This window comes from Dasypus novemcinctus, chromosome 3, assembly GCF_030445035.2.
Source record: "Dasypus novemcinctus isolate mDasNov1 chromosome 3, mDasNov1.1.hap2, whole genome shotgun sequence".
Lineage (NCBI taxonomy): Eukaryota > Metazoa > Chordata > Mammalia > Cingulata > Dasypodidae > Dasypus > Dasypus novemcinctus.
This window is the reverse complement of record NC_080675.1, coordinates 149,182,629-149,461,462: the sequence shown is the minus strand read 5'-3', so window position 1 is coordinate 149,461,462 and position 278,834 is coordinate 149,182,629. Positions and strand designations below refer to the sequence as shown.

General features: G+C 55.4%; 5 protein-coding genes and 1 long non-coding RNA gene across 14 annotated transcripts; 4 read left to right on the top strand and 2 right to left on the bottom strand.

Annotated features, from left to right (window-relative positions):
* The first annotated feature begins 4,131 nt into the window (after nucleotides 1–4,131).
* Nucleotides 4,132–26,135, top strand: SEMA7A (semaphorin 7A (JohnMiltonHagen blood group)). Its single transcript, XM_004476625.4, has 14 exons — nucleotides 4,132–4,372; nucleotides 16,638–16,789; nucleotides 17,209–17,250; nucleotides 17,626–17,718; nucleotides 17,906–17,990; nucleotides 18,152–18,262; nucleotides 18,894–19,033; nucleotides 19,574–19,758; nucleotides 20,686–20,794; nucleotides 20,882–21,080; nucleotides 23,454–23,581; nucleotides 23,749–23,903; nucleotides 24,114–24,175; nucleotides 24,419–26,135. Exons 1-14 carry the CDS (start codon nucleotides 4,201–4,203, stop codon nucleotides 24,778–24,780), a joined length of 1,995 nt encoding a protein of 664 aa, XP_004476682.1. The 5' UTR covers nucleotides 4,132–4,200; the 3' UTR covers nucleotides 24,781–26,135.
* Nucleotides 26,136–76,934: 50,799 nt separating this feature from the next.
* CYP11A1 (cytochrome P450 family 11 subfamily A member 1) lies at nucleotides 76,935–89,195 on the top strand. The gene is made up of 9 exons (XM_004476623.3): nucleotides 76,935–77,316; nucleotides 80,337–80,492; nucleotides 82,074–82,273; nucleotides 83,423–83,626; nucleotides 84,094–84,251; nucleotides 87,173–87,339; nucleotides 87,616–87,694; nucleotides 88,194–88,391; nucleotides 88,821–89,195. The coding sequence occupies exons 1-9, from the start codon at nucleotides 77,048–77,050 to the stop codon at nucleotides 88,950–88,952; spliced, it is 1,563 nt and encodes a 520-aa protein (XP_004476680.1). The 5' UTR covers nucleotides 76,935–77,047; the 3' UTR covers nucleotides 88,953–89,195.
* Nucleotides 84,938–200,323, bottom strand: CCDC33 (coiled-coil domain containing 33). 5 transcript variants are annotated; one of them, XM_058294480.2, is made up of 21 exons: nucleotides 199,916–200,322; nucleotides 198,696–199,057; nucleotides 179,460–179,623; nucleotides 166,954–167,087; nucleotides 163,022–163,131; nucleotides 161,493–161,609; nucleotides 156,650–156,741; nucleotides 155,302–155,422; nucleotides 150,351–150,480; nucleotides 149,188–149,321; nucleotides 147,985–148,056; nucleotides 129,662–129,847; nucleotides 95,801–95,966; nucleotides 95,065–95,153; nucleotides 94,767–94,898; nucleotides 94,581–94,671; nucleotides 93,446–93,612; nucleotides 92,977–93,078; nucleotides 92,315–92,401; nucleotides 91,847–91,960; nucleotides 84,938–90,956 (listed from the first exon to the last, which is right to left on the bottom strand). In XM_058294480.2, the coding sequence occupies exons 1-21, from the start codon at nucleotides 200,223–200,225 to the stop codon at nucleotides 90,828–90,830; spliced, it is 3,009 nt and encodes a 1,002-aa protein (XP_058150463.1). In that variant the 5' UTR covers nucleotides 200,226–200,322; the 3' UTR covers nucleotides 84,938–90,827. The 5 variants fall into 5 exon arrangements, with proteins under 5 accessions (XP_058150463.1, XP_058150465.1, XP_058150466.1 ...); XM_058294482.2 differs by having other exon boundaries at nucleotides 93,446–93,567; XM_058294483.2 differs by lacking the exon at nucleotides 92,977–93,078.
* On the top strand, nucleotides 191,250–199,335 carry LOC111760035 (uncharacterized). The gene is made up of 3 exons (XR_002793836.3): nucleotides 191,250–191,759; nucleotides 195,303–195,430; nucleotides 198,098–199,335. It is a non-coding gene; the product is annotated as an uncharacterized lncRNA (long non-coding RNA).
* A 9,846-nt stretch (nucleotides 200,324–210,169) lies between the features above and the next one.
* STRA6 (signaling receptor and transporter of retinol STRA6) lies at nucleotides 210,170–242,848 on the top strand. Of its 4 annotated transcripts, none has more exons than XM_012518842.4 (19): nucleotides 210,170–210,275; nucleotides 220,481–220,603; nucleotides 225,526–225,592; nucleotides 225,890–225,975; nucleotides 227,514–227,653; nucleotides 228,194–228,217; nucleotides 228,359–228,525; nucleotides 229,866–229,988; nucleotides 232,169–232,236; nucleotides 232,420–232,496; nucleotides 232,756–232,817; nucleotides 233,686–233,848; nucleotides 236,093–236,168; nucleotides 237,177–237,310; nucleotides 238,809–238,926; nucleotides 239,011–239,112; nucleotides 239,820–239,983; nucleotides 241,286–241,441; nucleotides 241,997–242,848. In XM_012518842.4, exons 2-19 carry the CDS (start codon nucleotides 220,497–220,499, stop codon nucleotides 242,164–242,166), a joined length of 2,004 nt encoding a protein of 667 aa, XP_012374296.1. In that variant the 5' UTR covers nucleotides 210,170–210,275; nucleotides 220,481–220,496; the 3' UTR covers nucleotides 242,167–242,848. The 4 variants fall into 4 exon arrangements, with proteins under 4 accessions (XP_012374296.1, XP_023439880.1, XP_023439881.1 ...); XM_023584112.3 differs by having other exon boundaries at nucleotides 210,184–210,275; nucleotides 220,450–220,603; XM_023584113.3 differs by lacking the exon at nucleotides 210,170–210,275 and adding an exon at nucleotides 219,526–219,721 and having other exon boundaries at nucleotides 220,450–220,603.
* A 2,142-nt stretch (nucleotides 242,849–244,990) lies between these two features.
* On the bottom strand, nucleotides 244,991–248,014 carry ISLR (immunoglobulin superfamily containing leucine rich repeat). Of its 2 annotated transcripts, none has more exons than XM_004476619.4 (2): nucleotides 247,721–248,014; nucleotides 244,991–246,929 (listed from the first exon to the last, which is right to left on the bottom strand). In XM_004476619.4, the coding sequence occupies exon 2, from the start codon at nucleotides 246,919–246,921 to the stop codon at nucleotides 245,647–245,649; it is 1,275 nt and encodes a 424-aa protein (XP_004476676.2). In that variant the 5' UTR covers nucleotides 246,922–246,929; nucleotides 247,721–248,014; the 3' UTR covers nucleotides 244,991–245,646. The 2 variants fall into 2 exon arrangements, with proteins under 2 accessions (XP_004476676.2, XP_004476677.2); XM_004476620.3 differs by lacking the exon at nucleotides 247,721–248,014 and adding an exon at nucleotides 247,122–247,210.
* Between the last annotated feature and the right edge of the window lie 30,820 nt (nucleotides 248,015–278,834).

Here is a 278,834-nt window from a genome sequence, read left to right as displayed (position 1 = left end):
CTTGGGAGTAGATCTCTTCCGCTGCCTCCTGGCTACCTTCCAGCTACACACTGCTGACTGTCTGCTGATTATGCTGACTCCAGGAGTAACCACCAGGTGGCGCTCGCACCACGAGCCCAGTGTCCTGTTGGCAGAATTAGGGGCAGTGGATGCTGCCGCGCTGCCTAGGACACCATGGGAGAACCTGCCGTGTTTTTAGGTGGGCTGAGTCCCCCGATGGAGGGAGAAAAGGTCTGTTTCATCTCTACCAATTCCTTTTTATCACTGAATATTCCCCTGTGGATGTTCGCCCCTTTTGTCTGTCACTCTCGTTTTCTGTCTCTCACCTAACTTGGCTGGCTAGACTCACATCTTAGTTTAAGTAGGGTCAACCAATTAAAAATGGGTCTAGACTGAATGCGACAGAGGACAGAGATGCAGGAATGGGATGCCCTGGGAGATGTTGACCCTTGAGGCTGAGAAGGGTGGTGACAATTCTGAGAAGTTCTTCGCTCAGGGTGGGCTGAGCAGGAAGTCCAGGAGGCTCTGAGCTGGTCTAGGAGGAAGAGGCAGGTCTGGGGCACCAGAGAGGGGGAGCATAGGAGCATCTTGGCAGAGGTTTGGAGGTGGGCATGAGCACTGGGGCAGGGGTGGGTGAGGTGCAGGGCCCAGGACCTATGCAGGCTGAGGACAGCTGCCTCTGTGTTCCTTGCTGGTCCAGCCTTAAGCCCTGGCACGGTCTTCTGAGAGTTGGGCCATGGCAGGGCTTGTGCGCTCCAGTGTTCCCCAGACCCCACCCAGCCCGCTTCAGTCATTCTCATGACCTGCCTGGTCTCTCTGTCCCCTGAAATAGGCAGGATGGGGGTGGGCAGGGCAGTGGTAATTACTACTGTTAGTAGCCAGAAGGCCTGGGTCATTGCCAAGCTCCGAGGCCTTCCAGCAGGAGTGGGGTCTAGCATGGGGTGGTGGCTATGGGCTTGGGCTCTGTCCTTATGCTTTCCATGGGCTGCTTGGCCATGCAAAGGCTGAGGAGAGGGTCAGAGGAAGCTTGGAGAGAGAAGGAATGAGCTGACTTGGGTCCTTAACCAGAGGTGAGTAGCTTTGGTTGGAAGGGAGAGGAGAGCTTCCAGGGTCTCTGCTGCTGTTATTTGAGGCTATGAACGTCAGGTCTGTGTGTGTCCGATTTTTTGATTACTCAAGGGGTCTTTTTGGGGTTGGCTGTGCCTCAGCTGTCCCCAGGGACCCTTCAAGGCATTTTTTTCTCCCCTCTCCATCCTGGATAGAAGCCCCTGTATCGTTTCTTTCAGCCTCATCTCCCCATGCTTCTGAATGTGGAGTCATGGGGAGGGGAATGCAGGAATGTGTCTCCCCTCAGACCTGTCAGCATCCACATCTGCTGCTTCCTCTGCTGGTCCATTTCCCATCATGCCCTTGAGTGGGGATTGTGCTTCTGTCCTTGGTCCAGGCTGAAGAGCTATCCTTGGCCTCCAGTGAGGCAGGCAGGCCTCCACCATCCCCTACCCATTGTGATCTGATTTCCCTGTGCTTCTTGAAGCTGGAAAGTCCACACCTAAACACCGGTCCCATGCTCGTCCTCACCCCGGGGACTTGCCCCCTCTATGCCCCAGAGTCTAGCTGCCTTCTCCTTCTATAGTACTATTGTCCTAAATCCTAGGCCTGGTTCTCACCATCCCTGGCTGCCTGCAGCCCACCAGGAGTGGGCTGCCATCTGGCCCTGGCCCTTGGTCTCCAGGTTGGCTGTCTTGGGGGCGCCTGTTGGTGGCATCTTCTTCTCTGGAGTACAGAGGGATGGTGAAGCAGGTGCTTGAGCTGAGCATGGAAGAGCTGAGCCAAAGACCCAACCTGGGATGTGGGTGGCATGGTCTTTAGCACTTCCCACCCCACCTCCATCCTAGGAGAAAATAATCCTCGGGCATCTACCCATTTTCATCTGCTACCATTGCTTGAGAGGCTGAACCCAGCTGCTGGCCTGCTCCCCTTGTTGGGACCCAAACTCAGCCACACATAGGAGGCAGAAGTGAAAGTGCACATGGCTTGGAGAGGCAGTGAGACACAGAAGTTAAAGTTTGGGCCCTGGAGGGACCACCTGTGTTTCAATCACAGCCCTGCTTTTGACTAGTTGTGTGACCTTGGGCATATCCCCTCTCTGTGCCTTGGTTTCCTCATTCATAAAAGAAGATGAATAATAACATCTACCTCTGAAGGTGGTGAAGATTAAATGAGTTAATACATGCAATGTGCATAGCACAGCAACCTCAGCTATTGTTATTTGGACTCAGAAAACCCGGGTTCCCATCTTGGCTCCACCATTTACCAGCTGACTTGGGGCAGGTCCCTGCCCCTCCCTGTACCTCAGTTTCCTTTAAAATGGGATTATACTCCTTCACTAAGGGAGAAAACATAGGACTGGCAGGGATGATGTAGGTGGGAGTGAGCTGTGTTGTGAGTTGCCACACGTGGGCAATGTTATCAGTAATTCTGAATTCATTTGAATTCCTAGTTCTTAGTTTTTAAAGGCAGAGGCAGGTTATTTTTTTCCCCTGACTTTGCACAGAGGGCAGTCACTGGGGGCCATACAGCTCAGCAGATGAGACCCTGGGCTGGAAGCAAGGTGACAAGTCTTGGAGGCCAGTCTGGGCCAGACCATGCTGCCGGCTTCAGGGCCACAGGTTGGTGGGGGTGGGGGGTGGGTGGGGACGGGGGCGCAGGCCTGGGGAGGGGCTCTTAGACTGTCCCTGGCCTCCCTTGCTCTGGGAGTAGTGTATCCCTGAGCATCGTGGAGCTGTAGGCCCCACCCAACTGCCCAGGCACCCAGACCTGCACAATCTCAGGAGGCATCTTCATTTCAAACTAAGATGAAGATCTTTTAGGGAAGAAGGAGGGGACAGCTAGAAGCAAAGTGTGAAATGCAAAGCAAAACTTCCTGTTTGCAAAACGTCTTGGCCCTGGACCAAGGCAGAGGGCTGGGGCTGGGGCTGGGGCTGGGGTCTGGGTCACCTGTCCACTTCTTTGCTGCTGTCTGCAGTGTGGGAATCACCATCTAGCTCAACCTGTGAGGCCTGGAGCTGAGCATGCATCCTCTGCTACTTCCCCCTCCCCCTGCCCCATGCTGTCTCTCCTAAGTGCAGCCCACCTTGGTCTGGACATCCAGGAAGCACTGGATAAGTGCTTCCGGTGCTGGGTGCGATTCCCATCTGTTGTTCCCCGAGGCATGGGCAGAGGTGGTGGGTCCGGGCCCTCGCTGGCCTGAGGGGGAGGAGACCTCTGTATAAAGGGTAGGCAGGTGGCTCTGAGGGGACGAGCTGATGGCAGAGCTGCCTGGGCCACTCAGGTGACTCTCTCCACTGGGTCATCAGGTGGCCTGTAGGAGCCATGCCCTGGGCTTGAGCAGAGATCCCCTAAGGCTGTTCTGACCCTGCCTCCAGGCCACTGTGTGGGTGAGCAGGATGCTCCCCTCTCTATTTGGGGAAGGGGCCTTCCTAATTATATCCCCCTCCACTCACATGGAAATGAGTTTGGATTTTCTGAGCTTATACCAGCTGGCTAGGGGGGAGGCAGCCCAGAAGGCTGCTGGCTGAGGAAGGGAGGAGAAGGGAGGGGACGGAGCCAGGCCAAGATTCCCAGTGTTCTCACAGGCGGAGTGATAATGGGGTGCTGAGTGCTCCCCACAGATCATCGACCTTACCCCCTACACGCTAAGGGAAAGCATCAACCATCAGCCTCCTATCTGCAGGCTCAGCAGGGAGCCAGTGTCCACTCAGGCCAGCCCATGCTCTGAGCGGCGCAGCCCTCCGGTCCAAACCACTTAGCTGGCTATTAGCGAGGACGCCTCTATTGGACTTGGCTGGGCCCCCCTAGAGGTCCTTCCACGACTTCTAGGCCAAGATCGTCATGCGGTGGGGGGAGTGGAACTGAGGTCCAGAGAGGGTCGGGCCCTGCCGCCGACCCCAGAAGACCACAAGTCTGTCTTGCCCTCGCCCGGGTTTTCCCTGTGGAGTTGCCGGCACGGGGGCCGCGAAGGTTCCCGGGGCGGGCACGGCGCCCCCCTGGAGCAGCCGAGGAGGCAAGGCGGGCGTGGAGGGCGGGGGAGGGGCGGGGTGGGGTCAGGCGCTTGACTCCGCCTCCCGGCGTTTGGGGCTCCCTGCGGCCGGGCGCCGGCTCAGTCTCGGCTGCTCGCCACTGTCGCTCCGGGGCCGCGGGATGACGCCGCCTCCTCCCGGACGCGCCGCCCTCGGCGCCCCGCGCGCCCGCGTCCCCGGCCCGCCTGCTCGGTCGGGACTCCTGCTGCGGCTGCTGCTGCTGCTCTGGGCGGCTGTCGTCGCCGCCCAAGGCCACACGAGGAGCGGACCCCGCATCTCCGCCGTCTGGAAAGGTAGGCGGCGCCGCGCGGCCGGCGGGGCGCGGGATCGGGCGCTGCGCTGGGTGGGTGCGGAGCGGGTGGCACCGGAGGGAGTGCGTGCGCGCGGCTCTGCGGTCCTGGGCCGTCCCCGCGGGGAGCGTTGGGTCTCGGTGAGTGTGTGTGAGTGTGCGCGCTGGCACGCCGGAGCGAGCTCTAACGCCGCAGCGAGCGAGCGGCGGGGGCCGGAGCCCAGGCTAAGTCGCTCCCAAGTCCGCCCGCTGCCGAGAGCCGCAGCGCTGGGGCGCGGGGGAGGGTGCGGGCCCCTCTCTCAGCCCGGAGCCGCTCCAGGTCCTTCGGCACGGGGGCCTCTGCGGAGGATCCTTCCCCCGGCCAGGACCCCCGCCCGGGCCCCCTCCTCCCGAGCTGCGGGCTCGCGGCGGGCGCGCAGGGTTCAGGCTGGGCCGGGGAGGGGGCGCGGACCTCTTGCCGCCGCCGCCGCGCTCCGGCTGCGGGAACAAAGACCCCGCCGCCCGCCCCCGCGCCCGCCCCGTCCCGAGCGCGGGCCGGGCAAGGGGGTGGGCACCCTGCAGGAAGCCGGGACGTGATGTGGTGCGACAGCTTGGGGTACCCCGGACCTCCCTCCGCAATGCCGGGACCCACCGCTCCCCCCTTGCCCGCACGTGGCAGTTGTCCCCAGGACTCGGCGCCAGCTTCGGGGACAGTGCCTCTTGGGTGGGGCGCGACCGGGGGCACCCCTGGGCGGAGGCGCAGCCTTTAGGCCGCGATGGTTGTGTGAGCCTAGAGAACCCGAGTCTCCCCCAGAGGCGCCTCAGTTTAGACCCCCGTACAATGGGACGGAAAGCCGACCAGGGGAGGACTTGAGGTTTTCTGCCGCGAGGGACGGAGCTCCCCTCGCCTGCATTGCACACAAATGCCTCCCCGCCCCCAGGCCGACTGGGCTCTGTCCCCAAATCTGGCGTGGCGGTGGCCCCCCTGTGGTGGTGGTGGTGGGGACTCGCCTTGGGGGCTGGGCTGGCCTGTCGGATCTGGGGCCCCGCTGGGAGCCCTTTGGTGCCTGCGGCAGTTTGCAGAGATTGCAGAGTTTGAGCTTTATCTGGGGCAGGTATTCTTAGCAGGCAGGCGGAAAATCCCACACAATGAGTGGCCTGAACTGCTGCAGCAATGAAGGGAATGTGACTTGCCCAAGGTCACTTGGCGGGGTGGGAGCACATCTCGAAGGCTGGAGCTCTGACCTGGTGCAGGCTGGGTCCCAGTTAAAGGTGGGGACATTTAGGCAGTTCTCCCCCCAAGAGGGGCTCTGGGGGTCATCCAGTCACAGTTCGTGGGGGCAGTGGACAATGGCCCCGCTGGAGCTCAGACCGCCTTCTCATGACGGACACCTGCACATCCCTCAGATTCAAGTATGGTCAGCACCCACCCCCTGCAGGCTTCCTCTGCCCTGCCAGCTGCCTTATCTTGTGCCCAGCCTTGTGTCCTGGACAGCAGAGAGCTTGGGCATTCTGCAGGGCATAGAGTGTTCTGGAATCTCCCCCTGTGCCAAGCCTCTTGCATCTAGCTTTACTCCCTCCCGGCAAGACCCTCCCCCAAACACTGAATGCACACCCCTACTTCTCAGAATTGAATGCTTCCCCATCTGGGGCCCTTGTTTCTTACCCTGCGGCTCTGTAAGGTGTTTTCAGCCCTCTTGCTGACTTATCAGAGCTCCCGATCTTGCCCTGCCGTCCCACCGTTGCCCTGCATGCAGTTCAGGGCTCTGGCCACGCTGGCTTCACTCTGTTTGGTAATGTACTATTGACCCCTGCTGTCAACCCCTCACCAGGCTTGTCCAAGGGCACTTGGTGGCTGCCTTCACCAGTGCCAGGCATCCCACTGGCCAGACAGGCCCTGCCATTCACCTGCCCCCCAGGGCCACCAGCTGGTGACAGTGCCCATCTGACAGCTGCCTCCTGTCTCCTGTGGGGTGACACATGGCAATCGGATAGGACTGGGCTTGGGCAGGGCAAACCCAGCAGTGGGGTGAAAGGGGGACCCTCCCAGGTTTGCTGTTGGCCTTAGGTCCCTGGCCACCAGTGCGGGGTGGGGTGGGGGCAACAGCCTCTGAGCAGCACGAGATCAAGGATGATGGTGGCTCAGGAGCCACTTCTCCATGGGGCATAGATTGGGGTTGGAGGGACTTTGAGCCAGGACAAGTGTAAGGACTGAAATAGGTAGGGAGGGCTCTTCTGTCTTTTCCGTCTTCTCTTTTGTTTCTTTGCTGCTGCAGAGGAAAGCTTAGAACAGGGAGATCTGCAAGAGTCCCAGCCTGCACTTGCTGGGGAAGGTTAGCGCCTCTCCAGCCTTGATGAAGGCTCAGCCTGGAGCAGCTGGGGGCAGGGAGAGGCAGGGACCAGCACTAATCTGCTGGGGGCCCCTGAGCTCCCACCTGTCTCCAATGCTCAGCGCTCTCCAGAGCAGGAAACACTCTCGCTGACCCCTGGGCCAGGTAGGTTGGATATGTGTGAGCCAGGTGGGCCTGGGCTCCCTGCAAGCAGGGGCCGGAGGGGTGTGGCTTGCGGGTGAGGGCAGGGGGTGGACAGGTTGGGATGCCTGCGTAAGCTGTGCACGCCCCCCTCAGTCCACCCCTGCTGGAGGAGATGGAGATACCCAAGGTCAGAGGTGAGCCGGCCAGTCCACAGCTGGAAGCAGAGCCCAGTCTCCACCTGCCCAGGTGGTTCTGCACCCTCCTTGTCCAATTAAACAACAGGATGTTATTGTTGACTCGGTGGCTGCTGGGAGAGCCATTATGGGGCTGCTCCCTGGGGCAGGGGGTTGTTGTCACCTCCTCTAGGGGATGAGGTCATAGCTGGGGCTCCCAGAGCATCAGCATTTCCAGTGGAAATCCTCGCCCCCTTGGGGACTTGGATGTGCTCATCACCTTCAAGGTGAACTCCCTCTGCAGAGTGGGGGGGGGGGCAGTTTCCAGAGGAGAGGGGAGTTTCCTAAGCTGGGAGGGATGCTCAGTGGCATCATCAGGAGCTGCCTGCCAAACCCTGTGGCCCATCTGCCCTGGGCAGTAAAGATTCTGAGAGCAGGTGGGGGTGGAGAGGGACAGGGAGGGGCAGGGAGGGGAGGGGATTGGGCCCAAGGATGACCATAGTATGGGGGAAAGAGCTGGGAGGTTGGGAGCTTGGGTTCTGGTGCCAGCGCTCTTCTCTTCTGCTGTGTGACCTTGGGCAAGTAACTGATTTCCTCTGAGCCTTGGTTTTCCCAAATGCCCAAAGAGGACAGGGGATGGGGGGTAAGGAGACTTGGGCTTTCCTGAGCCCTGATGCTGTGGGATTCCTGCCCCACAGGGGAGGGAAGGGCTGGGCAGAGGGCTGTCATGGACTATTCAGACCCTAGTAGAAATGAGAAATTGAAACCTGCGAGGTCAGGGGAAATCCTTGAGTTTTGTGTTCTTTCCTGTCTTTTGCTTTCATGGGTGGAAGGCTGAGGAAGTGACTCCTTGGCCTGTACCCACCGGGATAGATATATTCATTCATCATTTACTGGGGCCAATTATGTGCTGGGCTGGTGCTGGGCTTGGGAGACCAGGATGAGAAATTTAGACGATTCCCTGTCCTCAGACTTCTCACTGTAGACAGGGAGATAGACAGGTAAACCTGCTGTCACAATGGAGTGTGGCCAGGCTTGTTACAGAGAGCAGCAGTGAGAGCCAAGGAGGTACTGAACACCGTCAATCCAGTCAGGGAGGGCTTCCTGAAAGAGGTGGCAAGCTTAGCCGGCTGTTGGGGTAGTAGGGGCTGGCTGGGGAAGGGGAGAGGCAGGAAGGAGCACCTGACTTGGCAGGATTTCAGACCCTAAAACTTGCAGCTAGGACCAGAGACAAGAGATGAGCCGTGTGAGGGCCCCTGAGAGGGAGGCACCGAGTCAGCCTGGAGCTGGGGGCTCAGGAGGGGACATCTGAGCTGGGCTACCTGCCCTGCCCCAGCAGCCCAGCAGCAGGGAGGAAAGCCTCATGCTCCTGAGGCCTTCAGTCCAGCAGCACCCAGGCTCTTTCCTCTCCAATCTCGGGGGTCAACAGGCCTGTTGCCAGGTCTCCCCTGATCCTGCCCAGGTGTCCAGACATGCCCCATTACCTGTAGAGGGCCAGGAAGGGAGTCCTGGCCCTGCCCGGGAGGCTCCTGGGCCACCTGGTGAGCTGAACGCAGGCATGGCCTGAGAGCCAGCCCCTGTGGCTGTGGCAGCGGCGGACGCCGTGACTCAGACACCTTGCTTTGAGAGACTTGGACTTGGCAAGGATCACAGCAATGCCAAGGCCTGTCACAGCTCCCTTAAGCTGGGTACGGGGAGGCCAGGGCTTTCCCTGCTGACTCCTGACCTCGGGGTATCCTCCAGGTGAGGAGGCCTCCGGCTCTTCCACTGCGGAGACTCAGTGCGGGGAGCTCCCGGCCCCAGCGGGGGCCTAGCCCGTGGGGGAGGAGGCAGAGGCCCTTCCTCCGACCAGCTTCTCCTTCCAGAAACCCTGACTCCGTGGTTGGCCTGGGGTCATGGCCTCTGGGGAGAAGGGGGGAAGAGCTGTTCTGATTGAGCCATGCCGGGAGCTGAGGCTTAGCGGAGCACCTGGAGGGGCCCGTAGCCGGTGTGGGTGGCCCTCGAGTTGACTGCTGGGGCCCCAGGCTGACCTGCAGCCCTCTGCCCCACCCCCATATCCCCCCATCTCACCCACTGGGGGGTGGCTAGCTGTGTCAAAAGAGCCTAACCACACTTCCTTTGTCCTGGCTGGCTGGCTGACGGCACTGACTGCGAGGAAGTTTCCCCTTCTCTTGCCTTCCTTTTTTGGCCAGGTCTAGCTACCCCAGAAGCTTTTCCTCTCCCTCTGCTGGGGAAGGAAGGAACCCCACCCCCAGAAGAGCCAGGGGCCAGTCTCCCTCGCCAGGTGGCCTAGGGCCGTTCAGCGAGACAGGCAGAGCTGTTGCACTTCGGCTCCTGAGCCTCTTGCAGCCCCCAGGTCTCGGCCTCTCTGTGGTTGCCTGTCTGCCCTCATGCTCCTTCCCAGCCTTGGAGCTCTCTGAGCCCAGGAACTCCTCGTCCTGCTCACCTGAGCTCACACCCTGCCTGCCCCGGCACTGCCGGCTCCCAGGAGTGCAGTGGCCATGATCTGGCCTCCCTCGGGACCTTAGATTTGGGTCAGCTCTGTGTACTTGATCTGGTCTTTTCCTCGGGGCAGCTGGGCCTCAGGTCGCGAGGGCAGGTGATCTGTGTCCTGGCTTGGGCTAATCTGGGTTTAACCTTCACAGCAGCCTGGGTTTAGGCTGATCCTGCTGTGTCCCCTGCACTCCCTGCTTCCAAGAGGGGGCTTGAACTCCGTGCCAACACCCCCGGGAGAACCCCTCATTGGGAGGCAGTCAGCTCCCACCCCCATGAATAGGTCTGTGTTTAGCTCATCTGCGGGGAGGCAGAAACTTAGGGTTTCTAAGTTTGCCTTTGGGGAGAGGGCACCTGGGGAGGAGGCAAAGGAATGACCTGGAGAATAGCCTGGGACTGTGAAGGAGGTGAAGGTGGGAAAGTGGGGTGGTGCAATCAAGGAAAGCTTACCAAGGGTTGGGGGGGAGAAGGCCGGCTAGAGCCAGGGGCGGAGGCAGAGAGCAGCCAGGGTGCTGCTCAGGTCACTGTCTGCCTCTGGCCCTGCCGAGTGAGGACGGAAGGTCACCGCACTGCATTCAGGCTCTGAATGGCAAGGAGTCTGGCTGGCAAGGAGCCTGTTCTAAGGTGTCTCCTCCTCTGATGTGGGGGCTTGGCCCACCCCAGACCTCCCTGTCCCTGCCATCTGAGCTGTCCCACTTGCCCAGCCCTGGCTTTGCCTTGGCCCAGAGACGATGCAGCAGCAGGAGGCCTGGCCCTCACCTCCAGGATCCCACAGTCAGGGTAAAATTCCACCAGGCAGTCTGACCTGCAAAGACGGTGTGTGTTAGATGGTGCATGGGCCCAAGGTCAGGGGAGGCTGAGCAGTAAGGGAGGTCCAGAAGAGTTCCTGGAGCCAGGGGGTTCTAGGCTAGGTCTGAAAGGACGGTTAAGATCCACACGCACAGGCGAAGGGAATAGGGCAATCCGGGTGAAGGGGGAGCACAAGCAAAGGCATACAGATGGAAACGAGCCCTGGCAGGAGCAGAGATGGGTGGGCATTGACCGCCAAGTAAAGGAAAGAGATGGACAGTTGGGAGCCTTGGTGGATTCTTGAGCTGGGGAGCCAGAGATGGAGGCGAATGTTTTTGGACATTAATGGCTGGGTGGGGATCTGGCTGGGCAGTCAGTAAAGGGGCTCATGACCGTGCCCTGCCTTTCACTGTAATCACTGCAGACCTCAGTGTTTTCTGTTCTGGGCAGAGGTCTCAGAAGCCTTCTCTTCTTAATTATTCATGATGGTCAGCAGCCCTCAGGGCCAGGACCTCCTGCTACTCCCCCAGATTCCCGCCCCATGTGGCCTGTGCCCTCATGCTTGCTCACACACGCTCTCATCAGTGCGTGGTGGACAGAGGCCTCTCGCTGGGCTCCACACCCTCTGGGCCTCAGTCTCCTCATCTGTATCAGAGGGGCTGGCCCGGAAGCCTCCAGGGGTCCAGCTATGGGTCACAGGGCTGTAAGCCCAGATTCCAGAGTCAGCCTGCCTGAGTGCCAACCTCCACCCCACCACTTACTAGCTGCGTGGCCCTGGGCAAGGTACTCGACTTCTCTGTGCCTCGCTGCCCTTGTCTGTAAAATGGGGCTAATATGAAAACCCACCTCATATCTAGAAATCACTTACAGTGGTGCCTGGCACAGAGGTGAGTGGTGTGGAAAGGTGAGGTGGTAGGGGTACCATCATCATCACCCTTCGGGGCCTCTGATTTCTGATGGGATGCAGCCCTGGGGGCCCAGTCCTGCCAGCTCTTCCTAGCTGGCTGGCTGGACTGGAGAGTGGGCAGCAGGTGGACAGAACGAGGTGTGCTCTCCTGGGCTTTCTGCCTCCCCTGGACTTGGGCTCAGGGCCTCCTTCCTTCTCTGACTGGGCCGCAGTACCTCTGAGCCCCCTCCCCCAGTCTGGCTCGGCTCAGTCCCCCACAGCTTGCTCGCCACGCAGTCTCTTCCCTCCAAGCCTTTGCCCATCCGAGTTCCCCACCAGCCGGGCCTTCTGGTTCTTTCATCAGTGGTGCAGGGCAGAGAGCACCCAGCCCTTGGCTTGGAAGGGCCTCGGTTTTCCTGTCTGTAAAATGGGGCCCCAGGCTCTTGGCCTGTCTTCTTTGCAGGGTGGGTAATTTGGTGGGCTAATTAACAGGCAGATGAGCATTTTGGCATCTGCTGCCTCTACCTGCAGAAAACTGTTTCTGACTTTTCCAGCATGCACTGACCCCCACTTTCCCAAGTCTCACCCATGAACTTAACCCTGCTCTGGGATTTGTTTTGAGAATCACAGTGGGCCATAAAACCTAGACTTTAGCAAGTGTCAGTGCCCTGGCCTCACCTGCCCCAGCCACAGAGGGGGAAATCAAACTCAGGAAGGCCCAGCCCCTCATCTCTGTCACTGCCTCCCCATTGCCAGAGGGAACACGAAGCTTCTGGAGCGCACCGTCCTGTGTGAGAACCCCCTCCCTCCCACGGCTTCCTTCGGTGGGTGGGAGGAGGCTTCCCACCGCATAGCCTGCTGTTCCTGTGGCTGATAAAGAGGGGCAGACTGCTCCTCACTCTTCCCTGAGCAGATAATGCCCGAGGCCTCGCCACCCGCCTGCACACTGGCCCTGGCCCTGCCCCTGTGTAGTCAAGTTCCCAAACGACAGACAAAACCCAAAGTAGCACAGGGCTGTGCCATCTGGAAACTTGCTTCTGACGCCCGGTTCCCTGGCCATATTAGGAAAGGCAAAAGGCGATCCTACATTTGTCCCTTCCCCCTCCCCAGTGGAGAAGTTTCCCTCCAGCCACCTGACACATTGCCTTGTGTTCTGCCATTAGTCACTCTTTTCAGTTTAAAGCTTTGACTGCCGGAGGCCCCTGGGAGACCTGGGGACCCACCTAAAAGGTGGGTGGGTAATTCCCTTCAGTTATCAGATTAGTGACTTGTCACCTCGTGAGCCAGGGAAAGAAGGATGGAGAGCTGGGATGACACAGGGAAGCAGAGGGAAGGTGTCTTCTCTCTTCACCCCAAGAGGCTTCTGAAGAAGTCCAGGATGTGGTCCCCAGAAGGCGTGGAGCTGGCCCATGGGTCCCAGAAGCCCTTCCTGCCCCACCTCCCTTGCTGTGTGTGCTTGGACCGGTGACCCAGCCCCTTAGGCCTCAGCAGCCCCCCAGCTCAGGGATTGCTCAGATCCCCTCACTCCCACCTTGACCTGTGGGCCGTGGGATGCTGCAGGCGGATTCCTAGGTTCCATGCCTCCTTCCTCCTTCCCCAGCCAGGTATGCGGCCGGGGAGGGACTCAGGTGGGGGGGAGGGGACACGACTGTGTTTGGTTGGCCCTGGCTGCCTGGCCAGGCATTCCCTGGTGGGTGACCACATTCCTTCCATTCTCAGAGACGTTCAGAGGACTCATCAAGGTTGAGTCAGTGCTCCTTGGGGTCAGTGGGTCAGGCTGGAAGGCTGTCCCTGCCCAGACCAGACCTAGGAGCCGCCCTCTGCTCATTCCAGCCCCTACTCTGGCCCTCCCCTTAGGCTGTCCTCTTTCACAATCAATGCAAACTATGGGGACCAAATGGTGACGGCACCCGGAGGGAATGAAGGGGGAAGCTGATGTTCCACCAGGCAGGCCTGCTTTAGAGAAATCACCAGCTTTAGTTGAAGTCCAGACTTGACCCTGCGCTGGGACAGTGGTGGGAAGGTGGGGATCGTGAGTGGAGACAAAGTCAGGCCTGGCCCCCCTGGCTGGGGCCGTGTCTGGGGAGACTGCCTTCCATATCCTCTTGACCCCCATATCTGGCTGGGCTTGCTGGTCCTGACACCGTGAGGGGGACGCCAGGGGGGCATGCACCCCCTGATTCGGGTAGCCCGAATGTGCTTGCTCCGTCCAGCAACACAGGATTGGCCGCGGCTGGACTGTCTCCTGGGCTCAGCACACCTCCAGGACGTGCCCGCCCTGTGCGTCCTTAGCCCCCTCCCCTGCCTGAACCCCTAGTTATTCTGGGAGCTTTTAGCTACCACTTAGTCAGCCACTAATGCGTCAGGCCGGGGAGGGAGGGGGGAGACACGGTGCCAGACGGTGCTCCTTTTAGACATGCTGGATGGGAGCAGAGGTGGCTGGTCAGGCCGGGCGGAGGCGGGGTGGGGATGCCAGGGGCCCCGGAGGCGATTCTCCAGCCTGGCCAGGCTCGCAGGGAGCAGGCCACATGGAGACTGCTGGGCAGTGAGTGGGTCAGTGTGTCCTTGGGCTGGTGGTTGGCTAGTGGCTGCACCCTCTTCCCCTTTCACACGCTCCCCAGCCCACCTTCAGAATCTTCTCTCATTGGGCCTCTGCCAGGCTGCAGCGTGTGGCCCCTGTTGCTACCGCACCTCTCCCTTCCCACCTTTGCTCGGGCTGTTTCCCTGGCTGGGTGCTCTCTCCCGCCTGTTCTTGGTCCATCCAGCTTTTATCTGCCTCGCCCTCCTCTTTGGATTCATAAGGCCGCAAAGGGACATCATTGAGGGATGTGGCATTTGCTCTCTTGGCGGGGGCTTTCAGGGCAGGGCCTGCCTGGGCAGAGCCTCGAAGGTCATGCGCTTGCCCTGGCCCAGCTCTCCTGGTGTTGATCCGACTGGGCCACGGATCCTGGCCGGGATGGCTCGGTGCTGCCTTCACTTCCAGGCAGCCCTCCTGCCCCTGAGCCCCCAGCCCCCCGCTCCTCCCGCCCTGAACAAAGCTGCCTTTCATGTATTCATCAGGGCTGCTGCTGCTGCCGCTCGACACTTCCCGGGCACAATCAGGCCCTTTGAGGGCCGCAGGAGGTGCGGGAGCCAGAGCTGGGGCGTAGAGTGAGCCGAGGCCACGTCCTAGGGCTGAGCTGGTGCCGTCGCGCCCCCCACTTCACCAGGCACACACCCGGGAGGGCCGGGAGCCCGGGGGTCAAGGAAGGCAATGCTCCGGGCTCCTGTTGGTTCTTCCGGAAAATGGGGCGAGCAGCTCCTGTCTCCCTCCACCCCGGAGGCTGCAGCCATGGTTTGAGGGGAGCCTGGGCCCAGGCTTGCAGTTGCCCACAGGACTGTTCTGGCCCTGGCACCGCAGCCCCCACCCAGCAGCCGGCAGAGCTCTCCCTTTGTGTCTTCAGCAAGGGCTCACGAGCCTCCCTGGGGGCCGTACCCAGACAGTTTGTGTGGCTGCCTCACCCCTCAGACTGGCTTCTGGGGGCTGGGCCCTGTGTCCTGGTCAGACTGCCCAGGGCAAGACTGACTCTCTTCCCTTTGACCTTTCTGTGAGGAGGCTGCCTTCAGGGCCCTCAGGTGCCTCTTTCGCCCTGAGGAGAACTGTAGGCTGCCCCCAGGCCTGGGCTGGAGGGCTCAGCATGGCTGGAGGGGCCCACGGCCGGAGGGGTGCGACTCCCGCTCCTTGGTCCTGGGGCCTGTGGCTCTCAGGCCCCGCCTGGTGCCTCCCGACGCAGACACAGCTTTTCCAGGCCCCCGACCAGCCCTGGGGCGAGTGGGGGCTGCAGACTGTCTGGACCCTGGCGGTCTGCTCCGCTGCGGATGGAGGGAGCGGCGGGGGCTGAGTCAGGAGGGCTGCGCAGCTTACCCCACCCGGCAAGGGGGGGCAGCAGGGTCACCATCGGGGTGAACCACCCAGCGTAGAAGGCGCCTGAGCCCCCCTGGGCTGCCTCGACTGTCGTGGCACTGGGGGCGAGCCCTGTGCTCAGCACTTCTCTCCGTGGCCAGCGATGCTGGCACCGAGACCGAGACGCTCTGAAAACCGATCCTCAGCCTGGGTGGGCCCGTCATCCTGCCTCCTCGCGTGACCTTGGGCCGGGCGTGCCCCCCAGGGGGCCTCGGCTTCCTCCTCTGGGCAGTGAGCCAGGCTGCAGCGGGGGCGAGGAGTGAGGCTGGCCCCGGCCCGTTGGGGTGACTCGGTCCTGTCCTCAGGGGTGCATTGGCGTCCCCGCGCGCTGCCCGGCTGCCCCTCGCCCCGCCGAGCGCAGCATCTATAGGAATGGCTCAGGTGGCAGCAAGGGGCTTGGGGCGGGCTCAAGGAGATGGCGGTTCTTTCCTCTCTGGGCTGGAGCGTGTCCTGCTCGGGCATCACTGCCAAGCTGGCCGCCGCAGAGTGTGCTGCAGCTGAGAAAACAGCGGAAAGGCTGAGTTCCTGGGTGAGGTCCCCGGGCTGGCTGGAGGTGGGAGGCTGCTGGCCGGGGCCGATGGCTGGGTCACAGCCACAGGCTGCCCCGGCCCTGTAATTTAGCCCTGCAAACAGGACAACCTTGGCGATGTCCTGAAGACAGGCCTCTCTCCTGGGGGCGGTGGTGGCAGACAATTCCCTTTTGAGGCAAAATTGCCCCGCTCAGCCCTTCAGCTTCAAGGCCCAGGCTGTGCCCTCTGGCCGCCCCCTGTCCCAGGGTTGCTGGGGAGGGAGGGCTGAGCTTTACCCCTGGGAGAGCTGGAATTTTGGTGAGACCAGTCCAGAATGGCCCTGGCTGGAGGGCAGGAGCATGGGCTCTGGCTCAGACCTGCAGCAGTGTGACCTTGGCTGGTTCCTGCCCCTCTCTTGCCCTCTGTGCTCCCATCTGTGGACTTTAAAATTCCTTTCCGGCTCTGATCCGAGCCTCACTAACGGGCTGCGGGGGGCAGGGAGGGGGCAGGGAGGGCTTCCTGAAGGAGGGTGTGGGATCTGAGCACAGTGGTTCCCAGGAACCTAGGCTTGGTGGAGGCGGGTGCTCAGAGGCTCTGCTGCCTGCAGGGTGGTGGAGGTGGCTGCTCGCTCTGTCGGGGGCGGCAGGGAGCCTCACAGGCCCTGGGCTAGGCTTGGCCCTTGGGGCAAGAACTGCAGAGTCAGAGGGGTCTCTTCTCCTCAGGGCGCCCCACATCCTGCTCCCACCTTGAGGTGGTGCATTTCGTGGGTGAGGGAGAGGCTGCCCTCCCAGGGGCTATGGCTCCAGGGTGGGGACAGCTGGTTGCCAGACCCCCCCAGGGGCCACCCACTTCTGCCTGTGCTGAGTCCTGGTGCCGCCCCAGCCCAGGACCTTCCCTAGGAGGCGCTGCCGGCACCCTGTGCCTCACGCTGTCGGTGCCGAGGGGGTGTGGGGGTGCCTGGGGGACCCGGGACGGTGTCCTCAGGACCCGGCCTCAGTGCTCCACCCACCGCCTCTTCCTCAGGCCGCTTAGGGCAGGATGGGCTGGACTTCGGCCAGGCGGAGCCGCACACCGTGCTGTTCCACGAGCCGGGCAGCTCCTCCGTGTGGGTCGGTGGACGAGGCAAGGTCTATCACTTCGACTTCCCCGACGGCAGGAACGCCTCGGTGCACACGGTGAGCCCCACCCTCCCCTCCCCTCTGTGCAGCCAGGCGTCGCGGGGGTCCTCAGGAAAGTGAGGGGCTCGTCTCTCTTCCTAACCCCGTCTCTCCGCTGGGGGAGGCCCCCTGAAAGTAGTCCAGAGTGGGGCTGGGGAGGGGCTGTGCCGAAGGCCAGGGGCGCACACCCGTGGGAGAAGGCCTGGTGGGGAGCTGGGCCCTGGAGCGCCGTGGCCGGGTCTCCCAGGGTGTCCTGGCTGTGGCTGTCAGAGGGGCTGTGGGATCCTGGGTAATTTACTCACCCTCGCCGAGTCCCCATTGCTCATCTGAAAAATGAGAATACTGTCGCTTCATCACGGGCTTGTCCTGAGGGTGCGTGGAAAGGGGGGTGTCTCGCCCCTGGCAGAGAGGACTAACGCTTCTTCCCCCGCCCCCAGGTGAACATTGGCTCCACAAGGGGGTCCTGCCAGGACAAGCGGGTGAGTGTGGGCGAGGGCGTGCGGGGCCTTGGAGGAGGGAGAGGAGATTTCAGTCTGAGGGGGGAGGCGTGGACCTGCCCTGGGAGCCCCAGACTGAGGGGGGAGGCATGACCCTGCCCCAGAAGCCCCAGGCAGAGCGGAGGGGGCAGCCCTGGCCTAGGACTCCTCGCCTGAGGGTGGGGAGGCCTCTCTGTCCTTTCTCTGTTCTTGGGGTGGGCGATGGGGGCAGCTGCACCCCCTCTGGGCTCTCCCAGAAGGTGCCTATTGTGCATCAGCCCCTCTGAGACCCTCTTCCCGAGAGTGCAGGTGTGAGTGCCGGCCTGCTGGGGCCTCCCTCCGTCTGACTTCTCTCCGTCCCCGTCTTGTCCCTGGCAGGACTGCGAGAACTACATCACACTCCTGGAGAAGGAGGGCAAGGGGCTGCTGGCCTGTGGCACCAACGCCCGCCGCCCCAGCTGCTGGAGCCTGGTGAGACGGCCCCTCCCCCCGGGCCTGGGCAGCTCACCCCTGCTGGGGGTTCCGCCTCCCGTGGTGGGAAGGATGTGGGGTTCCGAGGCTGGCCTCGCCCCAGGCTGCGGGCCTGGGAGGATGGGCCCCAGGTCAGGAGGCCTGTCCCCAGAGGACCGTGCCCATCTGACCCGTTGATCTCTCCCAGGTGAACGGCACCGTGGAGTCGCTTGGCGAGAGAAGGGGCTTTGCCCCCTTCAGCCCGGATGAGAACTCCCTGGTTCTGTTTGACGGTAGGGCCGCAGCACGGGCGGGGGGCCCCAGGGGGGATGCCGCTGCCCTGGGCCGGAGAGGGGGCGCTCAGACGTGGCCCAGTGACCCAGCCTCGGAGGAGGGGCTGCCGGGAGCGCGCCGCCCTTACCCCCTCACCATGCCCACTTCCCACTGTGCCCAGGGGACCAGGTGTACTCCACCATCCGGAAGCAGGAATACAATGGGAAGATCCCTCGGTTCCGCCGCATCCAGGGCGAGAGTGAGCTGTACACCAGTGATACTGTCATGCAGAGTGAGTCGGGCTCCGCTGCCTGCCTGGGGCTGGGCGGGGGCTGTGGGTACCGGGGCAGGCCGGATCCTGGGGTTCCCTGGGAGGCCTCCCCAAGGGCCGCTGGGGCCACAGGCCATATGGGAAAACAGGAGCTCGGTGCAAGCCTGAGCGGCCGGTCTAAGGAGTGCAGGGAGCAGGGACTGGCAGAGGCGGGAGTGGAGGCAGGAAGGGCCCACACACTCCTGGGAGCAAAACCGAGGACGCCCCAGGCCCGGCGTGGGGTCCCCGGGAGCCAAAGTTTATCCACCTGCTGAGCTCATGGAGGGGGCAGCCCGCCCCTCCCTCCTCATTAGGGCTTCTCCAATTAAAAGAAGTGACATAGTGGCCTCCAGGGACCTCCCCCCAGTCCCCAAGCATGAAGTCATTGCTCCCTGGCCGGTGACGTCTGTGGAGGAGGGCAAAACAGGCGTGCGGTGGGGGGTTCAGAGTCTTGGGTCCCTTGGGGTGCTGGACCTGGTGCTCTGAGTTTTATTCCAGGTTTGGGTTGCCCTGGGTTTGTGCAGACCCGGGAACGTGTGCAGGGTGGGGGTGGGCCTCCCCCTCCCCCAGCCGACTCCCTGGCCTCACGCGCCCTGGCCGGTGTCCTCGGCAGACCCACAGTTCATCAAGGCCACCATTGTGCACCAAGACCAGCCCTATGATGACAAGATCTACTACTTCTTCCGGGAGGACAATCCCGACAAAAACCCCGAGGCCCCCCTCAACGTGTCGCGCGTGGCCCAGCTGTGCAGGGTGAGTGGGTGTGTGGGGGGCGGGTGGCCAAGTGGGCAAGAGTGTGTATGTGATTAGGAGTGAGTGTGCATGTGAGCGCGTGCGTGCACGTGTGCCTGTGTGTGTATGTGAAAGGGTGTGTGCAGATGTGTGAGTCTGTGTATGGGATGGTGGGAGTATGCGTGTGCACAAGAGTGTACCTGCATCCGTGGGTGGGGCCATGCGGTCAAGTTCACGTTCATGTGGGAGAGTGGACAAGTGCGTGTCACTGATGCGAGAGTGCGTGTGAACATGTGCATGCATGGGCGTGCGTATGAAAGTGTGCTTACAGGTGTGCCTCTCACTGGAATGCTGGGTCTGTGTGCATGTGCAAGTATACACGTATGAGTGTACCTGTGAGTGTGCAGGTGTCTGAGTGCATGTGTGAGGTGCATGGTGTGTATGTGTGAGGGTGGGCCCGTCTGCTCTGTGGGGACCCAGCACCCTCACGCTGCAGCTCCCGCCCCGGCAGCCCCTGCACTTCCTCCTCTGTAACCTGCGTGTGGGCCCCTCTCCTCCCAGGGGGACCAGGGTGGCGAGAGCTCACTGTCGGTCTCCAAGTGGAACACCTTCCTGAAAGCCATGCTGGTGTGCAGCGACGCCGTCACCAACAGGAACTTCAACAGGCTGCAGGACGTCTTCCTGCTCCCTGATCCCAGCGGCCAGTGGAGGGACACCAGGGTCTATGGCGTCTTCTCCAACCCCTGGTGAGTGACCCTCGTCCTGGGAGCCAGGGCTGGCCGTGGCCACGAGTCCAGTGGGGATCTGAGGGCTTGGGCCCTGCTGGGGGATGGAGGTGTAGCTTGGCCAGGGATTCCAGGCTTAAGGGACAGGGCTCTTGGCTGGGTCGGGATTCAGCACAGCTGCAGGGTGGGCACAGGTTGCCCAGTGAGCTGCGCTTACCGTGGTGTGGTGAGTGTGCACGTGGGGTGTGTGCACGTGTTGTAGGCACACTCAAGGCTGTTCCTGGGTCTGTGTGTCCCAGCACCTCTGTGTGCTCAGAGCAGGCACCAGGCCCTGGGAAAAGGCTGCTGAGGCCAGTCTTGGGGCGTGGGGTGCTGGGTGCTATCACACCTGCTCAGGCACTGCCTGCGCCCGATAATTCACACTTCTTAATCACTCTCATTGATTGAAAACAAGGGAGGAAAAAGTGTTGGCTGTGTGGGGAGAGATAGGGGACCGGGAGGGGGAAGCCAGGACCCTGCTCTGTGGCTCCTGTGTGGGTGAAACCCCCAGGGCTGGGAGGCGAATGGGGCCTGGCCCCCTTGGGCATAGGGCCCTGCAGCCTGTGCCCAGAGAGGGTTGGAGAAGCACCCAGCAGGGAAGCCCATGTTGGGACTCCTGCCTCGGGGTTGGGTGGATGGCCTCTGAATTCAGTGATCCTGTGGAACATAAGATCGTGGTTTTGGATTGCAGCAGAAAGAAGTTGGTTGTGCTTCCCCCTCCCGTCCCCCATCCCAGGTGTTTAATGAGCATCTACTCTATGCCAGGCTCTGGGCTTGGCCCCAAGGGTAGATCCTGCCTTCCTGGAACCGGCAGGCTGGGAGCTCGGTCGGAAGGCCGAGGTTGGCCTGGGGGAGCGGAGGGGGCTGGGTCCCGGGCCCCCCATTGAGGCGGGCTCTGAGTCCCTGCAGGAACTACTCGGCCGTCTGCGTGTATTCGCTCGGGGACATTGACAGGGTCTTCCGGACCTCCTCGCTCAAGGGCTACCACTCGAGCCTTCCCAACCCGCGGCCGGGCAAGGTGAGCAGCACCCCCGGCCCCCCGGCCCTGCCCGCCCCGCCCCCTGCCCCCCGCCCCCCGCTGACCGGGCCTGCTGCCTTCGCCCAGTGCCTCCCAGACCAGCAGCCGATACCCACGGAGACCTTCCAGGTGGCCGACAGTCACCCCGAGGTGGTGCAGAGGGTGGAGCCTATGGGGCCCCTGAAGACACCGCTCTTCCACTCCAAGTACCACTACCAGAAGGTGGTCGTCCATCGCATGCAGGCCAGCCACGGCGAGACCTTCCACGTGCTTTACCTAACCACAGGTGAGGGGCCGCCTGCTTGGTAAAAGTGGGTGTGCAAGGTCTGTGGAATAATGGGGTTAACACGTGATTGGCTCACACAGGGAAGAAATGAATGACTAAGTGCGGTCGGGGTTGGTGGGTGTGACTGGAAGAGTTAGGCAGGGAGGGCTTCCTGGAGGAGGTGGGCAGAGGGGGAAAGGGAAGGCCTTTTAGGTGGGGAGAAAGGCAACACGCCAGGATTTGGAGGCGGAAATGTGGCAAGTGTGAGCGAAGGCTGGTGCGGCCTCAGTCCTGCCTGATAGAAGATGGTATGAAGAGGTGTGCAAGGGCAGGAGGAGACGCTGCACGCCTTTAGCGGGCAGAGTGGGGAAATCGGATCTGCTTCCTGACTTTGGGATTACACAGGGTGAGAAGAGACATTTGATGAGACCCTGAGACCCAAAGAATTTCACATGACACGTGGAGGGACTTCCAGATGGCAGATCCCTTGCAGAGTCTTGCAGACGACGGGGCTGGCATGTCCTCTTCTCTGCAGGGAGATGCCATGGGGGAGCCAGGTCTTGCTGACCCCAGAGTCTGGGTTCAGTGTCCTGGGACCTGACCCTGAATTGCAGGAAGCTACCAGATAAGGACAGCCAGCCTCGAGCTGGTTTGTGGCCAAAGGGGCCTGCAGGGAGTGTGCACTGGAGACCAGTTTTGGCAGGGGTCCCGGGCCTTCCTTCAGACCAGGCAGTGGCTCTCCCCCGGAGCCCAGCACCTCTGGGACCCCGCCAGTTTACCCTTCTGTTCATCCTGGCTGCAGCCATGGGCCAGGGCAGCTGGCCTAGCTGTTGAGGTCGACCAGGAAGACGGCGGGGCGTTGGAGAGAAGTCACAAAGTACAGGCCTGGGGGACACGAGCCGGGACAAGGAAGGCTGGGTTTGGGTGGGGTGAACCGTGGACTCCCTCCTTGAGTGAACTGTAGACTCCTCTCTTGCAGACTTGAGAGTGAGTGCACTCGAATGATGAGGGTGGGTGTCTTGGTTCTCCTTGGGGGCAGTTTTGGAACCTGCAACCGGAAGGATTGGGGTCAGATAAAAAAGAAAGCTTCTGAGTCCTCTGCAGAGAACGGGAGCTTCTCCTAACTGGGGGAAGCTATTGGCTCTGTTCCTGAGAGTTTTGCCGAGTGGAGTCTCTTACTGGGGCTGTGCTGGGAGGAGGCAAAGGGCAGCGGCCGGAGTCGGGGCAGTGCTGGGGGTGGAGACTGGTCAGGCCAAAGAAGCCTCTGGATGCATCTCAGAGCCTGCAGATGGGGTCACAGGCATGTAGAGAAGACGTCCTAGGCAAGAGATCATCTGACTGTGCTTTTTTTGGGGCAGGTGATGCTCTGGGAAATGGGGAGGGAGGTTGAGAGGGAGGTAGGCTATTCTAGAAACTGGGACAGCGGGAGAGTTGGGGAGCAGGAGGACCCAGGGGTCAGTATGCCCATTAGTCCCCAACACGTGTGTACGTCGAAAGCACTGGTCCAAGAGGCCTGGCTAGGTGACCTTGGGCTAGTCCCTCCTCCCTCTAATGAAACCAAATGAAATCCAAGGTTCCTTTGAGAGCCACAATTTTATAAAAATTAAAATTTCCCTTAAGACTAAATGCAACGTGGTATCCTGGGCTGGATTCCGGAACAGAGAAAGGACATGAGTGGAAAACCTGATGAAATCAGAACAAAGCCTTTAGTTAACAGTAGTGCACCAGCGTCAACCTCTTAGTTGTGACAAATGTATCACAGTTATGTAATAGCGTGGTGGGGTGAAGGGTATGCGGGAACCCCCTGTACTACTTTGGCGAATTTTCTAAAATTATTCCAAAATGAAAAGTTTATTTAGAGAAAACATATCCCCTAAGTGCCCGAGAGACGGGAGCAATGAAAGAAATGTCGGAGTTAGATTCGACCTTGGGGTTCAACTTGGTCCCTGCTGTTCACCAGCTGTGTGATCTGAGCTAGTTGTTCAGCCTCTCTGAGCCTTATTTCCTTATTGGCAAAGTGGGCAGGATAACAGCCTGCACAGGATCCAGTGAGCACGCACGTGGCGAGCTGGCCACGGTGCTGGGGTGCACGGGCCTCCTGGCTCTGCTCTTCATGTTGGGGATCCCCGTGGGGTGTTGGGCACACTGGGGGCTCCTTGTGGAGCCCTGGGCCTTCCTGCTCAGCCTTTCCAGCCTGTCCTTGGAAAGTTCCCGGGCTGTCCTTGGGCTCCCCCGTTCCTCCCCAGTCACGCTCTCACCCCCCCAGTCCTATGACTTCCCAGCCAGAGGCACCCTCCCCCACCCTGCGTCTTTCCCCGGCTGGCCCAGCCCAGAGGGAGGCTGGCGGGGCGCGAGGGGGCCCCCGCCTGCTGACCCTCTGCCCACCGCCCACAGACAGGGGCACCGTCCACAAGGTGGTGGAGTCGGTGGAGCAGGAGCGCAGCCCCGTCTTCAACATCATGGAGATCCAGCCCTTCCGCCAGGCGGCCGCCATCCAGACCATGGCGCTGGACGCCGACCGGGTGAGCCCCCCTCCACCCCCCCGCCCACGGGGCTGCCCGGAGACGGCCAGCTGGGGACGGGGCCCCTGGGCACGGGGTTTGCAGCCGCCTGACCCTGCGGCCTGGGGCTTAGAACTCTGGGGCAGCGGGGGGGCCCCCGACCTGACCCCGAGTCCCGCTCTTTCCAGAGGAAGCTGTATGTGAGCTCCCAGTGGGAGGTCAGCCAGGTGCCCCTGGACCTGTGCGAGGTCTACGGCGGGGGCTGCCACGGCTGTCTCATGGCCCGGGACCCCTACTGCGGCTGGGAGCGGGGCCGCTGCATCTCCATCTACAGCTCCCAAGGGTACGTAGGCTGCGGTTCCTGGTCCCTAGGAGAAGGTGGACGTGGGAGTCGGAGTGGGAGTGGTGTGGACGGGCTGCAGGAAGCACTGATGTTGGCCCAGTTGGACCAGACCCTCCTCCAGGGGGGCTGCACTGGGCGGGGTGAGGACGGGGAAGGAGCCAGGGCTGCAGCTTCCTGTCTGCTCAGCCTCCCTCCTCCTTCCAACTCCAGGTCTGTGCTGCAGTCCATCAACCCAGCTGAGCCACACAAAGAGTGCCCCGACCCAAACCCAGGTACCGGAGCGGCCCTGCCCAGGGGCTCCAGCCAGGCTGGGGAGGACACAGCCCTGCCCAGGCAGCCCCGTTGGTGTGGTTGGTCCTGGGGGCAGGTGGGGTGAGGATTCAGCAGGAGACTGGGCCCCAGGTTCACTGTGTCCCTGTAGAAGCCCCCTGAGACCTGCTCAGATGGAGGAGGACACAGCCTTCCCCCGGGAGCCTCAGACCCTCCTCACGGCTGCCTCCCCCCTGCCTCTCCAGACACGGCTCCCCTGCAGAAGGTTTCCCTGGCCCGGAACTCTCGCTACTACCTGAGCTGCCCCATGGAGTCCCGCCATGCCACCTACTCGTGGCGCCACGAGCAGAGCGTGGAGCAGAGCTGTGAGCCAGGCCACCAGAGCCCCAACTGCATCCTGTTCATCGAGAACCTCACGGCCCGCCAGTACGGCCACTACCGCTGCGAGGCCCAGGAAGGCTCCTACCTGCGCGAGGCTCAGCACTGGGAGCTGCTGCCCGAGGACAGCGCCACAGCAGAGCACCTGATGGGCCGGGCCCGCGCCCTGGCCACCTCCCTCTGGCTGGGGGTCCTGCCCACGCTTGCTCTTGGCCTGCTGGTCCACTAGGGCCTCCTGGGTCAGGCTTGCCACTGGCTTCTGCAGCCCCAGGGCTGCTCGAAGTGGCTCACTCGGCAGGTCAGGCTCGGGAGCTCCTTGCCCGCTGCTGCTTCCAGGGGGAACTACAGAACCCAATGGGGTGCCAGGCCTGGAGTCGTCCAGCCGCAGGCGGCTGCTGGGCCCCAGGTGGGTGGGGCAGTGGGTGGCCAGAGAATGAAGGTGCAGGCTGTGAAGCTGGGGGCGTCTAGGACCTGAGACTTTGTCCTCTGGGGGATCATTTTCAGAAACTCCTCGAACTTGACTAAATGCAGTAATACTCCTGGCCTGAGATCCCACAGCCCGGGGAGTAGGGGTTGGAAGGTGGGTCTGGACCCCATCTCTGGACCTTGGGACCGAGGCCCAAGTCTTTTTAGACTCCCTGTACCCAAACCACCTCCCTGCCCCCCTCCCCCCGTGGCTGGGGGTGGCTGGTGTTCCTGCAGGCACCACCCTGCCCTCTTCAGCCCTCTCAGGCCGGGGGGCCGGCACTGGGCAGGGCCAGCCCTGGGTCCCGCTGGACAGCCACCTTGCATGTTTATCGAAGGATGTTTGCTTTCCGGACGGGAGGACGGAAAAAGCTCTATTTTTATGTTAGGCTTATTTCATGTATAGCTACTTCTGACTGCATCTGTATGAAAATACCAAAACTACATACTGGGGGTGGGGTGGGAAAGGGAGGGGCTGGGAAGGGATGGGTTGGGTGGGTGGGTGTCCCAGTCAGAAGCTCCTGGGGTAGGTTCGAGTGCAGAGGTGGACGTGGGGTCATGGAGAGTGGCATGAGCTGGCTCTGCCCGGGAGCCCAGTCAGAGGGGATCATCGTCCCCCGCGGGTCCCACAGGCACTGACCACTGATGTAGGGGGTGCTGAGGGGAGGGGAGGGGGGAGGGGGACAAGACAGAATGAAGGAGAAAACAGCCCCAGGTTCACCATGTTCATTTAGGAGCCGGGTCCTGGGGGGAGATTCCAGGACCCTGCCCTTGGCATTGGGGGCTGGGGGGGCGGGGAGTCCCGTCCCCTCCCCTCAGTCCCCTTTCCCAGGGGCTGTGCTTCCATGCTCCTAGCCTCCCACCTTCAGCTCAGGACATGTTATAACTTAGGCTAAACTGTGAATTCTGGTGGGGACAGCCCAGACCGAGCTCTGTGGGTGGGGGCCTCGCCCCCACCCTGTCCTTGGATTTCAGCAGAGATCTGGGCCCTTCTCGGGCTGTGTCTGGCCTGCTGGGGGCCAGGACCAGGGCCGGTGGCCTTCCAGCTTCGGCCCCTGCATCTCTTCTCAATGCACTTTAATAATGTAACATATTACTAATAAACGAGCTATTTATTTATCTGTGCCTCTTCCTTGCCTGCAAAGCCCTCCTGGTCGTGGGTGGGGGCGGGGGCCCCTTGAGCCTGTGTGAGCATCCGGTCTGGCCAGCTCTTCTGGTGGTGAGGTGGGCTGGGGCGGTTATCAACGGCTGAGGAAACGGCTCAGCAATGCAGGCATGGCACCTGAACCCACAGCTCCTGGCAGTGCCCAAGCTGTCGACTCTTCTCACGCCCCAGGAGCGGGTCTGCCCCCTTCCCAGCCTCGGGGACCCACCACTTCCCTCCTGGGAGCCTAGCCCTGGCCTTCCTAGAAACAGCCTCAGGCCCGGCCTTCAAGGGCCACCTTTAGGGAGGGAAGACGCAGGTCAGATAAGGCGGGCGGCATACGTGGTGATGATTGGAGTGTGTGTGGGAGGCTGGAGGACCAGGGAGCAGGCAGTGGGTCCCACCAGGCCGGGCAGGCTCTGAGGGCTACCTGCAGATGGAAGGTGCTAGAGAGTGAGGAGGGATTGGGGGCAACAGGTTTGTGCGCTAACCCTAGAGCTCCGTTTTCCAGCCACAGGGCAGGGAGGAGCCAGGGGAGTGGGATTTGTGCCAGAGGGGTCCCTGAGGCTGGGGGGGTGGGGAGGGGAGGTGGTTCACAGGGTTCTGTCAGGGCTAGGGGCTCTGGGATGGAGAGTAGGAGGGGCCTCTGTGTGGAGAGGAGCCCGAACAGCCCTGGGGGCTTCCCCGTCTGTCTCCTCCCCTCCCGTTGTCCTTCGCCTTCCCACCTGCCTCTGCCTGTCCTTTGCAGTGGTAGCCTAGTCCTTGGGGCCGCTGGAAATGTTTCCTGAGCAGTAACTGCTGGGGTGGGGGTAGGGGCAGACTTGGGGAGGCTCCCCTCTGAGCCCCGCTTCTGGGCAGGACTGGCGGAGCCCCTTAGGGCTTGGAATTGCCCCTCGTGCCTTTCCCTTTCCGTCTGCCCACCTCGGGCTGAGAGTTCTCCCTGGTTCTTTCCTCTCTTCACACCCAGCCTTCCCAGGTGACAGAGGGAGCTGCAGGTGCTCAGGGGCCAGGGGCACCCAAGAAGCGCCCTGGAAAGGGACAGAGACCTGTGCCACCCTCACGCTCTGTGGTCCTGGGCCTCCCACCTGACCCTCGCCTTCTCTGGGCCCCATTTTCCTCATGCGTAAGGGGCAGGGGCTGGACCCGGGCTTCTGCACGGCCTGACTTGCCCATTTGTTCTGGGTTCCAAAATCCGGGTGCCTTGTCCTGGGGGGGGCATCTCAGCCCCGATGTCTGGAGCCAGGCTGTCGCCTTGGCAGCTCACGGCGAGCACATCAGCACGGGGGCCTGGCTGGGCTCTACTCAGTCAGCCCCAGGCTGGAGGCAAAGGCAAAGGGGGAGAGCTTCAGGGCAGAAATGAGCGGGCGGCTGTGGAGGAAGGCGATTGCTGGGGGAGCTCCCCTGAGGTCCCTGCCCTCTCTGGCCCTCGGCAGCCTCCCTCTCTCCTGTGGGGATGCTCCAGGTGCCCCGCTAGGCCCTCATAAGGGGACTTGAGGGACGGAACCCATTCCTTTGTCTGCGGAGTCCCCAGGAGCGGCCTGGGCGGGAGGGAAGCTGTGTGCATCGAGGCATGAAATAAGCCCATGTAAATCCCATGTAAATGAGCCAGCCAGGAGGGGCGGCCGGCCCGAGGCTCCTGCCTGTTTCCCCTGGGGGACAAGCGGCTCGGCTGGGCGGGCAGGGGCCGCTGCACCGATATCCACCCGTCTCCCCCACGCCCACAGCCGCTGCCCCAGGCCGACAGCCAGGCTGGGGCCAGTCCGGCCCAGCCTCGCCCACTGTCTCTAGTGCATCCTCCCGAGGAGGAGGAGGAAGAGCCTAAGTGGGAACAAGGCTGTGAAAGGCAAAGCTCAGCTCTCCTGGAGAAGCCGGGGCAAGCGGGGCCCTCCTCTAACACCTCCCTCCCACCTCGTAAATCTAAGGGTCATGAAGGCTTGGCCCTGTCGTTTCTCCCTGTCTACATCCTGCCATCCTCTCCCACCTGGATGAAGGCTGCTGCCTTCCTGTCTCTCTGCTGGCCCAGACCTGGCATTCCTGGCCCCACAGGCCCCCGTCTTCCCTGCCCCCATCTCCAGTGCTTCACCTGCCTTTGCTGGAACCACTCTGTGCCTTTGCCCCTGTGATTCCCATCCCTGGAATTCTAGGAGTAGGATGCTCGCCAGCACAGGTTTGAAAATGACCTGGAATTCTCCAGAGGAGCACTGAATCCCAACCCCTGCCCCCGCTTCAGTCTGCTCCACCTGAGCTGCAGGGAAAGATGCAGCCTTAGGGAGCAGCCCCTGGAATCAGGCCCCAGCAACTACTGGGGTCCCAGGGAGGAAAGGCACAGCCCCTGACCTTGAGACAGGGAGGAAAGGCACAGCCCCTGACCTTGAGATAGGGAGGAAAGGCACAGCCCCTGACCTTGAGATAGGGAGGAAGGGCACAGCCCCTGACCTTGAGACTAGGGAGGAAAGGCACAGTCCCTGACCTTGAGAGCTTTCAGCCTGATGGGGAGGCAGACCTGGGGCTGGGTGCTAACCACACATGGGATGATTCTTAACCCTTTCGGAGGGGAAAATCAGGCAAGGTTTTAATGGGGCCTTCGAGGACGAATAGAAGTCCCCCCAAGAGGAGAAGAAACTGAAAATGGAAGAAGGAACCGCCTTTGTAAAGGCCTGAGGGTGTGAGGGCCTGGGATGCGAGGAGCATGGCTCGAGTCATGCCACCCTCTAGGGCAGCGAGGCTTGTCACTTTTGTTCACAGTTGAATCTACAGCTCCTAGAACAGTGGCTGGCACAGTCTATCCTTGTTGAATGAATGAATAAGATGAAAGGGGGAAGGCTATTCAGGGTGAAATCGACAACTCTGCCAGTGCCAGACCCTGAGAAAGACCAAGATCTTTATCCTGCAGCTAATAGGGAGCCATGGGAGGATTTTGGGCAGGAGCAGGTGGATGATGATGATGATGATGATGATGGTAAGGATGATGGGGGCCTGGGATCACAAGATCCCTGTCTGCCTCACCCTAAGCATCTGCCCACCCCATCCCCAGCCTAATTTTGGCCTCTCATTGTCTGAAAAAATAAGTAGAGAGTCTGGGCTGGGCGGTCCCTGCTTGGGTGCTGGCCAGAAGGTCTGAGGTTAAGGCCTGAGGGTTGGGCATGGGCTGGTGGGAAGGTCAACTGGGGCTCAGGAAACGCTTATGTTTGTATTGGTTTGCTCCAGGAGGAAGAGACCTTGGGAGAAAAACAAAAACAAAAGCCGCATCCTCAGGGTCACCAGTGCCAGGAGCCAGCACACAGTAGGAGAAAGAGCACAGGACCACACCCAGCAGGCACTTGCCCTGTTGGTGTGCCCAGTGCCTCTCTGTAGGATGGCCGCCCTATCCCAGCGCTACTGGGCGCAGGTCGCAGCGCTCAGACTGACAGTTTTTCAGTGTGGGCACAGTGAATGGGCTTGGAGGACTTACTTAGGTCGAGATGAACACTCCACGGACCTAGGTCACAGAGGGCAGATACGTGGCCTGCAGCTTGACCCCGCCGTAGCCCATGCCCGCAGCAGACCTCACTAATGGATTGGGGCATTTCTTTCCCGAGTTTAGATGACGGATTTCTTCTCCAAGCATTACTGAACCCTTGAAGTGTGGCTTGTTTGAATGGAGGTGTGCTGTAAGTGTAATAGAATATATCTTACTAGTACATTTTTAGATTGATTACACATCAAAATGATAATATTTTGAATATCTCATTAGGTTAAATAAATACATTACCAAGTTAATTTCACCTGTTTCTTTTTTCTTGTATTCAGCATGGCTACTAGAAACTAAAATATATGTGTGGGAGCAGATGTGGTTCAGGTAGTGGGGTGCCTGCCTCCTAGATGGGAGGTCCCGGGTTTGGTTCCCTGTGTCTCCTAAAGAAGAAATGAGCAGACAACCAGTAAAAACAACGAGCAGACAACAAGCAAACAGACAAGGGAGCCATCTGGTGGGGGAGGATGTATATGTGTGACTTGCGTTATGTTTCTATGGGGCAGCCCTACTCTGGAATATCAGCTTTGTCAGGGCAGGGACCTTGGTCCGTTTTGTCCAAAGCCGAAACTTTAGCACTTAGAATCATGCCTGGCACATAATAGGTACTCAATAAATTATTTGTGGAATGAATGAATGAAGAAGAGTGAATCTTCGTCACCATGCTGTTTTGGGAGCCACCACTGACCAGTCATAGGGCACACATGTTCTACCCTGAGCCTACACAGTAGCTCCAACCATCATGCTAAAATGCTCCCATGTGTATTTCCTGACTTTCAATCTTGTATCGCCTTCTCCAGACTCTCCAGATACCCAGGAAGGACAGCTGGAGGTGGATGCGGGTGAATGCTTTGCTCAACTGAGGGTCCTTAAAGGGAACTTTCAGATTTTTCTAATCAGGAAGCAGGACAGTGTGCAAATGATATGGAAATTGCCTCTCAGGGCATTTGCATGTCTGGGATGCTGGAGGGGCTTTGGTCTGCTTCGCGGCTTCCTGGCCACAGCCCCTGGTCTCTGGGGACAGATGGGGAAGTGCTGGAGACCTTGAGCTGGTGGGGGTGGGCCACCAGAGTCTTTCCCCAAAGAGCATCGGCTGGAGCCTGGAGCATCCTGCCTCTCAAACCTAGCAGGAGCCTAAAAATAGTCTGCATTTCCAGCCTCCCCCACAGCCACTGCGCTAAGCTGGGCCGCGCCCGCCTGCTCCTCTGCAGTCGCCGTCTGGCCCGGGCGCAGACCCCATCTCTTCCTCAGTGGTCCCACCCTGGCCCCTGGGGTCTTGAGCTCAGTGCGCCCGCCTTCAGCCTGCGGAGGGTCTGCGTGCTGCTCCACCCTCCCAAACCCGGGAGGCCCCGACCCCCGGACCTCCCCACCCCGACTCTGTCCTGGCCCATTCGGAAAGGAGGCCAGCCGGGAAGGAGACGGGGTTCCGGGGGTGCGTGCGAGGCCAAGGCTCGAGGGGGCACAGGAGGGCCCCTGGGCAGGGCTGGCTGGACGAGCGAGGGCCCGGCCAGGTGCGTCTGCCAGCTCCCTCCTCGCCCAGGAAGCCTCCAGCGTAGGAGAGCGTCGGTCCAGCCGGAGAAGGGGCAGTACTCCTGGCGCCAGGTGCATCGAGGCCGAGCTGGGAAGGCCTGGCCCCGCCCCGAGGCTGGGAGCACCACGGGGGCAGATCCGGTTGGGTCTGAGGAGCGGGGTTGGGGGCCCGGGCTGCGGAGGGCCTTCTGGGCAGCAGGAGTGACGTGCAGGTGACGCTGTTGGCCCGTGACGCGCTCCAGCTCGGAGCTGATCAGGGTCCCAGGTGCAGGAAGTGGGGGCAGCGGAAGTCACAGTCACCTTCCTGTCCCGGGGGGCGGCTTTGGGGGAAGCCAAGGGGAAAATACTGAGTTCGTGGGGCAGTCCTTCCCGCAGTGGGTACGGGGAAACCAGCTATGAAAGCCCCTCTTGCCAGGGTGGGCATTACTGCCCCCCCCCATTAGACAGCTGAGGGAATAAGCCAGGGAGAGGGAGCTTCTTGCTCGCAGCTACCTGGGCCCCCCACCACCCCTACCTGAAGGAAATAAGAGTGGGTGCAATCTAGACGTGCTTAGCCAAGGTGAGGGTGTTGGGGAAGGGTTTAGGCTCTTGAGGTTTTCTCACCTCGGCTGTTCCCCTCATTTCCCAGCAGACGCGCGCCCTGCTTGAGCTCCCCTCATGCACATTGGCCACCCACGGGGTGTCAGACAGCGGGTCTTAGGACATTTGTGCCTGGCTTGTGGCCTGCCAGGGGTAGCCCCACCCACCCCAGGAGCCCAGAGCTACTTGGAGCTTCCTATAGCCTGGATGGCATCCTTAGGACCCTAGACCCATTTCTCAGCCAGGTCCTGGGAGAGGGCCCGGCCCTGGGAGTGAGGAGGTGTGGCGGCAGCTGACATCTGCGCCCTGACACATCCCTTCCTGAACTCCACCTGCTGCCTACTCACATCCTCTGGAGACCTGCCCCAGTCACAGGTGTTAACGTGGGCAGGGCCTCCGTGACGTGAGCGAGCGCCCTCTGCCCCGGCAGCCACCACCGGGGAAGATGGGATTGGGAGGTCTTTCTGTTGTTCTCTGTGTCTTGGTCTCCTTCTTTCTCTGTCCTCTCTCTCATTCTCTCCATGTCCTTCCTGAGTCTTTCAAGACTTGTTCTCTTGTGTTCACGCACGTGCGATAAGCATGCTTGTGTGTAGCACGCAGGCGTGTGCACACAGAGACATGCACATCTGTGCACTTGTGTATCTGCACACAGAATCCCCTTCCTGGGGTCTGCACACACACTCAGAGAACTATGGAAGAGGGATAAGTGGAGTTCATGAGGCACAGGCCCCTGCCCCGTTTGAGGCCCCTTCCCTGGGGTCCTGCCGAGATGCTCTATGCCCCATCTGGTAGCTGGGGGCAGGGACAGTGGACGTGTGACCCGCCCTCGGGGAGCTGGGGCTAGCTGTCCCTAGGGAGGCGGTCGCGGTGAGGTGACAGAGGCCTCTGTACCCTGACTTTCAGGACAATGGGCAGGATGAGGCCCCGCCAGGTGCTTGGATCAGATGTGGTTTTTCTGGAATGCCTCAAACTTCCTGCTCTCCTCGGGTCAAAGTGATCCCACAGGCTTGGGGCAAGGAGGGGGCAGGAAGTCCCTGGAGTCACCAAGGACCCACCCTGCCCAGGTGTCCGGGCTCAGACAGTGCTAGAGCCTGCCCTTCTCCACCCACCCTCGGCACAAAGTCCTGCCCTCATCCAGGGCAGCTTACAGAGCACCTATTCGTGCCAGCTCTGAAGGGAGAGGCTTGTGAGGGGCAGGAGCCAGGGCTGGGCGTCGGAGGAGGGCACCTCTCACTGCTGGGGGGGAGCTAAAGGCCCTACGGGCAGGCCGGGGGGACTGGGGCTGACCCACCGGGAGCCCAGAGGTGGCCCTCCTCCCAGAGAAGGACATTCACCAGCCGCTGGGGCTCCGGAAGGCAAGGATTTGAGCGTAGTAGTATTAATATTATAGAGATGAACATACACTGAGCATTTACCATGTGCCTGGAACTGTTCGAAACTTATTTTAATTTTCTCTCCAGCCCTATGATACTATGATTTTCTCCATTTTATTGTTGAAGTACTTGAGGCACCGAGAGGCTAAGTAACGAACAAAAATTGCAGTTAGCAAAAAGAGGCACGCAATCTTTGTCTTCAAGAAATTGAGGGTTTAGACTATTTACCTGTTCTCATCCATTCATTCCTAGTTATTTATTAAGCTCCTCTTCTCCTTTCACGGAGAAGAGAAATAGACGGGGGGATCGCCCTGGCAAAGGACCTGGCAGAGCCAGCCCGTGGCCTGTGCTCCGTACATTGTCCTTTCTGGGCACCTCACATTCCATGCAGCCTGGGCCTGACTCCTGGCCACAGAGGAAGACGGTGGCTCACAATATTCCAAGCCCCAACGTCCGGCAGTCACACTGAGGCCCAGAAAGGAGAAGGCCATCTGCCAATCTGTCATGTGCAGGAGCAGGGGCAGGCTGGCAGGGGCCCGGCCCCTCGCTCGGGCTGAGGGATGGCACAGGGCACTGGGTGGGGAGCTGCCTTCTCTCTGGACATCGGTCACTTTCTCTGGCTCCCACAAGAGCTGGCTCGGGGAGCAGCTGTTGCAGGCTCTGGAGGAAGCCCACATCCTGCCCCAGCACTGTGGAATGAGCATCCGCGGGTGGGCGGAGGATGGGTGAGGACCCCCACGGGGCCCGAAGCTGAGTAAGGCTGATTCAGCCTGACTCAGTGGAAACCTCTGCCAACTGATGCCTCTAAGTGGGATAACCACAGCCAGACCAAAGGAAGGGCTGCCCAACTCCTGGCCCCCACACTGCAGGGATGCACGCCAAAGGAGGCTCCGCTGTACCTCCCTGCACCCCAAAGACCGTGGGAGCAGCCTGACGATGGGGAAAATGAAGGAAGGGACAGACGTGCCCCAGAGCTGTGGCTGCGAGTCCCCTCGTCATGGAGCAGCTGCCTTGAAGCTGGGGGCTCACCCCACCTGCAAGGCCCACTGGGTCTTTCGGGGGCCCCTCCTCTCCTCTCAGGTCTAGCTTGGGTGTAGGAGTGGGGTGAGGGGTAGGGACTTCCCGGGGTAGAGAATGGCTCATGTGGGATGTGTTTTTAGAGAAACACATTTAGACAATAAGGCAAACCAATCAGGCAGGCTTGAGCCCCTTCCGGGGAGGTGGCTTGCCTTCATGCTTAAAAAAAGCATATCTATCTTTTTGACTATCTCAGTTCTATTCTACTGACCCACGTGCTTATCATTGTGCCAGTATCACACTGTCTTTACAATAGCTGCTTTGTAGTAAGTTTTTAATTGGGAAGTGTGAGTTCGAAAAAGACAATTAAGAAATGGGCAAAGGTTCTGAACAGGTATTTCTCCAAAGAATGTATGCAAATGGCCAGTACATGAAAAGATGATCCAAAAAATGATATAAAGTGCATATAATATAATATTCATCACTTTAAAGCGTACAGTTCAGTGGTCTTTAGGAAATTCACAGTGTTGTATCACCAGCACCACCATGTAATTCCAGAACATTTCCATCACCCCAAATAGAAACCAGGGGCCACCAGCAGTCACTTCCAATTCCCGCCTTCTCACGGCCTCTGGCAACCACTAATCTACTTTCTGTCTCTATGGATTTGCCCGTTCTGGACCTTTTGTGTAAATGGCCTTTTGTGCCTGCCTTCTTTCACTTAGCATAACGTTTTCCAGGTTCATCCATGTTGCAACATGTATCAGTACTTCACATCTTTTTATTGCCAAGCAGTATTCCAATGTGTGGATATACCACGTTCTGTTTTTCCATTCGTCAGTTAATGGACATTTGGGTTGTTTCCGCTTTTTGACTATCATGAATATTTCTATGTGAATATTGGTGTACAAGTTTTTGTTTGAGAATAAGCTTTAAATTCTCTAGGATATATACCTAGGAGTGGAATTACCGGGTCTTATGGTACTTCTGTGTTTACGTTTTTGAGGAACCGCCAAATGGTCTTCCGTAGTTGCTACACCATTTCCCATTCCCAGCAGCCATCCACGAGGGCTCCTGTTCTCCATCCCTCGCCAACACTATTTTCATTTCATTTATTCTTTTGGCACTTATTTTTTCTGAGCACCTACTTGGTGCCAGGCCTGTGTTGGGGTAGGGGATGCAAGGAGACGGAGACCCAGCTGCTGTCACCGAGACAAGGGGATGCTGATGTAAAATGGTGGCGGTTGGCGATAAGGCGAGAGAAGGAAGGGACGCCCCTGACGGCATGGACAAGCAGGGCAGGCCTCAGAGGGGGCCCAGGCTGTTTTTGCGGCCCCTGCCCCCTTCCCAGAGCCCATGCCCCCTGGGAAGGGTGAGGGTCAGGGCGCAAGTGCCTCCATGATGTGATCTGAAAAGTTCCGTCCTTGCCTGACAACCATCCATTAGAACGTTAGCACCTGTTCCTTTGCGTCAAGGCCTCGTTTTAGGATCATGAGCCAGCAGCCCAAGCTGGATGAGGAAACTGAGGGGTAGTGGGACGAATGACTTGTCCAAGGTCACCCCAGAAGACAGTGGCAGAGGGAAGACCAGAGCCCTGATTTCTAGCCCCCCAGGCTGGGGTCCTTTCGGGTCTGATGGGAGTGAAATCTGGGGGCAGCCTGAGGCTGAGAGCAGGATGGGGTGGTGGCAAGAGGCTGATAGGACTGAGGAGGGAGGAGCCAAGCTTCAAAGGTTTTCCCAGGCTGGGGGGCAGGGGTTCTGGGCAGGACATGGGTGGGTGAGGGGTGGGAGATGGAGTCCCTGGGCCCTGCTCAGAATGGTTTCTCTTCTCACCCAGTTTCAGTTCTGCCTTGCTTGTCCCCTGAGACCCCGGGTGCTGGGGGGTTGGTTGGGGAGGTGGCGAGGTGACTTCCAGCCCAGCCTGTCTCTACCCCTGGGGGCTCCACTCAGTGTGCCACCTGCGCTGCCAGGTCCCACCATCTGCGGGAGGAGGCGGGTGGCCTGGGCCAGGTCCATCCTCAGTGGGTAGGGGTGAGCCAGGGCAGGGGCGAGCTGGGTGGCAAATGTTACTCTCCTGCCCTCAGACCTCGGAGCCTGGAGCCCTGCGTGGGTAGCAAGGCTTGGGGAAAGTTGCTCGTCAGCTCACGCCTCATAGGGCTAGATTTAAATGTGCTAGCCCCCTTTCTCACACTCCCTCGGTGATTGGCAGGGCCTGGGACAAGTACCTGGTGCCATCAGGTGCTGTGGGGGGACAGGGTGTGACCTAGCCCCCACCCCACCCCCCACCCCAGCAGCAGGAGCGGCCCTCGTCCTCCATCTGGAGGTGCTGGCAGGTGGGGCTGGCCTGACCTGGGCACCCAGGCGGGGGTGCCGGCAGCCCCAGGCCCTGCCCGAGGCTGGAGGAACTTTCCACACAAGCCCACCTCTCTGCGCTCTCGCCCTCATGCCACCTCATCCCTCACCTTTCAGACCAGGCTGACGTTTCCTTTCAGTCTTGTTCCCTGGCAGCCCCCAGGGCCGGTCCCGGGCGTGGGGAAAGTCCAGAAGTCGGATGTCCTCGTAGTGCCTCTCACCCCCAGGCCCCCCCAAGGTCTCACTTCCCCATCTCAGAGCCTTAGGGGGCAATTTCTAGATCTTTAGCACAGGGCCCCTGGGGGACTGGCTTTTCCTCGGGGCTGCCCTGGTGGGGGAGTTTGGTAACACCATGGGTTCCCCGTGGCTGAAAAACTCCCCCCGTGGCTCAGCAGCCTGAGTGCAGCTCCTCCTGCCCCGACCAGGCCTGTGCCCCGTGAGGGACGTCAGGACACCCACCTGGCTTTGGGAAGAGCAGCCCAGGATGATCGGAACCAGCATGAGGTCAGAGTTCTGACCAAAGTGAGCCCAGGTGGGCGGGGGACCCGAGAGGGCACCTAAAGCCCGCCAGCGGCTGGGGAAGGTCAGCCAGAGGGACTCTTGAATTCTGTCTTCGTGGAAAAGTAGGCGTTCGCTGGGCCAAGGAGGAGACCCAGAAGAACCGCAGTCCCTGGCACAGGGGGGAGGAGGCAGAACAACCTGCGTGGCGACCTGGAAGCATTTCCAGATGTCTCACTGGAGAGCACGTGGGTGTGTAGGGACAGGAGGGCAGAGAGCAGCCGGCTGAGCAGAAAGGACCGCGAGCGTCCGCCCGCGGAGCAGCCTTCCCTGGAGCCGGCAGTGGGCAGAGAGCTGGGACCACCCGGAGCCTCCCACATGCCTGTGCAGGGACGCCTCCCGCGCGAGGCTGGCGCCGGCCTCCAGCACCCCCACCCCCCGTGGCAGATGGCAGCTGACTCAGCTCTGCCTCGGTGTGGGCCAGCGGGAGGCCGGCGGGCGAGTGAGCGGAGCCGGGCCTGGCTGGGCTGCTGCTTCTGGCCTGTGCGCAGCCAGAGGCCCAGGGCTTTGCCATCCCCTCTTCCAGGGCTCTGACTTCCCGGGCCCGGGGGTGGCCCTGCAGCCTGCTCAACAGCACCGGGGATGCCCCCCAGCGCCACACCCGCTGCTCTAGCACTGCCAAGAGTTCTTGTGTGCTGATGGGGGGACCAGAGGCAGCAGCCAGGAGAGAAGGGGCTCAGGTGCGGAGAACGTGGCGAGAATCCACGCCGCCCACCCACCAACCTGCTGAAGTGTTCTGCGGAGTCTGGCTAACTCCGATGCCTCCTGGCTGGCCCCAGGGTCCCCGCACTTGGGCTCCAGTGGGCTGACCCTGGAGGAGGCAGGAGGTAGAGCAGGCCCTGGAGGCCACCCTGGGGCTCCAGCCTGTTCCGGAGGGAGGCAACGTGGTGCAGAGAGGAGGGCCCGCCAGGCAGGTGAGGCAGTGGGAGAGCAGGAGCATCACGCCTTGCTAGAGGGGATAAAAAAAAATGGCATAACCCAATGGAGAACAATTAACCCTATTTATCAAAATTACACACAGGTCTACTTTTTGACCCCGCAGTCCTGCTCGGGGTGTTTATCATATACAGACGCACATACACACATATTACAAATGGACAAGATAATTCACTGCAGCTCATGACTACAAAAGACTGGAAACAACCTAAGTGTCCATCAGTCAGGGACTGGCTTCATAAACGATGGTGTGTCCTCATGATGGGATACTACCCACTGGTAAAAAAGACTGTGGAAGCTGTCTCTGTGTGAATGTGGAAAAAACTGCGGGGTTTTTGTCAAGTCAAAAGGCAAGTACAGGTCAGGGGAGAGCAGAGAAATCTTTGGCTCATGCCCAGGCCAGGGATGGGAAACAGCCTGACGTGTTCAGAATTCCCTGGAGAGTTAGTCAGTGTGGCTGGGACGAAGGGCCCAGCCCATAAGAGGGAGACCTGCTCGGGAGGGCCCCCAGGCTCAGAGAAGAAATTGATAATTACTAGGCGCCAAAGGACAGTTTCAGCAGGGAAACGTCTAGATCTGATTTGTCTCTTAACAAGACCTGGCAACTGTAAAGCATGTTTACAATGCATTTTACAAGCATTCTTTTATTTAAACTTCTCCACACAGAATGTGTGTAAATAGGGAAAAACAACAACAACAACAACATCTCAACAGATCCAAATCCCAGTGAAGGAGGCACTGTTATCATAATTCTCATTTTGCAAATGAGGAAATCAAGCACAGAGAGGTTAAGGAACCAGCACAAAGGCACACAGCTACATGGAAGAGCCAGAAAAAGAACCCAGTCAGTCTGTTTCCCGAATCACTTTGCTGTCCTGCCTCCCAGGGCTGCGGCTGGATTGGAGGGGGTAGGCTGCAGGTAGGGCCTGCCAGGGGATTGCTAGAACACACCAGAAGAAAAACACTGGGGGCCTGGGAGAGGGCAGTGGCATTGGAACGGGGACAAAGGTGGAAATCACAAGACGTGTGGTGGGGAGTGGGGTGTGGGAGCTGTGGAAGAGAGGGGAGTCCAAGAGCCATTCATTCATGTTGCAAGATTATCAAGTACCTACTGGGTGCCAGGTGCCATCTCAGGGGCTGGGCTCACTTCAGCGACCAAAACAAATATCTGTGACCTCAAGGACCTTTCATCCTAGTTGGTGGAGACAGATGATAAATAATAAGCATAAGAAGTATGCAAATTATGTAATCTGTTGTACTCTGGGAAAAATAGGATAAGGGTAGGGGTGATTGGCAGCCCAGGTCAAGGAGGCTTCTGAAATTTTAACTGGGATGGTCAGGCGAGCCTCATGAACAAGACTGACCTTCGAGTGAGCCATGCAGATATTTGGGGGGAAAGGCATTCTAGCCAGGGGACAGCCAGGGCAAAGGCCCCGAGGCGGGACCTTTTGAGGCACTTTTGAGGACCAGCAAGTGTTCCAGCGTGTCTCCCTTCCATGCCTGCGGATAGGGGAGAGCGACTCTTCCTCCCCTTGCGGTTCAGCACAGCTGGGAAATTTGCTCTGGCCAGGGAGAGAGGAGGGGAAGAGACGGGTGTCCCTCCCTGGCTGAGGAACGGAGGCGCTGGTCAGTGATCCTGTATTTCTCCTTCACCCTGTGGGAGCAGGCGATGTCCCAGGCGTCCTGACGTTGACCCTGAGTGAGCGCAATGCAGAGCAGAGCTCCCTGGCGACCCCGCTAGACGCGAAGCGAGAGTGAGGAATGATTGGGGTTGTTACTGCAGCGTAACCGAGCCTAGTCTGGCTGCAGTGCAGCTGAGAGAAGGGAAGGGAAGAGGAGCCGGCGGTGCAGCCAGGGAGGCTGGCGAATCCTCGGCTTTCACTCTGAGAGCACTGGGGAGCCCATGCGGAAGTTTAGACAGGAGAGAGGAGTGACCTGGGGACACATCTTCATAGGACCACAATGGGTCCTGAGAACAGACTGGGGGCAGGAGTGGCAAGAGCAGGAGCAGGGAGACCAGTTAGGCGGCCGCAATCGTCCCACGAGAAGAGGAGGCGGCTCGGCCCAGGAGGGAGTGGCGGAGCTGCTGAGAAGTGCTCGGGCTCTGGGCCCTTTGACAGCAGAACCCCAGGGTTTCCAGGTGTGGGAGAGGGACAGGGGTGGAGGATGAGCCACAGCACGGTCTGAGCTGGCAGCTCCAGGTGGGAAGAATGTGGCGAGAGCAGGAAGGGGCTGCTGTGAGGACAGGAACTGGGATGCGGTAAACTGGAGATGTCCGATAGACGTCGCGTGGAGTCCCAGTGGGCAGCTGCGGGGACGTCTGGACAGGGGTGTACATGTGGGAGTCGAGGGCATAGGAAGCGTTTAATGACTTGAGACTGGAGTCAGTAAATGAAAGTTGATGCTCGCCTTCAGCATCTGAGCCAAGGATGCGGGAGAGAGAAGCGAGGGCAGGTTCCGGGAGAGGTGGAGCTCTGTGAGTGCCTAGGGCCATCCTGGAGGTGGTGTCCTGCAGGCACCTGGGCGGGAACCTGGACGATGGGGGAGGAGGGAAGCCTGGGGCGGGGAGAGTTGAAGTGGGGCCCTGGGGGGGGGCTCATTTGAAGGTGTCTTCAGGAGGAGGAAGGGGAACCAGGAAGGGACCTGTGGAAGTTGTGGTCAGGAAGGTGGGAGGAATTTGGGCACAGAAACCGAGAGAGTGGGTGCGTCACCAAGGGAGGATGAGGGGTCTGCAGCGTCATACAACGCTGAGGAGCCAAGAGAGATGTGGGCATAGCAGTGTCCCCAGAAGTCACCCGGGAGGTGTTGGGGCCCTTGGTGAGATTTTTGGTGGCGTGGTGGGGAGGTGGGAGGTGGCACGGGTGGAAGAAGCCAGTGCAGACGATGCTCTCAGGAGCTTGGCCGAGGCCAGAGGTGTGGGTGAGGGGTGTCGAGAGGGTGGACGGGAAGGTCTTGGTGCCAGGCAGGCGGAAGCAGCTGCAGGTGGGGGAGGTTGAGACGCACGCGACAAGGTGGAGAGGTGGCTGAGGTCGACTCCTGCCTCTGCTGGCTCCTGAGTCCTGGGGAGGGCGGTGGGGTAGGGGGAAGGGGCAGTGGGGGAGGGACGCAGTCAGAGCCCAGACAGGGACAGAGGCAGGAGTGGAGGGGCTGCGGCGTCTTTCACGGGTAGCGGTTGGCTTGGTTATGGCGAGACGACGGTAGTGGAAGCCAGGTGAAAGCAGGCCCCCAGCCCAAGACCTGAGCCGCCACGGGGGCCCTGATTCCCCTCTGAGGGTCCCCCTTCAGGGGTGCTTTTGGGTGTGACAACCCCAGAGGTGCGCTGGAGGACAGGAGGCTGGGCGGGGTGGGAGGCTGGCTTCAGCCCAGGCAGGGGAGCCGGAGGGCCAGCCCGGGCCAGGGCCCCGGGACCCGGCTGAGGGACCCAGGCCACCAGGGGCAGCGTCTGGGCGTTGCCTGGTGGGCCTCGGGGCTGCTGGCCTCTCGGTCCAGTGTCTATATCCGGGCAGGCCTGGGAGGGCCTCCGGGGGCTCACCATCCTCTCCAGGGTGGGGCCCAAAAGTCCACGCGGGACAGGACGCCTGGGGCGACTGGAGGCAGAAGCAGCGTGCGGGGAGAATTCAGGGGAGGGTCTGGCTCTGGTAGCTCACGTCCGGCCGCCCCCTCCCTTTTGTGTACACCTGAACGTCACCTCCTGAGTCACTGGAGCTAGACCTGGGACCTGCTGGGCTGAGGTTTCTCAGGAATCCACATGCTTCCCCTTTTCTGAAAATAGGAACATTGGTTAACTTCAAGGAAAAGGAAGTAACCTTTGTTGGCGGCCCGCCCCCTACACACACACACACACACACACACACACACACACCCTGTGAGCAGGCTATTATTCACCTGGTTTGATCCTCACAACGACCTCATGGAGCGGGCGCTGTCGTTCTCCCCACTCGACAGGTGGGGGCGTCGAAGCTCTGGGAGGGGAGCTGACGCCCCCCAAGGTGCTCCGTGTGCTGAGTCTACTGAGTTCGTGGCGGACACCGGGGAGGCCACGGCGGGATCTGCCCTGCACCTGGCCGGCCAGGCGCTTCCCAGGTGGCTGGTAAATCCCTGGTCTCTGCTCCTTTCTCGGAATCCATTTCTGGCCACGTGGATTCCTGGGGTTCCTGTGGCTCTCACCAATAAACGAGACTTCCTCCACCGGCCATCAGCCAGCGCTTCCTGGTTCTTGCTCTGAAGCTCCTGGGCTCCTCCCTGTGGGAGGCCCCACCCCACCCCCCACAGGACCACCTACTCCCTGAGGGCAGGGCCAAGTCCTGAAGCGCCCCCCCCCTCCCCCCCCCGGAACGCCTTGGTCCAGGTACCCAGTGGCTGACAGTGAGGTGCATCCCAGGGGCTTCGGCGTCCTGGGGGGAAGGAAGCACTTAGGAACACCCCTCTAACCCCACAAGGACCCTCCGAGGACGGCGATGCGGCTGGCAACCCCGCTTTACTGCGAGGAAGGTTTACAGGGCCTCCACACCTCGCCTAAGGCCCGCAGGAGGGTTCGAATCCTCGTCTCTGCCCCCAGAGCCTGTGCTTTTTGTACCAGAGCTGGCTGGGGGGGGGAGAGGGGGGCAGTGCTTCAAGCAGAGGGCCGGCCTCTGTGGGCCAAGACAGGGGAGGCAGGTCCAGCCACAGGCCTGGGCCCGAGCGCAGGCCGTCAGCCCCTGGGAGCCACTGCTGAGTCCCTGGGGGTGCCCCAGCAGTGAGCCCTCCGTGGCCAAGACCCCCTCAGAGCCTCCTTCAGCCCGCTCAGACGAGGGGGAAGGAGGGGGAGGAAAACACCTAGACATTTCTTCTGGCCCCCATCAGCCCCTGCGAAGAGGCCAGCTGTGGGGAAGTCTGTGGCAGGAGACTTCCTTTGGCCCCTCATCCACCCCTGCCTGCATCAGCTAAGGGGCCCGGGGGAGGGAGTCATGCGACTGGGGCCAAGGGGACTGTGTGCTCAGATGGGGGGCCAGGGGGTGTCCAGTCTCCGTGCTGTTCTAAGAACCCACAAGGCACCCTCCCATCTCAGGGCCTTGGTACTCGCTGTTGCGCGTCTTCAAGGCTCTGCTTGAATGTCACCTTCTCAGAGCGGTCCTTGGTCCTTCTCCACCAGCCTTTTAAATATTCCGCCCACCTGCTCCTCACACCCTCCACCCCTCCCCTGCTTCCTTCTTCCTCGGCACTTTCCAAACTCCCAGCACCCTCTGCCTCTGTAACTGCTCGTTCGTGGCATGGGATATCTGTCTCCCTCCATAGGACGGGAGCTCCAGGAGGGCAGGGGCGTGTGTCTGTCTGGCCCTGGCAGCTGGCAGGGGCGCAGGGGTATCGGTTGCCTGGGTGAGCGAGGAGGGGTGGGGGTGGGGCGGAAGGTCTCAGCTCGATGGAATTCCTGGCGCCGGGCTGGGCCTGGGCATGTATTTCATCTCATCTCTGTAACAACTTTACAAGACAAATTTTATTATCTTCATTTCATAAATTTAGAGGCTCAGAAACAAGGAGACGCTTATCAGGTGATTGAACCTGGGGGGGCGGTGTCTGTGGGGTTTGGAGGAGGTGGGCCCCACCGCCGAGCGCTGCAGCTGGAGGCTCAGGAGGCTTCTCCTACCCTGAGCACAGCCGCAGCCTGGTTCTAGGGCCAGGAGCCTGCATTTCCACGCCCCCCACCCCCACCCCCCATAGCTCCCTTTCTGAGCTAAAATCCTGCCTCCAAAGCAAGTATCACGACCCTGTCACCCTGTCGCCAGGGAGGCCCTGGGAGCAGGGGGCCGAGGCTGGATGGGGAAGGAGGGGCAGGGTCCTACTGGGCAAGTGGCATGGGCCTGGCAGGCATGGGGATCAGTGGGAGGGAAGGCTTGGCCGTGGGAATGAGCCCCACAAAAGGACCAGAGCACCCAGAGCGGGGGCTGCTGAGGCTGGATGCACAGGTGTGTGGACCCTGGAGACAGATAGGTGACTTGGCTGCAGGGACTCCAGGCGGGCACTGCATTACCACCCAGGCTGTGTGACCCTGGCCACAAGCTCAACCTCTCTGTGCCGCTTTGCAAGGGAGCAGCTGTTCTCTGGGGTGCCCCTCTCCTGCTCATTCCCAAGGACTCCGTCTGCTGGGATGCGGTACTCCCTCACCAGTAATGGGGCTGGTCAACAGTGGCTGGAGTTGGCTGCCAGCTCCCTACCCATCCCCACTTTGGCTGTGCTCTTGGGTTGGCCAACAGGGTCTTCTGAATCCCCTCCCCAGAGAGTTCAGCTCGACTGACGGTATGTGGGGGCCAGAGCTTGATCTCAGAAAGCCCACTCTTAACATTTTGGGATACCAACAGAGGCCCACATATCATATCCCTAGATATTTAAAAGCTATAATTCAGAGAAGCGGACTTGGCCCAGTGGTTAGGGCGTCTGTCTACCACATGGGAGGTCCGCGGTTCAAACCCCGGGCCTCCTTGACCCGTGTGGAGCTGGCCCATGCGCAGTGCTGATGCGCGCAAGGAGTGCCCTGCCACGCAGGGGTGTCCCCCGCGTAGGGGAGCCCCACGCGCAAGGAGTGCGCCCCGTAAGGAGAGCTGCCCAGCGCGAAGGAAAGTGCAGCCTGCCCAGGAATGGCGCCGCACACATGGAGAGCTGGCACAACAAGATGACGCAACAAAAAGAAACACAGATTCCCGTGCCGCTGATAAGGATAGAAGCGGTCACAGAAGAACAGACAGCGAATGGACACATTGAGCAGACAACTGGCGGGGGGAGATAAAGAAATAAAAACTCTTTAAAATAAATAAATAAATAAAAGCTATAAATCAAGCTAACGAATCGCCAAATAAAATATGTTCTAGGTCCTACCCTGATAAATAGACCTTCATAACAACCTGGAGGGCCAGGTCTGAACTTGGAATGCTTGACTCCTCAGCGTCCAGTGCTGGAATGCAGTGGCATGGGGGACAGCTGGTCCCCAGCCTCCTCCCGCCACCTCCAGCCTTGGGGCCTGCCTGTGGACACACCCTGGACCACCACCCCCTAGGCCCCAGGGTGTGCGCACGGCTGCAGGTCCACTCCCAGGAAGACAGGCCCAGGGCAAGGGCCACGCAGACCACGGAGCTGGGCTGGGGGCCTCGGGGCGGGAGCACTGGGGTCCTGCACTTGGGGAAGGGCATGGTCCTTGGGTGGGTGTGTCTCTTTGGCTCCTGTGAAACCAGAGGAGGGCTTAGAGTGGGTCCCTCTAAAATGTGGGGTCCAGGGCAGGGTCCTTCTTCCTGGGTCTAAGGACGGGGCTGTCCACGGGGCACTCCCAGGACCTGGCTCTAGAGTGAATCCCAGCACGGAGGTGTCCTCAAGCCCCACCGGGCCAGGGTCTCCCAGGCCAGCCTTGCTGAGCTCATAGACGGCCTCTAGTCACTCCTACCCAGCACGCCTCACTTGCCTCACCTGGGAAGGCGGCAGGAGCGTCTGCTGCCACCTGTCCCACCCACCCACCTGGGACCCTGGTCTCAGCCAGTCCACCTGCTCTGCTGCCTGGGACCTGCAGGTGCTCAGTGCCCAGCTCTTCCACCCTGCCTAGGGCCCGCGGGCAGTGGGCAGCCCCCTCCTGCCTGGGCCTGGAAAGTGGGGCACCAACTGCGCTTTAGCCAATGTTTCTCGCTCACTCAGCTGAAAAGCCACAGCTTCCCCGAGGCTCCAGCCCTCGCCTGGCCTGAGCGTTCCCTGATGCTGAGCGACAGGCCAGACGTCAGAGCTCCTGGCCCTGTCCCTGGGCACGACATCTGCTGCAAGGCTGCAGGGGGTCTGCAGAGCCTCATGATGCCGCCCACCTTTGGGATGTCACCCCTTCTGGGCTCCCCCGTCCCACCACACACAGGCTTGGGGTGGGGGGCGAAGGGGGCAAGCAGATTCTGGCCTCTGGGTTTTGAGGGAGTTCAGAGACATTTTCCATTGGGAGAGGAGGGCCCTGGGCCCCTGGGGAGGGGCGATGGGGACTTTTCCAGAAGTTCTGAAGCCTGGCTGTGCTTTACCGCCTTGCCTCCCAAGTCCCTGATGAGGCACACGCTGGGCTAGATGCTCTGGTCAGAGACCATCTCAGACCCCGTCCCTCAGCCACGTGCTCCACGGGGCCGGCCTCCACGCCGGGAGCAGCAGCTCCCCTTGTTCACAAATGCCTCCTCAGCGTCAGTGTCACCACTGTCCCCTGCCAGGGGTGGCTGCAGTCCTGCTGCCCACACGGCTCCCCTGGGAGGACACTGGGAGGCGAGAGGACGCCGTGAGTGGCAGGATGGCGTGAGGTGGCAGGACGCGCGGAGGCGGGAGGGCTCCCTGTTGATCAGGGCCAGGTGAGGACGGCGCCTGTCTCCTCCTTGCAGGGAAGCAATGGAGGGAGAGGCACCCAACACCCTCTGGGCAGCTGTGGGCTTCCCTGGGACAGCGATGGCCCTGCCCACCCCAAGGAGCCCTCCTGTCTCCCCTCCTTCAGCAGGGCGGCCCGTCTCCCTCCTCGCCCCTCAGCAGGGCGGCCCTTCTCCCTCCTGTCAAGCTGCCCTCTCTGCTGACACCACAGGGCTGAATAGTGCTGGTTAATGAAGAAATTCCAGGGTTGGTCAGTGCCTGCCAGTTCCCACAGGTGGGGTCTATTCACACCAAACTACCTGTGGACAGCAGCCCAGATTCTCCCCCGCAGCAGCCTAAACAGAGAGGTGGGACACGGGCCAGGGGTGCTGATGGGACAGCTGAGTGTGCTCTCCTCCACACCTGCTGTGCCCAGGCTCAGTGTCTGCCTTCCCCCTCGCTGCCTGTGAGCCCACACAGCCGGCCCCCCTCAGCGAAGGCCCCAGCCTGTGCCGGGCCTCCTCCCCACCCCGCTCTGTCCCGACTGAACAGCCAGCAGCGTCCCTGTGGAAAGTGCCATCCCCCTCTGGGAAGAGCTCAGGAAGCAATCGAGGATCTGACCTCATGTTTGCGTCCATCCGGCCCAGTCTGGTGTCGCCAGATGTCCGAGGAGTTCATCACGGGTTGAGGGAGCGGGCAGGAGGGCTGCAGGATGACGGACTGGACCTGCACCTGGGCTGGACCTGACCCCAGCCACTCTTGGCACAAAGCCACCCTCCATTCTGATGGAGAACGGGGTCCCACGTTGCTGGGAAATCCGGGCCACACAGCCCAGAACTACCCTTGGCGTGTGCTGAGGAATTTGCAGAGAAAAACCACCCGTGGGTGTCAGGCCTGGAGGCCACCTAAGGTCAGGGGATGGGAAAAGGCAGGTTTGGAACTGGAGCCAGCACCAAGGGGGCTGCCTGGAATAGGGAGAGGCAGGAAGCTGGCTTCAGTGGGTGGGTGGGGAGGGGGGCCTGGGAGGGGAGCAGGCCTGGGGAGGAAGCAGCCCATCCTGAGGAGGCTGCCTGGACCAGGGGCTCCACGCCAGGCCCAGGGAGCGGGGAGCCTCTGAGGACACTGTGTCCCTCTGGGAGTGTCGCTGTGCAGAGCAGGTGGGTCACTTCCTGTCTCTGGACCACATCTCTTATGAGCTCACCACCTTCTGCACCGCCCAGCCCACTAGGCTGCTGCAGGAGCAAATGAGGTGATGAAAAGACTCTGACAAGCACAAAGGTGGTATTATTATTAGCAGGAGTCATATTTGACTTACTAATTAGCTTCCTAAAAATAGTCCGGTTTATTATAATGCAGGGAAAACCCTGCGCTGGAGCCGGAGCCGGATGTCCTGGGTTCCAGGCATAGCTTTTTGGCAGGCGGCCCTGCTGGGTAACCTTGGGCTGGGCCCCGACCCTCTCTCGGCACCCGAGTCTAGAAAGGCAGCCAAATGCAAACTTGGGGAGGCGGCTTCCTGGAGGACCAAGTTCCTGTGAGTCACTGGGTCAGAACAATTGATACCACTGAGGCTTTGATTACCTTGATCTTGAGGTCTGGAGCAGGCTGCCCAGTTCCCATCACAGAACCCAACCAGGAGGCGGCTTTGGAGACTGGAGATGAGAAGGACCAAGGAGAGGAGCTGGGGCCTAGGGGATAGGGGTGGAAGGGGCCCTGGACTCACAATGGGAAACCCAGCAGGCTGGGGGCTGTCCATTCAGTGCACACTTACCGAGTGCCTACTGTGTACCTGCACGCCGCCACATCCTGAGAGACAATGGAGGTTAAGCTCGACCCTGTGGGCCTTGCCCTCCTGAAGTCGAAGACGTGGTGTGGGAGGCAGGCGCTCACCCAATAACCACTCACTAAACCAGGGGTTCTTAACCACGGGTCCATGGGCCCCCAAGGGGTCCGTGGAAAGATTTCAGGGGGTCCGTGAGCTTGAACTGAAAAAAAAAAATCAACCTATTATTTTTTCTCTGGTCTGTGGCTGAAATCTAGTATTTCCTTTACTGATGAATGCATGGAATACATTACAGTAGTATTCATTTCATATCACATTACGGTTGTTGCATATCTCGAAAAATGGCTTACCCTCATCCAAACTCCAAAGTTACAGTAGTTAGACCCGGTGCTAGCTGAGTGTCATAAAACTATCTGCTGCTACATTCTGAGAAGGGGCCTGTGGTTTTCACCTGACCGGCAAAGGGGTCCATGGAACAAAGAAGGTTAAGAACCCTTGCACTACACACATGTGACTCTGAGCGGGCTACAGAGAGGGCCAGCAGCACCTGTAATGGGGGATTTGACCTAGTTGGGAGGTCAGGGAAGGCTCCCCGGAGGAGGTGGCAAGTCCTGGAACCTGAAAGATGACTAGGGACTAATGAGGCAAAACAGGAGGGCAGCGGTGGGGGGAGTGGGAGAGGAGTTCCAGGCAGAGGGAAGAGCGGGAGCAGGACCCCGTGGTGAGAACAAGCGTGGCGTGTGACAGTGACAGAGGGCGAGCTGGTAAGGCTGAAGAGGAGCTGCCGCCCCATGTCCTGCTTTTGTCCGAATCGTGATAAAAACCCGAGAAGGGCTTTAAGCAGGAGGCGATCCCAGAGGAGACTGGCATTTTGAAGTTCATGCTGTGGTCTGGGTGGGGGAGATGGTGGTTGGGACCAGGTGGGGGTGGCGATGGGCGGGTGTGATCTTTAGGCGGTAAAATCAGGAGTCCCGGGGCGGGGCGCAGACGCTGGCATGAGGCAGCGGGAGGGGTTGCGTGACACCAGAGGTCGCTGATTCACCGGTGCGGTGTCGGGGACGGGGACTTAGGCTGTAGGAGGGTGCCCCTCCCTCCCACCTCCCCTGTCTGGTTTGGGCTCCAGGAGGAGGAAATGCTCCTCTGTGCCCATGGCCATCTCCAGGAGTCGCCGGCCCCGCCAGGCACTGCGAGTGGGGACCAGCCCCTCCCAGGTGTCCCCATTTCTATTTCCTTGCCCTTCTGTTCCCAGGACACCCACTGTGACTCCCCAGCCCCCTGCCCCAGCAGGAGGCTCAGACCCCTGGCTCAGCCTCACTGGGGCCTTCCTGCCGACAGTGCCTGGACGGTGATGGGAACGCCGTGGGGTGGGCTAGCGGCACCCCCACCCCCCATGCCGGAGAGCGTCTCGTGCAGACACAGAGCACAGCCAGGCCGGTGGGCTCCCTCACAGCGCCGCGGAGCAGCCCTCGGAGAATCCCCTGCTCCCGACCTTTCAAATCTTGGGGGAGGCAGGTCTGTGGATCGTTCTGGCCTGAGGGCCCCAGAGGCCATATCTGAGAAAAGTGGTTGAGGATACAAAACCCCAGCACTGGGGCTGAGCTCCCTCCCCTGGGAGGCCAGTTGCCCTGGTCTCTGGCCATCTCTCCGGGAGACGTTTGAGGGGCTCTTCTCCCCCCCTGAGCCCCTGCTTATACATCCCCCACCTTGCCCCCCATCCCCGGCTGCCCTCACCCTCCCACCTAAGCAGAGGCCTGAAACAGCAGCGGGGGAGTCCGTGCAGCCCCACCTCACCCCCACCCCTCTAGTGCAGGGACAAGACCAGAACCCATCAGTGACTGTGGAGACCTTGGGAAGTTCCTCCTCTGATCCCCTGTGCAAGGTGACTTTCGGTTCAGGGCTGTGGCCTGAGGCACATCCCCTTTCTCAGCCCCTTCCCCTCCCCAGAGAGCAGTTTTCACGGAGCTGGGTACGTTTCTAGACTGTTGCTTCAGCAGGTGGGAGGAAGAGCCCTGAGGGAAGAAGGGCCTAGGACTCCTGCTGTGCAGCTCAGCGAGCTCCTCCCACCTCTAGAGACCCTGTTCCCACGCCCACACAGCCTCCCAGCCCTGGGACCCGAAGAGCTGTCACTCCTGGAGAAGCACCGCCCTGCAGGGGAGGCGCGGGCAGTGTTGGCAGGCCTGGGGCCGCGGGGTGCTGGTCCTTGCCAGGCCAGGCTCAGGGCTCCGTGGGCCCCAGGCCCAGTCCGGCCTCTCCCCCCACCAGGCCCCAGGTGGGCTCAGGACACGCAGAGTGTGGAGAAGGAGCCTGGCTTGGCTGTGGCAGGCTGCGTGGCCCTGGGCAGGTGCTTGCTCCTTCCTCGGTTTCCTCGTTTGTTGCTGAGCAGGGTGAGTCAGGAAGGTGGCTCCCAGACCTCAGATTTCGGCTCGCTGAGCCTGCCCCTCCAGCCCCCGCCCCACCCCCCGGGCCCACCCTCTGCCTGTCCACACTCCCTGACAAGACCCCAGCCCCGGAGCCCCCCCACGAAGGGACACCCGCACTCTCCTCCCCTTCTCTGTGCCCCCTTCCCTGCTCCCTGGGCCCAGCTGCCTGGGGTGGGGGAGGGCAGGCCCTCCACACTTGTCCCCTGTCCCACCACGCCTGGCCGGCATAGCGGCTGCCAGGAGCTGCCCTCATCTCCCGCAGTCAGTACCAACCACCCGAGCTCCCGGCAGGTACCTAGTGGGGCCAGACCACTGTTCAGTCTGCCCGGTCGTAAAATGGGATCACAGCACCTCCCCGCGCTTCTTTATGAGGATTAAACACACTAATCAGATGTTTATGAGAGAGCCTTGTAGGTGGTGGAGCCGTGTCAGGGGCAGGGGAGGCCGGGGAGGCTGCCTTGGCTGAGCCCCAAGGCTGAGTGGGATGCTGGACCGCGGGCGGGGCCTGGCAGTGCTCGGCCCCAGAGCCCTGCACGGTGGTGTCACGGGTCCCAGCCCACCCTCTAGGAGCGGGCACTCAGGCCTGACCCCGTGAGTCCAGGGTGAGAGGCCTGGAGGCTGGTGACAGCAGGGCTCTGCCCGGCACAGCGGCTTGACTGATGGGGACCGGAGTGGAGGTGGAGGTCCCCCAGCCCCCAGGGGCGCGACAGGCTCTCAGTTGCTTCAGGAAAGGAGGCAGGACGTTTCCTGGGCGCTGTCTAAGACACGAAACTGATCAGTCTTGAAACCATCCCAAGGGCCCTCCACTCATCCTGGAAAGTTCGCAGGCCGTAGTTGAGCACTGAAGGTCTTGGGGACCTGGCCCCTGTGCCCCTTCCTGCCTCATTTTACCCCTTCCTCCCATTCCCTTCTAGCCACTCTGAACTGCTGGGTAGCCATACAGTTCATAGGCAGCCCTAGGAGATGGGTACTATCTATTACTAGGAAAACAAAGCACAGAGAGGTTAACTAGCTTACTCAAGGCCACACAGCTAGTGAGTGGAGGAGCTGGATTGGAACTCATTGCAGCCTGTACTCTTGTACACCTGGCCTCCATGTTATTCTGCCTTTGGACACCTGGGAGGGCTCAGGCTCAGGCTCAGGCAGGGGAACCAGAAAGGGGCTTTTTCCAAGTGTTCTTGGTGACAGGATAGTGGCCTGAGGTGAGGGTGAGATATGGATACACTTGGGGGAAGGAGCCGGGGCTGCTGGGGTTTGAAGCTTTGAGGATGGGAAGCAGAGGGTGCAGGGGTGAAAGGCAGGGGCTGGTGGGGTTGGGGTTCAGGCATGGTGTGGGTGTGGGCCTGGGGGCTGTGCAGGACAGCCAGGTCGTGGGAGGGGTAGGAGGCCACGGCTGGGGCTCGGGAGTGGGGCCTCTTGGCTGCTGTCAGAACCACAGGGCTGAATGCAGGCGCCTGGGAGGGGTGGACAAGGAGAGGAGGCGGCAGGCCGTGCCCCGGGAGGACTGGGGAGCCCCAAAATCAGGGTCCTCAGAAACCTGTGAATTGAGGAACCAGGTAAGGTTTAGGGGGGCTGGATGGCCTGCCCAGGAGAGCATCAGCGGTGGCTGGGGTCCATCAGTACACCCAGGATGGATGGGACAGTAGCCCCAGAGGATTGAGATGGGACCTATGGGTGGAAATTGCACAGAGGGAGGTTTGCTTGAGAGGAAGAGCTTTCTCATAAATGGAGCATCCTGGGAAGCGGCTGTCACTCAACAGATAGGGCGTCCGCCTACCATATGGAGGGTCTGTGGTTCAAACCCAGGGCCTCCTGACCTGTGTGATGAGTTGGCCCATGTGCAGTGCTGACGCGCGCAAGGAGTGCCCTGCCACGCAGGGGTGTCCCCCATGTAGGGGAGCCCCATGCGCAAGGAGTGTGCCCCGTAAGGAGAGCCGCCCCCTGCGAAAAAAGCGCAGCCTGCCCAGGAATGGCACCGCACACACGGAGAGCTGATGCAGCACAATGACACAACAAAAAAAGTGAGACAGTTTCCCAGTGCCACATGACAAGATCGCAAGCGGACACAGGAGAAGACACAGCCAATGGACACAGAGAGCAGACAACGGGGCGGGGAGGGGAGGGAAATAAATAAAATAAATCTTAAAATAAACAAACAAATAAATAAATGGAGCATCCAAAGATGACATGGTTTCCTTTCGGGGTGCTGAGCTCCCTGTCGTAGAGGGAAGTGAGGTGGGGCTGACAGCAGGGCATCTGCAGCTCCCGGAGGTGGGCATTGTGTTCTGGACTTCAAACGGCCCCTCCCTCAGGGTGAAGCTTGGACTCTGCTGTGCAGCCAAGTAGGCTCCGAGAGGACACTTGTGTAAAGTGGGGGCCTCTGGCATCTCCCCCTCCCTTCACACACACCCACCTGGGCTGGCCCCTGACCCAGTGACCCAGGGAGCGGCGGAGAGAGCCGCAGAGGGAGCCAAGGGGGGGGGGGGCGCTCAGCAGCATCTGCCCCCCCCCTTTCCTGCTGGCCTGGGGGCTGCATTCCCAGGCCGGCCCTGGGGAAGGGGCTGCTGAGATGTTTCCTTAGACACGTCACTGGAATTGCACGGCTCGGTCATTAGAAGAGCAAACTGCTCTATAAGAGACTGTAAGTGTGGTTACTTTCTGCAGCCAAACCAGGAGTTTCAGGCGTCACCTGGTGGGGACCGGGTGAAGGGGGGGAGGGGAAGATTTGGCTGTGGAGGGTCGTCTGTGGCCACATCCCCGCGTGAGCTCACCTGCCTGACTGCGGCCCCTCCACGGACCCCCGGGGGCGCTCAGCTGACAGAAGGCCCGGGTCAGCTGGTGCAAGGCCCAGTTTTGCCTGAAGAAGGGAAGGGACTTGTCCCAAGGAACAGAGGCACCAACGGCAGAGCCTGGCCTGGAGCCCAGCCCTCCCCTCAGCCACCCACTGTTAGTTTCTGGTCTGGGCCCATGTTCTCTTATCTCCCAGCCTTTGCCCAGTCCTCCTTCCAGCCTGACACACTCTGCTTGCCCCCTCTGGGATAACCTCACTCCTCCTTTCTGTCTTTGTGTGACATCACCTCCTCCAGGAAGCCCTTCCTGAACCCCCAACAGGCTCGGGGTCTCCATGGCCCCAGTGTACCCCACCAATGCCCCTCCCCGGTGGGCCTGCCTCTCTTAGGGAGTATGGTCTCAACGGCAAAGACCACAATTTTCAGTGGCGTGCCGGCACCAGGTGTCACATTTTCAGGAACTTTGTGAGCTGGCTGTTAAACACAGCCACGGTTAATAATTAATAATTATATAATCTTACAATTAAATACATTTTACTAAAAAAAAGGAAAAATACGCCCAAATTTCATCGCTTCCTAATTGTTCTCCCACGTTTCGCGCTGACTGGCGCGCGTGAGGTTATTCATTCCCGCCGTATCTGCTGATGGGCGCGCGCTACACAGTGCTGTGAACCAGCTCGGCTCGGCAATGTCGCCTTGACACCTGCTGGGGGGGATACCCCACCGCAGAAGGCAGCCAGCACTAGAGATCGGGGCCCCCGGCCTCCCACCCCGCCGGCCGGTTGTTAAACTTGTTTCAGCACCCCACTGCATTCATTTCTGAACTGGCCCTGACAGCAGGGCTCGGCACACTACAGCTGCTAGGGGACAGAAGGAACAGGTCCTGCTTGCTCCAGCAGCTCCCAGCAGGGCTGGCTCTGGCCCCCATCCCGTCGCCCTCCCACCTGGGGCTCTCGCTGGGGCACAAGGCAGGCCTGAGGCCTGCCTTTGTGGGTGCTGCGATGGAGGGGCTCTGCCTTTCCCAGGCGGGGGTGGGTGGCCTCGGCAGGGCTCCTGGAGAGCGGGGCCGGGGGGGGGGGGGCCCTGTTCCTTCCTCTCACGCAGTGTGCCCCCTTCCTGCAGCCCTCCCGGCCTGCTGAGTTCTCGGTGTCGGGAAAGAGCTTCCAGAGCAGGAGGGGCCCGTGGGGTGGGTGGAAAGGCCCCGGGGCTGGGCTGCTGCAGAGAGGGTGCCTGAAAACCCCCGTCCCCATCTTAGAACTTTGGGTCAACATTGCCCCTTCCAGCTTCTTTCAGTGGCACCCCCTCTCTAAGGGTGCACTTTCGTTAGCAGACCCTTTAGCATCCCAGAAGAACAGGTATGAGGAAGGAGGGGGCTATGCTAAGCACTTCCCACCCACCCAAGGCCGCATTTCATCGTCTGGTGTGTCTAGAAGGCAACCAGGCATACTGTTCTACTGAGGAGGACAGTGTGTGGGTGGAGCGGGCAAGTCATCTGGCCCGGGGGACATTTTTTTCTTTGTCACAAGTGGGGTGGGGGTGCTACTGACGTCTAGTGGGCAAAGGTCACGTATGCTGCTAAACATCCTTCAATGTACAGGACAGTCCTCCAAAACAGAGTCATCTGGCCAAAAAGAATGCTGAGGTTGAGAAACCTTGATTTCCCAAGATGCATTCCCTTGCACACACACACGTGCGTGCACACACACGGGCAATTCTTGGGCGCCCTTCTGTCCTGAGTTAAGAATCTCTGGCATGTCGACCTCTTTCTTTGCAGACAGGCCCAGTACCAGCATCCTCCTGACCCTCAGTGGACCCCATCCTCTTGGCCGCAGCGAGGCCTGAGCCAGGCTGGGCCGCGTGGGTGAGGATCCCCGAAAGGCCAGGGGGAGGGTGGGGTCTTAGGCAACTGCACACATCTGGGCCTCTGAGGCCGCAGCAGTTGGAGGGCGTGCCAAGGTGGTGGGGCACCCGGGGGCTTGGGAGGACTCAGTCCATTTACAGGCTGTGACAAGGCACACTAGGCCTGGGGCTGCTGGCTCCTCGTGGCCAGAAAGACCCGGGCGAGGCATGTTGGGTGTATGAGGAGGGGAACCCAGATTTTCTGACCTTGCTTGGTGATGGCTCAAGGCTCTCGGGTATCTAGAAGCCCTGGCCTGGGTCTGCTGCTGGCCCCACGGTTATGTCCCTGGGGACCTCAGCTGCCCCTCTGCTCTCCATTCTCCCCTCCTTCTTCACAGGAAGCAGTGTTAGGAATGCAGGTTCTACAGCTGGACCCCAGGGTTCATATGCCACATTTATTGCTTACTAGCTGTGTGACCTCAGGCAAGTCACTCACCCTTTCTGTACTTCTGTTTCCTCATCTGTAGAGTGGAGTAACACAATAGTGCCCACCTCATAGGGCTGGTGGGAGTTCGCACGAGTTGATTTTTATAAAGCACTTAGAATGGTGTCTGCCTGGAGTCATCATTAAATACGTGGGAAGTATTAGTGATTGTATTTTTATTAGGCTCCTTCCATGCTTGGGGCAGGTCAGAACTAACCTGAGGGTTTAGCCTCTCTCCAGGATGTCCATCTCTCTGCTGCCCTCTAGTGGCCCCCAGTTGCACTGTCCGGAGGGGACCCAGTGAACTAGCTTCGCCCGGAGGTAATTTCCTTCTTTGCGTTTCAAAGGAAGTTTGCCATTTAAAGAAACCTAGTAGCGGATTCTGGTGTAGGGTAAAACAACTAGTTCTTTCCAAACAGAACTCACCTGAGGTTTGGGTTTCTATATTGATTTGCTTGAAGCCACTTAGCTCTAGCAGAAGAACAACAAGGATAACTGACCATTCCCATTTTTTACGGGTGTGATGACCTTTGATCCCAACACGTTTCTGCAAACACCCCCATCCGTCGTTGAAGTCAAACACTGCCGCCCATGCGCCCAGCTTGGGGATAACCTATTGGTTTCCTCAACTTTGGTCTCTCTCCCTTTGTAGAAACAGAGTAATGACCGAGACCTTGTCTGTTGTGCTCACACCTCTATCTCTAGTGTCCAGCAAGTGCTGGCACATAGTAGGTGAGCAGCACACATATGTGGGGTGGCCATGCTGCCCTCCAGGTGGCCAATGGGACAGGAGTTCTGGACACTTACCTGGTTTACCTGGTGGAGGTCAGTGAGTGCAAGAGAAGAGGCAAGCGAAAATCTGTATTCGGCTGGTCCTGGGGTTCCCCCAGCTGGGAAACTGAGTTCTGGGAGCGACAAGGCTGTGCAGAAGGGTGCACACCTGTTTATGCGAGGGAGCCCAGAGTCTACTCCCTGCAGCACACTTGCGTCTGGGATGGCATGGCTGACGCCCACCCCAGATTCTGACTCAGCTCTGCAGCCTGGGCTCTGGCCTCCTCTCTCCGACACATTGACTCTCCCAGCCTTGACTGAGCACCTGCCATGTGCCAGGACCAGGCCAGCTGAGCAAGGCAAAGTTCCTGCTCTTGTGGCACTGACATTCACCTGGGGGTTTACGGGGACAGGGAGACAGTGACAAGTGAGCACAGTGACCAGGGAATTCCAGAGAGTGTTATGTGCTTGGAACAAAGCAAAACAGGATAGAGGGGGTGAACCAGGGACAGAGTGACAAGAGATGCCTCTCTGAGAAGGTGGCCTTTGAGCTGCAAGGAGCTGCCAAAGGCCAGGGAAGGGCATCCCAAAGAGAGCAAAGGGCCTGAGCTTGCGTGTTTGAGGAACAGAAAGGCGGGCGGCGTGGGAGACCCCCCCCAGCCTCCAAGACTGCTACCTCAGGCACCTGCCCCCTTGCCCCACCCTGGCCCTGCTTTGGGGAGCATATTGAGATCTTCGGACAGGACTGCCCTCACCCCCACCAATAGTGGGGTCCTGCCCCTCTCTCCTGCATCTACACTGTCTCCCTTCCCCGATTAAATACACAGGCCTTTAATAAAGGCATAAAGGCTCCCCTCTCCCCCCTCCTGCTCCCAGCCTCACCCCTGTAATCAGGGACTGCACCTGCTGCCTTTCTCTCTGGCATTCTCTTGCCCCCCCCACACACACTCCTACTGACCTGACTCCATCCCAGTACGCCCTGACCCTGCCAAGGCCACCAGTGGATGGGCACGCTGAAGATGCTTTCCCTGCTGGCTTCTGAAGGTGTGGCACCCTTGGTCACTCCTGGACTTTGGAAACTCTTGCTTCTCTTGCCCTCGGGACTCTGCACTCTCCTCCCCTGACGGCCTCCTCCGGCCTTGGGGCTGGTGTTCACTGACCCAGGTCCTGTCCCAGCCCACCTCTGCACACGCTCATCTCAGGACTTCACCGGCCCTCCCCGGGTGACCACATCCTCCTGGGTATTGCACAGGTGCCTCACGCCCACCTCGAACTCCTCTCCCCTTTCAGGCTTGCCCCCCTCCCATGACCCCTTCCCAGGGAGCAGTGCCCCCTCCTGCCCTGGTGGCCACCCCAGGGTCCCGGGAGTCATCCTGGACACTTCCTTTGTCTTCTCTCCGAAATCTGTGCCATTGCTGAGGCCCCCTCCCAGGTAATTCTCAACTCTGTCCCCTGCTTTCTGCCACCATGGCCCCTGCCTGGACTGGAGGCCCCCTCATCTTTCTCCTGGGCCACGGGACCGCCTCCTCCCTGGACTCCCGGGTGCCCTCTCCCCACGCTGCCAGCCGGCTCCCCATGCCGCTCTGACCGCACTGCTCTCCTGCTGGAAAAGCTCCACCAAGCCCTGCTACCCTCAGGAGGAGCGACCCCCCGACCCCTCGGTAGACCCCTCTGCCACTCTGCTTTGCCCCACTGCGCCCCCTTCTGGGACCCCCTCCTACTTTCTTGGCTGGTCAAAGACTCCTGCAGAAGCCAGTTTGGGGCGTGTCTGGAAGCCTTCTCTGACCTCCTGGACCAGATTAGCACCTGCCCTACCCTCGCTTCCACCAAGGACCCGCGCGGACGGTCCCCTCGGTCCTTCCTGGGACTCCGATGCCACTGCCGTGCTTACTGATTTATGGTACCTTTCTGCTCGAGAGCCTCGAGGGCAAGGGCCATCCTAGTCCCCCCTGTGTCCCCACACCCCCCACGGGGCCACTAAGAGCAGGGCCTCAATGCATCTGTGCTGAATGACTGAACGAGTGCGCGCCAAAGAAACGAAAACTCCTAGAGTCGCTGGCCCCTTCGGTCACCTCCCCGATGCTCTGGAGCTCCACGGCCGGCCCTCCAGGGGGAGGGTGGTCTGGCTCGAGCTCCTAGGTGGGCGGGAAAAGGGAAGAAGGGTCCCAGCCCCCGTGCCCGCCGTCTTCACCCGGCGAACCTCCCACCCCACCTTCGGCGTCCCAGCACCGGCTCTGGCCACGCCCCCCTCGTCTCCAGCCAATCCCAGAACCCCAGCAACCCCTACGTCCAATGCGGGAGCCCCCAGGTGGGCCCGGCCCCGCCCCGCCCCGCCCCGCCCCTCCACCAGCCCCCTCGGGCGGGCTGGGCCGCCGTGCTCCCCACGGGTGATCGCCAGAGCCGAGGCGGTCGCTGCCGCGCTCCGGGCGGGTGCTGGAGGGGGCCGCAGCGCCGTGCCTTACCTGGCAGGCGACGGCCGGCAGTACCTGGGAGTGCTTCACGTGGGCCCTGGCCTGTCCCGGCTCCCCGGGGCCTCGTCGCGGGCGGCGGGCCCCTCGTCCCCTGTAAGGGAGTTTGCGCCTGCGGGGCTCCCCTGTGGGCCCGCGTAGCCTTTCCTCTGAGGACAGCCAGAGGGACGATGGATGCCAGGTGACCCGCCCGCGCTGGAGCCGGCTGCCCTGCCCGCTTCCCTGGCTCCTCGGTAGGCCTCGACGCAGCCCCGCGTTCGCAACCCTCGGTCCCTGGGGTGCGCCTACCTGCACCGGTGCGGTCCAGCGTCTGGAGTCCAGTGCTTTCGCCGTGGACTTTGGCTCCACCTGGTGGTATAATGTTTAGTTTCAGAGTTGCTGGCGGAGGCTCCGGAGTGAGGAGACTGGTCTGCCGGGAAGCCCGGGATTCCTCCGAGAAGCGGGAGCAAGGCAGAGCGGCGTTTCTCTGCCTCGGGCCCTGCCGCACCGCTGGAGGTGGCCTCAGCCCACCCCCTCCCTGTGGGATGGGGAGAGCCCGAGGGCCTGGGGAGGGGCTGCTGGCACAGAGGCCCCTCTCCCCCTGTCCCGCCCCGCCTCCAGAAGGACTCTCAGAGGAACCTAGGTGTCCCTGCCATTCCTGGACATGTCCCTTCCCGTCCACGGTCATTGCCTGGGGATAGCCCCAGCTTTGCTGGAACACAACCAGCTGTGCCCATGTGGGCTCTTGCAGCTCTCTCCCCTTCCTGCCTGTCCTGTTCTCCGCCTCCTCAGCCCCTTGTTCCCCTCACCCCCCTCCTCTTCTCTCTGTTCACTCCTCTCTCCTGTCTGTGCATCTGTCTGTGTCGCTCTCTCAGCCTTTCCACTTGCACCTCATAGGGCACTATCTTTGGGCCCCACAGAAGCTGCTCACAGCCCATCCGCCCTAATGCCCCCCTGCCGGGAACACAGGCTGTTGTGCCCAAACATGTGGGCAGCTGCTCTGGGCGTGCGTGGAAAACCTGCCCCCAGGACCTGTCCTCCTCCGGAACGAAGGAGGGCCCACTCGCACTGGCCTCTGAGGCTGCCTTGTGTTTTAGTTTCCTGGGGCTTGTAACACATTACTACAAACTTGGCAGCTTAATACAACAGAAATGTATTCCCTCACAGTTTTGGAGGCTAGATGTCCAAAGTCAAGACGTTGGCAGGGTTGGTTCCCTCTGCAGGCTCTGAGGGAGAATCTGTTCCTTGGCTCTTCCTGATTTCTTACGGCTGCCCGCAATGCTTGGCGTTTCTTGGCTTGTGCTCTATAACTAATTCCAGTCTCTGCCTCTGACTTCACCTGGCCTTTTTCTCTCTGTGACTGTAGTTTTTTGTTTTTGTCTCTTATTCAGACACTTATCACTGGATATTCTCATGTTGAGAGCCTTAATTTAATTATATCTGCAAAGACCCTTCCAAATAAGGTCACATACTGAGGTTCTGGGTGGACCTATCTTTTAGGGATCACAGTTCAACACTCTGCAACTTGTCTCAGGCCTCCCTCTCCCTGGCAGTTCCAGGCACGAGTTGCAGTAGGAAGTCTTTTCTCCCAGCACCACCACCCCCATCCCATTTCATCCCATCGCCTGCATGCCCCTGCTCTAATAGGCCCCATAGTGGACTTCCTTATCTGGAGCTGAAATCTGCCTCCACAGCCCAGGCAAAGCAGGTGTTCTCCCTTACTACGTGTGTGTGTGTGTGTGTGTGTGTGTGTTTGCGGAGGGAAGTGGAAGGTGAGGAGGGTAGGAAGACCTGCTGGCCCCAGGGCTCCTCACGTGCTACCCAGTGTTTGAGCCCCAAAGAGAAAGGATTGACTCTAAAATGAGATCACTGCAAAACTGAAACCAATAAATGCTTAATCAAATGTCCGCACTATAACACTCTATCAACCTCATTAATTGTTAAATTTAGTATTCATAAAAATTTCATTACTTTTGAAAGACTGTGTGGGCTAGGTCTTTTTCATTTTGTAAGAATTCCCAATTGCAATTTAAATCTGTGACTCCCAGCCAAATTGTTTCAAGAGCAAAATTTAAATATTCTTTCGAAAGTTTACAGCAAATTTGTGATATTTTAATATGTTTTACCGATGTGGAGTATTAAAAAAATTTTTTTTTTTTTAATGGCAGGGCTTCTGGAGGTCCTGAAACAGCTCTTTTTCTTTCGGGAGGCAGGAGTCAGTGGAGGCTCCTGGGGTGGTGGGGCTTGGAAGGCCTCAGGAGACAGGGTGGGGACAGTGGTGGTCATGGAAAGAGGGTGTCAAAGGAAAAAACTGTATGAAAAATGGTAAACAGGCAGGGATGACTTTATTAGGGGGCCGCTATAGCAGGGCAGAGAGAGTAGAAGTCATTTCTGCAGACACAAAGGGCAGGCATAAGGGCTGAGAGTGGGTTGGAGGAAAAGTGTGACAGGTGGGGGGGTCACTGGAGGGCTGAGGGACTTGCTGCAGTTGCGCTTAGGACCTCTTGGTTGGGAATGTTTCTCTCTGCATGGGAGAGGGGAAGGGAGAGAGGGAACCTCCTAGTTAGGAGCCTCTCAGGTGCCTGGGTAGCCGAGGTGAGCGGGAGAGAGAAGGGGGAGGTTGGGGCCAGGTTGAGATTTAGAATCATTCGGGTCTGAAGTTGTCCTTTCCCCCCTTTTTCCAGCAGTCTGAGTTCTTTGCCTCTGCAGTCCTGCAGCTGCGAGGTTAGTTTCAAGGTAGTCAGAGGGGGAGAGCGTGGGGAGGGGGCAGGGGTGAGGCTGGCAGCTGTGTTAAGAGAAGGAAAACAGTCAAGGGGAGGTAGCGGCCCCTCCCCACCCTCCAGCTATAGACTTCTCACACCCTCAAGTCGGGGTGTGGGGGCTCCTAGGGGTTTGGGAGTCTTACAAGAGCAGGGATGGGCCTGCCAAGGAGCTGAGTGAAGACTGGGCAAGCTGAGTGGGTGTTCAGTCCACGTGGTGTAAGCGCGGAGGGCCGGCTTCAGAGGTGCCTCTGCAGGGATCCCCAACCTGGAACATTCCCTGGCTCTGGGCCCTTGGCATTCCAGGTCCCCACTTCCTCCCTCCCACCCTGTTTAACTCACAGCCCCAAAGCTCCATCAACTCAGCCCCCATATTGTCCTTCGTCTCACTTTTCCTGGCCAGAAGGAATCGCCTGCAAAGCAGGGTCCCCTTTCTTCCGGGCACTGAGCGCAGGCTTCCTGAACCCTGGCTATGTAATGGCCAGCCTGGCTGGGGATGGCCTCATGCCTTCCGTGGGAAGGTCTCCCTACCCCTAAAAGGCTGCAGGATCCCTCCCAAGGCAAAGAAGAAGAAAAAGACAACAAAAGGAATCAAGTGAGAATTGGATAATAATGAAGTTTTAGCAGCCACCTTCTGCTATTTAAGATGAGAAATGCCACAACCCCGAGCCCTGTCTCTGGGACTGGTTTCTCTCCAAACATCCCTAGGTTCCCCCCACAAATGCAATGGACTCGTCTTTCTCAAATTCATCCACAACCTCTTCCAACTGTCAGGGTAGAGTTGGGATGAGAACACAGAAGCAGCTCACTCAGAGAAGGGAACAGGGCTCTGGGGGGGCTTGGGGTGGGGGCAGTTTGACTTAATGACGTGCTGGGAGCTGTGCATGTGAAAAGGAAGGAGAAAAGAAACATAATTTCCACGCTTCCTATCCATACTCTAAGCTAAGCCAGGAGAGGGTGGTAGTAAATGCAGTGAAATTAGGTGGGCTGCTTGGAGAACCTAGAAATTTTCTAAGCGCGTTGTTATCTTATTGAATTTTTGCAACAACCTGAAAACAGGCGTAGTCATCCCCATTTTAAAGATGAAAGAATTGAAGCTCAAGTGACTTGCCTAAAGCCACAGAATCACAAAGCAGTTGACTGTGATTTGAATCCTCATCCATCTGGCTCCAAAGCCCTTGCTTGCTTTGCAACACAAGGCTTGCTATTGTGTCTGTGGTCTGCCCGGTACCTCCCTGCATTTGGGGAACTTTCTGTCATCCAGTGTGGTTACACAGAGTGATGCCGGCCCCTGGCTACAGGTGAAGCAGCGCGCAGGCTTTAGCGGATCAGGTATCCGGGTCCTGTCCACTATGATTTGCCTAAGAGTTGGGCATGTGACTCACACTGGCCAATCTGAGCCCCTCTGTGAGATCTGTGGATACTGGAGAGGATGGTCCCTCTTCCTGTATGTTGACAGGGTGCCAGAACCAGGGAATTGGGGGCTGCCTGGGGCATTTTTTTTTGCCATGGGCATATTGCCTGCAGGAGGGTACAGTCAACAAGGAAGAAAGGAGCCCTGAAATAGCATTACATCACCAGCGTCCACCCTTGGACTTTTCAGATACATGTCAATGAAATTTTTATTTATTTACTTACTTAATTTTGCTTAAGCCAATCTGAGCTGGAATGCTGCCTCTTGTTACTGAAAGAACCCTGACTAATACTATGCTAAAATAAAATGTGTTATAAACACGGAAGCGCTTCCCTACCAGAAAGGGAAAGATAACTGCAAAGATAACGGCAGCAGTCACAATTCTCGATGGCAGGTAAGAGAAACTCAGCCGGAGCTGGGGGATTGCCAGGAGGGCAGAGGTACAGCTGGGCCCCTGGGGCCCCTGGAGCAGGAACCACGGGTGCCCTGTGCAGGGCTCTTCAGTTTCTCCAGCTCTGGCTCCGTTGTCTCAGTCAGCTTCCTCCTTCCCCGGGGCTCAGCACAAGGCCTCTCGCCTCACTGCTCGGCCCCCAGAGAGAGAACAATGCTTTTTCTTCAGATGAACTTCAGAAGGTTCTGGAAGGGACTGATTGACCCAACCTAAGTCCGTTGACACTCAAGCACAACTGTTACCTGTGGCCAGAGAGAGGGTTACTTGGCAAGGGGGGGATTATCTTGGGTCAGGGAATTCTCCCCCAAAAGTGTCTACCGTAGAAATGAAAGTGCCGGTCGTCTGTTCTGTGCCCCGTGCTTGGCTAGATGCTGGGCACATTCCTCTCTCTGGCGCGTTGTGCAGTGACTGAGCAATAGACCCAGGTGTCCGATGATCTGCTTTATTCTTTGTGAAGCTGGATGGAAGAACAAGGCTTGGAACTACAGGGTAGTCAGGCTTCCTTCCTGTTCTTTTCTGACCTGGCCTAACTTCCGGTGGCTGAGACTGTACAATGCCGCTCAAATAAAAACTACATTTCCCTGCCTCCCTTGCAGCAGCCATGTGATCATATTCTGACCAATGAGACGTAACTGGTGTGTTGCCTGGGTCTGGAGGAAGGCGGCTCAAAGGGAGCTGGCGGGTCTGTCACCTTCAGCATTTTCTCCTCCTTGTCACCAGCAACACGCTGGAGCTCCAGCAGCATCTTGGACCATGAGGTGGCCTTGGGGATGCAAACTAAGTGCTAAAATTATGGAGAGGAAGATGGAGCCCGGGTCTTTGATGGGATGAATATAGTGGCTCTGGCCTGCCCACCTCAAAACTCCCTTTAATGTGAGAGAGAACACACTGGGATCTCACTGGAGCCTGTGATTTGGATTTTCTGTTTATGCATCCAGATCCGATCCCTATCAATGTCGTTACCTTCCTGGTCATCGGCAACATTTTTGATCAGGGGTTCTTAGCCTTTTTTTGTTGCACGGACCCCTTTGCCGGTCAGGTGAAAATTGCGGACCCCTTCTCAGAATGTAGCGGCAGATAGTTTTTGTTTTTTTTAAAGATTTATTTTTATTTATTTCTCTCTCCCCCCCCCCCCCCAGTTGTCTGTTCTCTGTGTCCATTTGCTGCGTGTTCTTTGTCTGCTTCTGTTGTCAGCGGCTCGGGAATCTGTGTTTCTTTTTGTTGTGTCATCTTGCTGCGTCAGCTTTCCTCTCCGTGTGTGCAATGCCATTCCTGGGCAGGCTGAACTTTGTTTCGCGCTGGGCAGCTTGCCTTCCGGGGCGCACTCCTTGCACGTGGGGCTCCTCTATGCGAGGGACACCCCTGCGTGGCATGGCACTCCTTGCGCGCATCAGCACTGCGCATGGGCCAACTGCACACGGGTCAGGGAGGCCCAGGCTTTGAACTGCGGACCTCCCATGTGGTAGGCGGACACCCTAATCACTGGGCCAAGTCCGCTTCCCAGCAGATAGTTTTATGACATGTCTTTAACTTTTAGGATTATTCAAAACCGTGTTTTACAACTTTCCCATAATTTCAATACCTGATAAACCTAACACGGTTCAACATTTGTTCAAACGGTCATTTTTGGTAAACATTTAGAAATCTGAGTTTTCCCACGGCGTCATAATACCATCTCTGCCATCCTTACCAACATTTTTTTAAAAAAGATTTATTTATTTATTTATTATTCTCCCCCCACCCCCACCCTGGTTGTCTGTTCTCTGTGTCTATTTGCTGCGTCTTTGTCTGCTTCTGTTGTTGTCAGCAGCACCGGAATCTGTGTTTCTTTTTGTTGCATCATCTTGTCGTGTCAGCTCTCTGTGTGGGTGGCACCATTCCTGGGCAGGTTGCACTTTCTTTCGCCCTGGGTGGCTCTCCTTACGGGCACACTCCTTGTGTGTGGGGCTCCCCTACATGGGGGACACCCCTGTGTGGCATGGCACTCCTTGTGCGCGTCAGCACTGCGCGTGGGCCAGCTCCACACGGGTCAAGGAGGCCCGGGGTTTGAACCGCAGATCTCCCATGTGGTAGATGGACGCCCTAACCACTGGGCTAAGTCCACCGCCCCTTACCAACATTTTTGCAGGCAGTTATCCCCTGCATTCAGAACACACTACATCAAAATAAAAATCATACGAAGTCCACACTATATTGTCTGTTATTTAATAAATGTATCACACCCACACCAACACTTCCCCACGAGAATAATGTTTTTAAGTGCATAAAATAAAATTACAAAGGAAATCAGTTACATATATTGAAATACAGTTACTAAAATAAAAAGTAGATGATATAATACTATACATATTTACTTCTTTCTTAACACATTAAGTAATAATCCAATACATCAAAAATCCAGGAATATTAAAGTTAAATTTTATTTTTTACAGACCTGTCAATGTGCTGACTGTTGTTTATCTTGAATAAGAACATTAAACCCTGGTGTAGTATTTGACAAGGCAACATGCATATCATGTTGGATGTCTAATCGAGTTTAATGTTTCCAATTCAAGCTCACAGACCTCCTGAAATCTTTCCATGGACCCCCAAGGACTCCTGCTTAAGAGTCCCTGTTTTAGATGGCTTCTACGTATGTGTACAAGCCACACCCTGAGAACTGCAGGGTAGTTTACAGGACGCAGGAGGCAGGAGCAGGGGAGAGGGCCCCGCTCAGTAAGCACTGGCCAGCGGGCCTGAGAGTCAAGAAGGGGCTCGGACCTTCTTGACTCACGTGCCCAGCGTCACCGTGGAGGAGCCACTTTTCCCCAGTGAAGGGCTTGGTGATGGTTGGACCCTAATTTGCTTTCACTTTTGAGAGGATTAAGTTTCAGTTTGGGTGCTGGCAGGAACAGAGAGCGGAGGAGAAATTATATATATATATATAATATATATACACATATCCTCACAATGGTCCTTTGAGGTGGTGTGTGTGTGTTAATTTTTCCATTAACAGATGAGGAAAATGAGGGCTTGCCAAAGGCCCCACAGCTGGTGGGTGGTGGAGAAAAAGCAACCACATGCTAGTGAGACTGTAGAATATTTTGCACATTTCCCACTACTCACTGCGTTTATCTGAACTGGTGGTGGAAGGCCTGGGAGCTTCCATCCTGAATAATTTTTTGGAATTTGGAGGCTATGGAGGGCCCAGAACTGGTCTCATTGCCTTGGTGGGGGGGCAACTAATGGATCTTCCAGGGGGCTGTTTTTTTGGCGTGTGATAAAATGCATAAAACATAAAATTTATCATTTTACCCATTTAAAGTGTGCAATTCAGTGGCATTAAGTACATATAGTGTTGTGCAACCTTGCCACCATCTACTTGCAGAACTTTCGCATCACCCTACAAGGAAAACCTGTATCCATTAAGCAGTCCCTCCTCACTCTCCTCTCCCCAGCCCCTGGTGACCACCAACCTGCTTTCTGTCTCTATGGGTTCACCTGTTCTGGACATTTCATGTAAATGGAATCACACAATGTGAGGCCTTTGTGTCTGACTTCTTTTATGCAGCCTTATGCTTTCAAGGTTCACCATACTGTTGCTTGTATCAGTACTTCATTCCTTTTTATGCTTGAATAATATTCCATTGTATGGATATGCTACATTTTATTTAAACGTTTATCCATTAATGGAAATTTGGGCTGTTTCCACATTTTGATTCATGTGTAGTGCTGTTATGAACATTTGTGGACAAGTTTTCGTGTGAACACCTGTTTTTTGCTCTTGTGGGTATATACCTAGCTGTGGAACTGCTGGGTCATATGGTAATTCTATATTTAATGTCTTAAGGAACCACCAAATTGTTTTCCACAGTGGCTGTACCATTTTACATCCCCACTAGCTGGGTAAGAGGGCTCCAATTTCTCCACATATTTGACAATATTTATTTTCCATTTTTAAAAATTTATTTTTTATTACAGCTCTCCCGGTGTGAAGTGGTATCTTGTTGTGGTTTTGATTTATATTTCCCCAAAGACTAAGGATGTTGAGCACCTTTTCATGTGCTTGTTGGCCATTGGTTTATCTTCTTTGGAGAAATGTCTATTCAACTCCTTTGCCCATTTAAAAAATTGGGTTGTTTGTCTTTTTGTTGTTCAGTTGTAAGAGTTATTTATATATTCTGGATACAACTTGCAAATAGTTTTTCCCATTCTGTGGGCTGGGAGTTTGGTTTTGTTTTAAAAATCTAGTATTTGGGCATCCTGTTGGGGCAACAAAATAAGAAAATTGAGGGTGTGTGACTGTTCAGGATTTTCTAATCCATGGAATCTCCTCATATGGATTCTCACCTGGGTAAGAGGCCACTGGCCCCTCCATGCCCCCACGGTGTCAGGGGCAGTGTCCTGGAGCCCCCTCTGGTCAGTATGTGGAATTGCACCTTGTTTGCACCATGGGTGGGTAAACCACTTGATTGTGTAGCCTTCTTCATTTCTACAAACATCAGGAAACATTTAATTCAAAATGGCAGAAAACCCAACCCTTGTATCTTTACACCTTTCTAAATGGAGTCACCATTTTTCAAACATTCCTATTTGTCACCGCAAGATGGCTGCCAAAAATCTCTGTGGCTACAGGTTTCTTTGGTATAATTGTTTAAAATATGTACACAAATTCTTGGACACTTTCTTTAAATGGTGGGGCCTCTCCTGAAAGATGGGCTAGACTTTGTGACTTGCTCTGAACAAACAGAGAAAGAGTGGAAGTGGCCCTGTGTAACTCTAGAGATTGGGTCATAAAAGATAATGCAGCCTCCTGCTTGCTCTTTCAGATCCCTAGTTCTGGGGAAAAACAGCTGCCATATTGTGAAGCTACTCAAGCAGCCTTAGGAAGAGGTTCATGATGTGAAAAACTGAAGCTCAGTCGACAGGCATGGAGAACCAAGGCCTTCTTCCAACAACGACTGGAAAGTCTTGAAATTGGGCCAGTTTAATCAAGAAGTTTTGGAAGCAGATCCTCCAGGCCCAATCAAGCCTTCAACTGACAGCACCTCTATGTAAGATACCTTCACCTTCAACTGTCCAGCTAGGTTATTGACCCACGGGAACTTTATTCTCTCCAATAAAGACTGGTTTTAAGCTACTAAGCTTTGGGGTAATTTGTTAAGCAGCAATAGATAACTAATATATTCAGCCTCATCTAGGGAGAATAATATTCTTCCGGAAGCTCTTGAAGAAAAGTGGGGAATCACTCCCAGAAGCCACTTTTCCCTGCATTTCACTGGCCTAAACAGAATCACAGGTTTATCCTTCAACTAATGACTGTAGCCAGTACGATGAGGTTGATAGCCTCAGGTGTGGGCCGTTCCTGGGGGGTCAGTGCCCTACAATACACGGGCTGAAGGGGGAGCTGTGGAGTTGGGTGGTTACCAAGATAAGGACCAAAACGTCCTCTCTCCTGCTCCTGCCAAGGGAGGAATGCGGGGCAAGTTAAAGCTGAGCAATTACCTCTAAACCAAGAATTTCTGAATTTTAACTTAGTTATGTGCTTCTCTGAAGGAAAAGCAAGTCAGGTGTTTTTCTCTGTGGAAACTCCTGGTCCATGGTGGAGGTCCAATGTGCCCTGGAGGCCAGAGGCTCTTCCAAGCAATGTTTTCCTTCAGAGAAGTCACTGCTCATTCCAGCGTGCTGCTTGTGAGACATCATATTCTGAGGCTGATGTCATTCCAGGCTGGAGGTCACCAGTGAGGCAAAACAAACTTCTTCTAAGCTCTCTTTATCAAAAAGTCCATGACCGGATGGAGGCAAAGTAGATTAGAGGTGACCAGGGGTCCAGGGTGAGCGGGGAATGGGTACATTATGGCTTAATGGGTACAGAGTTTCTGTTTGGGGCGATGGAGCAGTTTTAATAATGGGTGGTGGTGATAGTAGCACAACCTTGTAAATGTAATCAATGCCACCAAACTGTACACTTAAAAATGGTTAAAATGGCAAATTTTATGGCTTATATTTATTAACACACACACAAAGTCCATGCTTGGGGCAACGTTCTACTCCCTTAGGGAAAACAATCATTATTGATGAGTGCAAATATTTTTCATTCCTTCTGAAAAACTGCTGCTGTAAATTTGTTGGAACTGGTGAAATCCTGGGTCAAGTGACTGTGTAGGAAGAAATTTCACTGTCATGGGTGAACTATGGGCTGATAGAAGCTCCAAAACAGTCAGCAGAAAGTCAGTTTGATGTGTAGTTAGTTGTGTGTGTGTGTGTGTTTGGTAACAGCTTTATTGAGATATAATTCACATACAATACAATTTACCCATTTAAATTGTACAGTTCAATGGTTTTTAGGATATTCACAGAGTTGTACAGCAATCAATTTTAGAACGTCTTCATTTTTGTCAACCCAAAAAGAAACTCCATACTCTTTAAGTATCATGCCCCAAGCCCCTCAAGCCTCCAACTATAGGGAACCACTAATCTACCTTCTGTCTCTTATGTGTGTGTCTTAAATCTATTCTTTATAAGATTTTGGAAAAAAATGGGGGAAAGTTGTATTCTTTAATATAAAATATACAGTGTAGTATGGATTGTTGTCACAAAGGCTCTCCATTGCATGTGCATGTATTCTGATGGACATATTTCTATCAAGTGGGATATAGACATGTGTATATATGTGTGTGCGTGTGTATATATATGTATTTAGTTAGTTAGGCCAGTAAAAATGATTTATTTGGGAAATGAGGGAAAGAACGAAACTTGCTGAGAAATGGGAGAAATTCATACCAAGATTTGGTATGGGTTCCACTAGGCAGAGAGAACAAGCTCTGCCTTGAATGATTACCTTTTAAACTGTTAATTATTCCACCCCCTTGCTAATTATAAAGGGGATTGGCCCCAGTGGTCATTGCTGGTTAGGGCAGTAGTTCCTGCCTGACAGGGCTAAAAACCTTTCTGGCTCTTCCACTGAGGTTAAGGGAAGACGAGTCCAGCATTGTGATTGGAACAGGCTGAAATTCCTGTGTGATTACTATCTTGTTTTGGACGGTGTTGATTATCACTCTGGCAGTCATTGTTCCACTTGGTGTGTCTTTCACACAGCCAGCGGGCTGCAGCGTGGGTTGGGGAGCACTACTCACTTATTTTCCTCCAGGTAATGGCTCACCAAATGAAGATGGAGAAGCACTGGATTCCTCGAGGTTCTTGGCTATGATGTATGAAAGAATTTATGAACACACCAGTTTAGTTACGCTGGTAAAAATAATTTATTTGAGAAGTGAGGGAAAGAACAGAATGAAAGAGAAAGAAATACACACCAAGATTTGGTGTGGGCTCCTCTAGGCAGAGAGAGTCTCTATTTTGGTTGAAATATTTTGACAGTTCTGTTGTGATTGATCTGTTGTTGTCTGAGAAGGGGGTAGGTACAGGAGGGTGTGTGTGGGGAAAGGGGCTGGGAAGAGGGGTGGGAGGGTGCCCCTGGGAAAAGGGACTGCTGGAGTGGTGGAGGAAGCAGAGCGGGAGAGGAAAGCAACAGAGGCCCAGCGGATGTTCTGGGCACAGCGGTGACCTGATTTGCCAAGGTCTTGGCCTCACGCTGGACCTCAGCTCCAGGACCCCAGGGCCCCTTCTTGAGCCAGCCATGCTGAATCACAGCCACAGATCATGGCCAGCTGGGGAGAATGACGAGGATTGGGGCTTCAAGGTGAATTCCCTTTGTTTCTTCATATTCAGCCAAGGCCAGAGTGACTAGGCCTCCTTATCACCTCCTCCCACCGAGCTCTCTGCTTTCAGCCCCTGCCGGTCTGCGATGATTTCACACAGGGCAGGTGGAGGGGAGGAGCCCGCCATGCTTCTCTGAGAGGTCACTCCACCTAAAAAAAAAATTAATTGTGGTAAACGCGCATATATATATATAAAACATACAATTTACCATTTTAACCATTTTTAACTATACAATTCAGTGGCATTAGCTACATTTACAAGGTTGTGCTACCATTACTGTCACCCATTACCAAAACGTTTCCATCACCCCAAACAGAGGCTCTGCACCCATTAAGCCATAACCCTCTATTCTCCCCCACCCCCCCATCCCTGGTTACCTCGAATTTACGTTCTCTATGAATTTGCTTATTCTAGGTATCTCCTGTAAGTGGAATCATACAATATTGGTCCTTTTGTGGCTGACATTTCTCAGAATGGGCACTCTTGATACAGGCCCCTGTGGCTCTTTGGGGGGCTCGAGGACTGATTTCAGCTGGCCCTGGCCCCCGCCTTGCTCTAGAGACCCAGGGTAGGTCCTGCCCCTCTCTGCATTTCAGTCTCCCCATCTATACACAGGGGTCGGAGAAATGATGCCTGCGGGCCTTTCCAGTTCTCTCTGCCTGCGAGACCTAGGTTAGCCTAGGCTCATCTTAAATATTTAACATCCAGTCACGGCTCTACATTTTGCAGACTGCTCCCTCACATTACTCACGTTTAGGGTCCACAGGCCCACTTCTTAGCAGTGGCAAAAGGGCCAAGACCCCAGGCCTGGGAGAGGGATGGCCCGGCTCTGTCACGAGTGAGTGCTGTGACTTTGGGCAGGTGCCCATCCTGGCTATACCTCGGTTTCCTCATCTGTAAAACAGGGAAAGTGCTGCCTCTTAAAGGAGGAGACAAACGGAGGAACGATGGTCATACTCCTGCATGCCACAAGCGCTCGGTGCATTCTAGCAATGTGGACGTCAGAAGCCGGGGCGCTCTTCTGAGCCACACGACCAGGTGTTTTTTCTGCCATTCCTCTTCCCAGGTGACGATGGAGACCAGGATCTTCTTGGTATACTGAATCCAGATGCCGGGGAGGTGGGGCGGGGTCCCCAGCCGTGGCCTCCCGCAGGCTGCACCCTGGCCTGGGAGGCTGGCTGCCTTGGGGGCCCTGCTCTATTTCCTGATTTGGGGCCAAACCTGGGCTTTTTAGGAATTCCAGAGCAGTGGGCTGGGGCATGCTGCCCGGGCCAGCCTGAGCCGAGGAGCCTGGACAAGACAGGGGCGTGGTGACCTATGCGGTGAACTTCAGAACCTGACAAGTCTCCCTGGGACCCCGTTCTCCACCCTGTGGGGACAGAGCGAGGGGCAGGCAGGGCCCTAGGTGGAGAAGCAGTGCCTGGGAGGCTCTTCTCTCCTGGCATTCTCTGTTCCCCCTTTCCTCATCCGACCTTGCTCGTCCCCGCGGAGCACGGTGTGGCCTGTGAGGGACTTTCTCTGGAGCTCGTCTCCTTCCTGTCCCACTGGCCTTGCCCCTTCTCAGGTCCCCCTCACCTGCTGCGTCCTCGCCCTGCCTGGGTCTCCCTCATTTTGCCCTTCCCTGCCCTAACCTGCCTGCCCATCCGGAATTCTGCCTGTGGTCCCGCACCCTCGACGCTAAGGTCCATGGAGCGCGAGGCCCGTGCTGAGTCAGCGTGCACGGAGACCCGCGGGCGTGGACGTGTGCCATTTCTCAAGGCCACCAGCTGGGGCCTTGTTCCCCAGTCCTTTCTCATTTGCTCTCTGGACTTGTTCCGTGAACTGCTGTCTATCCAGGAGGGTAGGAAACTGGCCCAAGACCAGCAGGCTGTGGCCGGCCATTCTTTGCGGGGGCAAAGCCTGCCTGATCGAGCCCTCCTTAAGGCAGCCCAGTGCGCAACTGCAGGACCGCAAAAGGCACGAAAGGGACGAAAATGCAAACGCGGACCCCTCCCTTTTGCCTTTTCTTGCTCCTCTCCAGCGGCACTCTTGGGCAGTAGTGTCTGCTGTCTTCTTGGGCCGCAGTCCTCTCCTGGCCACCTCCACGCTCTTTCCTGCCTTCTCTAAGTGCTCTTCCTCTTCCTCTTCCCTGGTGCCTCATTTTCCTGCCAATTCCAGCCCTGCAGGCCGCTGAGCCTCAGCCCTCAAATCCCGCTTCATCCCCCTCCTTGAAGGCTGCAGAGGCTTCCTCTGCTTCTGGCTTCCACGCTGCCTCCCCCAGCCATGAGCTTCTGTGGGGGTCCTGGACTCCGCGGAGTTCCCGTGAGCAGGGCCACCAAGAGGCACGACCACGCCGCCCGAGTAGGAATGCATACGTGCGCCGTCCCCCGCCCCCGCTCGCTCCGCACACGGTCTTTCCCACCTCACCTCCGTGGCGCACTCTGAATGTAAAAGAAAAAGCGCACAGACGACCTGACTCAGCTGACAGAATGGGATGCAGCTTTACAAGAGATAGTTAAGGAACGTTTAATACTCGAGGGGTAATGCTTATGGCAATTTGAGTGAAAACCCAGCAGCACGCAAAATCTTGGGACCACGACGACCTTCGACTGTGACTGCGTGTGTGTAGAACAGCCGGAGGCTTCTGAGCACTGTGGTGAGGTTGCTGTCTAGAGAGCTATGCCTTAAAAAATTATTCAAAATTGCAATTTCCAACCTCGAGTTCTATAGCCAAATTCTTAGTCAAGTATGAGGAGAGAATAAAGACATTTTACCTCGTACACATCCTTTCTAAGGAACATATGAAAGGTGCTGCTATGGGTTGAATTGTGTCTCCCAGACACACTGGTTGTGGTCCAGACTCTCAGTACCTGTGGATGTGACCTTTACTTGGACATAGGGTCTTTTCTTTTTTTTTTTTTTAAAGATTTATTTTTATTTATTTAATTCCCCTCCCCTCCCCCGGTTGTCTGTTTTCTGTGTCTTTTTGCTGCGTCTTGTTTCTTTGTCCGCTTCTGTTGTCGTCAGCGGCACGGGAAGTGTGGACGGCGCCATTCCTGGGCAGGCTGCTCCCTCCTTCGCGCTGGGTGGCTCTCCTTATGGGTGCACTCCTTGCACGTGGGGCTCCCCTACGCGGGGGACACCCCTGTGTGGCACGGCACTCCTTGCGCGCATCAGCACTGCGCGTGGGCCAGCTCCACACGGGTCAAGGAGGCCCGGGGCTTGAACCACGGACCTCCCATGTGGTAGACGGACGCCCTAACCACTGGGCCAAAGTCCGTTTTCCTGGACATAGGGTCTTTGCAGATGTAACTAAGATGAGGTCACAGTGGGTGATGGGTGGCCCCAATCCAACTGACTGCTGTACTTACAGGAAGAGGAGGACAGACAGAGGGGGAAGGACATGGAGAAACGAGGCAGAGATTGGATTTTCGCTGCCACAAGCCAAATCGCCAAATACCAGAAGCCAGAAGAGACCAGGAAGGATTCTCCCCTACAGGTTTCAGAGGGAGCTTGGCACCTTGATTCTTGATATCCAGCCTCCAGAACTGGAAGGGAATAAAGTTCTGTTGTTTTGAGCCAGCATTTGCAGTACTTTGTGATGGCAACCCTAGGAATGAAATTAAGACAGAGGCATTCTGGAAAAACAAGGGAGCCAGTAAAAAGAAACTACCAAGAGGATAGGGAGCAATAGCTGGACACTAGCTGTATACAGACTTAGAGATGAGCAGCATGGATTGGGGAAGGGAAAGGGGAGAAGGCCCAGGCAAGATGCTTCCAAGAAGAAACAGAAATGGAAAGGAACCTGATGTACTTGGCAGTATTGAGATTCCCATGTCCCTCTGTGGCATCAGGAATGAGGCGCGTTGGGGCAGGGGATTTTGACTTTTTCTTATAAGCTTAGTAGCGCTGAAATGGTGGACTCTAAGTGTTGCTATAGATGTGATGCAATTCTATAATCATCTGTAATCAGCGGACTTTAAGTAAAGACAATTATCCTAGATAATCTGTGTGGGCCTGATTCAATCGCTGGAGAGGCCTGGGGAGAGGAGCAGAGGCTGCCCTGAGGAAGAAATTCTGCCTGAGGTCAGCAGTTTCAATCACTGCCCCAGCGTTCCAGCCTGCCCTTCCTAATGGCACGCACTGTGGATTTTGGACTTGCCTGCCATGCCCCACTTTTGCAAAAAACGAATCCTTTGTGATGAATTTCTTAATATCTATCTTCTATTTGTTCTGTTTCTCTGGTTGGACCTTGACTGATTGAAAAAATACGGTTTGAATTTTTAAATCACCTATATGGATTATTTTGATGATTGTGAAGTGAAAAATGGGCAAAATTTCAACCACTTGGAAAAAAAAAAGAAACCAGGAAGAATCAATAGGAAAAAAGGCTAGAAGGAAATACACCAAAATATTTTTTAAACATTTGTCTGAAGGTGGTAGAACGACAGGTATTATGGTAGTAGTCCCTGAGGCAATCCTTTTTGCCCCCCTCTTTCCATCAAATGCCACTTTGTAATGAGACTTTCTCTCTTTGGTTCCCAGAATATCCCCTTAACGAGTTAAAGCCTATGGTCATAAATTAAAATTAGGTTGGTACAAAATGATCCAACTTATTGAATGTAGGTACAGATGATAAGCTTGAAATGTAAGAGTATGACAGGCTTTTAGCAATAAACTAGTTATTTACCATTGTATCGTTCAGAGTTTTTAGTGGTCAACAAAAGAATGCACTTTAGCTAATGTGGGCAGAAGGGTATTTATCAAAAGGAACACGATGTAGTTAACAAAATCTCTAGGAGGGTAAACAAACAGGCTCAGATGCCAAGGTGTTGGGGCATTGCTAAAATCACACCCCAGGACTGCTTAGTGGTGACCCCACTGAGCCCCACAAGGCTCCAAGGCTGCAGAGGAGTCCACGCGGCACATGCCTCACCCTGATACTAGCGCTTCACTAAAATTTCACAAGGGAGCATCTGATTGGTAGAGCCCAAGTCGTCTGCCTGCGTCCTAGTTGCAGGGGATGCTGGGAAAGTGAGTTTCTGTCTTCCGCCTTGACGAGGTGCGCAGTCATTTGATGGAGAATCTCCCAAAGCACCTCCTGTGTGAATTTGAGCCTGGGCAGCCCAGCCCTGGAATCCCCAGCTGTGTTTGATAAAAGCCAGGACCACCTTCCTTGCCCCCAGAAACAGGGTTTGACTGCTGCCGCTGGCTAAAGACCCCCTCTGTTGGGAGAGCTTCCCAATAAACTCCTGCTTGTCTGCAATCCTTAGTCTTCATGTCCCAGTGAGCACTGACTTTCTCTAACAAATTTCACTAATTTATTTTTTTACATAATAGTATCTGTAAAAATAATATTAGCAATACCTGCCAATTACAAAATTTTCAAAAAATATAGAGCATTTTTTTCCACAAGTAGAAAAAGTAGAATTTTAAAATTCAGGGAACTATAATAAAACAGTTTATAATCACACACATAAATAGGTGGGTCACAACTTGCTGCCGCCAAGCTGGCAAGGTGGTAGGACCCCGAGTCCCTCACATCCTGAAGGGTGCCTGCATATGCCTTGGGGCTATAGAGGGCAGCCAGCAGAGGTAGAGGGCCAGGTATCTCAGGGGCCAGCTCCAAGGGGTCTCCTTGCTCTGGGGAGCCTCTCTGGCTGTGGAAATACCAGGCTAAGCCTTGCGACCTCACTCTGGGAGGGGCTGTGCATGGGCCAGAGCCAGCAGGAGGAGGGCCTCCACTCCGCTCCGCGCTTAGCGGCTCCACGCTTAGCCTTGAGCTGGGGTTATAAGCTTGAGCGGGGAGCCTGGGCCAGAGTTGCCCCGGCAGACCCTGCTGCAGTGGAGCAGGGACAGTGACAGTTGTGGGGACAGCATGCTGGTCAGGGGGCTCTCTCCCCGCTCTGCCCTGGTCAAAGGTTGCCTGCCGCTCCTGAGCACCCTGTGGGAGGGCCCGGGACTTCCCAGGGTACCTGCCAGAGAAGGAGCCAGCTTCTCCACTCGCAGCCCCCGCCCCTTCAGTGAGATCCCCTCCCTCGGTGACAACGGCTGGCTGAATCTGTACCATTTTTGGAGGAAGAATGGCATGCATGAACTCCACCACCACCACATGCAGAATTTCCAGAAGTATGGTCCCATTTACCGGTAAGCCTGGCGAGGGGTGGGGGCCGGTGGGATCGGGAGGCAGCGGGGCCTGGCAGCCCTGCCGTGTCCCCTCCCACCCCAGGCTCCTGGCCACCTTCTGATGTGATTTCTCCGAGGCCTGAGCTTAGGTGGCAGAAGAAGAGAGGCTTCCCATTCTGCGGACTCAGTTTCCAGGCCTGAGGTCTCCGCTCTCCCCAGACCCCTTTAAAACTTTGTGGGGCTGGTGAGAGAATGAGCACTAGGAAAAGCCTCCCGCATTGGTTACCCCTAAGACACCTGGTGAGGGAGGCTGCCGATCCCCACCTGTGATCCCAGGAGGAGCCTGAGGCTCAGAGAGGTCAGGATTCTTGCCCTGGTCACCAGCGCCATCCCTGTCCCGCTGGGGTGCGGCCCTCGGCCCTGTGTGTTTCTGGAGGGGCTGGTTCTGTCCCTCCCACGTAGCCTGGGTGGGGCGCTCCCCGGTGTCCAGGATCTACCTTGCTCCCTTGTTCCTGGTTTAGCAACCTTCAAGCCACACCCAGGTTCTTTTTTGATGGCACAGCTGAGAGGAAGGGGAGGTGGTGCAGGTGGCAGGTGGGCGTGAGGGGGGGGGACGACAATGAGGGACAGTGCATTTTACTTAGGAGAAAGGGTCTAGTGGGACAGGTATGAAAACATTCAGCGCGCAGGGAGCTGGGGATCTGAAAGGCGGGCTGGCTGGGTGTGGCGTAGCGGGGAGCCAGGCTTGTTGTCTTGCTTCCGGCTGCCCACGGGTCAGGGTCACTCCCTCCCGCGGCCGCAGCGCCTTTTGAAGTGTAACTGGCTGTTTTATGCAGCTGCTTCGGAGGCAGGCAGGGCCCCTGGCGGAGCGCCTGGGCTGGGGAGAAGGGTGGCCTGTGCCTCTCCCCTCTCCGCGTGCCCTCAGCTGTCTGTGTCTCGGCCCCCGACCTCACCTGGGGAGTTGGCCCCTTCCTGTCAGCCTGCCACTTCGCCCCCTCCTCCTCGTCCCGGCTTCCGATGCCCCCAGTAGGAACAAGGAGCGAGAAGGACTCCCTTCTCTTATCATGCGCCGTTCTGTTCTTTGAGTCACTTTCATCTGAGCTTGCAACACGTGGGTGTCATTATCCCTATTTTACGGGTGGGGAAACCGAGGCCCAGGGAGGCGAAGGGTCCTGTCAGGGACACACAGCTCAGCAGGGCTGGAACCCGAATTGTCTTCCAGTTCTGTGTGCCGTCATGATACTCAAGCCTGAAAACCATAAACTTCTGAATAAACGTGAGGAATTTAAATATGACTTTGGTGGTTGTTTTCCTTACTACAAATGTTCCTGTTCTTCATAGAACAAGTTGGAAAATACAAACACAAATGAAAAACCGAAATCAGGTACAATCTCAACTTCGATAAGAGATATGCTGTTTGATGTTGTCCCACATCAATATATCAAGAACTTCTTTTCTCTCTCGATATAATTTTAAAAGGCAGCACCATGTTCCACGGTATGGATGAGCTGTATTTTTCCAGCAGTTGTTTATAGTGGCCCTTTGGTGCCCACCGTCCTTTTCGCGATTAGATACAATGCTGTGACAAATGCCCTCGGCCTGGCCGTCGTGTCAGGGTCATTGCCTCGGGCTGGATTCCCAGAAGGGGGATTAACAATAACAACAGTTCAAGGACTTTGCTGAGCTGGGGGATTGGGAGGGTGGAGTGGAGCACGTGGTGGCTGGAAAAACACTGGGATATTTTCTGGAAGGCCACAGGCAAGCGAAGGAGAAAGGGGGAGACAGCCGAGGTTCCGGGACTCAGGGGTTGAAGCAGCCTTCTTCCTTGCTCTCTCTCACTCTCTCTCTTTTCACAAGCACTTGGCTGGTACCTATGTGTTTTTGCATCTTGGTTTTTGCCTTAAAGCAGGGGTTCTTAAACTTTTTTGTTCCACGGACCGCTCTGTCGGTCAGGTGAAAACCACGGAGCCCTTACTAAGTCCACACTATACTGGATACTATTTAATAAATATATCACACCCGCACCAACATGTCCCCACAAGAATCATGTTTTTTTGAATTTCAATTCAAGCTCACGGACCCCTTGTTAAGAACTCCTGCCTTAATATCTATCTTGAGTGAACTTTCTTATGCAAATGGCAGATGGAAGTGAGGAGTGAAATTTTCAATTGTTTTCTGAGAATTGTATTTTACTAGAGACAATCTGCAAAGTGCTGTGCCAGGTATACCCATCCTTGGGGCTTGATGTTTTCTTGCAGTTTTAATAGGGAGAGAGCTTTGCCAGGTGTCTGAGTCCTGGGGGTAGGGGGGCCACTCCCAGAATTTCCACCCTGCAGCCTAGAAGAGATGGGCTGGACTTGGTAGATGGCCTGCCTAGTTAGCCACCTGAAATTGTCCTCCCATGGTACATGGAGTCACTCCAGTGATGACATGACAGTGGGCTATGTTTCTGAGCTCTGCAGGTGGGTGAGAGGGTGGGGGCACTGAGGGTGTAGACAAAGGCAGAGCGAGTGTGGGAATTTGGAAGTCTGTGGGATGGGATGAGGGTCGGGCTGAATCTGAACACGTGCTGGGGTGTGACAGTGAAAGTAAGGATGATGATGAAGCTGCCACTTGGAGTGCTTGTTGAGGGCCCCGCCTATACAGTGCTTCATACCATTTCATCCTTCAGCTTCCCCGTGTGATGGTACTGTATTTCTCTCCATTGTATAGAAAGAAAACTGACTCAGATAGGGTAAGTGACTTGCCACAGGTCACATGGTGAGTGAGTTGTGGAACCTGCAAACCCCAGCCCTGTCTGACTCTGGAGCATACACTCTTTTTAAAAAATTACTTATTTATTTTTAAAGGAGATACCAGGGATTGAACCTGGGATCTAATATATGGGGAAGCAGGCTCTCAATTGTTGAGCTACACCTGCTTCCCTGGAGCATTCACTCTTAACCATAAGGTGGTTGTGCTGAGACCCCCTTCTGATTGCCCCATGTTTCCAGGGGCACCTTGGATGCTTATGTCACATCCCTTCTCCCCTGCCACTCCAGGGAGAAGCTCGGCAACAGGGAATCAGTTTTTATCATTGACCCTGAAGATGTGGCCATTCTCTTTAAGTTCGAGGGCCCCAACCCTGAACGACTCATCGTCCCACCCTGGATGGCCTATCACCAGCATTATAAGAGACCTGTTGGAGTCCTGTTAAAGTGAGTCCTGGGCCATCTCCTGGCAGCAGAATGGAGATAAGGGGCAGCTGTGGGGAGGGCAGAGGTTGGGCCTGAGGGGCTGGGGCCTGTTCTAGCTGGTGTCTCTAGGCAAATAAATCCCTGGAATCTTCTTGCCTCCATAAAACAATGATGGTGATGATGAATGGTCAGCTCAAGATCTTAATGCATAAGAAAAGACCTTACAAAATTCTCATTTATTGACTCATTCATTAAGTCTCACTGTATTGAGTACCTACTATGTGTCAGTTGCTGAGGGTCCAATGATGAGTAGGGCAGGGCCTTGCTACCTAGAGTCCCTCAAAGTCTAAAAGGGACAGTGAGAAACACAGACAAATCTGTGTTAAGTGTAGTGGGTACCATTTTCCGTTAATGTGCCCATCAAAAATTTGAAATGTGACCTTATCAAGTGCTGGTGAGGATGCGAAGCAACTGGAACTCTCATGTATTGCTGGTAGGCGTATAAACTGTTGCCACCACTTTGGAGAATGGTTGGACCTTACCTCCTAAAGGTGAACATTCACATACCTATGATCCAGCAGTTCTGCTCTCAGGGAAGACTCTGAAGAAACCCTTGCACGTACTCCCATGTGCATGTACTAGAATGTTTATGGTAGTGTTGTTCCTAATAGCGGGAACCAGCAAATCATCTCAAATGTCCAACAGGAGTGAATGATAAATGGGGTTATGTGCCTGTCAAACGACTGACTCAGGTTCCCACAACAGTATGGGTGATACTTAGGAACATAAAATTGAGTGAGAAAAGGAAGTCCCCTGAAGCATGATAGCTTTTTAAAGAAGTTAAAAAATAAGCACACTTTTTCTAAAGTATGCTTTAGAAATAAATGTAGATCAGATATAGAAAACCATACATAAAAGAAAGCAAGGGGTTCAGGTTGGCAGTCCCTTAGATGGGGAGGCAGGACCACATAGGCAAATCTAAGGTACCGTCAAGTTTTCATGTTAGGTGGTGAGTTTATCCTAACGCTCTTATAAACAAAACACCCTGACACAATGAAAAAGGATTTGTGTGGCTCGATTTTCAAGAGTGTGCCATGAACAGAGGATTGTGATTAACTCAACTCTGGACACCTGAGCTTCCCAACCAAGGTGAGTAATGGGGCACGGTGGGGGTGCAGAGGAAGAAAGAAAGGTCAATTTTCCCTGTGCAGGGATCAGAAAAGTGACACAGAGGGGCCCTTGAATTGCCCAAGGTGTGCCTTGGCCAGGAGGAAGGCATGGTGGCATGGGGGCATGCCTGCAGCTGAGTGCCAGAAAGTTTCTTAAGTGTTGTAAGAATATTAATTCCTGGCTTGCAGCGGTGGCAGAAGGAGTGAAGGGGGGTTGGGGGGTGGGGTCCAGGTTTTTGTTTTCTTTTGCTTCCTTTCTTCCTGTCTCTTCTCCCAGCCCGGAAGGAAGCACAGAAGAGTTGGGAGGAGATGAGGGCTGGTCCCTGATGGGAGTGTGGGGCACTCTGAGCTATGGCCTGGCCTCCTGGGAGAGCCGAGCTAGACCCCTCGGTGTTTTCCAGACCTGTCTGCTAGAGACTCTGTGTTTTCTCAGGAACTCGAGAGACTGGAGGACAGACCGGGTGGTCCTGAACCAGGAGGTGATGGCTCTGGAGGCCGTCCAGAACTTCGTGCCCCTGCTGGAGGCAGTGGCCCAGGACTTTGTCAGTGTCCTGCACAGGCGCATCAAGCAGCAGGGCTCTGGGAAGTTCTCAGGGGACATCAGCAGTGACCTGTTTCGCTTTGCCTTTGAGTGTAAGGGGCTTGCACCTGGAGGGCCTGGGGGTGGGAGAACTCAGCATCCACTCTCCCACTCTGATCCCCAAGACAGACCCTGCGGAGGCATTGGAATTGGCTTCTGGGATGTACTGCTGATCACATCCTCCGCTATCAGCTACCAGGGGAAGCTGCATACCCTTTCTCATCTGGCATTCATACTGTGGGGGTGAGGGTCCCCAAAGCACAGGCTCCCATTGCCACCATCTTCCAAAAGCCAGAGCTTTGTTCAGCCCTTCCATCAACAAGTCTCCCTCTCCAGGTTCATAGTCTTGGAGTCTGTGAGGGGAGGTGTTTTAGTTTCCTAGCTGCTAAAACCAAAGCCATAGGATGGGTTGGTTTAACAGCAGGTATTGCCTCGTGGTTTCAGAGGCTAGAAGGCTCACTTCCTCCCAGAGCTGGTATCTTCTCGCTGATTAGCAATCTTTGGGGTTCCTTGGCTTCTCCATCCCATAGCAATGCATATGTCAGTGTCTTATCTCTTCCCTTCCCGGCTCCACTGATTTCCAGCTGCTTCTTCCCAGGGCTTCTCTCTCCATCTGCCTTTCACTCTGTTCATAAAGGCTTCTAGTAATCCAGATAAAAGTCCACCCTGATTCAGCTGGGCCACACTTTAACTGAAGCAGCATCTTGAAGAGATCTTATTTCCAACGGGTCCAAACCCACCAGAAGGCAGACCAAAACCTAGAGCAGGTCCAGACTGGGGCATACAATTCAATCCACCACAGGAGGTGAAGCTTGGGTGGTTAATCTGAGTTGGATATCGGGGAACATGTAGGAGTTATACAGCTGGAGATTTGTGGTGTCTGGAACTTGATGTGAACTTAGAATTCAAATTCTTGACACAGTAGGGGGGAAAAGCTTGGGATTGCCAGAGACTCTCCTGGCAAATCTCTCCTAAAGGGCCGGGGTGGTTGTCGGAAGAGCAGCTTTCCTCAACCTTGCTCCTTCAGTTCTTTAGGGTTCAGACCTCAGTTTCTTCACTGAAGAGGTTGGGGTTGGATGCAAGAGATCCTGCATGTTAGGAGGGTGGGTGGGTGGGAGTCCCTGGGAGCTAAGGCTCTCAGGTGTCCAGGTGGAGGAGATCCTCAGCCTCTGCCTCTTGCCTCCTGCCCCTCCACCCTCCAGCCATCTCCAGTGTCGTATTTGGGGAGCGCCTGGGGATGCTGGAGGAGGTGGTGGACCCTGAGGCCCAGCAGTTCATTGATGCCGTATACAAGATGTTTCACACAAGTGTCCCCATGCTCAGCCTCCCCCCGGACCTGTTCCGCCTGCTCAGGACCAAGACCTGGAGGGACCATGCAGCTTCCTGGGATGTGATTTTCGATAAAGGTGAGGGCTGTGTCCTGGGCAGCCAAGTATGGGAATTGGGAGCCTTATCTATCTCAGGGAGTAGGAAACCCAGGCCTGTGAGAGAGCACAAGAGTCAGCTGGGAGCCCCAGGTTGGGCCTGCCTCTTTGTCCCGAGATAGGTCAGTGGCATTGACTTGCCATACAGGGAACCTATATTCTGGTGGGCAGAGATGGGTGCCAGGCATGACCTGGAGCTCCTGTAAATGGTGACCAGGTCCTGGCTATTGGGGATGATTAGATTTTTCTGGAGGAAGACCAAAGCAGCCCATGATCCCCAGAGGGTTAAGGACAATGTTTCAGACCTGGCTGTGCTTGGTAACAGAAGACTAGGATTTGGGTAGGAGAAGGCAGGGGAGGCTGGGTGGAGGGGCCGAGCATAAAGACCGTCCTCCTTCCATCCAGCCTGCAGGGAACCTCACTTTTATTTCTGTCCTCCTGCCCCACAGCTGAAAAATACACCCGGAACTTCTACTGGGATATGAGACATCAAAGAGACTTCAGCAATTACCCTGGCATACTCTACCGCCTCCTGGGAAATAGCAAGCTTCCCTTTGAGAACATCAAGGCCAACGTCACTGAACTGCTGGCGGGAGGCGTGGACACGGTGAGGTTGTGTCACATGCCCTCCCCCTACCAGACTGCACTGGCCTCTGGATCTGCAGTAAGGGGTGTCCTACCCGTGTGTGGTACATTCCCTCTCTCCTGGCTCCATCTCCTAAATACTAGTCTACTAGGAGGGTGATGTCAAAGGTCATCTGTGGGACATGTCCAGGGGCTGGTTGGCCATTTTTTCTTTGCCTGTGAGATGGGGTGAGGCCCAGGTTCTCCAGAGAGTCTTCAAGAGGAGAAAGCTTCATCTGGAGGCTTGCTCTGTGGAAGCCCAGTGCGCAGCCCGGCCTGTGTCCATCCAGCCACAGGTCCCTAGCCTCTGAGTGGAGGACACAGCTCATTCAGATCCCAGGAGGCCAGTGGGATCTGCCCCAGGCTCTGCCCTCCTGGGTCCAACCACTACCTCCGTCTTCACGTGGCCTTCTCTGTGTCTCTGTGGCTTTTCTCTTCTGTCTCTTCTAAGGACCCTGGTCAGTACAGTTAGGACCCACTTGGGTATTCCAGGATGACTCAACTCAAGATCCTTCATTTCATGATCTGCAAAGACTCTTTTTCCAAATAAGGTCACACACAGGTTCTGGGATAAGGACATGAGTGTGTGTGTATAATTTTTAAAAACTTACTATTTTTTATTTTTAAGTAAATTTAATTTCAACTTTAAGAAATAAGATAATAGGCAGCTTAACAAATTATGGAAGCATTACTTTATTAACTTTTTATTTAAAGTGTTTTTAAACTTACAGGATGGTTACAAAAATAACACAAAACTGACACAGGAATTCAAACACACCCTATCCCCCAGATACCCAGATCCACCAATATTTATCACATTTGCCATACCATTCTGTTTATCTATCTATTAATCCATCTATCTACCGATCCACCTGTCACTCTGTTTTTCTATTTATCAAGCCATTTTCTGAAGACTTGAGTATAGGTTGTATACATCATGCTCTTTGAACGCCTAATACTGCCATGAACATTTCCTAAGAATAAGGATATTCACTTATCTAACCACTTTAAGTGCAGTTCTCAAGTTCAAGGAATTTGACACTGATATAAAGTTTATAGTCTACATTCCAGTTTTTTCATATGTCCCAGTAATGTCCTTTTGAGTCTTTTCTCCTTATTAGATCCCACCAGGATGGCATAGTATATTTAATTGCCATTGTCTCTTTGGTTGTTTTGGTTTTTTTTTTACTGTGGGAACATAAATACAACATACACATTCCCATTTTCGCTATTTCCAAGCATACCATTAATTCAGTGGATTAACCACACCTACTGTGTTGGGCCCCCTCCCCCCCGATGTGATAGACGATTGCCACGCGTGGTATCAGGGCTGAGGCTGCAGCTCCCAGGAGCTGACGCAGCTGAGGGGGAGTAGTGAAAGTCAGGAGAATGTTCTGGAGGTGAGTGAAAATTCAGCTCATCTTGAAAGACAATGCCAGGAGGAGAAAGAAGGAGTTGCATTTCAGGGCCAGGCAGAAGCATGCGCCAAAGCCCCGGGGACTACTTAACTTTCTTTCCTAGTTCATATACTCATATTATGTTCTAATGGAGGAATTTTGGTCCCAGGCTGCAGGTGGATGTTTTAAACATAGGTTATTGTCAGCCATGCTGAAAAGACCTCTCAAAAACGCTTACGGGCCGAACGAGCATTATTATTATTAGGTAACGTTCATTGAGTGCATATTACATGTCAGGCAGGGTTGTAAGCTTTTAACTCACTGAGGCACAGAGAGGTTAAGTACCTTGCTCAAGATCATACAGCTAGTAACTTAGTTAACTTTATTAAGCAAGTGTCTCCTGAGTACCTACTCTATGTCAGGCCTTGGAGGTACAGAGATAACTGCACACATTTGATTGAGTCTTGAAGGAGTACTTCCTTGTTTCCTAGGTGAGGAAGGGAATTCCAGGGAAGGAAACAGCATTTGAACGAAGTCTGGTGGCATGAGGAGGATGTCTGGGCATGGCGAGCTATGTGTAGCTCTAGGGAGCTGGAGCATGAGGTGAAAATTGGGGGCGGGGGGAGAGCCTGGAGGAGCAGCAGGCAGGGACCAGGTGTCGAGGGGCCTTTTGAGTCAATCAGAGCCTCTGGACTTCATCTGGAGGCTCTGGGAAACCAGGGAAGGCCTTTAGGCTGGGAAGTTGCTGTGGACATTTTGTCATTGCTGCCTCTGCTGGAAGGAAGAAGAAGGGTGTCCAAGCCTTTTGGACAAAAATATGATCCCTGTTAAGATAATGTGCCAACGACCCATGGCCTAGCCTCTTCTCCCAGGCGGGAGGGCTGCCCCAGGCTGGGGCCACAGATGGGCTTAGCTTGTCACCATGGAGAAATCTGCGACTGTGGGGTTTGACTAGGGTCATTCAAATCTCCACCGAGAACACTGAGATAGGCTGGTTCATCTCAGTAGGAGCCACATGCTAAACTGTGCATGGGTAGAAAAGGTCTGGTTCTGGTGTCAGTACCTTTGAGCCTTACTTTAAGCTGTGCTGGTACAGGCGAATGCTGAGGTTTGGGGAGGTTATACTGGGTAGAAGGGTGGTTGTCCAACAAGGCTTTTTCAAAGGAATGACAGTCACTAGGTGTACATACATTGCCGAAATAGGATTTGGCCTCTCCAGGCCTCTGGGATTCTTTGGAAGAAGGTCCTGGCTGTCAGGTGACACTCTACTGGCTGGGGAAATGGGCAGGTGCTGGAGGTACAAGGGATGAGGGCAGAGATGTCCCTGCTTGGGGGGAGAAAGGCTTCTTGGCCATCTGCCTTTTCAGTTGTTTTGCTTGTGCCGATGGTGGTCTCTGGAGCCTGGGATGGGGGGCAGGTTCTTTGAAATGAAATGTTAGCGTGGGTCATGGACCTCAAGGCACCTGAGGAGTGACCGGCCCTCCCGGTCTTCTGCAACCCCCGCCAGACGTCCATGACGCTGCAGTGGAACATGTACGAGATGGCACGCAGCCTGAGGGTGCAGGACATGCTGCGGGCAGAGGTCCTGGCAGCGCGGCGCCAGGCCCAGGGCGACATGAGCGTGATGCTGAAATTGGTCCCGCTCCTCAAAGCCAGCATCAAGGAGACTCTGAGGCAAGTCCCCATGCGCCTGTGCCTGCCCCCCACTCCTCTGAACCCCTGGACAGGCGGTGCCAGGGCAAAGGGCTATGAGGAGCAGCTGCAGGAGGAGATGGGGAGTAGGAAGGAAGAGATTTGGAGGAGACGGCTGGGAAAGGGAAGGAGGAAATAGAGTCCAGGGCTTGCCTCCAGATTCCTCTGGGGTGCCATGCCGGATTGGGAGGCCGGGGGGGGGGGAGGTGGCGGCTGCACCCTTGAGGCCATTAACTTCTGAGTGCCCTCCTCCCACAGACTCCACCCCATCTCCGTGACCCTGCAGAGATATGTCGTAAATGACCTGGTTCTTCGAGATTATAATATTCCCAAGAAGGTAGGTGCAGTGAGAGGCTGCAGGCGCTGCCGGTCAGACGGATGGCAACCACAGGGCTTCTGTCCTGCCTTTCTCCCTGGACCTGGGGCTTTGGTGGGGGCGTCAGCAGCAGCAGCCCAAGTGTGACTGCAGGGCAGGGTGGGGGCACGGAGCGCCGTCCCCACTGGACTCTGGATGGTCGCTGGAACCCAGGGGCAGGAGGGGGACCCCACAGGCTGCCTGGTCTCAGGGAGCCCTCTGGGGCGAGCACAGGGCCGGGCAATCCCTCGAGCCTTGTCTTAAACCATTCCTGGATCCTGCTGGACGTGGGGACAGGGACACCAACCCCATTTGATGGGTGCGTTTCAGCGAGGGGCAGGGACTTGTTCAAGGCTTCCCAGTGGGCCATGTCCTGTCCTGGTCATCTGGGCAGCCTTGTCAGGGCCCAGGGATGGCGCTGGGAGAGCAGGTGAGTGGGGAAGCTGGGTGTTACTCAGCCCCTGTCCCACCCCGTCCCCAGACATTGGTACAGGTGGCCACCTATGCCATGGGCCGAGACCCCACCTTCTTCTCCAACCCGGACACTTACGACCCGACCCGATGGCTGGCCAAAAACAAGGAGGCCATTCACTTCCGGAACCTGGGCTTTGGCTGGGGTGTGCGTCAGTGTTTGGGCCGCCGCCTCGCTGAGCTCGAGATGACCATCTTCCTCATCCATGTGAGTGGGGCCAGGAGACACCGGGCACCGGGGGCGGCCCTGGCCCCTAAGGAGGGCACCAGCCCGCGACTCCCTCTCTGCCCCCATGTACTTGCCTCTGCCCCTCCACCCAGCCCTGTGCTACTGCCTGCTGTCTCCTCTTTTGAGCCAATCCGCACATCAGCCCTTGGTGCCCCAGGCCATCCATTCCCCTACAGTGGGGTTGGGATGTGCGTGGGGTGGGGTGGAGTTTGCAGAAACTCATTAAATTCAAGGCCTAAACCACAGGAACAAAGCACTCACCGTGGGTTTTCGGGTGCGGGATGGTCAAATGAGGAGCAGACGGGCAAACTCCTCAGAGCTCAATGCCACTCACCGGCGCAAGTGAACTGGCCCAAGGGAGACAGACCCTCCCCTCCTCTCTCCTAAGCCCACCACCCCCTTTCTCAGATGCTGGAGAACTTCAGGATTGAAATCCAACACCTCTGTGACATGGGCACCACGTTCAACCTCATCCTGACGCCCAAGGAGCCCATCGTCCTCACCTTCAGGCCCTACAACCAGGACCCGCCCAAGGCGTGACGGGACCGGGTGCACGCTGCCCTCCCGCCCGTGGCCGGCGGCGGGGGGGAGGGAGGCCCGGGGGCCCGCAGGCCGTGGGGGCCTCCGCATCTGCAGGCCTCTGTCCCCCGGACCTGCCCCTTCCTGCCTGGCTCTGGCCAGGAGGAAGTAGCTGAGCAGATAGATTTGGCTTTGGGTGGTCAATTTCCTCCACCTCGTCCCCCTGCATGCTCACCCACCAAGACAGTAAACCGCTGAACTCTGTGAAGTGTTGTAATTTACATCCGACCCGAGAGGTGTTGACCACGCTGTGAACATGGCCTCTGGCCCTGGTCCACAGCCCATTTGAGGCCTGAGTGGGGGACCCCAAGCAGCCACATTTGGAGCCATTTTTGCTGTGACCTTCAGCAGCTCAGGAGCCAGCAGGACCAGCCTGGCCATTCCCTGGGGCTGGGGGCGAGGCAGACGAGGTAGAAGGCTTACTGCCCCTGTGCCCGAGGGAGCGTCAGGCAGGCGGACACAGCTGCTGGTCAAGGGCCTGAGGGCCGTGGGCCTGTCCTGCCTTCGCGGTGGGCTTGGCTACGCCAAACTCTGGTGGGTTCTCGGTGAGGGCAGGAGAACTTCCTGCCAAGGCCCAGCAGGACTCTCGGGCACCACCAGGGGCTGTTGCTGGGGGCCTCGAGCAGGTGCCTGGTTCTGGGGGTGAGAGACCAGCAAGCTTCCTCCAGCCCTCCTGACCCTCCTCAGGGCTTGCCCCAGGCCTCGGCTGCCTGCCCCGGGGGGCGGGGGGGTGGGCAGGGGGCTACCTTCCCGGGCTCTGCTGCAGTCTGTGGTGCGTTATTCAGATGGTCTGACACTGGGCCCAACGTCCGTCCCTTTAACTCCCTCCCCGAGTTTCAGAACTTCTGGCCCAAACAGGTGCCTGATTCTCCAGGCCCTCAGTTATTCAAGTTTAAGTCCTGCAGACAGACAGGGAAGCGAGCCCAGCTCGGGACAGCCGCCCAGCTGGCGTGGCTGTTTCTGCCAGCCTCTTCAATTTCTGACTCCACTCCTGGAAACTTTCCGTTTTCTGTCATCACACAGCCCTCTTCCCGATCTCTTTCTCTTTCTTTCCCACCTCCTTTCTCTTTTCCAGGCCTGAGTCCTCTTTAACTAAGAAATGTTAGCGCTGAAAAGGGCCTAACGGACAAAGAGGTCAAGCTCTGCATGGTGTAGACGGGTACACTGAAGCCCAGAGCAGTTCCTTGCATCCCCCAAGGTCACCCAGCCTGCTTACACCTGACTTTCGGTGGGGGCTCCTGACTTTCAGTGGGGGCTCTTTCTCTTGGCCCTACCTGCTTTGTGTTTCTGCCTCTCAATTTGGACAAGACCTTGCCAGCCTAGCCCAACCCTGGGGCACTTCACACTAAGAAGTTACTGCCTCAGGAGGGCTTTAAGTCTTTCCCTTCCCAAGAGTCAGAAAATCTAAGTTTGAAAGAAGGGATTTCAGGCATTATGGAAGGTTTGGAGGCAGGTGGAAAGAAAGTCTCAGCCTCTGTCATATCTCCCAATGGAGCTGGCCTCTGGTGGCCTCACTTCTTCCAGAGGTCTGGAGATCCTGTCTCCTTGGCCACTGCTTTGGAAGGCCTCTTCTCCCCCGCTTCTTGGGTCCACTATGACCTCTGGCTTTCCAAAGATGGTAGCTCCCACAACAGATAGGGAGCTACAGGGCTGAGGCAGGGATCCCAGGCCAAGAAAAGACCAGGGTGAGGGATGGGAGTAGGAAGCTGGGGTCCCCCGGCTGCCTTGCTCCAGGAAAAAGGCGAATGCTCAGTGAGCTACAGAATTTAATAAAGCCATTTTAGGGGGCGGGGATGAGGTTTCCCAGCACAGAGGGAGGGAGGCCTGCTCCAGTGCTCACGTCTGCTGGGATTTAGAGGTCTCCGTCTCAGAGTATGAGGGCTTATTGGGATTAATCTCTGAGCTGGGTGGCAATGGGTCCAGCTTTGAGGGTCGCCTGTGGTCCTTGGAGTGGGTCAGGGGGCTCTGCGGTGTGCAAAGTGAGGCAGGTGAGTGCACCTGGCTCCGGGGGAGTGACCCGCCCAAGGGCATCTGGCTTGGCCAAGCCATGCCTCCGAGGATCCAAAATTCCTTGGGCCATGACTTCTCAAAGATTTCAAAACCCATCTAATCGCAGGGCACATCTAATCTCTCCAAGAATCCATAGGGCTCAGCAGGTAGTTTGCAGAGGTAGCCTCTATTCCTTGTCAGTTCCTTTACCCTTTCCAGGCCTTTTCCAGGAGTCCTGGGGCCTCTAGCCATGAGCAAAGGGCTGACAGTTCAAGAGCAGGGGATATCTGGCCTTCGCTTGGGGTTACTGAGTGGCCCTGGGGCTGAGCTTGAGGGGGTGTTGTGAACAGGCCTCTTTGGTTTTGAGCAGCTGGCAATATTACTTTCTGCTACATGCTCCCCTGCCTAGCAGGTTTGGCATGTAAAAGGGTATCCTGTCTACAGGATTGCAGTTGCCCCAGAAGGGTGTGCTAATGGGTTCCGCATGATGGCGTTGGGTGGGTGGGCCACAAGCTACTCTACCCAGGACCAAAGCCATCCTTAAAGTAACAGTCAGTGCCAGAGCATTCTAGAAATGCTCATGTGGGCTTCCAACATCCACAGCCATCACCTGTTTCTCACAGGTGGGTTAGACTTGCTGTGGGATAGCCTCGGCAGGGGTTTTCTGTTCCCCTCCAACAGCTGCGGAAATTGAGATGGCCAGGGCTTCGGTTGGTCAGAGTGGGAACTGGAGCCCAGGTCTATGACTTTCAGCCTAGGCCCTTGTCCCCTGGGTGGTTTTTCTCATGGTGCATTGACTTGGGGAGTGGGTGGCTGCCAGCTCCACCCCTGGAACCCTCAGGAGCTCCTCTGGAGGGGTCACTCACAGGCAGGTCTGTGATGATGGTATTGGAGGGATGCCTGAAGCCATACTCCTGCTCCTGCAGCCGAGTGGCCAAGTCCTGCTTCTCCCGTCCCCAGCGTCGAGCTGAGTCCTCTAACTGCAAATACAGAGAAGAGCACATAGAGGTTTGGTGGGCAGCATGATCCACCCAGGAAAGCTGGGACAGCCAGGGCCTGAGCCTGCTCTTTGGGCTTGACATCTTCCCAAGAGACCTCAAGGGTGGCAGAAGGGGCTGGGGCAGAGGGGGCCAAAATGACAGCTTAAGAGACAGATGGACCTTCTCTGAGTTCCAATAGCATACTGAGTCCTGACCCTGACTCCATACTGATCCTGGATCCTTATTGCAGACCTAGCCCCAACCCTGGTCACACACTGAGCCCCAACCCCGGTCACACACTGGGCCCTGAGCCTGGCCACGCACCCAGCCTGATCAACTTTGCACCTCACCTACCTGGCTTTCCAGGGACAGGATCCGGCTCTGGGCTCGTTCCAGCTTGGCCAGGAGGTTAAACCTGTCTGAAGTCCCAGTGAGAAGATCCTGCAGGCAAAGTAGAAACTCACATATGGCCCTAGTCCACAGCTGTTGCTGTGGTCCCGTGGGCTCCGGAGGCCATGAGGTCCTGAGGGAGAAACCAACCAAGTCTAAGTTCCAAACTCTGCTCCCACCTGCAGCGCCTTAGACCAGGGGCCAGAAGCTCTTCTTTCCAAAGTTTGAAACTGCACCTAGCATGTGCTTTTTGCACAACTATTCTCTCCACAGATTTTGGACATAAGAAATTTTTACACCTTAATTGATATAAAATGCACAAGAGAATTCTCTTTAGTGCACAGAATGGAGTCTTGAACCAAGTCTTTTTGCATAGTGAAGAACCCACTTATGAAACCAGGCTTCCTCCATCGCGTGGGCTTTATCTGACCGTCCAGGCACCAGGTGTGCTTTCAAGCAGAACTCACCTCCTGAGAGGCCTAGTTTGAAGAGAAGGATCTGCTGGGCCCCTGCCCTCCCTCCTTCTGTAATTCCAATGTCCTGCATTTGGGGTGGCATAGAGCAGGGCCTGCTGTGGCCTTGCAAGTGGAGCAGGGCCAGGGCATCCTGGGGCCTGTGGCACCCACCTGTGGAGGCAGGGTCTCCTTGCACTTGGAGTGCCCTGGGCCATCCGTCTCTCGCAGCCTCTTTGTCAAGTCTCCTTCTGCTCCCAAATCCCTGGGGTCCACCTGGGATGGGGGAAAACGCTCTCCAAGGCTGCGCCAATCCCAGGAAATGCTCCAGAAGGGAGTTCTGAGAGGCCTGTTTGGGGTGCAGGTGGAGGCCAGCCAGGTGGTAAAAGGGGCAGGAGCCAGGGGTCAAGGATCAGCTAGGGGCTTGCTTTCACCCAGGATGCTGGATGAGGGTAAGGGTGAAGCTTATAGACACATGCATTCTCTGGGAGAAAAAGAGCAAGGCTTGAGCGCTGGGTCTCCAGGAGACTCTAGCCCAGCTCCTGGTCTCCATCCTCAAGTTGGGTGGCACTGTGGGGGATTGCTGGGCACTGGGCCACCTGTGCAGGCAGGCCCTGGTCAAGCCCGTGCCACCGGCTCTTACCGGTAGGGCCTGCTGCTGCAGGATGATGGGGACTGACTGGTGTCGGGTCTTATCCAGTTCTGTCCGCAGCCTTGAGTTTTCGGCCAGCAGCACTGAGTAAACGTCAACAGGCAGGTATTCTCCTGTAGGACCCAGGGGAAGGCCTGAGGCTGAGAGCATGGGCAAGGCTGTGAACGAGGCCACAAAAGTTCCTAAGCCGGGCTGTACTGCCTCCATGTTCCTGTCTGATCTGCCCCAGCATTTTGCTCCTATTCTGCCTCTCCTCTGCTCCCAAGCCTTCCATGGCCCCCTACTGCCTAAGCGTGGATCAGATCCACACTCCTCAGACCATGCTTCCAGGCCCTTGAGAATCTAACCCCAGGGTTCTCCCTAACTAGCCTTCCCTACGGTGCCCCCTTCCCTCCCCACCCGCGTTGCCCTCCGGTGTACTTCAGCTCTGCCTGCCCACCCTTCTCTCCTCTGTGCTTTCTTCTCACTCCCTGGGCCTTTGCCCCAGCTGTTTTCCCTCCCTAGGTTATCTTCTCTCCTCGGTCCCGGGGTTCCTGAAAGGCTGACCCAGCCTCCACTGTTTTCTAAAGGCCCTGAGAAATAGCCCTGCCCCCCAGCTCTCCCCACAGTGAAGGCTGGCCTCGGGTAGGACACGCAGGGGTCCCGGTGAGGCTCTGGGAAACCCTTTGCTTTGGGCTGGCCTGAAGGGTGAGACCTGGTTCTTTCCTGCTCCTCAGAACCACCTCTGACTGGCAGGTCTAGATAGATTGGTTAATATCAACGATTGATTAAAATCATCGATTTAATCCAAGTGGATAACTTTGTTTCTTTTGCAGGGGCAGAGTATGTTAGGACAAAGTGTCCTTGGAGCTAAGAGGTTGGAGCTGCCGCTCCAGGCAGCCCCTTCCCTGAGGAAGCCTCTGCTCTGGGTGACGGAGCCTGAGGGGCCTCCTGGCCAAGGGAGGGCTCAGGGCACCTCTGGAGTGCTGGGTGCCTGAATGAGTTGGGGAGTAGCATGTTCCTGGGGCTCTTAGACCCTCAGGTAGAAACGGGCAGGGGACCCCTCTTCGCAGGTTGTCCTGAAGCTGGGAAGCTTGGAGGGGGCCGGGTCCCCAGGAATGGGGCGAAAGCTGGGGGGCCGGCTCACCCACGTTGGGCTTTCCCTGCAGCCTGTTCGGGGGGGGCTCGCTTCTGTTCCGCAGCTTGTCCTCCAGGACCCGCTCCATCTTCTCGATCACCTGGAGGGCAGAGGACAGGGGCTGGGCTGGCCCGCGGGCTCGGCATCTTTGCCCTGGTGGTCTGGCCCCTGGCAGCCAGCCCCTCCGGCACGTACCTTCTCCTGGTGCCGCACGGTCTCCTCCAGAGCCTTCATCTTTTGCAGCCTGTCCTGGTACCTTTTGAGAAGCACAGCCTGTGGCTGCTGAGCCTGATACAAGAGGAGTAGCTCCTTCTCGCGATCATTCTTCTGGAGCGGGGAGGGGGAAAAGGAATGGGTGTCTGGGTGTCTTCTGCTGAGTCCTCTGCTGCTCTGGTCCCCCTTACATCCATGTCCCCACCTCTCCTCCTGAGACTGCCCCCATCCCCGCTCCCCTCTGTTGCCCACATGCTCCACCCCCCAGGCCCCAGCTCACTCGAATCAGCTCATTCTGTAAGTGCTGCACCTTGTCCTTCAGCTTCTTCATATCCTGCTCACTCAGCAACAGTTTCTGCCTCATGGACACTGTTAGGGAGTGGGCATGGGGGACGCTGGCGCAGGGGCCATGTATTGCTTAGCCCTGGGCTTGAGACAGACTCTTGTGGGTTGAATTGCGTGCCCCAAAAGATCCACTGATGTCTTAGCCCCCAAGACCCATGGATATGAGCTTATTTGGAAATCAGATCTTTGCAGAAGGAGTTAAGTTAAAATGAGGTCAGAGTAGATGAGGTTGTGCCCTACATCCAATGACGGGTACCTTTATAAGAGAAGGGGGGGAGATTTGGGTACAGAGACACAGAAGAGACACAGGAATGAAAGCTGTGTGCAGACAGAAGCCGATGGAGCTACAAACTAAGGGCCGCCCAGGACAGCCGGCCACCACTGCAAGACGCAAGGCAGCCTTCTTCCCTGGAGCCCTCCCTCGGCCCTGCAGCCACCTTGATTTTGGACGTCCAGCCTCCAGAACTGAGCGCTTACATCTCTGTTGTTTAAAGTCACCCGGTTTCTGGCAATTTTTTTTATAGTAGCCACAGGAGACTAGAACACTATCCCCGAGGGGACCCAGGCAGGCAGGGACCGTGAGTGTGGGGCTTCTAGCAGTCCACATCCAGCAGCATGACCGCCTGGGGAGGCTGGGGCCCAAATGCCCTCTTGGTTGCGTACGCCCTCACCCAGGTTCTGGGCCCCCTCGGCCTTGTCCTCCTCCTCCTCCATCTCCTGCTGGCTCAGCTGGCTCCTCAGCATGCGGTTCTCGGCCTCCAGGACGCTGGCCTGTTTCCGCAGGGACAGGATGTCCTCTGCCATCTTCTGCATGGCCTGCCGGTAGTTGTTCAACTCCTGCAGAGCCCAGAGCCCGGCGCTGAACCCCGCCAGCACTGAAGCCCCGGGCCTCACCTGCACCCTCATCTGGAAGTCCCTGGGCCACCCCCAAGGCCAACGAGCCCCACGAGCCCCAAGTCGTGTCCTTGAGTCTTCGTGTGCCCTGGGCCTCCCCTGCTGGGGAGTGGGCCTTCCGGCCTGGCAGGGCAGGTGCTGCTGCTCTCCCCCAGGGCTTCCCTGTGACACCAGCTTGGGGGAACCAGGGCCCTGAGCCGGCCCGGGGAGCCCATGAACAGCAGAGACTCTGGGGCCAGGGTTCCAGACTGGCCAAATCAGAGAAGCCACTTCTTCGTTTTCTTCCTCCTTTCCCCCTTTTATAATCTCTCCTCCTTCCTCCTGTCATGAAAAACCCAGGGATGCCCCTCTCAAGAGTCCCACCAAGTGTTGCGTGGCAAGCGACCCCAGGGACCAGTCCCCGAAGTAGCGCAGTGATTAAGAAGGGACCCAGGGTCAGCCCGAGAGACCCAGATAGGGGTTCAGGGCCAAGGTCTGCATGCAGCCAAGAGACCTGGGGTGCAAGGTGGGGCCCTGGAGCTGGTCTCTGTCATTAGGCCAGGAATGACAATCACCCTAATAGCCCATGTGTATCGAGCATTCGCTATAGTCCAGGCCCTCTTCCAAGTGCTCTCTGTGTCCCACACAACAAACATGCGGGGAGGCATGATTATTATCCCCGTTTGACCAATGAGGAAGCCAAGACCTGGGGAGGCCAGAGGCTTGCTTAGTTATAACACTAATGAGAGGCAGTGCCAGGGCCTGGAATCCACGCCTGCCGGCGCTCGAGTCCAGGTTCGCACGCGCTGGCAGTGCTGCCCAGGCCTCCCGCACGACTACCTCCCAGGCTTGAACAAGCTTGTTTTAGGTGTTCACATATATTGAGAAATCATAAAAGCTGGCTACAAACAAGAATTATCAATGAGAGCCCAACATGGAAAAAAATTCATGCCTACTCAAATGTATGCATAGAAAAATTAATAGGCTATATTTATGTGTATGTTTTTTATTTATTTAATTTATCCCCTCCCCTCCCCCCGTTGTCCGCTCTCTGTGTCCATTCACAGTGTGTTCTTCTGTGTCTGCTTGTATTCTCATTAGGTGGCTCAGGGAACCGATCCTGGGACCTTCTGGAGTGAGAGAGAAGGGATTACTCTCTTGTACCACCTCAACTGTTCTGCTATGTTTTCTTATTTTCCCTCCTCTGTGTCTCTTGTTGCGTCATCTTGCTGTGCCAGCTCTCCGTGTCGCCAGCATTCCTATGCAGGGCAGCTTTCCCGTGCTGGGTGACACTCCTGTGCAGGGTACCATTCCTGCATGGGGCAGGACTCCACGTGGGCCAGCCTGACATGTGGGCCAGCTTACCCTCACCAGCATGCCCTGGGCATCGAACCCTGGACCTCCTATATGGTAGACGGGAGCCCAGTTGGTTGAACCAGATCTGTTTCTTGCATTTGTTTTATAATCAGAAACTCCCTAGTGTTATTTATAAAAAAAAATTCATAAAAGGAGTTTCTTACATCCAAACAGTGTGAAATATAAAAGGGATCCAAGGGAAGCGGATGTGGCTCAACTGATAGAACATCCATCTACCATATGAGGTCCAGGGTTCGGTACCCAGGGCCTCCTGACTCATGTGGTGAGCTGGCCCACGTGCAGTGCTGCCACGTGCAAGGAGTGCCGTGCCACACAGTGGCACTCCCATGTAGGGGAGCCCCACACGCAAGCAGTGCGCCCTGTAAGGAGAACTGCCCAGTATGAAAAAAGCGCAGCCCGCCCAGGAGCTGATGCAGCAAGATGACACAACAAAAAAAGAGACGCAGTTTCCTGGGGCTGCCTGACAATGCAAGAAGACGCAGAAGAACACATAGCGAATGGACACAGAAAGCAGACAACAGGGGGTAAGGGGAGAGAAATAAATAAAGTAAATCTTTAAAAAATAAAAAATAAAAAATAAAAAATAAAAAAAATAGAAGGGATCCAAGATGTCCAGCCAGAAAGGTCTTCATGGAGGTGGGGAGCTAGACTGGGGGGAGGAAGGGGGAAGAGGGAAGGGCGTTCCGTCGGAGCTTGCTGAGCCCTGGTGGTCTGTCCACTTCCTGAGGCTGTGGGAGGCCTTGTCCATGGGGGTGGGGGCTCATGGGTCCAGCCAGGCTCCTGAGCCCCCAGGAAGCAGAGCTCTGCCCCTCGCCCCTGCTGACTGGGATTGAGGTGGTTTCCAATCCACTGCTTCCCACCTGCTGCATGGTGGGCCGCTGGCTTCTTGGGGAAAGGTCCCCAGACAGGGGGGTGCTCTTCAGACACCACTTGTCACCTGCCGCTGTCTAGCCTTCTGGCCGGACTCCCTGTAACCAGTGCCAGTGCTGCGTCCTTCTTCCCAGCCCCTGTCCTGGCGCCTTCCAGGTCCTGGCTCCTCCAGATCTGCCCATCTGGTGTCCTTGGACAGAGCACGTGCACCAGGGAACTCAGCCCAGAGGCTGCAGACACACAGGGCTTTGTGGCCAGGCCTGGTCAGGGGCCCAGTTTGGTCACTAACATGCCGTGTGAGCTCACATTCCTCATGGGGTAGCCAGGGGGTGGCCCAGCAGGTGCCAGCAGGTGGCCCAGGCCCCTGCCCAGGGCAGGCGTAATTTAGGGTAGCTGTTCTCATCTCATTCCCTTTCTCTTCTAATGGCTGCTTTAATCAACAGGTGAGACCCCTTCCTCCTCCTCTAAATCCTCGAGTTAGGGAAGTCCAGGGGATGATGGAGGTTTGGGAGACTTCATCGACAGTCAAGAAAAAGCACATGTTCTTTTCGAAAAGGATATCTGTCCCTTTTCTTTCTCCAGCCTAGCTCAATCTCTTATTATGTCTATTCTGGAGAATTACAGCAGCATCCACATGGGTTTCTTTACTTCTAGTGTTATCTCCTAAAGAAACACATACATGTGTCCAAGAAAGCATGTCCTAAGCTATTTACTACAGTACAGTTTGTAATCTTATACTATATCATGTCGTTCTCTGGACTGCAGGTGGTGGTTAAGGAGAATGACCAAGGCTTAATACATTGACAGGGAGAGATGGCCACACTTTATTTTTAAATTAAAAAAGCATATGGCAAATCAATAACTGGTTGCATAGGCATACACAAAGGTGTATAGTAACAGCGGTTACTTCTGAGTTTGGGGAGGGCAAGGAATACTTGCTTGGTCTCTAATTTTTGCATTTCAATGGGAATGTATTATTCACCATGTTAAAAATAATTTAAACTTAAATAGAGGGCTATTTTATGCTATGAATTGAAGAATGTGATATTTAACGAGGCAGTTTCCCCCAAATTGATTTATAGATTCAAAGTAATCCTGATGAAAATCATAAGGTTTTGTGTGTATGTGGAAATAGAGAAGCTGATTCTATAACGTGTAAGAAATAAAAGGGCATGCGTCATCAGGGTATTTTTGAAGAGGAACAGTGAGAGGATTTGCCCTATCAGTTATCAAGAATTATTATAAAGCTACAATAATTAAGATGGAGTAATATTGGTGTAAGGATTGATAAACAGGCCAAAAAGACAAAATAGAGAGCACTGAAACAGACCCACACGTGTGTGCCCACTTCATTTATGACAGAGCTGTCACTCTAGGGCAGCCAGAAAAGGACCATAATTTTAATAAATGGTACTGCATCAACCTGATAGCCCTATGAAAAAGGGAGATGACTCCCATCACATACCATATACTAAAAATAAACTTTTAAGGAATTGTAGATCTAAATGTAAAAGGTAAAACAATAAACTCTTAGAAGGTAATGGATAAGAATATCTTCATGAACTTGGGGTAGGGGAAAGATTTTTAAAAGCAGGACACAAAAACCCCTCCCAAACCAGAAAGGACAGGACTGATAAATTGGATGCATTTAAATTAAGAACTTCCAGTCATCAAAAGACATCAAGCAGAGCGGGTGTCGCTCAGGGGTAGAGCGCCTGCTTTGCATGTATGAGGTCCCGGGCTCAATCCCAGTACTTCCTGAAAAAACAAAGACATCACGGAGAGGGTGGGAGAAGATATCTGTAACACACACAGCAATGGGCTCACAGCCAGAATACAAATGTAACTCCTACCAATCAGTAAAAGAAGACATACCTTCCAATAGATTATGGACAGGAGATTTGAACTGACACTTCACAAAACAAGCAGTACCCATAGGAATTGGTGCCCGCCATCATGAGTCACTTGAAGCCACGATGCCATACTACTACAGACCCACTAGAAGGACTTAAAAAATGAGAACCAAACCTGCTCACCATATCAAATATTGATGAGGGTGTGGCAACCAGATAACTGTTCAAGTTGAATATGTGCCTACTCTGTGATCTAACAATTGCACTCCTGAGAATCTACCCGATAAAACCGTGCGTCAAAGGCATCAAGCTCCGAATGTAATAAAAAATTAATTAATTAATTAATTAATTTTTAAAAAAAAGGCATCAAGCAGTAGGCATGAGAACATCCTCAGCAGCACTGTTTTTAAGAGTCCCAAACTGGAGACGACACAGATGCCCATTGTGGCAGAACTGGGAGATGGAATATTCAGGCAATGGAATCCACATGGCAATATAAAGGAGAACCACTGACACGTGAAGCCACATGGATGAATCTCTCAAACAAAATATGGAGCAAAAGAAGTTGGGCACAAAATTCCTACTCTGTGATTTGCTATATATATATTCACTTGAGAAACAGACAAACTCAGCAGTCCGGTGTGGTGAGCGAAGCTTTATTAGCAATGCCCCCTAGACAGATGAAGAAAGCCGAGGCCCAGGCAGCTAGGAAAGAAGGCAGGAGGGCAGCGCTGCTGATGGAGGGGCTGTCCAGGCCTCAGCTACCGCCGGGGGAAGGGGGCTGCGGCCTTCAGGACCCCATGTCCTGCAGGTAGCGTTGTAGACCTTCCACAGGCCCCATCACCCCCAGCCTGGCTGCTCTCTCAGGGTGAGGGTCTCCCCAGGGGGGTGGAAAGGGACCCACCCATGGCTTAACCCCCAGCCTCCAGCCAAGCCAGGTCCCCGTGTCCGTGGGTCCCGCTCTGCCCCCTCAGCTTCCCGCACCCCCACAGCAGAGCCGGCCCCTGGGCAGCGCAGCCAGGTTGGGAGGCCCCGGCTGGCTGGCGGGCAGCCCTGCCCTCCCCCCACAGCCTGGCCTGGGCCTCCCCCCTCAAGGCCACATTCTGCGTCACAGCCCGGCCTTGGGAGCAGGCAGGGCACCGTGCCCCACACTCCTGCTGTGCTCTGCCCGCTTGCCTGCCCCGGGCCCGCGTTCCCAGCCCTTTTGGGGTATGGGCTCTCAGCCCCTGTCCCCTCTCCCCCCTGGGCTAACGCCCCTCTAGGGGCACTGACCCCACGTGCCCACTGTGTCCTCCTCCCTCCCTGACACCTGCAACCCCCGGGCCGGCTCTCAGAGCCTGCTGAGGGGAGAGGTGACAGGTGGGTGGGGCTGAACTGCCCTGGTGGCTGAGGCTGTGGCCCTGGCTCACCAGCAGTCCCCCCACTGACTTCGGAAGGCAGCAGCTGTGCTCTGGGCCTCAGCGTCCTCTTGCCATAGGAAATCGGTCCTACTTCAGGGGGTTGCTGAAGTGAGAGGGGGCGTGAGCAGTGCCAGCCCAGGCCCCGGCTCACGGGGCGCCTGGTGAGCGCTCGCTGCCTTCCCTGTTCCACCTTGACTTTGAGTGACTTCAAAAAGAATTTTTCTTCTTGTAATAGCCCTGGGCACAAAAAGTATCATTGTGTGACTACCCCCATTTTACAGAAACAGGCCCAGCATGCTCCTTGCCATTCAGCAGGAGGGTGGAGATTATCTTTCGCAAAAGCCCTAAGAGGGCAATGCCCACCCCTCCCTCAAATAAGACATTCCTGTGGTGGAATCGAGGGCACCTCTTGCGGGTGGGCCCTTTTGAAGCAGGCTAGTAAGACAGGGAATAGACGGGTCTGGAACCTGGCAGCGTCCATGTGGACATCTGGAAGCCCCAAGGTGGCTGCTGGAGGAACCCCACCCCGGGGATTCTGCTACCCAGAACAAAGACTTCTTCCTGGGAACAAGGGAAGGCCCGGATGTTCTCTAGGAACTTGATCATTGACGGGTGGGGTAATCAATCCAAAGAGCAAACAACTGGAAGCCCCCCTCCCCCGCCCCCCGCCTTCCATTAGCAAGGGGGTGAGGGGGTGGAATAATTAGCAATTTATAAGCAAACTGTGAGGCTTGAGCTCTCTCGCCTTACTCTCGCCGGTGGACCTGTCCTGCCCTCTGTGCGCCGCTGTTGTCATTTTTGCTCTGCCTTGTGGCCACGCAAGTAACCCTGGAAACTTATAATCTATAATGGGGAATTGTAGCTTGTAAATTAGCCCTCTTCATCCCTTTCCATCCCCTTCCTCACTATCTGGGACCCCTGCTCTGTTATTTTCTGTTCTTTTCTCTTCCCTCCCTACCTGAACAAATTACTGGCCTAACTCACCTGACGTGCTCTTGAAATTTATTTCTCTAGCATAGTCAAAGAACCTAATTAAATCCAGTAACACTTTCAAATATACCTGTGGCCACTGCGAGATGGGGAAACTGAGGCAGAGGGGGCAGCCATGTGCCCAAGGTCAGAGATTCAGCTATAAAGCCCTGGCTGGAAGCAGCTCAAGAAACACCCAGGTCAACCAACGGTGCCTACTGTTTGCCAGGTCAGTGTCACATTGGGGCCATGGAGGACAGATGAGCCCAGGCACAGTCTGTCTGCAAGGGTCTCCTGACTACACAGAGGAGACAGCACTTTGCTTGTGACAAGAGGGAGCTCAGAGGAACCTCCTAGGCTGGAGGTCTGGGAAGGCTTCCTGGAGGAAGTGGTATCTGGGAGACTCTTAGAGGGTGTTACTTGGAGTTGGGGATGAGTGCTCCCCAGGAAGAAGAGATACTGTGACAAGGGCAAGGAGGTGAGAGGATGTGTGACAGGAAGAAAGCAGGGGAGTTAATGGAGTTCAGGGAGCAGGGAGACTTTTGGGGGTACCGCTTGAGAGGCGGCAGGGAAGGCTCAAGAGGGCCTTGAAGGCAGGGCTCAGGAGCTTGGACTGTGTTCTGTGGCCACTGAAGAGCCTACGCTGGGGCTCAGGCCGCCCAGCACGGAGGATGAATGGGGAGGCCTGGCAGCCAGCACCACAGGGAGCCGGGAGACTCGGTAAGGGGTCTGGAGATTCCTGGAGGCGAAGGGCAAGAGCTGCAGGGCTGAGGAGGTGAGCACGGCAGAGGGAGGGCACAGGCAGAGGGAGGGCCCAGGAGGAGGGACCTGGGGTCTGGGGTGGAGGGGGAGGAGGCTGTGGAGCACGGTAGGGGAGGGCAAGGTGTGCTGGGTGTGAGGGAGGGCGGGGCCTCCAGGTGGAGGTGGTGGCAGGTAGTTGCAAGGTAGTCAAGTTTGGAAAGAATCTCGGCTGGAGACAAAGGTTTCTGGAGACAAAGGTTTCAGAGTGGGACGATCAAGGGTAGAGCGAGAAGGTAGTGGGGGCAGAGGAGTCCCCAAGATGAGTGCACTTGCCAGAGGTAAGAGGAAGAGGGCGAGAGCAGACTGGCCCTGCCGAGGCCCAGGAGCTCCCAAAAGGAGGGCTAATCCCCTTCTGCTCCAGATAACAGATTGGGTGATATAGACAAGCCTTCCCACTGAAGATAACTTAAACAGAAAACTGGGAACAGAATGAGAATGACGAAATGGTGAGGAATTGTTGAACAGACCTCGGGGACAGGTGGGGACCCATTCAGCGGAATGAATATTAACAGCAATAAACAGGAAAACCACAGCGAGAAGCCGCAATGCAGATGACTCGCATAAAGGTGAGCAGGACGAGCGCACACAGAATACCCACACAGAACACCCGCACGTGGCAGGTCACCCTTCACATAAAGTCAAAGCCCGACACCTGCGCTGTACTGATTGGGGAGGCCCGCTGAGGCGACGGCTGTGCGGCAGTGGGCCAGCAGGGCCGTCACGTCTAGGAGAGCAGGGGCAGGCTCAGGAGGGGGCTTTCGGTGCTAGCAAGGGTCTGCGTCTTGACCCGGGTTGTGTTTTCATGTGGCATTTGCTTTATGAGATTTGGTTATGCTCTCTGTTCAATGCGGTTCTCTGCCTTTAAGCTTGACTTCAGTTTAAAAAGTTTTTGATGAAAGGAGGGATGGCTCAACAGCTTCCAAGTCTGCAGAGGAGCCTCAGGGTGTGGCCTCGAGGAGGTGGTCCCTCGTGGCCTTGTGGGGGCGGTGAGTTTGAGAAAAGATAGAGGTAGCTGGGGATACAGGGTGAGGTGTGGGGATGGAGGGAGAAAGGATTTCCTGGAGAATCGGGCCTGGAGGGGAGGGGTGCAGGAGGCTGAATGGCTGGGAGCAGGGGAAGGGGTGTGGAGGGGAAGGAAGGAGACCCGAGGCTGGGGCAGTGTGGGTGGCGCTTCAGGATGGGGAGCGAATGGAGAAGTGGACAGCGAGGCTGAGCCAGGGCGGTGGGTCTGTTGGGCCGGGCATGCACCTCCCCTCCCTCGAAGCCATCTGATCTCTGGGCCCCCAGGCCCAGGGCGTCTGTCCTTGCAGGCACATGGCACCTGCCAAGTGGTTTGCCTTAGCAGCCGGCAGAGGGCAGCCGCCTCCCACGGATGCTCAGGGCTTCAGCCTACAGCAGTAATGGGGCCCACAGCCCAGTCTCTTGGGGCTGTAGAGCCCCGGCTGCCTCGCTCTCCAGCCCCAGGCACATACATCCCTCCTGCTGGCAGTCTGGCAGCCTGTCCAGTTCTCAGACACTTCCCAGCCACCTCCTTCCTGGACACACAGTGAGTCCTGAACCCCAGCCCCAGGGAAGATGATGGGGGCTGAGTGGGTGGGTGGAGGTTCCTGGAAGAGCACCAGCCACCCGCCCTCCAGAAACCAGAAGCTCGGAGGCACCACTCCTACCTGCACGGCGGCCGATGCCCGGGGCTGACCCCTTAGGACAGTTGAGAAGGATTTCCGTGTAGCTGGGAAAGTAACCCCCACCCCTCACACATACCACAGAGCCCCAAACCCAAAACAAAGTCGAGATCTTTGCAAATCAGACAAGACCCTTCTATCCACCTGGGAAGAGAGACTGTGGACACGTGCATCACGGCAGAGCTATCGTTTGTTGACTGTCTATTCCAGCCGGCCCTTTACACACTTTTTCTCTAATTCAAACGAGCGTGCAGGAAAGGCATTTGCGTTCCCAAGGAGGAACCTGGGGTGCACAGGGGAAAGGCTGGGTGAGTCAAGCTTGCTCTGCTTGCGGGGGGCAAAGCTGGAACTAGTCTTGGGTCTCTCTGGGGACTGGAGTGGGCAGTGGAGCCCAGGGTGGGGCTTCCAGAGCTGCCAGTCTCTGAGGTGACATTAAGATACATCCTGACCTTGACTTTCTCCTTTCGCCGAGGCTCTTTCTCCCAGGTGAGTCATCTGCCAGGGGAGGGAGGCTCTGTCTGACCCCCTTCATTATGTGAGGTGCTCTTAGGGTCCACGGTGGCTGCTTTTCCGAGCCAGAGATGGAAAGGTTCCCTTGTGTCCCCAGGCCTGATCTGGCCAGGCCTGTTTCCTGGGCCATCACACGAGGTACAGAGGGGCCATTTCTACTCCCACACGACTTACTCTCTGCTCCTGAGAAATCTGCTAATGTGGGAAACGGACTTGGCCCAGTGGTTAGGGCGTCCGTCTATCACATGGGAGGTCCGCGGTTCAAACCCCGGGCCTCCTTGACCTGTGTGGAGCTGGCCATGCGCAGTGCTGATGCGCGCAAGGAGTGCCCTGCCACACAGGGGTGTCCCCTGCATAGGGGAGCCCCACGCGCAAGGTGTGCACCCGAAAGGAGAGCCGCCTAGCGTGAAAGAAAGTGCAGCCTGCCCAGGAATGGTGCCACCCACACTTCCCGTGCCGCTAACGACAACAGAAGCGGACTAAGAAACAAGACGCAGCAAAGAGACACAGAGGACAGACAAGAAAAAAGAAATCCGCTAATGTGGTATATTTACCTCCCATCCCTCAGGGATTTCCTGGGACCAGAGTGGGTGTCTCTGGTCCCAGAAGCACCCAGGCCCTAGGGTGGGGCAGACCCCCTCCCACTGCTCCTGGAATGCTGTAACTCCTTCAGGTGGGCCCCCTAGTTCTCAGCCTCCCTTATAGCTGGGCTGTCTTTGGTCTGCCTCAAAACACAGCCTTCCTCGCTGGTGGATGAACGATGGCCGGAAATGCTTTGCTCCTCCTTTCATGGAGGGGTGGGGTCTGATTCCCCTTGCCTTGGAACTGGGCTGGCCTTAGGGACTTGCTTGACAAGTTGCTAGGTCAGGAGATGCCTTGCAGCTTCCTCCCTTGGGGCCCGTGGGACAATGCTGTTCCGTAAAGGAAGGACCCACTACCCTGAGTCCTCCATATTGTGAGGAAGCTCGGACTAAATCTGGGGGAAGAGGGCTGTCCAGCTGGTCCCCAGCCCATGAGGGATGCCAGGGGAGGACCCAGATGTGGCGGAGAAGAGATGAGCCGTCTCTGCTATCCCTTGGCTGAGTTTCTGACCCCCCAAACTGGGAGAGAGAAAAAAATGTCTTAGGTCACGAAGCTTTGGGGTTGTTTGTTACACAGCAATAGCTAAGTGGGGCGTTCTTCCCAACCTCCCAGAACCCTTCAATGGCTTCCACTGCTCTCATGGATAAACTTCCAGTTCTGACTTTCAAGGCAGCCTGTCCAAGCACAATTTAGTCCCCCTTTCAGAATTTAACCCCAGCCACTCTGTACATGAGCCCTACTTCCCTGGGCTCCCTTCTATCTTCAGAGCCTTACCCGCCTCTGCCAAGAAGCCGCTCCTGATCCACACTAGCCAGCACTCTCCATCCTGCCAGGGACCACCTGCGCACACACTCCCTGGCTCCGGGGAGCTCCTTGCCTGCCCCCCCCCCAACAGCTGCTGGTCTGCGCTCCTGAGTTGGAAAAGGAGCGTCAGCAGACCCCTGCAGGCCTGGCGGCCAAGGGGCTTTCTCAGGCAAACCCTTGAGCAGGGCCTATGCCTGCCAGATCTGCAGACAGTGCTGCTGTCTGCTCTACCCAGGGCTGTGCAGGGAGAATGTTCCGCCTGCAGAGGTGAGGTACATGGGGTACAAGGCCCTGGGCTTTACGTGGGTCTAGCTGCTGTCCAGCCCAGCCTCATGCCAAGCCTCAGGACACATCTTGCTGGAAGCTGAGGGAACCACGTGCCATTCTTACCTGCCTCTTAAAGCGCGTCCCCTCCGACACAGAGAGGCCACCCCTTTGCTTATCGAAGTTCTCCAAAACCTTCAAGGGAATTAACTACACACAGAGTGGAAACAGCTTGTGCAAAATGGTGCTACCTCCCCCCCTCCCCCCGCACCCAAGTTCCTGAGATCAGGGAGCTCTGAGCCAGGGTCCGTTTCCAAGGGGCAGCGAGTGTGAGGGTGGAGGGGGAGAAAGTGGGGGCTCTGCCTGAAGATTTGCTGAGAGCGGTACTCCCCTTACCCACACGCACGGCCAGGCCTCTGCCTCTAGGTCCGTGGCCCCTCCACCCTCGACCACTGCTTGCCTAGCCCAGCTCCCTTCTGTCCGTCCGTGGGCAGTGTAACAACAGAGCCCAGAGGCCACGAGAACAAGCCTCTTCCTTTCCTTCCATTCGCTCTGTAGTCTCAGCGCCGCCAGGGGGCGGGCAAGGGAGGCCTGTGAGCAGGGGAAAGGCGGAGGTCAGCTCCATGGGCGCGGCCCAGGGAGGGAGGCTGCACTGGAGGAGGAGGGCAGTGCGCCCGCGCCCGGCAGAGGGGTGGGGCTGGGACCCCTGTGCTCTGCCGAGCTGGGAGCTTCAGGCAGGAGGCTCCATGACAGGCCCTGGCTCCGGGAGGGAGGGAGGGGAGCTGGAAGAGGCTTGGGCCTAGCGGCTCCCTTCCCCACCTGCCAGCACCCAGCACCCAGCTCCTCAGGCCCCATCCCGGGCTTGACCTTGGTATACCTGCCCTGTACCTGTGTCCGGGCAAGGCCTGGCAGCCAGTGTTACCACCCCTAAGCTCAGCTCTGTCAGAAAGCTCCCAGTGGGAGGTGCCATGGGGCACTGCTTAATCCCTAAAAGTACACATCGGAGAGATGAGAGGTGGGCAGGGCTTTGCCCAGGCCTGGGGCCCAGACTCAGGAGGCAACAAAGACACAGGGAGCAGGAGCAGGCCAAGAAAGTCCGAGGCCTTGAGTGCCAGGCCCAGGAGCTCTGCTTCCAAACCGAGGGCAGTCGGGAGCCACCGAAGGCTCTTGAGCCAGGGCTCGGCTCACCCCAGATCCTGGCTCCTGGTTCCCTTTGAGTGTCAGCTGGGTCTCCCAAGCACAAGCTGATATCTGCCAATTGCAGTTTAAAACAGGTTTCTCTGCTCTGCAGAGCCCTCCCTCCCAGGGAGGTGGAGGCGGTTGCCTTTGTTCAACCCAAGGTTAAGGCAGAGAAACAAAAGGAGTGAATTTCCCCTTCTGTTCTGTTTTTTGTTTCCGGCTGCAGCTGCAGAGATGGTGCCTGGAAAGCTTTTGTGCTTTGAGGGTTGGCCAGGGCCTTGGGCAGCGCTGACCCCAGCCTTGCCTAATTGGCCCCTGCAGGAACCCAGCCGACAAAGGAGCTGGAGTTGGGGGTGATTGGGGGAGAGGCTTCTTGGATGACGCTCTGCCTTCCCATCCCCATCTCCCCTCCCAGGCCCCCTTGAGCCCTGCGTGGCCTTCCAGGCTCTACCCTGGGCTCTCCTCCTCCAGGAAGACCCCTGAGCCCAGCCATCAATCACTCCCGTGTGGACGGCAGCCTGGGGCAGGCCTTCACCCCCAGCCCCCGGAAGTACAAGGCTGGGAACTCGGGGGCTGGTGAGGGGCGGACCCCAGCCCTGACCCCACAGGCCCTGCTCACTCTCCCACAAAGAACCTCCTCCCACCAGCTCCCTCCGGCCAGACCCTCCCTGGCTAGAGCTTCCCTGGGAGTCCAGAGCCTTGGGCGCTAGTCGAGCCTCCACTCGGATCTGCCCTGGGCCCTGCACACCTGCGGGCTGAGGTGTTGCTCCCTTTCGGGGCTGTGCTTTCCATTGTGGCCACAGTGGAGGAGGAAATGCCTTGGCCACCGGGGTTCGGGTGAGCTAGGCTGTTACCTCTAACCCAGGCAGCCCAAGCCTCCTGGCCCCTGGCATCTTCTCGGAGACCCGTACCCTTCCTCACCGCCCTGGCTCCAGGTTTCATCCTACTAGGAAGCCTTCCCAGGCTGACTGCCCAGGCTAGCCCAGGCCCCGGGCGCTTTCTAGAACCTAGAGGCCAGAGCCAGGGTCTGGGTTAGCTGAGAAGACGGTCACTTTAAGGGATTTCCCCAGAGGCCTTCTCTCCTCCCTCTCTCTGGGTTCCTGGGTGTGGCTGGGGGGGGGACCCCATAGAAGGTTCCTGTGCCCATGGATTTCTGGGGGCCAATGGTCCCAGGTCTGATCTTTTGATCGTCCCCCACCCTCCATCCCATCTCCTACTCAGGCAGGCTTTGGGAGCACCTCTACTGGTTGCCTGGCAGCACACCCCAACACACCTACCCGTTAGGTGAGCCAACCCATCCTCCCAGAACCACATGGGGTAGGGGACAGACTTACAGGGTGGCTGTCACGGAGGGCAAGGAGGCCCAAGGCAGCCCCGGGGGCTGGAGGGGGCAGAGGCCCTGGCTCCCCCATCTGTCCTGCCTGCCGTTCTGGCTCCCAGGATGGGTCCCTGGGGACTGTTGCCACAACAATGCCTGCTTGGTGACCGAGCCCAGCCCGAGCTGGAAGCCTGCAGGCCTGTGAAGCCCTTTGCTCCAGGGCGCAGGGTGTCTGGGTGGGGGTAGCTGAGATCAGGCTAGGCTGGCTCCTTGGCCAGGGAACTACAAGGAGAGGGCAGGGTCTGGGGGTCTGTGGGGCCAGGAGCCCAGGAAAGGGGCAAGTCCCTGGAGACTTGGTGCCTCCTGATGCCCCCAGCGCCAGGCTCAGTGCTCCCCCTCCTCTGAGCAGCCCACGTGACCGTCTCTCCATTGCCACCTTCTCCACTCCTTGGTTTCCCCTCACACCCTCAGGTCCCCCCTCCCTCAGCCTCATGGTAGCCCTCCGTTCCTTGTCCCCCCGCTCTGCCCCGCAGCCTCCCCGCCCCTTGTCCCCTCAGTCACCCCCTCAGCGGCCTGGGCTGGGCCGTGGGCACCCTCTCTTTGCTGCAGCTGCACAGAGTGGCTCAGGGCCCCACGCCTGGACCCCGGGGCCTTTCCGTCTCTGCTTTCCTGATGGTCTGGGCAAATTCCTTTCCCTTTAGTTCAGTGGAGACATGGGTGGATGTTTTTGAAAGGAACTCACTGGGAAGCAAAGGGAAAACAAACCCAAACAAGCCAGCCCACCAGCCTGGAAACGGCCTTGGTCACTGAGAAAAGTCGTTCTGGCACAACTGGGTTGTGCAATTCTCTCTTAGGACACGGAGGGCATCTGACGGGCCTTTCCCCAACTGTGCTGGGCCCAGGCTAGCCTGCCCCACAGCCTCTCGGGCCAGGCCCCCTGTTGGAACCTAGCGAGCTGCCTGCACGAAAATATTTGGGCTTGTTGAATGAATGAATGGGTGAACAAATGGGTGAATGTCAGGGACCTCTGTGGCCTCAGTAACCCCTGACTGGACAGCCCGAGGCAGACACCCTACCGGGGTCAAAGCTCCACCGCTGCAGCGGGCTGCTGGGTGCTCAGCTCGGGGCTCTGCGTGGGGTGGGGCCTCTGGCGGAGTCGCAGGGAGGGAGGAGGCCTGACTCAAGTGCACGCTCCTCCTTTTCAGCCTTGTTTTTAACTGAGTTCACTTTGGGACCTGGAGAGTTCTTTTTCTTAATGAGGATGGAGTCGGGAGTTGGAGGAAACAATCCCTAGAGGGCTTTGTAACTTCACTAGCCCTGGCCTGGAGAAGTGGAAAGGCAGGGGGCTCTGACTTCTCCGCAGCTGGGCTCTAGAGCCTGCTCTGCTCCTCATCAGTGGGGTCGCCTTGGGCGGGTCATTTAACCCCTCTGAGCATCGGTTTCCCAGTCTGTGAAGTGTAGAGCTTACCTGTGCCCACCTCACAGAGCTGTTTGAAGGGTTAAACAGGCGTGTGGGTGTAGAGCGGGGAGCACAGTGCTTGGCACCTAAGAGTGGCCCTGTAAATGTTCCTCTCCTCCATGTCACTGTCACTAGCATTCCTCTAGGGATTTTAAAGTGAGGCTCTTGGTGGAGACAGCCATCCTCCGCGGGTGGGCGCCCCTCATCCAGGTGGCACCCCAGGAATGGGCAGCAGACTTTCCTGATCCTGTCCCTCAGCCTCCCCACCAGGGAAATGGGCTGCTGCCTCCTGCTGCGTGTGCCCCCTCCCATCCTAAGGATCCAGGGGCCAGGAGCCCGGGATAAAGGCAGAGCCAGGCTCGTGCCGCCGCCAGCCTGGCCTTCAGCCGCCCCTTCCCTGCAAGGGGCCCAGTCCTCCCGCACCCGCCGTGCTGCCAATCGATTGAATCTGCTCCCATCCTCGGGCGTGCCATGAATTTTTCATCAAAGGCCTGTAGACTTTGGGAAACGCACAATTAGAAGCCCCATCAATAATGCACCACGTGGCGGCATCGGCCGAGCTCGCCAGGCCCCAGACATGGCTGTGTTCCAGCCCAGCCCTGGCGGGAGGCAGGAGGGGGCCTGAGTGGTCCCCCTAGGGTCCAGTGGGGCGCCTTGGGCCTTGCATCGCCATCACTGGACATAGAGCAAGTGTGGGATACAGAGAGGCAGCGGGAGTGGCGTTGAAGCCCGAGGCAGGGCCCAGAGGGACCCACCGCTGGTCTCAGGGGTTCCATCTTTAAAATGGGTGCAGAGGGACTCCCCAGGCTCTCCCCCACCTCTCAAGCACGGTGAGCTGCACCTGATGTTATGTGAAGATGGCTTGATGGGCTGGTGGAGGCCCTCCTGTGGGGCCCCAGGAAGCCGGCAGCCTCAGGCTGGGGAGGAGCGAGGAGGGGAGGGCAGAGACGCCAGAGGGGGCTGCAGGGCTTTAGTCACACTTGGCAGCTCGGCCCTTTGAGATCGGTCCCACCCCCTCATCCGCCTCATAGAGCAGCCACCTTCTACTGGCCACTCCCCACTTACACCCAGGTCCTGCAGCCTCAGAGTCTTTGGGGGCACAGAGGATCTGCCCTGTCCTGCCTCGGGGCCTTTGCTCATGCAGTTTCCTCCACTGACAGGACAGAGGCACCTTCCCCTCAACTCTGCAGATCCTCTGGATGCGAGGTTCCCTCTCCCCTTGGCGAGGAGAAAAGGCTTTGTTTTCTGAATTTCCAGATCCTGAGCCAGGCAGGCTGATGATGAGCCAGGTGCTTTCTAAATAGAGCCCTGTAACGGCATCCCCCCTGTAACGGCAGCCCCCCCCTGTAACCTAGGGCGGTGGCTGTCCTGGGGCCCATTCCCCAGAGGGAAAATGAGGCAGGAGGAGGTTAGGGAGCTGATTCCAGACCCTGGCTCGCCCCCCAGACCCTGGCTCGCTGGCCTCACGTGGGCTTGGAGCCCAGAAGTACAGGGCTCCTGCTTCTTCCTTCCTCTCGCGCTGGGGCTAGGATTTCCCAGCCAGGGGCCCCAGACTCTCCCCGCCCTGCCCAGCTGAACTGAGCTTGGGGCGGAGCACTGGGGATGCCTGTAGCCCTGCTAGGGTGACCGGCAGCAGAGGTGTCCCTCTCACCCCAGCCGGAAGCCAGCCTGGCTCCCAGCAACACCCCACGAGCCCCACACCTGCCTCTGGAGCCCCAGGGGTTCTGCATCCCCCCAGCCCCTCCAAGCGGGCCTGGCTCCTGCAGCAGAGGCTGTTCTGAGTACCACCAGGCACTCCCTCCAACCCAACTGACAGGGCAGACACCGGTGGGGTGGGGGCAGGGACGACGGCGAGAAGAGGAGACCTGGAGGGGGAGGAGTTTGTACTGTTGCTTTGGGCATGTTGCCAATTTCTTTGGGCCTCTGCTCCGGCCTGGGAGGGGCTCACAGGGACATGGGGGTCTGTGTCTTCACACACGGCTGCATGAGGCCCAAGATGCCAGCACCTGGAGCAGAGGTCCCCCATTCGAAAGCCCTCTCCTGGGAAGAATGCCACCACTGAGCCTGAAATACACATGGAAGCCAAAAACTACACCCACTGCCGGCTGCCTCCCACCCCAGAGGCCCAGGACACTGCATGGAGCTGCTGCGGCGGAGTCACTCGCTGTGACTCCAGGGTCGTTCACAGGCAGAGGGACCCAGGGATAGGCCCAGGGCGGGGATCTTGATAAAGTCTCCCCTGCATCTATATTTGGCCCTAACTGGATCCCTGGCCCGCCCCCGAGACCCCATAGCCTATTAGTGGGCAGCCAGGGGGCAGGAGCTCCTTGTCTATGTGTGTGTGTGGGTAGGGGCTGCCTTTCCTGCTCCCAGGCTAGCAAATAAGAGCACCCTGCCGGTCCATTCCATCCCCTTCAACACTGGCTGGCACCTGTATCCAGCCAGGCCCTGTGCTGGGTGTCGGGGACACAGATACAACCATGGCTGGCTCTCTGGCCTCAAGGAGCCTGTGTGCTAGAGGGATGTGGCAGCAGGCACAGTGGGATGTGACAATTCAGTGTGGTAGTGCAGTAGTGGGAGCCCAAGAGAAGGAGCTCTCAGCCAGCTACCTCTCTACCCTGGAAGGCATCTTAGAGTCATAGATGGGTTTTGAAGGGTGCATAGGAGTTTGCCAGCTGGTAAAGGGATAAGGAAGGAGCAATTCCTGGTAGAGGGAACAGCAGGAGCAAAAGTGTGGAGGTGAGAAGCAGCCTGCACACCGGGGGAAGTGTCGACAGTCAGGCTGCGTGGTGAGGAGGGGGTGAAGGAGAGGTGGCCGGAGCTGCTGCAGGGCCTGGCAATGGGGGCGTCGAAGCCAGGCTGAGGCCTAATTGTGAAGCCAGGAGTGGGTGAAATGGCAGGGCCAGAGCTAGATATTGCCATCAAGCTCTATAGGACCGTGACTTTCCAAAGGCTCCCCAGCAGCTCAGGACGCCAGGGTTCAGAGGGGCAAGAGGTCGGCTCGGCCTCCCATGGCGCCTCGGTGGCAAGGCCGGCTCAGCCTTCAGGGTCCCGGGAACCTGTACTGAGGGCAGGAAGACGGTCATCAGAGCTGGAAGTTGCTGTGGAAACTTCTGGAGGAAAGACTGACCCAGAGAAGGGTGGAGTTGGGATGTTGGCAGCCAAGGGCGGGTATCCTCAGGCTGTGGCCCTTTTTGGTCCTGCAGGTGCCCTGCCTTGGCTTCTGGAGAAACCAGGCCACGCCCCACCCTGCCTGGGGCCATCCCCTGTAACGACCCAGCACCCTGCTGCTCAAGGGAGCTGGAGGCTGGGAAGTGGCTTCTCGGCCCCCTCCCACCCTGGCACTCAGTGTCACCGCTGCCCTTGGAGCAGGGACCTACTGTGGGCGCTGTTCCTGGGAACTCACCCTGAGCCCTGCCTCCCAGGGCCCAGGGCAGCCAGCCTTCCAGGGGGTGGTGGACTCTGGACTGGGGGGCTGCGTCTGGTGGCAGAGGCCCTGCTGTCGGGGTCAGGCTTGGAGAGGGTCTGCCAGGGCCTCAGGCGACGCCTGCGTGAGGGATGCAGAGGAGGGTGAAGCCAGAGGAGGACTGGGCCCTGCCTAGACTGAGGAGGGAGACGGGGCAGCCCTCCCCAGCTCCCGAGGAGCGCCGGTTAACAAGGAGACAGGACCTGCCCTGGAAGCCCAGTCGGCAGGGGAGGCTGCGAACCTGCGCTCAGCCCATCTGGGAAGGCAGAACCCACGCACGCCCGAAAAGGACACATGACAAGAACAGATGGCGCCAACAAGTGCAAATTAATCGAGCGGAGCCTGTGTACATAGGCGCTGCGAGCAGGCGGGCTGACAGGCGGGCGGGGTGCGCGGGGGGCGGGAGGAGCTGGAAGCAGCACTTATCGATGTCTCCCTGGGTCCCAGGCCCGAGCAGTTATTGACGATGCCTGTCTATAAATCTCCAGGCCGTGACTCCAGAAACCTTAATTATGGGGCCTCATCACCCTTCACACCTCTCGGCACGGGGAACCAGCCTGGGCTGGGGCGGTTGCTGCGGCTGGGGCTGGAGCGTCACGGCCGGGCTGAGGCGTCTGCAGCGAGAGGTGGCCGGCCGGGGTGCGTGGGGGACGCTTCAGGTGCACCAGGAGCGGGCGGCGGCTGAAGGGGCGCTGGAGGCCGAGAGGGTGCGCTGAGCCTCTGGCTAGCACTTGGCCTCGGTGAGCCTCCGTTTCATCGTCTGTGCAAGGGGGAGGTAATACCTGCTTCTGAGGGCTGTGGGGAAGCACAGCGAGCAGAGGTGTGTCCAGGGTGGGGCCCAGCACCCGGCCCAGGCTGCCTGTGTGACCCCTGCCCTCCCCTCGCCCCCTGTCACTCCGCCTGGAGCCCCCAAGAAAGAGGCAAGTGGCTCCTGGCTGCCGGGAGCCCTCACAGCGAGACCTTGGCCCTTTCCTGCTGAATACCAACAGTTCCACAGAGCCTCCCATCCCATGAGGCTGCTGTCTCGCCACGATGGAGCAACACAAGACCAAGAGCGCTCTGCAGTCAGGTCTGAGCACAGACGAAACACAAACATGGTCCAAACCACAAAAATGACCAAACACAACCTTCCAGCTAATCGGAGTGACGGCTGCTGCTTTATCAATTACAGTTGTAGCCTTACTGTATTATATTACTCTTGTCTTCTAGAGAAGAATTATTAAGATACCTGGTCATAGAATTGCCCCTGCCTTCTGGAAGCACCCAACCCAGAGCAAAGCACTGTTTCCTTCACCCTCCTCAAAATGACCTAACCTGAGCCTGTATCCAAGGCCTTCCAGCATCCTTTCCTGAGATGGCCCGGCATTCCCCATAGTGAGTGCTCTCCACTGTGGCACTGAGTCAATAAGGCATCTTTGTCCTACTACAGCTGTGTTCCTGGTGCTCTTTGGCTGTGTCATTGACATTCTACTATTGGAGCAGCATCTCTTTCTTTCTTGTTAGCAGCTTTATTTCAAATTCACAGTGCTCAGAACCCAAACCCCTGGTGTAGTCAGACCTTCTGCAGCAGGCCCACCTCCATCTCCACTTCAGTACCACTCTCCCAGAGGTTTTAAGCCTCCTACCACTTTTTAAACCCAGGCCCCTCCTCCTGAGATGGCAGTGAAATCACGGGGCTGGGTGGAGGACTTGGGGGACGCGGGAAGGGGGAGGGCACAGGTCCACACAGGGTGGATGAGTGGGTTTCCCAACCCAGGGGCCAATGGTTTTCTGACATCAGGGTCATGGTGAGGCTGAGAGAGATGGACTCTGGTTCCTAGACCCTCTGCCCCCACCCCCCACCCCCACCCCCGACCTCTCTACACTGTCCTCTTCATCCACAGCTCCCAGAGCCCTCTCCAGGCACCATGGGATTTTCACACCAGTCTGTGAGGTCAGGGTTAGCAGCAGCCCCATTTCACAGCTGAGAGGGCTGAGGTCCCTGCAGGTGCAGGCAGGTAAGCTGAGTGGGCTGTGACCTTCCCCTCTCTGATCCAGCCCCGTCCACTCCCCTGGGCCATGTGGCTGCTTAGGAAGGGACATTTTATGCACTCATTATACACTCATTTATTGAGCACCTACTGTGTGCCAGGTGCCCAGTGGAGGTGGGGGGCATTCCACATAGAAGGAGCAGAATTGCCAAGGCCTGGAGCTGTGAGCAGATGCAGCTAGGGCTGGGTGTGGCTAGAATATTTTGGGTTCAGGTGGGGGCCTGGTGCGGAGGCTTCAGAGGTCACAGGGGCTCGTGAGCTGAGGGGCTCGTGCTGCAGGTGAGGAATCCATGAAAGGGCTGAGAGCCGGGGCAGGGCCCCTAGATTTGTGGCCTTGGAAAGGTCACTCGGTAGCTGTGTCTGGGGAAGGTGGCTTGGAGGAGGCCAGGGCAGGTGCAAGATGGCCCCATCTGGCCTGTGGGCTCCCGGACCCCGAGCCAGCCTCTGGCCCTCACAGGAGCCCCCCACCCACACAATGAAGGCAGCGGGAGGGGAGGGGCTTTCACCTTGACCTTCACAAGACCTACCCCCCCACCACCTGGCAAAACAGGGCTCAGGGGGTCCCCACCCAGGCAGAGGAGGAAGACTGAGATCCTGCCAGCTCCCAAACTCTACTGCAGAGAGGTTCCAGCTCCTGACCCTTGACCTTCCAGGCCCTGCCACATCCCCCAGAGCCACTCTTCAGCCGCCCCCCGGGGTCCAGGACTCAGCAGTAGATTTGCATATCTGAGAGTGAAAAAGCACAAAATCTGAAGCGGAGGCTTAGCGCCATCAGGGCCACAGAGCCCCCTTTTGTCTGTTTGAGTAAGAGCTGGCTAAAGGCTGGAGGATAATTAGTCCCCAGTGGGCAACTGTGCCCCCCTCCTTGAAGATTTAAAGGGCCAGCCCACACACTCAATCCGCTTCAGTTCGCCGCCGCCCACAATCCCCGCCGTCTGAGCCCCCCTCCCGCAGCCCCTCCTGCCCCCCACCCCCTTTCTGGCTGTCCGAGGAGGGGATGTCTGCTGCTGGCAGGAGCTGAGGAATGGGCATTTTATCTGATTAAACTGGGAGTGAACTGGCCATTCTCTATTATCTTTGGTCCTGATTGGATGTTTAACACCAAATATATAGATTGTGCATGCGCATGTGTGTGCGTGCCCTGGGCTTTCCTAGTCCATGTCTGGAGGAAATTGGATTGTATCGAAGAAAAGCATTTAATCTGAGCTCCGGAGTGTGCCCCTAAGAGAGTCACGGAGGTGGGAGCTGGGTGACGGGGGAGGGCTGGTTCTGCCTTTAGCCCTGGCCCAGTGGGGGGTGGGGGGAACCCTGCTCTGGGCCCCAGCCTTTCGAGGGTCCTGCTGGGCCCTCCTCTGGCCTCAACCCTCCCTGTGGCAGGAGGAGTTGGTGGGGCCAAGGGGATGTGCACACCCAGAGCCCACGCCCCCCTCTAGAGCAGGCCCTGGGGCCTGGGGTCTGGGAATTCCCTCCTACTTGCAGAGCCTGTCCCTAGCCAGTCCACCTGCGGGAGGTCTCAGGACAAGACTGGGACTGATAGAGCAGGGCTGAGAAAAGCCCCAGGCAGGGGACTGGGAGCAGCTCTACCCTTGCTGCCAGGACTCACCGTGGCATCTGCGGGTTCTCTGAGGTTGTTGGAAAGGTGGCTTTGTCAAGGTAGAAAAGCAGAATACGTTCAATCATTTGCTAGCTTCAGCTTGATTTATAACTTTTAATTGCTTGGAGTTCAGACATATGGTGTGTGGGCCTCGTTTGTACTTTCAAATGGGAGGGCTGGGCTGGGAGGGGACCTAGAGCCACGAGGGAGTCAAGGGCGTGGGTTCTGGCCCAGGTTCCGATTTCTGCATCTCTGGGCTTGGCCAAACAGCTGCAGGCCCAGGCCCCCGGCTGGAGCCCCTGAGCTGTGTCTGACACCAGGTTTCCCTCCATCTCAACCTGCAACCTGCAGGTTACTGAGCCCCCAGCACCTCTGTTTCTCAATCTGTAAAATGGGGGTGATAACTGTACATCCCTCATGAGGTTGGTGCAAGGATTAAGAGATTACAACTAAAGTTCTGGGTGCAGAGTAAGGGCTCAGTAAATATTGATGAATAATAATTATTAAACAGAAGGCTAGGGATGGGGTGGGGTGGGGCTTTGCAGAAGGCCACGGGCCCCGTTTCCCAGGTTTGTGACTCTAGTTGCTCTTGGGCTCTGGAGTCCCCCTCCCACCCTCACCAGTCGATGACCCAGTCCCTTAGACATCGACAGCCTCATCGCTGTGGCTTTATTTATGGGGAGAGCCATACCCCCAGCCCTGGGTCTCCTTGAGGAGCTGAGTGGGACAGTGGCACAGGGCAGCCCCAGGCAGGCTGCTGAGGAGCAGAGCCAGGAGACATCCCACCTCCGCCTGCCTTGTTTGCTGGACTGGGAGGAAATCCTCCAGGCAGGCCCCTCTCTTCCCAGGGGGGGAGACTGAGGCTCACAAGGCAGAGGCTCAGCCAGGGTGACCCGCTGCCCCAGGACCCCGGCCCACTCCCCCCACCCAGTGCTCTCTCGGCTGTTAATTTCTCCTCCTCTCTGCTCCTGGGGGCCCTCTCTCCCATACTTCTCTGAGCCCCGTCTTTCCCTGAGTGTTTTCTGGGTTCTAGGGGTGAAGCCCTGATCTAGCCAATTTGCTGTCCCATCCCCCACCCCTCAGTTCTCTCCTCCACACCCCTAAGACTGGAGGGAGGTAGTCTCCCCATTTTATAGATAAGGAAACTGAGGTCCACAGAGGGGAAGGGACTTGCCTGAGGGCTCCACAGAGCCTCTTAGTGACCCCAGGCCAGGGTGCCACCTGGAAGAGAGATGCACACACACATACATGCACACACACTGCACTCAACAGATCCCAAGTTCACTACCCATAGGGCTTTTCTACCCTCTAATCCCATGAACAGTGCTGACAGCTGGCTGGCTTTCCTCCTTGTTCATCACAATGACATCCATGGCCCATCCTGCCTTCTGTGTAAAGTGCTCTCTGCCCAGGCTGGGGGCAGGCACACACCCTCCCCCCTGGTCCCCCATCTCACTGAGCGTTCTGCTCCCCGACCCCACCCTGACCACACCCCCCTCTGCCGAGTCCCGAGTCCCAAGTCCCCGAGTCCCCGTGCTTCTCTGATGCTGAGCTGGGGCTTCCTGAGGGCAGGGACCCTTGTACAGAGTTATCTTTATGTTACTATCACTTAGCCTGGGAACTAGTTTCTGGAGAAGGGGTCAGAGGGAGAGGTCTGGGCAAGTTGTGACTCCTGTCCTTTCCCTCTCAGTCTTGAAGGACCTCATGAATACAGTGACTATTAATAAGCCTCCATGAAAGTGGGCAGCCCTTTACAGTTTCCTGTGAGCTACCATCCACTCTCTTGTTAATTCTCTCAATCCTTAAGAGGGGGAAAAGGAGGAAGAGATAGGCCCAGAGAGGTGCAGGGATTTCTCCAAGGATGCACAGCTCCTCAGTGGTGGAGCTGGGAGACTCAAACCTGCTACAGCTGCTAGGTGAGTAGAGGGGTCTGCATGGGGAGAGAATGGGACTTGATACATAGCAGGTGTTCAAGAAACTGTTTGAATGAATGAATGAATGTGTCAGAGACTGCAAAGTCAACAGGGAAGGAAGAGGCAACATGAGGAGTACAGGGGGTGCGGGGCAGATGGCATTTGACCCTTTTTCTCCCTGTGCCTATTTGCCCCTCTTCTCGGCTCACATACGGCTCATTCTTAGGGCAGAGTTCTTTTGCCTTCTCAGCGCCTGGGCTCCCTGACCCTCCTGGTCTCTGCAGGCTCCTCCCATCAGGCGGGCGGGTTTCTCTCCATGGAAGCATGGGCTGCCTCTCCAGGCCCTTCCCTAAGGTTTGTGGGGCCCAGGCAAGAGCATAAATGGAGCCCCCAGCCTGTGCCCCTCGCCCGAGCAGTCATTCCTTGGACCTGGAGAGTATTTGACCCTCGGGAGGGTGGACTTGAGGAGGAGGTCTGCAGAGACCTTGGAAGGCGCCTCAGGTCCATTTGTGCAGGGAATTCTGGGCTCTTGGGTACCAGAGTGTGGTGAAAAGCATGGGGCTTGGGTGCCAGGGCGCATTTACTTGGCCCCCCGGGCCCCTTGCTCTGCGGAGATAGACGAGGCTGGAGGAGGGTCAGAGCAGTCTCGAAACTGATCTGGGGATGGCACTGCCCCTCCCATCCCTGTCCAATGGTCCAGGCTCCTTTCTTTGGGCCAAGACCACTTGTCCCTCTGGCCAAGATGGTCCAGAGACAAGCCCACTGCAGCAGCCACGGCATCCGTGCTGGGCAGCACCGGGGCTCCCTCTCAGCACCAGAGACGGGGCCTGGGGGTGGAGGGGCGTCAGCACGGGCGAGCCAGCGTGCGGAGTGGGGGAGGGCGGGCGCCGGCCTGCAGGGGGCCTTGTTCAGCCGCTTGCGCACACCGAGAGACAATAAATTGACAAACATTTAATCTCTCTGCAAATTGAAACAGAGCTGTAAATATCTGCTGCATCCCAGCAGCTGAGTTATGAGTCTCGTTTATTAATCTCTTTAGTCCCAGGTGATGGATGGAGGAGGAGAATGGCCGGCTGGAGACTCAGAGGGATGCAGGGAGAGGGAGGGAGGAACGAGGGAGAAGAGGGCCAGGGTTGGGAACAGGCCTTCTGCAGAAGGGCTGAGAAGGAAAGGCCTGGGGTTTTTGTGCTTTCTCTCCATGCCCCCCAGTCTTGAAGACCCCCCAAATGCAGCGATTGTTAATAAGCCTCCTGTGACGTGGACAGCCCTTCCCACCTTGCAGTGCACTGCCATCCACTCTCATTAATCCTCCCTACAGCCTCAAATGGTGGACAGGGAGAGATTACTCCTGCCACTTAACAGATGAAGAGACAGGCCCAGAGACATAGAATGATTTATCCAAGGTCACACAGCTCTTGAGTGGTGGAGACGGCACTCAAACCCGCTACCGATGCACAGACAAGAGGAGGCGTGTGCAGGGTTGCTAATGGGACACATGGCTTGGTATTCTCGCATCTTCTTATCTGCCCTTCTCACCACCCTCCCTTTCCTTCCACAAATGCTCGGTAAGCACATTCTGTGTGCATGCAGGATCCGGAGGAGGAAGCGGACAGAGCTGGAGAGGGGAAGAGGGGAGCTGGTGAGGGTTCTCAGCTGAGCCCAGAAGCTGGGACTTTTGCAATCTCACGGGTACTTATTTTTAGGAGCTGCAAGAGAGCCGGGGAGGAACTGGAGAGGGCTGAGCCCTGAGCGGAGTTGCGTCTGTGGGGAACCAGGCCTGGGAGGGAGCAAGAATTTGGAGAGGAGGGGGCAGGAGAGTGGGGTGGCGTGTTGTGTGGGATGTGATGAACGCGTGCCAAAGGTGAGCTCCAGGCCAGGTGGGCAGAAAAGGCGTCCTTCAGTGGTGATCGGGAGAGAGGTTGGCCAGGCAAATGGGGGCCACCTGTGCTGGGCGGACTGAGGTGTTAGAGCAGGAGGAGGGGGTGACAGGGGTGGGCTGGGAAGGTGTATGTGGGTGTCCGGGGAGGGAGCTGGAGTGAGGGGGGGTCTCTGTGTGTATTGCTGAGGTGGGTGTGAGACGGCTTTGCTTTCTCTGTCTCTTTCATTCTCTCTGCCTCCTGTGTCCATGGGCAGGGCTCTCGCTCTCAGGACCCAGGTGACCTCCCCAGCTGGGCCCAGGCCTGAACCGGCTGTTTCTGAGGCTCACTCACGCCATCACCCAGGCTGTGTTCCTGTCATGGGAGGGGTCTAGGGGTGCCTTGGGCCTTCTCCCTGGTGTCTTCCTGAGGAAGCAGCTGCAGGGGCTCCTGCCTGGGGCCATCCCCTGCCACGGCCAGTCGAATCTCTAGCAGCCTCAGGTAGGCGGAATCGTGGGCCTGGGGCCGGGACCCAGGCTCGGTCACAGCCCCACAGCCCGGTGGCCCCAGCGGCCCCAGGCACATCGACGTCAACCTCCTGGGCTGGTGGAGGAAGGAACTGGGGCCCAGTGAGGGGCAGGGAGTTCAAGGTCACTTCAAGGAGACGAGTGCATCCTGGGTGCCGGGAACAGTGTGGAGCTGGGCCGGGCTGGGCCCTGTGGCTGTGGGGTGCTGGGTGGCTGAGGATGTGACCACCTTGAATGGGGCAGGGCTGGGGAAGGAGAGGACCATGTAGGTGATTACTCTCTGGTTTGCCTGGGACTGTCTTAGCTTTAGCCACCCAAGTCCCATATCCTGGGACTCCCTCAGTCCTGGGTAAACTGGGGTGGGTGGTCACCCTTGGGCCACATCGGGCAGACACGCAGGACCAGGCCATCCTTCTGCATACTCTGCTCTACTTCCGGGCCCCCTCTCTGAAGGCGAAACAAACAGCTCTTCTGGGTTACAGTTGGGAAAAATCCAGGCACAGGGGCACAAAGTGCCCCAAACCACCCTGGAGGATAGGGGAGCCGTGCCTGGACTGGAGGCTGCGTCCTGGGGCGCGAGCCCCTCTCTTCCACTGCTCTGTGCCCTGGGCCCTCTCCCTTGAGGAAATGGGTGTCCAAAGGGCTGAGGCCAAAGGATGGGCCTGTCTCCCCACCACCCTTAGGAGTGGGTTCAGTGGGGTGGGACGGGGTGGGGCAGTGGGGATACAGGCTTAAAGAGACCGAAGCATCAAGGAATCATTTTGGGGTCCAGCAGACTTGAAAGGAAGAGAAACAAAAGCATAGGCTCTGAGGGGGGCTGGGATGTGGTGACCAGGAAGGGGAGAGGAGGAGGGCGGAGAAAGGCTTTCAAAGAGAGAATGAAAGAAATGAGTTATTCCAGTGTGGCAAGGTTGGACAAACTCCACTGAATCTTTAAACAACCCTTGTCAATTATTCATCTGCTGGTATGAGGGCCCTCTGGTCTGCCACAAATCTCTTCTGAGCTAGGTGGAGGGAGGGAAGGAGACGGGTGGGTGAGGTGGGGGAGACAGAGACAGAGAGAGAATAGGCCAGAAAATCAGAAAGAAATGGAATGGAGCAACTAGAGAAAGACAGGAGCCGGAAGAGATGGAAGAATGGGGTGGGGGAGGCAGCTGGGGAGCAGGGAGCCACAGTGGGCTAGAATTTCCATGCTGGAAGCAGCCCTGCCCACAGTCCTTGAGCAGCGACGGAGCACCTCTGCTCTGCGTACCCGATGCACAGCCCATCTCCTCCAGGAAGCCTTCCTGCTCTTTCCCTGAGGGCTTACTAGGTGTCCAGGAAAAGCCAGGCAAGTGGGGCAGTTGTGAAGAAGACACACGGGCCCAACCATGCCCGTCTGCTCACAAAGGCCTGCTGCACACCTGCCTCTGGCGTGCTGGGGAAATTCCAGCTCTCAGGGACTCTACCTCCGCCTTCCGGGCTGGGGGATCCAGGCACATGGTGTTGGGTTGGCCCTTTGGGAATGGAACTGGGCCTGTCCAGAGACTGCGCGAAGCCCCGTCACCTTAGCTGCTCTCACCCTGATGTGAGAGAGACTGGCTCACCGTGAGCTGGCTCGGGGCGTCTAGGGGGTGAAGGGAAGTCCTTACCAGCTGCTGAATGAATGGAGAGTCGTCTTGTTCATGACGACCCACAAGGCCTCGCTGTTCATGCTCACTTAAACCGCCCCCTCTGGCAAGCAACTTCCTGTACTGCTCAGAGAGGAGTCAAGGCTTCCTCTGGCTCTGCCTGGGTTTGGACCCATGATCGCTGTGACCCCAGGGGGCCCACCAAACTTTGCACTGCATTGATAAAAAGCACTTGAAAGGTCTGTGTCAAAACCAGGTGTCCTGGGGGAAGGGGGCCTGAGACAGAAGTAGCTGGGCTGCAAGCACCAAGGGAGAGGAGCCCCAGTAGAGTTAGGGGTGCTGATTAAGCACTGCCAGCTCCCTCCCCTCAGAGAAAGCACAGACCCTGCATCCCCGCCACCCCTCCTCCGTTCCCAAGGTGCTCCTTTCTCCAGAAAATGTTCAATTTCCTATTAAGCCAAAGTAGGCTCTGGAGGGACTCAGAAGCAAAATTGTTTCTTGGGCTCTGGGGAATGTGCTACAAGACCAGACATAGATATACACATTCCGGAAATCAGGTGACACCGAGCCTCGCAGCCTGGGAGACAGCGGTCAGAGCCGAGGGGGATGGTCAGGCACAAGGTCACTGCACAGCCACTGCTGTCTGTGTCCCTGGGGCCTGCGGCTTCACTCCAGGCTCTGCCGCGGTGACCACTTTCTGGAGAGGGGCTTAAACCTTGTCCTTGTTTATCCTCCTTACAAATTAACCAGGGGGGTCTTTTCTCACCGCTGACCTACAGCTTGCCTCCCACTTTACAGTGAACGCGGAATAGCTTGGATGATAGGAGGGGTGGATTTCAGCTGGCCACCCCTCCCGTGTGTCCAGGAGTTACACACCTTGTGACTGTGCCATTGCCACCCTGACGCATTCTACTGCTATTCAAGAACCTTCTGCTACTCAGTAACATGTCCAGGTTTTACACGACCATGTTCTTGGCTTACTACTGCATTCTTTGGTCACACGGTTGCACTCACCTGCCACGCGCTGTCACTAGATGGCCTGGGTCTATTGCTATGCAACTGCACTGCACCGTTCCATAAACTGAATTCTCTATTTTGTCACTGGGCCTCTTGGCTACGTGAGTTCATCCATTGCTATGTAATTTTATTTGGTTGCTATGTAACAGTGATCCACGGCTACATGGCTGCATGCCATCGCCCTGCAGCCGTACCATGTTGCTACCCACCCATGTTCTATTGCTTGTTACTGGGCCCTCCTGACCCTGTAACATATTTGTCCAGGGCCTGTCCTTAGAGCTAGAGTTGGGAGCTAGACCTCTAGGGCGCAGCTAGGTGAGAGTGTTAGTGTTGGGAATGATTGGCATGGTAAATATGAGCTAAATGAGAGAAAGAGACAGAGAAGAGAGCTGTGTTACTGAGGGACACGAGTGGAGGATAAGCAGGGTATGGATCCCAGAGTCAGGAACTAGGAGGAAACAGGATGGACTGGGGACAGGCTGTGATGAGGACGGGGGAGGGGCAGGACCTCTATCCTGGTCCTGAGTGTCTATGGGACCCAATGGTGTCAGACTGGCTGAAGGGCCCAGGGTTGGGTGGGCAGGCTTCTGTGGCCATCTAGTATTTCTCCTTGTCTGTGTGCAAGGCAGTAGGGAATAGCAGTATAGGAAAGCCTTGGACAGGTGTCCCACCTCCGGGCCTCCTCACTGCCAACCTTTGTAAAATGAGGGAATTGGACAAGATTTGCTCTAAAGTTCCTTCTGATGCCCATGTCCAGCCATAAACTCTATGGTATGATTTATCAGTGACTCTTGGGGCCCAGAGATGAGGAAGTGTGTTCTTTAGTTTAAGAGCTGAATCAGGTGGCGGACTTGGCCCAGTGGTTAGGGTGTCCGCCTACCACATGGGAGGTCCGTGGTTCAAACCCCGGGGCCTCCTTGACCCGTGTGGCGCTGGCCCATGCACAGTGCTGATGCGCGCAAGGAGTGCCCTGCCACGCAGGGGTGTCCCCTGTGTAGGGGTGTCCCCTGCGTAGGGGAGCCCCACGCACAAGGAGTGCGCCCCTTAAGGAGAGCTGCCCAGGGCGAAAGAAAGTTCAGCCAGCCCAGGAATGGTGCTGCACACACGGAGAGCTGACACAACAAGATGATGCAACAAAAAGAAACACAGATTCCCTTTCCACTTACAACAACAGAAGCAGACAAAGAAGATGCGGCAAATAGGCACAGAGAACAGACAACCGGGGTTGGGGGGGGGGGAAGGGGAGCAAAATAAATAAATAAATAAATAAATCTTTAAAAAAAAAAGCTGTATCAGGGAGGCTAACAGGACCTAACCCATTAGGGAACCAGGGCTAGCAGCCAGTCATGTGGCTTCCTCAGGTTTCCAGCAAGGCAGAGGTGGGAGGAGTAGCGGGACTGTGGCGCCTTCTCCAGGCACGCAGCCCTGGGACAGGTATTCTCAGAGTGATGTCAGGGTGAGCACACTTGACTTAGTTCTGGATAGAGACCCAACTCACGTCGTCTTTGGTAGTCTGTGGGTGGGGGGCAGCCCCCAGTTCCCTTGTTATCACTTGGAGGAAGAGCCTCCCAGAATCCTGTCTTAGGGACCCTGGACCACTTCTTTCTCCTCCTGTCACTCACAATGGTTAGACCCTCTTGCTCAGAAACAGTTCCTTCTAATGACTAACCTTGACTTCGCAAGCTGCCAATTCTGAAGAGAAGCTTTAGATGAACTGGCCCACTACCCACATTGCAACGTTCTTTCAGATGTTAAAAGAAGATTGTTTTAATTCCCCACCTATCAGATCCCCCCTACACTTGAAGACCTTCCCTCCTCAGCCCTGTAGCACTCTTCCTCTTACTCATTATCATCATCAACACTATCACCATCATGGCATTTAAGAAGCAAAATGAGAGCTCTGACCCAAACACATTCCAATCTTTTCTATTTCCTAACTCCTCCAAACCAGATCACAGTATTATCTATACTAATATCTCTCAAATTGTCCAGACCCTTAGACTTGTTGACCTCAATTTGGACCTTGGATTCTTTGCCCAGCAGAAATTTTCACCAAACTCCAAACCAGCAAGCCCCTCCGTGCCCAGTACCAGGGTCGGGCATGGCACTGCTCCTGCCTTTGTCCCACTTGGGACAATGCCCAAGTGGCTGAGATGAGAGCTTGTCCAGCCAGGCAGTGTTCACAGCACCTGTTCCCAGAGGAGGTGTAAGGCAGGGGCTGACTTCCTGCATCCTGGGCGAGGGTGGGGACTTAACCTGATGAGGCTTGGCGGGCCCATCCCCAGGCTGCCGCACTGGAGGAGGGGGAGAGAGGGGTTCCATGAGTGCTCCCAGGGATGTGACTGGGGAGGGAATGCCTTCCCCTTTCTCCTCCCTTTCTGTATGCCTCTCTCCTCTGATGACACTTTTCTTTTTCCTTTTGTCCCTGGAATTTCACCTCTCTCATTTCTCTCCTTCACTGCCTCAGCTTGGAAGTCCAAGAAGGGGCCGCCATATGGGGAGGCTGTGGGGGGGCAGCAGGCTTTTGTCTATTTATGCTGCCCGAAGTTTCTGAAGACAAGATCTGTATCTTTAATGTCAACCTGTTGATGGCTGGTTGGAAGGCGGCGCCTGAGCTCTTTTCCCAAGGGGCAGAGGTGAGAGGAGTGTGTGGCAGAAGATGGCCCTTGAGTCCTGTGGTGCCTGATGGGGAGAGTCCTGCTCCGGGGTGGGCAGAGGTGTTCCGCGTGAGAGTATCTTGGGCATATGCTTCCTATCATCTGATGGGACAAATTCTAGAAAGGTGCAGAAGTGCCAGGGGGAAATGGGGAGGCTGTCAATAGAGCGGGCTAGGTCCTGAGAGGAGGCTGCCCAGGGCTTCCCTGTGAGCTGGCGGCCTTGGCTGGGGCCTGTTCTCAGGAACTTCCGGAGCAGCGTTCCCCATGGGATTCGCTGTGGAAGAAGGGAGGAAGCCGCACGAGGTCCCCATGGCCACTGGGGACTTCGGCTGGACTGCTTCTCTGTTGGCCTACTCTTTTTCTCTCTCTTTTATATAACAAACTTTATTTTTAAAAAGGTTTTAGATTACAATAAAGTTACATGAAAATTTAAGGGATTCCTATATATGCACCCCTTCCCCTCCCATAAATTCCCCTATTAAAAACATCTTACAATTGTGTGGTATTTTTGTTACAATTTTTGAATAAATATTGAAACATTGCTCCTAACCAAGGTATATAGTTTTCATTGTCATTTACACATAATTCCAATACCCTAAAAATGCCCTAAGTTCCACCTATTATTTCCTTACCCTCCCCTCAGAACTTCTGTTAACCACTATCTTTATAACAATGTTACATATTCTTTTTTTTTTTAATGTTACATTCAAAAAATATGAGGTCCCCATATACCCCCCACCCCCCTCACCCCACTCCTCTCATAACAACAACCTCCTCCATCATCATGAGACATTCATTGCATTTAGTGAATACATCTCTGAGCACTGCTGCACCTCATGGTCAATGGTCCACACCATAGCCCACACTCTCCCACGTTCCACCCAGTGGGCCATGGGAGGACATACAATATCCGGTAACTGTCCCTGCAGCACCACCCAGGACAACTCCAAGTCCCGAAAACATGGTGGCCTATTCTTTAGCTCTCTGCATCAAGGGCTGGGACTTGGCACTGACCTCTCACCAAATACCAAATTAAGGCACCACCTCAGCCAGAATGTCACCTTCACCAACCCTTCTTGAGTACCTGGTCAATGTGACAACAGGCAGACACCTCAGCCTTCATGGATAAGGTCACAGATTGTGATCAAAGATGATATCCTCTTTCCTTTAAGTCCCCAATTCTTGGGAAACAGACTTGGCCCAGTGGTTAGGGCGTCCGTCTACCACATGGGAGGTCTGCGGTTCAAACCCCGGGCCTCCTTGACCCGTGTGGAGCTGGCCCATGCGCAGTGCTGATGCACGCAAGGAGTGCCCTGCCATACAGGGGTGTCCCCCGCGTAGGGGAGCCCCACGAGCAAGGAATGTGCCCCATAAGGAGAGCCGCCCAGCGCGAAAGAGAGTGCAGCCTGCCCAGGAATGGCGCCGCCCACACTTCCTGTGCCGCTGACGACAACAGAAGGGGACAAAGAAACAAGACGCAGCAAATAGACACAGAGAACAGACAACCAGGAGAGGGGGCGGAATTAAATAAAATAAATAAATCTTAAAAAAAAAAAAAAGTCCCCAATTCCCCTTGAATAAGTAAAAAATAATCTGTCAGGGGCCTCCCATGACGTGATGGACATGCTCCCAAGGAAGTTCTGAGTTAATGATTCCTTGAATAATTGGAACCCTGTCTTACAAAAGTTGGAGGAATTTGTTTTAAAAGAAATCATACAGAGGCTTCCGCCATAAGGTGACGAAACTCTCTGTAAAATGAATTCATAACTTCCACCAGTTTAGCTTGGGGTAACTCACATACGGTGTGCCAAGAGGGGAGGTCTACGTGCCCCCTGTGGCGTGACGCAGGCCCCCGGGGGGCCGCCCTCCCCGCGGCCCTCTCCCTGCCCTGGCCCTCTCTGCCCTAACGAGAGGCACTCACCGACTCACGGGACGTCTCGGGCACCTCCTCTGCTTCCAAAGAGACGGGCGTGCTGGAGTCTGCTGTGGAGCTCACCGAGGACTTGGACCAGGACTCGTGGATGCTACCCAGCTTCTCATCTAGGATTCCAGGGTCCAGAGTGGGCAGCAGTTTGCTGTTGCTCAATGTCAGGAAGGTTTCTGGCCTCTGGGAGAAGAAGGTGCTGAGATTAGGATAAGCCCTTTCTCTGGGCCATGTTCACACTTCCTAGCACAAGCCTATTCTACACCCCTGAGACTATTCCGCCCTCCCCCCACCCCCTATGGTGCAGGAGGCCCTACATGGCCTCCTACCGACTGCCACCTTGCCCAGTGCCTCCCAACCCCATTGTCCTCTTTGCTGTGTCTCCAAGCCAAGGTCTTTCCTGCCACAGGGCCTTTGCATTGGCTGTCTTCTCTCCCTGGAAAGCCTCCTGGACCTTTACCTGGCTGTTCTCTTCTCATCATCCAGGGCTCCTCAGATCGGTAATCTTTTCAGAGAGGCCCTGCCTTTTGAAATAGAGGCTCACCCTATCTAAAGGAACACCTCCTTGAATTTATTCTCTTCTTACATTATACCATTTTATTGTGTTCATAGTACTTAACTCAAGTTTGAAAAATAGGCTTACTTGTTTACTGTCTGTCCCCCTCCTCTAAGGCCCACACTGGGCTATAAGTTCCATCGAAGCAGGGAACTTGTTTGTCCTTAATGCCTGGCTCATTGTAGGGACTCAATAAATATTTCAAAGAAATATTAAAGTAACGATGTGATCTATGAGCTCCATACTCAGGGCAGTAACAGCTTCCAGGATCGCCACACTTCTTTGATACCCTTGGCTGGATGTACTAATTTGTCCTATTTCATTTCTTTTATCATCCTCCTATCTCACCACCCTTTAATCAGGTTTCTTCTGTGTCATCCGATGGGCCTCCTTCTCCCCCCATGTCCTTTTTCCTGTCCTCTCCTGGCCTTGGCATACCCATTACCCTCACTGCTGCTTGTCTAAAGCCTGGCCTCACACAAATAGTGCCCCCCTGCCCCCCCAGGAAGCCTTGAGGCCTCCAGCCCATACTTGCTTGCAGCTCTTCTGGGGTCTTACAGCCCAGCAGTTGGCCGTCTGTACTCCCACATTGCTCTCTAATTCTTGGCTTGCTTGCTGTTGTTATTTTTCTAATAGGACTTTAAGTTCCTTGGGATTAGGGACAAATCTTATGCTCCCTTTGGGGAGAGATTACTTTAAATCTGTTTGAAATCTTGGCTGGCCCTAAAAGGTGCCCATTGTTCAAAGAATCATGCAGTCCCAGGGCTTGTAGCGACCTCAAGGTGACCCACTTCCACCCTGCATCAGATGTTGGAATTCTCTTGGCCTCATGGCAGACATTATCGAATTTTCTGCTAGAAGCAAATAGAGCAATGGGCACAGTGCCAACCAGGACAGGTGTCCTCAGTGTTAGAGGTGACCGAACATGTAGCCTGAACAAACAGGGGAGACAATGAGTACAGGTGGGCTTCCGTTTAAGAGAAATCTCCATTAAAGTCCACACATATGAGCCAGATGAGTCAGACAAGGACCCTTCACTTTGCCACTGGCATCTTTTAAATAAGGAGTTCTTTATGCCTTTTTGGAATACAAGCTGACTTACAGAAATTCAGTTAACATGAAGCCTTTCCAGGATGTGTCAATTAGAGTAAGGGACCATCATCCAGTCCAGACTAGGCCTCATTTCCCCCTGCATCAAATGGGTACAAGGAAAGAGAGTTCTAAAGAGAAAGCAGCTATAAAAGACTCAGCATGAGAAGAATGAGGCATTAGGTCACCTGGGGCTGGACTTTGGCAGACCGTCTACCACACTTCACAACCAAGACTTCTGGGCCTGCTTCTTTCCTGGATCTCCAGCCTGGCTGTACCTCTCACCTGCTCCTTTCTGTAACTATGGTTCAGGGAAGGCAGGATTCCCTTGGAAGTGCCTCACTGACATAAAGCCTTCTATCCCCCCCAACACACCCAGCACCTCTGTGTAGCATATGAGTTAGAGGGTTTGAGGTTTTCTGGTTGCCTGGATATTTTAGATAAGAAAAAGCATCACATTGCCTGTCTCCTGCTCAGAACAGCTCAACACCAGGTTGGTTGCAGAGGGAGAGCTACAGAAGGCTACTGGAAGGATGAATGGATGGACGGAAGCAGGAGAGAGTAAAGGAAATAACTGTACTCAGCCAGGGCAAAAACCATCTCCCCATTGACCGGGTGGCCCCTGGGGCTTGGGGAAAGATGCTGGTTTAGGACCTTAATGACATTTCTCCTCATTTCCAGGCAGAAAGCCGATCTTGATGCCCTGGATTTCATAGACTGCCATCTAATCCAGTTAGAACAGGAAGTAGAAGTAATGAAATCAAGGGAGAGGTCTCCAGAGGTCTCCCCGCCACCTCCCCCCCACCCCCCGCCCATCAGTTCTGAAAGCAGGAACCAGGGGCACCTTGCAGAGGTTCTCTGTTTTAGTTTCCCAGCTGCTAAAACAAATACCATATGATGGGATGGCTTAACAACAGGAATTTACTGGCTCCTGGTTTCAGAGGCTAGAAGGCTTGCTTCCCCCTGGGATCAGTGCCTTCTGGCTGACCAGCAGTCTTTGGGGTTTCTGGCTTCTCTGTTACGTGTTACGTGGCAATGCACATGATGATGTCGTCTCCCTCGGCTCCTGGGCTCCCTGTGGCTTCTCTCTCTGCACTTTCTCTCTAAGGCCTCCAGTAACAGGATTAGGACCCATCCTGGTTCAGGTGGGTCAGCCCTTAACTAAAGTAATGTCATCAAAAGGCCCTGCTTACAGTGGGTTCACACCCACAGGAATGGACTAAGATCAAGAATATGTTTTTTTTCTGAGACAACAAAGCTCCAAGCCACCACGACTCCCCTCCCCCACAATCTGTCGCCCTGGTCTCCACCCTGCGTGACCCCAGCTCCAGCTGAGGAGCCTCAACTCAGAGACCCAGAGCTGCCATTTACAAGCTCCAGATTGCAGCTGGGCACCCCTCAGGTACTTTCATGTATATTCAGAAATTTACTATGTATCATTCATTTAACTTCACCACGAAGTTAAAATAAAAGTGAGACTGATCTTTCAGCACAGATCAGTGCCTGTCCCCTATCAGTCTCTGGTAGGAGGAGGTGTTCTGGGAAGGCAGGAAGGAAAGGTAGAATATCTATGGACTTTGCTCTGCCCATCCCACCCCTCCCGGACCCCCTGCTGCCCCTCCTTTAGCCCCTGCCAGATTCAGTGATTCCGCCTTGCTCCCCCCCTGGCTGGCCCTGGCTTGTATCTGCTCCCACAGCTGCTCCAGGCCCGTACCCACCCGTTGGGGACTGGATCATGTCCCCCACAAAAGGCATGTTCAGGTCTCAAACCGTGGTCCTGCGAGTGTGGACCATTTGTAAGTAGGGTCTTTGAAGATGCTGTTAGTTAAGGGGTACCCAAAGTGAATGAGGGTGGGCCTTAATCAGTACAGCTGAAGTCCTTGAAAGCAAAGGAAATTGAACACAGAAAGGGAAGCGATAGGGAGCTGCTAGGAGCTGGAAGTCAACGGAACCCGGAAAAAAAGGAGAGAACACCACCATGTGCATTGCCATGTGATGGAAAAGTCAAGGAGTCTGGAAGACTGCTGGCCAGCCAGGAGATAACTACCCTCTGGAGGAAGCAAGCCTTCTAGCCTCTGAAACTCTGAGCCAGTTTAGAGGCGAAGCAGGTGGGAATGGGGAGAAACGCCTCACTGACTTTATGGGAAAAGCTTCAGACCTCCAAACAGGACAGACCTCTCAGGGGAGGCTGGAGGCAGGTGCTTTGCCATGTGCGGTAAAGGGTGCCAGGAGGACCACAATGCCTAAATTATGCCTAAGCAGTTCCCTTCTTTGGAGCCAGAATTGTCTCTCGACTCCTCATGGGGGGAGGAGATTGTATCCTCACCCCCTTGCTCCTCATGAGAAGGGGCTTGTCTCGGACTGGAAGGGGGAGGGGCCAGGATGCTGGAAGTGATGGGTCAGGGTGGAGGATGGGGGAGAGGGACCAGGAGACTAACTCCTCCCTACTCAGGCTCAGTCTTCCCTGGCTCTTCCCTTCCCTCCCCTCCAGGTGAGGAGGGGGATACCTCAAAAGCCTGCTCATTTGCTTCTTTATTTGGCAGACCCTGGCCCTGCCCAGGCTCTAACCTGCTGGGGTGGCTTGTGGCTGACAAGTGGCCCCTTTTTCTCTGGTTCCGTGGAGGCAGCACATCCTGCTTCATTAGGGACAAAATTGGAGACCGACTTTAAAAGCTCAAAGCAATGCACAGCCATGCACTGGCTCAGACTCAGTGCCCATCCTCCCTCCCCGCCCCCACCCCGGCATCTTGTGCTGCTGCATCTGCCCCACACCACATGTGAGTGCCATGGTGGAGAGAAGACATCCCCTTCTCACACCTCCCAACCCTCCCCGTTGCCAGCAGTCTGTTAAGACAGAATGGGCCAATGGCATCACGGATTGAGGCTTCTTGGGTCACTTGTGGCCCCTCAACCCACATCCTTTGCCTCCCCCCTACTCAGTCCAGCCCCTAGATCCCTGATCATGCAAAATGCAACAGTTTCAGCCTGCCCCAGCAATTACAGACTAGCTAGGCTGCAGCTGCTGTCCTTGGTGCTGAAAGCACCCGCCTTTCGCCTCTCGCCCCACCCTATTTGAATCCTCTAGCTGGAGCACACATGCTCTTAATTCAATTAGCTGGCCCTGAACCCTCCCCAGGGAGCCTGGAGCGGAAACTGACAAATTCTGTTTAACAAAGACATTTGTCCCCTGCCTGCTGGCTTTGGGCTCTGCCCGCCTGTATCCTCCTCATTAGGTATCTAACAAAGTGCATCCCAAGAAATCTGCTTCCAATCGCTAGTAATTCAGGAGGCCTGATGCAATTTTCTCCCTGATAAGGGTGTCTCACCCACTGGCAAGTGCTGTAATGAGCCCTGTGCAGGGCCTCCCTGATCAGTCACTGCTTTGTCATTTCCTGTGGCCGCAGTTGTAGGTTCTTATCTCTTCAGCTAAAGGCGAGGCTCAGACAACAGGCCCCTTCAAGAGGGCTTGCTACTTCTCCCTGCATATCACAAGCCTCATTTATGGCATCCCCCCATGGTCCTGCAGCTGCAGCGGGGTCTGTCGCCCAGCCGAGCAGGGCCTGAGTGTTAATCCTCGTTGGGGCCATTATTAGCTCCCCAGAAAATGGGGTCAGAGGGTTAATCCAAAAGCAAGTTGTGGGGTCAGAGAAGGGGAGACAGTGATAAAGATTTTTAAAATCCTGGTGGGGATTTAGTATTACATACAGTCCTGCCTGTGACTCAGTGGATAAGCTGTGGGCTCACTCTTGTTAGTCTGAAACCTCTTTCTGCATTTATGCTTTCTCACTGGGTTCCCCTTATGCACATGTAGAGAGACCTTTCTGATGTAAGGATCAGATCACATCCTACTGCTGCTCAGAGACCTTCCTCAGCTCACCACTGCTTTATGACATAGTCCAAATCCTGTATCCTGGCATCCAGGCCCTTCATAATCTAGGCTTCACCTCGCTTGCCAGCCTCATTGCCTAGTACAGCCCCATATTCCCCGCATGTCCCAGACACTCTCGTGCCTCCATGACCTTCCACGTGGTTACCTCTGCCTGGAGCACAGGCCAATTTCCAAGCCATTAAAAAAAAAAATTCCATTAATATATTGCATTTCTATGCTTTTTCAGTAGCTGAAATTAATTCATATATTTACATTTTTGTATAAATGTTTCTTTTTATTTTTTATTTTTAATATTGTCTTTTTTTAAAAGATAAATAGATCACACAAAAACATTACAGTAAAAAATATAAGAGGTTACCATATACCCCATTCCCCACCCCCTGCTCCTCCCACATCAACATTCCCTTTCATCAACAAGGCACATTCATTGCATTCCTTGCATTTGGTGAACACACCCTGGAGCACTGCCACACCACATAGACCATAGTTTACACTCTCCCCCAGTCCATCCAGTGGATTATGGCAGGATATACAATGTCCTGCATCTGTCCCTGCAATATCATTCAGACAACTCCAAGTCCTGAAAATGCCCCATATCACCTCTTCCTCCCTCTCCCTGCCCTCAGCAACTCCCGTGGCCACTGTCTCCACATCAATGATACAATCACTTCCATCATTAGAGTCACAACATTTCTATAGTAGAATATCAGCAAGTCCATTCCAATCCGTATTATATTCCTCCATCCTGTAGACTTTGGGATGGTGATGTCCACTCCACCTCTAAATCGAAAGGGGGCTTAGATCCCACATGGCATGGCTGATGGATGCAATTTTTCTGCTTGCAGCCGTAGACTCTCTCAGTGCCCTGGTGTGGTGGTTGACCATTCTCACCTCCCCATCAGCTGACCTGGGTAAGTCCAACAAACTGGAGAGTAGGTGTTGCAACTTTGCTGAGGCTCAGGGCCCACTGGGCCCATGGACAGTCCAGAGATTCAAGTCTCCTGAGCATACACCAACCCCAGCACCAACTACAGGTTCAGTAAAAGTGATAGAAGAGGCATGTGTAGCGAGGTCACATTTGAATTCAACTCCATCACATTCAGGAGCACAAATTCCAAAGTAGGGCCCACCGGCAAGGCACCAAACTCCAGAGCCATCTGTCATGGTCATAGAACCTGTGGGTCTCCATAACCCTCAGGAGCAACATTACCTGGGGTTGTATCCACCTTGGTTGTCTCTGGGATCCTGCTGAGACATACATAAGCGCAACTCCTCTGATGACCTCCCAACTAATTTTGAAGTCTCTTAGCCATATAAACTCTTCCATATTTGCCATTTCCCCTTTTTATTCAAAGTCCTCTCCCAGTTGCTTCACCAGCTGGTGATGGTAGTAATCCCTTGGCACCAGGGAGGCTCATTCCCGGGAGTCATGTCCCTGCCGGGGGTGATGGAAGGGGAAGGTAATGCATGTACATGCTGAGTTTGGCTTATAGAGTGTCCAAGCCATTTTTTGAGGCAGAGCTCAAGCCATGTCTCTTTGCAACTCTTCCTCTGACCTTTGTATGTTCTATGCATCTACATCTACTAGAACACTCAGCAAGATGGGTGGTAGTAATTTGTTGAGGTGCTTTACTGTCTGGCACAGGGAAATAATCTAATAAATAGTCAATGAAGTCATACATGGATGGGCCATGGATTCATCTGGTTTGACTGAAGGAAGGTCTAGATTAGGGTTGTCTGGTTTTGAGATGGGGAGAATCCCAAGAGTAGCCCCCATCTTCTGAGAAGATTGGTCTGGAAGCTTCTGCCCTGTCTCTCCCTTACCCCCTTATTCAACCCACCAATTATGCACTGAGCCCATAAGCAGAGCAGAGCAGGGAAGGGGAGGGCCTGAATGTCCAGTTTTCTTGACCATCCTTGTATCCTGACTCAATGCATGCCATCTCTGACTGGAGTCACATTCTCCAGGCAACTCAGGGTCCCATGGATGGCAAGGTGTTTGGGATGGGTCCCTGGTGTGGCTCTTGGTCCAGCTCTGCCCACCGTATTCTCAACCAGCCTATGAACTCCTAGGCCAGGGAGCAGGTCTTCACTTCCTTCATTTCCTCCGCAGCCCCCAGCACAAGGTTCACTGGGGACTTCAGCAATTCTGGCTTATAAAGTGATGGTGACCAATCTCTCTCTCTTTTCCTTTTTCTCTGAAAAATTGCAGTGAGATCAAATGTGATGCTGGTGACATTTCTCTTCAGCATGTGACAAGGTTTCCTGCTGTCCTTATGGATGTGAAGCTGGTGGTGTGGCTGTCCGGTAGGGCAGGCACTGAGTGATGGGTTAGCAGGGCTCCATCATTTCCCCTCCCTCAGGAGACCGTCCTCATCCCCGATGAGTTCAGCATGCTTGTCAGCAACTTGGGTGAATGATTCTAAGGACGCGTTAATGAGTGCAAGACACCGTGCTAGGCATTTATACACACTCCCTCATTCAATTTTCCTGACTGATGGGGATTGCGACTCCCATTTTATGGATGAGGAAAGTGAATCTCAGAGTGGCTAAGATCAAATGGAGGATCCAGGACTCAAACCCAGGTTCTTCCAACCTGATGTTGCTTATATATTTCAACACTGAAAGTGTCCTTCCTGACCACATCCACAGATGACCTAGAGCTTGGGGTGGGGGTGGAGGTGGGAATGTGAAAATGTTATATAATAAAATCATGGACTAGAATGATCTCAATAGCCTAAAAATGGGCAGAGACCAAGAAAGTGAAGTATCACTGGGGAGAGAAACTCTGCCTAACTTCAAAATAGAGTGGCAGAGGGTACAAGGTGAGGATGTGCTGGCTGACAATGGCTCATGTGCCAGAGACTGGACTCCCAGCTCTAAATGAATCCACCCTGCCTTGGCAAGTAATGAAATAAAACAAATAGACTTTGGCTGCACAAAAGTCAAGAGAATGTTTAGAGAAAAGGGGTGAGAATCCTTCTCCATGCACCAATGCTGATCTGGCCCCACAGTTCTGGGATTGCTTTAAAAAGAGTTGTCAAGAGGAGGCAACCTGGAGGATGAGAAGAATAGAAGCGAAGCCTGACAAAGAGTAATAAGAGGAAAGAGATTTGGTTCAGGCTGGAGACTACATAAGAACTTTGCAGACATCAGCAAGGCTGTCATTGGCATGGAAGTTGACTTCTCTGGGGGCATTAGGAAGGAAAAGTGGGAGGGAGGAGAAACTGGAGAGAAATACCAGAGATTTCAGGGGAGTTGATAGAAGTTGGAGAGGTTTCTGATAAGTAATGAGTTCCTTGTTCTAAGAAGTGAGCAAGTACAGTCTGTAGAATCCTCTGTGGGTGTTGGAGAGAGTGTCTGACTCTCTTTCTGAGGTGGGAGTCAGGGCAAGAGTTGCAGGATAACCAAGAGACTGGGGGAAGCAATTTTTGGCACCATGGCATGGAGAACTACTGGGAGGATTCAGGCATTGCGAGAAGCAGGGAGGGCCCTTTTATGGTAGAAGGGTTATCTGTTCCCAGAGCAAGCAGCTGAGACTCAAAGACCAGGCTGGCCCTGGAAAAGCCCAGGCTCTCACCTTTGTCACCTGTCCCCACCCACAGCCTTCTTTTAGTTGGATGGGAAGTTCTCCAAATAGGGCCAGGCACCTGAGTGGGTGAGGGAAAGGGTACCTGTGAACTGGGGGAGGGATAGGCTGGTTTCTCATCTTCCCTCCCATCTGACCCAGGAGAGTGAGAGAAGAGGGAGGGTAGGAGGACTTCAGAGGCAGAACGGAAGACAACCAGGGAAGTTGAGAGGCGGTGGAAGGGGAAGGGTCTCTCTCTGGATCCATCATCATTCTTATGATAGTGTTTCCAGGGCTGGGCCTTGGGAATGGAGACAGAACCTTCTGGAGGACAGAACCAGCCGAGAGGCTGCCATGATTTCCTGGACCCTGGGGCCTTCCAGGAAAGCGTGTTTGGTGAGGAAATGGAGGCAGGTTTGTGTTGGGGCTGCTTCAAGGACCAACCCAGGGCTGTCATATGTGTCTTTCAACAAATCCATAAAAAATCATCAAAAGCCAGCATGGGCTCCACCCTGATCAAGATGGCAGAGTAAGATGCTTCAGGGTTCTAACTCCCACAGAAGCTTTGAACAACCAGCAAATTGGCAGAAACATCATTTTCAAAGCTCTGGAAAACAGTTGAAGGATTGCAGTAACAAGATGAGTACTGAATCAAGAGAAAGTCTATTTAAAAGTGCCCCTGCTTGCCCCTCCCTCATCCCCTCACCAGCTTGGTCCCACTTCTGGAGGCAGCAGGGTAACCCTCTTGCACATACCTAGAGCCTGTATGACTGGCACAATCTGGTGGTGGACTGAAGTACCCAATATTCCAGAACTTTCCCTGTATGTAGAAGGTGGCACATAGTGCTCTCCTACAGAATGCTGTGGGAGAGCTGTCAAACTTTGCTGCCTGAGGCAAGGGATTGCTGGTTGTAGGATATACAGTGCAGTGCCCCAAACCATAAGGAAACTATTTTCTAGGGAACAGGGGACATTTCTATCCCTGTAAATGGGGGGATTTATGGGCCATGCAAATGCCCAAGACAAGATGCATGTGCAGAAAGGACCAGGGTGGGCCTCCTGTTGACTTGGAGCTATTCTCTAAACTCATTGTATGGGTAAGCCCTAAAGGAGAGCACTCGCACAGGTCAGTCTGCAAAGATGGGGAAGGGTATTTACTCTTTCCCTTTTTTTTTTTGTTAGCTTCTGGCTAACAGGAAAGCTCTGTTTTAATACTAGCTGGGTATAATAAGGTTAAGGAACAGATACCTCAGAGTCTAAATTCCAGTGATGAAATAAAATATTTTATTAAAATATCAAAATGTCTAGATTTCAATAAAATAATGTAAAACATACAAAGAAACAGGAAGTTATGGCCCAGGTAAAGGAGAATATTAAGGCACTAGAAACCGCTAGTGAGGAGGACCAAGCCTAGGACAAACCAGACAAAGACTTTTTAAAAAATGGTCCTAAATATGCTCAAAGAGCTAAAAGAAAACATGGGAAAAGAACTAAATGAAATCAGGAAACAACAGATAAACACAAAGAGAATATCAATAGAGAGATGGAAATTAGGACAAGGAGCCAAACAGAGCTGAAGACCATAGTAACGGAAATTAAAAATTCCCTAGGGGGTTAACAGCAGATTGGAGCTGGCAGAAGAAAGTCAGGGAACTTGAAGAAAGATCATTGAAATCATCCAGTCTGAGGAGCAGAAGAAAGAAAGCTTGAAGGAAAGTGAGCAGAGCCTGAGGAACCTGGGGGACACCACCAAATACACCAGTATACACATGTGGGAGTCCCTGAAGGAGAAGAAAGAAAGGGGCAGAGAGCATACTCAAAGAAATAACAGCTGAAAACTTCCCCGATTTAACAAAAATACATGAATATACACATCCAAGATGCTCAATGAACTCCGAACAGAGGAAACTCAAATAGATCCACGTCATGACATAATATATTCAAACTGTCAGATGCCAAATATAAAAACAGATTCTGAAAACTGCAAAGAGAAGAAGCATTCATGTGCAAGGGTGCCTCAATCAGAGTAAGTACATATTTCTCACTGGAAACTATGGAGGCAAGAAAGCAGTGGGATGACATATTTAAAGTTCTGAAAGCAAAAAAATTGCTGACCAAGAATTCTCTATCTGGCAAAACTGCCTTTCAAAATTGAGGGAGAGTTTAAGATGTTCCCAAATACACAAGAGTGGAGGGAGTTCATTACCACTAGACAGCCCTGCAAGAGGTGTTAAGGGAGTTCTGCAGGTTGAAAGGAAAGGACCATAGACAACAGATTGAAGCCACATGAAGAAATAAAGATCTCCAGTAAGGGCAATGACACTGTTAAATATAAGTGCCAGCACCACTGTACTTTTGGTTTGTAACTCCTACAGGGATTTTTTACTTTTTACTTCCTACAGGATCTAAAAGGCAACTGCCTGGCATAAAATGTAATGAGAAATCTGTGGGTTTGGACTCATAATGTGTAAGCATGTATTTGTGATAAGAACTACATAAAGGTGGGGGAATGGAGGAGTATAGGAACACAGTTTGTGTATACTATTGAAATTATTTTGATATCAAAGTGAAATAAGTTGTTACAGATTTGGGATGGTAAATTTAAACCCCTTGGTAGAACTACAAAGAAAATATCAGAGAATATGCAAGCTCATAGAGACAGAAATTAGAGTATAGGTTGTTGGGGCAGGGAGAATGGGGAATTAATGTGTAGAGTTTCTGTTTGGGGAGACAGGGAAGTTTTAGTAATGGAAAGTGGTGAGGGTACTGCAAAATGTGAATGTGATTAATCCCACTGAATGGTATGCTTGGGAGTGGTTGAGATGGAAAATATATGTTGTATATATGTTTCCACAATATAAAGTAAAAGCAACTAAGGAGACAATGACAATTAAAGGCCTGATCAGGACCTAACAAAGGAGGAGAGAAGGCTCAAAAGGACTTTATTGGGACCTATGAAAAAATTAGAATATAGACTGTAACTTTTATATCAATGTTAAATTTCTTGAACTTGGTAACTGCCCTTAAGGTGGATACAGAAGTGAATATCATTGTTCTTAGGAGATATACATGGTAGTATTAATGTTCAAGGACTGTGAACACTACACTCAAGTGTTCAGAAAATGGATTGACAGATAGATGGCTAGATGGCTAGATAGATGGTTTGGTAGATTTATGGGTAGACAATGATAAGGCAAGTTTGGCAAAGTGTTAAAATTGGTGGCTCTGGGAATCTGGGGGTATAGATTGGAATTCTGTATTGGGTTTGTATTATTTATGTAACTGTTCTGTGAGTTTGAAAGTATTTCAAAATCAAAAGTTTAAAAAAAAGTCCAGCATGGTTCTGTCTGACGTCTCCCCTCCCTTCCACTCCATATTTGCTAAGTAGCCACTTTCCCCATTCTGGGCTGATTTCCAGAGAGCTTTGTATTTGGTCTTAAACAAAACAACAGAGCAGCCCTTTGCATGACATCAAAGATTCACCCTGCCCCTCCCTGTGAGTGGAGGGAGGGGAGAAGGCCAGGCAGGACTGTGGAGAGAAGCCCCTTCCCTCAGTGGGGGAAGCAGGGGATACCACCTCCTCTCAAATGCACCCTCCCTGTGCCAAAGTCCAAGGAAGCCAGTGGGTTTCTAGTCCTTGGGGCTGTGGGCTGAGGAAGGGGTGGCCAGCCTCACAGATATCCTAATGAAGACAATGGATCCCAAATCCACAGCCCAAGAGGGGAAGTGTTGCTGAACACCCAGACAACTGCCCAAACTTGTCCCATCTCATAGGGAGGTGCATTTCTAAGCACAGAGGCAGGCACCGACACTGTGCAAGCACCTACTGTGTGCAAGGCCAGGCTCTCAACCCACAGGGTCAGCCAAGCAAGCCTGGTCAGTTGTGGCTTCACTTGAAAGAGGCTGTTTACAGCTGGAGGGCACCCAGGATGCTGCAGGATCTTGAAACCAGTTCATTAAAAGAGCCAAACTGCTTAGCCTGGAGAAATGAGGCTCCCAAGGGAACAGATCACAATCTTCAAAGAAAAAACGCTGAGATCAGAGGGTCAACTGAGGAGACCAAATGTTTCTGCATGCATGCATGTGTGGAGTTGCCATAGGGTCCTGGATACTTAGGGCCTAATGGACCTCAGTGATCATTTAGCCCAACACCGGCTAAATGTGCAATAAAGGGAAGTTTTCTGTGTATATGCATTTTTCTAGTTTTGATATACCGTGTATATTTATATACATAATCTACACACAAATCTACACATACAACTCCAGCTTAAGGCAGATCACACTATACCACAAATGTCCAAAGACAAGTCCTACTAGAAGATAAAAGTTTAACCCATCACTAAGAGAACCACCTCCAAGCAGTCTTGCAAGAGAAGACCTTGTCTTGTCATTCACTGTGAGACCTGAAAGCTTTGCTACCCAGTCTGCTAGCAAGCGTGTTAGATAACCAATGAAGTGCGAGAATCTACTGAATCAGCTCAGAAGTCATGTTGGGGTTACACTGCAGCCCCAGAGAGGAGAGCCAGGATCATGGGGTAGAAGGCAGGCACCTCAAAGTGAGGTGAGCCTTTCTATCAGCTGTAGCTGCTGAGCTATGGGACAGGCTACTTCTGGAAGCAGCAAGCTCCCTGTTGCCGCAAAGCAGGAGAAAGGCTGGGATGACCTCCCATGGTGGAGGCTGCCATCTTTTGAGGGTGGGCTGTTGAAGGAGAACTCTGCAGTCCCTGCTTATTTGGAAATTCCACAATACTCTTGTTCCTAGAGTTCTGAGAATGGGTATTTTAGTTTCCTGGCTGCTAAAGCAAATACCATACAGTGGGTTGGCTTAACAACAGGAATTTCTTGGCTTGCAGTTTCAAAGACTAGAAGGCTTGCTTCCTCCTAGGCTTGGTATCTTCTGGCTGGCTGGCAATTTTTGAGTTCCTTGGCTTTTCCATCACATGACAATGCATAAGACAGTGTCTTCTCCTTTCTTCTCCAGGGTCCATTGACTTCCAGCATCTAGCTGCTCCCCATGGCTTCTCTTTCTGTGTCCTCTGCTTTTAAGGACTTCAGCCATATTGGATTAAGGCCCGCCCTCACCCTTAACTAACAGCATCTTCAAAGGTCCTATTTACAAATGGGTTCAACCCACAGGACCAGGGATCGGGGCCTGAACATGCCTTTTGTGGGGGACATGAGCCAATCTCCAACAAGGGGTGATATGGGGGTGGTAGGTAGGTGTTGGGAGTGTCTGCGTACCAAAGTGTTCTATTACCCTTGTGTCCAAACCTCCTGCACATGGAAAGAGGTCATGTCCTAAGCTGGATCTATGCCCAAATAAGGCATACAGTCATTTCTTCTGAAGAATTTTCTCTCTGCAGCAAATCTACCATGTGCAAGGAGATGACCCTGAGATGGAGCTGCCAACCAAGTGGATCAGGGGCCATGAGGGCCCATTAACATAAGCCCCATCATAGCTGGAGAGTTCACCTGGCTCAAAGTGTTTGGTTGAAATTATAGAGAATGAATGGTTCTAGTCCAAGCTCTGCCACTTCCTGGACACATGACACTGAGCAAGCCACTCAATTTACCAAGGGTTTGGTTACATTACCCATAAAATGGAGATTATTACCCTACCTGGCCAACTTCATAGAGTTCCTCAGAGATCTGAGAAGCAAATGAAAAAATGTGCATGGAAGCATATTAGGAACTATTAAACTTCATACCAAAGTGAGGAATGATGAGTCACAAAGCAGTTGGTGGTAGCGGGGATGGGGCCGAAGTTATCTCTTCCTTTGCCAAACAAATCTTGAAGCTGTCCAACCTCATCCGTCTCCACTGTTACTTCCCTGGTCTGAGCCTCCTCATCTCCTTGCCTGGACTTCTGCCCTAGTATCCTAATTGGTCTCTCTGTTTGCATTATGGGCTCTTATCATTTATTATCCATTGAGCAGCCAGAATCATCTTCTAAAAAAAATATATCCCATCATGTCACTTCCTAGGGTGGAAACTTTCCATGGCTCCCATCATGAGAAGTGATCACCAAGCCATGTGCCTGGCCCATCTACATCTCCAGCTTCCTTTTGTACCACTATTTCGTTCACCACACTCCAGCTATAAAGAGCTTCACGCTCTTCCTGGAACAGGACAAGTTGTCCTTTTCTGGTTGTTCTCTCTGCCTTGAACATTCTTCTTTAGATCTTCTCATATCTGGCCTGGTTTCTCTCATTTCAGTCTCTTAAATTTTTTCCTTTAGCAAGAACTTTCCCGACCACTTGGGACTCCCTGTTAGCTGGCCCCAGCTTAAAACAAGCCTCTTATCTCAGTTTTCCTCTTTCACCTTCCTATACAGGTAAAGAATGCAGAGACAATACTTTAGGTGGAGCAATAAAATGCAGACAATACTTTAGGTGGAGCAATAAAAAGGAAGGAATCTGGTCTCTGTCGCAGCAGCTTGGCTCATAACTGGAGACAGCATGTCTATTCCAAACAGTCTCTCCAAGCACTGTCTGTCACAGAGACTTTCCATCTAGTACAATGTTTGGTTTTCATCACAATATTCTGCTAATACATTTATTTGTTCATTGGCTGTTCCACACAACCTGTTCACTAAGAATGCAAGTTCTATGAAGACAGGGCCTTTCTTTCCTTTTTCAATGTAATATCCCTAAAACTCAGAACTTGTCTGCTATATAACGCATGCTCAATAAATGTTTGCCATTTCTTGGAGGATAATGATGGCATTACAGTGAAGGGGATGGTAAAGGAAGGGGGTGGGGTGGGGATGGACCTCTTTAGAGTTGGCTGCAATGTCCTCTGACTTGTTCATCAATTTCCAGCATTCCCCTGCCACCCCTTAGGAAAAAGGATGCCAAGACACAGCAGAGCCCCAGGTCCAAGCTTGATGCTGGTGAATTCAAGGCTGATGGGCTCCACGGCTGCCAACACTTCCATCTCCCCACTGTAAGCCACGAGGGCAGCTGATCTTAGTTCTTACCTTGCACAGTGCCTGGCACATAATGGCCCCTGATCAAATCCATGTGGAATAAAAGAATGAGTGGGTGGGTGCTGTGGACATAAGAAGAAATCTATGCCAAGACCACCTGTATTAGCACTTCAAGCCCCCAGATTGGTCTTTAAGATTCTAGAATCAAAGTGAGTCAGGTATTGGCAAATTCTCCACTAGTTTTATCAATCAACAGTTAAGCTACCCAGAGAGTTAGCTTCTGTGTGTGCCAATGCGGGTGTGAGAATGTGTCAGTTTGCAGGTGTGTGAGCACGTACATGCACATAAACATGTATGCCATTGAGAAGGAGGGTATGTGAGTGCATGGCTATGTGTATGTGACTATGTGTGTATATTCTAACGTAATTGTGTGAGACAGTGTTTATATGTAAGATCTGTGTATGTGTGTGTGAATTCTTGGCTGCAGAATCCCAATTTCCACTACTACTATTTTCCTGGTACACCCAATCTTGATCCCCTTTCTTTTCCTTTCTTCTCAGAAATCCATTACTAAAAGGTTTTATACCCGCCTCCAGGGGGAGGGGGGTTGGGGGAAGGGGAAGCTAAAATCGCAAGGCCCAGATCAAAACACTCAGCAGCTAAATGAATTCGGCAGCGTTTTCCCGCATGACTTGGAGGGATAATTTAGTGAGGCTGCCAGCTGGAAGGAAAGGGATTAATTCTGCACTTAGCACAGCTCCGGTGAATAATTCATCACTGGAGACCCTATGCCCAGCCCCTGGGCAATTGGGGAAGGGTCCTGCCCACCTGCCTGTTGCCGGCCTGAGCCCACCAGGCCCAGACCAGGGCACTTAACACTCTTTTTAGTCCCCAGGACAGGACCCGGTAAAGGCGTAGGGGGCGAGGGGAGGTGAGGAAGGGGCTGGCAGTGACCATTGGCAGACTCTAGACCCCGGGTAGAAGCCCGGGAAGGTTGGGTTCTAATCTGGGAAATGTGCGACATTTCCTTCGAGGACCCTGCGCCCCCTTCTCCGGGGTCTTCCTTTCCTTCTGTGTCCTCCTCTCTCATTTCTGCACCTGATTAGGGGTGGGGGAGGGTAGATTTTACTAGAAAAGTCTCAAAGAGGGCAATGCAGCCATTCCACACCAGGGAGTGCAAATGGGGAGACACAGGCACACTCCCAGGTGGTGTTGGGGGGAGACACTTTGGGGTTGGCACCTTTCCAGGTATCCCTCGTATCCCACATCCCTGGAAGTCATTGTCATAGGGCCAGGTATTACCCCAGAGCATTTCCTGGTTCATGGTTGCAAGCCGTGCCCATATGCCTGTCCCCGAGGGCTGGCCCCACAGAAAGAGAAGTGGAAGAGTCCAGCAGTACCCACCAGGTGCTCTGGAGCCAAGTGACTGGCCCGAGCTGGACTCAGAGCCCAGGTGTGATGAGCTAGGGGACCGGGGCCCATCCACCAGGCAGGCTCAGGCCCCAGTGCAGACTCCTAAAAATGAACCCCAAGATTCCCTGCCCTAATCCCCAGAACTTGCGACTGGGATGAACTATCTCTCCCACATTTGTCCTGTTACATGGCACAGGTGACCTTAAGATAGGGAGATTATTGGGGTGGGCTTCATCTAATCTCACGAGCCCTTCGAAACGAGACTTGAAGCGTGAGGGGGCTGTACCTGCTGGCCCCTGGGAGAAGGAAGGCGGGCTCCTTAAGGACTGAGCAAGGCCTCTGGCTGACAAGGGGTCAAGATCGCAGTCCTCTGATTGCAAGGAATTAGATGCTGTCAACACCTGAATGAGCTATGAGCTTGGAAGTCGATTCCCACCCAGAGCCTCTGGAAAGGAGTCGGCCCTGCCAACACTTTGCCTTCAGGCTCGTGAGATTCTGAGCAGAGAACACAGCCAGGCCGTCAGACTTCTGATCTGCAGAACTGCGAGCTAATAAATGGATTTGTGGCGATTTGCTATGCAGCCATGGAAAATTAATATCCCAGACAGCTCTGTTTACCTTGCACCAGGCTTGGCCTGGGCTGGCTTAGAGGCTAACTCCCAGGTCTGAGTGGACCTCTGCGCCCAATTCCCCTCTTCTTAATCTCAGCTTTCTCTCTGGTTTTCACCCTGAGACAATTCCATCCAAAGCAGCAGGCACCTTCTCCCAGAAGCCCCTGGCTCTCAGCCCCTAACAAGGCAAGTAACTGACCACTGCGGGGCTACAGGAGCTGGCACATGGCTGCCAGGCCCCAACCTCCCCTGACCTGCAGCCTTACCTCGGAGGAAAGCAGCTGGAAGGAGAGATCCACCGTGGGGGCCTCACCATTTATGGTTCTCAGCGTGGTGTCCTGGGAGGGGAGGGAGCAATTAGCCACACCAGGGAGCCCTGGCTGGTCAAGGCCTCCGAACCACCCCACGGGGGTGGGGGCACGAGGAGACCTGTCTACCCATCTCCTGGCAGAGCACAGGTTCCTATTTAATGAGGTCTATTACGTCAGAATGGCCTTAAGTATTTCAGGGGGATGAGGTGGTATATAGATAATGGTGATGATATTCATTCTTACTGAGAGCTCATCTAATTCTAAGAAAACAGCATTTTTTTCTAAGTGCATTATGTGTATTTCCTCACATAAAACTCACAGCAACCCTGAGAAAAGTACTATTGCTAGGTACCCAGTTTACAGACAAGGAAACAGAGGCCCTGAGACCTTAGGGAATTTTCCCAAGGCCATGTAAGTTGGTAAGTGGTAGGAGAACTGGCCCATACAGTCTGGCGCTAGAGCAGGGGTTCTTAACCAGGGCTCTGTGGGCTTGAATTGCAATTCAAAAACACATTATTCTTGTAGGGATGTGTTGGTGCAGGTGTCATACGTTTATTAAATAATACACAGTAAAGTGTGGGCTTAGTAAGGGGTCTGTGGTTTTCACTTGACTGGCAAAGGGGTCTGTGGAACAAAAAAGATTAAGAACCCCTGAGCTTGAGTCTGAGCTCTTAATTATCTTATTATACAGAGAGATCATGTTTATTTGTCTCACTTTTTCCTCACAAAGGATTGTTCCTATTTTAGAGATGGAGACTGTGAGGCCCTGAGAGAGTGTGTGACCTGCCCAGGCTTCCATAGCGAGGAAGAGGGCAAGTCAGGATTTGAACCCAGGTCTGACTGGGTAAGGCCTGAGCTCTTCCCGCCACTCCAGAGGACCTCCCCCTGCTTCTCCTCAGTTGCCTGGGGACACTTTCTCTGGTGCAGTTCACCACAGGCCGAAGAGGCTCCTCACACCTGACAGCCGTCAGCCTCCCCGGTGGTGTCCCGGTGAGAGGCGACACGACAGGTCACTGTGTGCCGCTGGGGAGTCCCCTCTCCTCCCTGTGACTTTGCCTCCTCTGTAGAAAGCAGCCAGAAATTCTAGTGTGTCTGTCTCCCAGAGGGGAAAGCTGAGTGAGGAGCCAAAGGCTCTGGCGGAGGCGGGCTGGGACTCACGGTGATGGGCAGCCGCTTCACGTGCAGTCCGGCGAGGCCCTTCCCTGACAGCATCTTGTGGTACAAGTGGCTCTTCAGCGGCAACACGGAGATGCCCAGGGGCTGGCTGAATGTCCACGGCGCGCTGCCTTGCACTGCGGGGGAGGACCAGCTGGGGCTCCCGCCGGCGCCCGGCCCCGGGCTTCTCAGCTCCCATCCCGGCCCCACCTTTCATATCGGTCATCTAGTTCTCCCATCTCCCACCACCCGTCTACTTTGCGGCCTCCTGCCCTTTCCCTGCACACATCCCCTCCTCCTCCTCCGCCCCTCAGGGCTTCATGAGTTCACCCCAGCCCTAAACATTGTGTCTCTGGGCATTTATATGGCTCTCCATGGTCTCCAGCTCTTGGGGTCTTTCGTCCCCTGACTAACTTAGGCTGTGGACCAGCCGGCAGCTGAAGTCTGTCTCTGCCCCACGCTGTGAGCTCTCTGAGAGATCCACCCACCTCCCTCCTGGCTGATGGCTGCACAGGGGGTGCAAGAAAAACACATCAACTTATTATGGGATTGGGAAGCTGACTTGGCCCAATGGGTTGGGCGTCCGTCTACCACATGGGAGGTCCGCGGTTCAAACCCTGGGTCTTCTTGATCCGTGTGCAGCTGGCCCATGCACAGTGCTGATGCATGCAAGGAGTGCCGTACCACACAGGGGTGTCCCCGCATAGGGGAGCCCCACTCGCAAGAAGTGCGCCCTGTGAGGAGAGCCGCCCAGCATGAAAGAAAGTGCAGCCTGCCCAAGAATGGCACCACACACACGGAGAGCTGATGCAGAAAGATGACGCAACAAAAAGACACACAGTGCCAGTGCCACTGATAAGGATAGAAGTGGTCACAGAAGAACACACAGCGAATGGACACAGAGAGCAAGACAAATGGGGGTGGGGGAGGGGAGGGGAGAGAAATTAAAAAAAAAAAATCTTAAAAAACAAACGTATTATGGGATAGGACCTATATGGTGACGTGTGTCCCAGAGTGGCTGCTTTGGGAGGATGCCCTGGGAGGTTGCCTTGGAAACTGGGACACCTTCACCCATCACTGTGGGAGAAAGAGCTGGGGCTGACCTGGGGTGAGTCACACGGATCTCCTGACACCTGGCTGTCCTGGCAGGGTCCCAGGGCACTCACTTGAAGTCGAGGAGTAGAACTCCAGCACCAGCGCTGCATCTTCTGAGAAGTTGGTGGCTCCGTCTCGGCCTTGGAAGAGGAAGGATTGATTCCACAGGGGCAGCTCCGGGGGTCCTCCAGGCTTGGACAGCTGGAAGGAGATGGTGGGAGAAGGTGGTGTGGCCACAGCTTCTCCCAAGACAAGGGATGTCTAGATTTTAGGTTGTGTGCAAGTCTATATATGTCACAAACATTTGCGTCAACTATAAAAACAACACACACTTATTGAGTAAATTTTGGAAAATACAGAAAAGTGGAGAGAAGGAAAGATGTATATATATACTTACTACTAAAGAGAACTGTTCATAAGACTGTGCTGCTTTCTAGTTTTCTTTTATGTCTGTTTTGTATCTAACTGTCATCCTAGCATCCTGCCTTTTTCATTGACCATGAAAACCTAAGCATATCCAGAGTGACAGACTCTTGTTACCCGTGACTTAGTAGCTGCAGGATATTCTGTCATGACCAAGTAGCCTGGCTTCTTCCTTCCTATTTCCTTTTTAAAAAAATTTATTTCTTCCCCTCCTCTTGTTTTGTACCCCTTGTCTACTCTCTGTGTCTGTTCGTGGTGCGCTCGTCTTCTTTTTAGGAGGCACCAGGAACCGGAACCGGGACCTCCCATGTGGGAGGGAGGTGCCCAATGGCTCGAGCCACCTCCGCTCCCTGCATTTTCTCTAACAATAAATAATACTGCATTGAACATCCTTTCTCAGTGATCTCTGTATCCCAAATTATTTCCTTAGAGCAAGCACCTTAAATGGAATCGCTGAGTTAAAGGACATGCTTATTTTAAGGCACTTGACCCACTATTGGTAGGCAGTTTTCCTAAAGAGCTGCCCCACTGCTCCCACCCGTAGCTGGTGGGGTTACAGATGCCGAGTCAGACAGGACCTCTGCCCCTGCCACCAGCTCCTCCCCGCCACGCTCGGGCCCCCAGCCCTCCCAGAAGGCCACCGCAGGTCTTCGGACCCTGCACCCCGAGTGCCTGAGACGCGGGGCATCGAGCACTCAGGGGGCTGGTGGAACACCAGCAGCAGGGCCCGCGCATGGGTGGTATTTAAACACAACAAGACGGCATTAACTCTATGCCCCAAATAAGAGGGCCAGAGGAGACGCTCCTGTGGGCGGTCAGAAAAGCCTAGTTAAGGAAGCAGGACGAGAGGAAGGCTCTGCAGGAATGCTTGTGGCCAGGAAGACAGCACGAGCAGAAGTGGGAGGTGGGACTCCTGAACGGAGGACCCCAGAGAGAGGTGGGCACTCTGGATGGAGGCCCAGCATCTGCCCAGGCTGGAGGGGTGGAATAACGGGGGACGGGGCAAGCATAGGCAGGCAAGGGCAGGGGTCATCAGCGCAGACCTTCCAAGTGGCAGCCCAGCCTCGCCTGTCCCCAGCCAGGGGCTGTCAGCAACAGGAGCAGCCGCTCCCACCTCCCGCTCCCCTGTGGGAACCAGTCATCACTCTAAAAGGTCAGCACAAATGCACCCGGGCTCCAGGAGTTACTGATGCGGGATCGAGGACTATCAGTATGGGGCCACGCCCCTTGCACCTGACGCCTGTCACTCTAATGCGCCTGCGCCAGTTCTGGGCCCAGCCCGAGGCTCGGCTGGGTCTGCTCTGCCCTGGGGGACCTGGGTTGCTGTCATTTCAGGGCTATCGGGGTACGAGCACTGAGACAAGGAGGGGGTGATGGGAGGGTCCCTGGGGTTAGGTCTGGTGGGATCACAGCACCAGCCACTTGGCCACCAGAGATGCTGGTTCAGGGTGGACCCCAAACCATGCCTATCCCAGAGCCACCCCTTCTCCTGAGCTCCATGTCTGCGTTCCAGACAGACATCCACGTGGCCTGGGACATCCGCCAAGCTTCAGGGCACGCCAGGAGGACCTGCAGCTCAGTGCTCTGCTGCCCCCCCCCCACGCGGGGAGAGGCTGACTTAATGGATGCTAGCTGCCCCTCGACAGCCTGTTAATGTGTCTAAATGGAGTCTACAGGCAAGGGGTGGCGAGTCTCTGCCTGCCCGGTAAGGGACAGTCCCTTCCCTGAATGGTTTCCCACGACGAGTCCCCCAGAAAAGATCCCTTCAGACTTTCGCCAGAATCGGGAGGGCAGGCCAGCGGCTCTTTTGTGTGTGTGCCTGGAGGGTGGAGGGCGCAGGGAACCCAGGATAAATGGCCGCAAAGCCTATGCCAGGGCCCTGGTGAAGGCGCTGGTGGCTGCCGCGTGCAGGGTGGAGGCAGGGCAACCACTGCCTGCAGATGCTAATGGGAAAGGCCACGAGGGCTGTGGAATTAAGGAATGTGATTAACCCACAGCTGTGGTCTTCAGAAAAGCCATTAACCCCCAGCACTGGGGCAGACCTGCCTTCCCCGGGGACAGAGCTGTCGTTCTCTCGGCCCACTGACCCTCCTCCCATTTCCCCTGGGCCCACCCCCACCCACACCCACAGCCACCGCTGTCGGCTCTGCCCCAGCATAGGGCCAGCTGTCTGGGGAAGAGTAACGGCAGCAGCCGATGCTGGGGACAGGGCCTTGAGGAGGCCAGGGCTCCTTGGCTGTGTGCCCTTCGGCACCTCCCTGCCCTTCTCTGGTTTTCCCAGAGACCAGTGGGAAAACGCCTTCGGCTTCATGTCTTGCAAGGCTGTAGTGAAGGCTGAAGGAGACAATGGATAATTTGTTGTGAAGCTCTGGTCCCAGCTTTTGGGCAACTACCCCCTTCAAAGGTGTGGGGGGCTGGAGTGGGACCAACTTCCAAGTAACCCCCTACCCCATTCTGGGCCTGCAGGCAGGGACACATCAAGCTAGACCTTGGCCCTCCTATCCCTTAACTTATCAGAGCTCCAGAGCCTCCGCCATGGCCAGCGGCTCCCTGCGGCCCACCACCCCACAACCACCGCCCTCCCTTCCTCAAGACCAACAGACCCGATTCCTTCCCCGTGGCCCCCTCCTCCACTCCTGCCCCCATTCCCTATCCAACAAGGTGATGTCACGCCTTCCCCGGGGACTGGCTCAGTCCACTGAGATGAGGGAGGAGGGCTGCTGGGGGGTGCTGGGATTGCTTCTGCTTCCTCCTAGATGTCACACCCAAGAAGTGGACGTTCCTCTTTCCCCTTGGTCTTTGGGCATATCTGGCCGGGAGCTGCTGGCCGGCTGAGGATGGCAATTGGGGATGGGGTTGGAATGACCCGGGACTTTGAGGATGCTACCTCGGGACTTCTTGGGATTTGTGACAATAAATATCCTTAGTGTTTAAGTCGATCCTTGATGGGGTTTGCTACTTGTAGCCAAAAGGAACAAGGGCAATGTTGAAGCATGGAAAAAAAGGTGGCCTCAGAAGGGGCATTCGGCACTAGGGAGGTGCAGCTCTGAAAGGGACAGAGTCCATTTAGCGTCCACCCTGGGCTGGCAGCTTTGCACAGGTTATCTCTTTAAGTTCTCTTAACAGCCCAGTAAGGTGGGAGTCAATAGGTCCAGAGAGAGTGAGCAGCTTGCCGAAGGTCACACAGCCAGCAAGTGGTGAGCTGGGTCAAACCCAGGTCTCCGAATCCTCGAACCCCCTACCCACAGTGCTGCAGCATGTGGGAAGTCATGGCATCCCAGGATGTCAGAGGGGGCAGGCCCCAGAAATGACCTAGTCCGACCCTGATCCTTGCAACTGTAGAGATGAGGGGCCTGAAACTCTGAGAGGGGCTGGGGTAGGAGATGTGTGGGAGCTCTGAGCCCGGGGCTGCCCACTGGTGCCCCATCCAGGTAGGGGTCCTGCCACTCCATTGCCCCCCTGCCCTCCCTCACTTGTGCCACAGCAGGCAGTCTCTGTCCTCTCACTGCTGATACCTGGGCACCCTCATGCCAGCTGACAGTGAGTGCCCCACCTGCCCCAACTGCCATGGAGCCAGGGGACTTTCACCAAGTACCCTGCCATCACTGGACCTCTGGCTTCGTGTACCCCACACACAGAAGGCATTGGGACAGTTCTCTGTAGCAAGGGGCACCTCCCCCACCCAGACCAGTTAGGCAGCAAAGGCAGCCAGAGAGGGCCCGGGGCTGGGGTGGGGGCTCCCTCATTAAAGCAGGCAGCGCCTCTTGCCCCTTGGGACTGCCTGCTGATTGGTTCATAATTTTCTGGGCATATGCAGGGCCATGTGTGAGATGGCTCTGGGGAAATCAGGCTGAGGATTGGTTTGGGTTTGAAGCCTCTGTCTCTAGAGTCCTCCTTTGGCCCACCCCTCCCTGCCACCATCACTCTGTCTGAGCCTTCTTCTAATGTCTTTGCCTTTAAATGAAGGCTGGGGCTCTGGAGTGGACTGACAACGGGAGGGACTTCCCAAAATGCCCCATTTTCTTCGAAGCCCCTGGGAATGTTAGGACATATGAGTGGGGCAAACTCCCATTGACGTTCAGACCAGGGGCTGATCCCCTGGACCCAGCCCTGATCTGCCTCCCCTCAGCCCCCCAAACATACACAAGCATCCCGCCCTCCTCTCCCACACTGACACATACCATGCCATCTGTATTCCCACCTCCCTGGCTTTGCTCTTGCTGCTCTCAATTGCCCTGCACCTCCCCTGCTACTACTCACAATTCAAGACACCTGTCTCTGGCTGCCCTCCCTAAGCCCTAGGCTTCATGTCCTTCTCTCTTCTGATTTTTACAGCTGATGGTCTCTCCTGGTTCGCTATTAGATTATACATGCTCTTGTGTTGATGTGTAACTTTTTCACATGACCAGACCTAAGGTTCCTTGAGCGTTGCCTCTCCAGGGCACAGACAAGCATGGCACTGGGTATGCAGGGGGGATTCAGTAAGCTCTTATTCAACAGCCACATGAATGACTGGATGGCCGAGTGAATGAATGAATGAATGGATGTATGGGTGAATGAGTGGGTGAGTTACAAGAGTGTGAATGGAAAGAGCCATACCTGAGGGCATCCATTCTGGCTGACCCGAGGAACATCAAAATTCATCACCGACGAGATAGGGAAGGAGACTGGGGTGATGGGCAGCCCCACGAATGCCGGGTCCCCATTTGCCTGGTTGATCCTGGGGAGGCGGGGAGGAGACTGTGCTCAGGGGAGGCCAACACTCTTGCTCTGTGTCCAAGCTTGACAGCCAGGGGCTCCCACTTTGACTACAGTTTGACACTAGAGAGGAGGGGACTCAGTGGCCTGCCTAGGTCGGGCCTGGGCCTTGTGACCCGGTGGCTGGCCCAAGCCTTGGGGAGCTCCTCTTAGTCAGGAGATGGGCTGCAGCTCTGGGCTGCTTCCATTGACCACTGCGGCCTTTGCCACATCTGAATGCCTCAGCTGGCCCATCTTCCACGTGGGCCTTCCCTGCCTCCTCTTTGGAAGACCAGGTCAGAAGGGCTCACCCTCATGGCGGGAATCCTAGATTAGGCCACGGGGCATGGCGAGTCTGCAGGGGCGGGATTCAGGTTGGGTGTGTGTATGTGCCCAGCTGATTGGGCTGGGGACGTGTCAGTCATTTTTATTCCTGCACCGAGCAAGGAGAGTTCACAGGCCTAAAGATCTCAGTGGGTGGTACAGATGAGTCTTGGGCCATCAAAGTCAGTGGAAGTGCCAGAGGCAGCCGCTGCCCCCCAAGGAGATGGTCCAGAGGGCACATGGTCATTGGGGAACTACCTCTCCACCTCGCTGTGTGGCCTCCAGTGGCAGAACTAGCCTGAAGCCCCCTCTGAGATCTGTGACTCCAACATAAGGAATGCTGACTTGGAACAAACCCAAAAGGAGTCTGGGGGCAGAGTGGGACAGGCTGGGGCTGGAGCCAGGGAGGTCACCCGGAGGGCGAGGGAGGGGGCTCCCAGTTGGGGCTAAAGGTCATGAAGGTCTGGGAGGACCATTAGGCCTCCTCAGGGAAGAACCGCAGGCTGGAGTCCGTGGCCCTAAGCTAGGTGAGGGGGAGCTGCGGCTGTGGGGAGCGCAAGGTGGGGAGGCGGGTGGGGAGGGGCTGAGGGCAGTAATGAGGGCCCCTTCTCTTCCTCCACACACCGGCTCCTGTCAGGCACCCCCAGCCTGCTCTTAGGAGCCCTCTGAGCTGCCCATCGCTGTGGGCTGGAGCTCTCCCCGGGGAAAGGCATGGGGTGCTCTGGGACACTTGCGGGGATCTCAGGTCCTGTGGGCCTTGGAGGAGAGGAGGTTTCCAGAGCTCCTGGAATCACAGCCTGTGGCCATGGTGACAGCCTCTCCCCCTCCTCTGCCCTCTTCCCCTCTTCCCTCCTTGCCCAGGCCCCCCACCCCCAGCCCCACTCACTTAAACTCCTTGTCGTTGGGGACCACCCGGGCAACCACCACCATAGGGCTGGAGTTGTTGACCAGGGGCTCGTTGACTCCCCGAAGAAAGACCTGGGGAGAGAGGAGGCAGGAGAGCTTAGTGTGGCCCTGGGCCCGTCACCTCCATGCCTCTGCCCCTGCTCCTCCCTGCTCCCTGCTCAAGGCTACCCTCCTCCAAGAAGACTTCTCTGTGGCAATTGCCCTTGGGTTTCTGGCTTGTGACTCCATAGTGGGTCTGTTTCACCAGCTTTGCTCAGGGAGAATATGTGGGATATGAGTCAGGCCTGGCAGGAGGTCAGGAGGCTTGTGTTCTAATCTCTGCTCCTCCACTGGTTCCTGGAGGGTGTGGTGGTGCTGGTGGCACTCCAGTTCCCATCAGTCAAAGAGGGCAAAGAACTCCTTGTCCTGGCTCCCTTCCAGGGCCATGAGGGTCTCTGATGAGACTGTTGTTGTGGGTTCTTTGCAAACTGTGGACACCAAGAACAGGTCTGGCTTCTCTGACCACTGAGCTCCCCAAGGTCAGAGGTCATGGCCAAGGTCTCCCTGGACTCCCCTGGTACCCATCACAGTGCTTGGCTCCCAGAAGAGCCTTCCCAGAGATGCCGATGGTTTGGAATGGAGTCACAGGCATCAGCATCTCTGGGTCCTTTTTCTTCATCAAATCCCAGTCTTCATTCCCTCCACATTGCAATTATCTTCTGAACCCTCCATTGCCTCCTAAGGAACTCCCTGCTTCCCCAGCCCCCTGCCATCTCTGTACTTCCACCAGCACAGCCCATAGGGCACAGCAAGTGCTCAGACAGAGCAGGGGGCAGTAGTTGTGAAAGGCAGAGCAGAAGAGGCAGCTTTCCAGGGAATAGGACATGGGGCCAAAGCTTTGTTCCAGCACTCACTGACCCCTGCATGGTAGGCCCTGGGCCGGGTAAAAGGAGAAGACGTGGATTCTGTTCCCACACACCTCCAGCGCCATCTCAAGCAGCCCCTGATCTTTGGCTCCCAGATCATCACCCCTTATGCACCAATGGCCTCTCCTTCACCCTCTCAGCCCTTACCCTCAACTTTCCCTTCAGCTGTAGTCCTATTTCTTCTTTTATTTTTCTGCCCTTGAAATAAACACCACTGCTGCTCAGGTTTCCTCAACCCTTCAGGGTCCTGGGTCCCAAGCCATGGCCAGGAAGCAGGTTGAGATGTGGGCCCTGTTAGTGGGAGGGAGGCAGACACTACATAAAGCCCCAAAGACCACCAGGTGGTGACCCTCTCCTGACCTTCCCAATACCTCTTGGGCCCATCTCTCTCAGCCCCATTTCCAGTTTCACCTTCTCAACCCAACTGGTCATTGTTAGAATGTCTTGGGGCTCGACCCTTAGCATCTTCTCTTTCTCTGCTCCCACCCCAGGAGCCCTCATCACCTCCCCTGGACAGCACCCCTAACCAAGACCTCTCTAGCTCCTGATTCACAAAACCATCTGTCTAGCTGGCATCTCCACTTGGAGGTACTACAAACATCTCAGTCTTAATATGTCCAATATGATTTCTTCCAAACTCTCCCCTCCCTGGAGCTTTCCCTAGCTCAGTGAATGGTTCCACCATCCACCTGATTATTCAAGACAGACCCAGAGTCAGCCTGGACCCCTCCCTCTTCGTCACACCCCACGTCAAATCTGCTAGCAAGTCCTATGCATTCTCTCTCCAAAAAGCACGTGGACTCAGTCCACTTCCTCTCACTGCCATCTCCTGGACCACCATCGTCTCCCATGTGGACTGGAGCAACAGCCCCATCACTGGCTACTCCACCTCCACTCCTCCCCCTTCCCACCTCCTCTCCCAGGTGACAGGACACAGGGTGGCAAGAATGATCTTAAAAATGAATTGGGTCATGTGACTCCCTTGCTTGAAACCCTGCAATGACCCCCACACCTCCACTGCTGCTTAGAATGAATTCCATAATTGTTACCATGGTGGCCAAGGTCTGTACATGCTGGTCCACTTGCCCTGCCAGCCCCCAGCCACCTCTTTGTGCTTCAAGCTCTCTCTTTTTTTTTTTTGAGGTTTTATTTTATTTTTTTTTAAGATTTATTTATTTATTTAAATCCCCCCCTCCCCCAGTTGTCTGTTCTCTGTGTCTATTTGCTGCGTTTTGTCTCTTTTGTCCATTTCTGTTGTCATCAGCGGCACGGGAAGTGTGGGCGGCGCCATTCCTGGGCAGGCTGCACTTTCTTTTGCACTGGGCAGCTCTCCTTACGGGGCGCACTCCTTGTGGGTGGGGCTCCCCTACGCGGGGGACACCCCTGCGTGGCAGGGCACTCCTTGAGCGCATCAGCACTGCGCATGGGCCAGCTCCACATGGGTCAAGGAGGCCCGGGGTTTGAACTGCGGACCTCCCATGTGGTAGACGGACCCCCTAACCACTGGGCCAAGTCCGTTTCCCTTCAATCTCTTATTCTCTTACTCTCCCCACATGCCCAGCTGTTTTTCTGCCTCAGGGTCTTTGCACATGCTGATCCCTCCGCCTGGACTGCCCTCTGCCTACCCCCCATTTATGACTGGCTCCTCTGTTCTTTAGCTTAAATGTCACCATCTCTGAGAGGTGTCGCTTGACCACTCTTGCTAAAGTAGGTGTTCCTCTAATCCCTGCTACCAGCCTGCCATTCTCTCTCTCTCACCCTCTCAGCCTCCAGATTGTCTCTTCCATACAACTTATCATCATAGCTTGTGTTGATTATAGTTTATTTCTTGTTTATTTTCTGTCCTTTTGACTAGAACCCAAGTTTTGCCTGCATGGCAGGGACCATGTCTGTCTTACTCACTGCTGTATTTCCAGCTTTCAACAAAAGTTGAGCTCAACATATGTTTGTGGGGGAAGCAGATTTAGCTTGACTGATAGAGCATCCGCCTACCACATGGGAGGTCCAGGGTTCAAACCTAGGGCCTCCTGACCCAGGTGGTGAGCTGGCCCACACACAGTGCTGATGTGCACAAGGAGTTCCTGCCACACAGGGGTGTCCCCCTTTTAGGGGAGCCCCACGCATGAGGAGTGTGCCCCATAAGGAGAGCTGCCCAGCATGAAAAAAGCACAGCCAGCCCAGAAGTGGGGCCGCACACGGAGAGCTGATGCAGCAAGATGATGCAGCAAAAAAAGAGACACAGATTCCACGTGCTGCTGACAATGCAAGTGGACACAGAAGAACACACAGCGAATGGACACAGCAGACGATGAGGTGGGGGGAAGGAGAGAGAAATAAATAAAAAATAAATAAATCTTTAAAAACAAAACAAAACGTGTTTGTGGGGTAAATAAGTACGGTATTCTTGAGGGAGAAAAGGGGAGATCAGGGGAAGGAGAGGTTGACTCTACATTTACGAGAATGAAAGAGACAGAGAAGCATAGAGACGAGGGAGGGGAAGGGGAAGCGCCGGCCCGCGGCCTGGGGTGGGGGGCTGAGGCTCAGCTGGTCCTGGAGGCTGGTAGGGATCCTAGTTGCATGGTGCCCATGGGAAGCAGAGGAAGCAGAGTGGGAAGAGGAAGAGGATGGACCCCGGCCCCAGCTGAGGGGTCACGCCCCAGGCACAGCTCGTGATGGGAAGAGGCCCCACCAGGTCCGTCCATCTCGGCCCCTGGGGGACTTAGCCGGTCCCTGCTCCACTCTGGGCTGCGCTCTGTATGCAGCGGGGTTGGCCGGGATCTCTGCCCCCTTCCAGCTCTGGCCCTCGGTGGAAGGAGAGGGCGCAGGGGTGGGGGCTGGTTCTGGGCCCTCCCTCCATATTCTGCCCCCTCAGCACCCTCCCTCCAGGCCTCTCAGCCTGGGCTGAGCTCAGCTGATTGTCAGCTAAGCCCAAACAGGTGTGAACTGACCGGGCCTGAAAACAGTCCGCAGGGCCTGCCTCCTCTCCCTGGGCCATCTGGAGGAATGAAGCTTTGAGGGGGAAATTTCCCACTTTGGATGGGGTGGGGGCCAGGGCCTGTGGGGTTTCCCTGGAGAACCTCAGGCCTGATTGCGCCAAGCACTCCCGCGGAGTAGCTGAGGGCTGCTAATTTACACCTGTTAGGCGCTGACAGTGCTCCAGCACACCTGCTCACTCACTGCGCAGCCGCTCTGCCGTCGGGAGGGACATCTGCTTACACGGCCGAACCCCCCGCCCCCACTCAGGCAGCGAGGGCACCTGTGCTGGCTGGTGGTGGAGGTGGGGGCAGATTCCTGGGTCTGTGTTCTGACCTCTACAAACAGATTGGGGAGGGGGGCAGCCCATAGCTGCCCCTGCAGACCCAAGGTTCTGTCTGGTTTTGGGGGACGTGGCCCCTCCCCATGGGGTATGGCGGGGACAGCAAGGCCAAGCTGCTGGCATCCTCTTGGTTGTGTGAACGTGTGTGCCGCTGGCTGTCCTTGAGAAAGGGCATGACTGGGGAGAGGAGAGGTGGGAGCAGAGGCCTAGTTGGGGAGCACAGAGCTGTCCCCTTTGAGATTCAGGGACACCTCAGGCTTTGAGAGCCTTCACCCTCCCTGTGAACGAGGGCCAGGGCTGTGGCCAAGTTCTCTTCCTCTCACTTCCAAGGACAGCAAAGGAAGGGGAGGTCAGGCCAGGGCTGTGTTCCTGAAAAGTGCTGGAAAATTTAGGCATCATCATCTCATCCCCATCGACCCTGCATCCCAGAGTATGTCTTTGCCGATGACTTCGGCTATTCTTGACAGGCCCAGTTGCCATTTCCCTTCTTGATTTTCTTCCCCAGACATCCAGAGGAGGCCAAAGCACAGGGCATGGGACCTGCTCAAAAGCTTGACCTCCTTCCCACCCACCCCCACCCCGCAGAGCCCCAGGCCTGGTACCTCCAGAGCCGTGTGGTTGTAGCCGACGTAGTGGGGGATGAGGCTGCCCTTCCGAACAACTGTCATGAACAGGTGGGTCTTGCCAGTGGCATTGACGGCCGTCTCAGATGGGATAGGCTAGGGTCAGGGTCGGGGAAGAAGACACAAAAGCCGGCGAGCATTTAAGGGGCAGGCCCCGGCCATAAATCCAGCCCTCTGCCGACAATCACTTGGCATTGCTCCACCGGGGCTCCAAGCTGATAATTAAAGCTCATGGTCCCTGTGAGCCCTTCCAAGGAGATCAATATAATAAATCTTCCCCTTTCCATTTGAATATTTCATCGTCCTCACAAGGACCACTCTCTGCCTGCTCCCGTTGTGAAGAGGTGATAACAAGGCCAGGGTTCTAAGTGGACAGAGAGCCAGGAGGCCTGGGCCATGCTGCCAGAATTATAGCACAAGTGCTGTGTCCAGGGGTAGTCACTCATCTCTCTGGGCCTTCACTTCTCTGCCTGCCCCAGATTCCCTGTCTTGAAACCACCCCAGACCGGGGATTCCCTTTGGGCCCAGGGAAGGTAAAGATCCCTGGGCCGTGACTGAAGAATTTTTGGGATAGAAGGTCATTGCTGGGGCCTGGGGGAAGTGAGGGAAGAGAACTAACCCCATTTGGGCACCTTGCTAGGTCTTTGAGCCTTTGTTGCACTTGATCCTCCAAATGACCATATTAGGAGGTATAATGATGGGGAAGGAGGCCTGGGGTTGGGTTCCCAGCCAATAGGCAGCAGACCTGGGATCTGAAGCCAGACTATCTGACTTCAAATTGCTCTTCTCTCTAAACTACCGAAGAGTCCTGGACTATACACAGGGGCAGGGGAAATGTTTCTGCTCATCTCTGGCCCAGTGCCTGGCACTTAGTAGGCACTAAATAAGTACTTGAGCAATAGGAGGTGGATTCTGCCCTCCATCAATCAGCTCTCGGGGTAGGGTGGGGACAGGCAGTCAATGGGCCTGGAAGGTTCCTCCATCCAGGCTCACTCCCAGTTGCCGACTATAGGGGTGCATTCCAGGGAATGCTTTATCCCTCACATACCCGACTCTCCTGGGCATGGAAGGAACTGACTTGGGAGATGTCATGACCTGGGTTCACCCTCGACTCTGCACTCACAGAGGGTGAGAGGCACACTCTCCCTGAGTCTCTGTCCCATATTTGCAAATTTCCCTTAAGGATTAGAGATGGTTTGTCAAGTACCTAGCACAGGTCCTGGAACATAGTAGATGCCCTGGAAAGACTATGTTTCTTTGATTTTTAAATACACTTTCCTCTTTTTACATATATTAAATCAGAATACATCTTTATTTAGGGTATTCACTTAATATGGAAATTCTCGTGGAAAGCATTCCTGTCCACTCGCCAGGAGCTGTGTCTCCTGAACCCCACCTAGCCCTAGATTTGTCAATACTGAGGGATGGACATGGACTCAAGGAGATGCTAGAGCCCCTCCCGCCTACTCCAGGCTCACGTGGGCGCAGAGCCCAGGCCTCGGACGCACCTTCACCAGCTCAAAGTGGTAGGGGTGGAAGACATGTAGGTACTTGATGGGGATTTGGTAGGACAACAGCTCTTCTTTCTGCTTGTTGTCCACCACTTTAAGGAGCACATCTGGAGAGAGAAGTGGGAACAGGGTCAGGACAGAGCTTAGCTTACCACCTTCCTTCCATTGCCGTGAGCCAATGAGAGATGAGAGATATTGCTGAGAGCAAGGGAGTCACACTGAGGAGTTAACACACTTGCACTTGGGTAGAACAAACACGTGCATGTAGATATGTGCAGAGACACAGCTCCACATAACTGCCTGGCCTCCTGCTCAGGGCAAGGCCCCTTACCCGGTGCTCCTAGGGCTCAAAGGTGCACTTCTCTCCTGTGGGTCAGAACTCAGCCCAGCCACCTGTGGCAACAGACACACCTGTGCGCACACAGAAACACACACACAAGCAAGAGTAGCACCTCTTCCCAGGAAAAAGGCCCCTTCCTCTCACCAGCCTCTCAGGCAGGAAGGGGAAGGATCATCTCCCACATGATGCCGATGCATAAACTGAGATTCAGTAAGGAACAATGATCTGCCCAAGAAATCCTTTGATTCAAATATCAATAAAAGTATACTTCAAGAAAATGAAAGCCAGTCTAAGCGCTAAGAACAATGCACCACCAAGGCAAGGAGATTGCACTTTGTCATATAATGGCATGATTTTTGGGATGAACTCTGACAGAAACACCAATTCCTCAGAAATAATTGTGATGGTGCTGCTTAGCGAGCACCTACTGCATGCCGGGCACGGGAATGGGCACTCCTCACTCATTATTCCAACAAATCCCCGCCACCACCCAAGAAGGCACCACCATCTCTGTTAAATGTGGACACTGGCACTCAGAGGGATCACCTAACTTAACATCACACAATTCATGAAGAACTGATGGGAGAGGCTGGGTTTGGTGACCCTGAAGCTTTTTCCCACTCTGGAAGCATAGGATTTGAGGAGGAGGAAATGAGCAAGGAGGAAAGGAAGAGAAGGACAGAGGAGAAATGAAGGACATAGAGGAGAGAAGGAAATAAAAGGCGGCCGCTTGCCCTCTGCTCCTCTTCCCTGGAACACAGGGCATTTCAGCACCAGGGACAGCGCCAACCTGTGCGGCTCCCGTGGACCTGGGTAGGAAGGAAGTTGAGGGCCCTGCTGAATACTCTTCTCCATCCTCCCCACAGCTACCCTGGAGGCAGAGAAGGAAAGGCTTGCCAGCTCCCTGAAGAGCTGGTCACACAGGATCCATGCTCAAAGGAAAGAGGAGGGAAAGGGCAAGGAAGGTCTTGAGGTTGATTTGAAGAAAGTAGAGAAAAGCAAGGATCTGGAGCCAGCAGATCTGGGTTCTGGTATCAAGAAACCAATTTGCTCTGTGACCTTTAGCAAGTCACTTAACCTCTCTGAGCATAATGTTCCTGCTATGCAAAATACTTCAATAATCTAAAGCTAATACTTTAATACATACCTTAAATAAATAACAAAGTTAATACTCAAATAAAAGAAAGACCCTGTCCATCTCCTTTGGATTGTTACAGGGATGGGAGAATGTTTTTCAAGCTATAAAAATGTGTGCAAATGCTCCTTGTGGTTGTCACTATTTTCCTACTTGTTAACCATCTGTATCCTCTCCACACACTCACCCAGCCCTGAGCATACCTGAGAAAACTCTGCTGGTAGGTTCCAGTGCTCCCAGCCAAAGCCACAGCAGGAGCTTGGAGGCTGCCTCCTCTCACGCCCACTCCCCAGGAGCACCGAATCCCCAGAACTGGCCAGGATTTGCTGAGACAGAGGAAGAGGTGAGTGCCCCGCGTTGCCCCTGCCCTCACCCCCACCTCTGGGGCTCTGTGTGGGCGGCCAGCAGAGGACTGCAATTGGGAAATGGCCAGCCAACTCTCCCTGCCCTGTCTCCACGCTGTCAACACGCTCCATCAGCTTCTCCTCTAGGCACTGTGCCTCTCCAGCCTCCCACTGCTCCCTTCATGAGACCAGCAAGCCATTCCTGCTGCCCCCCTGCTGTGGCCCTGACATAGGGTCTGAAACTCCCCTTCGCTTTTCATTAACACATTCTCGAGCTTCCCTGAGCCCTTCCTCCGCCTCTTGGCCTGACCCCCATCTCCCCCATTCCCCCTGCAGACATCACCACAGCAACCAGTTCCAACCAGGTTCCAAACAAGCATCCAGCTACTTCAATCTGCAAAGAGATGCCTGCTAATATTCCCTGCCTGCCCTGGGGCCGCCCCACTCTCCCATTCCACCTGTGGCTAGTCCTGGCCCCTTCTCTGCTGATAGAGGTGCCCCAAGGCCACTGACCTTCTCATAGCTCTTCCTCTAGTTACCCCAGGTGTCTGAAGCCCAGAGCAGGATTCCAACTCAGATCCACGCACTACAACCCCCAACAACCCATCAGCCAAACAAATGCATGTGTGTCTGCATGCATGCACACACACAGACATTCGTGTACAGTCAGGCACACACAAACACCAGATACATCCAGGAAGATGCACAACACAGTGTTACAGCCAGACACGCCAACACAAACACCAACACACACATGTACTGTGCATAGACATATGCAATCCTACAGGCACAGATGCAAGCCTGCACTCACACATACAACGTTCCCACATGCACATGGGCCAGCCCTCAGGTACTCACAAGGTCACGCACACAGGCTTGTGCATGTGTGTTTTCATGAAATCCCATGTCTATTTTTCTTCCTCTTTTGCATTTTCTCAACCCTCCCAACAGCTCCACCTGTCCTTTATATGCAGAAAAAATTAAATTCTCTGTCTCAACCTAGGTCTAGCTCCTTCCCCTTTTATCGAGGCTCCCCTCCCCTGCTTCTTCTCTGCTCTCCCGCTCCCACAGCCTGAATGTAAGAGAGAGCCTTTTGCTCTTTGTGAAGTGAATGAGGAGCTCCGTTTAAATCCCTGGGAGATTTCCCTTTATTGTTTTGTTTTTAACAATGTTCAAGGGGAGAGGCAGAGTCTGTCCTCTCGGGGAGGAGCCACCTGCAAGAAGGGAGACTGGGGTTCTTCCAGCTAGATGAGGCCAGAGGTGTCACAGGGCACGTCTTGGCTCTATGGGGACATTACCAAGCTGAGCTCTCATCTGAGAGTGGGTGTCAGACAGACAGTCAGTGGGGAAAACGCAAGTGTGGGCACACATGCATGCATGGGGTACCTGGGGGCTCTGTCTGAGCGCCACCTTGCAAAACCTACTTGCCTGCTAATGTTAGAATCTACCCAAATTAGGGAATTGGTGGGGCTTCTAGGGTGGAAAAGAGAGAACTGTTACGCAGTTGCTACGAGAGCAGAACCCAGTCCGTGGGGCACCACTTCCTAGCGGTGGGCAGCGACCAGGGGAGGACTAGGTGCAGATAAGGATGTGTTCTAGTGACTTCGAAATAAAAATTTAAAAAATCAGGTTGAGGCACTTTGAACAAAGGGTTGATGGAACATGCAAAGCTGAGTCCAGGGCCCTCTGCTTACTGATATCTTGACCCTTAGCAAGTCATTTCAATGCCTAGAACCTCTCTTTCCTCATCTCAGCAAGGGGAACAGCACCGCCCTCCTGGGAGGTTGTGACTTTCCAAGAGCGGTGTGTGGGGACGTGCCAGGAAGCCGGTAGTGCCGCTTCGATGGACAACGGCGGTAATAACCGCCACGAAAATAATAACAACGGCCATAAAAAAGATCAGCTTTCATTGTTTGGAAAATTCATTTATGTGGAACAATCGTTTTGCAAGCAGGCTGGGAAGATGAGGCGTGACAGTATTATGAATTTTTTTTCTTTAAAATGCTTTTTGCCGAGCCCAAGCAGGTGTTCAGGTGGCTTCCAGCTGATTGTGGGGGAGTTGTGCTGACACCCACTCCCACGGACCCTCCGCACCGGCCCCCAGCCTCACCTTCTTGCCCCGCATCCTCAGCTCGGATCTCCAGTTTCACTGTGTCCCCCCATATGGGGGATTTGGTGGGTTGCGAGGGCACGGATGTGACTGCCTTGGAGCTCTGGCTCTTTGCTTCCTGGGATGTGGTTTTCCTGGGGAGGGGAGGGGCAGGGGTGAGTTGGGGAGAGGGGGTCCTGCCTGCTGCTCTCCCTTCCACCCTCTGGATGCCACTGTCCATCAATCTGAGCAGAAGGGGGACAGAGCACGGAGAACTCCCCCAGGCACAGTCACGTCACCGGGCCCAGGGGACCCAGGCCTCTCCTCAACTGCCCAGCCTGCCTGGGAGGCCACACTGCCTCCTGCCCCCCACCCTTGAGGCCTTTGCTTGACTCCATCAGCAGCAGCCAGAGGCGGGGTAGATGCCTTGCCTACTGGGTTCCTGCCCCCCGCCGGGGACGGGCACCCAGTAGGCACCTGTGTGCAGAGGTGCCCACTCCTGACCCTCTTCTCTGGGTTCTGCCTAGTGGGAAGAAGCCTTTGGGCAGGGCGCCTGGACGGTGCCCCGTGCCTAGCTGTCCTCTCCTCTTGACCTTGAGGTCCCTAAGCTTCTGGCCCAGATTTCCCAGGCTCAGCCCAGCTGCCCAGCCCTGTCCCCTCTCAGTGGAGCACACCCAGCTGCTGCCTTCTGCAATGCCCCCTGGGGGCAGAGTGCCGGGTGGGGCTCTGGGAGTTGCGCGTGGGGTGAGTTCGGGGGCCAGGCTGTCTGAGGGGAGGCAGGCAGTGTACCCCATAAGTGTCTGGGATAAGTGTACCCAAGACCCAAAGCCATTCCACAGTTCAAAGAGAAAGATTCCAGGTCCCAGCTCTACCCCTAACAAGCTGCGTGACTTTGGGCAAGTTGCACAACCTCACTGCGCCTTGCTAATAATAGCACTCACCCTGCAGGTTGCTGTGGGAATGCAGGGCATCGATACGTGTAAACTGCCTGATACATTGTTAAGTACCATGGAAGGGTTACTAATAAGTATTTTAATTATTAATATTATATAAATACAAAATTTATTATGACCTCATAGCTTGGAGGATTTTGGCCTCAGTACCCCCTCCCAAGACCTGCCCCTTTGCCCCTGGCCTGGGTTCTCCCCATCTTGACCCCAACTCTGAGTCTATAACTGGGGGTCTCTGGCTGCTGTGACAACGTGTAGTGTCCTGGACAGAGTACAGGCTTTGGGGTCACACAGAAAGGGCTTCTGGGGTCACACTAGGTCAGGCCTTGTAGCCTCCCCTCTCCAAGCCACAGTCCACTCCTCTGTAAAGAGGGCCACCTGGGAGGGTGGAAACAGCCTGGAGAGAAGGCAGGTAAAGCTCCCGGCATGTAGAAGGCCCCAGCTCACCTTGGTCCAGGGCTTCTTAGCGTCTGTTCCACGGACCCCTTTGCCCGTCAGCTGGAAACCATGGAGCCCTTACTGAGTCCACACTATACTGTGTGTTATTTAATAAATGTCACAAATATGTCACACCCGCACAACACGTCCCCACAAGAACAGCGTTTTTGTGACTTTCAACTCAAGCCCACGGCCCCCTGGTTAAGAAGCCCTGCCCTAGCCCCTCATTTGTGGTACAAAGTGACTTGGGTGCCAGAAAAGGACCTGGTGGAGAAGAAACGCAGCCTGAAGGGAAAGGGGGGAAGCGCTGAGATGGGAGAGGGTGCGGTGCCCAGGGCCTGGACCACTCCCAGACTCGGCACCCACCCCCTCACGTTGTCCCCATGGCCCTGCCAACCAGCCCCCCGCACCCGCCAAGGCTCTGGGGGTGCGGGAGGCTGGGGAGAAGGCAAGGAGGCCGGGGAGAAGAAAGGAGGCTGGGGAGAAGGCAAGGAGGCCGGGGAGAAGAAAGGAGGCTGGGGAGAAGGCAAGGAAGCCGGGGACAAGGCCTGGAGGCTGGGGAGAAGGCCTGGAGGCTGGGGAGAAGGCAAGGAGGCCAGGGAGAAGAAAGGAGGCTGGGGAGAAGGCAAGGAGGCCGGGGAGAAGGCAAGGAGTCTGGGGAGAAGGCAGGGAGGCCGGGGAGAAGGCCTGGAGTATGGGGAGAAGGCAAGGAGGCTGGCGGGCCGTGGCGCTCAGCTGCCCGCCCCCACCCGCAGTGGGGAGAAGTCCAAGCAGCTCTTGCCCCAGCTCCTTCTGCCGACAGCTGCTCCCCCAAAGCCAGAGGCCACAGCGCCCTCTCCCTAACAAACCTTCCGTGGGCTCCCCTGGCAAGGTTAATTAATGCTGCTACCTCGTGGCCTCCCACTCAGGAGCCCTTGGGCGGCAGTTGGTGGGGGGGGGGCGCCCTGGGGGGCCCTGGGGCTGCATTTCGGCCGGCCTTAAGGAAGGCGGTCCCTCCACACCCAAACGCCAACCAGGGCTTGGACACAAAACCTGCTCAGGCGCAGGCCACACTGTATTTTGTAGCACAGGGGTCTTCCCGGTTTCCTGCAAGGGGGTCTGTGTGTACAGAGGGGGTGGCACGAAGTCACCAGCAGTGCTGGGACAGAGTCCAAGGTGGAGCCCATGACCTCCACTTTCCCTGCCTGTCTTCTGCCCTCTTGGTCTCTTGCGACCTCTTGCTCCGTCCCCTTCTCTGGACCAGAGGGCAGGAGGAACTTCAGAGGGAAAGAGAGGGGGGAGGGTGCTGGGGCCAGGCAGAGGGAACTCATGGTTATGACTTCCAGACGCAAAGGGTCAAGCAAGCACCCCTGCCCCCGCCCCCAAAAAAGAGGCGGGAGCTAGGGGGGTGGAGATGAGATGACTGGGGAGGAAGGAGGCCCCAGGGGAAGGAGGAGGCTTTTAGCAGGTGGAGGGAGGCTGTCAGGGTAATGGCTTTTCCTGGCACAACGGACTCCTCTGGGCCTTGATGCTATTCTAGAAACCAGAGAGCAAGAAGGGTCTCTGATTCCTCGATGAATGGAAGAGACAGCTCACTCCCTGCATCCAGACCCCAGTCTGCAGCCCCAGGCAGGGCGTGTGGGAGGCTGAGTGCTAGACGGCCCAGCCCCGGGGGAGCTCCGGTGCCCTCTCCAGGGCCTGCCTCCCCAGGGGCGAGGCTGCAGCTCCCTTCCAGTCCCCAAACCCCTGCCCTGGCTCTCCAGGCAGGCGGGGCCGGGAGGAGCTGACGGATGGCACCTGCCATTTCAGGGCTCAGACTGGATCCAGCCGCCGTAGGGTTGGGGTCAGCAGGCACAGCTCAGCAGTCCTGGGCCCCAAGCTGCCGCAAAACGCACCCCCGGCCCCCGGCCTCCCCCTGAGGTACTGCAGGAGTATGTGAGTTTGAAAAGTTTCAGGGAAGCAGATTTGGCTCAATGGATAGAGAATCTGCCTACCACATGGGAGGTCCAGGGTTCAAACCCAGGGCCTCCTGACCCGTGTGGAGCTGGCCCACACGCAGTCCTGATGAAGGAGTGCCGTGCCACGCAGGGGTGTCCCCACACAGGGGAGCCCCACGTGCAAGGAGTGTGCCCTGTAAGGAGAGCCGCCCCGTGCAAAAAAAGCAAGGCCTACCCAGGAGTGGTGCTGCACACATGGAGAGCTGATGCAGCAGGATGATGCAACAAAGAGACAGATTCCCAGTGCCACTGAAAGAATGCAAGCGGACACAGAAAGCAGGCAATGGGGGGAGGTGGGGAAGGGGAGAAAGATAAATAAAAAATAAATCTTTAAAAAAAAAAAAGGGAAATGAACTTGGCCTAGTGGTTAGGGCGTCCGTCTATTACATGGGAGGTCCGCGGTTCAAACCCCGGGCCTCCTTGATCCCTGTGGAGCTGGCCCATGCGCAGTGCTGATGCGCGCAAGGAGTGCCCTGCCACGCAGGGGTGTCCCCCGCGTAGGGGAGCCCCACGCGCAAGGAGTGCACCCCGTAAGAAGAGCCGCCCAGCGCGAAAGAAAGTGCAGCCTGCCCAGGAATGGCACTGCCCACACTTCCCGCTGACGACAACAGAAGCGGACAAAGAAACAAGACGCAGCAAATAGACACAGAGAACAGACAACCGGGGGAGGGGGGAATTAAATAAATAAATACATCTTTAAAAAAAAAAAAAGTTTCAGGCCAGAGGCTCCTGCTCGGCAGGTGGGGCGGGGCCCAAGCCCCGATGTGAGTGGGAGGGAATCTGAAGGATCCTGCTTCCTGCCTTTGAGGTCATGACTAAGGAGAAACGCATTGTCTGGTTTCCCGGGGGCTGCTGCAGGGAGCTGAGGCGAGCAGCTGAAAAGCACCGGATGTGAAGGCAGAGCTGCTGAACCTCTCGCCACTTCACACCTGGCCTCTGAAATGCCCTCGTACTGTAGGGCCTGCTTGCCACTGTCACTGCCCCGGGGAGCCCCCCTGACCCGCCCTTCCCCCAGCACAAGATGTGAATTCACCTGCACATACGCACTGGGTGTGCCCCTTCCCTCCAAGGAGTGCCGTTCACATCTGCCCCCCCCACCTGCCTGTCCTCTCAGCCTCTCCCTCCCCCACCAGCGACACAGCATGCACAGTCAAGTTCAGACCTCCTCCAGGCCAAGGGCTTTGGAAGCCCAGGTACCGGTGGCTGCCTCGTCCTGAGGGCCAATCCCAGGGCAGCCGCCAGGAGAGCAGGGCGAGGGGAGGGCGCTGGTCTGGGTCTGTCCTGGCTGCTACGTCCCAGCTGAGGAGCACCTGGACCCTGCGGGACCAGGGGCATGCTCTCCTCCCTGCGCAGGGAGTTCAGGCAGACCCGGGGAAGGGTGGACAGAGGGCAGACCCCTTAGATGGATGCACAGTGGGACACGGCCTGTGGCTCTTGCTGGCTCACCTGGGACACCGCGAGGGAGGTGGGGGAGCAGGCTCAGATTAAGATTCCCCAAGCCAGGGGCTGGGTTGTCAGGACTGGCTCTCCTTCTGTCCTGGAAGCTGGGACAACCCCCTCTCCCTGCATCTTCCTTGCTGGCCTCTGAGCCGGGCAGACTGACCTCCCCCATCCCCCAAATGTCCAAGAGGCACTGAGACTCCTGGCCACAAGCCTGGCTCCACCCCGGGCAGCTGGACCCTCTGCATCAGGGACGGGGCGGGGAGAGCGGCCTCTGTGAGAGATGGTCATCTGAAGACCGGCGGTCAAAGGCGGGGCTGTATGTTTCTGACACTACCTGGGCAGGACTGATGAGGAAAGGTTCCTGGAGGAGGCAGGGCTTGAAGAGATGGAGAGGAAGATCTTCCCAACTGGGGGACAGAGGTGAGGCTTGGCGGGTGCATGAGCTGGCTCCCGGGGCAGGTGACAGGGAGGGGCTGTCTGGCTGACCCAGGTTCGGTGGGGTGGGTCGGGAGCCAGGGTGGGTAGCCAGAGAGGAGAGCCTGTGGCTCCCTGCCGGCCTCCTGTGCCCTCTCCAGCCCCCTTCTCTCCACACCCCTCCAAGCCTAGCCTAACCCTGGACTCGTGCCTCTGGCCTTGGCCTGGCTGCACCTGGACTGCTGGGCCAGGGTCCAGAGCTGGGGTGGGTGCTGGCCTGCTCAGCCTTTGCCCAGGCCGGTCAGGAGGTCAGGAAGTGCCTGGTGTGAAGCTCCGGTCTCTCCCTGCTCCCCCTTCACCAGACAACAGCCCATCAACCACACCTCCCACCCGGTAGGAGCCCCTTCCCCAGTCCCCAGGGCTGAAGGCAGGGCAGCTGGTCCGTTGGGGCTTTTGAGCTCTCAGGGGCTCTCATCCTGGTTTTCATTTACTAATTGGACTCTAATGAACCATCACTAATCGCTGATGGCTCTACAACTCTACAGGTGGGCCTCATTTTACAGAAGAGCAGACTCTGGAGCAGGGTGGGGTGGAAGCAGGCATGGCTCCTACACCCCCACTTTCCTGCAGGGAGTGGGGACTGCTCTGGAAATAATGACACATTCCAAGGGATTAGGAAATCAGCCCTTTGGCAAAGGAAAGAATGTTTCTGTGAATTGAGAATACTGCTTCCGCCCACCCGCCCTGCCCACACTTCATCTGAAATAGCCCTGGCTGATTTTAGGGGAGCCCTTTACAGCCAGCATGCACTTTCCACCCCTGCTGCCCACAAGTCAGGGAGGCTGGCGGGGCAGGGGTATTCTTCCCAGGCGGCCCAGGAGGAGTCTTAGCCTGCAGAGCCTTTTGAGTGGTACGAAGTCAGACTCCAGCCCCTGGCAGCTCCCGAGCCTTGAGGTGGGAGGACGAACCCTGTCAGTTCTGCTCTGCTAGAAGTAAGCGGAGGAGACAGCCTGTGCCAGCGCCCACGGCTCCAGGAAGGTCCTCGCTGGCAGCCTCGTTGCTGCCATCTCCCTGTTAACACTTGCCTCTCCAGGGTAAGCCCTGACCTCTTTGGCTGCTTGTCCAGGATTCCCACGGGAGAGCTCGTAAGTGTCTCAGACTTGAGACAGCCCCAGGCGCCTGGGGCGGGGTGATGGAAACATCTGGAAAGAGCCCTTGTGGCCTGTCTGGCTAGGGGGCCCTCCCAACTCAACCCTCTTTTAATCGCTGTCGCCAGCTGGGTTTCCAGGTCCAGGACACAGGGAAGTTCTCACTGAAGAAAATCCTGAGCCTCAAGGGGGGCGATGTCACTTGGAGAGGTGTGGGTGGGGGCTCTGGTCATGGGGTCCTGCAAGTGGGTGGGGGCATGGCTGCACGGGATGAGGACACGAATCCCAGGGTCTGCTCCCTGCCCTCAGACATTTTCCCATGGGCATCCTGCCCAGAGAGGAGTCACGGCCTCTGCTGGAGTCAGTGGCCAGACAGGGGCAGTTGTCTTCCTTCGCTCCACTCCTGCTGGCCAACCGTGTGACCTCTGACAAGTCCTTTCGCTCCCCTGGGCCTTGGCCTCCTTGGCTATAACATGGGGATAATGCGATCTGCCTCCCAGGGCTGTTGTAATTGAGCCAAAGTACAGAGGGAACTGAGCTCAGAGTGGGGCGTAATCAGAAAAGGGGGGCTGCTTGCCCACTGGCGTGATCCTATGATCCCTGTCTCTGGGCTGGTTATTGTTACAGTTGCAGAGCTCAACCCTCTGGCCGCTGAGACCAGCCCACAGGTCACCTGCGAGTCATGCCCGGCTCCAGCCACCCAGCCCAGATCCCCACGCTCTGGGGCCCTTGGCTAAAGGCCCCCAGCCAGACAGGGGAGGACGCAGGAAGTCCAGCTTCCAGAAGGGTCTGCAGACTGGCCACTGTGCCTTCTCTGGAAGTCTGGGCTAGGACTCTGATGCCGGGGTCCAGTTCTCCTTCTGAGGGGGCAGTTGGTGCATAAAAGATCAAGGCAGGGACCAAGTGGAAAGAGCTTTCGGATTCTGGAATCCAGGATCATGGATCCTGGCTTGGGTACTCACTAGTTCCGTGACCTTGGGCAAGTCACAAAAATGCTCTGCACCTCAGCAACCTCTTCTGTAAAAGGGGGATGGTATACCTCGTTCACAGAACGGTGTGACGATTAAATTATCTGATGTACACATACACACACACGTACACATTGACATATACACACTCCTAGCACATTTGCCAGGTAACTGGTAGGCACTTAATAAGTATAAACGTCTTTCTCCCTCCTTCTCTTACCAGGACCTTGGACAATTGTCCTGCTTCACTATCTTCTCCAGTTAGCCACCAGGATCAGGGCTCAGTATGTATCCAAGGTCAGGGATCAGTCTCTGATCAAGGTCAGGGCTCAGCCTGGGGCCAGAGTCGGGGCTCAGGCTTATCCACCAGAACCGAAGTTCCCCTGAGTATGACTCTAACTGGTCCTGATCTGCTCCCCTCCCCGTCCCCCCTCCTGCCCCTGGCCTGAACCAAGCCTGCCCCCTGGGCACAGACGAAGCGGCAACTCCCCCTCCTAGCACTGGCTCTGTCTCCACTCATTAGCTCTGGGCAGCAGAAGACCATAGAAGCAGCTGCCAACACTGGCAGCCCAGCCACCCATACTTGGGCCAAGGGTCAGAACCCTACAGGCCATCTCCTAGCTGTCCCCTTCCCTACCTCTCACCCTGCCAGCTGGGATGCCCCCTCCACCTGTCAGTTCCACTATCTTCTTGATTCCTGCTGTGCTCTGACAGGCAGGTCTCCCTGTGCCAGGCTGGGAGACAGGTGCTGGGCACTGCTTGGACCCCAGGGCCTTGAGCCAGGGCCAGGCCAGTCAGGGGACATCCTGGGCCTGGGCACTGGCCCAGCAGCCCCGGCGGTGGAATCTGTGTGGGAGCTGCACATTTGGGGCTCCACTTGTCTCTAAAGAACTGAGACAATTTTCCAGGCCAGAGCACAAACCAGTCGGGCAGCTGGCTACAGACTCTCAGATCAGGACAGGCCTGGGACAGCACAGAGGCCAAAGCTTACATCCTGGCTATGGGATGGCCGAGGTCCCAAGAGGGGCAGGGCCGGGGCTGCGGCCACACGGGGAGTCAGGGCAGTGGGTCAAGCTCCAGGTCTTCCTGATCCCTGTCGGACTTCTCTCCAGTGTGCTGTGGTTTTGTTTTGACAGCTCTCATGTCCCCACCGTGAGTGCTGTTGAGGACACCTCCTCTCACCCCTGGGTCGTGCTTCAGACCCGCCGGCATCTCCCACTGTCCAGCTGCATCATTTCTCTATAGTCCTATGAGGCTGATCCCAGGTGAGGTGTTAGCATCAAGAGGCAAAGTAACTTTCCCAGCAAGCTAGTAGTAGGGCCAGGTTCAATTCATTCATTCATCTGTTCACTGACTTATTCATTCATTCATTCAACATTTATTAGCAGCTTTCTATATTCCAGATACTGTGTTTAACAATAAGCACATGATGGCAGCTGCTCTCAAGGAACCAGTGGGGACACAGACAAAGGATCAACCAGTGGGAAGTGGATGTGGCTCAAGCGATTGGGCTCCCGTCTACCATATAGGAGGTCCAGGGTTCAATACCCAGGGATTCCTGGTGAAGGCAAGCTGACCCCAGCGGAGAGCTGGCCCACATGGAATGGTGCCCCGTGCAGGAGTGCTGGCCTACATAGGAGTGCTGGCCCACATGGAGAGCTGGTGCAGCAAGATGATGCAACAAAAAGAGACACAGAGAGGGAAACGGACTTTGGCCCAGTGGTTAGGGCGTCCGTCTACCATATGGGAGGTCCGCGGTTCAAACCCCAGGCCTCCTTGACCCGTGTGGAGCTGGCCATGCGCAGTGCTGATGCGCGCAAGGAGTGCCGTGCCACGCAAGGGTGTCCCCCGCGTGGGGGAGCCCCACGCGCAAGGAGTGCGCCCGTGAGGAAAGCCGCCCAGCGTGAAAAGAAAGAGCAGCCTGCCCAGGAATGGCGCCGCCCACACTTCCCGTGCCGCTGACGACAACAGAAGCGGACAAAGAAACAAGACGCAGCAAATAGACACCAAGAACAGACAACCAGGGGAGGGGGGGAAATTAAATAAATAAATCTTTAAAAAAAAAAAAAAAAGAGACACAGAGGAGAGACGAGAGACCCAGCAGACCAGGGAGCTGAGGTGGCGCAAGAGATTGAACACCTCTCTCCCACTCTAAAAGGTCCCAGAATCAGTTCCCATAGCCACCTAACGAGAAGACAAGCAGACACAGAAGAACACACAGGGAATGGACACAGAGAGCAGACAACTTGGAGGGGGTGGGGGGCAGCAGTAAATAAATAAATTAAATAAAAAAAAAAGAACCAACCAGTAATCACATAAAAACACCACAACACTGGAGAAGTGCTTGGTCCAGAGAAAACACTAAATAGGGAAGAACGGCTTGGGCTGGGAGGTCAGGGAGGGATTCCTTGAGGAGGCAACATGGAGCCGAGAGCCAAAAAGAGGAAGGGAGAAGGTTCTGGGGAAGACAATGTGCAAAGGCCCTGGGTGGAGGGAACAGAGTCTTCTCAGAGTCCTGAGAATTGTCTCATGTAGCTGAAGCAAAGAGGGAGGTGAGGCATTAGAGAGGCAGGCAAAGATCCAACTCTGTTGAGCCTGGAATTGTCTTTACTCTGGGAGCGATGGGAAGTCTTTAGGGGCTCAAAGCAAAGGGGTAACCTCCCTTTTACAGCTGTGATGGAAGGTGGCAAGATGTACCAAGAACAGTTGGAAGAACAGTGCAGGAGCCTATGTGGGTGGCAGAGCTAGGGGAGAGAAGCAGTCAGACTCAAGAGGCAGGAGAGACAATCAACAGGACTGGTGATGGACTCGATGGAGGTGAAGGATTATGATAACTGACCCCAAGATGTGATGGGGTCATGGGAAGAGTATAAAGGAAGAGTATTGGCCTCGGGTGGGAAGCTGAGAGCGGCCGACATTCCAGGCCAGGTAGAAGAGACTAAAGAGAGGAAGAAAGCAAGAGAATGGGGTATCTTGGAGGCGAGGAGACTAAAGAGCTTTAAATAGAGCGAGTGGTCATGGGGTAGTGGGGCTAATGTCACTGATAGATCAGACAAGACGAGATACACCTTGGACACAGGGCTGGGCAGGTGGTCACTGGGGACTTTAGAGAAAGAAGTTTCCACGGAGAAGTGGGGTCAGGTTGGAAGCTCAATGAATGGCTTAGATGGAGACAGGCAGAATCACAAGCCTGGCCAAGCGTCCCCGCAGGCGGCTCTCTCACTGCCAGGTAGACCTGTTGGTCTGGGACGGTCAGGGCAGGAGGACACAGCCTATCACCAGAATGGCTCCTGGCTGCAGGCAGTGGGAGGTGGCCCGGCCCCAGGCAAGAGAGGCCTGTGTCTTTGGGCCCCACCCTTCCCCAGCTGCCACCTAAGGAGGCGAGTGAAGGAATGGCCTTGAGGCACGGCCAGGCCCTTGCTGGGGACATCCACCCTCCAACAGGCAACGAACCCAGAGGGGAGTCAGAGCCAGGCCCCTCTCACTTTAGGGTGAGACACGTGGGACAGCAGGACCTCTTCCCAGAACGGGAAACCAAGCCAGAGGTACTAAGCTTAGAGCACCAGAAAAAGGGGGCAACAAGATGGGGAAACAGTTGAGAAAGAGTGCGAAATTATATCCGGATGTTAAAGTACGATGTATTCATCAAGGAAGAAATGAGAACCTCAGTGGACTCCCTTAGGCCTGTTGTACGCTGTATTACTGTATATTTGGAATTAGACATTCTGGGGCCACCACTTTCTTTCCAGGGCTTAGGGCCTCCCTCTAAGGTCTGGGTTCTCTCCCCGGGGTTCCTGCCTGGGCTGGAGGCTCACACTGAAAGCCCCTTTCAGGTCCTGACAGCTGGGCCTTCATTCCCAGAAGCCCTCCTTTCTCCTTTCATTTACATCTCATTAGCACCAGCTCGAGCTGGTGGCAGCGCTGCCTGCCTGGAGCCCTGGAATGCAGGCCTTGCTCCCTGCACCCTCCTCCTCCTGGGCGGCGGTGGGTCTAGTGGGCGCTTTCCCCACTCCCCACCCTACACCCCGGCCTCTCCCCCACCCCCACCCCAGGTGCCACGGACACTGAGAGGGCGCCGGTGGGCTCAGGGTGTGCCCACCCACCACTTGCCCACCCAGGCTGGGGCCGGCTTGGCTCCTGCCGCACGTTCCCATGGCAATGGGGTGATGGCGCGGGTCGCCTGCCTGCGGAGGCCTCCCTCCCGCCGCCTCGGCTGGATTGGTGATAGGCAGGGCCTCAATCTCCCGAGATGATCGGCGATAATTGGTTTATGGAAATAGCTGAGGGGAGACAGCAAGCTCCCAGCTAGAAACCAGACTGCCTTCCAAGCCTGCTCTCTGCCACCTGTCCTTCCATCCCCACAGAAATGCAGCTGGGGGAGGGGAAGGCCAAGGAGTTGGGCTGGTGGAGGCGGGGCTTTTGAGGCAAGCACGGGTTTTTACCTGTTGGTCTCCCGTGCAACATCAGTTCTCTTTTTACTGTGGTGGACAGGAGGCGGCTTGTTGTTACAGGAGCCGGGTGTGCCTCAGTCACTCCTAGAGCACTCAGCCTTTCCCTCTGCCAGGCCTCTTTTGTCTGGAGGAGGCCTGGGTTCTCCTCTGAGAGGGACAGAGGAGTCGCCCCAGATCCTGCCCCCTGGGAGCAACCATTCCCCGCCCCCCCCCACAGGCACACATCAAAGAACCAGAACCAGTAAAGCCCCAGGACGCGAAAGACTGAGGAAGTGGTGGGGCCAAGGAGGAGGCGGGCTAGGAGGACCCTGCCCCAGTGTTGGCCATGGAGGGATGGGGGCACTTGGAGGCAGAGAGGCAAGTCCCGGCTTCTCCTTCCTTTGACCGTTGTCCCCCACTGAGCCCTGCCCAGGCCTTCACACTGAAGGGCTGTGTCCCCGCCCAGGCTGAGGGGTGGCCAAGCTCTGTCTGGCTCATTATGGGATCAAATACTGGCTCTCTGGACCTTTTGACATCCTGCCCCGGCCCTGGTGAGCAGCTTCCTAGGCACCTGGGAACACCGGGAGGATGAGTTGTCAGGCGCCACATTTGCAGAGCCCCTAGCCCTTGGCTGAGCCCCACTTGGCTCTTCCCCTCTGGGGGTCATAGACCCAGTCCTGAACCTTCCAAATATCCGGCCCCTGGTCTCTGCCACAGCCCTCACACCTTCCCCTGCCTCCACTGTCACCCAGGTACTTACACCACCACGTAGGGCCACGGCTCGGAGCCATCCTTGCAGGCAGGGAGGTCAGTGGCTCCGTGGAGAGTGATCTCGATGATCTCCTTATCAGAGGGGGCCAGGTGGCTGCTCTCAGGCTCTGGGTTCTCGGAGGGGTCCGGGGGTTTCTGTGGGCCCTCAGCCACCTGTGGGGAGAGCCAGGGCTGAGTGGCCTTTCTGGTGTGGCTACCTCCCTTTACTGCCACTCTCCAGCCCCCAGGCCTCCTCACAGCCCCTCTCCAAGTGGCAGCCTCCCCACATCATCCCCTGACCTGGATGGGGGTTGCAGGGCAGTTACCTTTAACCCATCGTCTCCCTTCCTCTGAGCCCTACCCCACACCTCTCAGTCCCTCCCTTGCCTCTTCCATCCTTGGTGGGTCTTCTTCCTCCAGCCTCCCCCCTCCAAGCCGCCTCTCTTGTGAGCCAGCTCAGTCAGTCTAAAAGACCATTTTCCCCGTCGTGCCTCAGCTCAAGAACTTGCCATGCCTCCCTCCTGCCGCAGCTCTCTACAACTCTGCCAGAATAAGAGCTGGCCAAAGGGGCAGGAACGCACTCACAACCAACTTCCTGCTGCTCCTCAAGACCTCCTCAAGTCCATTCCCACTTCCAAGCCTTTGCTTTTGCAGGTACCGTTGTCTCTAATTCCTAAATCCCACCTGCTTTTGAGGTCCTAGCAACTGGCCTTCTTTGACGCCTCCTGTCACCTCAACTCCTTCCTGTGCACTGCACTTGACAGTTTTCGAAGCATATCCACATCCATGGAACCACTCAACATATTAATGGAGATAAATGAATGTATCTGTCCCCGATGCCTCATCTACCTTCCACCCAGAGAATGCCATGGGCTGGGAAGGAAGAGAGGTCTCTGCTCACACCCAGGGCCTCTAGGCCAGCTGTCCCAAGCACACACTCAGCTGCTGTGGCATCATGGCCCGAAGGACCATCACGGTGAGAGCTGCTGGGAGGAAGCAGAGGCCATCCCAGCTGGGGCAGTCAGGGAAGGCTCCTGGCCCCACGCCACTCCGGGCACCCCCTTTCAGCCCTCTTGGAGGTCTCCAAGTCAAGCCAAAGCCCAGCTCATGGGCCCGCCCTGTCTCGTCAAGCGTCTCGTCCCACAGTTTGTCCCAACACAAGGGCGGCTTGGTTTTTCAAATTGTTCAAGGCCCAGACCTTGGAGTCCTTGCCCCATCTGTCTCTCTCCCCTCACGGCGCACATCCAGCCAGTCAGCAGATCTTTCAGCAACACCTTCCACCACGTCTAGACTGACCGCTTCCACCAAGTCCCAGCCACCTGGCTGCCCGCGCCAGCCTCCTAACGGGGTTCCCTGTTTCCTTCTTGCCCTCCCTCCACCCGGCCCCGTCCCCCCACAGCAGCCGGGGCGAGCCTCCAGTACTGAGTCCTGCAGCACCTGGTGGGGGAACTGAGCTCATCTCGCTCCCCCCCCCACAGGCACTCTGGCCTCCTGGCTGTTTCCCGAATCACGCCAAGCTCTCTCTGCCTGAGCTTTTGCCCTTGCTGTCCCCTCCACCCAGGTGGCTCTCCCCGACGTGTCCGCCCCTGTAGCTTGCCCCTCACTTCCTGCAGGTCTCTGCTCTGTCTCTATCTGAAAGGCCTTCCTGGTGGAGGCTGTGGGCCAAGCCTAACAGGAGGTTAGAAGGCGCCGGAGCCAGCCCCGGGGGAGGCCCCTCCCTTCCCTTGACTGAGGGGGGCGCCCCTCCCCCTCCCCAGCCTCCGACCGACCGGGCTGTCACCATCTGCAGAGGTGTTAATGAGAGCCACCCCTCCCCCTCTCCCCTAGCTCCCTGCCAGGCAGGGGTGGGGGTGGGGGAGGCCAGGACTTAGAATGGGCTCCAGTGGGGGGAGGGGGAGGGAGGGGCCATGGAACAGCCCCAGGGACTCGCTGTGCCCACCGCAACCAACACCCCCCAGCAGGTTCCGTCCCCTGGTTTAGCAGTACAGGAACAGGCCAGCAGCTCAGGGGCCAAGGGGTCTAGATTTCAGCCCAGCCCTGCCGCGTCTCCCTGTCCTGTGCTCCCTGAGCCTCAAGTTCCCACCTGGCCAAGGGGACTGTCTGGAGTGGCTTGTGGTACAGTCTTCCAGGTAGCTGGCGTTGCTGAGGCCCGCAGAGGTGACTGATGTGTGTGTGTGTGTGTGTGTCCCCACTTCCTAGAAGCCCCATTGCTGTGTGAGCACAGGGCCTGCCACGTGCTCCCCAGGGCCCCAGAGGTGCGGACCCCAAAGTGGGTATTTGCACAAGGGCTCTCGCTGACCCCCGGCAGTCCTGGAGCCCACCGGGTGTTCCGCGGCTCAGGCCCAGGAGCCCTGCACCTTCCTCTACCTCCCCGTGCCTCTCCGTCAGGGACCATCTTCCGAAATAAAGCTTGCGGAGGGTTTGGCGAGAATTGCTCGTGTTATACTTCCGGGCACGAGGCCAGCTGCCAGGCTGGCGCCTCCTGGTGAGGCCTGCAGGCACGGGCCCACTGGGCAGGCGGCCCCGGCCAGGGAGGCTGGGCCAAGTGTGAGGCCCGGGGCGCGGGCATGGCTGCGGCGCGGCCCTGCAGCCGGCCTGCTCTTCCCTCTCTCCTTCCCAGGAAGCTGCAGGCTCAGAGCCATCCCTCCATCAGGACCAGTGGCTCCCTCCGCAGCCCCAGCCTGCGCTGGAGGAATGTGTTGGGATAGAAGCCATCTGCGGGGGTGTAATGAGCCCTGGGAGGGCGCTCCCTCCTGCTGCTGTGTGCCTCCTCCAGGCAGGAGCATGCTGCATACTTAAATCCACATTTCAGGCTTATTCTTGGCTAACCCCCCTCGATGCTGCCAGGGTGCAGAAATTAGTCCACCTTTCCAGCTAGGGGGTGGTGGCTCTGCCTGCCTGAAGCCACACGGCCAGTGGAGAGGTGACCACTGAAGGCTGCTTGAGTCCCAAGTGCTCCCAACTGCTCCACCAGCACCAGGCACAGGGGCGGGCTCAGAGGTTGTGAATTCCAACGCCAGCAGGAGCCGGCACACGTGTGGCGTAGCTGGGCTGTCTACTACTCAGCGCACTTGAGGATTGGGGGGTGGAAAGGGGGGGATAGGACCAGCAATGGGGCAGCTAACAGCCCATTAGACTCAGCTTCCACGGTCAGGGGCTTCAACGGGTTCTGGTGCGGATGGAAGGGGGCAGGCTCCGTCCTCCAGATCTGCCTCCCTTGCCACCCCTCTGACCCCAGTCATCTGGAAGGCTGGGCCCTGTGTCTGGAAGCCACCCAGCTGGGGAGGCTCCACCAGGGGCCAGAGAATGGGCACCAGGCTGGGAAGCAGGTGCTCTGGCTGCCTTGATAGGTCATGTACGCAAATTAGACTCCCATGGGCTCAGTTGCCCCAGCTGTATCACAAGGGTCTTGAGTTAAAAATGATCCTTCACAGGAAGTGGACATGGCTCAACTGATAGAGCGTCCGCCTACCATATGGGAGGTCCAGGGTTCAAACCCAGGGCCTCCTGATCCATGTGGTGAGCTGGCCAATGCACAGCACTGCTGCACACAAGGAGTGCTGTGCCACTCAGGGGCGTCCCCCGCAAAGGGGACCCCCATGCACAAGGAGTGCACCCCGCATTGAGCCGCCCAGCATGAGAAAAGCACAGCCTGCCCAGGAGTGGCGCCGCACACATGGAGAGCTGATGCAACAAGATGATGCAACAAAAAGAGACACAGATTCTCAGTGCCACTGACAAGAATACAAGCGGACACAGAAGAACACACAACAATGGGAGGGAGGGCAGGGGAGGGAAAGGGAGAGAAATAAAATAAATCTTAAAAAAAAAAAAGATCCTTCACATTCTTTCCAACTCCAGCATCTAAACCTGCCTGGGGGCTATGAAGTCACAGCTACGGAAGCCTCAAGCCTCGTCTGTGCCCTGTGCTTTCCACATGACACGGCCTTACTGTGGCCCTGCTTCAGGGGAGGAAACAGGCTCAGAAAGGTGCAGCCCCTTGCCCCAAAGCACACAGCACTAGCACGGGCTCTGCCTCCACATCCTTGCAGCCTCTCCTTGGTGCTGTGGACGTGGGGAGGCCCCGGAGCCACAGTGTGGACCCGCCCAGGCTCGCAGGTAGACCCTTTCAGGTCTGATCAAAGGTGAGGCCTCAGTGTTTCTGTCTCTAACCTGGGGAGATTCACATCCTCTGTCTCTTTCTCTGGAGCAGGGGCTGAGGCTCCAGCGAAGCCACAGGCTCCTGTCTCCCACCTCCCGCCGCCAGGGTGGGCCTGTTTGTGGGCCCCAGACCAAGGATGCTGGGGAGAGCCCTCACAATGGGGTCTGAAACAGCCGGCAGAAGCACGAGGCCAGCCGGGGGCCAGCAGCCGGGGGGCCCCCGGGGGGCTTTGGAGATGAGGACCAGCCATCTCAGCGGGCTCTCCGGGCCTGTATGGCCCCAGCAACAAGAGGGCACCAGGCCCTTTCCGGGTCTGGTGGGTGCTAGGGCCTGGCCAAGCTGCATTTCTCTCTCGGTCACAGGGACCTGGGTCCAGGGCAGAAACGAGCAGATAAAGGTAGTTAGTGGACAAGCCCCTGTGAGCATCCCCAGTTCAGATCCCACGTCAGACACCTAAGCTCTAGGAGCCACAGAGACCACCTCGCTCCCCGTTTCACAGCTGCAACAACTGAGGCCCAGAGAAGGGACGTTTTTGTCATGATTTAGGGGCAAACAAAAAAAGGGACTTTGAAGGAGCGACGAGTTCATACAGAGGCCTGACTCAAGCCTCCAAACCTCACCTTTTTCTTTTTCCGTCCCATCCTCTCAGGGGCAGGAGTGTTTGGCCTCGTTTAACAGTCTCGGGTACCACTACGTGGGCCTGGTGGGTGATCGGGCACCAGTCCTGCCCAGCCAGCTGGCCTGGGTGCAAACCGCGCGGCACGTCACTGGGGTCTCAGCGGTGCCATACACCAGCTCTGGGGGCCGGACAGGGGAGAGGGTGAGGGTGGATGTGTGGGCGGGGCCTGGGTCTTTCTCAGCAGCCAGAGGGTCTATGGGTGTGGACGCCGAGGGGCCCGGGCCATGACCAGCCGGGCAGGGATCGGCACCAGGCACGCAACTCCCGGCACTCCCTAGGTGAAGGCAGGGGGCCTCTCTCTGCCCAGGCCTGGAAAAGCAGTGAGCTTTCCCACTGCCCTGGGTCACCTGGGCAACACTGTGACATCACAGGCCAGGGAGAAGTCACATCATGATACCTGTCCAAGTGGAGGGCGTGGCGCCAAAAGCCCTCTGCCCACTGCCTGACGCTGCGTCCCGCCTGCTGCCTGGCTTTTGGTCCTCACCCTTCCTGCTCTTGGAGCACCAAACGGCCCCTCAACCAAGTCACCAACTTCCCTGAGGTCACACTGCAGGGAAGGGGGAGACCCAGGCACTGCTCTCAACTTGGTGGGAAAACAGCTATTTCTGTTTAAAAACATCTGCAGTCATCCTGATCTTCTGGGTACCTGAAGTTTTATGTTTGCTTAAAATAATAAACATAAAAGTCAAGAGAATAGTTTCCTTTTGGGGTGGGAGAATGGGGGAAAGAACTCGTAAGTAGTATGTTATTGGTAATATTATGTTTCTTAATTTGGTGGGTTATTGGATTTTGGTTATGTTTTTGAAAATAAAGATGGCCAGGTATGGGTCGACAATGACACTGGGTTATAAATCAAAGAGTATGGTTGACCCAATTCTGGGCTGCACAAAAAATCATTACCAAGATAAGAGTTCTTTCTACTGAGCAGTTGCTATATGCCAGGCACAGTTCTAAGAGCTTTTATGTGCACGAGGTGGAGGAATTAGGAGTGACTGGCTCTTGACCTGGGGTGGGGGCTCTCCATGGGAAGGTGAGGTTTGGGCGTGGCCTGGAAGGATGATCAGGAGTCCAGGGCTAGAGTGTGGAGGGATTTGGGAGACCCCGATAGCTGCTGGTCGCATTATTCTGCCAGTCGTTTTAGACCCCATATCGAGGGTGCGTCCCTTGTGCCTTGGTTTGGCTCAAGAGCAGGCCCCCTGGGGGCAGGAGGCAGGAGGCTTTGGCTCTGCTGGGGCTCCCAGCTTCTCCACCACCTCCATTTCAGAGAGGGAGGCAGGGAGGATGTGGTCTCCGCAGTTCAGGGAAAGAAAAACTGAGGCCTCACCTTTGATTAGAACAGAAAGGGCCACTGTGGTCACCCAGACATCGAGTGACCTCGGCTCCTCCAGACCCCTGCAGGTCTGGAGCTGTGAGCCTCCTCGGCAAGGGAAGGGCTGGCCCAGAGTCCGTCCTGGACACCACGGTCACAACCCAGAGCACGTGCCCGGGGGCTCAGCTGGTGGCCCCCCGTCTCCCTGGAGGGCCTCTGCCGTCCCTCCCTGGCCTGCCACATCCAAGAGGCTGGGGCAGCCGGCTCTGGGGCTGTGCACTACCGGGGGCCTCTGGGCCCCTCCTCAGAGCCTGCAGCGGGGCAGGAGAGGCAGGCGAGGCGCCCGGGGAGCAAGCTTCCAGGAGGCCCCCCGGCAGGCTTTGCAAATGCTCCAGCCAGGGCGTGCCCCACTGAAGTTTGCTCCCTGCCCACGCGGCTCTCCTCGCTGTAGTCCCAGCCTGCCTGGCACCTCCTCCCCGCGGTCCCTCCCTCTGTCCGCCGCCTTTCCTAGGGCCTGGCTCCCAGCTGCCCTGAGCTTTCTGCAGGTGCCCTGTGCCCTCCCTGCCTGGGAGGAAGAGAAGGTAATTGGGTGCTGGGTCCGGGACAGTTGGCTGCAGAGCACTGACGGGGCCTGCACACGCAGCAGCCACCGGCTGGAGGGCCCTTTCCTTAGGACTAAGGGTGATTCCAGTGTGAGGGGAAGCAGGTAATGATTAATCTCATAGCTAATATGTTACCCTGAGCCTGGGGTGGGGTGGGGGTGCAGTGCAGAAAGAGGAGAAAGTGCTTGTTGCTGCATTAGTAGGAGGGGTCAGGGGTTCAACAGCCATTAGGAAGCCCGCAGCTCTGGGCTTCCATTTCTTTTGGGGCTTCCATTCTTCTGGGGAGGGAACAGGAAGGATGAGATGGGAAATAAGCATTAGTTAAACTAGTTTAGTGTGATTTTGTAGTAAATGGCAGCTCATAGCTGTGTGATCTTGGGCAGGATACTAACCCTCTCTGAGCTTTAGTTCTCTGCCCCCAGGGTTCAAATGAGAAAAAGCAGAAAAAGCACTTAGCAGTGTGCCCGACACTCAGTAAGTGCTCCATTAATGCTTGATTATTCACAGCCTTGAAGTTGGCAGGTTGTCCCCAGCAGAAACAGCCAGAGAAGCAAAAGAATGTCTGCAGAGTGAAGCCTGAGTGTTTCCTGCAGCACCTTCACACCCAGATATCCAACCCTCTCCTTCCCCTAGACTGCTCTGTTCACAGCTGCCCACTTCTTACCCTCGGTGTTGTTGAGACCAAGCTTTAGGCAGGCTTCTCTCCTGCCTACAGGCCCCTGAACTCCGCTTGACCCCCAAGCCTGAGCAAGCACAAAAAGGGAAAATCTGCCCCTTATCAGCTTCTCCCGGGAATCGGCTGACCACAGCGACCCCAGCTCCTGCTCACTTCCCTCGCTCGTCAGCTTCTGCTTAAACTGTTCTGCTTATCTCTCTTGCTGCTCCCTACCCTAAACAAGGATCCTGCCTGGCTCTGTCTGAGTTTTGAGGTCTTGCAGATTTCAGTGCCGTCTCCCTGTTGCAGGGGACTTTCTCTGAATAAAGTCCCTCCTAACTCTGATTTGTTTTTAACTGAGGCAGGTTTAAGCCAGGCGGGTCCCACCACCACGGCTTCCTCCAGGCAGCCCCTCCCCAGAAACGCCCCCTCCCCTCCTACCTAAATCCAATTTTTCCTCCCAGGAAGCCTTCCTTAGCCCCTCCGCCCCCTGCTCTGGATGTGACAGCCCTCTCGGTCCTTGGTAGTACCTGCCTGAGTGTGTGCCGCTTTGAGGCAGCTCGTGCATCGCGAGTTCACTCCTGGTTTTAATAAACGTGAGGCAGAGGTGTGGAACCTGGGCAGGTCCCTGCCCCTTTCTCAGTTTTTATTCTGACAGCCATCAACGGAGGTCTTTCCCTTAGAGGGTCTCTGGGCTTGGTAAGCCACTGGCTCCCCCTCGGCCCCAGGGGTGTACACAGCAGGTGCTTACTTGTTGGCTGAAGGATGGAAGATTCCAGGAGGGTCCCTCTATTGCAGCGGTGAACCTACCACCTGCCTGGCAGGGCCTTCAGGGCAGCTCTGGTCTCACGCCAGGCAGCACCCTGGCCATAGAAGTTCCTGCAGAGATGGCGGCGTGTGGCTCTGCCTTGGTTTCCCTTAGGCCTCCCGCTGGGCCCCTTGGGGGCAGTTCACACCCTACAACTCAAGGCTCTGGGCTGAGTGTGCGTTTACCTCACTGCAGCCAGAGCGCGGCTGGGGGACCCTCTAAGCCCTCTCTCTGTGGTTGCACCCCTCCAGCCCGACCTCTTTTCTGCCCTCTCTGTTTTTGGGGAGGATGGGCAATTTGCTCTATCTCTAGGGGACCCAGTTCCTCCCATACCAAAGAAGTCCAAGGACAGGGCAGTCTGTTTCCTTTGAGGGAGTTCAAATTGGAGAGCAGGTGAGCCTTAGCCCCACCTAAGAAAACCTGGAGGGCACAGTCTGAGTCTCCTCTCTCTTCTCCCCTGCAGCCCCGGTACCTCCCATTTGTACCAGATCCTTCTCTCTCGACCCCCTGCTCTGTGCCCCAGGGGACTGACCCTACGGGATTTCAGCAATGGGCTCTCGCTAGGCTGGGCTATGGGAAACCCTCCCGGAGCTCCCTCCCAGCTTATTTTCTGGGTTGGCAGTGCCCCTCGGCCAAGGCCACTCCCCCCACCATACGGCTTCTGGCCGTTGTTCCCTTCCGGCCATCTTCCTGGTTACTAGCCCCAGGATACTGGACCATCCTTCTTGTTTTTCCTAAAGCCCACCCACTATTTGGGGCAAGTCCCTTTATTAAACTCCTCTCAAATCACCAAATTTGAAAGCCTTCTTTTCCTACTGGACCCTGATGAAGCACCTGCTATATGAACCAGACAGGCAGGTAGCACCTCTCTGGGGCCCTGTGCTCTCACCTGGTATCTCCACCACCATCATCACCATCATCACAACCACCACTGTCACCACTGTCATTGCCGCCAGCGCCATCACCATCCCCACACCCCTCCCTTCATCTTCCACTAATATTTAGCAAGCACTTGGCATGTATGTGCCAGGCACTGTGCCAAGTTTTACCTGCACCATCTCATTCAATCCTCACATTTACTGCTCCCAGGAGTTATTGTTACTCACATTTCTAAGACGAGTAAAGAGGTTGTGGTAAATGAAGGAAATTTTCTAAGCTCCCATAGCTCTGAAAAGGGCAAGTTGGGATCTGAATCCAGTTCTGGTGGTTCCAATTCCTGCTATCATAACTGCTGAGCCATTCTGCCTTTTCCTCTCATTCCCAGGAAAGAAATTGCATCTCATCTTCCTTCATCCCCAAACTGGGGCAACATGAAAGAGGTCAGGTCCAGAGCCCAAAAGTACCCCAGCCTTTTGAATGAGGCCAGACAGATGTCTCCGAGATAGCGCAGCTCTCAGCCGCTGGAGTCAAGGCGGAGCGAGGTGCTGGTCCAGGAGGCTCAGCTGGGCCAGGCCCCTGGAACCAAGGGGTGTCTGGAGGATGCCATGCCTGTCCCTCATAAATGGGGGGCAGTGTTGTTTGACCACAGCAGCCTGGCCGGGTCACAACACCCCTGGGTTGTGTCCGGCGCCAGCTTGCTCCCAGCTCCAGGTCGCCTTTTGGATGCAGGCTGCTGCTTCCGGGACTGCTGGGTGCCTGGGCTGGAGAGGGATCCGGGGGGCTCGGGGGGGATGCCCGTGCCCTAGTCCCTTTCCTGTGCAAAGGTGGCCTTCTAGCTCAGGAACAGCCCTGGGCTAAATCCTTGTGCCTTCCCAGCCCCCGGGGCAATGCACATGTTCTTGGGGCTCTGCTCCCCAGGACTGAGCAGCGTGGCCTAGCAGGCAACAGAGATTGGGCAGCAGCAAAAGCACGGCGGCTCGGCTGCTCCCAGGCACAGCAGCCAGCGTCCGGGCAAGTCGCGTGATACCTTGGAGGCTCAATTCCTCACGCATAAAGCAGCGAGGCTCGTCTTGCCTCGTGGCAGGATTTAGCTGAGAGAACAGACCCTGGCCTGTGGTAGGTGGCTCCGAAACGAGGTCTCCCCCACGCTGATGCCGTGTTATGCCAACATGGAGTACTAGGCCACCGCTTGGGCAACAGGGAGCCTGGGTGGAGGGCGCCGTGTTCTCGGGGCGAACACCACTTCCACCTGCTCAGCAGGCGCGTCTATCGGCCACCCACCCTCTCAGCACTTGATTTCCTCACAGCCTTGTTTGGCACAGGCCAGGCCCCATCGTCGGGTCATGAATCACTTTGCTAAAGATGCAACGTGGCTTTTGGGCGTTTTTCTTTTGAAAAATCAATAACTCGTTAACAAGGGTCTGAGTAAAGAGGTAAGCAGGGAAGGCTGCCTGCCAGCCCCTCCCTCAGGAAGGGCCAGAGGCGGGATCTGCCACGGTGGGGGGGTGTCCACTCGAGGGCCAGAGGCTGAAGGGGCAGAAGGCAAAGTGTGCCCCCTTGTCCCAAGTGAAAGAGCCCACAGATCTGACCAAGGCCCTCTGCTCTTCGGTAAGCCCGCCAGCGGGGCCCCATTGTCCCCAGGAGACCCTGCCGCTCTCAGGACACCCCAGCCAGCTGCATGGCCTGTGCACCCCAGCCCCTCAGCCCCACCCCTGCCTCGTACCCCACATCCAGCCACCCGCAGGCCTGACAGCCCCCTGGATGGGCTGTGGTCCTCAGCCTCCTTCCTGGCCTTCACATATGGCCTTCCCCCTGCATGGACTGTCCTCCCAGCCAGTCTGAGTGAGGCAGGGTGCTTCTTCAAGACAGATGGCCCCACCTCCAGCAAGTCTCCCTGGCAACCTTTCCCCAGCCCCATCCCAGGGCCCCGGAGCTTCCCATTGCCCTGGCTCATGACCCACTATTGCCTTTCTGGGACAGGGTCTGTGTCCCCTGAGGGCAGGAATGATGCCTGAGTCCCTTGTGCTCAGGGCCCAGCACATCACCTGGTTCAGAGTTGGTGCCAGGTGGCTGCTTGTGGAGTGAGTGATGCCTGATTCCCCAAATGCCCCCGCTTCGGCTTGGGACAATGATGCCTGTCCCCCCACCCCTACACCTAAAGTCCAAGCCCTTAAGGCCATCTCCCCCCCCCCACCCCCGCACTCCCCGCCCCCAGAGTTGGTGTGTGAATTGCTGACAATTAATGAGCACTTATTATGCACCAGACACTGTTCTAAGTGTTTTACATATGTTAACCCGGTCCTCACAACAACATATGTTATCCCCATTTTACAGATGAGAAAACTGAGACCTGAGGCGGAGAAAGGTTTGTAACTGGCCCAAGGTCACACAACCAGGAGCAGGAAAGTCAAGTTTCACTCTCAAGCCCTGGCTGCAGAGGCTGCGATCAACAGTACTCTCCCTTACTGAGGTGCTCGTGGGGAGCCAGAGGGTGGGGAGTCAGCCTGGAGCACCCCCACCTATTGGCCAGGGCCTCAGAGCCAGCTTGCAGCTGGGATGAGCCAGCCGGCCTGAGGAGCTCCAGTAACAAACAGGAAACTGCTTATTCAGGCCAAGTCCTCTCCCAGCCCTCCATTCCCTTCCTCTCGGATGCCTGGCTCAGCACCCCACGCCCCTGCACCCCTGCCATCCGCCGGCTCTCCCAGCCAGCCGAGCCTCCGGCCCTAATCTCATTTGAGGCCATGAAATCGCATTTGCAGCGTATTACTGCAGCGAGAAGCTGGCCCTGCCCGGCCCGCCGCAGCGGGGAGAGGAGCCTGGAAAGCAATCTCGCGGGGAGGCACCGCCCGAACGCCCGCCGCTGAAAAGCAATTATGCTTTAAGAGGAAGATTAAAATAAGATCTACACTGCAGCCCCGTGCCCACCCGCTGGCCTCCCTCCTGCCTCCTCCCAACAGCAATTCTAGGGCAGGGGTGAGGCGTAGGGGGGGGACACAGCCTCTCCTCCCCGGGGTGAGCCCTGGCTCCTTATGGGGCGATAAGGAGCTCTTATCTGCCCTCATGCTCACTACCCTTTACCTCCACCCCCCAAAAAAACAAGTCCTGCTCCCTCGAGCCTCTGGGCCCAAGCGGTTTCCTCCGTGTAGAGTGCAGCCTGCTGCTCTATCTGGGAAGCTTCCGTTCATCTGGCAGAATGAGAGCAGCTGGTCGTGTCAGGTGAGTATTTTTATCCCCATGTTACAGCCCAGGAAAGGAGACCCAGAGAGGTTCAGTCAGTCACCCAAAGTCCCACAGCTGTGAAGGTGGGCGAGCAGGGATTTAAACCTTAACTTTTCTCCCTGCCTTCCTATCTTGACTCATGCACAGCCCCCTCCTCCGTGTCCTTACTCGCCACCCCCCCACTCCCCCCCACTCCCCCCCCACCCTGGGCCCAACTGCTTCCCCTCCCAAGACAAATGCCCTGGGGCTTGTCTCCCTGAGACAGTCCCAACCCCACCCCAGCCCTGCTCCCACTCGCCGGGTGCAGTGAGCACTCTGAAGGGTCAGCCTCGTGCCGGGTCACCCAGGGCCACCTGGAGGAAGCCACCCTTCCCCCGGGGATCCTGTCACTGCATGGAAACCCCAGCCCTCATGCCGCCTGCTCATTCTCCGGCTCTCCCGGGAGTGGGCTAGTCCCTGCTGGCTCAGCTTCTCCTGACCCCACGACTGCAGAGCCCGTCCAGGACCCAGGCTGGGAGGTGCTGGCCCCCGACAGGCCAACCTCTCACCTGAGCCAGGTGGGGGGACGGATGCGTCGGCCTTCCTTCCCCGCTGCCCTCCCCAGTCTGCCGTTAGAGTTTTATTAAAGATCCGCTTCTCGCGGGGTTGTGATCTCACCTCTGACATCACACATTGCCATGTCCCCGAGCATCTTTCTCACTTTCTAGATGCTGCACTGGGGGTTGTGCAGAGACGAGGCTAGGAGAATCCCGAGGGGGCGCAGGCCTGAGTGGGGAGCATGCGCCCCCGGGTGCGCGAGTGAGTGAGGGGACCGTGTTCTCTGCCTGGCGAGGTGTGTGCGTCTGTGCACACCTGCAGATGTGTTCACAGGTGTGCTGGAGGAACCGTGAGGGTGGATGTGTTCAGGAGTGTCTCTTGGGGGCACAAGGACCTTCCCAGGGTGTAAGGGAGGGAGAAAAGAGGGAGGCAGTCCGAGAAGGCCACGATAACCGGCTCCTCCTCGTTTCGCACACAGGTAATTTCTGGAGATGGAAAGGCCACGATGCTCCTCCCGCCCCAGCCCTGCCCCACCCCTTGGGGCTGAAGCTGGGCCGATGCTAGGACACCCTTCCCCTCTGGCCCCTCACCACCCTGTGGCCTGCCAAGAAGGCTGGCTGGGAGGACGGAGAGGGCACCCACGCCCTCTCCATCTCCCCCTACACCACCCCAGCCCCCAGGGGGTGTGAGTCAGCACCAGCCAGGCCTAGGCTGGGGGTGGGGGAGGGGAGAGGGGCCGAGGCAGGGGAGAGGCAGCCGGGCCATCTGGAGTGTTCAGATCCCACGATCTGCTAACAGAGCTTCTTCCCAAACCTGCGCCCAGGCTGGCCCGGTGCTCCACAAGCTGGGCCCAGGGCCCAGGCCCAGACGCAGCCACCTTCCCCAACACAGCACCCCAGATCGTTGCCAGAGCAGCCGGCACTTCTCAAGCACTTCCTGCTGGCACAGCTAATGGCACGCCAGCTCGCTTTGGTCCTCCCAGCAAACCAGGACAGGGGACTGGCTTTCCCCATCTCACAGATGTGGAAATGGAGGCTGAGTGAAGTTAAGTCATCGTCACAAGGTCACACAGCTCCTAAATAAAAAGTCAAGGCCGATTTGAACCCGGGCAGAGTGTCAATGGGGTGGACAAGGACATATATATGGGACTGCCAACGTATGCATCCACCATGCCCAGGCACCTCGGGGGTTCCTTCAGAGGCTCCCATGGGCAGAAAGTGCACCCGAGGCGAGGAAGAGAAGCGGTGGGGGCCTGCAGAGTAATCGTGCATTTAGCTGATGTCCTGCTGCCTCCTGCGGGAGCTCTGAGTGCCCCCACGTCCTCCCCCGGGCCGGGGTCAGACCCCCACACCACCGCCCACCCTCTACCAGGGTTCCCCGGGCCTGCGCCCCTCCCTGCGGTGGGTGACAGCACTCTCCGCTCTCAGTATGCCTTGACAGGGTCTTTGTTCCCAGGAAAGAAAAGAAAATTGAGCTACAAAGGGAAACTTCAGGTAGCTTTTAACGGGGCTCAGCTGCCTGGGGCGGAGTGTGTTTAAGCTGGAGGCGGTTGTCACCGTCACCGGAGCAGAAGGGGAGCCCCGCTCCTCGCCCCCGCCCCCGTGATGGCCCTCCTTGATCGCATTTACTCGAGAAAAAGCCTCTTCCAAATAGTGACAAAGGAGAAAATCAATGAGAATTGATAGAGAAATGTAAAGCAGCTGTCTGCCGCGTGGCCGTGCGTGTGTGTCCGGGGGGCGGGACAGGCGAAGCCAGGGGGTGTAGCCGCCGTGTAGCCGGGTGGCGGCGGACCTGCCCAGGGCCTGGCCGCGGGAGGAGCCTGTACGTCCCGCACGTGCCCGCGGCGGGCTCTGGCCGTGGGGGAAGGGCGGCAGCCGAGCCTCCAGTCTCGAGTTAAGAGAGAGATTAATATATTCAATCTGCTCTGGGTAATTGAGGGAACAATTGGAGTGTTTTTCTAAAGCCCATAAAACTGCCTCATTTGCAAGGAGGAGCTGATCTGCCCCGTGTGCTCAGTATCTGACGGCACACAGGCCCGCACCTCTGGGGGCAAGGGAGAGGAGGGGGTCCCAGGGCCTCCCATCCGGTCCTTAGTGCGGAGAAGGAGCCGGGGCATCGCCTGGGAGGGGCCGGCACCCCAGGGCTACCCCCTTATCCCTGCACCTCCCCTCACCTGGTGTGTGGCAGTCCAAGCACTGCCTTTCTAGACCTTCAGTTTCCCGACCTGTGAAATGGGGCCAGTGGCGCAGCCCTGCCCAGGAGAGTGGGAGGGGGCGGCCAAGGGGGAGGCCTCCCCAGACCAGGGAGTGGGGAGCAGCCCCTGCGAAGAGGTGCCCAGCTCCCCCAGCTCTCGGGGAGATTAAACGGGTAGTAAAGTTAATGAAATCCACATTGGATGCCTGTCCCTACTTGAACCATTCAGTCTCCAGGGCAATAGAAATAGTGTATGTAATAGTGAGCTATAAAAGGCGTAATGAATTTAAAAGCAGAGTGGAGGGGACAGGGGAGTGGGGGTCTGCAGGGTTCTGGCCTGGAGGCTGAATGAGGCCTGCGGGGGGGGGGGGGGGGTTTGTATAGGGAGGTTTGTTGGGGGGGAGCGGGCAGGCCTGGGGCTCCAGCCAGGACTGGGACGAGCTGGACCGAGAGGCTTAGAGGGGGAGGGGGGCAGGAGGGAGAGGGAAGGAAGCAGGAGGGGAGAGCCTACAGGCCTGGGGCTCCGGCCAGGATTGGGATCCCGGTGAGGGGGGGAGCGGGAGGGAGAGAGGAGGCGGGAGAGAAAGAACAAAGAGAGACAGGTTTCAGGACAGAGGGCAGCGAGGGGACGCAGGGGAGCCCCTGGCGGCTCCGTGCCCGCTGCCCTGTTCCCCTCCACTTCTCTTTAATGAAAGCCCCAGCCTGCTGTTGCCAAGTCCACATTCAGAATCCACAGGCTTAGAGCCAGGTGCTCACCATTTGGTGATTGCTTTATCAGCTTTTTTTCCTTCTTCTTCTTTTTCCCTCCAGGGCAAAAAAAAAAAAGTGTTTTAAATGGAAGGAAGGGAATTTTTTTTAAAACCACGAAGAAAACCTTTAAAAGGCTCCTGGGGAACGGAATCATTTCTGTGAAACAAAACTGTGATTGTTTGGAAGAGGTACGTGCTGGGGGAGGGAGCGGCGCCCCTCCTCTCCACCTGGGTGGGAGGGAGCACAGCTAGCTCAGAGCTGGCCCTGGAAGCCCTGCGAAGGCTCCCTGAGCTTCAGGGCAAGGCGTTGGTAAGTTGGTGTTTGAGGAAATTTCCTCCCTGGGACTCTCCTGCTCCAAGTTTCCCTCTTGCACGGCTCTGCCTCCTGGAGAGTGTCCCGACCCTCAGGGGTCTCTGGGAGAGGGGAGCCGGTGTTGGGATGGAAGTGCCCCTTGTGGCCTTCCCCCACCCCCCCCTCCAGAGGACTTATTCGCCTTGAAGGAGCTCAGCATGGATGCCCTGCTGGTGCCCTCTGGCCCACTGCCCTCTGCCCACCCTGAAGGCCGCCTGCTTCCTGACATACACCCCTTGTCCTGGGCAAGGGAACCCGGAGCTGGCTCCTCCCGGGCCGGGCTCAGGCGCCTCCGCAGCCCCTGCTTGCGCGCTCCCGGGGCCCCCATTTGAGGGTCAGGGGCTGAAGGGGTGATCTCTATCATGGAATCTGTGACTGTACAGGCTGGAAATAGTACACTCCCCGCCCCGCCCCTCATGCACAGAGGGGAAACTGAGGCCTGGAGAAGGTCCAGATGTGCACTGTCCACCATAATCTTAGCTCAGGGGACTAGACTGTGCACAATTCAGGCACTCGCTGGAGTGGGGGTCAGGGCTGTGTGGCCGGGGGACAGGGCCGAGAAGCAGAACCAGCCACTGAGCCTGGCGTGAAGGCTGAGCCCTGCCTACTCCTGCTCCGGCTCATCCCCATCACAGCCCTAACCCTTCCCCCCAGCACCCCAGGACCCCAGTTCTGATTGAAGAAATGACACTATACTATCTGGAGAACAACTTGTGAGCCTACTGCAGTGAAGTTCTAAATGAACAGATTGAATGGCTGAAATGCCTGATCCTCAGACAGGACTGAGGATAATCGGAAAGGAATGAGATGGATGCAGGAGGGGGAAGCAGCCTGGAGCCTTGACATTTGCATCTGAAGCCGAGAAATCCATTCCTGGCCCCTTTCTGTCTCTTGGTGAAGCTGGTTCACCCCAAAAAGGAAGTCTTTTCCCCCCTGCCCCTCTTCTGCCCGCTCTCCTTTCTTCCCACCACCTCCACTCCACCCCCCACTCCAGCTCCCTTTCTCCTCTTCAGTTGAGCACCAAAGCTGACTTAGGTCCTTCCCTCCAGGGAACAAAGAGGGGAGGGAGGAGGGGAGGTGGGCACCTGTGGTTCTAGGCCATGTGCACTCCCCAGGGGAGCAGGGCCCCTGGCTCAGAGGAGAGCGGCTGAGGACCAGGTCTCAGGCAGGCCCTCCCACTGTGCTTTGGGCATCCAAGTCTCAGCACCAGAAAGGTGCCTGCATTCCTCGGGCAGGAAGATTTCGCCTGAGCTGAAAGAAACAGCCCCTCTATTCTCTGAAGGACCCCTCTTCCTGGCCCCATTGTCAGGGTTGTGATTGCTGACCCCCCCAGGAGGGAAGCGATTTTCCTCTCCCTTGAAATCCATTTTCTTGTCTTGGTAGAAGCAGAAATCTGACACTTTAAGAGGGTGCATGGCAGGGAGATGATAGCTTTAAATAACAGAAATTAGAGCTACAGACGGCGGGCCATGCCGCCAGCCCCCCTTCCCTTAGCGGCCCTGCCCCTCCCTCGCACATTTACAGCTGCAGCCTGGGAAGCCCTGTCACAGGGAGCCTCGGGGGTGGCCAGGACACACTGGGACAGGGAGAGGAGGGGGCCGCTGCTCCCCAGTCCTGTGATAAACTGTAGGACAGAGGAGGCCGGGGACAAAAGAAGGGGCCCAGGCCCTGAACCCAGGGAGTTTGCAGCCTGAGGGAAGAGAAGGTCAGGTAGGAACTGGTGTCATCCACCTAAGTTTCCAGGCTCACCACTGGATCCTCAGCACGTAGCGCCGAACTGGGTACAGAAGAGGAGGTAAAGGAGCAACGAGTGAACAGAAGCCAAAGTGTCTCGTGTAAGAGGCAGAGAGGGACCTGGGCAAGAGAAGCCAGTCCCTGGGCCCTGGTCTGTCTGTCCAGCTCTCCTGGTACCTGCTGCCAGGTTAATCTGCCTAAGCCACAGCTCAGACTATGTATTTCTCTAATGCAAGCCTGTTCTGTGGCTCCCCATTGCCTTTTTTTTTTTTTTTAGGTTTATTTATTTCTCCCCCTTCCCTCCTTTGTCTGCTCTCTGTGTCCATTCCCTGCATGTTCTTCTGTGTCTGCTTGTCTTCTCATTGGGCAACTCTGGGATCCGATCCTGAGACCTTCTGGAGTGGGAGAGAGGGGATCATTCTCTTGCACCACCTCAGCTCGCTGGTCTGCTGCGTCTCTTACTGTCTCTCCCCGTGTCTCTTTTTGTTGCGTCACCTTGCTGCGCCAGCTCTCTGCGTGGGCCAGCACTCCTGTGCAGGGCAGCCTTCTGCTCAAGCCAGCACTCTGCATGGGCCAGCTCGCCACACGGGCCAGCTCGCCTTCGCCAGGAGGCCCTGGGCATCGAACCCTGGACCTCCTATATGGTACATGGGAGCCCAATTGCTTGAGCCACATCTGCTTCCCTCCCCATTGCCTTCTGATTTGAATATCCACCCCCTACTCTTGTGCCGCTGGACTCTTGATTCTCTCATTTTCTCCCATCACCACAGCCCGCTGCAGCCCACCATCCTAGGCGCCGCTTCAGCACCAGGCCAATGCTGGCTGCTGGGGAAAACGTCCCTGCAGGAGAGCCAGACACCACTACAAACGTGGGTTCCAACCTCAGCTTGTCCTCCAGGCCAGCCAGACCTTCTGCTTCTCCTTAGCCAGCTTCTCCTGACACCCCTTCCTGGATTGCCCTTCCCAAACCTCAGAACTTCCATCCCTAATTTTCACCCACCTAGCGTGGGATCTGACAGTCAGCACTTAACAGATGTTGGATGGATGAATGAATGAATGAGAACATCATCTCAAATGTCACCTCCTCTGAGCAGCCTTTCCTCGGCTCTGAACTCTAATATGCCCACCTCGTCCCACAGCCCTCCTGCCGGCACCGGCCTTGCAGGACCATGTTTGATGCCCACACTGTACCTGGCTGTTTCTAAGCCAGGTGGCACCCTGAGCTCAGACACAGATCAAGTTTCAGATTCCATGCACAAAGGCCCCTGGAAATTTGGTCTGGGCAGCCGGGCTTTATCAGACAGGTTGGGCCTTGTTTCTGGGGGAGGGTTGATGCCAGATCCTGAGCTGGGATCCGGGGGCACCCACCTGAGGTCTGGGGAGCTGGGGTGCTGGGTGTGACGACATGGGCTGCAGCTGACTGGCCCCCCAAAGGCAGCTCGAGGCAGGAGGCCGAGGGGCCCGGTGTGCGTGGAAGGCCACGCTGTAGCTCAGGCCCCCACAGTGGCGCGCCGTGGGGTCTTCGCTGGCCCGGAGCAGGGCCAGGCTGCCGCAGTAGCGGTACAGGTCCTCCTCCTCCCGCGCCGCCAGGTTCATGCGGGGCTGGTCTGGGCGTGGGTAGATGGGGAAGATGGCCTCACCCACGCGCTCTGCCCGCCCCGAGGCCCCGTCCAGCCTCAGGGCCTCCACCCGCAGCTGCGCATCGTGCTGCCCGTCGTTCTTGCAGAATCCTGGATTGGGTAGAAGGGAGCTCAGGGATGGGACTTGGGGTCTCCCTCCTTCCCCCCGGGGATGAAAAGCTCAGTAGAGACCTTGGGAGCCCTGGGCTGCCCGGCCTCTGAGTAAAAGCCCAGCAGGCTTGCCGAAAACTTCCCTGGTGGCTGCTGAGAACCCCTCTCAGGCTGCTCGCCCACCTATGCTCCCCTCCCTTTGCTGATGCCCAGTTCAAGTCCATGGGCAGGGGCTTGCCAGGAGCGCTTAGCCTTGTGAAGTGATTCAGGTTCAAACCTGAGGAAGGGTTCAGCCTGCCCCTGATTTCTGCCCTGGAACTCGGCCTCCCCATGCCCTCAAGCTCCGCCTCCTCCAGGAAGCCTTCCTGGGTCACGGATCTGTGCCTCCTTCCAGGTCACTCAGTTCTGCCCCTCCACCTGATTCCCAGATGGGCAAGACTGCGTCTCCTCTCTGCCCACCCCCTACCCCCACAGTTCAGTGGTGCCCAGAGCTGGGTACTCGGGCTGGCTCTAACGTCACTCACTGTAACACCTACTGCCAAGGTGGGCCGCAAATCTGCCGTGCATGCTCAGCTCCTCTACAACCACAGAGCCAGTTCTCCCCTGTCCTTTATTTCCTCCTCGCCCGACCCCGTGTGGCCAGCATCAGCGTCCCCATGTCACACGGCAGAAGGCGGTGGCTCCCAAAGGGCCAGCATTTGCCCAAGTTCCCGCAGACAGAGCCAGGCCTGGAGCCCAGCCCCTGGGATTCGGTCCAGGGCCCTGGCCTTGCGTGCCTCGAGGTTCCCGGGGTCCAGACAGGGCTTGGGAGGGCGTCTCAGGCTCCCCGCTCTCACCCCAGCCCTGCCCACTTCCTACCTTTGGGCAAAGTGAAGACGAATTTGTTCCTGGTGAGGGCAAGGCTCTGGCCAGGATCCCGCTGCTCAAGGACGTCGGTGACAGCAGAACAGGCCAGGAGGGGGTCCCCGTCGTTCACCCGCAGCTGCACTCCCAGCCCGGAGCCGGCCTGCAGGGGGTTCTCAGCTGACAGCCGCAGGGTGTATCTGCCCACCTCATTAAACCCCACACTCAGGATCTGGAAGTCCAGATCGAGCGTCCTCTCTTCAGCCTGCAGCCTCCGGCCCAGCAGGGAAGTGGGGACCCATGGCTCGGGCCCCCCGGAGGCCATGGTCACTGTCTGGGCCTGAGCCTGGGGCTGAGCACGGCTGCCCTCCCCGCCCACAACCCCACACTAGAAAGCCTGCACGCTGGGTGCCCAGGGCCACACTCACCCCTCTCTGTTTGTTTGAGGAGAAACCAGGTAACGAGCCAGGGAGCTTGCCTTGTCCAGGGAGAACAAAGGCAGCCACTGATCCCTCCCTTTCAGCAGGTGTGCACGCAACAAATATTTATTGAGCACCTACTGTGTGCCAGGGGCTATTCTAGGCCTTTGGGACACAGCAGTGAACAAAACAGTGAATTCTGCCCTCATGGATCTTATTGTCAAGTGGGAGATGGAGAGACAAAATAACACAAATACAGAGAATAAGTAAATTCTATTTTATGCTAGAAGATGATTAATTCTATGGGAAAAAATAGAGCAGGGTCAGAGATGAGGATTACCAGGAGGGGAGCACATGGCTCGGGGTATTTAGGACTTCCGATTTCAGTCCACATGCCTGTTCATTTCCAAGAGTTCTCAACTCTTGGGGGTGGGGCTTCTCAAGGGAAAGGGCAGTGTCTATTCCCTGGGAGCGTACTCTAGGCACTGTTTCTGGAACTAGTTTACCTTCTTAATCAAGACACACAATATGGGGCACAGATTCACTTTACAGGGAGCCTAGAGCCGCTCACATCAGAGCTGTCAGGCCAGAATCCATCCTGCTGATCCTGGGTCCTGCTGATGCCCAGTGGGGAAGGCGAGTGCTTGGAGCACTCCCAGTAAGAACCACCTCTGCCATCACCACTGGACCACCACTACAGCCTCCACCTCCTCCACCCTCACCGCCACTGCCACCGTTATCACCACTGCCTTTGTCGCTCCACCACCATCACCACCACTGCAAGCACCTCCATCACCACTACGACCACCACCTCCATCGTCGTCATCATCATCTTCATCAGTCTCATAGTTATCCAGTGCTATCATCAAGTCTACTGAGCACCAGGCACTTTACCAGGCTCTGAGGTGGTGTAATGTTAAGAAACTCATCACAGGCCATACAGCTAGTGAGAAGCAGAGCTGAAGTCTGAACCTACGGATTGTAGACTATCACCACATTCTCACACTAAATACATCCAGGGACTGGCCACCCTTTGCGATCTTCCTAACTTAAAAATTTAATTCGTTCTATTCAGGAATTCTGTACCCTAAAACTGAAGAAGGACAGTTTTGAGTTTGAAAAAGATGCTTTCGATAACATAGATGTCGGGAAACGGACTTGGCCCAGTGGTTAGGGCGTCCGTCTACCACATGGGAGGTCCGCGGTTCAAACCCCGGGCCTCCTTGACCCGTGTGGAGCTGGCCCATGCGCAATGCTGCTGCGTGCAAGGAGTGCCGTGCCACGCAGGGGTGTTCCCCGCGTAGGGGAGCCCCACGCGCAAGGAGTGTGCCCCATAAGGAGAGCCGCCCAGCGCGACAGAAAGTGCAGCCTGCCCAGGAATGGCGCCGCCCACACTTCCCGTGCCGCTGACGACAACAGAAGCGGGCAAAGAAACAAGACGCAGCAAATAGACACAGAGAACAGACAACTGGGGGAGGGGGGGGGAATTAAATAAATAAAAATAAATCTTTAAAAAAAACCCATAGATGTCATTCAAAAAAGTCCATTTGAATTCACCTTAATTGGAATTCATCATCTTCATAAAGTGAGAAAAAAAAATAGTAGTTTGGAGATGGTCCTGGCCAGGCCGGCTAAAACTGGCCCTGCTGTATGTAGAGAGTTTCCTCTGCAATGGCTAAAATCCAGTTTCTTTAGGTACCCCAAGGAGAAACGGAGGCAAAGACAGTTTAGAGGACCTGAGTTCTGGTCACCTGGCTTGCAGGAGAAGTCGGGTCAATCCCGTCCTCTCTGGGTGTCAGTGCCCCCCGGGAGGGAGTGGGGGGGTAAGGATGTCCGCACACCACTCTGGCAGTCTGAAGCTCATATGGAAAATCCTATTATATTGAAAGGAAAGTCATCTATACTGAAATTCATGTCAGGAAAGGCCATCGTATGGGTGTTTGGGGAGAGCACAGGTGGCAGAGGCCACCTGGAAACCTTTGCCTCAACAGCTGGGCAGGGCCCACCACCGGGTCTGGAGGCAATGGCTCGCCCCTGCTGGGTCTGACATCTTGGAGCTTAGTGGTTCACAGACGCAACTCTCTTTCCTTGCATGTTTGAAGGGACCCTCAGAGCTGGTACCAGCTGGGGTCAGACCCTTCTGCCCAAGGCCCAACCTCTGTGCACTGTACCCCAGGCTTTCTCACCTCTCCGCCTTGGCCTGTGCTGGTCCCTCTGGCCAAACTGCCCCGCGCCACCTGTGCAATCCCACTCACCCTGCAGACCGACGCCGAGCCTCCTCCCCACACACCGGGGGCCCGACTTCCTCCTCTGCCACATTTTGCATGTTCCTCTCCTGTCTCAGATGATGACTCACCCACGCTTGGCTGGTGTGCCTAGGAGAGGGCCGGGCAAGGCATGGGTGCCTGGGAGAAGGTCAAAGCATTGTGGAAAGACAGGAAGAAAGGGAGAAAGGAAGAGAGGAAGAGAGGAAGAAAGGAAAGGAAGGAAGAAAAGAAGAAAGAAAAAGAAAGAAAAGAAAGAAAGAGTGAATGAATGAATTAAAGGACAAATGAACTGATGAATGAACGGGATCCAGCTCCTGCTTGTGCAGAGAAGAATCTGGGAACGGAGGCCTAAGGACTGGTTCTTATGGCGATTTCAGCTGTATTCCATCTGTGAAAGCAAAGGCCTTTTGGGGCTTTTGCCCCACACTTAGACTCAGAGCCACCCCCTGGTGCCTCGGGGCAGGCCAGCAGCAGGAGGGAGGGCGGTGGGTGCTGGTGATGGCAGGGCGGGAGGCAGTGACTCCGGGTGCTCAGGCTTCCCTGGGCCTTGCCTCCATCCTGCAGGGAAAGTCCAGAAACCTCCCTGAATTTTAGCAGGTCAGGGCTGGGTGGTCCTCCCATTTTACTGATGGAGAAACGGAGCACAGCGGGACCAGCTCCTGCTCCTGGGCCAGGATCCTCTCCATGCCCGATACCGCCCTGATTCAGTCTCTGGAAGTTTTCAAATGGTTTTCGCTGCAGGTAAGGCTGTGCTGGGGGGGCAGAGGCCTGATGCCACAGAAAGAGCGACAAGGGGGGGGATGGTGGGTGGGGAGGGAGCAGGGCTGACTTCCAAGCGGCCTTAATGGGGCCCTTGAGCCTCCTTTCTTCCCTGGAAGAATGGCCACTCAGAGGCCTCTGGCTCTGTCGCTGAGAGCGCCGGCCTGTGCTGAGCCCACCCCAGAAGGCCCCTCTTCCTGCCGCCCACAATGACTCCTTTCAGCCTCCCCTCCTCAGACCCTGGACCCAGCTCCAACCTCCGCCATCCGTCTCTGCTCCTGGTCGAAGCCTCCCAGCAGAGCCACCTGGGAGCCCACCGGCGCCTCCCAGGACCCGGGGCTGGGACTCCTCTCCCCTTCCACAGGCCAGGAAACAGGCCGGGAGAGGTAAGGGGGTGAGTGGAGGGGCACCGGACCCCAGACTCCTAGACCAGCATGCCCCACGCCGGGGCTCCAGCCCCATCCAGCACTTTCCTCTGCCTGGTAGAAATGTCCCAGGCCCACGTCCCATTCCCTCCAAGTCCAAAGTGCCAGCGGATCACGTGGCGATAGGATCGCAGACTCCGACTGGCAACACGGAAGCAGGGACGCCAGCCTCTCTCCACGGCACAGATGGGAAAACTGAGGCCTAGGGCAGGGATGGGCCTTATTTGTGGCCAGTCAGCTACTAAGTGATAATGACAGAATTAGAAGTCCCTTCCCTCCACTGCTTGTCTTGCTTAGAGCTGGGACCTGGCTGCGTGGAGCCTGTGCCCTGTGCGCAGTGACCGTCTTCCGGTCTGACCAGCCTCCAGCCCCATGGGGTGTCCCCCCTTCCCCTGCCGGCCTCCTGCCCCAGGGCGCGGCGTGAGCCCTGTCTGGGTCCTCCCTAAAGCCCGCTTGTCTTGCCTTCAGCCGCGCTGGTGAGCCCGGGCTTGCTGACAGGCCCCTCGCCTAGCTCGGCCTGCGAGGGGATAAAGTTCCCAGGGTGGCAGGAGGGAGAGGGCGCTAGCCCTGCTGGCAGCGTCAGCGGCACTGACCTTTGCCCTCCGTGTGCCCGGCTGTCCTGCTGGGCTCTGAGGATCTAAGCCCAGAGACAGGCAGGGTCCAACCCGGCCGGGGGCCTGGCAGCCTGGGGCTTCTGCGACCAGCACCTGTCCTCCTGCAGCACCGGGCGACAGGCAAAGAGGTAAGGGAGGAGAGAGAGGGCGGCAGGCGGCAGGCGGCGCTGAGGCGGCTCGGAGCAGGGTCCAGGCTCGGGGATTTAGGAAGGGCAGACGGCTAGCCAGGAAAAGATACTGCTTCAGACCCCCAGGCGGAGAGAGGCAGACTTTACAGGCAGGCTCAGAGAGCACCCAGAGACCAGGCGAGAGAAACAGAAAGGAAAAGACAGAATCAGGGGGAGATGCAGCGTTAGGGAGAGAGAAACTTGAGAGAGAGAGAGAGGCAGAGTTAGAAGGACAGAAAGAAAGAGGAGTCAGAGTCAAACAGAGTGTGAGATAGAAATAGGGATAGAAAGAAAGACTGATGGACAGGGACAGACAGATAGTGAGATGGAAAGAGAAAAAGAAGTCCAACAGGAGGTACTGACAGACAAACCCACCAGTGGGCTCTGGTCTGCTGGGTGCTCACCAGGTGCAAGGCAGAGGGGGGTCCCAGGTCTGTTACTAGCTTAACTAACTCTGGGGCCTCCCCAGCTGCAGCGAAGTACAAACTCTTGGAAGGGAGGCTTTTGGGGAAAGAGCCTTGAGTCCATGGCGGCAGGGGAGAGGAGTCTCTGGCAAAACGTTTCCTGGCTAAGTCACTAACATTTGCATGGCAATGGCAGCTCTGGGACGCAGTTTTCCCTGAATGTGATGGGGAGTATAGAGAAAGCAGAAGTCTCTGAGATCCCCTCCAGCCCTGTGATTTGGCCTTGGTGGGGCTCTGTCTTTACCGTGAACTTACTACTCCAACCTATTTAAATTTATGATCTCCACCTCATGGTTCAAGGGGGCTGCTTGAGATCCAGCCATCATTGCTACATTTCAGCAAGCTTGAAGGAGGAAGGGGTAAAGAAAGAACACTTCTCTTTTAGAACATGCTATACTCACATTTCTTTTTCCATCTCATTGGTCAATACTTAGTCTCATGGCTGCACCTAGCTTCTTGGAGGTTGGGAAATGTATAATACTGGGTTGGGGACAGAATAGAATCCATTTCACACAGTGATGCCTTCATAACTCCTCACCCACAGCAGGCTTTAACATGGCCTTACGATATGTCCCTTTTATTAAAAAAAATTAAGAAACTACATATGCAATGCATTTTTAAATATATATTTCAAATAAGTATAAATTCCCTTAATTCTTCCAAACCGTTTCCCTCCCCAGGCATATCATGGTTTGCTGTGTGCCTGCCAGATTTGCCTTTTATGCATTTACACATGCACACATACGCATACCTAGTCTAGAGGAACGTAAAATGGGATCGCGCTGTTTGGACTGTTCAGCAACCTGCTTTCTTGGTTATTATTACTTGGCAACAAGCCTTGGCACTTCTACCGTGCCAGTCCGCAGGGAGGTGCTTCATTCTTTTCAACAGCTGAACGGTATTACACATACAGCCCTATGGAAGTTTATTAGTGGATTTGGGGGTTATTGCCATTTTGTTGCTATTACTAACAGCCTGGGGCATTTTCTCTGCATGTATATGAAGCGTTGCTTGAGGATGGAGTCCTCAGAGTGGACCAAAGGGCAGCTCTCTTTACCCTTTCCGTCTAGAAAGCCCTTCGGGATGGGGGAGAGGGCTGACGACAGCCCCTCCCTCTCCGCCTTCCCTACCCCGGCGTGCACAGCCCTGGCCCAGCCTCTTCCAGGTCTCCACCATCTCCTAAACCTGTGCTCCCCGGGCTGCCCACTCCTTTGCTGGCTGCACCCTCTTTTTCTTGGAGGGGGAAGAGGCTGCTGCACCAGACCCCTTCCCTGGAGGACGGGGGGCCCCCTTCTTCTCCCCACCTTTGTTCCCTCTCCTCCCTGCCTGCCACACCACTGGTTTCGGCACTTTTTGAGGACTTCCCTCCTTGCTCAGCCTTGGTGACATCCCCGCAGGGCGCCCCTGTGGGCGGGGGAGGGGCCGGCAAGGGGAGCCGGGGCAGCGCCTGGGGCTCCGGCGGCCTGGAAGGGCTGGCTGCCTGGGGACCAGCAGCAGGGCCCCGAGCCCCAGCCAGGCTCCCAGGGAGAGGCGGGGGCTGTGGGCAGCGGAGGAGAAAGCTCTCTGAGGGGGTCTTTCTGGCCCCCTGCCGGGATGGGTCACACCTGCGATTTGAGCCCGAAGCCCCATGAAAGCGCCAGGAAGCGCTCTTCCCGCGGGCAGGGCCCTCTGTCCAGCTGGGAAGCAGCAGGGTGCTGATCAGTTATTAAAAGCCGGGGCTGGTGGCTCCCCACCCCCCCTGGTACAATTCATTAGGCGCTGCCCTTCCCCCAGCCCGGGAGTGATGGATGGTGACAAATGAGGATGGGTAGGGGGTTCCTGAGCCCATCCTGGGCCACAGCTGGGGAAACAGCCATCAAAGCCCAGCACAGGACCCCTCCCCAAAGGTGACCCTGAGGGCCAAGGAGATCAAGTTTCCGGCAAATGGTTTGAGGGTGGAGAGGCTTGTTGCCAGAGACAAGCTGCCCTAAATGCCGCGCGGGGCCCCAGCCCTGCGCCGGGTACGCGGTACCATCAGAGCTGGAGAGGAGGGGGCGGGGTGGGCTCCTCAGACCCTGGAATCACAGGCGGGAGGTCTGGGGAGGGAGGAGGGCAGGGCCTGAGCTGGTGGAAGCAGGGAGCTGCCTTTCCCGGAGGAGATCACACACCTTTCAAAGCAGGTGCTGGGTTCACCGCCCAGGACGAACTGCTGAGCCCGCACAGCCAGCCAGCCCACCCGGACCCCCGCCTGGGCCGGTGCTGGGGCTCAGCCGAGGGCCCTAGTTGTTGGGGAGCGCCCTGGCTGCCTGGAAAAGGAGGAGATACAGAAGGGAGAGGCCAAGCGAGCTCTCAGTGGAAGTGGGGCTGGCGCCAAGCCTTGAAGGCCAGGTAGGACCGAACAGGTGGGGAGTGGGGCGAAGGCACCCGGGGGACAGAGCGGGGACAACGGCTGGAAGGCAGGAAGGGGGCAGGAAGGGTGGGTGAGCAATTTTGAGGGAAAAGACTGGAGCCCTGGAGGAGGCTGGACTCAGGGGATGCTGGGGAGCAAGGGTGAACTCTAAAGGGCAGGGAGAAGTGAGAATAGTCCTGTGGGAGCAGGGCCCGTGGCCTGTGGGACCTCAGGGGGTCTGCCCAGCAGTCAGTGTCCTCAGTGAGGAAGGAGGATAGCACGAAGCCTTTATCTGGAGGCCACAGCCGCCTCCCCGAGGGGATGTGCTGGGAGGGGCGGTCCAGGGCTCTTAAAGCCAAGGGAAACTCCACGGCCTTTGGCAGGCCTCCTTTGAAGGGAGAAAATCCTCTGCAGCCTCTTGATGTCACCAGCCTCTTGATTGCCTCCTATGACAGGGGTCTCACTACTCTGAGAGTAAAACTTCTCCCTTTGTCCTGAGCTGATATTCGCCTCCCGACCTTCCCTCCTCCAAGTCAGTGCTGGCCTAGCCATCTGGGAAGGGGGGAACACACTGGCCCCTGAACAGCCAGCTGCAGTTCTCCTGCTCTTACCAGGCTCCACACTCATCACCAAAGCAGCGTCTGGCCTGAATCCCTCAGGCTATGGTGCTGCTGTCTGTGAGGGGGATGTGAGAATTCCAGGCAGGGGGGTCGCTATGCCAGATGATGCTTCTGACCCTCCTTCCGCATGGCAGGCGCTGACCTGAGCGGGAGGTGGCAGCCTTCCCCTCCCCCTGGTCCGGTTAACCGCCGCCACCTCCGCTTTCTAGCCCACTACATGGGGGCAGGCTTGGTCTGGGGTCAGAATTAGCTGTGCCAGGGGCAGTTGGGTGTGTGAGTGCACCGTGTACGTGAGGGGGGACCCCGAGCTCCCTGGTCTTGGGGATCACCCTGCCTTGGCCACTTATCCACGGGCTCAAGGGGGTGGCCGGGCTGCACAGGCAGCCCCAGTCCTGGACTGAACCTCTCCCTGGGTGTTTTCTCGACTGCTGCTGGGGATTAGGGTGTCACTGAGTTTATGGGGTGTCACTGAGGTTTGGGGTTTTGTAGAGGTTTTAGAGGCGCTGCTGGACTCAGCCGAGGGCCAGAGGGGAGGGTGGTGAGCAACGGGGCTTCCGGGCTTTTGGCAGCCGCTCCCCGGGATTTTTGCCATCTTGTGCCAATCAGAGCTTGATTTGCCGGGGTCTGAGGGCCCTTGACGTGTTTTGAATGTTCCAGGTGTTCCTGAAGTTCTGGGGGTCTTTGGGGGTGACGGTGAGGTTCTGGGGGTTCTTGTGTTGCTGAAATTCTGGGGACGTTGCTGAGACTCTGGAGGTGCTCTGGGGGGTTCTGGGGGCCCTGGGGGCATGCCTGAGGTTTTGGGGTGCTGCTAGCCCTCCCCATCCGCTCTGGCCTATTGCTAGGGCCTTCTAAGTTTAGCCCTTTGCCCTTTGAGGATTTCGATAGCCGCAGGCTGCCAGAGGCATGCTTGGGGATTTCTGTTCCTGCACACAAAAATTCCTCAGGCTTAATCAGCTTGAACAAAAACCTGGGGCGGGAGGAAGCCCCGTCTCCTGGCCTTCAGGGGCCCCCGGCCTCAAGGGCGGGGCGGCTCTGTGCCGGCCCCCATGGCAGACGGCCTCTGACTGCTCAGGGCCCCGAAGCTTCTCGGGACCCCCGTCCACAGCAAGCAGGTCTTAGCTACCTGCCAGGCTGCGCCCGGCTCCGAGGCCTGCTGCTCTGGACTGCTGGTCAAGGCGTCCTTGAAGTTGGCACCAGCTTCACCCGAATGTGCCCCAGTGGGCTCCAGTGAGCCACTGCCTGCTCCCTGCTCCTCTCAGACTCCCCTTCTCAATCCCCTGAGACACTTACACACCTCATTCTCTCTACCACTCCTGACCTCCCGGATCCTCAGGGATCTGCTCCCGGCCCCCTCCTCCAGGAAGCTTCCAAGACTGCATGGGCCATCTCCTCTCCCCTCTTCTCCCTTCCTCTCCTCCGGGCTGGAAGAACCCCCACTCTTATCCCCCCTCTTCTGAGGGCAGGTGGTGGTCTCTGGCTCTTCTGGATGTGAGTCCCCTAAAAAAGTCAACTCTGAAGGGCAGATCCCGAGACTCTGCTGCCTTGGGCCTTTGGAGAAAGTCACCTGGTGTGCACCCTCTGTCCCCCTGTTCCTGATTCTTTTCCTGGCCAGCTTGCGAGTCTGGAGGCATCCTTGCTCACACCGCAGAGCCAACCCTCCCCGGAGCAGGTGGGAGCTCCAAGCTGGCCTAGTTCCAGCTGAGGAGGTATTTGGGCTCAAGAAGTGGGGCCCCACTGGATGGAACGTGGGAGAGTGTGGGCTGTGATGTGGACCATTGACCATGAGGTGCAGCGGTGCTCAGAGATGTAGTCACCAAATGCAATGAATGTCTTATGATGATGGGGGGAGGAGTGGGGTGAGGGGGTGGGGGGTAGACGGGGACCTCATATTTTTTTAATGTAACATTAAAAAAATAAAGACAAAAAAAATAAAATAAATTCAGGAAAAAAAAAAAAAAAGAAGTGGGGCCCCTCTCCCAGCCACATGGCCACGCAGTATCCTCAGGTCTTCAACCCAGCCCCGCCTCTGCCCCACCAGAGTGGGTGAGGGGCGGGGCCAGGAGGGTGGGTGGAAAGCAGTGGGCGGAGGACTTCCGGGGAGGTGGCGGACTAGAAAGACAGGGGACTCTCTTCTCCTCCAGCAAAATAGCTAGAGGACAGGCTGAACCAGTCTGGGAAAAGATCTTCTAGGGTTTAGGACACCGGGAGAAGACTGGACACCACCCAGAGGAGAAAGGGACAAAGGAGGGAAACCGCATCAGCAGACGGAACCGTGAGTTGAAACCTGCGGCTGCTGCCGCACCCACCCCACCCTAGAGGCACTTTAGAATTCTCGGCCCCGGGCCTGAGGCTACAGACAAAGGGCTCCAGGGATCTACCACCCCAGGAAAGGGGAGAGAGAGACACAGCCTAAGCTGACTCAGCTTCTGACCCACAGATTTGATCTGTGGTGTCCCCAGAGCCCTTCCAGGCCAGGTGTGCTGTTCTTTGCCTTGGGAGCCAGCGAGGGGTTAAAGGATATGCAACCCTTGCGATCTCCTCTACTAATAGGGACTGACTGTTGAGGACTCAGGGGAGTGGAAAAGGGAGGCGGCTGCCAGAGAAGGCTGAAGAAGTGTCTCAGAGAAAGTTTGAATTACAGGGCTCATAGCCTCAGGACAGGACACCCTATCACATTGATCAGGTCTGTGTTGCAACAAATACCCTCTGTCAAGGAATTGAACTGAGAGCTGCCAAAGAGCGCCATCTGCTGGCAGACCAAGGAAGTGTGCTCAAGAAAATTAAAAATAAGTAGGAGAGGCTTTTGCTGGCCTCTATAGCCACCCTCCACAAGGCCCTAAGAAGAGACTCTACGACCAATTACTGGGTCCAGTGTCCAGTTTTGAACAATCAGCAAGACAATCCTAACAATCCAGGTCAAGCCAAGAATCAAAGAGCAGTGGTAACAACCAGCCTCCTGCCACTAAATTCCTACAAAAGAGAAAGAAATTGAGCATCTGAGTAAAAACTACATCCTAATCAGATGCCTAGATGTCAGCAAGAAGTTATGAGCCATACTAAGAAAGTAGAAGACATGGCCCAAGAAAATGAATATATCAAAGCCCCAGAAGAGAAGCAGAATTTGAGAGAAATAATTGGCAAGATGCACACATTTTCCAAAATCAAATAAATGAGTCAAAAGACAATATGGCCAAAGAGATAAATGACATCAAGAAGACATTGAGTGAGCACAAAGAGGAATTTGAAATTCTGAACAGAAAATAACAGAGCTCATGGGAATGAAAGACACAGTAAGTGAGATCAAAAACACATTTGAGGGAAGTGGACTTAGCCCAATGGATAGGGCATCTGCCTGCCACATGGGAGGTCCACGGTTCAAACCCTGGGCCTCCTTGACCCATGTGAAGCTGGCCCATGCGCAGTGCTGATGTGCGCAAGGAGTGCCATGCCACGCAGGGGTGTCCCCCGCATAGGGGAGCCCCATGTGCAAGGAGTGTGCCCTGTAAGGAGAGCCGCCCAGTGTGAAATAAAGTACAGCCTGTCCAAGAATGGTGCTGCACACACGGAAAGCTGACACAACAAGATGATACAACAAAAAGAAACACAGATTCATGGTGCCACTGATAAAGATGGAAGCGGTCACAGGAGAACACACAGTGAATGGACACAGAGAGTAGACAACTGAGGGGGGGAGAGAAATAAATAAAAAATAAATCTTAAAAAAAACACATTTGAGGCATACAACAGCAGACTCGAAATGATAGAAGAAAGAATAAGTGATACTGAAAACAGAACAGCTAAAATTGAAGAGAGAAAAGAATATAAAAATTGAGCAGGGGCTCAGAGAGTTGAATGACAACACAAAATGCAACAACATAGGTGTCATGGGAGTTCCAGAAGGAGAAGAGATGGGAAAAGGGGCAGAAAGAGTATTTGAGGAAATAATAGCTGAATATTTCCCAACTCTCATGAAAGAAATGAACTTACATGTCCAAGAAGTACTCTGTACCCCAATCAGAATAAATACAAATAGACCTACTCCAATACCCATACTACTCAGAATGTCAAATGTCAAAGAGAAAGAGAAAATTCTCAGAGCAGCAAGGGAGAAGCAAACTATTATGTACAAGGGAAGTCCAGTAAGACTTAGAGCAGATTTTTCTTCAGAAACCATGGAGGTGAGAAGACAGTGGTATGATACAATTAGGATACTGAAAGAGAAAAACTGCCAGCTGAGAATTCTTTATCCAGCAAAATTGTTCTTTAAATATGAAGATGAGTATAAAATATTCACAAACAAACAGAAACCAAGAGAGTTTGCAAAGAAGGAATGCACCTTTGTAGGAAATATTAAAGGAAGTCTTAGAACCTGAAAGAAAAAGGAGAGACAGGCTTGGAGGAGAGTATAAAGAAAGAATAGCAGGAAGGATAGCCAAAAGCATTAAAGAACAGACAAAAATAAGATATGACATATGAAAACCAAAGGATAAAATGGAGGAAGTAAATAGTATGTTACAGTAATATCATTGAATATGAATGGATTAAACTCCCCAATCAAAAGATACAGGCTGACAGAATGTATGAAAAAACATGAGCCATCCGTATGCTCCTTACAAGAAACTCACCCTAGACCCAGGGATACAAATTGGCTGAAAGTGAAAGGTTGGAAAAAGATACTCCACACAAATAATAACCATAAAAGAGCAGGGGTAGCCATACTAATATCAGACAAAACAGACTTTAAATGCAAAAGATTATAAGAGATACAGAAGGCCATTATATATTGATAAGAGGATATATTACCAGGAAGATATAACAGTCATTAATATCTATGCACCTAACCAGGATGCCCCAAAATACATGAGACAAATGCTGGGAAAATTACAATACTTGTTGGAGACTTCAACACCCCATTCACATCATTAGATAGAACAACTAGACAGAAGATCAACAAGGAAACAGACACCTTGATCAATATGATAAACAACTTAGACCTAACAGACATATACAGAGCACTGCATCCAAATTCAGCAAGTTACACATTTTTCTCAAGTGCCCATGGAACTTTCTCCAGGATATACTACATGTTAGGACACATGCAGCTCTCAATAAATATAAAAAGATTGAAATTATACAAAGCACCTTCTCTATCATAATGGGATGAAACTGGACATCAATAATAGACAAGAAAAAAAGTAAATTTGCACATGTGTGGTGGCTGAACAACACACCCCTAAATAACCAATGAGTCAAAGGAGAACTTGCAAGTGAAATCAATAAATATATTGAGACAAATGAAAACAAGAACACAACTTATCAAAACTTACGGGATACAGCAAAGGCAGCCTTGAGGGGAAAATTTATAGCTCTAAATGCCTATATTAAAAAAGAAGAAAGAGATAAACTCAAAGATTTAACTGAACAGCTAGAGAAATTAAACAAAGAACAACAAACCAATCCCAAAGCAAGCAGAAGGAAAGAAAGAATAAAGATTAGAGCAGAAATAAATGAAATTGAGAACAAAAAACAATAGAGAAAATCAACAAAACCAAAAGCTGGTTCTTTGAGAAGATCAATAAAATTGACAAAGAAAAAATTTGGAGAGGATGCAAATAAGTACAATCAGAAATGAAAGGGAGAAGGTTACAACCAACCCCACAGAAATAAAAAGAATCATAAGAGGACATTATATGGCGGCAGATTTGGCCCAGTGGTTAGGGCGTCCGTCTACCACATGGGAGGTCTGCGGTTCAAACCCCAGGCCTCCTTGACCCATGTGGAGCTGGCCCATGGGCAGTGCTGATGCACGCAAGGAGTGCCCTGCCACGAGGGGTGTCCCCCGCATAGGGGAGCCCCACGTGCAAGGAGTGCGCCCCGTAAGGAGAGCTGCCCAGCGCGAAAGAAAGTGCAGCCTGCCCAAGAATGGTGCCACACACACGGAGAGCTGACACAACAAGATGACACAACAAAAAGAAACACAGATTCCTGGTGCCGCTGACAACAGAGTGGACAAAGAAGATGCAGCCAATAGACACAGAGAACAGACAACCGGGGTGGGGGGGTGGAGGGGAGAGAAATAAATAAATAAATAAATAAATCTTTAAAAAAAAAAAAAAAGAGGACATTATGAGGAACTGTATGCTAACAAACCAGACAACCTAGATGAAATGGACAAATTCTTAGAAATGCCCAAACAATCTACATTGATGCTACAAGAAATACAAGAACTTAACAAATCAATCACATTTAAGGAGATTGAATCTGTCATAAAAAATCTCCCAGCAAAGACAAGTCCAGGACCAGATGGCTTCACAGGTGAATTCTACCAAGCATTTTGAAAAGAATTAACACTAATTCTGTTTAAACTCCTCCAAAAAATCGAAGAGGGGAAAATTACCCAACACATTTTATGAAGCCAAAATCACCCTAATACCACAGGCAGATAAAGATACTACAACAAAAGAAAATTACAGACCAGTCTCTCTAATGAACATAGATGCAAAAATTCTTAACAAAATACTTGCAGATTGAATCCAACAGCATATCAAAAGACTTATACATCATGACCAAGTGGGATTTATTCCTGGTATAAAGACTGGCTCAACCTAAGAGAATCAATCAACATGACACACCATATTAACAAATTGAAGGAAAGAAAACACATGATAATCTCAATCGACATAGAAAAGGCATTCGACAAAATCCAGCATACTTTTTTTGATAAAAAACACTTCAAAAGATAGGAATAGAAAAAAAATTCCTCGATCTGATGAAAACCCACAGCCAACATACTCAAAGGGGAAAGGTTGAAAGCTTTCCCTGTAAGATCGGGAACAAGACAAGGATGCCCACTGTCACCACTGTTATTCAATATTGTACTAGAAGTTCTAGCTAGAGCAATTAGACAAGGGGAAAAAAAAGGCATCCAAATACGAAAAGAGGAGGTAAAACTCCTCTTTTGTGGGGCATATAGGAACCTATGTTTTTTATTTTTTATTTTTATTTATTTATTTTTTAAAAAGATTTATTTATTTATTTAATTCCCCCCCCCCCTTTCCCCGGTTGTCTGTTCTCTGTGTCTATTTGCTGCATCTTGTTTCTTTGTCCGCTTCTGTTGTCGTCAGCAGCACAGGAAGTGTGGGCGGCGCCATTCCTGGGCAGGCTGCACTTTCTTTCGCGCTGGGCGGCTCTCCTTACGGGGCGCACTCCTTGCATGTGGGGCTCCCCTACACGGGGGACACCCCTGCGTGGCAGGACACTCCTTGCGCGCATCAGCACTGCGCATGGGCCAGCTCCACACGGGTCAAGGAGGCCCGGGATTTGAACCGCGGACCTCCCATGTGGTAGACGGACGCCCTAACCACTGGGCCAAGTCCGTTTCCTATGTTTTTTAAATGTAAGATTTTGTGTGATCTATGTATCTTTTAAAAATAAATTAAAAATATATTTTTTAAAAACCCAAAATAAAATAAAGTAAAAATAAAACTCTCACTGTTTGCACATAACATGATCCTGTACTTAGAAAATCCTGAAGTATCCATGACAAAGTTTCTTGAGCTAATAAATGAGTTTAGCAAAGTGGCAGGATATGATTAACCCACAAAAATCAGTAATGTTTTTACACACTAGTACTGAACAATCTGAGGAGCAAATCAGGGGGAAAATTCAATTTTCAACAGCAACAAAAAGGCTCAAATACCCAGGAATTAATTTAACCAAAGAAGTTCAGGACTTATATGCAGAAAACTCAAAACAGTGCTAAAAGAAATTTTAAAAGACCTAAACAAATGGAAAGACATCCCATGTTCATGGATTGGAAGAATAAATATTGTGAAGAAGTCAATCTAACCCAAACTGATTTATAGATTCAATGCAATGCCAATCAAAATCCCAACAGCTTACTTTATAGAATTAAAAAAGGGAATTACCAGATTCATTTGGAAGGGAAAGTGTACCCAAATAGCCAAAAGCATTCTAAAAAAGAAGAGTGACTTGGGAGGAATTTCACTGCCTGACCCTGAAACCTATTACAAAGCTGCAGTGGTCAAAACAGCATGGTACTGGCATAAAGATAGGTACATAGATCAGTGGAACAGAATTGAGAACCCAGAAATAAACCCTCACCTATATAGTCAACTGGTTTTTGACAAACCTACCGAGTCAATGTGAAAGAGATGAAACAGTCTTTTCAACAAATGGTGCTGGGAGAACTGGATATTTATAACCAAAAGAATGAAAGAGGACCCCTATCTCACTCCCTATACAAGAAGTAACTCAAAATGGATCAAAGACTCAAATATAAAAGCCAGGGCTATAAAACTACCAGAAGAAAATGTAGGGGAGCATCTTCAAGACCTTGTAGTAGGTGGTGGTTTCTTGGACCTTACACCCAAAGCACGAGCAACAAAAGAAAAAATAGATAAATTGGACCTCCTCAAAATTAAACACTTTTGTACCTCACAGGACTTTGTCAAAAGGGTGAAAAGGCAGCCCACTTAATGGGAGAAAATATTTGTAAATCACATATTTGATAAGGGTTTAATATCCAGAATATATAAAGACATGTTATAAGCCAACAATAAAAAGACAAATGACCCAATTAAAAATGGGCAAAAGACTTGAATAGACATTTGTCTAAAGAAGAAATACAAATGGCAACAAAACAAAACAAAACACACACATGAAGAAATGCTCAGCACCACTAATGATTAGGGAAATGCAAATCAAAACTACGGTGAGATGTCATTTCCCACCTAGCAGAATGGCCACTATTAAAAAGACAGAACTATAAGTGTTGGAGAGGATATGGAGAGAGAGGAACACTTATTCACTGTTGGTGGGAATGCAGAATGGTACAGCCACTGTGGAGGGCTGTTTGGCAGTTCCTAAAGAAGCTGAATATAGATTTGCCACGTGACCCTGCAATACCACTACTGGGTATATAGCCAGAAGAGCTGAGAGCAGTGACACGAGCAGACATCTGCACACCGTCGTTCACAGCGACATTATTCACAGCTGCCAAAAGTTGGAAACAACCCAGGTGTCCGTCAACAGATGAATGGATAAACAAATGTGGTCTAGTCACAGATGGAATATTATGCAGCTGTAAGAAGAAATGAAGTTGTAAAGCATATGACAACACGGACAAACCTGGAGGACAGACACTATGTCGTGTGAAACAAGCCAGACTCAAAAGGACAAATACTGTATGATTGCGCTACTATGAACCAAATATATTGCGTAACATATTGTATGATTAAAAGAAAACTTACATGTATCCAGTCCATTTGAATGACAAATGTATGTTTTTATTCAACTGCTTTTTCTTTTTAGTTGTTTTATATTTTCAGTTATTAAATGTACAAAATAAAGTTAAAAACAGACTCTGAGAAAAAAAGGACAGCAAGGGGGGGCCGTGGGGTACCTGGGCTGTCTGCAGTTTCTCTGCGCTTTGCCCTCCTTGTTACAACCGTCACTGGAGCGCGGCTCCACATTCCTCACCCATGATGTCACTGAGAGGAGGGAGGAGAAGCCCATCATCAAAGAACCTCCAGGCCAGATGGCACGTCCCTCTTGGCAGCTGCGAGGAGGCCCAGAGAGGGGAAGGGACTCAGTCAAGGTCACACAGCCCCAAGGCTCAAACTCCGGAAGGCTGCCGACACCGCCAGGGTATTTCCACTGCCCTGACCTGACCAGCCCCTGCCTGTCCCCAGCCCTGCCCTGACCAAGGCACCGGGCACAGGCCTCCAGCTGCCCTCTGCTGCTGTGCCCGCACCAGGCGAGAAGAAGGCAGCCCGCCACTTCCTCACCTCTGCTTAGGTCTCCCTGGGGCTTCTGCATCTCCCCAGTGTGGAAGGAGGTGGGGGCGTGGGTGCTGTGCCGGGGGTGCTGTCAGGAAGGGAGTGTGCCTGGACCACACCCCTCTGCTCCAGTATCCCCTCTTCACTGACCTAAACAGCCCCCCCCCATTTTACCTGCAGCGCTCATGGCACAAGACGCTCCGTCTCCCCCATCCCTCCGCTAGATAAGTTCCCTGAGGTCAGGTCCTCACGCACCTGCATCACCGCTACATTCTCAGCAAGCACAGGCGCTGGCACGGAGTCAGCAGGCAATAAATATGTGCTGAACGGAGGAATGAACCAGCGCGGGGAGGCAGACCCAGGCTCCCTCCAAGGAAGAAACGCCCAGGCCTTGGAGGGGACGCGAGCTCCCGCTGTGGACTGGTTCCCGCGAGGGGAGGAAGGGGGACCCTGGAGGGGCCTGCCACGGCCAGGGGTTGGTGGTCCCTGGACTAAGGGTCTGAGCAGAAGGGCCGTGGAAAGCGCAGAGTGGGGCTGCACAGGACTGTCCCGTGGGCTGTGGCGGTTGCCAGAACTGACAATGGCTTTGCCAAAACTAATTTGTGGAGTCCCTCGGGCCGTGTGCCTGGGGAAGGGGGGGAAGGAGTGAGGAAGAGGCCGGGTTCTGCCCACAGGGAGCTCGCGGCCAGGCCCGGGAAGCTCCTGTGATCCCCTGGGATCAGGCAGGGGGGCCAGTGTGGGCTCCCGCATCAGTGAAGTTCAGCTGTGAGGCGGCTGTCGCTGCCCTGACCTATGGGGGGATGGGCAGCCCTCCTCCCCGAAGAGGGTCCACTCAGGAAGGACGGGGAGGACCTAATGCCAAGGGAGGACTCAGACCCTAGCCCTGGCAGACGGGCCTGGCCGAGGAATTCTGATGGGGAAGCTTAGGATTTCCAGCCCTCTTCACTCTGAGCCTCCCCATGCTGTTCCTTCCCCCATGCAGTTCCCTCCATCAGGAGCACACGTCCTTGCCTCTCCCTGCTCCCCTTGCCCCTCATCCTCTGCTGCTGCTGCGTGGGTTTTTCCTTCCCTCCAGCGCTCCCCTGCAGGATTACTTTCTTGAGGAATCCCTCCCTGATCCTCCCAGACCAAATCAGGTTCCCGGTGGTACACCCCATGCCCGCGCCCACGCCTTCCGTTTCGAGCCCTCAGGCTCTCAAGGTTATTGACTGACTTTCCGCTACTGAACTGCAGTCTCCTGTGCCCCAGCGCTCAGAACTGCCTGGCACGTGGCAGGTGTTCAGGAAACCTACGTGGAAGGAAGGAAGGAAGGAATGTTTTGAAGTTTGTTAAAAGGACGCCTCGGCTGGAAGGGCCAGGGCCCTGACCCCTGCGGGGTACTCAGTGTCCTCAGGCAACTCCCGGCCAGGCCCAGGAGGGGACTCGCGGGAATCCCTGCAACCAGCCTCAAGGTTCCGGGGCCCTGCACCCCCACCCCCGGGAAGGGACGGGAAACTGCCCTCTGCTCTCATCTGCATTTGGGGCTGGGGCGGCGCAGGAGGAGAGCCTGCCTGGGGTGGGGGAGGGTCCGCATTCCTGGGGGAGGCGCAGGAGGCCTTGCCCTCCTCCCCCCCTGGGAAGGCCGGGCGGAGCCTGTCTTGCCCACTGGTGTGGGTCTGGATCATGTTTAAAGGACCGACTTCCGCCTTGTGGGCGTGAGTTATCTCCTTGTGAAATCAAGTTGGAGAAACAGAAAGGTTTCACCAGTGAGACACATGTTTCCTCCTTCGTGGAAACCCCAGGAGGACTGGACGGGCTCCCCCTGCCTCCGCCCCGGCCGCCCGCGCTCCCGGGCTGCGGGAAGGCTGGACTCGCACAGGGGGCCCTGCAGACGCGGCGGGCAAAGGTCTGGGGGCTTGGGGGCAGGCGCTGGAGGCAGGTATGTGTGCGCGGTCAGGTGCCCGGGGCCAGTCCTGACCATGCCCCTCGGGGGGCTCTGGCCGCCCATGGAGCTGGCACCCCTTACTCCAGGAAGGGGGCTTTCCAAGGCCTGCTGTACGTTCCCGTCACTGACGCCCAGAGGGGCCAGAGTGGGGCAGGATGAGGCTGGGGGATGGTCTTGAGAAGCCCAAACAAAGGGGGGCTTGGGCTGGACACCGGGGAGTGGGTGGGGGCAGGGCGGGAGCCCAGCTGGGACCCCCCAAGACCCTCCCCGCCTCCCCGATCCTGCTGAGCCGGCTGCAGCCCGCCTGCCCTTTCATCTCTGCGCCCCTTCTCTCGGTCCTCCAGGTGTCTGTAGGTCCCTCAGGGTGCCTGGGGAAAGGGAAGGAGTAGGGGTATCTAGAGGCTGCTTGGACTGAGCAAAGCTTTGAAAATGGCCCTTTGGGTCAAGCTCTGCTGGTAAGATGGACAGACAGACAAACAGATGCTCTAGCTAGAGTCCCAGGGACCCCGAAGGGGGTGCAGCTGTCTCCTGCAGGACCCGGCGAGCCTGGGCCAGCGGGCCGGGAGGGGGCAGGGAGGCCTCCCCCCGCAGTGCCCGCCTGCCCGGGCCCTCACTCCAGGCAGCGCTTTTCCCAGAGAACTGAAAGCAAGAAAGTAACCTTCGGGATTAAAGAGAAAAGTTTCTTTGTTTTTGGTGTTTTAAGCCTCTTTTCACATCTGCAGCCGCTTTTTTCCTCTTGTCTGGGGGTCAAAGGAGAAGGGCCGGGAGAATGGCGTCCCCGGCGGCAGGCAACCAGACCGCGGGTGCTGCAGATGACTACGACAGCAGCTGGTACATCGACGAGCCGCGGGGCGGAGAGGAGCCCCACTCGGAGGCGTGAGTATGGGCCCGGCCCTGTGGCCCTGTGGGGTGGGACGGAGGTTACGAGTCGGGGGAGCCAGGCTTTGGGCCTGAGCTCCTAAGATCTAGTCTCCAGCCCCACCTCTGCCGCTCCTTTGCTGTGTGACGCTGGGCAAGTCACGGCGTCTCTGGGCTTTGGCCTCCTCATCTGTTAAAGAGAACAGCAGCCCCTGCCCTGCTGTTAAGATACTGGAGGTGGGGGACCTGGGCCAGGCTGCTATCCTGAAAGCCTCCCGTGTGGTATGTTCAAACTAGGCATTCCTAGGCCCCATCCTTGCAGATCCACTTGGAGAAGGCCTGGGGTGGTCCCGGGTAGATATCCTTTTAGCCGCTCGCGGGTGAGTCTGGCCTGTGGTCTGGGTGGAGAAGCACTGGAGGGGTGGAGGAGGGCTGCGCCTGACCTTCAAGGGGTTGCTGGTCTCGGTGGTGACCATTTGGGGTGTGGCGTTTGCTAGAGTCAGGTTCTCTGGGCAGGCGGGGGAGAAAGCTGGGTGGGGGGCCATGGTGGAAAGAGCCGCCCTGTTGTCTTTGGATGGCCTCGGAGCCTCGGGCGGATGAGGTCCTGCTCTCCTTAGAGCGCCCAGGCCAGCCCTAGGAGGGCGGGAGGAGGCAGGGGCAGCCTCCGCCCGCCCCAGCGGGGCCTGAGGCCTTGGCCCGGCTGCCTCCGCCCAGTCCTTCTCTAGCTTTGTTTAGTCCGGGCACCCTGGCGGAGGAGCTGGGCCGCTCCATGCCCCCCCCGCTCGCTGCCAAGGACGCCCGGCCCGTGTGGGACCCAGAGCTCAGTTCCCGCCCTGTTGTTCCCATCCCGGTCCACCCCCACCTCCCTGCTCTGTCTGAGGGTTGGGGAACTGGAAAGGTGAGGCTGGAGGGCAACGGAGCCAGATGTGAACACATCTGTTTTGCATCAACAGCCAACGCTGGGGAAGGAAAAATGCTGGTGTGCTGGCCCGGGGGCTGCGGCCTGGCCCAGCTTGGGTCAGCTCATCTCATAGGGCCAGAGGCCCCACCCAAGCCTGGGGGGGAAGGTTAGCTGTTTGGAGAACTTGGGTTCCTGACCACCTGGAAAACTGCCCTGGTGGCAGCAGGAGTCTGCTCCCACTCCTGACCTTGAGAGCCTGCGGGCTCCCCAGCTCCCTGCTGGGGGGGTGGGGTAGGCAGGTGGGATGGGAAGGGGCCCGGAACTGTGAGGAGGCAGGTCCCGGCCTAGTTAAAGCTGCATCCCTGGGAGCCTCAAGGTGAGGTGAGGCAGGGTCCCGCCGCAGCCACAGAGCCGGCCTTAGGGTAATGTAGCGTCCAGGGCAGGGACGGGGCGGTTCTAGGAGCGGGGAGGGCTCCTCTAATGCGGCAGCCCCGGGAATTTGCAGCCGCCTCCTTCTACCGCAGGAGGAAGAGGTTTGTTCTGCGTCTACTTAGCCAAACCAGCTCAGGCTCCCTGCCCCAGACCCCAAGGGTGGGAGGGGGAGGCCTGGGGCCCAGGGGATCCCGGGGAGGTGAGCTTGGGCTCAGCTCTCCCGCTGTGCTTCAGAGCTTAGCAGAGCTCTGGGTGGCAGCTCTTCTCTGCGCCTCAGGGTGCCCCGGCCCAGGCTGGGGTCGGGGCTGGCAGGCACTGGTGACTGGCTGGGTGGCCTCGGGCCCCTGGTCCCACCTATCCAGGCGCCCATGTGGTGCCAGGACCTGACAGGAGGTGGGTCGGGCCGGGTCTGCTCTGGGCATGGACCACAGGAGCTGAGCTGGCCCTCCTGACCCGCCACCGGAGGCCACTCTGGCCAGAGGGTACAGGCCCCGCCTACCATGGGTTGCTAGACGTGCGCTCACGTGCTCTGTGCTCCCCATCAAGGCGAGCTTCCCGTCCGGAGCCTGGGGACCCACGCACACCTGCCGCAGGTGTCCGGGATGTTACTCACCTCCCCACCACTCAGAGGGCTGCCCGGGAAGGTGGAATTGGGGGGCTTCCTCACAGCCTCTCCTCCCACTTAGGGGGCAAACATGACGGTGATCTGCTGCCCTTTTGCAGTTGGCAGTGAGGATGCCGGGGCAGGGCGCCGGTCCTCCTGAGCGCTCCGACCCCCGGCGCTCCCGCCCTGGACAGTCAGCCTTCCCCAGGCCCCCAGAGCAGGCTGCCCCTGCTCAGAGCCCGGCGTGGCTTCTAGAACGGCTGCCTTGGCGCTCTGGTGTCCTCCCTGCAGGCCCAGCTCCACGCCCGGGCGCTGCCACCACCTCCGACCAGCTGAGGCCAAGCCTCCCCTCCCCAGCGCTCCCCTTGCCTCCGCTCCCCCACATCAAGGCGTGTCAAGTCTTCCTCCTAACGAGTTCTGAACTATAGCCTGCCTTTTCCATTCCTCCTGCTGCTTGTATCAAACCAATCAGAATTGCTGATGTTTGACTGTCTTTGACTTACAGAAATGGCAATTTTATCTGGTTCCACTTAATATCGTCCCTCATGTACCCCTTCCCTCAAACCTCGACTAGTGCCCCAGCATCTTCCTGGGGCAGGGGGTTCCCCTTCCACTTGTCCTCCACAAGAGCAGCACAGAAAAGTGGTCAGGATTGCCTGACAAAGTTGATTTGAATCCTGGCTCTGCCACTTTACCGTGTGATTTGGACAAAATGCTTAACCTCTCTGAACCCTGGTCTCCCTGTCTGTACTAGGGGGCTAATGAATGCACCCACCTTTTAGGTAATAACTGATTGAATATGTGGGACGAGCAGCTTCGGGAATTTAGTCAGTGCTTAGTAAGTGCTAGTTCCTGCTGCTGTTGTTATTATTATCCACATCCAGCCAGAAAAATCTCCTCCAATCCAGACCACTGCCTTGCTCCAACACCCTCAGTAGCTCCCCAGTTACCTCCCACACCTGCTATAATCTGCTTTCTACCTATTCTCTCAGCTACGGTCAGAGACTTGCCTGGCCCAGTCCCTTTGTCCACTGCCTGCCACTCTGCCTTCTCACCTTCTTCCCTCTACCTGCAGTTGCCTTTCCACTTCTCTGCCTGAAGAGATGCTCACCATCTTTCAAACTCAAATCAAATATCACTTCCCCCCATGTCTTGCCCGAGGTTTTGCTCCCTCCTCTGCGTCTGTTAGCATCTGCTTGTGGTTCTCCTAGGATTGAGTCACCACTCTGAGGTGTCGTTCTTTCTAGCTATTTCCCGGCCATCCTGCTTGTCCCACAGACAGAGCATGGGTGTGACACATCAGCCAAACATGTTTTATTGGATGAACAATTTGAGCTGAGGGTCAGAGGGGGGACCAAGGTGGTACAGACAGGGCCCTGGAGGAGATCCACAGGGGCAGAGGTGGCTCCTGGTTTGGGGTCAGGTCCATTGAAATCTCTCAGGCCGCTCCAGCTTGCAGAGCTCCCCGCCTGGTAGGCCCTGGGTACAGGGTCGACTGACCTAACTGAGGAGATGCAGGCTGAGAGAGGCTGGAGGGAGGACTCCAGAAAGAACAGGGACCTGGTCCCCACCCCACCCCAAATCCTGCCCTGCACAGCGGAGTTGGGAGTGGGGAGCGTAAACCTGAGTTCAGACTGTGGGGCCCTGGTACCCCTACAAGGCCCCTATCTACCTGTAAAGCTTCAGGAAGAGGCTGGCCCTGCCTGGCCAAGAGGTTGCCCAGAACAGACGTGCGCTGCCTCCCAGCCAAGGACAAGCCCACGCGGCCAGACACTGCCCTGCTTCTTCCTACTCTGGGATTTCCTGAAAGACATTGCTCAGGGGAGGCTGGGCTGCCCAGCAGAGAGTCCCCAGCCTCTGAGTGCACCCCGGAAGCTGAAGCCTGGGGACGCCTCTTCTCACCACAGCAGGAGGGGACCCAGGCAGGCGCGCTGAGCACCTCGGAAGGGAGGACCTAGCTGCAGCACAGGGCTTCCTCTGAGGCCCCTGTCCCACCAGACCTTGCCCGGCCTTCCCCACACTGCCGTCCTCCTGCTGGTGCTCCCAGGCTCCGGGTGGGCAAGCCTGGAGGTCCACGTCTTCCCGGGACCCCAGTCCTGTCTGCTCTCCGAGGCCCATGCCCAGCCCTGAGCTCAGGGCCACACTCCTGCCTGAGCCCCTTACTCCTGCCCTATGACCCAGGTGGGGCAGTCGAGGCCTTCATTTTTCTCACCAATCTCTTTCCACCATGGACCTACTTTTGTGCTCAGAGCCACTGAGGGCAGCCCACAGGGACCTTTGTGGAATAGAAAAATGGATCCCCGCTTGGGCACGCAGCTCTGCACGCAGGACTTGGCAAGCAGGTTGGCCTGGACGGCAAGCTCCCACTCACTCCCTTGGCCATGCATTTTTGTGCAGTATACAACCTGCCCAACTGTCCTCAGAAGTACTTAATGAGAGGGAAATGGGGGGAAAAGAGATGTAAGTCACAGGGGCGGGGGCAGCTAGGGAAGGTCCTTTCAGTCAAGGACACAGATCTACCTTGTATCTCAGCGATTGGAGGGCAAGATCGTAGGACCAGGCACTTGATTGCTTGGCCCTGGTAGTACATTCAGGGGAGGAGAGGCCTGTGGGGTCTGGAGCAGGCAGGGAGGGAGGCTTCCTTGGGTAGGAAGGCGTGAGGGCCTCCAAGGGCAGGAGGCATTTGGGGGAGCAGGGAGAGGGTGCAGGCCGGGCTGGCCTGCTCTGGGGAGGGCTGGCCGTCACATCTGCCTCTGCCCTCTCTTCCCCTGGGAGCTCCCTCTCTCCTTCAGCCCCGTGACCCCAGAGCCTGGCACAGGGCCGGGCGTCCCACAGGGGCCTGAGGGCTCTGGAATGCCCACCCAAGGGGGCGGGCCGACTGGGCAGGCAGAGGGTAGAGGGAGGTGGGGGTGGGGCCCCAGGCGCCACGGCGTTGGACCCCAGGCCCTGGCTGAGCGGCTGGGGTCCCTGCCCTGCCTGAGCCGGCCTTCCCTCGCTCTGCAGGGCCGTGCCCTTCTGCCACCCCAGCATCCCGCCCGGTCTCTCCCATGCCTGCCTGGCCTCGCTGTCGGTGAGTCCGGCTGCAAGCTGCTGCCAGCCTGGGCAGAGGGCCGGCTGGTGTCCCCGGCAGGTCCGGGGAGGCCCTGGGAGCCCAAATGTGGGAGGGGGTTTCAGGCTCCACCTAGGGTGGGATCCCAAACCAGGGCCCAGACTGAGCCCAGCCCCCCGGACTTGTGTCACCTCGTGGCCAGGCCCCAGGGGCCGCAGGACTGCTCACCGGAGGAGGAGGCTGTTGTGGGCACCAAGGCCAAGCCCTCAGACTCAGACCCCCAAGGCACACCTAGGCCCCACCCATGCTCTCCCTCAGGTCCTCGCCGTGCTGCTGCTGGCTGTGCTCACCAGGCGCCGCCGCCTCTGGCCCCGCTGCGGGCACGGCAGGCCCGGGCTGCCCAGGTAGGTGCCGTGGCCGGGCACCCCCGTGCGGGAGGCTCTGTTGGCAGGGGCCCCCTGGGAGGGTGGGCGGTTTGTTAGGTGCCTGCAAGCCAGCCCTGGCCTCAGTGACACCCCCACCCGTCTCAGCTTGGGGGCCTTCCCTACCCCGCCCTGATCTCCAGGTTTAGGCAGGGGTCCGGGGGTGGGGTAGGTGAGGGAAGAGAGGAGGGACAGCCCAGGACATGAGAGAAAAGACTCCAACACCCCCTCAAGGAGTCTGGCTCCAGGCCCCTCGCCTCAGGCCTCTGTGGGGTCTGGACAGGCTGGGACCACCCCACAGCCCCCTCCCCACGCGCCGTCTTGGCCCTGGTTTCCTCCAAGGGCATCGGCTGGACCTGCTTTTTTTTTTTTTTTTTTAAGATTTATTTTTATTTATTTAATTTCCCCCCCTCCCCCGGTTGTCTGTTCTCGGTGTCTATTTGCTGCATCTTGTTTCTTTGTCCGCTTGTGTTGTCAGCGGCACGGGAAGTGTGTGTGGCGCCATTCCTGGCAGGCTGCACTTTCTTTTCACGCTGGGCGGCTCTCCTTACGGGCGCACTCCTTGCGCGTGGGGCTCCCCTACGCGGGGGACACCCCTGCGTGGCGCGGGACTCCTTGCGCGCATCAGCACTGCGCGTGGGCCAGCTCCACACGGGTCAAGGAGGCCCGGGGCTTGAACCGCGGACCTCCCATGTGGTAGACGGATGCCCTAACCACTGGGCCAAAGTCTGTTTCCCTGGACCTGCTTCTTAAAGGCATATTCATGGGGACTGTGCTTCTGTCCCCCCAGGCCTCCTCCTGCCCCAGCACCCACGGGGATGACCCTAGGGGATGGGCCTGGTGAGACTGGGTGGGTGAGGCCAGAGGATTGAGAGTGTAGCAGGTGGAGCCCACCCCAGACCCTGCACCCCAGCCCTCAGCGATACGCCGAGGGGGTTCCTGCCGGGCTGGTTTTGTGGGGACCCAGTCTGGGCTCTCTGCCTTCTGGTTGGCCCTGGAAAGAGCTTGCCCTGCCTGGGGGAGGGCTCCGGGCCTAGGGGAAGAGCAGCGGCGGCCGGAGCTGTAGGGCCCGAGCTGGGGTGCAGGAGCGCGGGCCTGGGGGTCCCACCTTGAGCCCAGCCGTGCCCACTCACCGGCCCCTGCCCCGAGTCCACACCCAGCCCAGGGGCCGTGGCCATTACTCCAGGATCTTGTGACTCCCAAGCTCTCTGAAGGTTTGCCAGCCCAGACAGACCCGCTAGTGTGGAGGCGGCCATTTCCTGGCGCTTCCAGGGGAGGCGGGAGCAGTGCTTGACGCGCTCTACTGTGTGAGTGGGGGGACAGGGGTGGAGGTGGGGGAATTCTGAGTCACTTCCCACTGGGCCCGGAGCCAGGCTCATAGAAGGCAGAGCCCAAATATTTGTGAGTCAATGAATGAACGCATGCAAGCAGGAAGGGGCCTCAGTTTCCCCATCTGGTTTACGGAGCATGGCCTGGAGGTAATGGGGGTCCCTCCTGCCCCGTCCCTGCCTCTGCACCAGCCCTGTGGATTTCTTGGCCGAGGACGGGCCCCGGGCAGTGCCCGCTGCTGTCTTCACGGTCCTCTTCAGCTCCCTCTGCTCGCTGCTGCTCAGTGACGACCCGCTGCCCTTCCTGGCCCTGGCCTCGTCACCCGGCCAAGGTACGCGGTGCCCTGAGGCCCCTGGGGCTGAATCCGTGGGCCAGGCGGTGGGTGGGGAATCCCGAGCATCGGGCACCACCCAGGAGGTGAGCGGAAAAGCTCCTGCACTAGGTTAGGAGCTGCTGCTAGAAGGTGCTGCCACTTCACTCTCCCCAGCTGCATCCCCCCACACCCCGCGATGCCCCAGATCGCCCCATTTTAGCTTCCAATATGCTGTCTGTAGTGTCCTTTGTTGTGCAAACCCCACTTCCAGGAGGGAGACCCTCTCTCGTTCATGGGCACAGGCTGAACGCCCTGTCCATTGAAGGAGGATAGGGAGGGGGCCCTGGCTCAGTGGAGGTGACGGGATAGGACATGGCCCCATAGAGTGTGGATATTGGACCCATTTTACAGTGGAAGAAACTGAGGGTCAGAGAAGGGAACACTAACAAAGCAGTAGCTTTGTTTATTGAGCGTTTACTCAGGCCCTGTGCTCAGCCCCGCACATGTCCTTTCTCATTTAGCCTTCACTAACAGACTCTTATTATTCCCATTTTACAGATGGGGAAACTGAGACTCCAAGAGGTAACGCGCCCAAGATCACGGAGCGGACCCCAGTCAGAGCCTGGGCTTGAATGCAGGGCCCGCTGGCCAGCGGAGGGGCTTGGAAGGAGGAGCCCCGGGGCTGCCCTCCGCCTTCACGTGGCTGCCCGTCTCGCCTTCCAGGAGCCTGGAAGCTGCTGGCCCTGCTCTATTACCCCGCCCTCTACTACCCTCTGGCCGCCTGCGCCGTGGCTGGACACGGAGCCACGTCCCTCCTTGGCAGCGTGCTGTCCTGGGCCCACTTTGGGGTGCTGGTCTGGCAGTGGGCGGAGTGTCCCCAGGCACCCAAGGTAACCGCTGACTCGCTGGGGCCTGGGGCGGGAGGGCGGCTGCGCCGGGCTGCTCGTGTGCTGGGACCCTGCTGCGTTCCATTATGGGGAGGACTCCATCCCTCTCTGAATGGGCCGCACTTGCCGCCCGACGGAAGGGGCTGAGGACGGGGCAGCTGGGCCTGCGCTCGGGAGCGGGCGGCTAGGAGGAGGGCCGGGAGGGGGTACAGGGACAGAAAGGAGGAGACGGAAGCCTGCAAGCCTGCGGGTCCCATGTGGCTTCCTCAGCCCTCCTCTGGCCAGACTGGAGTGAGAACAGAAGTGGAGGGAAATGGAGAGCAGCAAGGGCTGAGCTGGGGTGGTCTCGAGGGCTGAAAGAACCCCAGGACCCCACATCCTGCTTCTCCAGACCCGGCTCACGGTCTCCGTGTGTAGCTGGCCAGGCTGGAGCTGAAGGGTAGGCTGCAGGCTTTGGAGCAAAGAACCCGAGTTTGAATCCAGCAGTCCACTTCATTTGTTCATTCATTCACTCACTAATTCCACACAATTTTCGAAGCACATACTCTGTAGCAGGCACATTTCCAGGCTCTGGGGATACAGCTGTGAACAAGACAGACATAGCCCCTGGCCTCCCAGAGCTGTCATTCCAGAAAGGGCGACACAGTAAACAAACAAATAAATATACAAAATATCAGCTCATGGTGGTGGTTTGAGAAAACCTTGTCATCTTTTGGCAACTCAAGTTTCCCCACCTGGAAATAGAGGGGATTACACGAAATCCAAGGGGTGGAGCTGAAGACCGGGTGGTTTCTTTGAAAGGAGGGACTTGGTTGGTCTTTTTCACCACCTAGAATCTAGTACATACTAAGCTCTTAATAAAAATGTATTGAACTCACAAATGAATGAATAAATGCAAAAAGTGCCCATCCCCAGAGGTCGGGCATCCACTTCCCTGATGCCCAGTTCACAAACTGAGCAGACCCAAAATGAGGTCTTTGTCTAATTTTCCAGAGCCTGTGTTCAAGTGCCAGGGACATAGGCACATGGAAAGTGGGTGCCCCCATTTTAGGCCTCACTCCAGGGGGTAAGGAGGAGAGTTAGGTAACCTCCACCCTTTTGGCTCCTCTAAGGGCTGGGGGTGTCCAGGGGCCTGGATGGGGGCCAAGGGGGCAAGTGGACAGGCTTGTGCTGGGCGGCCCAGGCCAGGGGGCAGGGCCAGCGCCTTCCAGCCTCCCCCAGACACCCGCGGGGCCTTCGCGGAGCCCAGCATAGGGTGGGGAGAGAAGTGGATTCTGGTTCTGGGAGCTCGGCTGGGGGACGAGGCAGAAGGTAGGCTGTCTGGTGTCGGTCTGTCTGTCTAGGTCTACAAGTACTATTCCCTGCTGGCCTCCCTGCCTCTCCTGCTGGGCCTCGGATTCCTGAGCCTCTGGTACCCAGTGCAGCTGGCGAGGAGCTTCCGCCTTGGGGCCGGAGCAGGGTCCAAGGTAAAGGGGCAGGGCGGTCCCCCACGTCTGTCGGTGCCATGGACGCAGGCGGTCACGCTTGGCCTGGGGACGAGCGCACCCACTCGGTGGTGCTTCCTTCCAGGGATGGGGAAGGCTGGGCCCGGGGCTTTGTGTACAGCGGGGACTCCGCGAAGGGGGATTGGGCCAGAAGTCAGGAAAGTCATAGCCCTGTCCCTGGAGCCCTGAGGGTCCAGCTGGGGGACTGAGACAGGCCAAGGAGCCTTGCGCCTAGGAGGAGCTCTGCAGGTGCTGAGAAGGGATCAGGCACCCCCAGGGCAGGACAGCATTGTGGACCAACTCTAGGCTGGTGACAACTGAAGAGTGTTGTGTATGAGGGAGATCTGGGAGAACCGAGGCAGGTCAGGAGGGCTTCCTGGAGGAGTCGATTTTGGCAGGCCTTAAAAGACAGGGCAATCTGGAGTGGAGAGAGAATAAGGAGAAGGCATTGCAGAGCAGGAGTAAAGGGGCAGCGATGGGTTTGCCCATCTCTGCCCATCTTTGCTCATGTCTGTATTTGCAGCACCTGGCAGGTCTTAGCACATAATAGACACTCAGCAAATATTTTTGAATTTTTGGATAGATGGATGGGTGGATGGGTGGATGGATGGATGAATGGACAGGTGGATGAATACATCATGCTGAGACAGAGTTCTTCCAAGATATTGCCATCTTATTAAGAAGCCCGCTAAGCACCTACTGTGTGTCAGGGCCTGGGCTGGGCGCTACAGCCTGAGCTGACTGCCCTGGAGTCTGGCTGCCATGGGCTCTCAGCGTGGCGGCAGAGATGGGTGTGGCAACACATGTCCACAGGGCAGTGTGGTACGTGCAGGGGGGCTCAAGCAAATGCCCTGAGAACGCAGGGGAGGCAGCCTCCCGGTGAGAGAGGAGGACGAGGAAAACCCAGAGGCCCCCAAAGGGAAGAGGGACAGACTCAGGAAAAGTTGAGGACACCGCTGCTCTTCAGGTGGGGAAGGGGAAGGAAAGGCGCAGGGCGGCGTCTAGGACGGGGCTCAGGCTAGGCGCCGGCCGCGGGGGCTGACGCGGGGAGCCCTGGGCGAGGAGCAGGTGCGCGGTTCTGCTGTGGCTGTGCGGGGCGTCAGGGCCCAGCGGGCGGCCCCACCCAGGCTGCAGCCGGGAGCCAGGCTCAGGGTGGGCATTGCCTCAGGCATCATTAGCCTGCAGCCGGGCGAGCGAGATCCCGCGCAGGGGCGGAGCGCGGGCTGCGGCGCGAGCCCCCCGGTCTGAGCAGCGCCCCTCGCTTTGGCGCGGACTCTCCTGGTGGCAAATAAGTTCCCAGCAGGGCGGTTTCCTCGCCGCCGTCCTGACACCCTCTCTGGGGGAAGCCCACCGTCCTCACCTTCGAGCAGCCCGCTCGGAAGAGGGGAGCGCTCCCCGGGACACGCAGCAGCGTGCCCCTCGCCTCCTCCAGCGTGCGTGCGTCTCTGCCTCGCCTCTCCCTGCATTGCACGCCCTTCCTCCCAAGTCTCCAGAGGAATAAAATCCTCTTTGGCTCTCGGTCAAAAAGGTTTAGGTCTCAAAGGAGACCAGCCAGGCTTTGAGCTGACCCCTGCCCGCTCTGGATCCCAGGGTTGCCATGGCAACGGGTGGCGTGCCCTGTGGCCCGTCAATCATCTGGTTCAAGGACTCGCCCCGTCTTTCCAGGGCCTCGGTCACTTCGCAGGCAGCTTAAGGCCTAGAATGTGGCTTAGACAATTCCGGTCCCCTGGTGATTTCCCTTGAGCAGTAGGAGGAGGAAAGAGGCCGGGGGGGTCTGACCTGGAATGTCCTAGCCTGTGTCCTGGTCAGGGAATGTGCCCATGGGTCCTAGGCTCCTGGTTGTCCCCAGTCTCAGCTAGCAGAGGCCAGACGCCAGGAAGGAAGCGGTGATGAGACGTGGCTGAGTAAAGCAGGAGAGGATTGGCGCTAGACCCCGGGAAGAACTTCCCCAGTGGTGAGAGTCCTTCGATGAGGTGACTGTGACTCGCCTTGCGTTTGCGGAGGAGAACAGAGCAGCTTTGGGGAGGGTGGGCCTCTCCGCACTCCACCCCTGCTACCACAGCCGGGAGGATATTACAGAGCACCTACTGGGTGCCCGCTGTGGGGCCCTGCGCAGGGACGGCTTAGGCAGGCCACATCCGCACACCTGTTTGTCCCTGCAGGGGCTGCAGAGCAGCTTCTCTGAGGAGTATCTAAGATACCTGCTTTGCCGGAAGAAGCTGGAAAGCAGGTGAGGTCCCAGGCACACCCCGGGGTGGGGTAGGGTGGTCCCGGGGCGGGCGGGCAGACGGGGCTGGCTCGGCAGGCTTGTTTGGGAGGCTGCCCTGGGCAGCACGGAGAAGCAGAGAGGGGGGTGAACAGATTCCGAGGCTGTGTCCCCCGAGGGTGCCCACCTGCCTGAGTCTCTCTGCAGCTCCCCCGCCGCCAAGCAGGGCTTCCTGTCCCGGGCCTGGACCTGCTGCAGGCACTACAGCTACACCCCACAGCGAGGTACGCGGTGGGGGCTGAGGCCAAGGCGAGCCCCTCCCTCGGGCAGAGCGGCCGCAGTGGGGGGCCGGCTTCTGCGCCCCAGCACCCTGGGCGTCACGACAGACACCCCCCAGCTTGGGGCAAGGGGCAGCCCCTAGCGGGCCTTGCTAGTCCAGGGTCCCATGAGTTCTGGCCCCTTTCCTGGGCCCCTGAGGAGGAGGGGGCTCCTGGGCCTGGATGGGAGTGGGGTTCACCACACCCCCTCTTTTGGGGACCGCAGGATTCCGACTCCCCCTGAAGCTGGTGCTTTCGGCCACCCTGACAGGGACGGCCATTTACCAGGTATGTCTTGCGCCCCGATGTACCACCTGTCCCTGGATCCTGCCCCTGAGATAGCTCAGGCCCCGCTCAGCTCTTCAAAAGGCCCTTCAGCTCCTGACCGAGCTGGAATGCTGACCTGTCCAGAAGGGCCGGGGAGGGATAACTCTTGTTGAGCTCCTGTGGCGAGTCAGAGCATGAGTTCTGGAGCCACATAAACATGGATTTCAACCTCAACTCTATTATTTGTCTCCTGTGTGACCTTGTACAAGTCACTCAACCTGTCTGAATTTATTAGCTCATCTGTGAAATCTGGAAATAGAATTACCTTCCTTCTCGAAGAGTTGGTAACATTGTTAGTGTTTGCTAAATGAACTTTCCCCACTCCTCCCTCACCCCAAAAAATCAGTTTAAACCCTCGGAGATAGGTATGATTTTTCTCCATTTTACAGATGGGAAAACTGAGGCTCAGAATGGTGAATTTGACTTGATCAAGTCCTTACAGCTATTATCTAGTGTAGCCAAAATTTGAATCCAGGTCTCTCTAGCTTCAGTGCTCCTGCTCATTTACAGGATACTGTTTTCTCCAACAAGGGAAAACTGGAAATTTTGTATTAAGAAGTATACACACACACACATACAGATACACACACACGGTGCTCCTTGAACGTGTGCCTTTGACCCACGAGGCTGAGCTTGTGTGTCCGTTTGTGACTGCCACGTAGCAGCTCTAAGGGGACGACAAAAGCGCTCCGCGGTGAGCCTGCGGCTGCAGCCGCTTTGCTGCCAGGGCCTCCCTCGACCCCTGGCAGGCAGCCCGGAAAGCCCTTTCCTGGGGCGGGGTGCTCGTGGGGGCACAGCCAGGCCTGCGCCCGATCCGGCGCTCTTCCAGGTGGCGCTGCTGCTGCTGCTGGGCGTGGTGCCCGCCGTCCAGAAGGTGAGGGCGGGCATCACCACCGACGTCTCCTACCTGCTGGCCGGTTTTGGGATCGTGCTCTCGGAGGACAAGCAGGAGGTGGTGGAGCTGGTGAAGCACCAGCTGTGGACGCTGGAAGGTGAGGCCGCCCGCAAGCCCCCGAGGGCCACAGGAAGGCTGCGCGCCAGGGGGACCCAGCTCCGGCCCGGCCCGGCATGCGCACACGGGCCGGCCGAGGCGGCGTTCGGTCTGTCCTCAGCCTAGGGGCTTGATGTCTGCTGGGTTCCAAAAGCCCCCCATCGGGGTGGCCCCCCTGGCACCTGGACCAGAAGCCTGGCATCGTTCGTGGAAACCTCAGACTCTCAGGCAGACAGACTGATTAGAACCCTTGCTCCGTCACTTGCAAGCTGTGTGACCTGGGACAAGGTGCTTCCCCTCTCTGGGCCTCCATTTTCTCACCTTTTGTAGGTGCTGAAGCTACAAGGGCAACCTGTCCTTGAGGCTTCCATCAGGTGGGGGAGGCAGATTTATTCACAAAGCAGGTTCCAGGGGAGGCAAAGAGCAGGAAGATTTCACAGCCACTGGGGCTTGGAGGGACCTGAGTTTGGAAACAAACGAGGGAGAAAGAAGCAGGAGGCAGATGAATGGAGATCAGAGGCCAGGCCGGTGGCCGAGGGTCTTGCTAACCCTTCACCCCTGCGTTGGTCTGTTCACCCAGCCTCAGCCAGCAGCCCCTTGCCTCCTGGCAGAAAGAAGTCCAGAATGTACCTTCCCTTCAGGCCAACTGGATCCAGAAGGCTATGAGAAGAGCAGGGCAGTGCTACCCAGTTCCTTCTCCCAATCTCACTTTTTCAGAGAAGTGCTTCCTCTTGCCACTGAAGGAGAGAGCCAGGGGCAGGCAGAGCGGCCCCAAATTCCTGTCGCTGTGGTTCTCAACCTTGGCTGGACCTGACATTCGCCTGGGAGCTTTTTAATAATCCCAGAGCTCAAGCCTAGCCCAGAGCTAGTGAGGCAGAAGCTCTGAGGGAGGAGCCCGGCGTCTGTGCCTGGACCAGCCTTCCTGGTGATTCTGATGCAAGTCAAGATTTGAGAACCATTATAGTAGATACTCAATACATGTCGATGGGGTGATTGATTGCAATCAATTGTGAACTGAAAGAAATCATTAAAATTCTGCCTTTGGGAAACCCCCCCACTGCTGTTTCTCAGCCCTGGGGACATACTAGAGCCCCTCGGGGGAGCTGTCCCCAAAACTGAGGCCTGAGTCCCAGCCCCAGAGATTCTGATTTGATCGGTCTAGGGTGCAGCCTGGACCACGTGGAATCTTTAAAAGCTCCCCGGGTGATCCTAATCCCCTGGAGTGCGGAGACCCACAGCTCGAGGGCCTGCGGCTCCGTGGAAATGGGGCCGGCCCCATCCCTGTGTGTTTGGCCTCCCTCCCCCCCAGTTTCTGGGGGAACCCAGGAGCAAGGAAGACTGGTCTGGGCCAGCTGGGCTCACTGGATCTGCTTGGAAGTGGTTGCACATCTCACTCCAAGGCTTTCCAGTGGTGTGGCTGGTTGGGCCAGGCCTTCTCCCCAAGCCTCAACTTCCTCCCTTGCCCAGTGGGGACGATTCCTGTGCCCCAACCTTGTGAAATTGCCAGGAGGGTCCAGAGCTAGGCCGGTGTGGATATAGGAGGGAGGGCTGCAGCCCGGCGGCCCTGTTATGCTTAAATGCCCAGGCTTGTTCACAACATGATGCCTATTCTTCCTGGCTGCTGGGGGGGTGGGTAATAGCAAGCTCATTATCTGGGGACATGGCCTGGGGGAGGGGAGTTAGGGAGGCAGGGCCCTGCCCCAGAGGAGGCGGGCAGCAGCAGCCTGCCTCCTTCTGATGGATTTGTGCCCCACTGGCATGGACTTGCATCTTCCGGGCCCTGAACAAAAGACACCCGGCTGGAGTTCCATGGCTCACGCCATCCTGGGAAGCGGGCAGCACAGCAGCGGGCCTGGCAGCGTGCATGGAAGCAAGCTGAGGCTTGGGGAGATGGAGGGATCTCCTGAAGGCCACAAGCAGGAAGCAGAGGAGCTGGAGGAGGACACCGGCTTGGATGGAGTTTTCCTCTGGGGGTCACATAGCAACGGAAGTGGCAAAACCAGGAAGAGGGCCGGGCCTGCTGGACTCCCCCTCTCTTGGCTGCCGTGTGTCAGGAGGCAGGAGGCAGCCGCCGAGGCTGTAGACTTACGCCAGGTCTGGGAACTGGAGATGGGCCAAGGGGCCCTTGGTCACAGTGGTCGTGGGGCAGGGTAACTCCACCCAGGCAAGACCCCGGCCGGCCCGGAGGCTCCCAGGAGCCCTTCCGGGCCCCGCCTCCCACTTTGCTCCCTCTCCGCCCCTCTAGTTTGCTATGTCTCAGCTTTGGTCCTGTCTTGTTCGCTCACCTTCCTGGTCCTGATCCACTCGCTGGTGACGCACAGGTTGGTGGTGGGCCCTGCCCCGGCCAGTGCAGAGCTGGGGGGTGGGGGAAGGGGTGGGAGTCCCGTGCGTCTATGTGACCCCTGACCCGGGGACCTGGGGAGAAGGTCCCTGGACCCACCTGAGCTTGGTGGCAATGTGGGGGGGGGGGGGAGGTGGGCCTGCCTGCCCTCGGGCTGGTCCCGTGGAGCTGGAGAGCTGTAGGGCACGGACACCTCGGGCCAGCCAGTGGAGCTTGCCTCTGAGAAGGGGCCACCTGGGCGGGCTGGGAAAGCTGGCCTGGCCCCTGGGAATGGAGGACGTAGAAGAGGAGGTGGGGGAGGGAAGACGAGGGCAAGAGCAGGGAGGAGGCGCGAGCCTGGCAGGGGAGCGTGTGGCGAGGAGGTACCGGCTGGCATGGGGCGCTGGAGAGGTTGTCACCGGCTGCGATGCCAAGCTGCCTCACTTGCCCTTCCGTGGAGAGCCGTGAGGAGCCCTCGGAGATGCTGACCAGAGGCAGAGAGAAGGTTCTAGCTGGGAACAGGGTGGGGGCCAGGGAAGGTCGGGGCCACACCTGATCAGAGAACCAGTCCCTAAGCCCTGTGCACTTGAGGGGCTTAAGGGTTGCTGCCCGGGGGTCTTTTACCGGAGAGGTGGCCCCCCAAAGCCCCTACCTGTGTGCAAACTTGTCCCTTGCTGGGTGGTCGAGCTCTGTGCCACTTTCCATTCCAATTGTTTCCTGCTTCTCCGATTTGGCTCAGGTGGAGGCTCCCACCTGATTTTGCCTCTTAATTACCCTCCTCCCCACTTTATTCTTATTCACTGTTGAAGATTCTGCCCCGACATCACCTCCTCCCGGAAGCCCTCCCTGACTTCCCTGATTGGATTAGTGATCTCCCTTGGGCTCCCTCAACCCTGAGCTTCCCTGCTGATGGCAATGGGTGGTCATTAGTTTGGGAGTTCAGCTAGTGACTGGCCCAGGGGGGGAATTTAGGTCCCTGAGGTCCCTGCTTCCCTCACCCCCACCCCAGGGCCAACCTGCAAGCTCTGCACCGAGGGGCTGCCCTGGACCCGGGCCGCCTGCCCCGGAGCCCCCGCCCTTCTCGCCAGGCCATTTTCTCTTGGATGAGCTTCAGTGCCTACCAGACTGCCTTTACTTGCCTCGGTGAGTCCCCCTCCACCCCCCCAGCCTCTACCTGACCCCGCACTGGCCCTAGCTGGGGGAGGAAAGAGTGCTCTGCACGCCTTGGCTGCCCCCCGGGCGCCTGCCTGTGCTGGCAGAGGGAGAGAAGGGCCCGTCCTCCCCTAGTAGGCAGCTCATCAGCTAGGGGGAACGGGCCCCTCACGTGAGGAACCGACCCTGCGTGCCACCAGGTGTTCCCACGGAGGGCGGCCCAGGGCCGGGAGGCGAGTTCAAGGAGGCACGTTTCAGCTCCTGTAGGGAAGTGCTGTGTCATGATGGGCCACCTCAGGAGGTAGTGAGATCCCTGTCACCAGGGTATGTAAGCCAGTTTCAGCGGCCATTGTGGGAGCGGCAAAGGGGGTCCTGCCCTCTAGGGATTGGCCCAGATGACTGTCAAGGACCGCTGCCAGCCCTGAGTTTCCGAACCTCCCCTCGGACTGCTCTGAGTAAAGCACCCTGAGACATGAGGGACAGAGTGGCAAAACCAGGGGCTTTTCCCCGCTGCTTCCTTCAGGCCTCGCCTCGCTGCACGGGGAGAAGAATGATAAAGAAGTGGAGGAATTAGCAGGACTAAAAATCATAACGCCTCGTCTTGGTGGACTTTCGATGTCCCAAGCCCTTTTGCACACATTACCCCATGTAAGCAATTATCCAATTGCTTCCAGAGATAACTCGTGGGCACCTGCCGTCTGCCAGGCTCTGGTCTTAGGAATGCAAACATTAATTAAATATGCAGTCCTGACCCCAGAGCTCAGGAAAACAGGGGGGAAATAATGTTTTCCAAGCCCTTTGTGGTTTTCAAAGAGTTGTCACAGACATTATCTCCTTGGAGCCTCACACTAACTCCCATCTTATTTTTTTATTGTCTGGTTTTTTTTTTAAAGATACATAGATCACAGAAAATGTTACATTAAAAAATATAAGAGGTTCCAATATACCCCCCGCATTCCTCCCACATCAACAACCTCTTTCATCCGTGTGACACATTCATTGCATTTGGTGAATACATTTTGGAGCACTGCTACACCGCATGGATTATAGTTTACATTGTAGTTTACACTCTCCCCCAGTCCATTCAGTGGGTTATGGCAGGATATGCAATACCCTGCATCTGTCCTTGCAGTATCATTCAGGACAACTCCAAGTCCCCAGAATGCCCCATAGCACACCTCTTCTTCCCTCTCCCACGGCCACTGTCTCCACATCAATGCAACAGTTTCTTCCATGGCTAGAGTCACAATAACTTTATAGTAGAGTACCAGCAAGTCCACTCTAAGCCATATTTTATTCCCCCGTTTTAGAGAGGGGAAAACTGCAGCTCAGAGAGGTAAGGTAACTTGCTCATGGCAGCAAAGCAGTGCAGTGGTGGAGCCTGGATCTGCACCCAGGTCTGCCTGATTCCAAGGCCCTCGCTTTGGAATCAGGTCCCTGGAGGTGGCAGAGCCTGATGCCTGCCCCCTCCCCTCCCCTCCCCTGGCAGGGCTCCTGGCTCAGCAGACCATCTTCTTCCCGGGGACCGTGGTCCTCGCCTTCCTGGTGTTCATGCCTGTGCTCCACGGCACGAGCCTCCTGCTCCTCCGAGCCCTAGAGTCCTCATGGTGAGTGCGGTAAGGGGCAGAGGGCTCAGGGATCTCTTCTCGGAAGACAGCTAACAGTGACCGTCCTCCCTGCCCCATCCCCAGGCCTTTCTGGCTGACCTTGGCTCTGGCTGTAATCCTGCAGAACATAGCAGCCCACTGGGCCTTCTTGGACACTCACCATGGGTATCCAGAACTGACTAACCGGTGAGTTGGTCCCTGAGCTTGTGACTCCCTCAGGCCCTCAGTCTCTTCTTCTGCCTGTCTTTTTCTTTATGCCCTTCTCTCTCCGCTGCCATCTCTCTTCTTTCCTTCTCAGGAAGCCCAATGGGTAGTAGAGTTTGCCTTACCCACAGAGAAAAGGGCAGTGGCCCAGCCTATTCCAAAATACCTCTCTCTGTACCTGTCACGGGGCCAGAAACACCCCCACGAGCCTTTTCTGCTTTGTGGATCAGCACTGCTCTCCTCTGGGGCCTCTGTGTCCACCTCGCCTTTCAGGGAGGAATTTGGTGGGTCTTATGGAGAGGCTATGGGAGAATCTTGGCCCAGGAAGGACTTGAGTTACTGGACAAGAAACCCAGTATGGGGAGGGGGCAGATTCGAAGGTCATAGAAAGATCCCGGCGCACCTAGACTTAAAGCAGCTCTGCCACTGATTAGCTAGATAGCTTTGAGGGTCACGCGACCTCTTTAGGCCTCAGTTTCCCCTTCCACAGGAGAGGGTAACACCACCTATCTCCCAGGCTTGTAGGGAGGGCAAGCTGGGGCAAGAGAGAAAGAAGGCCCAGCCAGGAGGGGGTGCACCGAGGCCATTCCCCCAATGGCAGCTGTGGTCTCTCGTGCTCGGACGCCCACCCTGGGAAAGGGGGTCTGGCAGGGGCGCCCTGCCTCAGCCCTTCCTCTCGCGCACCCCAGGCGAGCTCTCTATGCGGCCACCTTCCTTCTCTTCCCCGTCAACGTGCTGGTGGGCGCCATGGCGGCCGCCTGGCGCGTGCTCCTCTCCGCGCTCTACAACACCGTCCACCTCGGCCAGATGGACTTCAGCCTGCTGCCACCTCGGGCTGCCGCTCTCGACCCGGGTGAGGTCGCCGGTCAGGGCGCGGGGGCTGGGGAGGGGATGCTGGAGGCTGTCTGAGCAGTGGGGGAGGATCTGCCCTCCCCTTGCCCTGGGGTGCCCGTCCCTGGGAGAGGGGAGGGAGATGCCGGCAGGCTCGCCGCGGTAGGCACAGCACCGCGAGCAGACACACAGCAACACGGTGGCTCGCAGAAACAGCGCTCAGTGGGAAGGAAAAACGGAGTGACCTGGGTAATACCATTACCTTGAAGTAAAATCCATACGCACCAAACAAGGAGGAACATCTTGCAGGAGCACAGACAAAAATTGATACACGCTTGACTCATGGCAGGCGGGAGGAACCTCAGGCTTGGAGAATGGAAATGGGATGGGGCAGACGATCTGCTTCTACCCACAGCACTGCCTAGCCAAGAGGCGCCCTCCTCAGGGGCGAGGGCCCTGCCCTGTAAAAGGACGCGTCAGCGGCCCACTCCCGGCCTGAGGCTGGTGGAGGGAGAAAACACGGAGTGATTGGTTGGAACGTGCTTTGGTCAGAGTTAAGAAGGGACCTTTGCGAGCTGGCAGCTTTGTTAACTGCGGGCAGGACGAAGGAGGGTGTAAATGCATCTGTGTGCACGCACCTGTGCTCGGAGGCTGTGCGTCCTGCATCTGTGACTGCACAATCCTGTGTGCGTCCGGGAAAGCCTGCGGCTGTGCCTGTGCGGGGTGTCCTGCGTGTGCCGGTTCTAGGAAGGGCAGGGCCCGAGCAGCCCGTGCTCCGTCCGCAGTGACCGCGCCCGCCTGCCTGGGTCACCACTGCATGCGTGAGCTTGGCGTGTGCCGGGCTGTGCGTGAGTGTGCCTCCCTTTGCGAGTCTTCCTGTGGCCCTCCTCGTATACCAGGCATCCTGTGCCTCGGCCTGGAGCGGGTGTCCTGGGAGTGTTTGTGTGCAGAGTGTGGAGCGCAAGGTTGCCCCTCCGTGCCCTGGGAGCCGCAAGGCGGGAGTCCCCAGGTGGTGCGGGCCGTCGTGCGAGGCGTGGGCCCACGTGGAGGTACATCTCTGTTCGCGGAGGGTGTGCGTGCCCACTGTAGCGTGAGCCGTGGTGTGTGTGTGTGTGCGGGGGGCTGCCTGCGCGGGGCCCGTGCGGCGTCGCAGGGTGTACTCTGGGCAAGTCCGTGGGGACGCACGCTCGGTGGGAGCGCCGCGAGCAGGTCTGTGCAGGGCGTGCCTGTGCGCCTGTGTGCAGTGTGCGCGCTGTGTGAGCATTAAGGGGGCCTGCCTGTGGTCACCCCCCCCCCCCCGCCCTGCACCCCTCACCCGCCCCAGGCTACCGCACATACTGCAACTTCCTCAAGACCGAGGCCAGCCAGTCGCACCCAGCCGCGACCGCCTTCTGCTCCCTGCTCCTGCGAGCACGGAGCCCCCAGCCCCAGACCCCGGCGGACCCCCAGGACGGCCTCAGACCCGGAGAGGAGGAAGAAGGTGAGCCGGCAGCTACTCCCGGGAAGGAGGCGCGTGCTCGCCCTCCTCTTCCTGCCCCGCGCGCGCAGCAGGGCGGCCGCCGGGAAAGCCTCGCTGCCTCTCCCTGCCTGCCTGCGGCCGCCCCTCCTGCTTGGTGTCAGGGAAATTTTTTCCACCATAGGAAGACACTCACCAGACACGCACGCACACCCCTGGGCTGCCTTGCTACGGGGCTGTCGCCTACTCCACCCGCCCAGGCCAACCCCCCTTTCCACTGCCCAGGAGGGGTGTTGCAGGGAGGGGGCACTAAACTGGCTCCAGGGCCCTGTCCCTGCCCAGCCTGCAATTCCTCCATGGACCTGTCCCCTGCCTCTTGCAGGGTGACACCCTAAGCCTCTCAAATGCCCCTCTGCAGCCTCGCAGCCCTCACCCCCGCCCCCTCTCAGAGCCGGCGCCTGGAGCTCGGCCTCGCCGTGCCACCCTGCACGGGAGTTCGGGACTCCGTTTGGGTCTGGGTGCCGGGAAGGCTTGGCTGGGTGTTTGTTGAATGACTCACAGAAGGTCTTTCCTTCTCAGGGATGCAGTTGCTGCAGACCAAGGCCCCTTCAGTCACGGGAGTGGGGTCCAGGGCCCGGCGTGGCAGGGCCCGCTGGGGTGTGGCCTACACGCTGCTGCGGAACCCCGCCCTGCAGGCCTTCCGCAAGAGGGCCCGGTCGGGTCCCCTGCCCGGTGCCGCCCAGCCCTGAAGGAAAGCCAGCCCTGCCCTCGCCTGTGCGGGGGTTCTTCCCGCTCCCCCCAAGCCCTTCCTGGCTCCCCCAGCCTCACAGCCCCAGACAGGGCAGGCCCACCCCCACCCCATTGGCACGGTCTCCTGCAGGTGCCCGTGGACCCAAGCCCTGGGGCCCGGGTCGCTGGGCCGGGTGACCTGGGGAGGGCTCTGGTCAGCCCCTTGGCCAGCGAGGGCCCTGCAGAAGCAGTTGGTGGTTCAGGCGCTCGGTGCGGGAGTCAGGGGAGCCCGGGCTGGCATGGGGACCACATCCAGGCTCCCCCGACTCGGCCACCCGCCCTGCAGGGCCTCCCTGTGGCTCTTCCTTAGTGGGACTGGAGATCCCAGACCCGGACAGCCTCGGGTTCCAGCTCAGAGCCCCTCGGCCCTGGGCCCCACTGCGTGGACCCGGCTCCAGTGTCTTCCCTCCCTGCCTTCCCACCCTCCCGGGAAAGGGCGGCCAGGCCGGCCCTGGGGGTGACCTTGGGCTCCTGTTCGGCAGCAAAGTCTTAGCTCAAACCTGGGCCCCCCAGAGCTGCCCGCGCTTGGATGTTTTCATAGTTTTTACACCTTTAGATAGTATGAAGACGTTAGTGTGTTCCCTCTAATAAAGTTGTCCCCGAGAGCCAGCCTCCTTATAGGGGAGGGGCACCCACACTGTCGGTAAATCAGCACCCGTGCATTTATGGGGCGCCGTGGGGTTGGGGGTATCCTGGCCCCAGGCTGGGCTGGGCCCCTGGTGGGGGTAGAGTAGCAGCCACGGCCGCACCCCTGTGGGTGGTGAAGTGCGCGGGGACCCTGCCATGCCGTGCCTGAGCCCTGGGGATGCTGGCTTTGGGAGTCGAACAGATTCTGACTCTTAAAGAATGGGCAGGACTTGAGGGGGAGGCGAGATTTCTGAGTGGTGACGGTGGAGGTAGGAGGGGGTGTGCCGTACCAGGCAGCAGGGAGGGGGCCGTGCTCGCGGGAGCGGGCGGAGCAAGCAGAGGGGATGCAGACGGGTCGGGGGTCCCTCCCCCTGCTGGGGACTTGGTGGCAGTGGGGGATGCAAAAGTGAAGGAGATGCTCTGGGCATAGGGTCCACTGGGGGTGGGGGCACGGATAGAGTCCCTGGAACCGCAGAGTAGGGAAAATGCAGCCCCCCACAGATCTGAGTCAGTGGGACCCTGAGAAATACCTGCACAATTGGAGATGCTACCTCTCCCCACCTCACCTGCCCGGGCCAGGGGCCAGGGAGCCGGAACTCACCTTGAGGCTGCCAGTGAGAGTGGACAAAGAGGGTAGTCTCTGATCCCACTACACCCCACCCCACCCACCCCCCAAAAAAGAAAAAAAGCACATCTTCTAGGCCCTGCGTCGGTGACTGACCGTGTGAGGGGACTGAGGCCCCAGATTTCATCTCTGATTCTGATGAGGAAACAGTCATGATAAAGTGTCACAGCTGGGTCACTGACACCTAAGGTTGCATGGACCCAGAGGAGGGGGTCTGGTCCAAATTGGAGGAGAGGGCATCAGGGAAGGCTTTCTGGAGGAGGTGATTCCTGAGCCAAGTCTAGAAGACTAACTTAGTCAAGTAAGGAACAGGGGAAGAGTAGCCAGACTGCGGGAACAGCATAAGTACAGGCATAGCAGCAGGCAACAGCAGGGAGCCTGCAGGAAATTAGGGGTTCCAAGTGCCCAGGGCTCAGAGAGGTGGGGAGGAGTGGGCAAGGCCGGAGAGGGGGCCAGAAGGCCTGGGATGATGGTCAGCTGTCATCCTGGGGCTTCACTCCGAGGGCAGTGGGGACCACGGAAGACTTTAAGGCAGGTTTCTGAGGAACCTGAAGCCCAGAGATGGACAGTGACTTACCCAAGGTAGCCCAGCACAGAGGATCAGGCTCCATCTGTTGCTTTCCACTAGATGTGCAGCCATCCTTAACACATGCCGCTGGTGGTGACAGCTCAGCTGGGGCTGCCAGCTGGGGGTGGGCCAGGGGGAGGTGCTGCGCGTGGACCAGGAGGGAGGGGGAAGGGCGGGCCAGCTGCCGCGGCTCACAGCTGCTGCCCCAGACTCCTTGGCCCCTGCGTCTTTGTGCCTCTAACGGGCTTGGGACGGGGCAGGATGGAGGCAATAGGGAAACACCTCTCTGAGCGGCTCAGACGTGGGGTCTCCAGGTTTCTGACTCCACCCACAGGCTCCCCATTCTTAGGGAGCCACAGGGTGCTGCCAGCCCCGCCCCCGCCCCCTGCAGGCAGCTCCTGATCGGGCTCTGCTCCTGGGGAATGACGCCTACCTGGCCTGCCTGCTGGGAACTTTCCTCAAGGAGCCCCATTTCCTTTTCCTGGAACGGTGCTGGTCACCCCCTGGCTTCTTCCTCATATTCTCTTCTGCTCATTCTCTCTGCATCTTTCTCTGTCCCCTGTCCCCTGTCCCCTCCCTGCTTCTCTCTCCCTTCCCTTTACCTCTCTGGCCCTCCACTCCCCTCAATTCCTTGTCTCTTCCAGGAGCAGGTCAGGGAGGAGGGGTCACCACCCAGGCACTTCCTCTTCTCCCATCCCCTCCAAAATGTCCCTCCAAGCCACTGCTGGGCTAAGCACCCCTCGGGGCAGCTGCGCACCCTGGGAAGCCCCTGTCTTATCCTCAGGCTCCCTGCCCCATGTGCCAGAGGGCTGGTTTGCAGGGAGGAAGCCCCCTCCCCGGCCGCCTGCCTCTCACGCTGCACGTGCCCCCCTCCTGCAGGCAGGCGGCTGTCTGACTCTCCAGTCCCCCGCCCTACCCCCGCTGGGGGCTCCTAGATCCAGACAAGACTCCAGCAGACACAGGGGAGCATCAGAAATGCTGTTTACTTCCCGGCCGCACCCAGGCTGGCTGGCCTCTTCGGGTGGGGCAGGCTATAGATGCGCGCTGGGAGAGAAACGCAGGGTGAATGTCCGGGCTGGAGGCGCACAGGCTGAAGGAGGAGGGGTGAGCGGTGACCAGGGCCCATCCTGGGTCCTCCAGTCGGTCCCAGACGAGGGCCAAGCGATGGCCCAGGCCGTGGGCGTCAGGTAACAGCAAGGAGCAGCAGGAGCTCAAGCAGGACCCTGAGAGCCCCAGGGCCACGCCAGCCAGGGCTCCTGCAGCGGAGCCCCATCTGCCACCACGACCTCCCTGCCGAGCCCCGAGCACCCCCACGCCTCCCCGCACCCTTGAGGCTCCAGCCCCCAGGTTAAGGCATCGCGCTGTCTGCCCACGGGCCCCTGATAGTGGGACCCGGCCGGTGTGGTTAGCAGCAATTAGCACCCACGACGGCGAGTTAGGGGACACATTTGTCCTAGGCGCTAGCTTGGAGCAGGTCTAGAAGTTGGGGGGTGGGAGGCGTTCCGGGAGAGGTCAGAAGGGGAGGTAGGAAAAGTTGCCACCTCCCAACCCCTGAGGCTCTTAAAAGGGGGTATTGGCAGGGTCAGAGGAGGAAGTGGGGGACGCGGGTCGGGGGTGGGGCTAGAAGGAGGCGAGGAAGAAGAGGAGGAGGCTCTGGCCCAGCAGGAGCAGGCCCGGGAGCCACTGCCCAGGGGTCCCTCCAGCCACCCCTGCCGCCTCAGGGCTCCCGGCCCGGCTGAGGTAGATGACCACGACGCTGTCCTCCGGCCCCGAAGGCTGTACCTCGTTGTCGACCGTATAGCAGCCCTTGCCCTCGGCCGCTCTGCCACGGAACCTGCGGCCCAGCACGTCCTCCCCGCCCTCACCCGGGCTGGCCAGTGCCACGTTGACCGAGCTCTCAGCACTGCCCAGCTCGTTGGTGGCCAGGCAGGTGTAGGTGCCCTCCTCCAGCTTGCCGAAGTCGGGGATGAGCAGGCTGCCGTTGGCGAAGGCCCGGAAGCGGGGAGGGGAGGCGTCTGGCGGGGCCCGCCCGTCGGCGCCCACGTTGGGGCTGGCGATCTCCACGGTGCCGCGGGGCGTCTGGATGTGCCAGCGCAGCCGGGGGGCCGGCTGCCCGCCCGCGTCGCAGTGGAGCGCCAGCACGAAGCCGGGCCGCAGCTCGGCCCCGTCCTGGCTGGGCCGGTAGGTGAGCTGCACCGAGGGCGCGGCGCAGGGCAGCGGCGGCAGGCGGCTCAGCGGCGTGCCCCGCAGCGCCCGGGGGGACGCGCAGGCGATGTTATCCTGCTCCGGGAGGGACACGGCCGTGGCCAGGGCCCACGTCTTGAGCCACACGAGGCCACAGGTGCAGTTGAAGGGGTTGTTGTGGATCTGCAGGTGGGACAGCGCGGTGAGCGGCGCGAAGGTGCCCTCGGCCAGCGTGTGCAGGCGGTTGTGGCTGAGCTGCAGCGAGCGCAGGGCCCGCAGGCCGCGGAAGGCGCTGCGCGGGACGAAGGCCAGCTCGTTGCTGTCCATCTTGAGCAGCTGCAGGTCGCCGAGGTGCTGCAGGTCGCTCCAGGCGAAGTCGGACACCAGGTTGTGGCTGAGGTCCAGGCTCTTGAGGTGGCCCAGCGGGGCCAGGGCGCCGGCGGCCACCGTGCGGATCTCGTTGTGGGCCAGCCACAGCGACTGCAGCAGCGGCACCTCGGCGAAGGCGCCACCCGGCAGGCTCGGCAGCCGGTTCGCTGACAGGCTCAGCGTGGTCACGTTGCCCGGGAAGCCGGGCGGCACGGCCTCCAGGTCGTGGTAGGCGCAGTCGGCGATCTGGAAGCCGTACTTCTCCCCGCAGTCGCAGGCCTCGGGGCAGGCGCCTGCCAGGCCCAGGAGAACCACCCAGCTCAGCAGGCACAGCTCCCGCATCGTCCGCCCTGCGGGGAAGGCCGTGTCACCGAGGCTACCCCGGGGTCGCCAGGTGCAGCCCGACCCTCTCAGGACCCCAGCCCAGAGCCCGTCCCCACCAGGAAGCCCTCCCAGACATAGCCCACCTAAGACCCAACACCCCTTAGCCCTCCTCCCCCATTCTATGGAAGGGGAAACCGAGGCCCAGAGGTGGAACTCGCCCACGGTCAGGCAGCCCGGCAGGGTGAAGGCAGGTCCTCCTTGGAGCAGAGCGCGCTCCCTGGCTCAGCCTGTTCCTAGCTGACTTTACGACTTGAGCTCTGTTTTCCAGCAGCCCCCTCCCCCAGCACTGCACAGCACCTCCCTCCTGCCCTCCCACATCCTGGCCACAGACCCTCCCACTCGAGCCCCCACCCCCACCCCAGGTATGCTTTGCCAGGGCCCAGACAGGGCCCCTTGTGCAGTGCACGCCCTCGCCCACCCCACCCGCTCCCTCCCACTCTGGGCCAAGACCACAGCAGACACCAGCGCCTTTCTGCAGAATCACACCCGTGGCCTGTTCCCTTCAGGGGATGCCAGCGGTTGCCTAAATAAACCTCGGCCAGGACCTGTAAGCTGGCTTGGGCCAGGCCAGGGGTTCGGCCCAAACGCTGCTGGGATTTCTGGGGGCCGAGACTGTCAGAGGAATGGACACCCCCCAGTCAGCCCCAACCACCTTGGAGTGACAGAGAAGGGCGCGGGGGGCCCAGCCCTGGGTCCAGTAGTCCTCCCCCCACCCCACGGGCCCCTGGAGCTTGCCACCACCCTCCCCCAGCCTTACCTTCAAACTCCTCTTAGTTGGTCAAGCGGTGCCTCTTCTAAGAGGGAACCAAAAAGCAACAAAGAGCCGAGCTCGCCCGAGAGTCTGCTGGGCCCAGGGCCGCCAAAGCGAGGCGAGGACGCTGCCCCCCACCTTCAGTTTGCAGGCCTGTGCCCACCCTGCCAGGAGGGAAGAGGGTGCCGGGGAGCGGCCGCGGAGGAGGGAGCCTGGGGCACCCACACGCCCTCTCCTTCCAGCAAAACAACGACCGTGTTTCCTAAGTGACTCCAGAAACTTGAGGGGGAAAAGATGCCAAATTTTTTTGGGTTGTGTTTTTTCTCTCTCACTCACTTTCAGCAGCTTCAGCTTCCTTAAAGACACAGCACTCTCTGGACAGAACCCAAGAAAAGATGGGGCCAGAGGTGGCTTTATTTGGGGGGGGATGGTATTGGGGAGGAGGGGTGAGAAACTGAATCTCTTGCAGAAAGGTGGGAGACTTCTAACCTCACTTCAAACAAGGGCAAAACGGGGCTCCACGTCGAGGCCGTGCGGCGTGAGGGCGAGTGTGGGTGAGCGTGCCCGTGTGTGCACACGTGCGCGTGTGTGGGTGAGTGGGCATCTCTGTGTGCGGCTGAGTTTGCATGTGTGCTTGCGTGTGTAAGTGTGGATGTGGGTATGAGACGGTGTCTTTCTGCAGGTGTGAGTCTGAGTGTGTTTGGGAATGTTTAAGTGTGTTTGAGAAGTTTGTGTGTGGATGGGGGGGGTGTCTTTGTGTGGTTTGTGTGTGTGTGTTTGTGTGCATCTTTGGGTATGTCTGTGTGTGTGAGTGTTTCTGTGTCTGTATTTATGTGTGTTTGTGTGGGTGTGTTCGAATGAAAAACTGTGAAGGCCAAAACATATGAAACACCCACCAGGCTCCAACCCCTCAGGGGGAAGCCAAGATGTTAGACCTTTTTTCAAAAATTTTAATTTTTTTTTTAAGAAAACATCTCCTTGCCTGAGTCAGAGGCCCTCCCTGCTGGCTGTGCAGCTGAGCTGCCTAAAAGCTTGCTATCCAGGGAGGTCCCCAGGTCCCTGCTGTGCCGGGTGGGCAGGGCCAGGGAGGCAGATAGGGACGTGATGGGCAGAGAGCCTGGGCAGGAACCAGTCAGGCTTCCGCTTCCCCAGCGGGGGTTCCTAGAGACCCACACTCACAAGATGAGGTGAGGCTGAGGCCCCACTCCTGGAATATCCTCTCTGTGGTCTCCCACAGTCCTGAAATCCATTATTGGGGCTGTGTGTCTGTGGAGTCAGCATTGCCCTCTCTGGGCTCCATGTTCTCCAAATAGGAGGGCACATGGGAGTGAGAATGGGGAAGAGGGAGGAGCTGGAAGGGAAACCAAAGAATGAGGGAGCCCACGAAAGGAACTCAGTAGACTGGACAATTGTGCCTCCCATAGAATAAGCCTGCCCATAGCCCCTCCATATCCCTCACGCAAGCTTCCTTTTATTTCCATCTGTTAACCTGGTTGAATTCCGCTCATGACTCGACTGAATCTCTCGGCAGGGCCATTGGTGAGGACAAACAGGTATCAGGTATCGTGTTGGCTGAGAGCATTTCCAGACAGCTGCTCTGCCCGCTCATCACATCTCCATTCCCTGTCAACAAGCAAGACTGCAGAAGCACAGGGGCAGGCTGCAAAACACCCAGGAGCATGGGATACAGAAGCCTGTGGTCTCCTTCTGTACCCTTTTATACTCCTAACCTGCCCGATGCTAAGGTGCTTACAGTCTAACTTAGATCCCTCCCACTGCTGCTGAATCCCTCTCTTGTGTCATCATACTGTGCTGCAGACTTTCTGAGAAAGTTCTGAATCTGATGGGTCAACCAGAAGCTGGAAGGTACACATGTCTAGGATTCAAGGAACCAGAGGGGAGAATCAGCAACCCCACTACCAGAGTCAGGGAGGGCTTCCTGGTGGAGGGGGCTTCACTGGGTTTCTGCACAGCCTATACACCTCCCTTACCTGAGCAAAGGTTCTGCCACCAGGCTCAACTCCAAGTACTCTGAGGAGCTCACAGTACCTGCCTGCATCTCATGCCCCGAAGTGCAATGGGGTCAGAGCACAACACCCAGCCTTAGCCCTCCAGTGTGGCTGAGTCCTTCTCTCACGTCCAGGTGTCCATTAAGCATCACTCATCAGGAAAGTCTTCTGAGACCACTGAGTCTTAGGTTCTCCCCATTAATTGCCTTCACAGATGTTCTGTGTTTTTCTTCACAGCCCTTACCTTAATCCGTGCTTATTTATTCATATGTGTTCAATATGTGGCTCCTTACTGGGGAAAGCCCCTTGAGGGCAGACCCTTGTCCTCCCAGTCACTGTTAGTCCCTGCCACAGAGAAGGTACTCAGTAAATATTCCTCCATGGAATGAACAGATGAATTGGATAGTTCAGATGTCAGAAATGAAAAGTGCTTTGGGAGGTCATCTGGTCTACCTCCTCATTTTACAGCGAGGGAATCTGGGCCCAGGCTGGGAAGGGTCACATGCTCCTTACTACAAAGACATCTTCAAGTCTTTCACAGTGTGGAAAACCCACACCACGAGGGGGTAGGTGAGGGTGCTACCAGCCTTCCTGGGGGAGGGGAGCCCTTGCCCCCCGTTGCCCATCATCAAAGACCTTGATGAGGGACACACCGGGCTGCCCTCAGAATCCCACCATGGAACAGCCTTGGGGGACCGAGGGCAGGAGAAACAAAAGAGACCAGCCACCCAGGACAACTGAGACCTCCCTTGTCGGTCACCGGCAGCTCCTCCCCATCTGCCCAGATCCTACTCTCCCTGCAAGGCTCAGCCTACCCCTCCTCCACTGAGAAGGACGACGGGGCCGAAGAGATCCCCCTCCCAGCAGCCTCCAGCCCCCGCGGAGCCCATGAGTGCTCACGCACAGCTCCAGGCGTGGGGGCCGAAGACCCCCCGGGCAGGCCCTTCTACTCTTCCCCAGCTGTCACTGCTGGAAATTCCTCCTGAAAAGCCCATCTCACAGGAGATAATCAAGCAGGCTGGGAGACAGGTCCAGCTCCCCTTTCTCGGCCACGCTGCCCCCACCAGAACCCCTGCAGGCTGCCCAGCCTCTGTTTTCCCTCTCTTGGCCTCCTCAGAGGCTGGGCTCAGGCCTGGACACAGGGATTCCTCAAGTATCCCCGGATTGCGGCTACAGGCTCTGGACTGGAGAGCTCCTCTCAGACCCTCAAAACCCTGCACCGTCCCTGAGTCCTCAGCCTGGCAGGTTTGGGAGCCCCTCCTGCCAGCCCTGGCCCCTGCTCCTGGAGGGTGATCCGCCATGCGAAGTGGCCTGCGACTTTCCAGGGACGGCAGTCTCAGGCAAACCAGGACGCTGGCCACCCTACGGGGAGGCAGTGCTCACTTCTTCCCACACATCTTTTCTTCTCCCCTCTGCCTCTCCTGCTCTCCCTTCCCAGCAGCCTGCCCCTGCCCCTGGCGGAGGCCCAGCCCTTTCTCCTCCCCTTCCTCCCATCTCCTGGTCTTGCTTCTCCCTCCAGGGTGACCAATCCCACCCCGAAGAGGCTTCACACGGCTGACGAGGGGCAGCTGGGGCACCACGTCAGCTTTTCCTGGAAGGCAAGAAAAGATCCTGGAGAGAGCAAACGGAGAAAACGGAGTGAGAGAGACAGAGGCAGGGATAGAGAACTGTAGAGAAGTGTAGAGAATCCGAGAGACAGAGAAACGGGAGAGAAAGTGAAAGAAAACATACGCCAGGGTTAGACCCCAAAGCAGAGAAAGGACGTGAGAGACCAACCGAGAGACAGAAAGGGAAATGGGGAAGACAGTGGACCTGAAAGGGACCCTGAGAGGGAGGAGCGGAGCCAGGCCAGCGTGGGGTGCTGCTCCGCTGGGATTGCGGGTGTTGCCATGGCCTGAAGAAGGGTCAGTGGGTGGTGGGCGGGAGAGGCTGGCCTGGCCCTGGCGGAGGCGGGGGTGGAGGTGAGGTGTGATGGGCAGTGCGGGCGGCCGTGCCTTCACGGGAGGAGCCTGCGCTTGCTCTCCGTGCAGTTGGTGCTTGTGTGGGGTGGGTGTGCGGGGTGGAGCGTGGGCCTCTTGCGGGTGCTGTGGTGGGAGGCAGGGCAGGCCCTGTCCTCTCTCCAGCCTCAGCCCCCAGGCCCCGGCGCAGGAGGAGGCAGCCTGGCCCGGGCTGGCCCTGCGCCCAGCGCCCTCAGCCCCAGTCCTCTCCAACCCCGCCTTTTCCCTCCAGGTCTTCTCCACTCCCGCCCCGCCCCACAGCCTAGGGCCTCTTCCTTGCTCTCCAGATCTTGGAGGCTCAATTCCTGAGACCGTGGGGTCTGCCCCCGGCTGCCTCCCCGGCCTCATCCCCTGCCAGGCGCTGCCCTCCCTCCCCCTGTCAGATCCCATCGCACCTGCTCCCACCCTGGGGCCGTTGCTCTTGCTCTTTTCTCCAGCTGGACCCTGTCCCCCATATTTGCAGGGCCCACTTCCTCACATCTTTTGAGCCTTTTCCAGGTCCCCAGGAAGGCCTGCTCAGACCACAATGTTACCAGGATCCCAGCCCTTCCGTGAGCTGCCGGAGGGCTAGGAGCGGCCTGGGAGCCCTCGGTTAGTGGTCACCCTGAAGGGCCGGGACTACATGTGGGTGGGGTGAGTGGGGGGGCAGCGGCAGTTTAACCCCGTGGGTGGAGGGGGCCTGGGGTCTCACTGGGAGAGCAGCCAATCGTCCCTTTGCTCACAGGGAATGTGAAATTGAAGTAGTGGGCCAAGTGCAAGAGAGTCACCCAGAGAGAGAGAAAGAAAGAGAACAGCGGAATTTTACACACAGTGGAATTTTATTTGGCTGTAAAAGGAAATGAGATTCTGATACATGCAACGACATGGATGGGTCTTGAAGGCATCATGTTGAGTGAAGCAAGCCAGACACAAAAGGACAATTTTATATGATCTCAATGATGTGAAATAATTATAGGGAAAGAAATCTATAGAGACAGAAAGAGAGAGAGAAGGACAGGCAGAGACTAAGACTGGGCAAAGCAAAGAGGGCCTTGAGGAGAGCCGAGCTGGGAAAGGCCGGGTTAGCCAGGAGAGGGGGCCAGCCGGGAGGAGGGGGCCGGTCAGGAGGAGGGGGCCAGCCAGGAGGAGGGGGCCAGGCAGGAGGAGGGGGCCAGGCAGGAGGAGGGGGTCAGGCAGGAGGAGGGGGCCAGCCAGGAGGAGGGGTCCACAGCCTCTTCTTAACAGATCCTGCCATGCAGGGCCAGAGCTTCACCCCAGCCTGGGGGTCTACCAGGAGGTGCAGGTAGGAGCAGGCAGAGTCTGGCCTGCAGCCCCAGGCAGCAGGCCCCGGGGAGGGCGGGTCCACAGGCTGTGCTGACCTCAGTCCCGGGCAACCTCCTGAGGGAGACAAGAAGGGAGGGAGCCGGTGGGCAGCCTGCCCGGGGAGGTGAGACTGGCTCCAGAGGCCTCTGGGAGAGCAGCTCCGGGCAGGACCAAACGCAGAGGGTTGCAGTTCAGAGAAGGGAGGGGAGAGCTGGCCATCAGGAAGGCTTGAGGCAGGAGAGAGGAATCTGAATAAAAGTTTTATCAAAGTGAAACATGCAGGTGGTGAAACAGGAAATCAAACTGACAGAGGTTTATAACAAAATGCTGCAGTCCTCTGCCCCCAACCTTCCCTTCCTGCACCCAATCCCCAGAGGCAACAATGGCTGACGGTTTTAGTTCTGCTGTGGTACACACATCAGGCAGCCTGGCAGCGTTGGCTGGGCCTGGGGCAAGGGTACAGCTGGAGGTGGCATGAGGCAGGGTTCTCTAGGGAAACAGAATCCACAGGAGGTGTCTGTAAATGGTATGAGATTTTATAAAATTCTCTCATGTGACCGTGGGGATGCACAAGTCCAGGTTCCGCAGGCAGGCTGCAGCAACAAGCGGCTACGATGAAAGTCTGATGAAGGTCCTTGATGGGTTTCCGGGAGACGCTGGCTGTCCAAAGATGAGCTGGGAAATTCTCTCTGAATGCTGAAATCTGATTCAAGTGATAGGATAAAACTCACTGATCGCTGACAGCAGTCTCCCTGGTTGATCGTGGATGTAGTCAGCCGTTTGTAAAAAACTCACTGATGGCTGAAGTCCATAAATGTCCTTGTATTACAATTAGCCCAGTGCTTGCTTGACCAAACAACTGGGCACGATTACTTGGCCGAGTTGATGCATTAGCCTAACATCGCAGAGGCCCACATATAGTTTGCTTAAGTATTTAAAATTGTAAATCCTACAAATTATTCAATACGTTCTAGGCTCTTACCCTACTGAATGAACCTTTGTAATGACCTGGAAGGCCAATTTCAAATGTCATAATTTTCAGAAGCCTTAGAGTCCCACGGGGGACCTGGACAGTAGGCAGAGCCGGCAGCCGGCCCTGGCCCCCCACTTACAGCGGGCCTCTTTCTCCTCCCACCCCAGGCTGACCTGTACCACAGCCCCTCATGTACGCATGGTTGACACCCCAGCCCTTAAGTCCAAGCTCTGCCCCTGTCCCCCAAACTGAGTCAGGCCAAGGGGTGCACACACTGGAGGCACAGTCCTCTCTGGAGGAGCTGTCAGAGTGAAAAGACCTGTGGGGGCCCAGATCAGTGACGCGGGGAATGTCAGGGTCCCAGGTCCACAAAGCTTGGTCTAGAAGTGGAAAGGCAGGCTTTGGGTGGGCACATCCTCTAGAAAAGGAATGGCCAGGGTAGTGTTGAGGGATAAAGTACAGGACGCCCAGGTAAATTTGCACTTCAGATAAACAATAAATACTTTTTTAGTACAAATATGCCCCAAATATTGCACAGGGCACATTTATTTTAAAAAGATAAGCTGTTGGTTGTTTATCTGAAAATCTGCTAAATCTGGCAACCCTAGGCCAGAGCAGGGGCCTCCCCTTTGCCTGGGGTTAAGGGCGGGCTTAAACCAGAACCACATCTGCCTAAACTATATGCACAGACTGCCATGTCTTCACAGAGAAATGCTCGGCAGTATCTAATGACCCCCTGCATGAAAAATAAGGTTTTTTTTTCTCTCCACCACCCCTCCCGTTGTCTGCTCTCTGTGTCCATTCACTGTGTGTTCTGTTGCGACCACTTCTATCCTTATCAGCGGCACCGGGAATCTGTGTCTCTGTTTGTTGTTGTTGTTGCGTCATCTTGCTGTGTCAGCTCTCCGTGTGGGCGGTACCACTCCTGGGCAGGCTGCACTTTCTTTTTTTTTTTTTTTTTTTAAATATTTATTTATTATTATTTTTTTAAATTACATTAAAAAAAATATATGAGGTCCCATTCAACCCCACCGCCCCCGCCCCCCACTCCCCCCACAGCAACACTCTCTCCCATCATCGTGATACATCCATTGCACCTGGTAAGTTCATCTCTGAGCATCACTGCACCCCATAGTCAATGGTCCACATCATAGCCCAGACTCTCTCACGTTCCATCCAGTGGGCCCTGGGGGGATCTACAGTGTCCCGTAGTTGTCCGTGAAGCACTATCCAGGACAACTCCACGTCCCGAAAATGCCTCCACATCTCATCTCTTCCTCCCGTTCCCCACACCCAGCAGCCCCCATGGCTACCATTCCCACACCCATTCCACATTTTCTCTGTGGACATTGGATTGGTTGTGTCCATTGCACACCTATGTCAAGTGAGGGCTTAGATTGCACATGGGTACTGGATGCACTCTTCCCGCTTCTAGTTGTAGACACTCTAGGCTCCATGTTGTGGTGGTTGACCTTCTTCAACTCCATGTTAGCTGAGTGGAGTGAGTCCAATAAGTCAAAGTGTAGGAGCTGAAGTCTGTTGAGGCTCTGGGCCTGGGTGTCATATTATCAGTCCAGAGATTCAAATCCCCTACATATATCTTAAACCCAGCACCAACTACAATTCCAATAAAGTAGCATGCAAGTCTTGTGAAAAGAGATCCCCTCTGAGTCCATTTCCATCACGCAGAAACACCAGCTCCAAAGAAGGGCCATCTGTCATGGCAGTGAACCCCTTCTGCCATGACCATAGAACCCGTGGGTCTCTTTATCCCTCAAAAGAACCAATACCTGGGGTTGTATCTACCTTATCTGTCTCTTAGACTCTGTTCAGTTGTACATAGGGGTATTCCTTCTGACAACCTCCAGACTCTTTTTTAGAGACTCACAGCCTTATAATCTCATTTCTCCTTTCCATTTCCCCCTTACATTAGGTCAAACCGCTTCCCGAAGTCATGTTATTATATGTAGACAGGTATATTCTGCTGTTCCGCATTGAATCTTTGATTCAAGGTCATTTTCTAGTTGCTTCTTCAGCTGGTATGTGGTAGTGATCCCTCGGTGCCAGGGAGGCTCATCCCCGGGTGTCGTGTCCCACGCTGGGGGGAATGCATCACATCTACACGCTGAGTTTGGCTGTGAGAGTGGCCACATTTGAGTAACATGAAGGCTGTCAGGAGGAAACCCCCAGGCACAATGCTACTCTAGGCCTTGTTCTTATTGCAGGTGCATAGGCTCAAAAGTGTAGCCATTAGTATCAAGAGCCCACTGTTGGGCCCTCCTTCCTTCCTGGTTCTTGCCGTTGCACCTGGAGGATTGCCGCTGCTCTCCCAGGGCCCACAACAGTGACCCCCCGGCCAGGAGCCCAGTACCCCCCCAGCTGTTGTTTTTAATTGTTTCTACTATGAGTATATATAGACATTACCATTTACCCTGGGCATATGCCCTGTATAACTCCCTGTCAACCATATATATCCTGTCAATAACATCCCATATCAGTATTCCTCCGCTGCCATTGTTGAACCACTCTGTGATCCAAAACTTCCCGTAAAGTGAATCCCAACATAATGCCAGCTTCAGAAGAGTCTTAGATCACCAAAATTCATATATATAATATACAGTATTTCCCCAGATCCACCATAAAACCTTTTCCCTTCCACAGCAATAATCTTTTAACTTATTCACATCATATTTCCTGAAACTGATGTACAGATTCCGAAACTATAGTTTTCAAACAAGGTAACATTTGTGCTTACTATGTGGTCCATACTTTAGGTTGTACAGTTTTCTAAATTTTTTAGTTATCCTATGTTTTGTCTTATGGTTTTCATTATTAGTCTGTCGTCCCCTATGTTTTTGGTGTAACATTAGCTGTTTTATATTCATCCTCGTGTACTCTCACATAACTCCTCTTTTGCCCCCTTATTTACCTTTGTTCCATCCATTGCACGTCCATTTTCCCCTCCCCTTAGGGCCCACAACGCCTGCCAATCTAATGCCCTGGGAGCCGTCCTTTCTCACGAGAGATACAGTTCTCTCTATTCGACGGCATTAGTCTTCCCCAGGATATGGGTCCACCCCACCCAATGGTAGAACCCACCTTGGCAAAATGAGCCTTCAGCTATTCCCTCCGGAGTCCGTCCCGCATCAGACCATACCCCCTGAGCGTCCTAACCAGGTAACCCTCCTACTTATACTTTGATACGTTTTATTCAACATTTAGTTCTCAATGAACTTCTGGCACTCTCCCACGTTTGTATGTTGCCCCTCCCTCCCACCTATTTCTTGGACCATATTACCCCTCTTCCCATCCCCAGCCCCCCTCAAACCCAGAAAACCCCACCCGAAGGTAACCCCTTGCCCCCATTTTGTCCCTTCTTTGTGCTCATACTTACCCCCAGCTCATCACAGATTCCACCCCTACAGACATTAACTCACAGCCTTCCTCCACCCCCCGATTTCCAGTAAGGCTGCACTTTCTTTCGCGCTGGACAGCTCTCCTTATGGGGCGCACCCTTGCATGTGGGTTCCCGAAAAATAAGGTTTTAGCTCACTTATACTCGTCCTATCCATCCCACTCTTACCACTCCTGAATTTTGCTGGTTAGAATATTCTTGACTCTTCCATTGGTTACATTTTTACTTTAAATAATGCACTTTATTTCCTATTCTATAGAGTGGAGATTTGACTTTTCTCTAGATAAAATGGGAAATTTATTGTTCCTATATCTCCTCCTTCTTTTCCCACTTTCTTTCTCTCAAACTTAAGTCTGTATAGTCTTACTTCTACATTTTAAAAGGTGATAATATTTAGGGGAGCAGGTGTAGCTCAGAAGTTAGAGTGCCTGTTACCCACGTATGAGGTCCTGGGTTCAATCACCAGTACCTCCTAAAAAATAAAAGGTGGTAATATTTAGATACTTTCCTGAAGTCATAATTTTGACAGTTGCATTTTGTCCATAGATCAATTTGAAAAGTTAAAAACAATCGATAAACCAATATTACATTCTCATGGCTACATGAGCATTATTTACTGCTGAGCCAAGGAGTATGCAAGGATTACATTTCCTTCCCTTCTGATCGGATGTCATGATGATGCCAGGCAGGAAGGGGTTCTAAGCATCAAGGTCAAATGTATTCAATTTTCTTATGCACTAGCAGTTGCTCAGAGGCATGCCACATTTCACTTGCTTTGTATTTGGACCATGCCTTTTTTGTACAGCATTTGATTTTCCTTGAGTTTCTAATTGCTTTCTTTACTCTTATTGTCAAAAGAATAATATGACTCCATCAAACACTAAAAATTACCCAGCTTTGTATACATCTCCCTGTGCTGACATTGCCTGGTATTGAAAGGACCTCTTTCCTTAATTACTTGCTTTATTGACATATGAGCTTTCTGTTTATTTTTGCTTTTCAAGCAGCTGGAAGCTCTTTGAAACCCCAAAGCCTTCTCAGTTGTAGAACCCAGAAAGACGCCAGGCTTTAGAGGGCGTCTAATCAAAGAGCGCACTTGAAGCTTCACACTCCCCTCCGATGCGTGACCGTGTGTCCTTCTAGAATCCCAGAGACGCCGAGGAACTTTCTACCTCCAAGGAGACCATCTGCATTGTAGAAGTAGTCAGGGCTCTTTCCTTAGAACAGCATAAACCATCATTATGCACCTCCTTTGTGTCCAGTACTGGCTCGGGACTCTGCCTCTAGGGGGGTCGAGGCAGGTGGGGAGAGGGGGTCCTCACGTTGTATGTTTATCTTGGTCGTCCTCCTTTGGGATGCTCGCACATGATGTGGTCGCAGTTGTCATACTGGAGAATGGACGACTTCCCCTCCGCTGGTTGCTTTTCCACTTGTCTCCTCTCTCCCCAGGAGCACGGGAGGTCAGACGGCCAGGGGAGGGGGTGGGGTGGGGGCATCTTGACTGCCAGCTTCTCTTGAGGGTGTAGGAGCCATTAGGCTGGGGGCACCGCAGATGCCAGGGGGAGGGGTGCTTTACCCACACTTGAAACCCTAACCCACCCCAGGGGATTCCTTCCAAGTCTTTAGGAAAGTTTCCTCCAGCTTTTTGCTTGGGAGGGAATTAGAAGAAAAAAATCCATGAATTATCCCCTGGTTTTAGTCTTCTTTCTTTACTTGAGGCAGGGATTATCAAGAATCTTATCTACCATTCTTTAAATCCCTACTACGGGCCAGGGCCCTTATACATACCACCTCCTTCCAACGCTCAACAAGGTCGGTATTTTGACTGCCTGTTTGCCAGGTGCCTGTGGGTTAGGAAATGAGGGGACCAGATTTCAAAGCTATATCTGTCTGATTGTCAAACCTTGTTTCTTCCATTCCACTGGCTGCTTTACAGGCTGGATATGATTTGCCTTCAGCAGGAGAGGGAAGGGTCAAAGACATGAAGGTGGAATTTGGCCTACAGACAAAGTCCTCCAGAGGCCATAGGAGCTGGGAGGTAGGAAGTGAGCTGGGGCCAGGCTGCCTCCCTCTTGGCTCTCCTCCTGTGGGCATGTAGGGGCCACTACGGGTTCCTGGGTGTGACACCCATAGGATAGGAGCAAGGGCTTAACGAGTTCCGCCTCTGTGTGCAGACAGATGATAAAGGGGGAGAGAAGGGAGGCTGGGGAAGGCAGGGGAAATCCTGAGGAGGCGCCTTCCATAGCCCAGGGAGGAAACAGTGGCAGGGGCCGTGGAGTGGACAGGGGCGAGAGATGGAAAAGAAACTACTAAATGCGCCGTCATTTGGGTCTGGGGTGAGCAAAGGGAGCCTTCCCCGGGCTGGCAGAAAGTGCAGTCACTGCTTCTGCATGCTGCTCACCAAAGGGATGGTAAGGGGATGGCAGCTTAGACAGAGAGAGCCATTCATTCCACACGTGTTCCATGGACTCCTATCACGAGGCAGGCCACCAGCCAAGGTCCCAGGGACAGAGCAGGAGACCAGATTGGCATCGCGCCCCTTCCCGGCACTCCCAGAGCAAAAGTGCTCCAATCCCTCCCCCGCCCTCATTCCTTCTCTCTCCGGAGACACAACAGCATGAGAACCTTCAGGGCTCAGGGTGGGAGGTCCAGGGGGAGGAGGGTCCTGCTCCATCAGCCCAGAACTAATCCATTACCCAGAATATGAGCAACGTCGTGCATGTTCCCCAGCGCCCTGTCCACACCTGTTCTCATCCTTTGGTTTCATGGGAGGCCTTTTCTTTCTTTATATTTGAAATATTCTTTATAATATGAAGTAGTTGTGAGTATCCATCAAAATGGCTGCTGTGGAAGTTAAAAAAAAGAAAAAGAAACACTACTATTAGAATTATTACATGCCTATTAGAATGGCTGAAAGGCGGGGAGGGGAGAGGTAAGCCTGAAATGACCACGTGCTAGTGAGGCTGCCGAACAACCGGAATGCTCAGACACTGCTGGTGGGAATGCGAAACGGTACAGCTGCTTTGGAAAACAGTTTGGCCATTTCTCATACCGTAAAACACAAAATGACTGTACAATTCAGAGATTCGACTCTCAGGAGTTACCCAAGCAAATGAAAACAGATGATAATACAAAAGACGTCTGGAAATGTTTCTAACAGCGTTATTCACAAAACTGACAGGACCAACACACACCACAGCGTGGATGACTCTCAGAGACATGCTGAGAGAAAGGAGCCAGCTGCAAAGACGGTGGCCAACTTCTTCAAGAGACAACCCAGGACACAGCCATGCCAGACAAAAGCCAAACCAAACAAAGCAAGACCAAAGGGAAAAAACTGTCCATAATAACATGTATAATAAATAATCATACACATATCTGTTATAACTTTAACATTAAAATATGAAAAATAGATATTTAATTGAAATTATATATTACTCTGTATAATTTACTTTTCTGTAACAGCACTATTCAAATGCTATTTTTAAACAAAAACAATAGGGCTACTTACCAGTGGTAATTAGTAGTAATGAATAATAGGACTAATTTAACAAATAATATGTGTGAGAAAAACATACCAATAGTTTAATGCTGTTTCTTTCCATCCTCTGATAATAGCAATTTACTTTTTAGAATTCTTTATTGGATATATAGCTTGGATATTTAAATGTTTTAACCTGTATTATTGTGTAGTCTTAAGACACACAAATGTTAAGTTTTGCAAAGGAGAACATAGATGAAATTGGAAGAAATAAACATATATTACCTATATTTAAGTTTTAAAATAATGGCATGTTTATTTCTGTCTCATAATACAGTAGGATACGGGAAGTGGATGTGGCTCAATTGATAGAGCGTCCACCTCCCTTATAGGAGGTCCAGGGTTCAAACCCAGGGCTTCCAGGCACGTGTGGTGAGCTGGCCTCTGCACAGTGCTGCTGTGCCCAAGGAGTGTCATGCCACGCAGGGGTGCCCTCCGCGTAGGGGAGCCCCACGTGCAAACAGTGCACCCCACAAGGAGAGCTGCCTCGCATGAAAAAAAGTGCGGCCTGCCTAGGAGTGGCACCGCACACACAGAGAGCTGAAGCAGCAAGATGACACAACAAAAAGAGACACAGATTCCTGGTGCTGCTGAGAATGCAAGTGCGCACAGAAGAACACACAGGGAATGAACACAAGAGAGCAGACAAAGTGGGGGGGAAAGGGGAGAGAAATAAATTTTTAAAAAATCTTTTAAAAAAAAGTAATACAGTAGGATAGTTTACTCTTTCAGCTGACTTTTCTAATACTTCTCTGAACTGCCTGCAGCCTTTAGGGCACCCTTCTTTTCCTTTTTGTAGTGGTAAAACTGAATACGGAAAAACATAACACCCACCTTGATTGGAGCTCTGCTCTTATGGAGCCTCCATTACACCAATGCCTAGTATCAGTCCAGCGTGATGACACCAAGCTAAATGTTCTCTTGGCAAAAGCCCTGGAGCATGGAAGACTTGGTATATTACTTACTAGCAAAAGCAGGTGTGTTTAGACTTGAAGGAATTGGTTTCCACTGCTCAAGAATGTCCATCCGCTGTGTATCTCCAGGTGTGTTCTGGTAGACTAGCTGTTTGTCCATCAGGTCCTTGGCATCCGTAAATTCATCATATGGCTCTCCATGTCTGAAATGTCCAGCATTATAAAACATTTCCAAGCATAGTGGATGTCACAAGTTAAACCTCTTTTCTCGGGGAAAATGCGTTTAAAGCACAGAGGTAATTTGAACTTGTGAAATCAAAGTTGGAGTCCCAATAAGTTAGAGTTCATAAAGAAATTGAGAAAGCCCTGTTTAATTTGGCTGTCCTCGTCTGGTGACACTTTCTTGAGTTCTGAAGCGGTCCTATTTCCAAAAAAAAAGCTTTTATTTTATCTTTTGCTGTACGAGTTTTTGTTGTAACCTACGCATAACATGGAACAACTCAGGTACAGTCAATACATCCTTTTTTTTTAAAAGAAGGATCGAGGGATTGAACCCAGGATCTCATAAATGGGAAGCAGGTTCTCAACCACTGAGCTATTTCTACTCCACAATGAGAGTTGGTTTTTATGTTTGTTTTTAGGAGGTACCAGGGATCGAAACCTGGACCTCATATACGGGAAGCAGGCGCTCAACCACTTGAGCTACATCTGTTCCCTCAATTCATTGTGTTTCTAAGCTCCCTATAGCCTCGTCAAAGATCATCAGCTTTAGAGAAACAGCATGGAGCTTGTTTTGCTGTAATCCTTTCATACATTCTAATCTTTAATGTATTTCCAAATTAGAGAAGGGCGTTCTTCCTGTCCCACATTTAAATACCATTTTACAACAGGCTGCTGTCTTGACGTTTTTTCCATAGCTGACAACCAGGGCAGCCATCTTGCAGGCCCATGTCGAAGGGGGCCGTCATCTCCCATGGCAGTAAAGTGGAAAATCTCGTTAAATGCTTCTACGCATTTTGAGGAAACTGAAATGTGACCAAAACTTTCATTTTTAAAACCTCAGTATCGCAGGTAAGCAGATCATTCTTCTTTTTAGCAGTGTTGCATAGAAGAGGCATGGGTCATTTATCAGATAAGATGTTTTCATGTTCTTTAGTGAGAAGTTTATAGACTGAATTGAATTTGCCAAAATTTACATTTATACCTTCTTTGCTAAATATGCAACTAGGTGAGCTAAGTCCAGTTTACATTTAGATAAGATATTAACAATCTTTTGTTTTATACTCTCTGTGGTTTCATCAAAAACTCCAGATATCCAGAAAACAACTTGAAATTCCATTTTTTAAATCCAGATGCCTAAGAGGACATTTTTTGGTGTTGTCACTGTGATTTACCACATTGCTTGATATACTATAGAGAGTATGGTCATTGGTCAGAGCCACAGGATCAGCCCTGTACTATGAGGGGCTGACAACATCTGTTATCAACATTTTGCTTTTGTTTCCCTTTAGGATATTTTAGCTGCAACCTCTGAATCAGAATATATAACTTTACTCAGTTTTACAGAGCAATCAAGAAAGCAATACACTAATGTGAGTTGGATATGCACAGGCTAATTCAGTGGCTGTTACTTTTGGTTGAGTATTGGTATCTTTTAGGGAGAAGAAAACCTTTTGGTGGATTTAGAAGCACTTCCTAACTCGCTCCAAACTTGTGAGATTCAACCTCTGTATGTGCTTTCACACCCTCTTCTCTCCCATGCCCAAGGCACGCCCACATGGAGGGTTTCACACCACACACCCCTTCTCCACCATGCCGAAGTGCTGTTTTGGTGTTTACCTCCCTAACCCATCTGAGATCACCAGAAAGGACATGATGACTTCGTTGCAAGATTTTTCAGTATTCTTGGTTTCAAACCACTGAGACACTTGAACTCAGTGGGAAGAAGAAGATGATCTTCTACCATTTTTTTCATCCACCTTACCCATTTTTCTACCCTTTTAACATGGAGATAATTTTTCTTGAAAAGGCAGAGGTAAAACAGAGTTGTTTTCCTATCTGTCATTAAAGTTACACAGTGACTTAGTCATTTTGGGGTCTGGGTCATGCTGGCACTGATACTGTAATCATTCTCATTTTCATTATCTGAGTTCTTAGAAACCATGATCACAATATTCACAACGTTAAAATTAAATGAGCACCAGCCCAAGACAAAATCCAGCAGTTAATCCACAGGCAAAGTCAAACACAGACTCGATGCTCATGATCACACTCACTTAAATGACACACTTAAGTCACTAGGAGATTCTTAATCACATCTGCAAAGTTCCTTCTGCCTCGTTAGGTAACATATTCACAGGTTCTGGAAATTAGGAAGTGGGCAACTTTGGGGGACACCATTCTGCCTGCCACAGCTTGCCTGACCTGAGACTCTGCCTTCGGTTCCGGGGCGCACAGCCTCCCCCTCCCCCACTCTCCCTCTTTATCTCAGCATCCCCTCAGTCGCGTGGGTCACCCGTCCCTGTGCCCCACCCACACCCACACTCAGCTTGCCTTTACCTCTCGCTCAAGCTCTCCCCACCTTCACCAGAAGCGCCCACCCTACTCTTTCCGGTCTGGGAAGCCTCTCCCCTGCCTCCTGAAGACGCCTCTGCCCCAGGCTGTTCCCTAACCCTCGCTGCACTTGTCCCTGGATTCCTTTGCACAGGAAGCGCCCCGAAGCCAGGGTCTCCCCTCTTCTGTCCCACTCCCCACCTCAGCACGGAGAAGGCCAGCGCTGAGCACTCAAGGGGGCAGTCCGGAAGGCTGAATGGTGAACACTCTGGCCCTCCCTGGCCAGGGCTGCCTCCCGGGAGGTGCTTTCCCCACTGCAACAATGGAAGACTGTCCGGACAGAGCAAGCGCGCGCCAACTCCCCAGACTAGAGCCGGTTTTCAGGACGGCTCTTCTAGACTGATGCTCAGCTATTCATCTGTGCTGATGGAGCAGCGGGAGGTGGGGCTGCAATCATCTAACTGCTTCCAGGCCTGCCACGTGACTGGGAGGATGGGGGGGTGATTGGCAAGGCCTGGATTTCACTAGCATCATCTCCTCATTTCTCTGCATTAGCGAGGCGGCGGGGTGAGTAAGCAGGCGCAGCTCCTGGGATGCACGGGAAGGGGAGCTCTTTGGGTGAGCAGATGGCAGCCACCACTCGGTCTCACCCAAGGGCAGGCTCCCACTCCACTCACCCCCAGGAACAGGAAGGCGCTCTGTCAGGTCAGGAAGGGCCAGGTGGGGTCAGCTGGTGGGAAAGGATTCCTGGGAAAGACAGAGCTGGGGCTGCCAGGCCCTTGGGTAGCCACGGTGAGAACAGTGGGAAGAGATTCGTAATTCCCGGCCTGCGGCCAGAGCGGAGAAAAGCTCATAAGGTAGAGGAGGTCTTTTTTTTTTTTAATAAATAAATTTTATTAATACATATTAATAAAGCATACAATTCACCCAAAATGTACAATAACGGTATGTTGTATAATCACATAATTGTGCATTCATCACTTCAATCATTATTAGAGCATTTTCATTATTTCAATAATGAAAATAATAAACAAAAAAACTAATGAAAATTCCTCATCTCTCACTCTCTCTATGCTGGGAAGCCCTTTATTGTCAGATCATTACATTGTTTTTAGCTTTTTGTAATCACAGCACCTCAGAGAAGGAATAATTAGCTAACAATGGATTTCCATCATATTTTTAAGTAAAGAAAAAAATAAGAGAAAACCCCATGAGTACTATGGAAATCACACCATAAAACTGCTTAAAGATGCATAAATGTTTGCAAAACCCTCTCCATTGGGAATGAATATTCCCCAGATGACGAGAACCAGGGATGGGGACATCCACGTTTGGCCAAATCGGTTCCGACCAAGCCGTTTTATTTTTTTGCTCCGCTGGGATGCTGCTTGCATTGGATAATAGCTTCCCACGCTTCTCAGTGTTACAGACGCCAGGAAACGGTGGAGATGCAGGATTTGTCAGAGGACAGATACGGATTCCAGAAATAGCTCAGAGTCTCCGGTCAAGAGTAATGAAAAGATAAACAAGCCCAGCCAGTGCAGTCAAGGCGCTGGGGACGCCTGGGCAGCTGCCCTGGGGTGAGGGTGGACAGATTGCAGCTGACTCGGCTCAGCACAAGCCACTGAGACTAACATCAGCTTCCTCCCCTCACTAGGGAGGGCCTGGTCTGCTGCTGAGACAACTCTAAAACCAGTTACGAGAAGCTGGTCACATCTTCCAACCAGTTGTGGCACTGTCCTAGTTAACCATGTGGACTCAGTCATTGCTGCCAGTCACTGACGCCTGCTGGAGCCAGGGCTTGTAGAGAGGGACTTCTAAACGGGACGGCTCTCTCAGAAGAGCAACTGAGGTTTTCCCTCCCTGTGACTATGTTCATTTCCAAGGCCGTGGGCTGGGCCCCCAGATCCCTGCTGCCTCAGCTTTGCAAGGCGAGCATCCAGTGCCTGGGGCAGAGAGGGGCCGGCTTCTGTCCTTGGCCCCTGAGTTGAGTGACCATTTGTGCCTCTGTTGACTTATTCATTCATTCAGAAAACGCATGTTCAGTATACCTGCAAGGCTTCCGGAGTAGCCTAAGCTCTAGGAAAGAAAGGTAAGTGATTATTCCTGACCGTAAGGACTGGGCCACCCCCCACCTCACCCCCCCAACACATTTCTTTTTTTTTTTTTTTTAAAGATTTATTTATTTTATTTAATTTCCCCCCCTCCCCTGGTTGTCTGTTCTTGGTGTCTGTTTGCTGCGTCTTGTTTCTTTGTCCGCTTCTGTTGTCGTCAGCGGCACGGGAAGTGTGGGCGGCGCCATTCCTGGGCAGGCTGCTCTTTCTTTTCACGCTGGGCGGCTTTCCTCACGGGCGCACTCCTTGCGCGTGGGGCTCCCCCACGCGGGGGACACCCTTGCGTGGCACGGCACTCCTTGCGCGCATCAGCACTGCGCATGGCCAGCTCCACACGGGTCAAGGAGGCCCGGGGTTTGAACCGCGGACCTCCCATGTGGTAGACAGACGCCCTAACCACTGGGCCAAAGTCCGTTTCCCCACATTTCTGATGTTATCCAAGTTTTCCTCCCAGCAACTGAGAACGGGATCTCCAGGCACTGATGCTTTGGTAAGTGTTAGATGGGTGGTTGACAAGTACAAGGACAGCTGGTGAGCAGCATTCCTTGAGCATTTTCCAATAACCACCCATTTGTGTGTCTGTCTCTGACAGACCTGTGGAGTTCCTTTCCTGTGGGGATTTTGATTGCTTTAGTTTATATTTTATTGTTTTCTAGACCACAAACAGTAGCTTCCTTTCTGATGGGTAAAACTCAACCTAATTAAACCCAAAGTACACACTGTAATTAAAGAAAAATGAGGAAACAGGTCCAGATATATTTCTTTGTTTCCTGAATAGAAAAGCCAGAAGACCAGAAGGAGGATTTATAACTTCTAGACTATGAGAGAGGAAAAAATACAAAAAATAAAACTTGACTATCCAGTCATATTAACCAAAAGGGGTACTGATGCAAAGTACCAGACATCTGTTGGCTTTTATAAAGGGTGTTTATTTGGGGTAGAAGTTTACAGTTACAAGGCCCAAAAGAGTCCAACTCAAGGTTAGTCCCCCTCCAAGGTCTGTTGCCACGTGTTGAAACAAGATGGCAGGCGATCTCTCCTGGTCTCTCCTTCCCACTTCCTCTTAAGGCTCCAAGGGCCCAGCTCCTTTCCATCTCAGCTGTAGGCTGGCAGAGGGCTCAGCTGCTCTGTTCTCTTCAGCTGCAAACTATCATGCGATGGCTCATCTCTCTTCCTTGGGCCGCAAGATCAAAGCTCTCTCCTCTTCCGCTCCTGTGGAGCTCTCCTCCTCTGTGTGAGTGTCCATTTATGTAGCCCACCAAGAAGGCAGGGACTCAACCCTGAGTTGTCCTAATGACATGGTCGAATCAAAGCCCTAATTTTTATTTAATCAAGTAAATGTAAAACCTTTGAATTTAATACAATCAAAGGGTATCACACCCAGAGGAATGGACCAGTTTACAAACATAATCAACATCGCTTTTTTTTTAAAGATTTGTTTATTTCTCTCCCCTTCCCTGCCCCCCCACTCCGATTGTCTGTTTTCTGTGTCTATTTGCTGCGTCTTCTTTGTCCGCTTCTGTTGTCGTCAGCGGCACGAGTTTCTGTGTTTCTTTTGTTGCATCTTCTTGTTGTGTCAGCTCTCCGTGTGGGCGGTGCCATTCCTGGGCAGGCTGCACTTTCTTTCGCGCTGGGCGGTTCTCCTTATGGGGCGCACTCCTTGCGCGTGGGGCTCCCCTACGCGGGGGACACCCCTGCGTGGCAGGGCACTCCTTGCGCACATCAGCACTGTGCGTGGGCCAGCTCCTCACGGGTCAAGGAGGCCCAGGGTTTGAACCGCGGACCTCCCATGTGGTAGATGGGCGCCCTAACCACTGGGCAGCCACCGCCGACATCGCTTTTTGGAATTCATAAATAATACCAAACAGCCACACCAACAAAAGGCAAAAAAAATGAAGAGTAGGGGAGAAACAAAAAAAAAGCATACAGAAAACTCAAAATAACTTGTCAGGACTTGCTCTGAACGTATCTACTACAATAAATTGTGAATGTGTTGTTACCTATTAAAAGAAAATGTTGTGGAAAATCCAGTCATAGGTGATTTACAAATGTTCGGTTATCTATTACTACCTACCAAATGACTCCAAAACTTGGTGTTTTAAGACAAAAATGGTTGATTTTTTCTTACGATTCTGGGGATCGGCCATCCGGTCAGTTCTTCCGCTGGCCTCTCCTGGGGTCAGTCACACGGCTGAGGCCAGCTAATCCCACTCCTGAGGCTGGAGAGTCCAAGGTGGCCTCCAGTACCTGCCTGGCAGTTGGGAACGCCTGGCTCTTGGCTGGGCCTCCTCAGGTTTCTTCCAGGTGGCCTCTCTTTCTGCAGGAGGTCAGACTGGACTCCCTTACAACTCGATGGCCGGGAGGTTCCAGTGCAAACGAAGGTGCTGCAACACCTCCTCAGACCTAACCTCAGAAATCTCAGGGCACTTCTGCCACATTCTATTGGTCAAAGCAACAACAAGTCCAGCTCCTGTTGGGTGTGTCAGAGTGGTTGCAGGCAGAGTTGGGATCTCCTTAAAGGTGTATTGAGCTGTTTAGTTGGGATTTAGTGACCCCTTTGCCGCTCAGGTGAAAACCACAGACCCCTTACTAAGTCCACACTATTTTGTGTGTTATTTAATAAATATATCACACCCACACCAACGCGACCCCACAAGAATAATGTTTTTTTTGAATTTCAGCTCAAGCCCATGGACTGCTCATTAAGAGCCCCTGGTTTACGTGTTCGCCGCCACTGTGGTGTATAGCTAAGTTATCGCTAGCAGTTCTATAGCCTGTTGTCAGGCACTGGGTTGACTCATTCAGCAGTATGAGTTGAAAGTGCAGGGCCAGACATATCACAACACAAACGTTTTCTATGGCACTTGATTGTGAAGCATGTGAGTAGTAGAGGAAAGAAAAAAGAAATGTATGCAGCCAGAAGCTAGGCTGTGGAAAAATTCTTCCTAGCATCAGATATACAATATCATAAGGGGAAAGTTCAGTTCTCATTCAAGCTTACGTAGTCTCTCCTGTCAGGAATAGATTTGATAATGCAAAATGGACCAATACCTTCAAAATACTAAAAGAAAGTAGTCTCAAACCTTCTATCCAGCTAAAATATTAATTAAATGCAAAGGCAGGAAAGTGAATGTGGCTCAACTGATAGAGCGTCTGTCTACCATATGGAGGGTCCAGGGTTCGATCCCCAGGGCCTCTTGACCCGTGTGGTAAGCTGGCCCACATGCAGTGCTGCCGAATGTAAGGAGAGCCCTGCCACGCAGGGACGCCCCCATGTAGGGGTGCCCCACGTGCAAGAAGTGCGTCCTACAAGGAGAGCTGCTCTGCATGAAAAAAGCGCAACCCACCCAGGAGTGGCGCCACGCATGTGGAGGGCTGGTGCAGCAAGATGACACAACAAAAAAGAGATGCAGTTCCCCGCTGATAAGGCAAGCGGACACAGAAGTACGTGTGGCAAATGGACACAGAGAACAGACAATGGGGGGGAAGGGGAGAGAAATAAATGAAATAAATCTTTTTGAGTAGGAATCATATGAAATAGAATTTATTGGAATTCCTGTATCTCTGGAACACAGACCTGCAAACAGCATTCCAAACTGCAACCCCATGTGTGAAGTTACCTGTTTTATGAGTCTCAACTATCCATTATTTAAAAAAGAAACATTTTTGACAACACACACTAAAGACTGAACTACCTTTTCATTCTCTCTAAGGAAAATATCACAAAATCATTACCATTTAGAGAAAGCAGTGGTGGCTTTAAAGTGTCAGCCTGGCTAGGCTGAACTGTTTCATTTTCCAGAAATCCCTGCCCTGTATGTGTGGCTGGGCCGCGGGAAGTATTTGGGCTGAGATGTGGTGGGTGAAAGGGAAGCAGCCTTTTGGGGCTCACCCATGTTACTGGGAGCCTGCTGGCTCACTCCCTTGGCATGTGGCAGCAGCTGGACCTGCAGCTGCTCCACCTGCTCTCGGGGGCTCCTTTAGCTTCTCAACAGACTCTCAGGCCAGGGGTGTGTTTGCTCTGTGACGCAGGGCCCCAGCCCCTTCTGCATGACACCCACATTACCAGGTTGGAGACAGTTCCAGGCTCTTGGCTTTCAGATGTCCTTGCTCTCCCCCATTTTACATCCACCTTTCTTCCGCTCTGCCTGCCCTGCAAACTTCAAAGCTCTAACATCAGATGCTAGGACATGCTTATAAAGCATACTTAACCAGCTTCCCCAATTGTGGAAAGTCAACTCCCTGCAACAAATCCCTTACTTATTTAAATACATATTTATACTAACCTTTATTATGATTATTATTACCTTCTAGTGGTTCTGCTTTTGACTGAACTTCAACTGATCCAGAAGCCTTTGGAGATAAAACTTAAAATTCAGGAGGAACATTATCACAGAGGTGTGTCATTCCCTTTAATGTTAGACTGAGTTCCTGGATTCTGTGATGTTTGTGGCATTTGTCAGCTTTTAAAAAACTGCAGGGAAGGGCAGTGGCTCAATCGATTGGGCTCCCGTCTACCATATGGGAGGCCCTGGGTTTGCGTCCTGGGCCTCCTTGTGAAGGCGAGCTGGCCCGCACCCATGGAGAGCTGAGGGCCCGCTGGCACTGGTGCAGCAAGATGAGGCGACAAAGGGAGACAAGCAGACACAGAAGAATGCACAGTGAATGGACACAGACAGCAGACAGCAAGCAAGCTGCAAGCGGGGGGGGGGGAATAAATAAATAATATAAATAAATAAATCTTTAAAAAATTGCAATCTGTCATGATTTCATTCTTCACTCTAAATAAATGTTTTCTGTCGTGTAATTTTGCATTTATGATTTTTGTATAATTGTACACATTTAGGGCCCACAAAACCTGGATCCACTCCTCCTTCTCTAGAGAATGCATTCCAGCAAAAGGAGGGAGGGAATAAACCAAAAAAGAGGAAGACATAGCATCCAGGGTACAGGAGGTCCAACAGAGGGCAGGGCAGAGGTGACTCTGGGCACAGTGTGCAGGGAAGTTCCAGGATGACAGCTACTGGGCGGGCGTGGAGAATGGCCAGGATGACAGCTACGGGGCGGGCGTGGAGAATGGCCAGCCCAGGGGGCAGCAGGAGGAGTGGGTCTCAGGAGCAGTGTCTCCAAGATAAGAAAAGAAACTTACCAAACATCTAATTTTTTAACATATTAAGAGAAATTTGTACTTCTGCAGTAAGTTTTGGGATATAGTACTAGAAACAGATAGATGGGGGAGGAAAGATAATTATTAACTCCAGGGAGAATAAAAGTTTGTACAAGAAAAGACATATAATCATCCTTCAGTACATGGACCAGCTGTGAATCATATTTACTTAATTATCATCATGGAAACATTGAATAACGACAAGGAAAAATTATAATTTATTCATGTCAGAAAGATACAGGGAAGAGGTGTGTACCTGTGTGTGTTTGTGTAAGTACAAATTCTTCAACTTCCATTGGAAGTCAGTAGGTAATGCATAAAACTGAAAGAGTTTTAAAAAGTAGAAAAGCATGCTGTTTTTTAATATGCTAGTGAACATCAGAAGAAACAATGGAAAAATTTAAAAATAGTTTTGCCCAAAGGAGCTGAAATCAGAGGCAAAGCAGAGGACTGTCTTTCATTAGACTGTCAGAGCATTATGTGATTAAAAATAAAATTTTAATAATAGAAAAAGATACCTTATGCAACTATTTTAAAAAGAAAGCAGAATTGCAACCTTAATATCAGAAAAAATAAAATTCAAGGCAAAAAGCAGTAAAAGAGGCAATTTCATGTTAATAGATGGTACAGTCTACCTAGAAGATATAGGCATAAACATTTATGCATCTATTAATACAGTTTTGACAGAAATAGAAGGATAAAATAAATCTACAAAGTGGGAGATTTTTAACACGTCTCTCTCAGAAGTCCACAGATCAGACAAACAGAAAATAAGAAGGAATATGGATGGTTTCATAACAATTAAAGAGCTTGACCCAAAAGGTGGCATAAAACATTTTACCCAATAATTAGAGAATATATATTTTCCTCAAACATATTTGAAGCCTTGAGAAAAGAAAAAAAAATTAAACATTTATTAGCCCACAAATAAAATCAATAATAAAAAAAATCAGAAATCATGCTTGATACCTTTACAGAGTAATGTAATGAAATTAGGATTATTTGTTAAATGACAGCCAACTAAAACAACAGCAGCAACAACCAAAAGCCATCTGCCTGAAAATATTGAAATACATTTATAAAAACTCTTGGGTTAAAAAGGAAATTCCAGCTGGAATCACCAGCTTTTAAAAAGAACACTCAAAACATTACATAGTAAGGCTTGTGGGATTTAGCTAACGCAATACACAGAGGCTCTATGGTCTTCAATGAATTTCCTCAAAAGCAATGAAGATTGGAAAAAAAAAGTGTAACTAAGCACCCAACTCAAGGAGCTGGAAAAAAAGACAAAAAATAAACCCAAAGAAAGAAGAAAGAAAAATAAGAACTGATAATGAGAAAAATCAGAGAATAACGAACTAGAGAAAAAAGGAAATAATGTTGATAACAAAAAACAAAAGCTGTTTTCTTTTTTTTAAGTCCACAACTTGGAAATTCTAATAAAAAACTAAAGTGAGAAAGAGCAGACATAAATAAATACTAGGAATGTTAATGAGGATGACCATGTGGGTAAATAAAAAATAAGACTTGACAATAGAAACAATAAAAATACCTATATAGACTATCCCAAAGAATCTACAGAAAAATTCTTAGAACAAGTGAGTTCAGGTTGCAGGATACAAGATCAACACACAAAATTCAGTCACATTTCTATAGAGTAATAATGAACATGTAGAAATGGAAATTGAAAACACAATGCCATGTATAATCCCTCCATAGAAAATGAAATACTTACCTAGAAACTTAAAATATTACAGGATCTGTATGCTGAAAATTGCAAAGTCCTCATGAAACAAATCAAAGAAGACCTAAGTAAATGGAGAAACATTCCATGATCATAGATTGAAAGACTCGATGTATTACAGTAAAGATACCTTTAGGCTTGATGCAGTTCCTATCAAAATCCCAGAAATTTATTTTGTAAGCACAGAAAAACGTATCCTAAAATTTATATGGAAAGGACAGGCCCTAGAATAGCTAAAGAATCCTGAAAGGGAAACTTAAGTGGGAGGACTCACTCTACCTGATTTTAAAGCCTAGCATATAGCTATACTAGTCAACAGAATGTGGGAATGGTGGAGGGATAGATACATAGACCAATGGAACCAAACAGTGAGCCCAGAAATAGACCCACACAAGTCTAAGAACTCTTTGTCTAGCTCTAGATCTCAAAGATTTTCTTGTATATTTTTCTCTAAAAGTTTTACCATTTTAGGTTTAAGTTTGTGATCCATTTTGAGTTAATTTTTATATAAAGTGTGAGGCTTAGGTGGAGAACCCATGACTTATGAATGTCCAATTGCTCCAGCACCTTTTGTTGAAAAGGCTACCCTTCCTCCAAACAAGATGGTGCAACAAAAAGAAACACAGATTCCTGGTGCCGCTGATAAGGATAGAAGTGGTCACAGAAGAACACACAGCAAATGGACACAGAGAACAGACAACTGCAGGGGCAGAGGGGGGGAGGGGAGAGAAATAAATAAAAAATAAATCTTTAAAAGAAAAATATCAATTTGTGAGTTCCACATTACTTTGCTATAAAAACCTGACAAAGGTATTACTAGAAAGGAAAATTGCAGACCAATCTCACTCATGATCAGAGTCAAAAATCCTAAACAAGGGAAACAGATTTGGCTCAACTGATAGAGCATCTGCCTACCACATGGGAGGTCCAGGGTTCAAAGCCAGAGCCTCCTGACCCATGCGATGAGCTGACCCACACACAGTGCTGATGCGCGCAAGTAGTGCTGTGCCCTGCAGGGGTGCCCCCACGTAGGGGAGCCCCACACACAAGGAGTGCACCCCATAAGGAGAGCTGTCCTGCATGATAAAAGTGCAGCCTGCCCAGGTGTGGCACCATACACATGGACAGCTGATGAAGCAAGATGATGCAACAAAAAAGAGATGCAGTTTCCCAGTTCCACTGATAAGAATGCAAGCGGACGCAGAACACACAGCAAATGGACACAGAGAGCAGACAACTGGGGTGGGGGGGAAGGGGAGAGAAATAAATGAAAAATAAAAAAATAAAAATATCCTAAACAAAATATTAACAAATGGAATCCAGGAACATTAAAAAAAAAAAAAAGAAGAGAGGAGCTCAGTGTTTTGAGTGCCTGCTTTGCATATACAAGGTCCTGGGTTCAATGCCCTGTACCTACTGGAAAAAAAAATAGGGTTATACATATATAAGCCCAATAAATATATTTTTTTAAAAAGACCAAGTGGGATTTATTTCAGAAGTACAAGTTTGCATTTCTGAAAATCAATAAATGTACTTTATCTCTTTAACAGAAAAAAAAATTATACAATTATCTTGATAGGTGAAGAAAAAAACATTTGCTGAGAGTCAAATCCCATTCATCATAAAAATTCTTCACACACTAGGAATGGAAAGGAATGTCCTTAATCTGAAAAAGACTGTCTACCAAAAAAAAAAATCTATAGTAAACATCAGTAATGGTGAATTATTTAAAAACTTTTCCCCTGAGATCGGGAACCAGACACGTCTACCTAATCTCAACATTTCTATTTGACATTGTACTGCAGATCCCAGTCGAAACAACAATGCAAATAAAAGAACTCAAAAGTATAAAGACTGGGAAGGAAGGAAAAAGAACTGCCATTATTGGCAGTTGATATGATTGTGTACCTAGAAAGTCCAAATAACCACAGACAAACTAAAAGAATTAAAAAGGGAATTCTGGAAGATGCTAGATACAAGTTCAAAACACAAATATGAACGATATTTCTTTTTTTTAATATACTTTTTGTTTTTTAAAGTAAACTTACATTACATAAATGTTATAAAAAATGTAGGGAATTCCCACATGCCCCACTCCCACATTTTCCCACATCAGAAACATCCTTCATTAGTGTAGTACATTTGTCAAAATTGATGAACACATCATGGAGCATTGTCACTAACTGATGATTATAGTATACATTGTAGTTTTGTGGGGTTTTTTATTGTTTTTTTTGAAGATACATAGATCACAAAAAAATGTTACATTAAAAAATATAAGAGGTTCCCATATACCCCACCCCCTACCCCCCACTAGAAGCAACACATAGAAAAATAAAAATTTTAAAGATATCATTTGCAATATAATCAAAATAGCATCAAATACCTAGAAATAAATCTAATAAAAGACCTCTATACTACACTGAAATCTATTAAGTATTATTAAGAGAAATTAAAGAAGAATAAAACAAATGAAGGAATTATACCATGGACATGATTTTGGAAGATTCAATATTGCAAAAAGGTCAATTCTCTGTAACTGATCTATATGTTCTATGTAATCATAATAAATAACCCAGCAGGTTTGTGGGGAGGGAGGGGTATAATTTACAGGCTGATGCTAAAATTTATATGGAAATACAAAGGGCCAATACTGTCAAAGTATTTGAAGAAGAACAAAACTGGAGGACTTATATTACCAGATTTGAAGATTTGTAATAAAACTATAGAAATAAACACAATATGGTATTGGTACAGGAAGGCAAAAATAGGTCAATGGAACAGAATCCAGTTAACAAAATTAAGCAACAAAACATGTATAGTTGCTTGACTAATGGCAAAGATGACAGGCCTTGAAGTGGGGAAAGGATAATCTTTTTTTTTTTTTTTTTTTTTAAAGATTTATTTTTATTTATTTAATTCCCCTCCCCTCCCCTGGTTGTCTGTTTTCTGTGTCTTTTTGCTGTGTCTTGTTTCTTTGTCCGCTTCTGCTGTGGTCAGCGGCACGGGAAGTGTGGGTGGCACCATTCCTTGGCAGGCTGCTCCCTCCTTCGCGCTGGGCGGCTCTCCTTACGGGTGCACTCCTTGCGCGTGGGGCTCCCCTACGTGGGGGCACCCCTGTGTGGCAGGGCACTCCTTGCGCGCATCAGCACTGCACATGGGCCAGCTCCACATGGGTCAAGGAGGTCCGGGGCTTGAACCACGGACCTCCCATGTGGTAGACGGACGCCCTAACCACTGGGCCAAAGTCCGTTTCCCAAGGATAATCTTTTTAATAAAGGTGTTTTGTTAACTGGATATCCACAGAGAGAAAATAAATCTTGACCTCCACCTCACTCCACAAACAACATTCCAGATGGACTGTAGCTCTAAATGTGAAATGTAAAACAATAATGCTTTTAGAAGAAAACATAAGCGAATATTTTTATGACCTTGAGAGAGGCAATGATTTCTTAAACATGGCCCCCCAAATTAATAACCATAAAGAAAAAAATTGACAAATTAAAATAAGAACAGCCCTTCATCAAAAGATACCAGTAAAAGAATGGAAAAGACAAGCCAGAGATAGGGAGAAAATATTTTAAGTGTAAAGGACTCATATCCAGAATATATTAAAAATGCCTATAAATCAATAAGAAAAAGATAAACAATCCAAGAGAAAATATGTATAAATAACACTTTACATAAGACAGTGGACAATAAACCATGCTCAACTTCTTTAATCATCAGGGAAATACAAATGAAGTCACAGAGTAATACTGGTACACACCCAGCAGAATGCCTAAGACCAAAAGCAGACAATACTGAGTGTTGATGAGTATTCTCATTGATGATTAGTATAAACTGGTGCATTTCAAAACTGTTTGGCAATATCTGCTACAGCTGAGCATATGCACATCCTACGGACTCACAATTCCACTCCTACAAAAATGAGTGAATTCCCCGAGACATGTATAAGAATGTTTATAAAAGCATTGTTAGTAATACCTCCAAACTGGAAACACAAATGTCCATCAATGGTAGTATGGATAAATGAATTGTAATATATCCACACAATGGAATCCTACATAACGATGGGAATGAATGAGCTACAGCTATAGGCAACGACACAAATGGATCTCACAAATTGTTCAACAAAAAAAAAAACCGCTCCCAGGGAGCACATACAGTATAATTTCATTTACAAGAGGTTCAAGTACAGACAAAACTAATTTCTGATGTTAGAAGTCATGAAGCTGGGGATAGAGGAGTGACCAGAAGCAGCAACAGGAGGCTTGCAAGGTACCCATAATGTTCTTTTTGTTGATTTGGATGCTGGTTTTACAGGTGTCTTCTTTTTTTGAAAATCATCAAATTGTATACTTATGATTTATACACTTTGGTATGTATAATATGTTTGTATTAGTCAAAGGGGTGTTGACGCAAAGTACCAGAAATCTGTTGGCTTTTATAAAGAGTATTTATTTGGGGTAAAAGCTTACAGTTACAGGACCCTAAAGAGTCCAATTCAAGGTTACTTCCTTACCAAAGTCTGTTGATACATGTTGAAACAAGATGGCCGGCGATGTCTGCAAGTGTTCAGCCTTCCTCTTCCTTAAGGTTCAGCTGCTTCCAATCTCACCTGTAGGCTGTTGGACTTATCTCTCTTCCTGGAGCTTGCTTTTTTCCTGGCTCAGCTGTTCTGGTCTCTTCACAAGGTCAGCTGTAAACTATCAGCTCATCTCTCTTCCGGGGCCCTCGGCCATGTCTATGGAGCTGTCTCTCTTGCTCTGTGTATCTGTTCTGTGTGTCTCTTTCCCTGTCTTCTTGATTGAGTGTCCGTTTATATAGTCCACAAAGGAGGCAGAGACTAAAACCGAGTCGCCCTAATGACGTGGTTGAATCAAAGCCCTAATCTTAAACATAATTTAATCAAAGGCATCTCAGCTGAATCTAATACAATCAAAGGGTATCGGGAAACGGACTTGGCCCAGTGGTTAGGGCGTCCATCTATCACATAAGAGGTCCACAGTTCAAACCCTGGGCCTCCTTGACCTGTGTGGAGCTGGCCCATGCGCAGTGCCGATGCGCACAAGGAGTGCCCTGCCACACAGGGGTGTCCCCCGTGTAGGGGAGCCCCATGCGCAAGGAGTGCACCCCGTAAGGAGAGCCGCCCAGCGTGAAAGAAAGTGCAGCCTGCCCAGGAATGGCTCCACCCACATGGAGCGCTGACACAACAAGATGACGCAACAAAAAGAGACACAGATTCCCATGCCGCTGACAACAACAGAAGCAGACAAAGAAACAAGACACAGCAAATAGACACAGAGAACAGACAACCGGGGTCGGGGGGAGTGAGGAGAAAGAAATTAAATAAATAAATAAATCTTTAAAAAAAAAAAGGTCTCACAC

Excerpts from the sequence above, each read along its gene's own strand:
- STRA6 (XM_023584111.3), top strand. The coding sequence starts at position 219,558 with ATGTTTCCTCCTTCGTGGAAACCCCAGGAGGACTGGACGGGCTCCCCC. Across the intron at positions 238,927-239,010 it reads CGAGCCCTAGAGTCCTCATG|GCCTTTCTGGCTGACCTTGG; the intron begins GTGAGTGCGGTA and ends CCCCATCCCCAG. Across the intron at positions 241,442-241,996 it reads ACCCGGAGAGGAGGAAGAAG|GGATGCAGTTGCTGCAGACC; the intron begins GTGAGCCGGCAG and ends TTTCCTTCTCAG.
- SEMA7A (XM_004476625.4), top strand. The coding sequence starts at position 4,201 with ATGACGCCGCCTCCTCCCGGACGCGCCGCCCTCGGCGCCCCGCGCGCC. Across the intron at positions 17,719-17,905 it reads GCCCCAGCTGCTGGAGCCTG|GTGAACGGCACCGTGGAGTC; the intron begins GTGAGACGGCCC and ends GATCTCTCCCAG. Across the intron at positions 19,034-19,573 it reads GCGTGGCCCAGCTGTGCAGG|GGGGACCAGGGTGGCGAGAG; the intron begins GTGAGTGGGTGT and ends CTCTCCTCCCAG.
- CYP11A1 (XM_004476623.3), top strand. The coding sequence starts at position 77,048 with ATGCTGGTCAGGGGGCTCTCTCCCCGCTCTGCCCTGGTCAAAGGTTGC. Across the intron at positions 80,493-82,073 it reads CCTGTTGGAGTCCTGTTAAA|GAACTCGAGAGACTGGAGGA; the intron begins GTGAGTCCTGGG and ends GTGTTTTCTCAG. Across the intron at positions 83,627-84,093 it reads GGATGTGATTTTCGATAAAG|CTGAAAAATACACCCGGAAC; the intron begins GTGAGGGCTGTG and ends CCTGCCCCACAG.
- CCDC33 (XM_058294480.2), bottom strand. The coding sequence starts at position 200,225 with ATGGCCTCCGGGGGGCCCGAGCCATGGGTCCCCACTTCCCTGCTGGGC. Across the intron at positions 150,481-155,301 it reads GCCAGAATGGATGCCCTCAG|CTGTCCAAGCCTGGAGGACC; the intron begins GTATGGCTCTTT and ends ATCTCCTTCCAG. Across the intron at positions 94,899-95,064 it reads TACAGAATGAGCTGATTCGA|AAGAATGATCGCGAGAAGGA; the intron begins GTGAGCTGGGGC and ends TCCCCGCTCCAG.
- ISLR (XM_004476619.4), bottom strand. The coding sequence starts at position 246,921 with ATGCGGGAGCTGTGCCTGCTGAGCTGGGTGGTTCTCCTGGGCCTGGCA.